At 42.5% G+C, this 267,920-nt stretch overlaps 10 protein-coding genes across 14 annotated transcripts in view; 5 read left to right on the forward strand and 5 right to left on the reverse strand.

Moving 5' to 3' along the window:
- The first annotated feature begins 29,647 nt into the window (after positions 1-29,647).
- Positions 29,648-129,082, forward strand: clcn2c (chloride channel 2c). Of its 3 annotated transcripts, XM_068317371.1 has the most exons (24): positions 29,648-29,836; positions 58,623-58,773; positions 68,257-68,307; positions 77,716-77,847; positions 78,377-78,505; positions 78,789-78,922; positions 80,051-80,128; positions 83,955-84,033; positions 84,583-84,708; positions 85,025-85,109; positions 87,853-87,954; positions 88,503-88,587; positions 89,559-89,714; positions 98,075-98,144; positions 98,775-98,885; positions 100,551-100,764; positions 104,976-105,109; positions 105,998-106,188; positions 108,051-108,162; positions 109,226-109,296; positions 117,869-117,907; positions 119,033-119,137; positions 121,606-121,692; positions 123,324-129,082. In XM_068317371.1, exons 1-24 carry the CDS (start codon positions 29,786-29,788, stop codon positions 123,516-123,518), a joined length of 2,688 nt encoding a protein of 895 aa, XP_068173472.1. In that variant the 5' UTR covers positions 29,648-29,785; the 3' UTR covers positions 123,519-129,082. The 3 variants fall into 3 exon arrangements, with proteins under 3 accessions (XP_068173472.1, XP_068173473.1, XP_068173474.1); XM_068317372.1 differs by lacking the exon at positions 68,257-68,307; XM_068317373.1 differs by lacking the exons at positions 29,648-29,836; positions 58,623-58,773; positions 68,257-68,307 and having other exon boundaries at positions 78,382-78,505.
- A 2,878-nt stretch (positions 129,083-131,960) lies between these two features.
- Positions 131,961-135,909, reverse strand: LOC137597118 (heat shock protein beta-7-like). The gene is made up of 3 exons (XM_068318067.1): positions 135,616-135,909; positions 133,544-133,707; positions 131,961-133,077 (listed from the first exon to the last, which is right to left on the reverse strand). Exons 1-3 carry the CDS (start codon positions 135,863-135,865, stop codon positions 132,886-132,888), a joined length of 606 nt encoding a protein of 201 aa, XP_068174168.1. The 5' UTR covers positions 135,866-135,909; the 3' UTR covers positions 131,961-132,885.
- Positions 135,910-139,992: 4,083 nt separating this feature from the next.
- On the reverse strand, positions 139,993-157,174 carry LOC137596890 (protein FAM131A-like). The gene is made up of 5 exons (XM_068317681.1): positions 156,901-157,174; positions 148,780-148,873; positions 148,516-148,698; positions 142,431-142,562; positions 139,993-141,423 (listed from the first exon to the last, which is right to left on the reverse strand). The coding sequence occupies exons 1-5, from the start codon at positions 157,132-157,134 to the stop codon at positions 140,771-140,773; spliced, it is 1,296 nt and encodes a 431-aa protein (XP_068173782.1). The 5' UTR covers positions 157,135-157,174; the 3' UTR covers positions 139,993-140,770.
- A 7,919-nt stretch (positions 157,175-165,093) lies between these two features.
- alp3 (alkaline phosphatase 3) lies at positions 165,094-178,170 on the reverse strand. Its single transcript, XM_068317661.1, has 11 exons — positions 178,101-178,170; positions 177,348-177,464; positions 177,042-177,157; positions 175,969-176,143; positions 173,344-173,516; positions 173,123-173,263; positions 172,145-172,214; positions 171,494-171,628; positions 169,616-169,807; positions 167,181-167,297; positions 165,094-165,699 (listed from the first exon to the last, which is right to left on the reverse strand). The coding sequence occupies exons 1-11, from the start codon at positions 178,168-178,170 to the stop codon at positions 165,383-165,385; spliced, it is 1,623 nt and encodes a 540-aa protein (XP_068173762.1). The 3' UTR covers positions 165,094-165,382.
- Positions 178,171-183,689: 5,519 nt separating this feature from the next.
- LOC137596287 (eukaryotic translation initiation factor 4 gamma 1-like) lies at positions 183,690-211,980 on the reverse strand. Of its 2 annotated transcripts, XM_068316652.1 has the most exons (32): positions 211,930-211,980; positions 211,154-211,273; positions 210,031-210,117; positions 209,471-209,503; positions 208,041-208,061; positions 207,371-207,565; positions 207,191-207,293; positions 203,149-203,288; positions 197,807-197,899; positions 197,292-197,379; positions 195,455-196,462; positions 195,262-195,350; positions 194,854-195,061; positions 194,132-194,265; positions 193,915-194,040; positions 192,774-193,187; positions 191,978-192,109; positions 191,657-191,893; positions 191,436-191,540; positions 189,636-189,923; positions 189,442-189,553; positions 189,242-189,356; positions 188,870-189,150; positions 188,635-188,762; positions 188,182-188,354; positions 187,597-187,722; positions 187,407-187,488; positions 187,146-187,244; positions 186,902-187,036; positions 186,630-186,711; positions 186,330-186,470; positions 183,690-185,444 (listed from the first exon to the last, which is right to left on the reverse strand). In XM_068316652.1, exons 2-32 carry the CDS (start codon positions 211,226-211,228, stop codon positions 185,263-185,265), a joined length of 5,232 nt encoding a protein of 1,743 aa, XP_068172753.1. In that variant the 5' UTR covers positions 211,229-211,273; positions 211,930-211,980; the 3' UTR covers positions 183,690-185,262. The 2 variants fall into 2 exon arrangements, with proteins under 2 accessions (XP_068172753.1, XP_068172754.1); XM_068316653.1 differs by lacking the exons at positions 208,041-208,061; positions 209,471-209,503 and having other exon boundaries at positions 211,154-211,930.
- A 6,013-nt stretch (positions 211,981-217,993) lies between these two features.
- On the reverse strand, positions 217,994-228,869 carry psmd2 (proteasome 26S subunit ubiquitin receptor, non-ATPase 2). Its single transcript, XM_068317094.1, has 21 exons — positions 228,702-228,869; positions 227,688-227,744; positions 227,439-227,603; positions 226,731-226,852; positions 226,160-226,384; positions 225,907-226,065; positions 225,382-225,526; positions 224,920-224,980; positions 224,613-224,759; positions 224,387-224,493; positions 223,536-223,663; positions 223,278-223,365; positions 223,026-223,188; positions 222,374-222,475; positions 222,057-222,208; positions 221,865-221,948; positions 221,461-221,629; positions 220,365-220,459; positions 220,132-220,258; positions 219,816-219,934; positions 217,994-219,089 (listed from the first exon to the last, which is right to left on the reverse strand). The coding sequence occupies exons 1-21, from the start codon at positions 228,822-228,824 to the stop codon at positions 218,907-218,909; spliced, it is 2,721 nt and encodes a 906-aa protein (XP_068173195.1). The 5' UTR covers positions 228,825-228,869; the 3' UTR covers positions 217,994-218,906.
- Positions 228,870-229,337: 468 nt separating this feature from the next.
- On the forward strand, positions 229,338-241,403 carry prss59 (serine protease 59, putative). The gene is made up of 9 exons (XM_068317096.1): positions 229,338-229,582; positions 230,416-230,597; positions 231,408-231,640; positions 233,731-233,866; positions 235,640-235,754; positions 237,913-238,114; positions 239,919-240,009; positions 240,121-240,323; positions 241,119-241,403. The coding sequence occupies exons 1-9, from the start codon at positions 229,370-229,372 to the stop codon at positions 241,226-241,228; spliced, it is 1,485 nt and encodes a 494-aa protein (XP_068173197.1). The 5' UTR covers positions 229,338-229,369; the 3' UTR covers positions 241,229-241,403.
- A 1,717-nt stretch (positions 241,404-243,120) lies between these two features.
- serpine2 (serpin peptidase inhibitor, clade E (nexin, plasminogen activator inhibitor type 1), member 2) lies at positions 243,121-250,924 on the forward strand. The gene is made up of 9 exons (XM_068318102.1): positions 243,121-243,303; positions 244,622-244,897; positions 244,998-245,225; positions 246,780-246,977; positions 248,800-248,998; positions 249,105-249,202; positions 249,497-249,583; positions 249,682-249,765; positions 250,347-250,924. The coding sequence occupies exons 2-9, from the start codon at positions 244,636-244,638 to the stop codon at positions 250,382-250,384; spliced, it is 1,194 nt and encodes a 397-aa protein (XP_068174203.1). The 5' UTR covers positions 243,121-243,303; positions 244,622-244,635; the 3' UTR covers positions 250,385-250,924.
- A 1,653-nt stretch (positions 250,925-252,577) lies between these two features.
- On the forward strand, positions 252,578-258,515 carry LOC137596767 (glia-derived nexin-like). Of its 2 annotated transcripts, none has more exons than XM_068317501.1 (9): positions 252,578-252,741; positions 253,295-253,543; positions 253,635-253,862; positions 253,949-254,146; positions 255,180-255,378; positions 256,062-256,159; positions 256,504-256,590; positions 256,694-256,786; positions 257,488-258,515. In XM_068317501.1, exons 1-9 carry the CDS (start codon positions 252,735-252,737, stop codon positions 257,523-257,525), a joined length of 1,197 nt encoding a protein of 398 aa, XP_068173602.1. In that variant the 5' UTR covers positions 252,578-252,734; the 3' UTR covers positions 257,526-258,515. The 2 variants fall into 2 exon arrangements, with proteins under 2 accessions (XP_068173602.1, XP_068173603.1); XM_068317502.1 differs by having other exon boundaries at positions 256,745-256,786.
- A 436-nt stretch (positions 258,516-258,951) lies between these two features.
- The window catches only part of wdfy1 (WD repeat and FYVE domain containing 1), a 10,303-nt gene continuing 1,334 nt past the window's right edge, over positions 258,952-267,920 (forward strand). The window contains exons 1-12 of the mRNA XM_068317180.1: positions 258,952-259,169; positions 260,550-260,617; positions 260,709-260,782; positions 260,993-261,047; positions 262,821-262,971; positions 263,055-263,167; positions 264,518-264,644; positions 264,845-264,950; positions 265,027-265,128; positions 265,211-265,341; positions 265,456-265,564; positions 266,204-267,920. The exon at positions 266,204-267,920 is cut by the window's right edge and continues 1,334 nt beyond it. Coding sequence (XP_068173281.1) covers positions 259,033-259,169; positions 260,550-260,617; positions 260,709-260,782; positions 260,993-261,047; positions 262,821-262,971; positions 263,055-263,167; positions 264,518-264,644; positions 264,845-264,950; positions 265,027-265,128; positions 265,211-265,341; positions 265,456-265,564; positions 266,204-266,263 — 1,233 coding nt within the window. The 5' untranslated portion in view covers positions 258,952-259,032 and the 3' untranslated portion in view covers positions 266,264-267,920. The remainder of the gene's footprint in view (positions 259,170-260,549; positions 260,618-260,708; positions 260,783-260,992; positions 261,048-262,820; positions 262,972-263,054; positions 263,168-264,517; positions 264,645-264,844; positions 264,951-265,026; positions 265,129-265,210; positions 265,342-265,455; positions 265,565-266,203) is intronic.

Here is a 267,920-nt window from a genome sequence, read left to right on the forward strand (position 1 = left end):
CCTTTCCTTTCCTTTCCTTTCCTTTCTTTTCCTTTCCTTTCCTTTCCTTTCCTTTCCTTTCCTTTCCTTTCCTTTCCTTTCCTTTCCTTTCCTTTCCTTTCCTTTCCTCCTTTCCTTTCCTTTCCTCCTTTCCTTTCCTCCTTTCATTTCATTTCCTTTCCTCCTTTACTTTCCTTTACTCTCGTCTCCTTTCTTCTTTCCTTTCCTTTCCTTTCCTTTCCTTTCCTCCTTTCCTTTCCTTTCCTCCTTTCCTTTCCTCCTTTCATTTCATTTCCTTTCCTCCTTTACTTTCCTTTACTCTCGTCTCCTTTCTTCTTTCCTTTCCTTTCCTTTCCTTTCCTTTCCTTTCCTTTCCTTTCCTTTCCTTTCCTTTCCTTTCCTTTCCTCCTTTCCTTACATTTCCTTTCCTTTCCTCCTTTCCTTTCCTTTCCTTTCCTTTCCTTTCCTTTTGTCCTTTCCTTTCCTCCTTTCTTTTACTTTACTTTCCTCTCCTCTCCTCTCCTCTCCTCTCCTCTCCTCTCCTCTCCTCTCCTTTCTTCTTTCGTTTCCTTCTTTCCTTTCCTCCTTTCCTTTCCTTTCCTTTCCTCAGACCACATGTGCTCCGCGGTGATTTGTCCCTGACATACCTCATCATTTACACACACACACACATACGTGCGACTGCAGACAGACTGGAACATAAACACATATTCACAGATGTACACATGTACAAACTTCTGAATGAGGAACACACACATTGCCAAAGGGCAAGCAGAATTCTTTCCATTACACACACACACACTGTCACACACACGTCTGTGACTGCACTCTGTTGGACAAAATACTTTATTACACCAAAAATTTCTAATAACCTCCTGCCTGATCAGATTGAAAGTCTCAGCCAGCAGGAAGGAGGAAGGATAGTGGAGGGGTGATCAGAGCCGGATGGTGGAGGTCAAAGGTTAAGCATTCTGAGCTACGGCTCATAGCAGCGTGAGTTATTGTGGGTTTAGTTCAGGTCCAAACGCCCAGATTATCCATCGCTGGGACACGTGCAGTTGGACATGTCTCCGTCTGCCAATACGTTTTAAATCCAGTTGATTTTCTGGAGTTAAATTCTGGATGATGCAGTGGGAACATCCTGCCAGCCAATCAGCAGCAACGTCTCACCTTTGGGGCGAGAAGATGAAATCACCCCCAGGGTCAAGAACGAACAACCCATGTTGAGCATTTCCTCTCATCGTTTCCTCATCTTCTCTGGTTTCTTCTGATTTCGTGTTGCCTGTAAAGTCAGGTGATCGCTACGGCAACAACATCAATCATTTGGTTCGTGTTGCACTGCAACATCTGAAGAGATAAGGAGACAGATAAATTACAGATTACAGATTATTATTATGAGTACAGATAATTTTTGGAAGGTAAAGTTATTTATTTAGAACTACAGTAGAATAATAAATTAGAAGTTGTTATTATTACTGTTTTACTACTTTTACTGGAGTAAATGATTCAGTTCTCGCTGATAATTCTTATGATTAGAAATATAAAAATGACAAAGCATTTACTGTGCATGTGTGTGTGTATCTGTATTTTTGTGTGTAACAGACTACATATATTACTTATATAATACTATAATTATATTATTATTTTATATTATATATTATTATATTATAATATATTATATCATAATAATGCATTATTATATTTATAATTACAAATACGCTGACCATAAATATATATTTTCTAAGTCACTCTCATACCTATCTTATTTTATATTTATTTATATATTTATTTCTTTATTTATTTTGCGGGGGGGGGGGGGGGGTCAGCTGTAGTTATTCATCTCAGAACCCTCCCATTAAACATGGTGAGTGTTTCCTGACTCACACAGGAGAGGCATCTTCATCAACTTGTTATCACTGCTGCCCTCTGCTGTGAACCAGAGGGGAGCAACAGTCCCGTACAGCATCATAAAATGCTTCTTTGGCCCCCGCCATCCCTGCTGAAGCGTTTATGGTGCCATGAAGCAGCTTTTCTGAACACTTCTGAGATGACATTGTAGTTTCACAGAGCTTACACGCTCTGACGGAGCAGGAAGGAGAAAAAGATGCACCGACTCTCTTCTAACCTTCGGGATTCTCGGATGGAAGCTAACGGATGCATTTGGGAACGGATTAAAAAAAAAGTACAAAATCATTTTTTATCAAATCAAAAGAGCTATGAATGTAATTCCTTCTGAAATTCACCTTTTTTTTTAAGTCGCTGCCTGGGGCAACAAACACCCTCCAGGGATTAAAGATGAAAGTAAAGCACTGGATGCTTCATACATTATTAAATAGTCTGAAAAAAACTTTAAAGAACTTTTTGTTCCAAAGGGCAAAAGTTTGCCTTTTGACTTCCTACCTTTGTGGAAGTCGTATTTGTGTAGTTTTCTGCAAACCCAACCAAGAGGCCAGTGAGACACGTCCATCTCCACAAGGTGGAGATTCACAGGAAATCTTTACTGTGTGAATTCAATGTTGTTTGTATAAAACACAAGAAATTCTATATATGAATAAGATTTATAAAAAGGGTTTATATCTCAAAAAACTTGTGTCGAGAGGCAAGTTAGAAAAGGATGTAGAAATAAATCTTTTCCAATCTTTTCATTTTGATCTTTCGGGCGTCCAGGATGCCTGATCGGATCGTTTCTGATGGGGTCCTGAACCCCAGAGAGATTGATGTTTTAGAGTCTAACCTAAGGACACTGAAGCTGCAGAGGAGCAGGATGATCCAACCTCAAACTCTCCACTCACAGGTCATTTGTTGCCACTGGGGGGGTGGTTTATTCTCCACACGTCTGCTGATGTTTCTGTGGTTACATCAGACTCACAAGGACCCGTTCGTGTTTTTCTTCATCCTGACCATCAAAGAGGAAACCATTTGATATGCTACAATTCATAAAAATCCTCATTTTTCTTTTGCCGTAGGATTTTTTCTCTTTTACATTAAAAGAGATTTACTGTGATTGCTGCCCTTTTAGGAACATCAGATGTTGTGTGTCTGGCCTGAGCTGTTATCTCCATGTTTTTTAATGATTGCATTGATGGAGATTCCTTCCATTTTTGACACGGTGCCAAATCAATTCAAATTTCCTTTTTAAGAATCATTGTCCAATACTGACTACAATTATTGTAATGTTAATGTCAGTTTACTGTAGAAAATTCTGGTTTCTTTTTTAAATCAAACAACCAGTGGAAACTCTTTTTTCTTCTTGATGGATGTCATACGCTTATGAACAGTTATCAGACATAATGGTGCGACCTCCTGTCGGACACGGCTTCATTCACCATTTCCTGTAAGGTTTGACTAGGCTGGGTCTTCGTCGCTGACAGAAGAGCCAAATGATGTCACCAGATTATTAATCTTGCTGCCTTTATTACTGGCCAGATCATTTTCTCCAGAGGTCGAGGAATGTCTAGAATTCTAAGAAAAGATAAGATAAGATAAGATAAGATAAGATAAGATAAGATAAGATAAGATAAGATAAGATAAGATAAGATAAGATAAGATAAGATAAGATAACATAAGATAAGATAAGATAAGATAAGATAAGATAAGATATACTTTATTGATCCCAAACTGGGAAATTTAAACGTTGCAGCAGCATTCAGACACACAGAACAAAAAGAAACAGGGAGAATTATTATTATTAATACTACTACTACTACTACTACTACTACTACTACTACTACTACTACTACTACTAATAATAATAATAATAATAATAATAATAATAATACCTCCCTATCATCTCACTCAATGCTGACATTCTTCTGACACTGAGCGTCTCTACTGCATTTCATTTTTTACACCCAGTCCACCTGTTGCTGGTTCTGTTTTGGGTATGTGCTGCTGTTATTTATCCGTATTCACTTTGTAAAGAAGGTTCTTCACCTGCAGCAGAACTCCAACCTTCCTGAGGCTCAGATTCATTTCCAGCTACAGGTTTTACCCTCCAGCCACTCTCGTTTCAGACTGTTCAATTCCAAACGTCCAACAGCGCCGCTCCCTATTGTTGTCCAGGGACTCTTGTCACTTCTGCTCTGCTTATCCAACCGAGCAGGCGGTAGAATTTTTTTCACATCTCCCTCAGGCAGAAGAGAAAAGTAAGAAAACGTTCAAATATGGAGGAGACAGAGAGAAGATTGTTTTCTTTTCTTGCTGTTGTTGTGAGAGAGGTAAAGGAAATGATTATTTCATAGAGGGGAACTATGAAGAAGGGATGTGAAGAACCTGGAGGGATGAAGATGATTGTTAGAGCAGCCGTTTCTTCAGCGTAACTATCACTTAATGTTAAAAAACTCTGAATTTATTACTTATTCAAGTTACAAACATTACGGTTACCCAGAATAGACATGTTTGTTTTTCTGTTCTAACATAAATCCTTTTAATTTGTTAGAACTCCATCAATCAATGATCAAACTATCCAAGAGAATAAAAAAAATAAAGACATTAACCTTGTTTTTTGACAAAGTTAAAATGAGCTTAAATACTGCATTGTGGGAAATGTAGGTTCGACTATTTATTTTTCAACGCTGACCTTTTACGCTCTCGCGGGCCACAGAAAATGATATGGAGGGCCACATTTGGCCCCCAGGCCTTGACTTTGACACATGTGCTCTAGAATATAATGTATTCTATTTTCTTTTTCTTTTTTAATTCGGACTGGAGCAGGTGATGGAGACCTGTTCATCCAGATTCCAACACAATCCCGTTCCCGATGTGTTTTCCTGTACCTGGAGGTTCTGGTACCGACTCCACAGAACGAATGAGAGTCTGACTGGTTGAGATTTACAAAAGAAACAAAAGATGTAAATGACTTTATTGACTTCTCTATCCTGATTGCTTGTGGGAGGATGTTGCACTCCAAGGGTCCAGAGACAATTAGAACCTGAACTCCGATTGTTCAGAGGTCATAAAATCAATCAACCTATCAGTTTAGGTGTCGAGCGTCTGTAATGGACGTGTTCACACTCCTACTTTACCTTCTCCCATCTTACATCTTGACTGCTTTCACTACATCCATCAAAATTAGTATGGATGCACAGAAAAACTGCATAGCTGCCTTGGTTTTATTAATAAAAACATTTTTTATTCCTTGAAATAATTTCACATGTAATAAATTCACCCCCACCCTTTAGTTCTTTGGGTATAATGTCCTCTTCAGGCCACTTCAGGATCTATTCATCTTTCTTTTAGCTCTAAACTCTCTGCTGAGGTGTTACTTTTGACTGGACTCCCTTTAGCACTGAGTGACATTTAATATAAATATAAAATATAAAACCCCTGCAGTGTGCTGATTTTAAAATAGCCCCCTGTGAGCCTTTAGGCGTCCCGGCGTAGATCTGCCACAAACCAGGGAGCCATTAAATAAAGTCTTTATGGTGTGACAGCTTCTAATCAGAAATAACCTGTCGACTGATCTGCAGCCTGGTTATCTAGTGTGACAGAATAAAAGTCAGGCTTTAATCTATCATTTATGAACCGTCCCCTTTTAAATCACCCTTTATAAACGGATATAATCTGAACAGAGGCTTCAGTAAATTATCTTCTACCTATCTCCATCGCTCTTTAAATTTATTTTGTGCAGCCACTTGATATAATAAATTCAATTTAACTGTGAATACCTGTCTTTCAACATCAAGATCAGTTTCTTTTTAAGGAGAAGCTAAAAGAAAAGGAACAACAATTCAGGTGGAAGAAGGTTCCATAGCTCCATTGGAGCTAAAGGGAAATCAGATTAAACACCAATCTGCCCCGGTGATTCTGCACCGGGGCATCATTATGAACACGTTTTTGACATTGTGCTGTTCTGCAGGGGGTTTTAATGCATGCAGGGAAATAAGGAGAATGTTTGTCTGAAAACCTGATGCAATCCGTCTGCAAGAAAACCTGCCACTTGAGGGAAGAAGATTTGTGATGCAGCGAGATAATGAATCCAAGCACGATGACAAAGTACCCAAGATGTGGAAGAAGGCTGATCACTGATGATGATCAGGAGTTATTTTATATGGAGGAATAGGAAAACCCTGAAATTCAAGAGTCAGGAGGAAACTGTTTCTGATTCTGAGGTCAGCTTTATTCTCTGAAGAGGCACAAAAGAAGATAATCTGTAATTAATCTATGGTTTGACTGTGTAAAATCTGGAAAAATCTGTTTTCAAGTGTCACCAGCAAAGAAATCTCTGGAACTATATCTTGCACTATATATTATATACTGGACTGATTTAATTAAGCATATAACAAGTTTTACTGGGTTCCTTCCACGCAGAATGAAAAGTCCAACAGACAGGTGAAATAATCTCCTGACGGAGGAACATAAATAGAATGTCTTATATACAGTATGCACCTTATAATACCGAGAAAAAGAACTTAGTTTGAGTGTGTAGAATTATTATTCATCAACTGATGAGAGCGAAGCTTCAGATTTAAATCTAAACAGTATATTTTTATAAAGATGTATCCTGTAAAATATCTCTGTGTGTGTGTGTGTGTGTGTGTGTGTGTGTGTGTGTGTGTGTGTGTGTGTGTGTGTGTGTGTGTGTGTGTGTGTGTGTGTGTGTGTGTGTGTGTGTGTGTGTGTGTGTGTGTGTGTGTGTGTGTGTGTGTCATTGGAGGCAGTGATGAGCTCCTCGTCGGTCCTGCTTGCTGTCGTTTCTGGATGAGAAACTCTTTGGGTGCCACTTCCACTCCTCGCCTCATCGCGCAGCAGTCCTGTGGGTGAAGTCGGAACCGAGATCCATCAGAGGGCTCAGAACTTCTCTGACTGTTTAACTGTCACGGAGGAGCTTCTGCTGACGCCAGGAGCCCAGGAGGACATCGGTTCGGGGGGTTGAAATAACGCCGCTTGTCGTGGATTCGCTCCCGCAGACGCACCTGGACGCGCACACGAGAAACGTAGTCTTTTTTTTTCTCGCGTGTGTGTGTGTGTGTGTGTGTGTGTGTGTGTGTGTGTGTGTGTGTGTGTGTGTGTGTGTGTGTGTGTGTGTGCGTGCGTGCGTGTGTGTGTGCGTGTGTGTGTGTGTGTGTGTGTGTGTGTGTGTGTGTGTGTCAGCTGATGTGAATTCACAGGTAGCCTCCTCTCTCCTCCAGCTGCCTGCCCCCACACCACCGGTGCGCACTCCGCTCCCTTCCCCATCTCATCCCCACATCCCTCCGGTTCGCTCCAAGCTGTGGGAGTCCCCCCCCGCCCCCTCCCGCATAAACGCGACACATCTGGACTAGGGATCCTTTTTTGCTGCCGCGGCGGAACCCGCATTGCATCAGAGGAGTGATGGTGAGACCAGGCTGGGTGATTTCACCCCCAGCTGCACCGCAGAGACGCGCCCGACGCCCCCCGTGCGCCACCGGGGCATCAACTGGTGTTTGCTCTCAAACGTCTCCGGGCGGGATTACGCAGAGTGTGTTTTCTGGATTGTGAACGTGTGTTGTGGAAGTTGGACTGTTGCATCCGCAGGATTTGGGTCCATCTGACACCAGCAGCACCCCTGAAGAACAGACAACCCCCCCTACCCCCCCGGGTCCCTGCAGGAATCAGATCTGGAGGATTTAAACTGTTGCTGGGATTCAAACTTTATCTGTGAACTTCGCGCTTTTTGAACCTGTGGACACCTCCCTCCTCCTCCCCCCGCCCTCAGCGCCCCAGGAGGGTGAGAGACATGGAGGGCTGCAGGTGACTGACCGTCCACCCCCCCACCCCCCCCTTCAGGACGACTGCTGAGGATTCGCTTGGAACAACCAGGCGCTCCGGACAGGATGGTGGGTAGGATGCGCACTGCGTGTGTGTGTGTGTGTGTGTGTGTGTGTGTGTGTGTGTGTGTGTGTGTGTGTGTGTGTGTGTGTGTGTGTGTGTGTGTGTGTGTGTGTGTGTTAACTTCCTCACCCCGTCCTCACCTCCTCTTCCAGTTGTTTTGTGCAGCAGTCACGGTTTGCGCACACACACACACACACACACACACACACACACACACACACACACACACACACACACACACACACACACACACACACACACACACACACACACACACCGCTGCGGGCCATCAGATCACATGACGCCCCCCTGCGGGTCACACATCATGTGCTCGAATCCTCCGGTCGGGACCGATCTGACAGGGGGGGGTTTATGGGACTCCGTCTGTTGTGTCTCCTCACGCACAAACCGGCGGCCTGCGGCGGCGGCGGGGGGGGGGCACCAGTAAAAACCGTTGTGTGGTTATCGTCCACATGAGAACCGTGTCTGGGTCGTAAAGTTTCTTATTTTATTCAGAATTTAATTATCACTTTTATTTATGTAGAGCTTTTTTTTTAAAAATCACAAAGTGATGGGGAAATTAAAACTGGTTAAAATGACAAAAATAATTTACTTCAAGATGTAAACATCATGAATATAGTTTAGAAAAACAAAAACAAAGACATTTCATTAATGAAATTAAATTTGGAGAAGGGAGTCAAAGGCAGAAACGGGGTTGACCTAAGGAGGTCCACATCCGGGGCGGGGCCCCATCATCCACACCCCATGCAGCCATTTTTGGTAACAGGTGGAGAACTGGGAGGGACTTCCAGTCAGGGTCATGAGGAGGTTGGTAGATCTAATCCAGACCATTCAGGGCTTTGAAGGAAAAAAAAAGAAAATCAACCCTGAGCCAAAAACACCAGTGAGCGCTGTGGTCACTCCGCGTGTGCTAGAATTAAAAAGTAAAACTCCTGGTTACTGTCTTCTTGTTGCTGCAACAACACAACTCATTTGGTAAAGTTGTGTGTTTTATTGCCCCCCCCCCCCACAAGAAAACTCAGACTGACCTTCAGACTGCTTTTCAAGCATGAATCATCCAAAATACTTACCAGACTGATAGTTAACCCACACGCACCTACCAACACACACACACACACACACACACACACACACACACACACACACACACACACACACACACACACACACACACACACACACACACACACACACACACACACACACACACACACACACTACATAAACTTTAACAGTGTCAGTGAGGAGCTGCCTGAGGCGTGTGATGGATTTTTCTGTGAATTCGGGGTCTGACTGGGTGTTGGAGGTTGGGGTGGGGGGGGGTGGTCGAGTCAGAGAGTGGTTGGATTGAATACTTCATCCAATGAGAGAGAGAGAGTGATGCGGAGTGTGTGTTGGTGAATTGGTGGGTGGGTGGGTGGGTGGGTGGGGGGCACTTTAAGTACTTTATTTGTAATTGTTGCTCAAATGAAACGACTTAAAAGGAAAGCAATTTAAATGTGTTATTAAACTGAATGAGGTTAGTCGTTTTCAGTGTGTGTGTGTGTGTGTGTGTGTGTGTGTGTGTGTGTGTGTGTGTGTGTGTGTGTGTGTGTGTGTGTGTGTGTGTGTGTGTGTGTGTGTGTGTGTGTGTGTGATGCTATGAACATTACAGTGTGTGCTGGATAATGGCGTCTCCTGATTGTACATCCATGGGGCCGTAATGCTGAACACACTCTGGTGGTTCTAGTGGTGAAATGACGACGATCTGCACAGAGATGTGTTTCCCTCCATCATAGTGAACATCCACACCTGTAGACTGTGGTGAGGTTCAGCTCTGAGCAAAAACATGGTCAGAAAATGAATCTAAAATGTTTTTCAAAGAGACATTTAACAAGTCGTACATCACCTGTGAAAATAATTCATAATGATAATGAATAAATTATTATTATATGATTAATAATAATAGAGAAAGTGGGCATGAAGCAGAAGTAGAAGTTAATTTAGTGACCAACCATTAATTTATTTATTAGATAGGCTAGCCATTAACTTCGCCCTGGCTCCACATTTAAAAACATGGACATACATTTAAATTGCAGATCTGAATATGCGTTAAATGAAGCATTACAGTCAACACAGATTCAACTAATATGATTTTTATTACAGAATAACATCAATGGAGTGTAAAAGATAATTTTCCCCATTGTGTGTATAAATAAAGTTTTATTTAATCTTTAATTTAATCTAATTTTTAATGTTGTAGGAGTAAATACTTCCATTGATAATTCCCTCAGATTTCCTGGTAAAAAATAATTAATAATCTTGCATGCATGTTATTCTACTAATGTGATTTTCCAGCGTTATTCCTTTTGTGCCTTTTTAAACAATGTTTTCTATGTCCACTGATCCAGGATCCACTATGTGGTTCCGTTTCCTTTTCTGCCGAGGGCAGAAAGAGTCAATAAATAAATGTCCAATACCTGCTCCAACTAACTCCCAAGAAACTTGTAAAAGAAGCCATTTGTCAACTGATCAATAAAATGATGTGTTTGAATAATGAAATGATCAACTGATTTAAGATTCAGCTAACCAGAACTTAAAATCATCCTGAAGATGCGGGTCCAGTAAGGTTGTACACACCTCACCTCCAGTGAGGTGTGTACGCCGTTTTTCGTGTTGACAGTCAGGATAAGGATTTTATATTGATATCAGATACGGTATCTGATATCGAGACAAGACTTGATTCTTACCCAACATCCCTTATTGATAACACAATCACACACCCCGACAAACAACACGCCCAGCCAACAAGGCTTACCTGAGACGGCCTCTGTCCCAGGAGCCGGCGGTCTGTTCAGACCTCTAGAGACGGAGAAGAAGTTCCTGCAACATTCTAAGACATTATGGATGAACCCAGATTAAATTATAACATCTATTTCTCTTTGGTTTATGGCACGATTCTCGACAGCTGAAATAATTCTCCTCTAAATTATTTAAAATTTCATTTAAGCTTAATTATAAGATGTGATTTGAGAATATTTCAAGTTGTCGTGACAAAGCGATATTACCGCTATTTTTTTCTATGACCTGTATTTCTGTCTTTTCATTGGTTGTCTGTTTGTTTTTTTGAGTGATTTTCTTGGAGGGTTGTTAGCAGGATTTACTCAACAATCACGGGACGGATTTGAAATGTGAAACCGTGAGATTCAGTGAAAGACATTCTGGATAGAGCTGGAAAGAATCCGATTAATTTTGATGCAAATCTGGTTAAAGGGGCTGATCTAGGATTTGATTGGTCTTTCCTTTGTGCAGTCTTTCCATCTCAACTCCTTCTAGTACCAAAATACCCCCCCTCCCCCAGTGGTTGGGGTGATTGTGTGACTGAATATCTCTTCTATAACTTATTTCCATTCATATTCAAAGGCAGGATTTAAACTATGTCAGCATTAAAACCTACACCTTAAACTTAGAGTTTTTAAGTATTTAACGCAAATCTGTTAGAGTTTTCAAGATAAAAGGCCGCCCTTGAGGATCTCAAATTATTAAAGTGGAATAAAATTATGGATTCGCTTCTGTTTCCAGGTCTGTTACAAAATTCAGTACTTCATTCCTTGTGAAAAACTTAAAATTTGCCACTGCAGGTAGATTTATGTAGAAGGGAGCCAAAGTGACCCAGAAGAACAGAGCAGAGACAGGCGAGACCAGGCGTGGTTTATAGTGCTGGGATCTGTTTCCCATCACCTGAGGCACGTTCAGACCTGCAGCGTTCCATCACCTGTCATCAGGCCGAACCCACCCCAAAAAATCAGGCACCGCCCTTGGAATCGGCTTCCTTCTCTATTTGCTCCAGGATAACAGACGTAAAGAAGCAAATGTTGCTCACAGCTGAAGACTCGGTCTACGATCTGGAGTTGTTGTGATCGATGTCTACAGCAGCTGGTTTTATGTGGAGCCTTTATCCTTTCCTGTAACTTACAGCAGACTCTATTGATCACATTTTGAGGTGCCCCTCCCCAGGGAAATTCATTCACTGTATTGACCCTGTCCTGCAGGAGCAGTGAGCAGCCTTTATAGCACCCGGGGAGTGTGTTTCCCAAATAATACGCACCAGGATGCGTTTTTATTGGTTGAGAGCCTCATGCGTGTCCCTTCTGTGCTCCGTTTGTGTCTTTTTTATTATTATTACCACTGTTCATTCTGGTGCTGGAGATTCCACATGGAGTGTGTCCATGATTTAAGTCATTCTTACCCCAATGTCAGGATGAATGGAGTTATTTCTCTCAGGATGGCCAAACAAAAGTAGGATCAGGCATCGAGAACCTGTTCTAAATTTTTAAATAAAATGTAATCTCTTTGTATTTTTAATATTTTCAGCTTTTCCACATTTTTTCCCTAAAATGTGACCTTTTAATCTCCATCATTTCAGATTTTAATACATATTCATACATTCATGTTCAACCAACAAGGGTAGATCATGTGTGTGCTACAGAAATACTACAATTGTTCAGACACACACACACACACTTGCAAGGCTCATAGTCCTACACACAAGATGTCTTTGGTGTAGCAGCCGTTCCTCAGATGAGGTTTAGATCGTAAGAACACGAAGTTAAGATTAAAATAAAAATAAACATGATTTGTAAATACTTTCAGGTGTGGCAGAGAAATTTCTTTTCAGGAGGAAAGACTTTTGATTGGCAGAGGTTTGGCATATGCGCGCACACACACACACACACACACACACACACACACACACACTGAAGCAGGTGCGACTCATTCTTTACACTTATCAGCAAACGGCAGCAGTTTGAATTCTTGGATCCAGTTTGTTTCTTTGTCCGTGACTCAGACCCGGATTTGGCCGAAACGTTTAGAACCTGTCCCCCAGATTAAATGGCTTAAAGAGACTCGGTCCAAAACAAACAGGATAAAACATACAGAGAAGCACGAGGCTGTTTTAGATCTACACCCCAGTGGAGAACAGGAGAAGTGGGTCAGTCCTTCAACACTTCTAAACTTCTGGATTATAAGGCGCACGGTCGGTTTTGGATAAAATGACAGGCTTTTAGGTGCGCATTATAGTGCAGAAGATACTGCAGGTGTTTACCTCTGTTCTACAGGTCATGCCGTGTCTGTTGGTTTGATTGTTTGTTTACACAAAAACTAGCCAATCAATTTCCAGGAAACTTGATGCACGGACGGATCATGTGTTAGAAAAGCCCCCCGTTAAATTTATCTTGTGGAGATGGGCGACAAAGAGGAATTTTTACAAGATAGACAATTGGTCAGGGCAAATTCATTTGAGTGAAGATCCGGATTGGGGTGTGGGTTGGGGTTGGGGTTGGGTTTTTTTTTTTTTAGGCCGTTTTTACACTGTCTGGCATCCTATATAAAGAAAGTGCCAAGAGAAATAAAGAGCGTCTGTTGGATAACTTCAGATTCTTAAATTAAGAATTTAAGATTAAGAAGCGTTTCCTATCTGACTCCAGATCTGCCCCGCGGGGGGGGGGGCAATTTCCTCATTCTTGTTGCCTCCTAACCTGTTACGCATGGATTCATATGATGCGGCCTCAACCATTGCTTTAGCTATTTTCGCTGCTATAATTCCGGAAGCTGTCACCAGATCAACCGCAATAACGCAGAAATGTTCTTCCTGATATGCTCAGCATCCGACTTCTGTTCACTAATATTAGTGATTATTGATTAAAATCCAAGTGTTGCAGGGAAACACACGCACCCACACGACACGCTCATTCCCTTCAGACATCATCCATCCAGTTGACTGTCAAGTCAAAAATAAGATATTTATCTGGATGTCTGATAACTTTTCCGAGAGAAAGAAGAATTGACAAAAGAAGCGTTAACATTTCCACGAATGAAGATCAGAGGATGAGAGGCTTTGTTCCCATCATGAGCTGAATGATTTGTATGAATCTTTGAGTTGTATAATTTAACCTTACATATGAACTTCCTCATATATCAGAAAAATATTTAACCGCTCACTGACAAACTAATAAGAAAATGAATAAAAATCAAAATGAGCCATTTTCTGAGCAGCGCGAGCCAATCAGCATCCACCTGTCGTCTCTGGTTGAAGTTTTCATGACTCCTCAGTCTAATAGTGATGAGTTCAATTCACTTAGGAACTATTTCAACCTGTGTTCCATCATTTATGACAAAAAATGACAAAGTAGATTGGCACAGCAGTAAAGTTTTGTCAGCATCCAGTCAGCTGGAGGCAAAACATCTTCTAATTGGCCCTGAAATCTTGAAATTCCACACTGGTGTCCAGATGAGAATTTGAAACACCAAAAATATGAAATAAAATAATATCTAGCGGCTAGGTTAGGACCCACATGCAAAAACAGCAGAAGAGAAGTCCATTTTCATAATTTGTTGAACAAAATTCCTACAACAGGTTTCTGGGAAAACGGAAAGAAAAAAAGACCCAACAGGGAAAATTAAAGAAAAACAAACTACATCTCAAAAATAAATCTAAAAAGTAGGAAGAGTTGGTGGCAATCTGGACCAGAACTGAGGTCTGAGCTGGGATTAAGTAGGTGCCTGGATTAGAGATGGGGAACAGGTGCTGCAGAAACACAGGTGACAGGAATGAGTGGATTGAATGGGAGTGAATCCAGGAGGAGGAACTGGAACTGGAACACGACACTGGGAACAATACTGGCAGCTGCTTAAAGGATGTGACACCAAAACTGTTTCTCTCCAAAGACTTTCTTATCATTTTACTACTTTGATTAAAAATCTTCATCTTCCGTCTATATTCACATAGATGATAGGCACAATGTAAAGCAGGGTGTTTCTGTTCGGACACATGTTGGAGCAGCTGTATGGAGTTTTAATTCCAACCTGGAACAAATCGGCTTCCTCTCCTCTGCATTTCCTGCACAGGAGAACCTTTTGTGAATCCCAACTATGCGACATTCTGGCCCAAAGGGATTTGTAGGATGAGTTATTCAGTCCAGACCAGCGGATAGACGCTCAGCTCATTTACATGTGTTTAAAAAGTTGCTTTACTAACGGCACAGAGAAATGAGGAATAATATAATGTGATGGGAAGAATAGTTGAACATGGAGACGTGTAGAGTGTGTTCACTTCCAGTATGACCCTAACCCATAGCTGTGTGTGTGTGTGTGTGTGTGTGTGTGTGTGTGTGTGTGTGTGTGTGTGTGTGTGTGTGTGTGTGTGTGTGTGTGTGTGTGTGTGTGTGTCCAGGCAGCTGTGAATGACTGGTAGAATAAGTATTTCATATATCACTGCAGGTCCACTGACATCCATTGTGCTGCTAACACACCTCAGGAGCACAATGACGGTCCCTACAAGGGGGGTGGGGGGGTAATGTGATGGAGACTGTTGCATCCACATCACATGACCCGTGAGTGGGCCAAAAAGCACTTAAACACACCACAGACACAACTGACCGCCAGCTGGCGGGGTAGAAACTCTCCTCACCATCGGGTGGCGACATAATCAGAATCAAACCCCGTCTCACTGATGTTGTATCCATCCGCCAACACGTGGTAAAGAACGAGATACGGTCTCAGCTCATATCTCGAATTTTCACTCATTTGTCGAACAAAATTATGGACAGGGCGATGACTCGCATCTCAAATAACTCGTAGGTCGAGCAGTTTGTATCTTGAGGTACTACTTTACTATGTTTTTGAGGTGGTAGGCATCAGAGAACCATTGTTAGCTGAAGTGTGACATATGAACAGATGTCGCACCAGGCTGCATCATAAAACAAGCAAAGAGACAACATCTCCATTGTTTTATCTGAAAGCAGCCAGAAATTGATTTTCAAGGATCTTAGAAAGACAGTAACTCATTGATCAGAGCATCAGACTCAGCTTGTTTCACTGCCAAGCTCTAAATTTGTCAATTTAGTCTCTGCTGAAGCGACAAACGGATCTGATTTCTATCTGATCGTTTTCGCTGCAGATCAAGGGGGGATCGGCCGTTCACAGAGACGATCCAGGATATTTCCTGACACCAAGTAATATAGTCCTCATCAACATGCAAGCCTCGCTGTGACTCCTGAAACAGGCTGAGACTCACACAACTGCTGTTAGTTAAACTGTATTTCAGCTCTCAAAGCAGAGTTTCCTCTGATTTAATTAATATAATTTAGCATCTTGCCAGGATTAGGACTAAAGCACCAGAGGCTCTTTCTCTCGTTTGTTTTTTTACAATGCTCTGATGAATAAGGATCACTGTCCGTAGATGAATGCCTTGTTTTGAGGGGCTCCACTGCAGTCTTAATGGATTATTTGGGCAATAATCATTTAAAGTGTTTCATTGTGATTTGACCTCGTTCGACTCTATTGTAAAGAACCAAATGAGCACTCGTGCTCCACATCTCCTGTGGTTATATGTTTGAAAACAAGGTTTTTCCAAAAGCCTGACATTTCTTTGTGAGGTCAAAAAATGACTTCTGAATAATATGTACGGTAAAGAAAATACAGAAACAGCAGCAAAGTGGGATTAGGATTGGGATTAGTATTGGTAAGACTCTCATTCATGAAGCAGGGAATCATAAAAAAAACAACTGAAAACAGAAATGATTCCATGCACACGCAGCATAAAAGTGATGTGAAAGTTATTTACACCCTTATATAAGCTGGACTCTTCTCTGCAGTAGCTGAGTTAAAGCACCGGATGGTTATCCTGATGGGGGGGTGAACTGCCTCAGCCCTCAGAAAGTACATTAAAAGTGATGTTAGCTCCACTAATGGTATCCGCCGCTGCAGCTTCCACTGAGCTGCCTGTGATGCGCTCGACGCCTGCAGCAGGCAGGTAAACAGGGAGGTGTGCAGAGATTGCAAAGATGCTGGATATTGTTTAGGAGTGTTGTTGAATTTCATGAATATTTTGACTAACATTCTCACATTTCCATGAAAACAAATAAAAGTGCACTTTAAAACGGAAATAACGGCGGACAGAATGTGGCTAATTTCATTTTTAAAGGCATTTAAAAATTCATCCGATGCTAATGTGAGGCTCCATGAATGCATGTTCTCCAAAGTTTAAGCTTTTAGCTCTTTTTTTGATGCACCGTAGAAGGATAGTGTCGGTTCAGCCAATCAGATTATCAGTACCTGCAGCAGGAATGGGCGGGGCTTACACAAGAACAGAGCTACAGTAAAAGGAAGTTGCCCGTCAGAGACATGTGATTTATCTGCTAACTATTTTCAGAATACTGTATCTTCGCAAATGTGCGTCACATCACTATCTTTGACCACAGGAATTAAGGTTTTTATAACTTTGAGTAAAAACCTCAAAACTTTTGTAAATCAACAAGAATTCTGTCCTTTTTGGATATTTTTTAAGCCCATTGATAACAAATGATTGCAGTTTTCTCCTTATCATTCACACTAAACCTAATAATTTCAGTATAAATCATTATATTTTACATGCATACTGAGTTTAAGAGCAGTGTTGCCTCTCTTTGTCCATTTCTGGAGTTGTTGGTTGTTGTTTTTTTAACTTTGCTTAAATTAATATGAATTGTGAAGCTACAGTCTTACTAATTTTGTCAGAACAGCTCAAATTTATAATGTTTATCGCTAAATGAGCCCCGACCTCCTGGAGCTGGTCATAGATTCTCCAGAGCCCCCAGATGGTCGACGTGCTGCTGCTTCTCCTGCTGCCACACCGTCTGAATTATTAATTCCCTTCAGGATGGAGGAATATTTTTGGTTCCCATGGGTCCTGTAACACAAATTCTCCAAAAAACTTCAGGAAAAATCAACTTTTTTGAGAACATATTGGAAAAAAAAAAGCATCATTCACCCCATCTTCTGCCTCAACATTTGATCGACTCTCCCTTGACCTAAGACCAAGAAGACAATAAATATGACGCTGCCACCAATAAGTCGCTCAGATGATGTAGATTTATTCAAATGAATTTCACAAATCTGATTCCAAATGTTAGCATCAGATTTTCAAGGTAAAAAAATACCCCATTGTTCTTTATTTTCTATAATTGTTGCAGCATTTAAAAAAAAAAAAAATCATACATCTCTATTCATTTTCTCTTCTTTTGGGATTGAACAAAAACTACGGGTCACATTTTGACGAAATTTGATTTAAAACCCATGAGATTTTCTGTAATCTTTCAGCTCTAATTCAGAAATCTACCTTTTCAGTGGTGCAGTTCCAGATAATAACCCAGACCTACTGGAATAGACTATGTACTGTAAGGGGCTGATCTTTCCTTTGCAGCTAGCTCTGTTATGATGCAATGTTTTGTGTCGGAAGATCCTGAATCCACTCTTTAACATCTTTAAATTGCTTCAGGAAGTTATTTCTGATAAAAGACGTTCAGTCATCACAACAGCACCAAAACACGACAATAAAAAGATTGATAACACCATCACACGGCAGAGGTCTGCTTGTGTTTGTGTGCATCGGGTCCTTCTTATCTCTTCCTGGACGACTGATGTCTGTCGGCTACCGTGGAAACAGAAACAGAAACAGTAAACATACACACACACCAAACACATGTAAACAAATACACACAGATGTATTGTTAGGAACAAATCCATAGAGGTGCAGACACACACACACACACACACACACACACACACACACACACACACACACACACACACACACACACACACACACACACACACACACACACACACACACACACCCAGGCGGCTCAAGGGACAGGAGTGTGAGTTCTGATATGGAGTAATTCATAATGGATGATGAGGCTGTTAATGCATAATGCCCTCAGTGTGCAGGAACCCCACAGTGGTTCCTCACCCTCTTTACTATTCTTTGTAAGTTTATGCCGGAGCCCACATCCCTCATCCAGACACCCCCACCACCACCACCCCCCACCACCACCCCTGTTGATTCTCTCCATCGGTTCATCCACAGATCCTCCGCCTCCGGAAGTCGATTCTGTCTGTGAAAACAGAACATTTGACATTGTTCCAATAACATTATTTGTTGTTTGTATATAAATTAGCCGGAGAGAAATGTATTTCTCATGCTGTGTTTTTTTTTTGTTTTTTTTTTAATTTCTTGCCATTTCCCCTGAGAAGCCTCCTGATTCACAAATATTCAATAGTCATCATTGACAGGGGAAGAATAAATGATTTATCACGAGTCAGACCAGTTACATTAGAATATTTTTTCCAACAGGGCAGTGTACAGTAATTTATAATGATATAATGGTGGAATTTTTTTCCTCCGTCGCACCATCATGACTAAATGTGCTGCTGCTAATGGTATTAATAACACCTGCACGTTTCCTATTATGGCATCAAAGCATGTGCTGGGTTAAAAGGTTAAAGCTGCACCCGTGATGAAATAAACCAGCATCTAACGCCACACTCAGCAGTATTTATTACACATGATCCGGTCTAGGTCATCGAGTACATAGAGAACTTGACAGATTTGTTACGAAGCGTTATAAAGCATCTTTATTATTCACGCATGACTAAGATAGAAGCATATAACTGATCTATTTTGATAATTTATAGAAAGGGATTATCTGGCATAATAAAAAATGGAAAATACAACAAAAAAATCTTCAGCTTTGATCAATAAATATTATAATGCAATGTTTGATTTATCAAACAATCACTTTTCACTTTTAAGGAGGTTGAATGTGCCGGTAACATTTACTTCAGCTCCGAATCTCCTCCTGGCCGGCAGAAGATGCTTCATAAAGACGTTTCTTCTGCAGGTTGCAGGTGTGGATGGAGATAGCGGCCCTGTGAACTTTGGTGAGTATCAAAAAAAAGATGCACTGAATCTCAGGATGTGATCGATAATCTGGTTGAAGGAAAAAAAAAATCTGCAGTGAAGTTGAATTTTAGTGCAGAAGATTTGTGTGCAGCTCAGTGCGAGATTCAGAGATGCTTGCTCTGCACAATGTAATTACCTAAAAACGAAAGAACACATCTGTGAAACATGTGGATGAAGTTAAAAGCAGGACTTTTGATTTGATTTATCACACAAGAGTCGCTCATTAGTGAAACAGGAATGAAGCCTGAAGTGATGACAGCAAATCCTGTCAGCGGTTGATAAACTTATATCAAATAAGTTGTTTTAGATGCATGTAAATAGAAATAAATGTCTGTTTGCTGCTAGTTTTAACATAAAGATATGAATGATTGACTAGAAATGCTTTGTCTTCTGCTGTGTCTTAACTACCACCACTAACATGACATCACTTAGTGGAAAAATGGATTTTCATATTACTGATAATTGATTACTGATTACAGTCTCACCGGTTGGACTTTTTCCTGACATGTAATGTAGATGAGGACTTCTTCTTCTTCTTCTTCTTTTCCTTACGGCTTTTCCCTTCAGGGGTCGCCACAGCGAATCAATTTCCTCCATCTAGCCCTGTCCTTTGAATCCTCTTCTCTCACACCAACTACCTTCATGTCTTCCCTCATTACATCCATAAACCTCCTCTTTGGTCTTCCTCTAGGCCTCCTGCCCGGCAGTTCAAAACTCAGCATCCTTCTACCAATATATTCACTATCTCTCCTCTGGACATGTCCAAACCATCTCAGTCTGGCCTCTCTGACTTTATCTCCAAAACCTCTAACATGTGCTGTCCCTCTGATGGACTCATTCCTGATCCTATCCATCCTGGTCACTCCCAGAGAGAACCTCAGCATCTTCATCTCTGCTACCTCCAGCTCTGTCTCCTGTCTTTTCCTCAGTGACACTGTCTCTAGACCAAACAACATCGCTGGTCTCACCACAGTTTTGTACACCTTTCCTTTCATTTTAGCTGAAACTCTTCTATCACACATCACACCTGACACTTTCCTCCACCCGTTCCATCCTGCCTGGACACACTTCTTCACCTCTTTTCCACACTCTCCATTGCTCTGGACTGTTGACCCTAAGTACTTAAAATCCTCCACCTTCTTGATCTCTTCTCCCTCTAACCTCACTATTCCACTTGGGTCCCTCTCATTCACACACATGTACTCTGTCTTACTGCGGCTAACCTTCATTCCTCTCCTTTCCAGGACAAACCTCCACCTCTCTAGCTTCTCCTCCACCTGTTCCCTGCTCTCACTACAGATCACAATGTCATCTGCAAACATCATAGTCCATGGTGATTCCTGTCTAACCTCGTCTGTCAGCCTGTCCATCACCATAGCGAACAAGAAGGGGCTCAGAGCTGATCCCTGATGCAGTCCCACCTCCACCTTGAACTCCTCTGTCACACCTACACACACCTCACCACTGTCTTACAGTCCTCATACATGTCCTGCACCACTCTAACATACTTCTCTGCCACTCCAGACTTCCTCATACATGTAATGTAGATGAGGACAAATTGCATATATTTGTTTTACTTTTATGTTTCATTTCATAAAAATCTTCACAAAAATATTAATATTGTCTATAAATTAATTTAGTTTAATTTTTTTTCACAAGTTCCATTTTTTAATTTTGGTGTGTACAAATGAATGGAGCCTTTGTGAGGTCACACGTGAAGGAGTCTGATCACCATTAATTGGGTGAAATATGTGAACTTAAAGTGTTCTGTTATACAACATTTAATCCTTTCGCTTTACCACTTACTGAAAATACTGCATGAAAAAATCTGTAAAATTACAGATTCTATCTGCAAACTCCTTTAAAAATGTCTGTAGATTGAATCCTTCTGCACTTAATTTGATTCGATTAGGATGTTTGACTTTGATTTTATGCTCTTTGCTTGGCAGCTGCAGCTGCCAGCGATTTGCTGTTCTTTTTCTTGTTACTTATTTTACTTATTTAAAAAAAATAGAACATGTAGGGTTTGGTTAATTCATGTTTCTATTGTGCTGGACTAAAACATATCCATTAGGTGCTGCAGTTGCCTCAAAAGTCGCTCCTATCCACTACTGCATGGTGGCAGGGAGCAAAGGTCAGACCTGATTTGAATCATTATAATAGTTTAAATGGTGAACACTCCGTTTACTATGGTAAGAAAACTGCAGAGCTTAGAAGAAAAGAATCATACTTGTTACTCCAAACTGAACTGAAGCTGGAATAAGACTCGATTTTCCTTTCTTTCTAGAAAACCTATAAGATTTTGGACCCTGGAGTCACAAACAGCAGTGACATCCTGACCCACTTTTGGAACTGGGGGATGACACAAAGTTTTGTTTTGGCTACATAAATGAATCTGAATTTGTTTACATCAAAAGCAAGTTTGCAGGCAAGGTGTGTTTTTTCCCATGGGGTGAAATATTATCGCACCTTAGAAACTGTGGGAAAGGTCGCTTCGTTTCCTGATTTGACAGTCGTGCATCACCACCGCTTAGGATGAACTCGTTCTAGGTCGCTATCGAGAATCCGTGAGGTCCACATGGTCGTCTGAGAAAACATGCCGAGTCCTTACCTGGGTAAGGATGGCGTTTATTCAGGTTCAACCTGTGCATGTAATAAATAAAAAAACATGAACGAAAAAAATGAACGAATCTCTGAGCACCAACATGGCCATGAGCAAAAAAGCTGCTCCATGACTCTGGAGCTGTGAAGAAGATAATTATTCTCTACACTCCACTGTTGCTCCACATGATGACAATGCCTCCCTTTGATTGGTCATCTCAGATTGAGAAGCTGATGCCTCAGAGGAAGATTTGTACTCGAGTCTAAAGTCGTCTTTTTCTCGGTATTTTCTGCACATTTGTCAAACACACAAACTCGTAAGGGGGATTCTGCGTTCAGGTGAACAGGAGTTCAGTTACATAGCGATTCTAAAGCTAATTATGCTAACCTATGCAGCTGAAGACAGTCTTGTTATCCCTGCTGGACGCCGTGAGACAGGGGTGGGGGGGGGGGGCTGCTGCTCTGCATGTCTGAATGTTTCTGTGAAGTCACAACCAGGAGATGACAGATGTAGGATCTGACCTTGCGTGCCTCCTGTAGCGATGATGCTGTCATCATCATCATCAGCATCCTCCTCCTGGAGGTTCTGCTGTTCTGTGTGACTCTGACAGAATTAGAATGAGGAGTTCTAGTATGAACATATTTCAGACCTTCAAACTTATTTCACAGGTGCAGATACTCACACTGGATGGATTAAGCGGGGCAATAAAATCTGACACTGACATGAAGACAAAGCACTATTGGGGAGGGAGTGTCTGTTGAGCCCCCCCAGGGTCAAGAATCTCCACATAACCACAGAAGGGAAAGGAAATATTTCTGCTCTGGATTAGATCAAACACTAATCTAATCTAATCTAATCTAATCTAATCTAATCTAATCTAATCTAATCTAATCTAATCTAATCTAATCTAATATAATCTAATATAATATAATCCAATCCAATCTAATCTAATCTAATCCAATCCATTCCTTACATTTTAAATGCTCAGTCGTTCTCTGCTAGCTGCTCCACTTGCATGGTTCTGTAGTTTTTAGATTTATGTCTAACTTTCAACGCCCCTAAATGAGAATATAATGACATGACATGATAATGATAACAATACTGTAGTGGTGAAATAAAATAGTGGTTATTTTATAGGACAATTTAAATGACTAATATACTTTGACAAGGACAATGATGGGACTATTTTAACACCTTAAGGGAGGATTGGAAAGTTTTAAGCACACAGGTGCCCCTCTCCACTATTAATACACCCCTTATACCATAACCTTTATGGGTAATAGTAATAGTAATAGTAATAGTAATACAGAAGTAATGGTAATAGAAATAGTAATAAAGAGACAGGATGTTGTGGAAATCTTCTAAACTCAAATGTGCCTCAAACCTCAATCATTCTTGATCTAAACTCTCAAAACAAACAAAAACACTTCCAGTTCTTTGACCACACCAGTTTATTTCACCAATGAAAGTATCAAACTTAAATTTAAAAAATTCTTTTCATTACAAAAATACTTGAATGGATGATTTTACAGAGTTTTTTAATGACATTAATGGAAGTCATTTTATTTTCTGGCCTTTTCATCCATCCTGACCCGCTAACACCAACCGAGGAACAAGGAGTCAGAGAAGAGTCACAGAAGGTGCCGGACTCCCTCACACACATGTATACACGCACACACACACACACACACACACGCACACGCACACACACACACACACACACACACACACACACACACACACACATACACACACACGTTTAAATGGTGTCACTGATTTCTATTACCCCTCCAGGAATGTGACGATTCTGTGGCGTAACCCCCCCCCATCAGTGAGTCAGTGTTTGACCTGCTGATAGCTGATTGGTTCTGGAATGCTGAGTGTCTCCTATCTTATATTTCGGCGTGTTAGAAGTTAGTGTTTAGTGTGTTTAGTGTGTGTGTGTGTGTGTGTGTGTGTGTGTGTGTGTGTGTGTGTGTGTGTGTGTGTGTGTGTGTGTGTGTGTGTGTGTGTGTGTGTGTGTGTGTGTGTGTGTGTGTGTTTGAGGGCATGACACATGAACACGTGTTATAAAGGAGTGACGACCATCAATCCGTGGTTCGGCTTTGTTTCTCTCTCTCTCTCAGCAAACAAGCCGTCACCCAATCAAACAAAAGCCATTAGCTCTGTGTTAACACTGCTGATGGGATGGCGACAGCTTTAATGTGGTCATGATGAAGTTTTTACGCACTGAATAGGAAAACAACAGAGAAGTGTGTGTACTAAGTACTTTTCCATCTCATGTTTTAACTCATCTTGATCTCGGCCGCTGTCTGATTGGACGTTCTCTCCTCTACATGAACACAAAAGTTATTCTTCTCCATATATTAACAGTTCATGCCATTCCTGCAGAGTTGCACAAGTCATCGTAAAAAAAATAGTTCACTTTCAACCTTTTTTGGTCAAACATTGTCTCTGTGGCTGGTTAGAGGCAAATCCAATGAGTCACAGAGTTTTTTATATATATTTGTGGTATTTATTTAAAAAAACATCAACAATAACCTGTGGATTTTATTTCCTATTTCCACTTTGGGCGTTAGTTCTGGACAGAATGTGAAATCAATGGACATAAACAAGGTTAAAGGTGCAATATTCATTCATTTATCTCATGACTTCAGGTATTCTTTGATATACAGCACAGAATCTAAATGGAACTTGTGCCTTAAATGTGCCAAAATAAAAACTACACAAATGGATGAATAAATATGTCAAAAAATAAAAATCATTATTTATGTCGAGCCGTGGAGAATTTCTCAGAGGCAGCTCTGTTGTCTGGTGGCACAGCTGCAGATATTTATGTTCTATTTATCTGTAGTAAAAAATGTATAATCACACATACAATCGGTTAATTTTCTTTAGTATGGTTTATTTTTATTATTATTATAACCATCCCCACTTGCTCCATTCAAAGAAACTGACAGTTTTTGGGCGTGAGAAGAGGGATCCCTCCCGGTCATGGAAGTATTTTGGACATGCTCAGCGAAACAGATTGGGACGTGGCCGGAGGTGTCGTCTATCTCATCTTGGCCTGAGAATAACTCATCCCAGCCCTCAGAGGAGCTGGGAGATTTTGCCTGGGAACAGCAATTATTTGAGTTTTTCTTGTAAGTGTTGCAAAATAGCTGGATGTGTTGATCATCGATTTTTTCTACTTTCTTTGTACTTCCAGTCATTTTCCATTGAGAGGAAGTCAAGCCATCATGAGCATCAAGAATGCGAGTCTTTGTTTAATCTTCAAGAGAACGACTCCGCAAGACTTTGTGGTTCAACTACAAAAGCTGCCATTTTCAAATAAGATTCACACAAAGCGGGGTTATTCTAACGATTAACCTACTCCATCAACACACACACACACACACACTTTCTGATGAAGGGGAAAGCATCTCTGTGGGCTGGAGTGTGTGTTTCTGTAGCGTTCCATCTCAGGTTGAGTGTGTGTTCCTTGTCTTTGTTTCACATCGCTTGAAAAGAACAGCAAACACTCCAGTTTGTCAGGGTCAAGTTTCAGAAGATGGATTCGTCGGGGCGTGATGTGCTCGAACTCAGGACGTCTCTTGCTTCATTTCTGGAGAGCTGATAACCTTAGTTTTTAAGTTTGAAAACCATATAGAACATGCGGTTTTATCTTAGATCAGTATTGGTTTCCTGACTTTCCTGTCGAGTAATAACCTCTCGCATGTGATTCTACTGTCATGCTCATATCACGCCTGCCACATTGAGCTGCTTTTCAGTCTTTTATTATAGTTAAATATAATGTTTGACCGATATAAACCCAATTTCTGCACACTGACTAGCTTGTAAAATAATATTTAATTTAATATTTAAGTTTTTAATGCTAGACACTCATCAGGTGATTGAAAATCAACCTTATCAGATGAATACGTAGCTCGGGGAAGCTAAATGCCATTATCAGCACGCTAACATTTTCACATTATAACTGTCATAGGAGCTGAGGCTGATTTATCAGTTGGATAAAAAAGCTTAAAGTAATTACGTAAGTCATTACTTTATACAATAATGATTTTTTTTTTGTATAAATCATTTAATCATCAGCAAATAGTTCATTTTTTTCTGTTTCCTGAAAAATCTGGGGGAAAAAAAGAAGACTTTTAAGACGGCATTAAAGTAGAGTATTTCTTCTTCCGGACTTTAAAAATGATCAGTATTTTAAAATTAGAGCAGCGGGTGATGTTTGGTGGGCAGTGGGGGGGTTTGGATGAACCAAGGGCGGGGTAACGTCTCAGGATATACCTACCAGGGATGACAAAAGGCCACACACCATTTCTTTACAGTTGGGTAAGACAATGCATTTTCGATTTATAGGTAGAGACCCAAACGTTTATCAACTCCGTTACTGAGATGTTATTACACCTGTAATAAGAGGGGAATTATAACTTATATAATCATGAAGTCATGCACTAAATATTTTTATATTCCTGGCAGGAGAACATCAGATTGGACGCTAAATTTCTCTATTTTTCTCCATTAATGCCCTTTACCACATTCTGCCTAACAGAGGAGTGATTCACCATAATCTCTCCAGTGGAAGGGCACCCTAGGGGCCATAGGGGCCACTCCATCACCATATCTAGCATCTAGGAAAGCGATTCACTTTTTTTTTTTTTACCCCCAAACAAAATGGGATAAAAATCCCTCTGGCTTCATTTATCTGCAAATTATCTGCAGGGAATCACATGAATGTCTTTAAAAAAATTTCATGGGAACCTTTCCAGAAGTTTTTAGAGTTCAGATTAGACTGAAGCAGCAGAGCGACAGGCCAAAACGTCACGCTGCTAAAATACCTGGAAAAGTAACGCTCCAACCTAACGCACCATGACAAGTGTAAATATTTATTTATTACAGTCAGTAAAGAGTACACAAACAATTTAAAAACACAATTATGATCATTATAAATCCATACAAGCTATTGCTATGTCATTTTTGTTACATACAATTACAAAATAAAATACAAATAAAAATAATCTATAAATTTGTTTTTGAATCAATACGTTGGTAGAATGAGTCATGTTTATCCTAAACAAATAAAAAAGAAAAACATTTTCATCACTATTAACAGTTTTTAACGGAAACTTCTTATTTTCCTTTCGGCTTTTCTCAGAACCGAGTGGCTGGTATCCACGGTTACCATCATACTGGGATTGAATGAGACTGAATTCTGATTTTTATCTAACATATGATCTTTTATTTTCATGACTTGATTTGATGTGAGCATGCTCGGTAGGAGAACGGTCACATCCGGTCTGACCCGTTGCTTGGTCCAGCAGTGTGAACTCCAGCCGGGCTCTTCCTCAGATGACCTCTGCTCCTCATCCTCATCCTCCTCACAAGGCCAGAAATAATTGCTCTTGGAATTATCATTCTGACTGCGGGCAGTTTTCTGCCTTTTCCCGTCCTTGTTATTAGAAATGACCCATCATTCTTTGCTTTTCTTATCTCAGACAAAGTTCTTCTGATTATTAATTTTTCCTATAATTGAAACCTACACATTAAATTCTGTAGGTTTAAGCTGAACACAAAACCTCCAAGTTATAAATATGTAAAATATGAAACAGGGCGACCTCATCGACCCTCAGAACTCCTCACTCTTCTGTGGCTTCACAGAGTTTGTCAGGAGGAGAGAGTCTTCTAGCTTTCTCATTCCTCTCATCTCTCACCTTCCAGACAGATCTTTATGTCAAACAGCTCCGTCTTCATTCTCTGAGTTTGCACGAAGCCGCCTTCATCCTGGAGCTCTTTACCAGTAATTGTTTTTTCCACAGTGGAAAGTTTGCTGCAAAGAGAAATAATCTTATATTTCCAACAGAGGATCTCCTCATCTGGCTTCATGATATTGGTCCTTATCTTTTCACCTGATACCTTCATCTTCAGGTTATTTTTACGTTTGGCCTTCATCTCCAGGAGGCCAATCTGCACTTTAAAGTAACCAGATTCTGTTTTTTCTTCCAAAAACTACTCTCTTCTGTCCATCAGAAGAAGAACAACAAGGCTGACTCGCTTTATGCGGATCTAGATTTGTTATATATCCCATTCATGTCCATGTGGTTTTTTTGCGTGTGCCCAGCGCCATCATCATCAGCCAGGGCTGACAGCGTGACAAAGAAATGACAAGAGATGAAAAATGAGGACAGGAATGCTGATCATCAGCTGTCCAACCAGCTGTCGGTGTTCGCCGTTCTCCAGAACGACGTGTCAGGAATTACAGTCGCTGATCGCATCTCCATTTACGTTTGGAAATCTTGACTAAGAGCTGGGGAAAAAATGAAGGGAAATGTTGGGTGTTGGTGGAGGTGTGTGTCCTCTGATGAGCAACAATCAGGATTTGAACCCAAGACGAAATCTGTTCATTGAGGAACTGGTTTCAGAGACGCTAATTACAGAATTGAGCCTATCCTGACCTTTTTAACCCCTTCAGGATTTTGAGACTTCTACCTAGTTTGATATAATTTTTTCCCCCCAATCAGATGCATGCATTTACATTTTGCTTGTGAAAAATTCCATATTTTGCATAAATTATACAAATGAAAGCTCATATATATAAATTGTGTTAAGATTTTTTTTGACAAATTTCTCAGAATGTTCCATTACAAGTTTATTTTCTAATAATTTCATTGAGTTCATGGTTCAGGTTTGAAAGGGCTGACCAGAAAAACATTAGCTCTAATAAGTAGTCAATCATCTCCTCCTTTGGATCTGATGGAGGATCAGTTTTTGAATAGACTCAACTCTAACTTTATAGTGATTATTTTGGTTATTGATTGTATTGATCTTCAGTAAAGCACATAGTTGAAATTGTTCATTAATTTCAAAGACACTATTTAAAGAGATGAGCCTACTCTTACCGTGAAAACACTATTTTTAATAAAAAGGCCCCTTTATTAAAGCCTGAAACCTAATATTTGCCAGAAAAATCCAATTTTAGTGAATTAAGTGCTTCTGACACGTTTGTCCCATGAGAAGTATTTGTATATACTTGTCATATATAGGAAAAATGGCATACATGACCTTTAATTTGTATAATTTTGGCTAAATCTGGAATTTTTTCACATGCAAAATGCAAATGCATGCGTCTAATTGTAGAAATCAGGTTTTTCAGGGGACAAAAATGTCAAATTTATGATGAAGAAGTCTCAAAATCCTGACAGGCCGAGCGCGTCAAATGTGATCCATTTGGGTTTAAAGGGTTAATTATCTCCTCCCAGGAGGATCGTTTGATGTGGACCGAGTTACCTCAGCTCTAACCGTGTATTGATCATTTTTGGTTATTGATTGTCTCGCTGGGGCTCAGCAGCCGGCGGAGCCTCCGGTTGATTGACAGCCGCTCCGGATGGGAGGGCTCCTAAGTCCCGCCTCGCAGTGTGACTCCGGCTGCTGACTTGAGACTATAAAATGAAGGAACTTGGTGCCACCGGGAGACACTCCGCTGTCGGAGTCCACTTTGTGAGCTCTTTTAGAGGCGCTGAAGTCCAGCCGATGCGCGCTTGGAGCTGAGACGCACCGCCGTCCGGTTCCTCTCACCAAGAAGCCGAGAAACCTTCATCCAGTCGCCGGGTCGGGACACCAGCGGAGCCATGGCAGGGGACGGGTCAGACCAGCGGGCGCTGCAGTATGAACAAACCCTGGTGAGTGTGACCTGAACTCTGCCCACCGGTGTCACCGTGGGCTCTTGTGGCCCCACACGATCAGGGACTCCCGGCGCGGCGCTGCGGGGGTTGCGTGCGCACATCTGGGGCAGGCTAGTGGGATAGCAACCGGTGGTGTGAATGGTGGTCAAAAAGTTGTCACTTCATTAGATTAGAGAAGTGTTTATATAATTATACATACGCCGAATTAAACTGTTTCTCTTTCTGGTTTGGGAAGTTTCTGCAAGTTTTCTGCAGTTTCTGTGTGTGTCGACCAATAAACTGGAGATAAAGTTAAAAACTTCAGATTCCTAACGGAGTTCTGCCTCCGGTGGACTCACCTGATCCTGGCTGCTGTTTGCGGGTCAGGAAGCATATTTGTGTCGGTGTGTGTGTGTTGTGGTAGTTTTTTCATTTGCGTGTGTGCAAAAGAAAACTAAACGAATGGTGAACAACCCTTCATGACTGATTATTTATTCCTGAGGCTGACAGGAACATCTGGATTCAGCTCCCAGGTTACAGGTAGTGTGTCTTGTGGCGAAACTCCGTTGTCAAATGTCCACATTTTTTGTAAAAGTAGTGTATATCGCCTAAAACACTAATTCAAAGTTTATTATATAGAGCTATGAATTCCAAAAAAGTATGCTGATAAATTCGGCCTGGAAAAATATTTGATCAAACTTGAAATGACTAAAAATATTGTCCAGTCTCTTCAAGATGTGGAGCATTATGAAGGTATTTGAAGTTTAACTTGTATGACTTGGTGCTTATTGGATTAACTGAATGCACAATCAGTCTTTTATTAATTTTCTAAGCCTCAAAGCCCTTTTTTTTCTTTCGTGCATATCTGTTTAAAAGCAAAATAGCTTTACATTTACAGATTTTTTTGAGTGGGGTTTTGCAGACGGATCAATAATCTGTCTCATCCCCATCACATGCATTCACATTGTGATGTCATCACAGCAGTGACCGGGGTTACTGTATGTGTCAGGAACTCAATGTGTGTGTAGGCCGCTTTGTAATCAGCCTACCATGATAGGACAATGCATCAATTCACTGCTTCATCTGCATCCTGGCTGATTGTGTACATGTACATACAGAATGTGATGTAAGATGAGATGCATGTAAAAGCAGTAAAGGTGTCTGCCGCCATGAAGCAGCTGTAGACAGTGGTCGAATTTGAACCTGTAAATTAAAAAATTACTATATGCTCCTGAACGTTACATAAGGTGCTGTTCTATTTTAGGTCACATAACAACCAGGTAGTTGTTAAGATTGTTTGGTGGTTTAAGTAGAGTTTAGATGAACCTGTGGATGAAACTAGACCGGTTTTATACAGCAGGGGGCTCTCAGATGTCACGGGCCCTCAAAGATTGGAGTCAAAGGGAATCTCTAATCCTGAATCTGCAATGAATGTAACAGTAATTATAGGTATAATGAATAAGAAGGAAAAGAAAGGAGACCATGAATCATTTTGTTTCCAATAAAGGAGTTTTATACTGGAGGAGCTGCTTTTTGAGGGGCTTGGATTTACTGCGTGTCCCTCAGGGGCGGTTAAAGACGGGCCTAGTCTCAAATCTAATGATTTGAAGTGTCCAGTTCAACTTTTCTGTCAGGTCTAAAGGAATCCTTTCTGTTTCATTGGCCGGTTGGATCCATTCAGCAGCACCGAGGCCTTAAATTCAAACTGAACTCAACTGTAACACTTTTTTTTGGAGGGGGGGCCCTCCGTTTCCTTTTGCAAGGAAGGGGGTAAAAAAAAAAAAAAGCTCCTTTTTGTAAAGGCTCCCTCCCACCCCACCTCTCTGCGTGCTGTTAATCTGTGTGAGTGTTTGTGCGAGCGATTACACAACGTACATCCTGCTGATTCAGCGCTGGACACGCCGTCAACCCCCAACTGGGGGGGTCTCGTGCTCGGCCCTCCGGATCTTCGAGGAAACGTGCAAGAAGACGCCATTTGTGCAGAAAAACACAACTGCACATCTCTCTGCTTGGGTGACTGTCGCGTGAACTCTAACCTGAAGGAACTTGAATGCAAACACGTATAAATAGCTGCAGCATGAGCATAACCTCCATTAGCATAAATGGGATCTGTGTGCCCCCGTCCTTACTGTGGGTTGTAGTAACATGGTGTCTTTGTGTGATGCTGGCAGCCACATTGGTTTGTGTGGGTTTGTTGTGGGCAGCGTATGCACAAAGAGGCCTGTGTAGTTTGGCTGTGAGAGACGCTGAAGGGCTGGCAATAAAACCACCTTATTATTATTATTATTATTATTATTATTATTATTTCCCTCTCAGGTTTTACTGTTTAGCTATTTCGGGATGAGAAGATAAAAGAAGTTTGGAATCAGGATGAGGTGCAGTAATCGGTGCAGCTGCAGGGTGAAAACGCGGCCCAATAAAGTCGGCCTTCAAAAGATGAGTTCCGACAAGAGTCGGTGTGTTTCACCAATAAACCTGAGGAGGCTTGGCTCGGGTTGAAAAGCACCAATCGGGTGAATCAGTGATCGATCACTGCTTATCTTGACCTTTTGCAGGTCATTTATCTGTGAAACATTAATGTAGAGGCATGTAGAGTCCGAAGTGGAGCATTCTGATGCTACCTATTGTATTGAATGAAATTTTACAATAGTTTTTATTTCATCTGTAGATACTCTGAACTTTATTTTCTTTTTTGCTTCGATCTGTGAATGAAATTTCACAAAAAACATGAGAGTCTTACGTCGGCTGAAAGTTTTCTGAAAACATGTGATGCGTGATAAAAGGTGTGGAATAACGAAATAAACGCTGTTTCAGTCCATCTGATGGTCTGTTTATTCCGAGTGCGACATTTCTTTGCCCAACTTTTACAATTTGTCATCATGTATAATATTTATTGATCCAACTGTGATATTTGTACAGAAAGAGACAGTTTTAACAAAAACATGTCATGCACGACGTGTCATTTAAGGTTACATGAGCAGCAGAAAGCAGACGCATCCCATGCTCACAGCGTTATGTCACCACCAACGCCTGTGTCATGATGGGATGATGTATAACTGGACAGGAATCAGTTTAAATGGTGATTTTAAAGTCTGTTTTCAGGACAAGCTTCCATGTTTATGTGATGCCACACACTCGTATCATTAAATAATAAATGGACCTTCTGGTGGGCAAAGGTAAAGTTTTATTAGCTGTTGTTAAGTAGAGTTGATGGTGAGTCTTTCACAAGTGAGGGTGACTAATAGCTTCTTATTTATCTCTTATTTAGCATGGCAGATAGTCCGAGTGCTGAAAAGCGATGCTGCAGGCGAGCGTCGCTCCAGTTTCCAATGCAAAACCACAGCAAAAACATTTAACACCATTTAGAACCCGTGAACTGTTTCTTCCTGTAAGGCTCAGGAAAAACACGACGATCAGTTCGATCAATAATCTGTGTTTAGTTTCTTCTTTATGTTAAAGTTTCTCGACTCGTAAGGTTTGTCACTTCTTCTTATTCGTCTGATTCTTAAACTTTAGAAATTCCTGATATTTTTCATGTCAGGCGGTAAACTTGCTGAAATTCGTGTTTTGCTGTTGAGTGTGCAAACTTTCATTGCTCATGTTGGCCCTTTGGGTCATTTTCCATCTCTGGCTGTATCTCAGAACATCAAGCATCAATGATGATGTCAGAATAACTCATCTCCACTTATTCCACATCCGAGGAGACGTCAGCTAAGCAGTGCTCATGCTATCCTCACGTGATGTTTTTACTCCTGGTTCACTGATGTTTAGCTCAGTTGGAAAGTAGAGGAACACCAAATAATAAAGAGTGGAATGTGATCATGCATCAAAGGATAGTTTAGCTTGTCGCTGATGCCTCCGCTCTGACTTGAAATGACAATTTTTCAGATGATTTTCAGATGATTGTCACCATTTAAGTAATTCTCCACCTTATTTTAACGTTGGCCAAAAAACAGCTTGAGAAATATCCTGAAAAGCTTGTTCCGAGAAATAAAATGCGTCACATTTGTCCTGATAGAATGAAATATTTCTACGCTTTAATTTCTGGCGTTGGCGGATGCGGTCGATGAACCGAGTGCGACTCCTCGTGTCCCGAAAACATCGAATGTTCAACTTCATTTCAAACCAGTGTAAAAAATTTGTTTTACAACTTAAATTTAAAAAAAAAAAGCCGTCTCTGTGGTTTTCAAGAGAAAGATTGTGACCGGCATGCATTTTTATAAACTAATTAAAATAAGTACATAAATAAATATATGCATAAATAAATAGTGCTGGAGTGGGATGAGATATGTATTTACTTTGATGGCCGTTAATGTTCCCAGCTAAAGTCCACGTTTGGAAAACACTTTTGCACGTTTGTGTGATCACAGCTCCGATCAGGACTCATTGATCGCTGGCTGGCGATGCTGGTGTGATCGTGGGCGATCGCTGGGTAATCTGTGTTGTCGGCTTCATGTGTTGATCTCCCCTCCTCCTCCTCCTCTTCCTGGCTTGCAGTCCTGGTGGAACTTTCCTTTTTTTCTTTCCCTGTCCACTCTTTTACTTTAGCATCCCTCCATCACGCTTTTATTTTTGCGGGACAGGTCAACAACTCCTTGACCCTCGCTTTCAGCCTTGAGAAAGGTCTGCTTGCGCAACGTTTGTTCAAAGCCAAGACGTGAATTCCGGGCTGTAGATAAGCATCGAGAGCTTCTAACGGTTTTTGTCCGTCTCTTACTCAACATCAGCGTCAACAACTTGAATCGCTTCTATTTACTTTCTTGACCAACGGCCATGAAGGATGTCCTCGATCAGGACGAGATGTGGACCGGTCTTTACACAAGGGCAAACGGCTTAAGACTCCACCAAACACTCCACGAGAAAGTTCATTCTATTGGCGACAATGAAAGAGTTTGTGAAGCTGACTTTTTGTTGTGAGATCTGTTGATCATTGGGATCGTCATCATGTTGATGATTAACCTCCAACAGATGAATGAAAGGAACAAGAGGGTAAACAAAATCAAGTGCTTTCCTGTATTTCTTTTAATTATTTGATCGATAACCACAAAATGTGGACGGAAGGAGCAATGAGTAAATAAATTACATCTTTGTGCAGATTCAGTCTTTTTAAAAGAACTGTACTTCATTTTTGACAAGTCTAACCAACATGTAGGTTTGTTGGGCCGTGGGTGAGGTTTACGTTCTGTTGGCTCACCTTCAGAGGTTCATTTTTTACATGTTTTTACACATTTTCTTCACATTTTATAAATGTTTTGTCCTTTTAGTTCAAGTACTATCCCACAACACAATAAAACTGGTGTTTTATGTCAAAATTTATGGCGCAATTTTGCCTCCTATTTGTCTTACAGCACTGTGTGAAGGGACACGTAACTTCCACTGCTGAATTCTTGTTCTGAAAATTGTTTGAATTGTTTGTGCATGAAATGGGTTTACTGAAGTACTGGTTCACTAGAGCAGTGGGACATTTTAATAGAACATTAGAGTAAACATGTAAAGTGACTTTTTAAAAATAACTTTCAACTAAGTCATTTGGAGCTCTAGTGTTGAGGGGGTCATTTTTAGGGGCTGTAGTGTTGATGGGGTGATTTCCAGCTCCCTTCATGCGGACATGGGTTCCAGCCCTTCAGTCGTACCTGTTGGTTGGTAGATCCTGACCTTGTATGACCTTCTAAAACAAAGCAGATTTTGTGTAATCCACATGGATTCTGTTCAACTACTGCTTTAAACATCCTGTTCAGACTTTATTTGCCTGATAAAAGGCAACAGGTACAACAGGCAGGGTAAACGGTTGTATTTGCTGTGTACAAATTTCCCAGTTGTTGCAGAAATATATAATAATCTAATCTAATCTCGTTATTTTACAAAACTGTACTCTGTGAACATTTAAAACGTCATGCTAGACAAAGACATTGTTGTCTAATACGTCAGGATACGAGCGGGTCGGACAAAAGAGTAACCAAAAACCTACATTTAGAACCTCCACAGTCACACGTAGTGGACGATATGATCAGACACACACTTCTCACGTGGGGAAAACACTAGAGATGTTTGTCGGTTGGAGGAGATGCAGGATTGCCAAGGTGAGTGGAACCAGAGCTTTATGACTGAGTTAGGAAGGCTGCAGTGATTTTGGTGGACCAACAGGTGGACGTCACGTTGACACGTCAGCGGATGTTAACTTCCTGTCAGCTTGTGTTCGTCTGCTCTCAGATTCTCTACGTTTATCTCTGCTTTGACCAGAAACAGTTTATTTTTAGACGAGGCGATCTTGATCTTGTTTATGCATCAACCAGGATGTGTCTGACTAGTTTGGTTCTCTGTCTTCATAATGAATTCATCTGGAACCCCCAGTGAATTCTAATTTTAGTTGGAAAAAAAAAGTTAAATGACTTTAAACATTTGTCAACTTCTGTCAACTGTTAAATGTGTTGACACTGCATAAACTACACAACCTCAACAAGATGAGTAATCAGCATTGGTAACTTAACTATGATTGTTAAAATATATCATATCAAGTCATGATAATAGTAATGTAAATTCTGATAAGTGATAAATAAAAATGATACTGAATAATAGCAGTGAGAATAAAAATAAAAGACAACATTGTAGGAAAATAGTAGTTTAATTAGGCAAGTTTATCGAATTTCATGTACACAACAATTCAAAGTGCTTTACATTAGAAGAAAAGAAAGCATTAAAAAGTTAAAGAATGAAAGCATGATTTAAATTAAAATGAAAGAGCATTAAAAAAGCCTCTTAAAAGACGTGCAGATTTGCACTCCTGAGTAAAATCTAATTTAAATGCAGCTGAGAACAGATGGATTTAAATATACTGAGTGTTTCAGCTGATCTGAAACTTCCTGTGGATCCTAGAGACCAAACGCAGCTCCTCCATGTTTGGTTATCACTCCGAACCGATGAAAGACCAGATCCAGATGACCTGAGGAGTCTGGTGGGTTCATAGTGGGTCAGGAGGTCACTGATGGATTCTGGTTCTAAACCATTCAGAGCACCAGAACTTTAAAGTTTAGAATCTGGTGGGCAGACAGCCGGTGTCAGGACCTCAGGACTGGACTGATGTGGTCCACTTCTCTGGTCCTAGTGGGACTTAAAGGAGCTGCAGGAGTCTGACTGTTTTTTTACATTGACCATTAAAGATGCTGCTAAAATAATCAAACAGACTGAAGATCATGGACTAGTTTTTCCAGATTTTGCTAAGATCTCAGATCTTTTATCTTGAGATGTTCTTGAACTCATTTACTGATGGCTTTAATGCATTTCTCCAAAAAGGTCTGAGTCCTTCACAACACCCAGATATCTGTCCTGGTTAGTAGTTTAATATAACCTAAAAATATAATTTATGGTATTAAAAAAAGTCCAGATTGAACCAACCCTTCCTGAACTTCCTTTATTGATCTGATCTGATTTGATTGAATTTGCTGTCACTCCTGATTTTCCACAGTGTGACTGTAGACCTCTGTGCTATCATCAGCATTTCTACTGGAAATCAAAGACTATTACAATTCATCCTGCTGGTGTTTTTGAGGTGCAGTGAAATCCCAGCGATGTGAAGACGTGTGATATTTGTCTCCATCGCTCAGCGTGCAGTTCTGCTTCGGTTTGCAGACCGAGCCGTCTGCAGGAATGGATCTAATGAGACGCTAATGTGCTTGTAATAGCCTGAAATCACAGTGGACACGACCAGATAACTCCTGAACAACAGTTCCATTCTGAACGCTCCAAACGGACGTCAGACGAGGCCTTCGCCCACCCTTCCTTGTGAAATCACTACTCTGTACTGGAGTCCTCCTCCTCCGGCCTCTTGATTCCTGTTGGTTTACTCTTAGTGGAGTGTGATTATACATTTAACACACCAACCCTCTGTGGAGGGGGGGTGTCCTGGTCGAGTCTGTCCAGATGAACTGAGCCCAGTAGCAGAGACTCCACTTGCTGATTAGAGCTGAACAGGTACAAACAAAGTCCTGTTCAACCAATCAAATCATCCCTTTCTCTGTTTCCACCTCTGTCCCTCTGAAACACTCTTCTGGCAGGCCTTCCAATCTCGCGCCATCCGGTCCAGTCCAGACGAGTTTACCTCCGCTATCTGCTCCTGGATTCTTTCACCCTGTGGTTTCACTGGAGTCTGATAAGATGATGCTGATGTGAAGGTTTCTCGTGCAAGGTCACGGCGTGCCTCTAGTCACGCCTCTGAACTGGAGAACTATTGGAAAACTGTAGAAGGAGAGAGTTAGAAGCAGCTCGGATACAGATATAATCATCAACTCCATGTCTGACCTGGACTTTAAGGCTTTTGCCACAAAAATCTATGTCGAACTCCTTCGACTTCCCGGGTTAAGTCGGACTCCGGAGCCTCAGGAGAGTTTAGGCCGGTGAGTGTCGAACGGATCGATGGAGTAACGCGATGCGACAGCGAGGAGAAAGAGGAGAGATTCATCTCGAGATCTGACCTGCTGGATTTAACGTCTTTTAAAAGACTCGTTCTTCCACAGATGAACGTTTAAAGACACGACCTCAGTCTGGATTTAACGAACAAGAGCCGCCTTGTCTCCAAACTCACAGAAGTTCTCTGTGTTCGGTTCTTTTGGGTTCGTGCAGATTGATTGTGGTCGGTGCCAACGAACCAGAAACAAACATCTCTTCAGATATCTGCGACTGTTGGGCTCCGGCATGCGTCGCCTCGTGGGCATGACCGCGTTACTCCTTTAGCGTTTTTTGCGTTTGTCTCCGTGCCACTGTTGTTTCCTGTTTTCTGCAAACATTCCAACCCCCCCCACCCCCACCCCCAGAAAGAAAAGACTGCCTGCCTTTGAACGCCTCTCCGTGTTCTCGCCACAACATTCGATTAGTCCTCCTACATGCAAAAGCATGGGAGGGCACATCCGTAACGCAACACTCACTCACTCACACACACACACACACACACACACACACACTCTGCACGTTGGGTCCCAGTGGCTGCACTGGTGTGTGACTGGATTTTTAACTGGTTTGTTCTGGAGCTGAGCCACGGTTCTCGTCTTCCTTTTCTTCTGGTTTCATTTGTAATCTTTGTTTGTCTGTGTTGATTTCAGTCAACAGATGAATTTTAATCACACGAGTCCTGCAGACAGGAACAGTTACTTTTTCTATAACATAGAATGAGGAAACCGCTATGCATTGTGGGAGAGGACCGGTGTGAAACTTGCTTGTAAAGCAATGAAGAATCAAGAACTTTATTTTAGTTTTACCTGATTGTGAACAATGTTTTGTTTTAAAAACGAGTAGATTCTCTCTTCCTTGACGCTTGTGGAGATGCTTGCCTCGGTCACATGACTGCCTTTTTACATAACCGCCAAATCGAAACTTCCAAGCTAGAAAAAACCAACAAAAAACAAATGTTTTCTGTTGGTTTTCAGTGTTTTGAGAAGACATTTCACAGGTTTTTAGTTGTTTGTTGATCCTCGCAGGCACGTTTCTGCTCTTGCCTCCCTCCTCACACTCTCCAGTCCTCTCCTCCGTCTCGTAGACGAGCCTGTTTTGTGAGAGATTGTTTAAATACTAACACCCAGACCCCAGATCGAGCCTCCAGCCGGTGGTTGGAGCATCTCGGCCCCCAAAGATGAGTTCTGAACTCCTGCACCTCCGGCGTTCACCTCCAACCGAACCCAAATCCCCGCTTCGCTAAACAACATCCCAAATTATCAAATTCTCTGCAAAGGCAATTAACTTTTTTTTTCATTTTGCATCTACTTTTAAGACAAAGAAGTGTTTTGTTCTTATTATTTTGTCATTGTTTGTCATCACACTTTCAGGAATGATATTAATTGTTGGATTATTATTGATTTTTCATCGTAAAATCTCCTGTCCTGCTCTTTTGTTTGCTGTTAAACTATCAGGAAACATCAATCCTCTGCCATAGTGGAGCAATCCCACTATGGCATACAGATCATGTTAATATTCAGGTAAACTTTTTCACATGGTTAATGGAGACCAGATGTAAGTTGAATGAACTGGTCTCCAGACTAAACTGTAGATAACCATTCCCCACTCTGTACTGAACTTTATTAATGAATGCATTTTCAATAAAATGTGATTAATATGAATCTATTTTAAGCTGACAAACACTGAAATTTTATTTTTAATATAGTACAGAAAAAAAGTCTCCATCTCGTCTTCAGCTGCTTCTTCCTCATTGTGGGTCACGGGGGTTGCAACAGGCTAGTAATATGATATTATATGTTTTATTCTGATTTATTGTACAGTAACATGACATTATATGCTTATAATGGTTCAATAGTGATTTTATGATTCAATATTCGTGTCAGACAGATGTAAAGTTGAGGAAAACGATGTAAACTCGATTTTTATTTTTCCATGTACTTTTTTTATTTCAACTTAAACCAAGTTTTACCAGACTTACCTTACTTTTGACATTGCTTTTGATTCTCCTGTGTTTTTTTTAACTGTTTTGGTTTTGCACCTTTTCTTCCTCTCGCGTTCATCACTAATGAACCCACTCTTTACACAACCAGCAGATCAAAACGCCCGCCGTCAACGTTTTGTTTGAAACTCAGATAATTATACCACCTTCCTTTTTGTTTGAGGACCCCGCCTGCGTTTTATTCGTTTTAATTACTGCACACAGCAATTCTTCTCAATTTGGGCAGCGAAGGAAGTTTTAACTGAAGGAAGGTCAGAGACGTTTCCTCGTCCGACGCTGAAGGATGACATCATCTGTTTCCACAACAGCGAAACAATTCATGTGTTGTATGATGTTACACAGCAGCTGCTGGGGTGTGAGAGATAGTTACCAGGTGTGTGTGTGTGTGTGTGTGTGTGGGGGGGGGGGTTCGATTGAGTTGAGGACAGTTATTTATGCAGTTACTGCAGTTCTTTTTCTCCTCGGCTCCTCTGCATTCATGTAGAGCAGATCAATAGCAGTTATTTTTAGATTTTAGATTTCCTCACCCCCCACTTTCCCCATCCCTCCCCCCCAGTTCATCCCTCCATCCCTCTCATCCACCCACCTCAAAAGTGCTTGCACAGACTTGTCCTCCCACATCTTGATTCGTGAACTCGCACACATCAACCTCTCTAATAAATTGGACCGAGTCTCTGCAGTCCTCTGTTATGCACAGACACACACACACACACACACACACACACACACACACACACACACACACACACACACACACACACACACACACACACACACACACGCACACAAATTCCCACCTCTTTTCAGATGCAGCTATCTCTTAATACCTGCCTGACTTTGTCTGTTGCAGCCTGAACCACACAATCCATGTTATGCTGTGTGATACACACACACACACACACACGCACACACACACACACACACACACACACACACAGATATGAATGTGGACATTGTCCTCTGTATCACATTCTGTCATCAACTGATAGCGATTAGACAGTGTTAATACCTCACAGTTTGTACCCAAACACACAAACATAGAGGGTCACCTGCTTGGACACACACACACATACACACACACACACACACACACACACACACACACACACACACACACACACACACACAGCCTAACAAGTAGTGCTGTTTAATCTAACCCATCTGCCGAGGTGCCCTTGAGCAAAGCCCTTTAATACGTGATTACGATCGATCACGTTGTGCGTAACGATCGCGTTCCCTCCTAAATATGCTGATGTCGGCGCCTGTGATGTGTTTACTACCATTTTTAATGCAGGTGGCTTTAACAAGTTTCTCAAGCTTAAACGCGGCTGTGTGAGTCGTTCAGGTCTACACGATGTTGTTCCAGCACCGTGCGCTCATGGGTAATCGTCTCACTGCAGGAGAAGCAATGTCAAGTAAAGCAAATGAACTCCTGCAGGTTTTCCCTCATTTGTTCAGGACCGATCATCTGGAGGAGATGTGAAGGCCGTTATCCAGAAATGTTCTTCCTAAATTCCATTTTAAAGGTTTTGCATGCAACCTTTGAGAAGATTGAAGTTAAAAATGTTTTTTTTTAAATAGGTGTGTTTCAAAAATTGTCGTGACAGTGTTCAAATCTATGCTTGATTTGCCCTGAACGCCTCGTCTCCAGACAATGGGAACAGTTGAGTTCACTGTCTGCAGGATTCTACATGAACTTTAACCAGTGAAACATCAGCTAATCATTGTCTTTTTACATGATAACATCAGCATGCGTGTAATTCACTCAGTTACAACATAGAGCTGCTCGTCATGTGACGCCTCACACATGATAAAATAAATCAGAGGCTCTTTTTAGAACCTCATTTTAAAGTCCAACGGGGTCAAATCTGCATCTCTGGAATGCATCCTTTTGGAAATATCCGATTGTTTTTCACGTCTTAGTTAAAGATTGACGCTCGCTGGACAAGAAGTGGATGAATTGTTGCATAAGAACAGATCAGAATCGACTCACCGGTGGATAATTAATGGAGATGTCGATGCTTCACATTTATTTAGACACGTGCTTTCATAAGAGGAATTGATCTGTGATCGTCCGATTCTTCTACTGTATTGGAATTGTTTTAACTGTTAATGTTGTCCAGACCGTCTTATTATGATGTCATTTTAACACAAAATAAAGGCGTCAAGAATCCAAAGCACAAAAAGCACAAATCCAGAGTTTATAAATATGAGAACAGCGGTGCGATCACAGAACGGGGTGTTAAATGGGGCAAACGGAGGGTCAAGATGACAGGTTTATAGACGGATCACACACACACACACACACACACACACACACACACACACACACACACACAAAGAAAGTGTACTGGTTTTATTGGACTCAAAGGGTGTGTGTGTGTGTGTGTGTGTGCTTATAGTCAATTTGACCAAACGAGTTTAAGGATCAGGTCTCGAGTGCCTCCCTGCTCTTTTTATTATTCCACTGGCCTGAGGGTGTGTGTGTGTGTGTGTGTGTGTGTGTGTGTGTGTGTGTGTGTGTGTGTGTGTGTGTGTGTGTGTGTGTGTCGGGTTGTTAGTGCCAAGTGTTTGCGAACTACATTGATCACCTCTTGTACCGTTTACACAATACAACACCACTAAACCTGTCTACATGTTCTCAACTGTCCACTTCACTACCTACACACACACACACACACACACACACGTATGCAAATAGAAGAAAATTAATCTCATATTCAATCACTGCTTTCAATCACTCAATCATACCCGATCTATTACGAGTATCAGCACTGTCAGAGCAGCCTGTAATTGCTTTTGGTCTCACACACACACACACACACACACACACATACACACACACACACACACACACACACACCATGCAAATAGCTGTGGCCCATGAGTGGTAAATCACAAATGATTGATTTAGTCATGCAAAAAGTGTGTGTGTGTGTGTGTGTGTGTGTGTGCTCACTTAACCAGTGACACCCCCTTGCTTTAAGACGAATAGGCATCATTAACCTTAAATTAATTATAACACTCTGCGTCGCCTCTTTCTCTTTACTAGTTGGACTTTATTCTACAGCAGTCACACACTCTGCATAGAGAGAACAGTGTGTGTGTGTGTGTGTGTGTGTGTGTGTGTGTTTGTGTTTGTGTGTGTGTCAGGGGGATGTGTGTAATACAAGCAGAATATAATGAGGTAGCATTAAAAAAAAATTAAACTTCTCATTTGATGCAGCAGGAATGAGGAGCTGAATAGTAAAGAGGAGGGAAGCTGCTCAGCTCTGATGGAACGGATTATTATTAAGGATGTTAAATAAAAGAAATCAGATATTTAAACGTGATGTTTGACAACCATTGGATGAAAGTTCCTGTCGGTGTTGCGACTTTTCAAATTAATCTAATTCGGATTTTTTTTTTTTTTTTTTTTTTGCACCTTCAAGGTAATTTGCAGACCATCCGCTGACATGCTAGCCGGGGCGAGACCGAACTAGCTCTAGTGTGTTTCACAGATAATAAACATCGATTTGTTTTTTGTCTTGCTTTGTTGTCTGGACTGAGTTAACCCTTTAAATCCAACTAAAAAATTTTGTATCCACAGGTTTTTCAGGAAAAAAGAATTAATCAGACGCATGCATCTGCATTTTGCATGTGAAAAAAATTAAAATTTTAGCAAAATTTAAACAAATTAAAGCTCATATATATACAAATTCAAGTAAATAAATGGGAAAAATTAGACGGAAGGTTCTATTAAGTCCTTATTTTCCAAAAAATTTGATTTCTCTGGACATTTTTTTTTAGTATTTCGGGTGGTAAAGGGTTAAATCCATTAGTCTTCTGTTTAGAATATAAAGGTCCTCAAACACCATGTTGTCACCTGCATACATGTGAAGGACACATGTACACACACATGCAGCCCTACCTACACATGTAGATAACATTCAAGCACAGTATGTTCACTGTAAAGGTACAACTTAGCCCTAAGGAAACACTTCACTCAAGATAATCACAGCCGACCCCCCTCATGGGAAAACAACTGGTACATTTATGAAGAACTGAGCTTCAGCAGGTGGGGGGTAGGTGGGGCTGTGGGTGTGTAACGCAGCCTGGACAAGTATTACTTCCTTGGATCAGTGTAGAAGGTTCAGGGGTACATTCATGTGATTATTTAGGTCAGAGCAGCAGGAGTTAGTGGCCCCGGGGCCCCAAGGAGACATAGATTATATCAGCATTCATATATACCCCCCCCACAAAGAGAAGTTTGATGAGATTATTTGTCCTGTGCCCAGAATGGATTCAGCTCTGTGTGTGTGTGTTTGGTAGGTTTCCTGTTTTGTTAGTTGTGATACGAGACTAAAAAAAAAAGTTGATCTGAATTAAGAGGAAGATCTGGGATTTCTTCTTTATTAAGTTGTGACATTTCTGCCTGATGCACATAATCTACAGTAAACTACAGTAGTACTTTGAGATATGAGCTGCTTGACATACAAGTTGTGTGTGATACGGGCCGTGCTAGTTGGCGGATGGATACGACATCAGTGAGACCGGATCTCGTTCTCGTTGGTGGAATAAAGACGTCACTCTTTTTTTTTTCTTCACATTATCATTGTTTATGTAACTTATAATAAATTAATTACACACAGGTAAAATCTGCATGACTATTACTTGATTAAAAATATTCGTATTTTAGTCATATTTTAGGGGGTTTGGGGCTTTTTTGCAAGCCTGGAATGGATTCAAATGATTTTAATCATTTTAAATGGAGATGAAAAGTTGAAGTTACGAGTTATTTGACCTAGAGCTCAGTCATAGAATGGATTAAATTCGTATCTCAAGCTTTGCTGTAAATGGTCATCAGTGTTTAATCCTTCAGGTTCTCTGAAATCCTATTTCTAAACCTTAAACACATTTGTCCAAGAATTTAAAAAAAATATGCAAAAAGGCTGAGTCAATGTCCTCAAATGGAAATATTGACTTAATGCTAACAAAAAAACCCCCAATGTGTCCATCAGATGTTAATTAATGCTTTGATCAAACAGCCCCCAGCAGGAGTTCAGGAAGAGTTGGACAAAAATGTGTCCCAGAATACAAACGAGAGATCCAAGTTATTGTGCTAGAAAAACTACTTCTATGAACAAGTTAACTTTCCCACAGTCCTCCTGCAGAGACCCGTGGCTTCAGGACAAGAACATTCAAGCTCAAGTGGAACGCAAGATTGTGCTGGTCTCAGATCAGACTCTGGGGTCAACAATGGTATTGTCAGGTCAGGGGTCAGAAAGCTGCAGGTGTCAATCATCCTCAAATGTCTCTGCAAACTTTCATTTCAATGCATCCAAAAGAACGAGATCCGGTCTCACTGATGTCGTATCCATCCACCAACACGCGGGAAAGAACGAGATCCGGTCTCACTGATGTCGTATCCATCCACCAACACGTGGGAAAGAACAAGACCCGGTCTCAGCTGATGTTGTATCCACCCACCAACATGTGGGAAAGAACGAGATCCGGTCTCAGCTGATGTTGTATCCATCCACCAACACGCGGGAAAGAACGAGTTACATTTTCGAAACACGGCTCTTATCAATCTATTCACCCAAAACTTCACACATCTGATGACAGCTTGCGTCTCTTTCAGCTGGACTGTGTACTTAGTTTAATTTTTCGTTTAACGTCACCGTGCCTCATCACTGCCCGCATGACTCTGAGTCATGTTTAATTGTGTATTTTAGTCTTTTGCTTTATTTGCATGAAACTTAACGTTCACTGGTGCTTCTGCTGGACTCACACCCGACACTCCCCTGTTGGTCAAACGTTTCTATCCTAAAAGCACCTTTAGGAGGGAGCGGACGGATCTCAGCTGGGGCCCTCCTCTGTCTCCTGTCCCTCCTACTGGAAACCATCACATAATCCTGTGAGGATGGAGACGCCGCGATGCCCTCCAGCTCCTCCCCCAGTAATATCCTCTAGTCCAGTTAGAATCGGATAAGTGGGCATTTTACCTGTCAGCTGGCCAACTGCCTCATCTGGGTGATTATTTTTGGAGGGGGAGGGGGGGCATTCCCAAAATGATTTTCATAAGGCTGATACCAAACAAAAGCTGCTTTTATTGCCTCCTCTGGTGTAAGATTGGTTCACACACACACACACACACACACACACACACACACACACACACACACACACACACACACACACATTAGATCTCCTGTTCTTTCCTTTCACTATTGTTCTACTAAATGCTTTTATTACCCCCACCCACCCCCCACCCCCCATTTGTGTGTAATGAACTAATCTCTTCTCAGGTGACAAAGATCAGGAAGTTAATCCATTAAAACTAGCTAAAAGTCATCTGTGTTGTGTTGTTGTGTTGTTGTTTGTGTGTTTTGTGTTGTGATTGTCGACTCCCATCTCCGCTTCCATTTCAATTAACTCGTGTCTTTTATGCAGCGTTTCCTGTGAGACCCTGATTTAACGGCCCGTTTATCCAACATGCTGTGTGTCGCTCTGGAGCAGAGCGACACACACACAACCTCACACACACAACCTCACACACACACAACCTCACACACACAACCTCACATCACGCAATTAAAAGTCACACAATTTAGGCTCTGCCTGAAAACGGTGAATAGATTCGTGCAAAAATAATCTCTCACAATCCACACGTATGAGCCTCTAAACAGTCATGGGAGTGTGTGTGTGTGTGTGTGTTTGACTGAGGGTAGGGCTGAGACACACACACACACACACACACACACACACACACACGATTAGTAGAAAGGTAAACTGCGGACAGGATGAAGCAGGCTTTAATATGGTTGTGTGGAGTTTACTTGAGTTTAGTTGTGCCCTCCGGGAAAAGAATAAAGAAATAAATGAAAACACAAATTCCATCTTGTTAAAACTCTATTGGTTGTCAGAAGTGTCCAATCACAAGACGAGCTCAGGCCTCTGATCCTAAACCTCTGCAGAACATCTTTGGAAGGAGGAAATGAAACTCCTCCGTATCTTTCATTGTCATCTAAATTATGAGCATAAATGTCTGACTTCTTCTTCGATGGTTTATCTCAAGCAGATAATCTTATTTTGCGATCCGGGTGGCTAACTACCAGCTAATGTTAGGTCCTAATAAACACCCTATTGTTTGTATGGCCATTGGATAGTCTCCTCCTTTTTTAATATTTCCTATTTTCTATTTCTTCTCTTATGAAGTTTCATTTCCTTCTTCTTTTCATTCTTCCCCTTTTTTTGCCCTTTTAATAGCTCCTGTTTATCATTACACATCAAATTCTCCCTCTTTTGTTACGATACAATGACAGGATATACCTTAAACATAAATGTCCTGATCAGGTGTTTCAACAGCAAATACATCCATTTACGTAATCATCTTTATGATTATTATTATTATTATTATTGTTGTTAATAATAATAGTCCAAGATATGATGTGATTTTCTGATTTGATTATAAGAAACACACACATTCATTAGATAAAAGGCCTGTGTGTGTGTGTGGTGTGTATGTGTGTGTGTGTGTGTGTGTGTGTGTGTGTGTGTGTGTGGCCTTCCTTTATTATTCCCCCTCTCACCTGGTGTGTCCGTCTTTCTCATGCTCTGTGTTTTTCTTCTCTCTCTGTGGAGATGTGTTGATGTTATGACTATGATGTTGTATTTCTCTCAGGCTTCATGTTGTTGTCCGACCCTCTCTCCACCTGTAGGAGTTCACGCGACTCTCTCCATCAGAATCCTTCTTTTCTTTCACTGAGATGACTTCTCGTTCTCATTCTCTCCATCCCATCCTGGGTTTGTCTGGCCGGTCGCTTTCTCAGGCCACTTATTGTCACAGCTGTGTTTTCCCTGTCAGATGTCAATGATGAGTTTGTTGAACAGCGTGGCCTCAGTGTGTGTGTGTGTGAGTGTGTGTGAGTGTGTGTGTGTTTGGTGTCCGGTACAGGGCAGTGCCACGCCAGTGCCTTCCCACGTCTCGACGGCGCTCACGTGAGACAGCAGACTGACGATCATTGTTCAGATGTCTTCTAACCCTCTCTTCCTCCCTGTCTCACTCCTTCTGCATCATATCATCACAAAAAAAACAACAACATTTTGAGTGATCAAATTTTTTATATGATAGATAGATAGATAGATGTATACTTTAATGATCCCAAGGGAAATTCATATGAGCGCATAAGTTTAACAGCGTCGCAATTATACATGTTAAAAAAAAAACTAACTGCGTCCCCAAACAAAATTGCATGTTGCATACATAGAAAAAACTGCATAAAAGGTCCAAAACAAATGAGCTTGGACAGGTTGAGGTTACAACCTGATGGGAAGCTGGTAAAATTCACTGATATATAATTACTGACATGAAAAATGCAAGATAATGCAAGAACCTTGAGATAAGAGTTTAATCCGTTCCGTGACCGAGCTGTAAGTCAAACAAAAATATGGACAGAGCGACGACTCGTATCTCGAGGTACTGCTATAGTTCCATTTCTGTAAATTTGTGTGCTTGCATCCTGTGTCTATTTTCTATCATAACAGACAGAATATATTTGTACTGTTGGTGGGGTGAAACATTTTTATTAGGATGTCTCCTCTGGATAGTTTTTAATACCGTTGGCATGTGATTCTTTAATGGAGTAATTGAGAAAAAGATGAACAATAACTTTTTGTATACAAGTTTATTCTGGGTCTGTTTTGTTTTTGTTTTTTTAATTTGGCTTTTCTGTAAGAAATCTCCCAGCAGCATTGTGGCAGATGACAGTATCCAATCAGGGTCAACCACCGTACCAGACTAATGGCTAAAAGGATTAGGGTTTATATGTAGTTGTAAGTAAAGCAGCTCGAATGTTCCCTCTGCGGTATAAATCTGTTTAACGCTTCAAACTCTGACATGTTTAATGCGAATCAATCCCTCTGAATAACTTGAATTACTGAGCGTTTGCATCGTGGCGTTACGGCGTCTGTGTAAATAAACTGTGCAAACGGGGACAAGTGGCGATGCATCGACGACTTTATCTTCAGCGTCTCTTCCCACAATCTCATCTAAATTCAGTTGTGATGCATGAGGAAAGGATTTTTTTTCTCCCCCCGTTATTTCGGCTCAGCCAGTCGTGATGTGTGTGTGTGTGTGTGTGTGTGTGTGTAAGGAACTTCTTGTCAGTGGCAGTATTACGGCAGTTAATAAAACTTAATTATTTTGCACCTGTCAAACAATTTGAATGTCTTTTAAGGTGATTGAAGAAACATAAGTGTGTAAAGGTCGACGGGGCCGATCGACACCAACTAAAATAACAACAATAAAAGAAAGAGATAAGAACGATAAGAAAATATGGAAACAGAGTCCTGAGATATCACAGGTTGTGTTTATAACTGTAATATGTCTGCAGTAATATAAAAAGTCTACTAAGTCTTGAGCTGGGGACTGGAGGTTGGCCGGTTCAAGGCCCATGTCAGGCAAAAAAAATTTTTTTCGGACTCTGAACTGGCAGAGAAGAGGTGCCCTTGAGCAAGGCAGCGTTCCCTTTAGAAGCTCCTGATCACAATGCCCAATGCAACGTTGACCGACCTCAAAATATCGGTCCCAGAAGTAATTCTTGTGGTACTCCACATGGAAGCCTCGTAATGCTTTGAAAAGTTCTCACCTGTAGAGAAGAGAAATAGTCCTTTCTCACAGATGTGAGTTAAACCAGTTTAAATCTATCGAAGACAGGCCGACATGTTCGCTTAATCCATTCAAAGGGAAGCGGCTTTCTGGGGAATCAAACGCTCAAATTTATCAGTTTGTTCTGATATCATTCACTGCTTCAAGCGGGGCGGTCTATGTGCTGGGATGTGTCCTAACGCATACTGTATGCTTTTGGAATGCGTCTGGCATCGACGCTGTGTAATAATACGCTGGTTGTTTTCATATCAGATGACCAGTCTGGACACAGATCTCCCACAGACTCCGTGTGAAACGTTTCCCAGCAGCGGGTGAAGCTGTTCTTTGTCTGCTTCATGTGATTCAACAGATTTATAAATACATTTTTTATTCTAAATGTAAGCCCGTCATGTTCAACTGACTGCCTTTTGTGTTTGACATTTAAATTCTCTGCTCTTAACTGAATGATTGACAATCATTTTAAATACACGAAACAATCCAAGCAATCCATTCATAAACAGCTTGCGCACGCTTGACGAAGTTCCTCTGTTCAACAACACATCACAGCGTTGTCACGGTAACTACAAGGAAACCTCGCTTTACGCCGCTTCGAGTTACGTCATTCTTGATTGTTCGTCGGTTTTAACAAAAATACTCAGAAAAATAAAAATCAAGTTAACGTCATTTTATTCCACTTTACGTCTATCTGACACAAATATTGGAATAATAAATTCACTAGTAAGCTGTTAAAATCACATCATGTTACTGTACAATAAATAAGAATAAAAACATATAATATTGGACCAGACACGCTTTAACAAATCCTACAAAAGAAACTTAAAAACACTTTGTAGGGCTGCTTAAGTAAATTCATTGAGTCTGCATTCACATATAGAACAATTAGGGAACAGAGAGCCAATCACAGGTGGTCACATGTTTACCACATCATTTAAAGTAAGCAACAACATGCACATATACCACCTTTTTTTAAAAGTCATTAAACGAGAGTGTTTCACTTTTCTTCAGGCTTCATGTTCCTACCTACTTCTGCTGGAGAGTGTGAACAGAAAGAACCACGGATAAAACGGAGTGAATATTCTGTTGATATTAATGGAGACACTTTTGTGACATGAAACCTAATATTCACTCGAAACCTAATATTCAAACCAATCACTGACTTTATTTGCTGGACCGTTTGATCTAATGTCAGTATAATAACAGTACAATAACAGTATGATAACAGTGTAATATCAATATAATGTCACACAGGTGAACGTTGGTGCTTTCTGTCTACATGCTGACACAAAGACAAAGTTGTGTTGTGTGCTTAATTCATCTTCTGAACAGTTTGAGCATATCGGACTTAATATAGTCATTCTTCTTAATGTATTCATTTAGCAGGAGCTCCGGAATGCAATTTATATGTATATTTTTCAGGTGTTTTAAAATAGTTATAGATGTGTTTGCACTTTAATGTGTGTGTGGATGTTGGTGTGTGTGCGTTTCCTTTCTCTCCCCCCCCGGTTTGAACGTTGGACAGGTGTGAAAGTCTGATCATTAATCACAACATTCACGGCTCTGCTCCTTTATCCTCCCTCCTTCCATCTCCTCGTTTTTTCCGCAGTCCTTCCTCCTTGTAAACGCACAGTTAAAATCTAAATTCAGCTCACATGGAAGGATGGATTCTATTTCTAGTGCCAAACTTCCTAAGGGGCCCCTCCTGAAAATCCTTTTTTTTCTCCAATATTTTACGTATTCCTTATGTCATCACAATCTGTCCATCCTTTACTCACTGGAGGGCCTCCGCCAGTCGTTTTCTGTCATCCTTCCTCGTATCTTTTTTGTTTTTTTTCCCTTTCCAAGTGTTTTGTCCAGCTCTGGGTCAGTTTAAAGGGGGCCAAAGAGGTTGGCATGGCATCCTGGCACAAGCACACAAGATTCCCTATTAGCGCCCCACGGTGCCCCACAGGAAGGCTCTGAAAGCTTTATTTACTGTACGTCCTTCAGCGTTTCCCTTCTTTACTCTCTTGAATGCTCCTTTTGGAACCTCTTTTACAAATACAGTCCTCTGGTTCCTGGGCTAAATTTGATCTACGACTTCTAAGAATTTCACCTAATTATCCTCTAAAGAACCTCGACTCTCAATATCTGAAGGCACTGGGGAATACCACTATACAAATGTAAAACTGTAGTATCTTAATAGTTTAAAGATCTTAAAATTAGTTTTCAATATTAAGAAAAAAAATGACTGATTATATCAGAAATTCAAGGAGGGGAAGAATTCCTTTTCTGAGACAATGACGCTATGAGCAGCTCATCCTGGAGGAAAGGAAAATGAGAGTTAAGTAAGAAGGACAGTGATGGTTGCAGAAAATATAAAATGATTTAACTTTTTTTTTTTGCAAAATATTCATTCATTCAACCTGCTATCAATGGGGATGTTTAGTCACTCCAGTGTTTGTTTGCACTGATGAAGTTTAACATCCCATTGAATTTTAAAAGCAAGTAAAAGCTGAATTAGTAATCATTTAACACGTTTGGTGAGAAATCCATTAAAAATGCACAAATCTGAGGACATGAATTATATGGATAATTTTTAAACGAATAGAACATGTCTAAAATTTCACTTTTATCAGTTTAATAATTTCAGGCACAAATCTTCATGGTTGCATTTTATTTTATTTTATTTTTTTAGGTGTGACAACAGTCTGAAAATGACATTTTTATTGTTTATTCATGTTGTTCATTGAGTTTTATTTAAATTATGTTTTATTTATAAAAGGGAAAACTACGGCATCACAGTCGACAAAGGTGCTGCTGTGTTGAGCATTCTGTGGACGCGCACGACTTCCAAGGAGTCAGTTTTCTCCCACAATTTAATTGTGGTTGGGGTGAAACAGCCTTTACGCCGTTAAATTCCTTCCTCTGCCTCAGTCCTCAGCCTTTATTCCTCCGGTCGCCTCACACTCTCTCCTCTAGATTAATTACATAATGATTCTTTCAGATTCTCTTCTTCCTTCCTTCCCACACAAGTGTGCTGACACGCTCGTCCTCGCTCACACAAAAGCGCAGCAGGAAGAGGTGCGTGAGGCGAACCCCTGCCTCTACCTGTTATTGTTCGGTGAATGTTTTTGAAAGGAAGACGAGAGACGACTCCATCGTACCGGCGTGATGGAGTTCGTTAGCTCACAGTGGTGTGTGTGTGTGGCTCAGTCTGTGCAGCTCTGATCAGAGTTGGACTGCATCCTGATGTGTGTGGATGAGTGTGAATCGTCACATAGAGTAGAACCTTGAGATACGAGTTGAATCTATTCCATGACTGAACTTGTAAGTCAAACATTTCCATATTTATGATAACTAAAAATGTTGTAATCCATTCCAGTCTTGTAAAAAAAAAAAACTAAATTATCAAAAAAACCAACATAGTTTTATCAACCAATAGACACACAGACTTTACCTGTGTATAATTAATTATATATAAGTTAAATAATGATAAAGAATGAAAAGAAACGCAAAAATCAAGAGAACACACGAGCTACGTCTTTACTCCACCAACGAGAACGAGATCCGGTCTCACCGATGTTGTATCCATCCGCCCAACACGCGGTAAAGAACGAGATCCGGTCTCACTGATGTTGTATCCATCCACCAACTAGTAGTAGTTTCCTGAAGCACGACTCGTATCTCGTATTTTTGCTTGTATGTCGAACAAAAATACGGACAGAGCGACAACTTTTATCTCAAATAACTTGTATGTTGAGCAGCTCGTATCTCAAGGTTCTACTGTATTTGTATAATACTGAGGCTCTTAATCCCCGATCCCTGTAAAATAGCATTAAATATGCCATACCACACAACGTAGCAAGCACTCACACACATTCAGTCGTTCCTGTTCCCTTTGAACCAAAAAAGGACTGCGTCATCCTGGCAGTCGCTTCTTCTCTACCTTCAAAAAGAGAAAATAAAACATCAAAGTAAAACTAAAGTTTTGGGTTTGACAACTTTTCCAGAAAAAACGCTTCAAGTCGTAATGATGCTGCATCTACGATGCACGCATTTCAAACAGCAGATGCTCGTTCCTCTTCAGGTCAAAGACTTGGAAAAGGTGGAAAAATGAAACCTGGTAATAAATGTTGACTTGTTTTGATTTAGAAAGGGAAGTTAGGTTAGCACTGATTCCAGATAGTATTTTCTCATAATATTTCACCAACCTCCTAACAGCCAGCACACCCAGTGCCTCCATAAAGGAGGGGGTCTGGTTGGCATCAATAGTCACACACACTGTAACCACAGCTCTTTATACACTAACCCGTCATTTACAGGGATTTCCCATTCATTCATGCATTTGCGGTGGTATACCATAATAGTAGCATCAACCTCCACATGTTCATTTACTATTTTTGGAGCTGTGCCACCGCATTTAAATTGTCGGTTTGTGGGAAACGTTGTTAAATCACAACGCAAGTATGCGTAAGAGATTGCTGAAAGGAATGTGTCACCACCTCAAGCATCGATGCCTGGTGGGCTAGCTGTTGGTTGGAATTAAATAAACTGCTTTTAGTCAACACAGCAAAACAAGTTGCAATTAAATAAAGCAGGATCTATATTTACGGCACACTGTAGACACGTGGGGGTGGATGGGGGGATTGAACTTTAGATGCTGCTGCATTTCTGCAGAATGTTAATAAAACTCAAACTAAGTAATTAATCATTACTCAACTTTCATTTGAAATGCGCCAGGTAGTCACTCGGAAAGAAAAGATTAAGTCATATATTTTTATATTTTAACTATGGCTGAACCAGGGGAAGGTGTGACATCAGTCGAGCTCTCTGATTGGCTGCCGGGAACAATCAGCGTGTGCAGGCTATCTCCTTCGTCTGCTCATTGTTTACGCTCTCCGTCTAATCGCTAAATCATGACTTCCTTTCCTTATCGCCTGCCCTTGTTTTCATCACACAGCTGCTACAGTTTACCAGGGACGTCCTGCATCACTCAAAATAGGACTAACATCCATGATGTCAGTGCTGGTGGACATTCTTCAAAGATTTTGATATCCAATATGTGAAAATAGAGCCTCTAGGGATCTCGTTCTTTCCCGCGTGTTGGCGGATGGATACAACATCAGTGAGATCGGATCTCGTCCTCGTTGGTGGAGTAAAGATGTAGTTCGTGTGTTCTCGTGACTTTTGCGTTTCTTTTCATTGTTTATCAGTGTTTACGTAACTTATATATAATTAATTACACACAGGTAAAGTCTGCGTGTCTGTTGGTTGATGAAAATATGTGCGTTTTTCATAATTTAGGAGGTTTGGTGCTTTTTTTACAAGGCTAGAACGGATTAAAATGATTTTTTTAGTTTAAATAGTGAAACGTTTGACCTTGGAGTTCGTTCACGGACCGGATTACACTCGTCTCTCGAGGTTCTTCTGCATATATTTTAAACAGGGACTTATCTCCCCTATTTTTACAGTCATTAAAAACTTTTTACCCTTGACGCACCACTTTTTAATCATCAGTTGGACCTTGAACACAGTTCCTGTCTTATTGGTCGTTGTGTGTCATGGCTTCAGGTATCCCGGTTCTTCCTGCGTTTAACTCCCTTCATATCAAACCGGGATTCGTTCACACACACACCCCTGCCCCAGCATCCAGGATGATGATCCTGGGACATCCCAGTCATCTGGGATCAGTTAGCCGGGCTTTCAGGCCCTGTTTGTGACTAAACCCAACATAATGACAGGCTGTAAAGCCGTAATGCCTTTGTTCCGGATGGCTCTGTTTGTTTTCTCCTTCCACTCAGATGCACGTTTTGAGGGGGCTGCGTCTATTTCTGCCCTCTTCTTTTTGGGGACTTTTCCGTTTCTGTTGCGTTTGAAGCTTCCTTACTTAATTAAAACCTGGGGTTGGCGATCACGAGTGCGGCTGAGAGAACGCCATGCAGAACTTTGGCAGAACGGCGGTTGGCATTTGATGTCAGAAACCCCAAACTGCTTCCCCAAATGATTCTTTTCCTTTTTCTTTTTTTTTTTTTTTACCGCTGTTTATTTCCATTCTTTCTCTGTTCCCATTTAAAATATTTACATGCGTCTGTTGGAGGTTTGTTAAAACTTGTCACTCAATTTTATTTCTGTCAAATATGATTTGGTTCAATTTAAAGAAACACATTTTTTAATGTCAGGAATTCTCCTGAAATTTTAGAATTTGTGTGCATTGTGTGCTCAGATTATGATGCAGACAATAAAAAATACTGAGACTGAATGTGATTGCTTCTTTAAACCAGATAGTTTTTGGGGTTTTGCAGGAATACAAACGCTCTTTTTCTACTTTTATACAAATCATTAAGACACTCACCCTCATCAGACGATGAACTCCATCTCAAGTTTTCTACTTCGCCTCAAGAAAGGACAGATTGTCTCTTACCTGACTTTGGCAGGAATGCGCTGTTCCAATTTTCTTCTTCCTACCTTGTTCTTCCTTTTCTAATTTGAATTTTTTTTTGTTTCCAGACACACAATCATGCTTAAAAAGTAAGTCTTGAATGAAAAATGTCAATACAGTAGATGCCCCTGGAAGTGGCGATCCTGTTGTCCAGAAGGGAAGGGCTGGAGGATGGACAGTGATTTGTGGGAAGGGGTGGGTGGATAATGGTGCTCAGATTTACAGCCTCTTTTGGAGGCATTCATGGGGGTGTGCTTTATTACACATGTAAAGTAGCTGGAGCAGTCGTTAGAAGGATGGAAACGAAGAAGTTGTGAGGGAGAAGTTGGAAGCCCGTCCTACTTTCACTAATACACCCTGACCTCTCTGGACACCGTCCCCCCGACTTCCTGCCTGAGAGTGGAGTTCAGATGCTGTAAAATCAGGAAACAAGCCTCGGCACCGTTATTTAATTGTCTGTAGTACTTTACTTTTTCTATTAACATACAGTATTCTATATACAGACAGTATTACTGAACTCGTAAATTAATGAACTTGTATTTCAAGCGAGTTTTCCCCATTTAACATAACTAAAATCTTTTTAATCCATTCCAGTCTTGTAAAAAAAAATCCTCAAACCCCCCAATTTATGAAAAAAATTAGATATGCAGATTTTTGCTCTTCATAATTAATTATTATGTTACATAAGCAATAAAGTCCCCAGCTAAGATGGGCTCCAGCAACCCCCGTGACCCCTAAAGCGGAAGAAACAGAAGTAAAAAGATGTAAGGATAATAAAGTATAAAAAGACATGCATAAGTCATGAGTTACCACATTACTCCGCTGACGACTCATGGGAAAGAACGAGATGCGGTCTCAGCTGGTTTTGAACGCATTTATCAAAAATCAGCTCTGTTGATTCCAGTCTTGATGGCAGAAATCAAATAAATTTCACTGACTCCAACCACACAGTCACTGAATAAACCTCCTAATATCAGGACTGCGAACAAGACTCCACCAACAACACGGCCCCCCCACGAGGCCTGGTCCTGCATGAACAGTTGGGTGCGTTTCTAAAAATAGCCCGCAGACGACGTCTTGTTTTATGTGCACGAGGCACGGTGCATAAAGTTCTAAGTGCATTTCTGTTATAATTCCTAGTTAAGCCTGGTGTGTGTGTGTGTGTGTGTGCTTGTGTGTGTGATGTGTAAATACCGTCCTCCTGCGGGCGCTGGGGGCCATGTTCGAAGAACTCCACACCTCTCCTCCCGGCTGTTCCGTCCTGACAGACGTTACAAGTTGAGTCTCATCATTTGATGGTTCAGAAGTATCAGGGTACCCTCCTGCTAGAACAGATCCACGAGTCCTTGAGTACAAAGGGAAGTACGCTGATGACATAAGAAGCGTACTTTCAAGGTCGCACCAGGATGTCGTATTTACTCTCAGTGTAATTCTGTTGTCTAAAAAAATATTTGATGTTCGACTCTTTCCATCAGCCCCATCCAGACGCGGCTGATAGAAGCTTAAGGCCTCCGACTGTTTACTGTGTACACCTGTATTGTATTAATCTGTCTAGATTTAGATTTAATCTGCGTGTTAGTCCTGAGATCAGAGGGATGCAGGACTTTTAGTCATTCCTAGACCAAATTTTGTTGAATAAATACGTCCTATTTCTAAGGAAATAAACACTTTTTGACTCTTTGAAAAGTCCTCACTTATTCCTTTGAAAAAGTGTCCAAATTCTGATTAAATTAGAATAAGAATAAAAAGGATTCCACATTGAAAATAGCCGTTAAAATACTTTCTCCAACATTAGAGCAAACACAGTAAGGAAGGGAAGAGTTTGTTTCCCTCCCTCGTGTTTAAGCGTTATATATTCATTATAAATGCATCATATTCATCATCGGCACAACTCAAGTACTTTAAAGATCTTTAAACAGTGTTGTTTTACTTTTGATCCAGTTTTAACTCTTCGTTTTCCCATTGAAACCTCGAGTAATGTGTCTTTGATGACCTCGATTGGTCTGACAGTTGTAATACTTGTGACAACAGAAAAGAGGAAGTCATTATAGTCTCTTGTCTCTATATTTGGTGTGTGTATGTGTATTTCTGTGTATTATTTTAATATCTGTGTGTATGGGTCGTTATGCTGGGGTCAAAGTTCAGAATAAGGTTCCACCAGTCTGGATCCGTGAGAAGAGATGCTTTTATTTTGTAGTAACATTCAGCTCACCTGCACCGTGTTTCCCTTTGTGTGTGGACTCTGCATGCACAAAAAGACTCCAGCTAATGGCCCTGCCGTGTCCGTTTCCAGATGTATGGGCGTTACACCCAGGATCTTGGGGAGTTCGCCAAAGAGGAAGCGGCCCGGCTGCGGGAGAGCGGGCAGCGGCGTTCCATCAGCGAACGCAGCCGGACCCTGGACCTGCTGGAGTACGACAAGGGACGCTGTGCCAAGTGTCGCAGTAAGTTCTGCTGTCATGTGTTCAAATCCTGCAGGGGGGCGGGGGGTTCCGTTAAAAAAATTCTGTGTTTTCATGACATCATGGTCTGTAGGTGGTGAAGGTGTCTGCTCACACAGATCTTTTTCCCATCATGCATCATCATGCATTCCATCCCAGTTTACCTGTGGAATAATTGAAGCAGGTGCTATACATGATTCCATGACTTTACCTGGTCTTGTGGCGCAAGTTGCACCATCAAATTCCGATAAAGCGCCTATCATTAAAGTAAATCAATACATTTAATGAGCTACAATATTCAATGTATAACCTTTATCTAAGTTTTTGGTTTCTGATCAAGTTTTATTTATTCACTAACTTACACAATCAGTTATGTACGCAAGTTCTGGGGCGTTTAACGGCGGCAGTTTAAAATCAATAGGTTTATTTATACCTTACAATCACATGTGGGAAATCTGTCACTTAAGTTTATGTCAAGAAGGCCTGTAGATCAGTATTGACCAGCGGTAATCAATATTATCTGATTAAAATTTTTGGCGTATTGAATATTACTTCTAACTGATAAAAGGAAAGGTTTCAGATTAATATTTAAATCATCGGCGCTCCAGAAGAGTTAAAACTCAGTTTAGGACCTACCTCTGAGTGGATTTTTGCTTGTCTGGTGGTTTCCATGTTTTCTGAGTGACCGGATGGAGCTTCTGCTGGGCTGCAGGTCTCCCTCAGCTGCTGCCTGTTCTGTGTAGATAGAGCGCCCTCTGCTGGTCAAATGTTGTTATTACACCTCACAGAAATCTCCCACAGATACTGTCATCCAAAATCCTGCAGGTCTAAGTGTGTGTGTCTGTCGTTGTGCGCATAACTGTGTGTGTCAGTGTGTGTGTGTGTGTGTGTGTGTGTGTGTGTGTCCTCTGCTCTCATCCGGGAGATGAGCTGTTGTTTCACTGGAGGCTGATGACTCAGCTCTCTGTCTTGTCCTCCTACTACCTCCAAGAAGCGAAAATTTCAAGCAACAAGCACAGGATGTCACCTGGATTGCACTACACACACACACACGCACGCACACACACACACACACACACACACACACACACACACACACACACACACACACACACACACACTGTCATTGCTGCTCTGCGTTGGGACTGAAAACTACACTATCTCATTGCTGAGATTGGCACAATCTTTGTCTCTGTTATTGCTAACTCACACTCTTTTTGTTTCACACACACACACACACACACACACACGCACACACCCCTTCCTTCTAATTTGCTGATGCTGAATGTTGCAGCCAGCAGCAGATTTGTTGCAGCCCAGTAGGAGCTGTCATCGTTTTATGGATCTATGGATCAGTTCTTTGTGTGTGTGTGTGTGTGTGTGTGTGTGTGTGTGTGTGTGTGTGTGTGTTTTGATCTACTAGTAACCCTCCTCCAACATCCATATGGTCCCAGCGGCTTTCAGCATTGTTCACCTGAACAACAGGTAACATCTCGAAGCAGGCAGCGATGTTCTCGTCCCAAACTGCTGTCAAAACTACATTAAAAAAATGTAGTCAAGTAAATCCTGTCAATTGTGATTTTACATTTCCATATAAATCAACTAAAGCTCTGAAAGCAGTCAAAGAAACAATCCTGTTGAATTCAAATGTACAGCCGGCGTTTGACGGCTACAACTTCCTGTCACCAAACCGCCTCGAAGGTGTGTGTAAAATAAAGAAACACACCTTTTGGAACGCGTCCATTCAATTTCTGACTTCCACCCGCTGACTTTTCGGACTCGACTGCTCCTGCCCCTGCAGCTCTGCTCGTCATCCATCATTTCTTTATGAGCAAAGCGGTACTTTGTCAGCCCCCCCACACACACACTCCATCCACCGCTGTGGAACAGCTGACTGGCTGTTTTTGTGAGGAAGCCACTCGAAACAATCAGAGAAAATTGTTCTGAACCCAATGAAGAATGGATATATATGGAGGTCGGGTTCTCCCTGAGGGCCTCAGTGTTCTACCTGCACTTATTGTGTTTCACTTTTTCACCACAGATGAGCCGTTTAGGTGTTCAGGACCAAGACTTCTGATCACGACAATATTAATTTATATTATCTCATGATTTACCTTTTTGTTGGAATCTTCTGAGTCGATGTTAAAGGTGCTTTTAACGACCTTTCTTGTTTAAATGACACACATTCTTTACATGTGAGATGTAAAAAAAACTACAACTAACCAACTGAGAGCCCCCTTAACCCTTTAATAGAATAAAATAGAACACTTTTAATGTCATCATACACAAGTGTACAATAACATTTTTTGAGGACATTTCTCAGTGCAAAAAAAAACTGTGCAAGGAACAAGAAACTATAGAAATATATTTACAATGAGCCGTCAAGAGTGCAGGGCTGAAAATTTTAATTTTCAGAAAATAAGGTCTTACGAAACCGGACAATTTTTTTTATTTTATTTTTTACTGAAATTTTATATATGAGCTTTAATTTATATAATCATGGCTAAATCCTTTTTTTTTTTGCATGGAAAACACAGATACTTACATCAGATTGTATACATCAGGTTTTTAGGGGGAAAAATGTTAAATTCATGATGTAAAAGTCTCAAATCCCTGAATGGCTGAGGGCATCAACTATGATACGTTTGGCCTTAAAGGGTTAAAGATGACAAGATTCCCCAATTGTCAGAGAAGCAAGCTGAAACTTTTGGAAACCAGTTTTTAAAAAAATACATTTTTACTCCTGCAGTGTGGAGCTGAGAGCAATCACACACACTCTGCTGACACACTCCACGCGGGACCTGACCGCTCTCCTTTCTCATCCTCCACTCTCCTTGTTGCCGTGGTCGCTTCCTCCTGGCAAACCTGTCTTTTTCTGGTCGGGGTAGAAATGTGCTGCTAATGATGCACCGGCTCAGGAAAGTTTGAAGAGACTCAAACTCCAGGACACAGAGAGATGGGAAAATATTCTGGGGTGTATGTGGTCTAAAACTTTTTAAAAAAAGAAAAGAAAAAGCAAATTGAATAAATGTAGGTCAGAACTTTGCACAACTCAGTGTTGAGTTGTTGTGTTTTAGTGACTCCTACCTGTTTTTCAGGGTTATTAATAATTTACACATCAGCACACACACACACACACACACACACACACACACACACACACACACACACACACACACACACACACACACACACACACACACACAGTTTTATTTTGGAGGCTGATGCCTTATAGCCGCGTCACCTGGTGTGTTCTCACACCTGTGACGCCTCAATCTGAGGACGATCGCCGTGGAGACGAACAGACGGTGTTTTCATTGACTGCTGGCTGTTCATCCAGCCGGGGCGATCCTCTGGGAGCGCCTGTCGTTGTGTCAGCCGACCGACAGGCTACAGCATCGAGCTTCGCAGCGGCTCCTCCGGCAGGTGTGTGTGTGTGTGTGTGTGTGTGTGTGTGTTCAGGTATGAGAGCATCGTCTGTTCCCAGCGTTAGACTCACAAAAATATTTGTCTTCCACACTCCTGTTACCTTTTTATTATTGATGTTTGCAGCTCACAAGTAACTACAGGAAGTCCTCAACATACAAACACAATTGGTTCCTAGTTGTTTGTACGTTGAATTGTTCGTAAGTCGTTGTTTTTTAAATTTCAATCTTTAATCACCATTTGAGGTCTTTAAATGTCATTACTACTCTTAAATGTGTTACTACTCAAAATACTAAAGTAATGTCATTACTACTGTAAATACTAAAGTTTTATTCCCTCAGACTGACCAGAAACACTAATAGAACATTAAAACATCCCATAATAATAAATCCTGTAGTACTGTAATGTAACTTTAACATCTCTACCTCTGCTGGATGAATTTTCTCCTGGGGGGTGTAGAGGCTAAGCCCACCTAACCTGGACAACATTGGTTCCTACATCATTTAGTTCCTACAGGAGGACAACATTGGTTCCTACATCATTTAGTTCCTACAGGACAACATTGGTTCCTACATCATTTAGTTCCTACAGGAGGACAACATTGGTTCCTACATCATTTAGTTCCTACAGGAGGACGACATTGGTTCCTACATCATTTAGTTCCTACAGGAGGACGACATTGGTTCCTACATCATTTAGTTCCTACAGGACAACATTGGTTCCTACATCATTTAGTTCCTACAGGAGGACAACATTGGTTCCTACATCATTTAGTTCCTACAGGAGGACAACATTGGTTCCTACATCATTTAGTTCCTACAGGAGGACAACATTGGTTCCTACATCATTTAGTTCCTACAGGAGGACAACATTGGTTCCTACGTCATTTAGTTCCTACAGGAGGACAACATTGGTTCCTACATCATTTAGTTCCTACAGGAGGACAACATTGGTTCCTACATCGTTTAGTTCCTACAGGAGGACAACATTGGTTCCTACATCATTTAGTTCCTACAGGAGGACAACATTGGTTCCTACATCATTTAGTTCCTACAGGAGGACAACATTGGTTCCTACATCATTTAGTTCCTACAGGAGAACAACATTGGTTCCTACATCATTTAGTTCCTACAGGAGGACAACATTGGTTCCTACATCATTTAGTTCCTACAGGAGGACAACATTGGTTCCTACATCGTTTAGTTCCTACAGGAGGACAACATTGGTTCCTACATCATTTAGTTCCTACAGGAGGACAACATTGGTTCCTACATCATTTAGTTCCTACAGGAGGACAACATTGGTTCCTACATCATTTAGTTCCTACAGGAGAACAACATTGGTTCCTACATCATTTAGTTCCTACAGGAGGACAACATTGGTTCCTACATCATTTAGTTCCTACAGGAGGACAACATTGGTTCCTACATCATTTAGTTCCTACAGCAACATAGTTGGTGACGCCATTTCATTTTCTGGCGTGTTTCCGTCACGGTGTCTTCATCCGACTGTAACTGTGTGTGTGTGTGTGTGTGTGTGTGTGTGTGTGTGTGTGTGTGTGTGTGTGTGTGTTGTGCATCTTACATGTCACTCACTCATGATGTCATGGCCTCCCAGCACACTGCGTGTAAGCAGCTGTGTCCAGGAGTTGATGGCACACACACACACACACACAGCCGTCGGCTTCTTTCCCCTCTCTCCTTAGTCCACCTGCAGTGTTATGACAGACAGACACACACACACACACACACACACACACACACACACTTTGCCTCAACAGGTGTGGTGTCAGCAGGAGCTCAGCATGGCGTCACATGTTGCTATGGAAACCGGCATGCACCTAATGAGCAACAGTTGCTCACATGCTCTTGTCATCTCCCCAGCCTCTCTCTCTCCTTCGAGTTTGTCTCAGTAGTTAAACGTCATTGTCTCCTCTCCTCTTCCTCCTCTCCCTCCTCTTCCTCCTCTTCCTCCTTTTCGTCCTCTCCCCCCCTTCAGGTTTTTTCTGGTCTTTACTCCTCCGCTCAAACGGCGGAGCAGAAAAACACCTGAAGGGCTGATGGCAGGTTCAGGTGGTGAATCAACACATTTGTCACGGGACACACTCACGTGTAACGAAGCGTGCACCAGGACACACACACACACACACACACACACATCGTTAACCAATGACACTTCACATGTGGCCACTTTGGTCGAACTCGGCGGGGTGTGTGTGCAGGTGTGTGTGTGTGTGCGTCAAGCCTTCTACTTCCTGCTGACATGTTATTGTAGAAATCTAACACGCGTTGGCAAAACACATTTTTGAATCTAAATTTTGAATTACCTTTATTGGCAGTCAAATCCAACGACAGTACAAAAATAAATTCCACATATATTCATCTCGGGAATAAACAAGAGGAATAAACAAACCAAAATGATAAAGTAGAAGAAAGTCAGGGGATGAAAATGAAATAAAGACGGGTTTTAAGGCGGAAAGCAACATTTAACGATTTTTAAGGTAAAGATGATTTACACACGATTGAATATTGTGCTGCTTGATTCATCAGTTTTTTTTAAAAAGTATATTCAAAATACAGTCTTTTATTTTGGTAATTACAGGAATCCAGTCTAGACTTTCTGTAAATTGAGAGTTGCAGCTAATTGCTAACTCAACGATGCTGTGGTAGCATTATATATCCAGTTAACATCACCTGATACCTCCAGGTGATGGGTAATGTAGTTCCTAAACTTAAAGATGTTTTAATCCCTCAACAACGACTGTAAGGGTTGACATTTTGGTTTTAGAAGTGTCATTAAATGTTAAACTGATGACACGAGGAACAGCATGTTGCACAAAAACAAAGCGGACCTCTCACACGAACTACCCACGTGTGATCGCACTGACAAATGTCGCTCCAGGGGCGTGCAAACTGCTGTCTTCACATTTTCTGCTCGCAGCCACTTCAAACACTTTTTAAATTATGAGCAGCGGTGACGAGCCGAACGCCGCAGCCCCAATGCATCATGGGCTATGACACACTTCACCCCGGCATGCACTAGCTTTGATCAGGCCGGCAGTGAATGGGCAACGATGACATGAACACGCGGTGTTCCACCACGTCCACAAACTCACTCACACACACACACACACACACACACACACACACACACACACACGTTAAACACATACACAAATGTTAATGAATATGTATGGGAGACATGTGAGGGTGTCCTCCCTCTGTGTGTGAGAGTGTGTGTGTGTGTGTGTGTGTGTTGGGCACCACACACACACACTGTTCAGATGTCAGTCACATTCAGCTGTCGACCAAGGCCGGCTGACACACACATGTGCAGCGTTAAACTGCTGATGGTGTGTGTTTTGTGTGTTAGAGAGAGTCAGGGAACTTTCGCTGTAATATATCACGTAACCAAGGAGACACTGATCAATATTTGATTTACTGCCACTCGGGGTGTGTGTGTGGTAATATCTGACTCCATTACTTTCACTGTGGAGGTGGTGGCGCTGGTCCAATGTGTGTGTCAGCAGACATTATAGTCTCCAGCCACAGTTTGGCTCCTATTAATGCTGACTTCTCAGTCCAGCTTCTCAGAGCCGAGGTGGCACCGATTAACAACTCCAACAGGAAGTAAAGTAAGTAGAACCTCGTTCTTTACCGCGTCAGCTGACGCCGTACCTTGTTCTTTACATAATTTAGGGGGTTTGAGGCATTTTCACGAGGCTATAATGGATTAAAATGATAGTTGGATAGTTTAGTGATTTTTAAATGGACAAATGTTCGGCTCGTATCTCCAGGTACGACTGTTACAAGGCGGTGACATCATCATCATCACCCCGGCTGCCCCTGCGTTCGAATTAAGCTTCTCTTTGTGGAAGTTCTCCTGGTCAGACACCCTCATCAGCACAGACACATGAAAGATGATGACTATCTCTGAGTACAACTCCCATCAGGACCAAAAGGAGGAGGAAGACCCCCTCTCCCAATTAAACTACGTTCTTCTACATCTTTTGTGGACAACATACACAATTAAATTGTAGGAAAACGTATCTCAGTAGTAAAATCAGGTTTTCTAAATCACTGCAGTTCTGTAGGAGTTTCTCCAGAGCCACATTTCCAGTGCAGACTCGTAAATTAGAAAGGTTTGTGAGTTCCTGACAGTCTTTATTGCTGCGTTAACCACGCAGGCCGGCATTATATTGATGATGTCATTGTGTTTTATGTGTTTGTTTTGTGGGATCAGCTTGAATATTTTATATCCGACTCTCACATTGAAATCAGTTTTTATGAAACACTAAGGCCTGCCGTCTTGTTTTCCTGGTTATTTCATGCTGTTTATTTTTCTCTTTCGTCCTTTATTCCCCCTTTTCTTCTGTCCTGCATCACTTCGCCTCTTCTTCATCATCCAGCACACAGATCTCATTCAGACCGAATCCGTACCAGGATTATCTTCACAAAGATTTTGTCATATAAAAAAAAAAAAAAAAGGAATGTCATATTTGTGACTTGAACTATTTTAGCTCCTTTTTTTTTCTCTGTTCTCATCAACTTTCTTCTTGTTTTGTCATCTCCTTCCCCGTTTCTCTACTTTAATCTCATCGTCCTGCGGTGTCCTTTCCTCCTTTTCCTCATCTTCCTGTCTTCCAGTACCACTCGGCTCTCTTCACATCCTTTTCTGAATGCAATCCATCACCTCCTCTACTGGTTGTAATGTAGGTGCATTTATCCCCCTATCTCTCACTCCCTCTCTTCCTTCATCCATCTGAGCCCCCGCGTTTAGAGTTATTACTTTCCGATCATGTATGAGCCCGGATCCGATCCGCAATGCGTGTTCCAATCTTCTGTGGTTGTGTATCCGGACTTTGAAGGAAGTGGAAAACTTTTATCTTTTCATTCTCACCCTTACGAGGAGATTTGTGTTTCGAAACCCTCTGATTCCTACGTGCTCTTGATCCTATCATCATTCTATCTTGATGCTCAAGTTGAGGATCCCACATTTAAAATAAAAAAAGCAGGAATGTTTGCGTTTTCAAAGTCACCGAGCTACTACAAGTAGTCCTCAACATATGAACACAACTACTTCCAAGAGCCTGTTTGTAAGGTGAATTGTTTGTAAGTCGTAATTCATTAAATTTCAATCTATAAACTCCATTTGAGGTTATATAAATGTCATTACTACTCTAAATATGGAAGTACTATTCACAAAGACATAATAGAAAGAATAATCACATTAAAATAGAGTGAAGGAGGAGGAGGGAGGAGTTATTGTGGGTCAGTCAGAGTTGTTATCAGAGAGAAGGTCACCACTACCTTCGCTAGTCTTTGCTTTATCATCCATGACAAACAATAAAGTATCCAACGTAGGAAGCCCGACACTCTGAAATGCTAACAGAGACAACAACAACAAGAGGGAGAGATGAGTGTTGGTGCTGCCCTTCAAGGGGTTGTGGTAGAAAAGGGAACTGCAGGACAATAGTTGGACCTGGAGCCGTGCGTTTGTTTGTATCTCTGAATGTTTGTAAGTCAAATGTTGATAGGTTGAGGACTACCCTTTATTTAAAAAATATATTAGCATTAGTCATTAATAAATGAGTTATCTGATCAGTAAACCCTTCACCCATCCCTCTTTTTCTCTCCTCTTTGTGTGTCGTCTGCTGTCTTTTGTTTTATTCCCCTCTCCTTATCTCCTCCTCTCCTCTTCCTCCTCCTCCTCTTCCTCCTGGCCGTTGTTCCATCACCACTCTTCCAACACTTATCCGTCTCTGTCTAAGGGTTTGCACTCCTCCATCACTCCTCCAACCCTAACCCCCCGACTCATTCATACGTCGCGCTGCTGAGTTTGCACGCAGCCGACATCAATCCCCAAACTAATAATGTTATGTAGAAAAATGGATAAGGCTGCAAATGATGCTTTTTCCTTTACACTGAAGGGGAGAAAACTTGTTTAACATGAATGATGGATTGTGTGTTTTTAAAATGGTGTGTATCTTTTTAAATTAATTCACACACACACACACACACACGGTCTTTAACTGTGTTATGTGGTTTATTTGTCCTGCAGGGTTAGGGTATCCGTATGTTCTGGAGGCCCCGGCCCACGACTTTATCTCTGGTAAACAAGCAAACAAATAACATTCCCAGGCTTCCCTTATATAACTGCTGCATCACCAGTCCGTCATTAATCTCTAATACGTGGTCAATAACTTTATCAGGTGCTTGAGAGCCGTAACGAATGAATGTCACCATCGATTAAAAAAAATCACATGTTGGGGTCTGCAGGTTCTAACTGTGTGTGTGTGTGTGTGTGTGTGTGTGTGTGTGTGTGTGTGTGTGTGTGTGTGTGTGTCTGTTTGTGTGTGTCCAAGGGCAATGAAAGAGGTAAATAACCATAACAAGTCTGATGGACCTGCAGCTTGCAAAGTGATACACACACACACACACACACACACACACACACACACACACACACACACACACACACACACTCACATTGTGGCTTCATATTAATCAGTAACCAACATAAAAACATATTTGTCTGCACTTCATTCCAAATCCGCCGTTTCCCTGTGGCAGAAAAGACCGACTCTCCTCGCTCACAGCAAGTTTAAAGCCCAGCGGAAAGTAATAAACAGCTCCGAACATCTTAGTTTATTTGTGTAGGTGTGTGTGAGTGTGTGTGTGTGTGTGTGTGTGTGTGTGTGTGTGTGTGTGTGTGGTGTGATAAGGGAGATGAATGGTTCTGATTAGTTGGTGCAAGATGCAGACAAGCACAGTGATCAATGTCTCTCCACTCTGCTGCTCAAGAATAGACAAATGCACCATGGACACACACACACACACACACACACACACACACACACACACACACACACACACACACTGCATGCATTTTCCCCCAATCTGTATACAGTGTGTGTTTCAGTGTGTGTGTGTGTGTGTGTGTGTGTGTCTTTGCAAACCCCTCCAGCCTTTAATACTTTGTGTTTCACCCAAGATTGATGACATTTTTTTCCTTATCCCACTCCTTCCTGTATTAGTGCACACACCAGTTCACACACACACACACACACACACACACACACACACACACACACACACACACACACACACACGCACACACACATGCACACACAGGAAATAACTTCATATGTTCTCCCAATTTATATGTATATGTACCTACTGCACGTATGTATTTGCTGCTTCCTGCTAGCCCATGTATGTGTGGGGTAATTGCTCTGAAGTCATTTATGGAACAACACAAAAGTGTAAATAAATACATTTGTGTGTCTGCAGAGGATTGCAGAACGGAAGTGCTGACTTAGCGAGGGCAGAGATTGGTGGTTTGAGAGATGGTGTGTGTGTGTGTGTGTGTGTGTGTGTGTGTGTGTGTGTGTGTGTGTGTGTGTGTGTGTGTGTGTGTGTGTGTGTGTGTGTGTGTGTGTGTGTGTGTGTGTGTGTGTGTGTGTGTGTGTGTGTGTGTGTGTGTGTGAATTTTAGAGAAGAATGTCTATTGTAGCGGGTGGGCAGAAGGAGGAAGAGGAACGAGAGAGAGGAAGAGGAGCAGAGGGCAAAGCTCTGGGGTTTGGGAGGAAGGAAAAAATCTACTGGGATGGAAAGAGAGAAGCACATTCCTTTAGTGAATTTAAGTCACACACACACACACACACACTTGAACACGTTGATGTTGATGGGCTGTTACATCATCATCATCAGTGATGCCATCTGCGATTCTAACTATGTACAGTATGTGTCCATTAGTTGTGTGGGTGATGCAGAGCTAATTTTATTCATCATTATTCTCATTGCTAAATTCATCATCATAATTCAGAACAATTCACAGAAACACATCACTTAGCCCGGGGATGACCAAACCATGGCCCGCGGGCCAAGTACGGCCTTTTAGGCTTTGTAATCCGGCCTGCCAAACTTGATTAAACTGAATGTAAAAGTTTGCCCACCTCTTTTTAGCCCCTTAAAGATAATTTTACTGCAATCAAGAAAAGCCTCTTGCGTAAATTCTGATCTTTTACTGTTTAATTTTATTACCTCCATTAATGAGGTTGAGTTCCGTCCACACCACTTCATCAAAATTACACAGGAAATGCAGACAGAGGGTGGATCAGACCATGCTGCAGAGTTTTGCATGGATCCTAATGATGGTATCATCATTCTAGCTGCATATTTCAGCCAATCACTAGCCTGGAATATAGCCGAGAGTCAAATTTGAACTTTAAAAAAGAAGAACATAAAAGAACATGAAGCTCAGCTTTCTTCAGACTCCAAACTTCAGCTTGTAGATGTTCGACCGATTGTCGTCCCAGGAGTTCTGACCCCAAAAACAGAAACCTCATTTGGTTTCTGGAAACATTTCCGTCCACTTGATGATATTTGATGATGTTTATCCTCTTTTCTCCATGCGCTGCTTTTAAATGCGGTGTAAATATCTGAAGTAAAAGCGAGTGGGTTTTAGTGCTGGTCCCACAGGAAGTGTTAAACATACATCACACACTCTGCTGGAAGAGATTAAAGAGGGATGGTGAGGCTGCTTTTTTTTAGCATAATAACTTTGGTGATTGTGTCGGCCCTGTTTGTGTTTGTGCACGTGTGTTTTGTGTGTCGACACTATTACACCTCATTAAGCAGACATTATGCTGCAGCCATAAGACTGGTGTCACCACCGCCGCCGTTTGCTCGGCGAGCAAATGGAGTGATTGAGTGCGGGGACGAGGCACTTTGCCTGCTCGCCCGGGACCAATGCTTTTGCAGCACATTTGCATAAACATCACTCTTTTACATCTCATTAGCATAGAGAACGCATCCACGTTGAAGTAAAGGAGTGGAGGCGGATAGATGGACGCATTAATGAATGGATGAATGGGGAGGAAGTGAGGGGAGAACAAGGAGATGCTACAGTTAGCGTGCGCCGAGGGAATGGAGACGGTCGCGTTAAAGTACCCGAGGAAACATTCGCAGATGGTTTGTTGGTTTTTATTACTCCGATGTTTCTTTTTTGGCTTCATGGCCCAAATTTTACTTCTTGCTTTTCTTTTCTCCTAGACTCCATTCTCTTACATCTATTTCTTTTTTTCTTCATCTGCACCTACACCATTTCCAAAAATAAGTCAATGATGATCGTTTGTTAGGTGAATGGTGACGGAACCCAGCCCTGAACTTCAGTCTGAGCGTGTTAACTTGTTTTAATGATCAATTATAAACCTTCTAAATGTGATTCCGTAAAGAAAGCCATCATCTGAGCCATCATCCAGGTGGGATAGTCTGGAATCCCCATGGAACGTAATGTTCGCGAATGACATTGTGATCCACAAGGAAAGCAGGGAGCAGGTGGACGGACATTTGAAAAAGGTGACGGCACTTGAGGAATGAAGATAAACAAAATATTTGTGCATAAATGAGAGAAATGGAGAATAAGTCAAGTCTGTAACATTAGTCATATAAATGACTTATGTTACAGCACATAAATGCAGTTGGTACCTCTACTCACGAATGTCTCTTCATACGAAATTTCCAAGTTATGAAACGCCTCAACAGGAAAATATTGCCTCTAGTTACGAAAGAAATTTCGAGATACGAAAGGTAAAAATACAGTATGGGCTGATACTCGCAGCTCCCACAGGTTCCTGAATGCAAGATTCTCATAGCTGCATTGCCATTGGCTAGTACCTAGCATCTTCCTGGCATCCCATTGGCTAAGAGGGACCTCTGTGTGGAGCTAGATAGGTGTTCATGCAGGGCCCTCGACCCATGAGGTTTTCTGATAGCTTTACGTAAATATATTAGTGAAGGAGGATTCAGGCGAGGGAATGTCGGCGAAAGAACACCCAGAGTTTAAGGCATTGCATGGGTGGTTGGAGAAGTTCAGGAGGAGGACTTGAATTAACTCTGTTGTTCATGGGGGGGCAAGAAGGCATGAACCAAAGAGGGCAAAAAACAATGAGGACAGCAGTTAAAAGGTTAATGACCATCATTTTTATTCTTTACTCTATTCTTTGTTTTTTACGTTATGCACAACTCTCATTTATTGTGTAATAATCTAATCGGAACATGTATTTGTTACATGTTTTGACACATTTTTATGCTTTATAAAATGTTTATGTCTGGATTTTTGGGGGGCTTGGAACAGATTAGGGCATTTGTATGGAAAACGCGTCTCTACTTACGAAATTTCTTCCGGAACCAATTAATTTCGTAGGTAGAGGTACCACTGTATGTAAAATAAGTGGCATTTTCAATCTGTGTGGGTAAAGTCAACATTTTCTGCTCCATTTCTACTTTTTAATGGTTCTACATCCCAGTTTTATGGCTTAACCCATAATTCCATAGCTTAGCTGGTCATACGCCAAACGCTCCATCATATTATATTGAATCCCTCCCCACCCGCCCGTATTATTTCACGTATTATTTAACAGGCAGAACAGCTGAATGGTCAGATTCTTCTATCTTTACATATTCTAATCTAATGTTGGGGGTGGTTTCAAACACAGCCAGGCGTTCCTAATTGAATCCGTCCCTAATGTATGAAGCGACATAATGAATGTGGGAACACATTCACAGAGAATGGGGGGGGAACTGCCTCTTTGGCATAACTGTGCAGAACTGAAGCATTAATGGGGGGGGGGCTCCTTTACCCTCTGCACCCACCTGGAGCCTCACCTTGCATAACAAATGAGGGCTGATTTGAATAATTGGGGTTTATGTTTGAGCAGTAGTAGAGAATCTGCACCGGTAGGGGTTTTCTGTGTGTGTGTGTGTGTGTGTGTGTGTGTGTGTGTGTGTGTGTGTGTGTGTGTTGTGCTCTTGCACGAGCATCCTGGCAGGATAATACCTGCAGCGTGTGTGCGTTTTTTTTATTTTTAGGTGATCTGAGAACGTTTGAGACATCAGTGCTTACAGTGAATACAGGAGATTAACAGGAAGCCGACAGCCTTTGTTGCCTTCTACGTTTAATTTTATTTACGCTGTCACCAACATGGATTTATATTTATCTCCCTGTGTAATGTTTTAGGACCTTTGATTGTTCAACAAGCTGATGCTGGCAGAATTTACACCGTCAGATGTCAAATGAGTCACATAAACGTAACTCTCAAGGCCAATAATAATTCTGAAACTAAAAACTAACCATTGTGGAACTAAAATCCTTCAAATATTTGAATTTTATATATAAAATCTACTTTTTTTAAAACATCACAGCTCAGAAATGTAAAAAAAATAAATAGAAATTCTGCAAGAATTCTTTCAGCTATCTCTACCGGTGTGTCCTCTCACTTCAGTGATCCAGTGATATATCTCACACACACACACACACACACACACACACACACACTGGGTGTCAGCTTCCATCAGCAGCCTGTGAGGCTGGGAGCTACAACCTTGAACTCTCTCACCGTCTCACCTCGGTCTCCACAAAACATTAAAAATAAACTAAACCCCCAGATTTTCATTCATTTTATTCCACTGCTCCCTGTTCCTGCCTCGTTCCTTCATATGAGCAGCTCCCATATTTTTTTTTAATCTCACACGTTCAAAATACCAGGAATGACAGTTCTGTCTAGATTTTTTTTTTAAAACAAAAAACACCTCTCCTACCTGTTCCTATATAAAAAATACTAGTTAATAACAATTACTGCAGCATATTTTTGTCTGTGAAATGAAACATACCGTGTAAAACCTGTTCTTACGAGCATACGGTCGTCTTCCAGAGGTGGTGACCCCACGCAGACGGAGATGACGAGATGTTTTCTTCTCTTATTCTCTGTTCTATGTTATTTATCCGTGTATATAATTACTAGGCAAAAGCAATTTAATCTGATATAATGAGTCTGGCAAGAACAGGAAACCTTAGTTCGGACCTTCTGGTGTGAAACCATCCTGATGGTTCCGTTACTTTATTTTTAATCTGCATCAAATATAAGAAATTTCAATTTTAAAAAATTGCATTGGGGAAAGAACAGCGCACACACACACACACGCACACACACACACAAACACACACACACACACACACACTCACACACACACACTCACACGCAGCTTTTTGATACCATGCTGAGACCCTAGATGTGCTGTGTATCCAAGGCAACCTAAATCATTGTCAGCAGGCGTGTGGGCATTACATCCCTGAGAGAGGAGAGAGATGGAGCAAGAAGGGACAGAATGGAGATGGAGAGAGGGAGAGAGAGAGAGAGAGAGAGAGAGAGAGAGAGAGAGAGAGAGAGAGAGAGGAGAGAGAGAGAGAGGGGGAGAGAGAAAGAGGGAGAGAGAGAGAGAAAGAGGGAGAGAGAGTGAAAGGGGTGCAGAGACAGAAACGCTTGTAGAACGGAAGAGTGTCTGCAGATAAGGCCTGAGTGGGAGAGGAGAGGATGAGGGGTGAAGTCAGAGGTTGGATGTGATTATCAGAAAGCAGGAAACGGAGGAGAGAGGGTGGGTCGGGGGGGGTGATTGGATCAGGGAGGGGAGGGATGGACGGGGGGAGAGCAGGGCACCGTGTGAATCAGGAGGCAAGGAGGGCGATTGGGAGCTAACATGCTGCTGCTTATTGCATGCCATGAAGAATAAAGTGTGTGTGTGTGTGTGTGTGTGTGTGTGTGTGTGTGTGTGTGTGTGTGTGTGTGTGTGTGTGTTCTCTACGGAAATGGCTATTGAGCAAAAAACAAAAAACAAAAAAAAACAAGCCCAGACCGCTAACTAAATTACATCTCCATGAAGATAAGATTACACTAGCTGCTGGAAACACACACACACACACACACACACACATTTACAGATGTACAAATAAATCACATCTGAACACGCACACACACACGCACACACACACTCTTAGACACAAACGAATACAATAACACTCATTTACATTGACTAGTGTCTGTATGACAGAAGGGGTCCAGGAACACAGACGGCCTGTGGGTGAGATGACGCACAGGGCCCACACACACACACACACACACACACACACACACACACACACATGCATGAAGCCTATTCTTCCAAATTTACTCGTAACCATCTGTGTATTTATATGTAAAAAAAACAACAACAACTCAGTGTGTGTCTGTCAGATGAAGGCGCCGATTGGTGAAATGTATTTTTGATTTTTATCGTCCTCCCATCAAATTTAATGAAATAGTCTGATGTTGATTCAGCAGTTTTACACATACATGATTTCTAAACACTGGCTTGTTATCTGTCAGAATGCACCAATATAATATTATCACTTATGGGATGGATCTTCATAACTTTGGAGATATGGAGCCCGTGTTCATTATTTTCTCATTTGAATCAGGGCACATATTTATGACATGTCTGTCATGTGATCTAGATGTAATAAAAGATATGCTGTTATTCCGTTCTTTCTTCTAAATCAAATCAGCTTCTCATGCGTGAGTGAATACCCGTCGTCTTCGCCGTGACGCAATGCAGTTTGGGTAGAAACAGAATGAAACAACAAGAAAACCTCCTTTTTTTTGTTTTTTCCTCTTCTTCAGCTTTGAACACCCACAAATAAAATCCTGTCTGACTCCATTACAGTCGAGGGCAGGTAGACGTCCCTCCAGATAGATAGATAGATAGATAGATAGATACTTTATTAATCCCGGAGGAAATTGCATAGAGCCTTTCTGCAAGCAAACTCGCAGCAAAGAAATGTAGATGCAGGAGAGAACGATGCTTCAGATGCATCAATGATTTCAGATTAAAACATCATCATCATCACGTGGGATGTTTAAGAACGATGGATGACCGGTCACTTATAGAGAAGTCCGCTGAGAGGCGCGGGCGTTACATCATCATTAGTGCTGATTGCTGGAGATTAAAGGAGAAAGAGGGAGCAAGTGTGTGTGTGTGTGTGTGTGTGTGTGTGTGTCCATGTGTGTGTGTGTGTGTTCACAGTGAGTTCCCATAATGTCTTTTTCTTAGCATTTAGTAGTCATTGTGTCTGACCGTGTGGTAGCTGCAGGTGAGTACCGCCCACCGCCGAAGGCTTCATGCAGTGATTGTGTTCTTTGCTTTTTAGTGCATTAATATACATTTATGGCCCTTGATACATTTTGTCCTCCACTTTTTGTGCATTACTTTGCTGATAATATATTAACACAATCTGTGTTGGACATTAGGGATGCACAATATTGCATCTGATTGGACAGGAGCTCCATCTCCAGTCTCTTTAATTACTATAATCCTAGACATTCAGTAGTTTTTCATTGTATGGATAAAATAAAACCTGTATTACTATTTTGCATCCCTATTTGTCAGAGTTGGTCGTTACTGATATGAAGTCCAATAACGATTTACATCTAAGGTGGTTTGCTTTCCTCCCCAGCTCTAATACATAACCAACATTTCTTTATTGCTAAAATGCTTCAATGAACACATTTGACTTTTTGTGCCATTTGGACCCATTTGCTGGAAACATACAATATTAGATCAGTTCAAAATAAAAGTGTGATTTGACTTTTATATTATTTTTATCCTTTATATCGGTGTTTGTTTGTCCAAAGTAAACACCTTTTTTATGGCGCTGTCTATAAATTCTTATGCTTAGAAAGAATTACGACGCATGTCTGGTGTAACATCACCCCCCAAATATTTAAAGTTGCCTCAAGACAGATAAAACACATCTAAACTCGTCCATTTTGCATAAATGTATAATAAAACAATTAGTTTTATCCACAAATTAGTTAATTTAATCGTCAAAATGACAGCTAATCTTCCTCCATCGTTAGAAATTTATGAATATATCAGTTTGCAACTACGTACTTTCCATGTTATCACTTAAACTGTCATCAGAAGGCGTGTTTTTTCTCGTGTTTTTGCACGCTTGTGGGCTACAAGCTTCCACATCACACGCATTTACTTCCAGACTGTCTGTGATGTCACAGATAATTCTTCAAATCGGATTTCCAACGACCACAGAGAGAATGTTCACTTTCAGCCCTGAGTGTGTTCTCACATCATTCCACTCTCTGAACGTTAAATCCTGACTGAACCAGAGGGAAATGCATTTTTAATTAAAGTGTAGATTTAATGTTTATGTATGGAATCTGTTGATGGAGTTAAACCTGGTTTTAAAAAGCCTTATCTGCAGATTCAATGTACTTTAACAGAGGGGTTTGTATTTTATTAAGAAATGTCATTAGCTCCAAATATAATTCTTTAAGTACCCTTCCAGGATATTATTAAAAATTGAGCGGCCCATTAACTAAAGCCTTACCCTGACGTCTATGTGAGTATAGATCGATCATATTATTCATCCGTGCATCACATGTCAGACATCACTGATTTAATTAGAGGTGACAGTATAGATTTCTACTTTTTCAAAATTGCATTGACTCCCCAATGGGGAATAACTCCTACTAGTGATGGAACAAAGTGAGAAACTATTTAGAATCGACCAGGAGACAGTTTCAAAAGCTGTTTGACCATGTCCTGGGTAATGTAGTTTCATCACATGTATTTGTAGTCCTTAACTTGTGTCCTGTTTGTGTTCCTGGCGTCTATCTATCTACAGTCTGCACGGTTCGCTGTCAGAAGTTCCTGATCTCACGAGTGGGAGAGGATTGGATCTTCCTCATCCTGCTGGGACTCCTCATGGCCCTGGTCAGCTGGGTGGTGGACTTCTGCATCGCCATCTGTCTGCAAGGTGAGGGAGGATGTAGAGAAATGACTTCCAGCTCTTAGGTTTCCTTTTTTTTTTTTTAAATTTAGAATTTTTGGAAAGAATAATTGAAATCCAATATTTTTATTAAAATTGGATCTAGAAGGTGATATATGAGAAATATGTCAAAGATCTTTCCTAAATAAAACTTGCGAAAAAGACAAATGCTGAAAAGGAAGCTTTTAAGCTATTAATGGATCATTATGGGGACCAAAAAGGAGTTGCAAGGAAAGAAGAAATGGATTTAAGAGAGACAACGGAAGTTATATTGGAAGCAAAAAAATCGAAGGATTGAGACCAATAAGGGGATGCGATCGATCGGGTGATGAATGGGGGGGGCCTCGTGCCATCCATCAGCTCCCCGTGAGAGGAGATCGTGTGAACAACGGCGTTTTCATTCATCAGCAAGTTCACCGTCCGGGGAGAGTCAAAGCAGACGCAACTTTTTTCCTGTCTTAAATGCCTGTGAGTCTCCTTTTCACTTTGTATTCACACTTTTCACGTGTGTCCACAGCGCAGAAGTGGATGTACGGGGGTCTGGACAGTAACGTCTTCCTGCAGTATCTGGCCTGGGTCACCTACCCCGTGGTCCTCATCACGTTCTCTGCTGGCTTCACACAGATTCTTGCCCCGCAGGCTGTTGGTACGTTAAACACACACACAAACGATACAGACATAGTCAGTAGAACCTCGAGATAAGAGCTGCTCCGACATACGAGTGTTTTGAGATACGAGTCGTCCACATTTTTGTTTGACATTTTAATACAGACAGAGAATACAGATTTTGGGACTGTGGATTCTGGAGTCTAACTGACTCGAGGGTTTCCTTCTTTTAAGCTAATAATGAAGAGGATTTATTTCTATAATGTTGAGGTTTGAGGCGATGATGTAATTGCTATGCACCCCCATCCCCTCCCCCCTTGCAGGATCAGGTATTCCAGAGATGAAGACCATCCTGAGAGGAGTTGTGCTGAAGGAATACCTCACCTTCAAAACGTTTATAGCCAAAGTCATCGGCCTCACCTGCGCCCTGGGCAGCGGCATGCCGCTGGGCAAGGAGGTAATAAATACACACACACACACACACACACATAAACAGACACACACACACACACACACACAGCACAAACTCACAGCTACGTCAGTCAGGAAGCTCACAACTACGTCGCACAAATCAGTGGAGATATTGCCTTGGGGAAAAAAAACACTTGAATGTCCTCTCATGTGAATTTGTGCTCTTGTGTGTGTGTGTGTGTGTGTGTGTGTGTGTGTGTGTGTGTGTGTGTGTGTGTGTGTGTGTGTGTGTGTGTGTGTGTGTGTGTGTGTGTGTGTGTGTGTGTGTGTGTGTGTGTGCGTGCATGGGAGTGTGTCTCTCTGCAACTGACAAACATCTATTGTCTACTTAAGGATGATTTCATCTGAAACCCACGTGAGTCAGCGTGAAGTGCAGGAGCTCTTCTAGGGCGGTGTGTAAAACCCTTTTACCAGATGCCTTAGAGCGTATATGTACACAGCTAGCATGCTACGGTTCATGGACGTGTCAGGAACACGACCCTGTCACACCTCTAGTCCAACCCCCCCACCTCCCTGCAGCATGAATTACAAATTGCTCACAAATAGTACATGAATCTTTAGTATAAATAGTGTATTTACCCATAATTCAGCTGGGACGGGCTCCAGCAACCCCCGTGACCCACGAAAATGGAGGAAGCGGTACAGAAAAGGAGTGAATGAATAGTAACGTACTCGTGCTGTTGGTGTTAGTCTTCTACTCTGTCACATGTATGTAAGAGAGTCTGAATGAGCCTCCTCAAAGACTGCCTCGCCTGAAGACATTCTTGCAGGAAATAATTTTGCACACACACACACACACACACACACACACACACACACACACACACACACACACACACACACAGACTTGCCTCAGGCCCTTTTGGTTTTTGTCCCAACAGTGCAGACTTCTGGCTTCTTTTAACTTCAGCATCACTTTTCTGATACAATGCTCTCACATTTAATCCTTTCGGTTCCACTGTGAACTCCATCCTCTGGATTTGGAGAAACTGCATCTGTTGATGTGTTTTCAAAGCCTTTTTTTTGTGTGTGTGTGTGTGTGCAATCTCACGATGAGTGAGACTTGAATTATCGCTAACATTGCACCTGTTTGTTTTTCTTGTTGTCCTTTCAGGGTCCGTTCGTACACATCGCCAGTTTGTGCGCCGCCCTCCTCAGCAAGTTCATGTCTCTGTTTGGAGGAATCTACGAGGTCAGTCTTGTTGTTAATGTTTTGTCAATACCCCTTTCCTCCCCTCAGTCCTCTCAACATTACCTTTTTTTAAAAATTTTCTAATCCATCTTTTTTTTTTGTTTAGTTAGTTTTAAACCTATATAATACACTTCATACAGTTCTAGTTCCTCATCCTCCACATACTCTGCCTCTTCAGCTACTTCAGCTAAAAAATAATGGCTACCCTGTTATTCAAATTTTTGACCCTGTCAGAAATCTGCAGGCGAAACTCAGGGCTGAAAAACCCAACAGTTAATTCATTAATTTATTCATTCATTCCTCTTCTTGAGGATATTCTACAATAAAACCAAACAGACACATGACTGTAAATCAAAACGCTCGTAATGGCTGACATGTGGCGTTATCGATCTGTTGTGATACCTAATCCATCCAGAAGTTATCATGTTATTCATCTACATTTCTCTTATATTACAATTACGGAACACACAACCCCATTTTTTCTTTTGTTTCGTGCTGTAGATGACTTCTAGATTCACCATTTCTTTAATTCATACCTGATAACATGTCGTCACTCGTCACGTTAATTTCTCCAGTCAGAATCCCATTTTTTCCGATTTCGCTGACGCCCCAGGAATTGACTATAATTTAATTCACATTGTTTTGGCTCTGCTCTTGGTCTCCACCCACTCCTGAGGGAAATCTGTGACTGTTTAGCTGATGAATACTCTGTTGCCTTCATCAGATAAATGTGGCTGTCAGCTCTTTGGTGCTGAGTAGGTAGCGGCAAGTGTGTTTTTAGAAAATACTGCCTGTTCATTGATTTAAAGAGGTAAACCAAATAAAGTTTTGGCCCAGGTGAAAGTTGAATCTTTAATTCAGAGCAGGGAAGAACGGATATCATACGTTAAAAGTAAGAACTGTGCAGGAAATACTGTAAATTGCATCCTGATGCTCTACAATCTAAACTGTACATCTGTTTGTATTTATCTGTTGAGGAAATGAGATAAAAGATTCAACACCTGACAAAATCCCCCGCTTTCATTTGCCTCAAAAATGGTTAAAAGAAGTCACATCAATGGCAAATTTTATTATCTTTTTCCTTTTTTTCTTTCATCTCATGTCAAGCAGTAAGCCATATTATAATTATAGTGTTTAATAAGTTTGTTATTGGTCTGTAAATTGGATCTTTTTCATCTTCAAAACCGACTTTCCCCAGAGAGAAGTGCACAGATCGAAATGGAAATTTCATTAGGAGGGAGGAAGAGATTGTTGAAAAAAGATGGAAGCTCAACGTGGAGAAAAAAAAGGAAGCAAAAATCATTTTCTCCATTCTCATTTCCTTCTTTTTCTTTATCCTCTTTGCTGTCCGGTGAGATAATCGTCTGACGCTCAAGGACAACAGATAAATTCTTGACTTTCATCTCTCTTTGGGGACAAACTGGTCTTTTATTTAGGGTTCGGAGATGTTTCACCTCTCATCCGAGAGGCTTTCTCTCTTAAATCACATCTGAGGAAGCATCTTTAGGATCGATGTGCGGATTCAATCATCCAACGTCAAGTAAATTTATCTCAATCTGTAGAGTTTACTGCACCTTCTGGGCTGATTGGAACCATTTTTTAACATAAAATCTCCTCCTGAAGGATTAAGTAATGACTCCTGAGGCTTTGTTGTTCTAAACAAGACATCCTGATATCCATAGAACTTGAACACAACGTGTATAAAACACATCTGAATCTGAATTCCGAGGTTCTTGTGTCTCATACTGCAGGTTTTTCCCGTTTTAGTTTGCCGGTTTTGAATGTTCCCGTCGACACTTTATCTCTCTGTAATCTCCATCATCATCTCGTGCCTCTAACCCTCCATTAATTTTTACCACTCCCTCCCTCCCTCTGGAGTATTGTCATGCATTGTGCTGCATATTAATGCTGAGAGTGTGTGATTGTGTGAAGTGTCCCTCTGCAGCAGTTTCTGGTGCTCTTCAGAGTTTTGAAGTACGGAATGTTAATGCGGCGTGTGGGATGTGAGGCCCGGCTTTTGGTTTCGATGTGTTTGGTACATGTGTGGTGTTAAAGACGGGGAATAAAAATGATATCTTTATCAGGTCATCCAGATTAGATTCTGATGCCACACTTGAGACTTTGCTAAATAACTTTCTCGATAAATTCAATTTTTAAAACGAGCCCAACAGAACTGATACTGATCGTAATAATAAAAGGTTTTTCGCGGTTCTTCGGTCTCTTAACGTTATCTCTTGCTCCCATAACTTCCTGAAGGAGCCCTGGACAAAGGTAATTTAATCTCTTCATCTGTTTTTGAGCATGTTCCACGTGTGCTCTTCTTTTATTGTTGCAGGAATGTTTTTTAACCCCTTTCCACGCATCATGTCATACATGTTTTACATGAGCTTGTTCACAATGAGTCAAATATTCCATCAAAACCATATTTAGACCTGTGTTTTTCCTATTTATTGCTTCTAATAGAAATCTTCTAGATGTTCTTTCACAGACGTTTATGCATGCATCCAGAATCCGAAATTAATTTCTGTGAAAATCAGTTGGACAGTTTCTAAATATTAGAGAAATTTTGAAAAATTACCAATTCTATAATGAGGAAAAAAAAATCTTTTTCATCTGTACCTGCACCAAAATAAACCACCAATGAATGATTGTGTTTGAAAACCAACTGGAAGGAATTTAGAAAACGTTCTGGCAGATGACTTTTATTTTGTCCGTTCCTTCTTTATTTTTTTTCCCTTCTTTATTTTCACCCTGACCCAACTAAATGTTTGTTCTGTTGACCTAAAAGCAGAACATCAACTCCTACGATGTTAAGTTCCCTTCACCTTTGGTTGAACGTTTATGAATGGAACGTTTGCACAAATAAGAGAGGAAGGGATCACCACAGTGTGTAGCTAACATAAACCTCCCCCAGGAGTGACCTCATGAACACGTTTCTAATGGAAAAGATGTTACTCATCGCAGAAAAGGGAGGTCAGGAGCTTTGCTCATTCATTCCCGAGGTAAACATGTAGTATAAGAACAGGAAAATGTGTTCAATTCTCAAGGTGTGGATGCACGAGTTTGTGAACATCAAATTACGATGTGATATTTTGGTGTGTGTGTTCCATTTCCTGCAACCATAGGACAATATTTGACAAAACTCAGGGATAAATTCTTGACTTATTAAAACATGCAGTCAGGATTAACATGTTCCACAGTGTAAGCTGTATTTGCAGTATCTTTTTGTACCACTTCATCTTACTGCTCCACGGTCCAGTGTGTGTGTGTGTGTGTGTGTGTGTGTGTCTGTGTGTCTGTGTGTCTGTGTGTGTGTGTGCAGCAGTACATCAGAAGCTAATCACAGTTCCACACTGTAAATTTTGTACAACCACGATAAGCTGCTGAGCGTACAGTCAAAGGGAGACACACTCCTTACACACACACACACACACACTAACCTCTCTCTATCACTGCCATGCCATGCTGCCTGAAGGACTCCAGTCTGACAGGAGTGAAGGTGAGAAATATACGGCATGCAAAAAAAAAAAACCTGTCAAGAATGTATCGTAAAACATGTGGGAAAAAAAAAGTCTTGTTCCCACTGGAAACAAAGCTACTGCCATCTTTTCTGAATGCTGGAGGCTTCTTTTATGAATTATTTTAATGTTTAGCTTGAGAAGATAAGTCCACTCCAAAATGAAGTGTCACAGATGTACTGTGGTGCAGCTGCACTTCCATTCATGGACTCAGTGGAACCGGCTGCCGAGTTTTAAACATCAAACCGACTTGATCTGTTTGCATTTTAAAAGAGACTTTTACATATTATTTTATTTTTGCATCCCAGAATGAGTCAAGAAACATCGAGATGCTGGCGGCGGCCTGTGCCGTGGGAGTGGGCTGCTGTTTCGCCGCCCCCATCGGAGGTGAGTCTTCAGAGAGCAATATATGGTGACAGGCCTAATAATGGTGGCATCAGATAGCATCTCAGCTGCGCTAAGAACGCTAACACACACAGAGCTAAATGTCACACAGTGGAGATATTATGGTTACAGTAATGCAATATTACCCTTCATATATATCTTATGATGCGTTCAGGTTCAGGTAGCACAGGTCTCACATATGATCTTTTGGTGGGTGACATCACTTATTTGTCTCGTGCTCGTCGAGTCACAGCAGCTGAGAGGAGTCAGAGCTGCTGTCGTCTTGTTTCTCTAGTTTTATAAATAAAGATTACACTTTATGACTTTACAACCGGTGATGACAGTCGGGCTGCGTCTGACCCGGGTCATCCTGACCCGAGTGGAGCCATGTCACAGATTTACTTCTGGGTTCTTCTTCTGTCTCCTCATTGGCTCTTCTACCGTGTGCAAAGAAATTTTCCAAAGACTTTTGTTTCTTGTTGGTTCTGCTAGCTTGGGAGTTTCATTTTAGCGGTGTGTGTGTGTGTGTGTGTGTGTTTGTGTGTTTCCTAGGGGTGCTGTTCAGCATTGAAGTCACGTCCACCTTCTTTGCGGTGAGGAACTATTGGAGAGGGTTCTTTGCTGCTACCTTCAGTGCCTTCATCTTCAGAGTCCTGGCTGTTTGGAACAGAGACGAAGGTGAGGAGTTCGACTTCTGCTCCAAACATTGATGGAAACGGGGCGAGTATATTTAGAACCGGGACATTTGGTCTGCACCAGGAGCCGGGCTGGGCTTGAGTCAGTAGTGGTGTTTGAGAAAAGGGCATTGGAGTCATGTGAGGTGTGTTTAGATGTTGGATCCAATAGAAATGACCTCTGGCAGATAACAAAGACAACCTGGAAATGATTCCAATGCTGCAAAAAACTTTCAGTTTCCATCAGAAACTTCTTCCTGAGCTTCTCTTTGCCTCATAAAAAACGTTCCAATCCTAAACACACTCTTTTTCTTCTCCAGAAACCATCACAGCTCTTTTCAAAACCCGTTTCCGGCTGGACTTCCCTTTCGACCTGCAGGAGCTTCCTGCCTTTGCTGTCATCGGGTGAGTCTTGATTGTTCACTTTTCATTTTTTGAAGTGAGGTAGGAGTTTTTTCAAATATATTTTTCTATGAAACAGAAGGAAAACCAGCCATCAAGGCAAAACCATCTGTTTGTGAAATAACTTGACCATCTGGTCATTCTGACAGCCAGCTATTCCCATTTGCAGCGGCTGCAAGTGTTGAATTCTCATATTATTCAGGAGCTGCTCTCGCTGTAGTTTGTGAAGGTGTTGCTTGGGGCTATGATTCGTGAGTCACCTAACATGGATAATTCAGCCTGCAACAGTTGCCAATGCGCTGAGGCACGTCTGATTTTATCCCGCCTCGGCCCGCGGGCTCTCCTCCACGGCTGTGATGAAGCACCGGCTGCTGGAAGGAAGCTGATCGAGAGGGAGGAAGGGCTGCTCCTCCTCCTCCTCCTCCTCCTCCCTCAAGCACATTTCCATACTTACCATCGCGTAGGCTCCAGAAGAAAAGAGAATCCGTCTTTCTTTTCCTTGATTGTTCAGCTTTTGGCTGCTTTTTTTTTGAACGCCCACTCCTTTTATCAGTGACGTTTGTTCCATACATTTGATGCTGCCTCCAGAGCACTTAGTTAGCCTCCCATGTGCACTTTAATTTGTATATGCACGTGCATTTTGGTGTGTTTTTGTGTGTGTGTGTGTGTGTGTGTATGTGTGTGTGTGTGTGTGTGTATGTGCGCAATTTCCATCTTCCCCAGTCACAGTCTGTCTGGCAGGAAAAGTCGGTCAGTGTTTCAGTCAACTAGGCCAGGTTGTTCTGAGCGACGAGCTGCAGGAACATCTTTGAAGAGTAGCACACGATTGTTCTGTTTAAACCTCCAGGACATAAGAACATAGAGCCTGACATACAGCTATATGTCTTATATTATATTATATTATATTATATTATATTATATTATATTATATTACATTATATTATATTATATTATATTATATTATATTATATCATATTATATTATATTATATTACATATTATATTATGATGCCGCCTTACCTTTTTCAGCAGGAATGTGTTGCGATCAAAAGCTCTATACCTTGAACAGCAACAAGGTTGTTCCTCCCACAATCTGAAAACATAAAATATCTCAATCTGTGTCTTTAACTTACCCAAAGCCACAGAAACATCCTGCTTCAAATGTGTGTGACCGTGTGTGTGTGTGTGTGTGTGTGTTTATTTGTGTTCTCCAAAGCCAGACCATACAACTGTAATTACAGGCATACAGGGTTCAGTGTGAACAGTTGATAATATTAATGCCTTCATTTAAAATTCAATGATTTTGAAAGAATTTTCCGGAATATTACAAATGGACAATGACTACAATCAGAATATTTAATTTGCAGACCTGATACAAGTAGTACCATAAGATTTGATTTGTTCCGTGACTGAATTCGTAAATTGAACAACTAGTAATTTTTTATCAACCAATAGACATGCAGACTTTACCTGTGTATAATTAATTATATATAAGTTACGTAAACAATGATAAACAATGAAAAGAAACACAAAAGTCACGAGAACACACCAGCTACGTCTTTACTCCACCAACCAGAACGAGATCCGGTCTCACTGATGTTGTATCCATCCACCAACACATGGTAAAGAACAAGATGCGGTCCCGCTGATGTTGTATTCATACACCAACACGTGGTAAAGAACAAGATGCGGTCTTACTGATGTTGTATCCATCCACCAACACGTGGTAAAGAACAAGATGCGGTCTTACTGATGTTGTATCCATACACCAACTAGCGTTTTTTTTCCTGAAGCACGACTCGTATCTGGGATTTTCACTCGTATGTAGAACAAAAACATGAACAGAGTGACGACTTGTATCTCAAATAACTCGTATGTCATGCAGCTCTCATTTCTAGGTCCTATTTGTTCTCCATGGAGTGAGACACACCCCTAACCTACAGTATTCTATGTATAACAGAACCCTAATGGCTTCAGTGCCTCTATAATAAAGCGGTTTAATAACCCCATCCAGCCTAAATGAAGGTACACCTGATGGAACACAATGGTTCTCCTGTGTTCTCCGATGGGGCGTCATCTCCCCCATCATCCTGTTCATTATTTATTCAGAGACGTTTGACAGGATTAATAATGGAGCAGGATAAATGTATAAGCATTAGCCGGCCTGCAGAGCTGTCTGGCTCTATTCTTTCTCTCCGTACCTTTTCTTCCCCTCTTAGTGTCATAAAGAGGACTCCCACTGAGCTTTTAAATGCATGCTTATGTAAACCTCTTTTCTGCTCCCACTCCTCCACACTTCCCCGTCGGACTCCATGCTGCCTCTCTTTCTCTCTTTCTCTCTCCGTCTTTCTCTTAGCTGTAATTTCCTGCTAATTTTCTTTTCAATCCACGTCACCGCCGTTCCGTTTCTCTTCCTGTCTCGTCTTTGTGATATTTTCCTCCTCGGTGTCGACTTTCTCCCGTCTCCTTTTTCTCCCGTGATTCTGTCGTGTTGTAAACATGATGTAACTCAGTTTCACTGATGGCCATCGCCGTGGAGACGACTCGACTTAATCTAGTCAGGAGAAGTGGATTTATCCACCAGGTTCAATTTGATTTCCCAGAATGCATTCTTTTGCCAAGTAGAAAATAAAAGCACTCCCACTCTTCCTAATGTGTGTGTGTGTGTGTGTGTGTGTGTGTGTGTGTGTGTGTGTATGTGTGTGTGTGTGTGTGTGTGTGTGTGTGTGTGTGTTTGTTCCTTGCAGCATTGCCAGTGGTTTTGGAGGAGCTCTGTTTGTCTACCTGAACAGACTGATTGTTCAGTTCATCAGGAAACAGAAAACCATCAACAGATTCCTCATGAAGAAGTAAGACCCCTCAAATAAACTAGACTTTTACTTTTATTTTAGTAAATATCAAAGAAATATCATGACAGGACTGATGGGTTTTTTTCAGCGCTATACTTTTCAAATAAAGGTTTTTCATGGAAAATATGAGCTGCATGAATAAAATGCAATACCTAATACCTAAGTACAGTATTGTAACATGTAATTACACCTTGACCAAACTGTAATTAAGATGGTTTTCACATATTAATAATTATGATAGTTAAAAATAATGAATAATAATATAATAATCTGAGTGATCATGTCCCACCATTTAATCTAAATATGGGATAATAACAGTAAAAAAGGCATCACCTGGTTATTAAAGGTTTGTTGATACACACACACACACACACACACACACACACACACACACACACACACACACACACACACACTAACTGATGTTAGAATGCTTTGATTACGGCAGCAGGTTTTTACCAAGCAGTAAGACACTCCAGGTGAAAAACTCCGTTACCCATAATCCTCTGTAATTGTGTCTGATATCCTGTCTTTCTGCACTCCTCCAGACGGCTTCTCTATCCTGCTCTGGTCACTTTACTGGTCTCCACGCTGACGTTTCCTCCCGGCTTCGGACAGTTCATGGCTGGAAGGGTACGCCCCCCACTCCCAGACCCACACACACACACACACACACACACACACACACACACACGATTCTTTTATGGACACTAAGCTGTAACACAAAAATGTGGAAGGTGGATTAATGTGACTGTAGCTCTTAAAGTGATGAATGTGTTATATATTCAGTCTCCAGTAACGTCTGGATTTAACACCTCTGGTGAACTTAAGACGTCAGTTCTTTCTGGGGGGGTCAGTTATTTATTTTTCCTCATGATGTGTTGTTTTGGGGGTTTTTTTGTCTTTATGCGACTGCACAGAGCAGCAAACTAATGAACCCTATGAGCTCATCGCATTGTTTCATAACCGCCTGGTCACCATTCATGTCTGCGTGTGATTGTTATTAATGTTCACATCAGTGTGTGTGTGTGTGTGTGTGTGTGTGTGTGTGTGTGTGTGTGTGTTTCAACCCCCTACATCTAATTAACAGGAATAGATAGGAATATACTGTGCATCATAGAGCTGCTTAATTAGGCCCTTTTGGGGGGGGGGGGGGGTTACAAAGATCTATGTTCACGCCTTTGAGATTTACCCTCACTATAATGAATGGGTTATTTAGGGGAGGTTTTGGTTTTTTTTGCCCAATCTGGGACAAAAGTTGCGTCTTCAGTTCAGCCGTCTGTAATTAGCTGGACTTAAACCTGAGTTGTGGTCTGAAAGCGGCAGACATCAGAAACACACACACACACACACACACACACACACACACACTCTTCTCTTAATGAGAGCTTGAGTAAAGCTCTGGCGTCTCCGCTGACACTCGTCTTAAAGGCGTCTTCGGTATCTTGAAGTTCCGTCTCTCTCATTATTCTCCCTCGTCGTTTCTTTGACATAATTTCTCCAACAATCCCGACTTTATTTTGTTGCTCCCTGAAGTTTTGGTTTTTTTTATTTCTAATGCTGTGATTCATGTTGGTGATGTCACTTCCTGTGGCCCCATCCAGCTGACCCAGAAGGAGTCCCTGGTGACGCTGCTGGACAACCGGACGTGGGCCAAGCAGGGCATCGCTGAGGAGTTCGACTACATCGGACACTCCCAAGCCTGGAAGCACCCGCAGCTCAACGTCTTCGTCACCCTGGTGATCTTCATCGTCATGAAGGTAGGAGGCCTGAGTCTCTTAAAACGCGCGATGAAACGAAAACACCCGGCGCCGCTGTCACTTGTAATCTTCATTTTCCTCACCGTGAGGTTACCTTCCCATTATATTCTCACCTCCACACAAGGTGCTTTCTTTCCCCCTCACCCTGTCTTTATGATGAATACCCCCCCCCCCCCAGCAGTTTGCTGCTGGTGGCTGTAATGGAGTTAAAGATAAACGAAGCTCACCAGGAGAGAGTAAATTGGACTGGAACCAACAATAAATGGGCGATTCCTGCCCTTTTTATTCAGCGCTGGACCCGAGCTTCTGGGGGCCGGCCGATCTGGGGGCGGCGAGGAAGACTCAAAGGGAGACCCCGTGTTTATAGTTATCACTGGGGAAGGACTCTAAAGTTCAACCCACGTTAGGAAAAGTTAAAAAAAACAATTCAGCACCGCTGTCTCTAATCCGTCCATCGTGGCTGTCACCACTGTCTCTAATCTGTCTCTAATCCATCTTTACCACTGTCTCTAATCTGTCTCTAATCCATCTTTACCACTGTCTCTAATCTGTCTCTAATACGTGCTCACCACTGTCTCTAGTCTGTCCTCACCGCTGTCTCTAATCTGTCCTCACCGCTGTCTCTAATCTGTCCTCACCACTGTCTCTAATCTGTCCTCACCACTGTCTCTAATCTGTCCTCACTGCTGTCTCTAATCTGTCCTCACCACTGTCTCTAATCCGTCCTCACCAATGAGTTTTTTATGACTACGTCTTAATCCTCTTGAAATGGGAAACCTAAAGTGAGACAATCCCAGTGAGAACCAGTCAGCATCTCTTTGCAGTGTCTCCAGTCTACCACTAGGTGTCACTAAAGTCACCTGCGTTCAAATCCTCATCCCAGGCTGCTGAAATCCAAACCAAACGAACCTTCCTGCATTAATAATGATAAAGTACACACGCTCTGTGTTCACTAATAATATTTTAAGATGCACTAAAGTCCTGAGCTCCACTACCAGCAGCCTGGACCAGAGAATCCGGTTAAAAACAGTGAAATGAATCTCCAGCAGCAGCCGGGAGCTCTGGTGTCCAACTTATGTAAGCAAAGAGCTGATAGTGTGACAGTCTGTCTGCAGGAACGGAGGGAACTGTCTCGCCGTCTCCTCGTCATAGTTTCTGATCAGCTCCATAGAGACGGACTCTCAGCCGTCTGTCTTCACACACACACACACACACACACACACACACACACACACACACACACACACACACACACACACACACACACACAATCTGGATTCCTGCATGAATCTAATTGCAATAAATCACCGTCTCTTGTTGCATCCCGACTGTGTGGCGTCTCACTCTTGTCTTTGTGTGTTCTGTCCTTAAGCTAATTACTGGTGTCACTCCTTGTGTGTGTGTGTGTGTGTGTGTGTGTGTGTGTGTGTGTGTGTGTGTGTGTGTGTGTGTGTGTGTGTGTGTGTGTGTGTGTGTGTGTGTGTGTGTGTGACGTGAAGGTGAGACTAGAATCACAAAAACACAAATGTACTTTTCGAACCAAAGTGCACAACAGCCGTCCAGCTGTTCTCGGCATTTATCCGCGGACATTCACTGACTCACATCCTTTGCTCACACGCGCACACACACACACACACACACACACACACACACATGCAGACACACACACGGCATTCAAAGTGAAGCTGAAATGCTTCTGACTAATTACAGCCTTTGCTTGTCTTGGATTCAGCCTGGTGATTTTCAAAGGGGGGATGGGGGGGGGGGGATTGCTCTCTGCCTCTCCTTCTGGGTAATATAAATGCTTCTTTTTATTCTTGGTAGCAGCCATCTTGTCTTGTTGCTCCTTTTCTTGCTCAAACTTCTGTCAGGCTCTCGCTCCAGCTGCAAAATGTTTCCACGCCGAGAAAAGGTGTGTCACCCCACCTGATGTGGGGTGACGGTTTTATAACTTTCTAGTGCACCTGGAACACACACACACACACACACACACACACACACACACACACACACACACACACACACACACACATATTAATAACCCCAATCCTCACTGACAGCTGTTGATGTGCACTAAAAGTAACACTTAAAGACAAAACCTGTCACATTGCTTTGCAGGTTTTGTGTGTGTGTGTGTGTGTGTGTGTGTGTATGTGTGTGTGTGTGTGTGTGTGTGTGTGTGTGTGTGTGTGTGTGTGTGTGTGTGTGTGTGTGGGTGTGTGTGGTCAAAGTGGCAGGGAGCTGACTAGACTGTAATTTGAGTGGGAATAAGTGGAGGGCCCCCATGGGCCCCCCTGCGTGCCCCCCCAGGAGAGAGCCCGTCCTCTGAATGTGACACTCAGAGGTGTTCAGGTGCCGCCAGACGAGCGACGAATGAAACGGAGCGTCAGAGTCCTGGATTGTTGGTCGTACCCCCACCGGAGTGTCCTTCATTTGTCCCTTCTGGCTCAATTCTGCCCCCAAGTTGTTGGTTTTTTTTCTGTCCTCTTTTATTTCGTGCTGATGTCAAAGCTACAGGAACAAAAAGTTGTTTCCAAAGCAGTGTGCTAACTAGTTTAGCGGCTGCTATCAGTTCACTTAAATGTGGGAAGTAATTTTTTATCCCCACAACTAAAATACCTTTTTTAAAATTAATTTTTAATTACATGTAATTTTTAATCTAATTTAACAGCTGAAATACCTTTTTTTAAATGATTAATTTTTAATTTCATTTAGTTTTTAATCTAATTTAACAGCTGAAATACCTTTTTTAAAATGATTAATTTTTAATTTCATTTAATTTTTAATCTAATTTAACAGCTGAAATACCTTCTTTTTTTTTTAGATTGTTAACTTAACATTTTCAACCAGCTGATGGAGCTGATGGAGGCTGGTTAGCTGTGGACAGTTAGACATGTTTTTGGCTCTAAAAGAGAAACTGGATGCTAACCTGTTGAGAATAACAGCTTTATTTATTTATTCATTCATTTTCATCTAATTTATGGATTTAACGGCAACTGAATTACGTGGCTAGTTGGGATAATAAAATCCATTGAAGATGGTGATCCTTTTAGCGAGCTCAGGAAAACTTTTAGTTTGTCTGAAATGACTGTAGATCAGTGACCTTTTTTTATTTTAAATGGACATGTCCCTTGTAAAAAAACCATAAAATTCTGACAGGTGTAGAAATAAATATGTTGTGGCTGAGGAAAAAGAGCACTTTTGGAAATTATTATTCCAAATAATATTTTGTCTTCCGGCCTCTGGTCCGATTCTCCACCCAGAACCATGATCAGAAATAAATTAAATTGAGGAGATGAGAAAATGTGGGTACGATCAGATGAAATTGGAGTTAAGGCTTTCCCATAGGTAATCACTGTAGTATTGATCAATTATTTGATAAATTAGCAATTAGTCTAAAGACACCATCTCCATTGGTCATCTTGTTTGCCTAAATGAAAGGCGAACCAACCAAACTCCGCTGTTTCCAGCAGCTTTGGATGAAACACAGGTCCTTCCTCATTTATGGCTTAATAAAATACGTCCGTGCTGATTCAGCTGGTTGTAACTTCCCCGTAATCGCACGGCTAAATCATCCGGTGCTCGTTTGTTTAAGATTGGTGTATTGATTTTAGCGTTGGAGACGACGAACCAAAGCTTCCTCATCGTTTATGGTTCCCTTTGTGGCGTCAGCTTTTTCTACATGAGCGCAGATTCAGAGCCCGCGAGAAATGTAACTATAACAACTATATAACTATATATATATATAACTATATATAATAACTATATATAACTATATATACTGTAATAACTATATCTACTCTAACATATTGCTGAATTGTCTCTACATTGGTTTTCTTAGTAATCTTATTCAGGGGTGTCAAACTCATTTTAACCAAGGGACACATCAGCATAATGTCTGACCTCCAAGGGGCCAAATGTAACTAATAAATGTAACTAAATGTAACTCATTGTAATGTAAAACAAATGTAACTTCTTCTTAATGTGAAATAACTGAATTTATTACTTATTCAAGTTACAAATGTTTGCACAGAAAAATATGTTTGCTTGTTTCTCTGTTCAAACATGAATCCTTTTAATCTGTCAGGTCATTAAACACACAGAACTCCATCAATCAAAGATCAAACTATCAATCAATAAAGATAAATAATATCAGACACAAGTTAGGACATTAACTTAGTTCAAAATGTATTTATCAAAGTTCAAATGGGCTGAATTACTGCATTGTAGGAAATGTAGTTTTTGGTCAAAACACACTCTTGACCTACTTATTTGACACTCTGACCTTTTATTGCTTTCGTAGGTCACTTAAAATGATGTAGCGGGCCACATTTAGCCCCCAGGTCTCGAGTTTGACACATGTGATGTAATTGATAACTATAGAGAAATAGAAATAAACAGTCCTGGACCAAGCAGGTCTGTAATTCAGTGTTTCGGAGTCAAACTGTGAGTAAAGTGACGTCTGGACTGGAACATATTGAGACACATCAGCTCACAGGTAACAAGATTTTATGGTGGGACATGTAGTTTATGGACCTCCGGAGTTCCATCAATTGAATTGAATGACAAACAGATTATATTCTTCGCTCGGGGGCCACATAAAGTGAGACTCTGAGCCGGTTTGGGCCCAGGGGCTTTTATTTTGACACCTGGGGCTGAAGTGAATCAGTCGGTCAATTTTCCTCTGAATTATTTCAGACAGAATTCATGACAGCAGTCGGACCGTCGAAGTCGTTTTAGTGTTTTAAACCAAATAAATCCAGATATTTTTTGCCTGCTTAAACACAGAATAATTCTAATTTTAAATTTTCTGAGTGCGAAAGGAAGACGGGGATCACGGCTACACCTCCTTACACCTCCCCACCTTTATTCTAAGACAGTTTTAGAAGAAGACATTCAAAACAGATCAAGTCACTATGTCATGGGCAGCCGGTGAATTCACTAAACACGTATGTAATAATTCTAACTTCTGCTATCTGACTACATTAACCGACTAATTTTTTCCTCTGAATATGAACCCTAAAGCATCTCCATGACTTATAAGTCTTATTAAACCGCCATCAAAATTCATGTGCTTCATTAGGAGCACTTTAATTGGATTTTAATGTCGAATGTTTTCCTGTCTGAGGGTTTCTGCCCCACTTCAGTGTTTTTTAACCAACCACCTCCCCCCGCCTAAAGTCCTTGATTCAGCTCCTGTTGGCTCTGATGGTTTATAGAAGTCAGTTTAGGGTCGCGGAACCTCATCAATTTTGATGGTCGTGCACTCTGTGAGACGTACACTTAGTGAATTACATTAAACTAGAGTACATGAATCATTAATGATTCCTTCAGGGGGGGTTGGAAAGAGTCGTTTCAAGCATTAGATACAGCAACAGACGGGAGATGGTAAATTCTAATGGGGCAAACATCTGGCATTTTGAAATATGTTTAAAAAAATATAAAAACATCCTCCAAAGAAAGGTCAGATTTCTTTTTCTTTTCTTTTTTTCAAATGCTCAAGAAAACCATGCAGCTGATTTTATTTTTTCCTGCCTTTGCTTTGGATGTCTAATCCCTCTGCAGGAAACATTTACGATCATGGGAACAAAAAAATATCACCAACAAAATGTAATGGATTTCCTCATGAACCGTTTTAGATAATTATTACTTAAAGTCATCGGGAACTGAGTTCAGTACAATACATAAAGCAGCATAAATTCAAGCAGCCCTGCATTTCCAGCCACAGTCGATCCCTTCTTTGTGGCCTTTAGTCCGTCGCCTTGGCAACCTTGAGCCTCATCGAGAGGGACTCATGTGGCGCCGGTGATCTTAACAGTGTGTTTGCCGTGGTTAAAAGTCTCCCGTCCTGAGAGGATGGAGAACGACCTGCAGACAGCACCGTGTCACGTGTTTGTGTGTGTGTGTGTGTGTGTGTGTGTGTGTGTGTGTGTGTGTGTGTGTGTGTGTGTGTGTGTTATTGTGGGTAAACAAACAGCTGCTTCAGACGACGCTCTCCTCTTTATACAGTAGCTCTTCTGGAGATGTCTGGGGGGGCATCCTGTCCTTAGTTTTTCTCTGCGTCCCCTCAGATGATAAAATATACAAACACGAGTAGTTGTAGTCCAGATTACCTTCGACATTAAAAATTTCTTCTTTTTTTTCCAGTTAACTTTTCTGAAAAAGAAAAAAAAATCACATAAAATCAACCCTGGAGTATTTTTTTTCTTCTTGTTTGTATTAATTGCCTTGGCAACAGTCCATCCCTATTCTTAATCTGAGTGGGATTAGTTTTTCGTACAGAAAGTGATGAAAGGGATGGAGGTGATATAAATACACTCCTGACGTCCGAGGCAGCTGATGCATAGTGTGCCAAAGACCAGCGGGAGGTTGTTGTTTTTTTGTGCTTCAGCCCATTGGTTTTGACCCTCACAGAGACACGTAGCTGATGGGGGCAATCTGAGCCACAACCCATTCTTTGGCTCTTTGTTCAACATCAACATTTAAGTCCATCTTAGTCACTCCTGTGATCAGAAATCCACATTAATTCTAATCATTTTTACTCAGGTTATTGATACCTAACTCCAGATTTAAGTGTAGAACCAGACCTGATGTAGACAGATCGTAAACTCTCTAGTCTTCCCATAATCTTTGCACAACGACGCCCCTAAAACCACTCCATAAAAAGGTTTATACACATTTTTCTCACTTTGTCTGACTGATCTGAAGTTCATGGCCTTTGTAATAAAATGAATCCACTGTTATGCGTTTCCCCCAACCTTTAAACCTCTCCACTGATCCGAGGTTTTAACATCTAGAGATGGAATGTCGACACAAACGTACCTCACTGTTCCCAAACTGTGAAATCTGACTGAATTATTCCAAAGATGTATTTTATTTCCCGTTAAGTCTTCAACTTGTGGTGCGTCTGGTGCTTTCTGGCTCCCGGCCACTTTTTGAGCTCTAATTATCATCACTCAGTCTGCATCCCGGTGTGTGTGTGTGTGTGTGTGTGTGGGCGTGAGCGTGTGCGAACGCCAACGCACGTATGTGCGTAATGCAGGGTGTGAAATCTGCCAGCGTGTTAAGTTACAGAAGGATATCCATTACTTTATGGCGGCAGCCATTCGTAATTACAGCTAACTGTAGACGGAGCAGAGGGAGCGCGGAAGACGCAGAGAACAGGAGGAATGATGGTAATTAAAAAGTCCATTGGAAACCCATTATTTCAGATGATGTTTGGACAAAAGTCCAATTAATTCATTCTTATTTTATAAGTGTAAACACCAAATGTCACAAATTCTCATTTTTTGTGTCCTGTTGATGGGAAAAAAAAAAGACCAATCAGACTTGAGAAAAGACTTACTATGAGACATCTGTGGTCCTAAGATTTTTAAAAAAGTTAAGCACGATTATGGAGAATACTCGATATGCGTGAAAAATAAATCTGCATTACTGGCTCATCCTCTTCAAGAGGTTTTATGGAAATTTGAGTATTTCTGTAGAATTCTGCTAATAAAAACTCTCAACAGAGACAACAAATATTCATTTTTCACTACTATGGCTAGTCAGGCTATCTTGAAACACTATGCTAAGTTAGAACAGGTAGCATCTAGCCTGAACTCAAACTCAGGATCAACTCTGGATTGATTTTTGGAGTCAGACTTCCAGGATTAAAACATTTTTACATGATGCAAATTTGCAAACATCAAAATTTTGTCTTAACATCAACTTAAGTTTCATCTGAACACGCTAAGATACCGATGTGCTGTCCCGATCAATATTTTTCAAGGATGTAACGATTGATTATCCAACTGATCGATAAAACACCGGCTGTTTAAACCTGGAGTCACACCCAGCGTAATCCTGGATCATTAAACAAACATGCTAACTTTTTAAGTCTCATCTGTTCAACTCGGAAAGTGAAACTTCAGTCAACACACACACACACACACACACACACACACATGGCTGACGTTAATGATCACACGTTGTCAGCCATGACATTTTCCTTTTTATTTGTCTTTCCTAATTAGCAGACTCTATCGCTCTGCGGGTTGCGGTGTCAGCCAATCAGCAGAGCCCGCTCATTACCCAGGGTTCATTTCAGGGGTTTTGGTAAATGAGGAGTGAAAATGACAGCTCAATCTAACCTCAGGAATAAGCTCCACATGGCCGCCTCCTCGCTGCTGCTGGAGGGGTCCACTTTGCTCTCATCTCTAGGATGGAGCTGTGATGCTGATTGAAACGCCACCCTGGTTGTGTGTGTGTTTCTTCTTCTGTGTGTGTGTGTTTCTTCTTCTGTGTGTGTGTGTTTCTTCTTCTGTGTGTGTGTGTTTCTTCTTCTTCTCATCTATTTATTCTCTTTTTTTTTTTCTTAGTTTTGGATGTCTGCCCTGGCCACCACTATCCCAGTGCCCTGTGGAGCCTTCATGCCAGTGTTCGTCATTGGTAAGGAGGAGCTGTGTGTGTGTTTGTGCATGTGTGTGTGTGTGTGTGTGTGTGTGTGTGTGTGTGTGTGTGTGTGTGTGTGTGTGTGTGTACAGTGACACCACCCCACATATCTGCCTGTCAAAAAACAGTGTTTTCAATCTAAATGGGCTTCACTGGATGAAAGTAGACATAATAACGCATCAACTTGTGCACAAACTTTCAAACTATGATGTTCTACTTACTGACGAGCATCAGTTTATGTGCATTAATGTGGCATTAATAAATAATAATAACAATAATTCATAAATATAAGATGTCTCACTTTTAAATATGCCAGTTCTGAAATGCCCACAGTTTTGATCAAGCATAGGTTTAAAGGTTTCTTTTTTTTAATTCAAGAAAAGGATCACACATTGGTTTAAAAGAAGGATTTCGACATTTGCGATGGCCATATAAAAGTAAAGAACATTTGTGAAGAGTTTATTTAACATAATGTCGTACGGTAACGTTACTTTACTCGTTTAAACCCTTGTTTTTAATCATCTGAATGAAACTCGCTGGATTGCTGTGTGTGAACATGCAGATGCCTCTCTAAAGCAGTGTGTGTCTACATGTGTGTATGTGTGTGTGTGTATGTGTGTGTTTCAGGGGCAGCTTTTGGTCGTCTGGTTGGAGAGAGCATGGCAGCCTGGTTCCCAGATGGCATCCACACAGATGGCACCATCTACTCCATCGTGCCAGGCGGCTACGCCGTCGTGGGTAGGTCGTGTGTTCAGACGCGACGCCTCCTGCTTCTTCCCATTGTTTCCTTTGCTGTTGTGTGAAAGAACATTTTTTTATTCTTGCTCCCACGTGTAAAAACTATTAATTACAGTTTCACTCATTTATATCCCAGGTTGTGACCGTTTTGGAAGCGGGAATAAGAATATATGTTTGATTTTTTTATCTCCACCTTCACTTTTTCACGATACTAACTGTGCACACATTTACTTCAAATGTTTTCATTCATTCACTCCTGATAAATGTATGAAGGTATATTTTCCCCCCACAGCCTCACCAAGACTAGAAATAGAACCTGATTAAAGGAGACATGGAATATGATTAGACTCAAACACTCTAGAATCGAATTAGAGGATCACCTGACAAGATTAAAGATTAGATTAGATTAAAAAAAATCATCTCAAACACCAATTTAAAAAAAAATAACAGACATTTCTTTGTTTTTCTGTCAAGAATTCAATTAAAACTCCTCTTAAAAAACAGAAACAGAAACTTTTTCTCACTTCTAGTATATTTAATGGTGCTTGGATTTCTCTTTTCTCATCATTTACTAGTTTCCTCTTGTATTTTAGGTTAAAACACAGAACGTCAAGTTAAATTACTTCATATTTAGATGCAGTCCACATGGATGATTAAAAACAAGCTTATTTATAAATGATTTTACGCAAATGGAATTAATAATAACACAACTGGGATCAGTTTGTACATAAATTTGTGATTTTGTGCCGCCGTCAGAAACGTCTGCTGCTGTTTTTTTCTTTTAATATTTAAAAGTAGAAATACTTCCTCCATCCTCTCATCCCGCATCACTTCCATCCTCTCTGAAGTCGCGTCTCTAATGAGATGCGTTGTTGTGCTGACGGCCGTCCTGATTATCCCGTAGTCGCAGGTCGGCGGCGGCTGTTTTTTTTTTTTTTTCAGGGTGCTGATGTTGTTGTCGTGGTGCATTGTGGGCGATGACTCAGCCTCTCATTGGCCTGACACTCTGATAAGCGCCTTTCATCTCCCTTTTAAGGACTGAATGTTAGGCCGGCTGGAGGGAGCGGCAGCATTTTGGTCCACGTCCGTTTTCTCATTTTGCTTTATTTTAACGCTTTCATTCTCCACTTCCTGTGTTTGTTTGTTTTTCTGGGTTTATCTCATTCTTTGTATTGGATTCATCCATTTTCTCACTCTGCTTCCTGTTGCTTTCTCTTCCTTTATATTATTGTCACAACACTTTATTGGTAAAAAAAAAAGATTTCCAAATATCGAGGCTCCGTCTTGTGCTGCTTTCATCCATTTAAAGATTGCGAGCAAAGGAAGATGAGTTTGGTTGGTTGGCACGGCAGCAGAGAGGAAATTGATGACAGGGATGGATTTATAGTTGTGGAGGTCCAGTCTATTTCATACGTGTAATATTTTTCTGTAAATGCTAAATATGGAGGAATAAACGTTGACAAAATAGAAACTTTCCAGAGAAAGTTGATTTTAGTAAAGATCTTCCACATCCGATGCTCTTCGACAGGAAAGAGTCTGTCTTTTGTCTTTTTCACTTTGATTGATGATGCTTCTGAAACCCCCCCCTCCCCACCTTGAAAACCACTGATCTGAACAATTATCTGTTCTGTTTGTCACCACATTGTCCTCTCCCCCCTCCCCAAGGTGCGGCGGCCTTGTCCGGAGCGGTCACCCACACGGTCTCCACCGCCGTCATCGTGTTCGAGCTGACCGGCCAGATCTCCCACATCCTGCCGGTGATGATCGCGGTGATCCTGGCCAACGCCGTGGCCCAGTCCCTCCAGCCCTCCCTCTACGACTCCATCATCAGGATCAAGAAGCTGCCCTACCTCCCAGAGCTGGGCTGGGGGCACCACGAGTACGTACAACCGGACGCCACACTAAAACCATCACATTATAGTCATGAGGTCAGTTTAGACGCACCTGAAACAGCAGAACACCAGACAGAAGTAATGTTACATTGATTGTTAAACAGGAAAAAAGTAAAGAAAATTTCAAACAAGATTCAAAGAGTTTCAAACAAGATGAAAAGATAGATGGATGGATGGATAGATAGATGGATAGATACAGTAGATAGATAGATTGATATAGATATGATAGATAGATATATATGAGAGATACAATGCATAGATTGATATAGATACAGTAGATAGATGGATAGATAAGATAGAGTAGATCGATAGATAGAATGGATGGATGGATAGATAGATAGAGCAGATGGATAGATAGAGTAGATAGATAGAGTAGATAGATAGAGTAGATAGATTGATAGAGTAGATGGATTGATAGAGAGAGTAGATGGATAGATAGAATGGATGGATGGATAGATAGAGTAGATAGAGTAGATGGATTGATAGATGGAGTAGATGGATGGAGTAGATGGATAGAGTAGATAGATAGATAGGTAGGTAGGTAGGTAGGTAGGTAGAGTACATTGAGTGGATAGATACAATAGATAGATAGAGTAGATGTCCTGACATCTCCCCACCGTTGCCACGTCTCTATGGGATGTATTAACCTGTAGCTCCATCGACCAGTTCATCAAACGACTGGACTCCCTGGACAGAACCAGTGTCTGTTCTGTCGTTGGTGGGGTCACATCCGTTCCCGCTTACGTTCCTCACCTGCAGCGCGTTGGCTCTATTCTCTAATCGAAGCCCTGCCAGGTCTTTAGCTGTTTGCCCTGTGGGGGTTTATTTCCTCCATACTGGAAGTTTAATTAGTTTGGCTCAGACACTGTGTAAACGCTGCCAGTCTTTATCTAATGTGGTAATAGGTGAAGCTGAGTGCAAAGCCAGTTAATGGCTCTGAATATTGCTTTTGACTTAGCCACGTCAAACACCCCCACCCCCCCACTCGTCTACCTTTGGGGTGTTTGTGGACTCACAGAGAGATTTGATTAACAAAAAGACAAATAAGGGTGGAGGCGCCCGGTTGGACGGTTCAGCGTTTACAACGTTTTAATTGCTTTCACCTCTATTAATGATTGATACCGACTCCGAAACACGGAGCGGGATTAGCAGCTGCCTGCTGTCCTCTGAGCTCCACGGAACCACACAGAACAATTGCCTTAATTGTTCAGAACCGCCTATTGTTGTGGATGTTGGGGGAAAATGATTGGGTGAAGATAATTGTGTGGATTCATCACCCACAAATTGGGAGTAATGACAAAAAATAATGTGTTTCATCCTCCATCTGTTCATCATCCCCTGAAGAGCTTCATCTAGTTGATTCCTTCCCTCTCTCAGCACCTCAGGTGACCCCCCGTACCCCTACACGTTATCTGTTTTTCTCTCGCTCTACCTCCACTGCTCCCCTCTCCTTTCTCTCATTATTAAATGCTGCAATCTAAGAGCCTTTCCATCCCATCTCCTGTCTCATCTGTATGTTTCAAATATCCAGGTAGTCCTCAACCTACAGACACAACTAGTTCAGAGAGGTCGTTTGTAAATTGAATTGTTTCTTAAGTTATTATTTATTAAATTTCAATGTACAATCACCATTTGAGGTCATTTTACTACTAAATAATAAAGTTATATTCCCTAAGACTGACCAGAAACAATTACAGGAGATTAAAAACAACATATAATAAAATAAAATGCAGGTACAGGTCCTTTTGAGTTGTCATTCTCAATTATACGTCAGTTTTCAAAAAAAATAAATGAAAAAAAAAATCGAATTTTGCGTCATTTTACTCAACTTCTGTGCGTCTCGAATACTGGAATCTTAAAATCACTGGAAAACCATTAAAAGCACATGATATCATGTTAATGAACAATAAATAAGAATAAACACATATAAGGATTAAAATTTGTATGTATAGTTCACGTCACTCGTGATTCAGGTGATTGTTTTGAATTCAGATTAATTTACGGTAAATTATGCTCCTTAATAATTTAATCCTTTGGAAAAGAAGAACACAGTTCAAGGAATTCACAGCTATCTTTTTTTTAGCACATCCAACAACAACAACAGTCAGTCAGCTGTTGACGTTAATGATCCACTTTACGGTACTTTAACATGTAGTATGTAGATGATGAGATGTGTGAACACAGCGGTGCTGTTCAGCGGAGGTTGTGGCCGAAAGAGGTACTGCAGTCGGCTATGGCAGCACGTGGTTGTTCATATCTACAAATGTTCATATCTTGAGGACTACCTGTAGCTGTGGGGTTTTGAGTTACACTCGTTCCTATGTTTAAGAAAAGATCTTAATGAAAGTGTAAAATAAATTCCTAGATCCCTCCTCATATCCTCACCCACGCTGAAAAGTCCTTTCCTGTTCCACGTTCTTTATTCCAGATTTAATTTCTGCACACAACCGAGTGTTTGTAGATGAAAAGAAACAATAAATCAGACGTAACCCTGAGCCTCCAGTGCTATCTGTGTGTGGCTGTTTATAAGATATTAATGACAGACGTAATCTAATCGACCGACTCACAAGAGCAGTCAGGGAACCATCCTCGTGTCGGTACGTGTGCACGGACTCCCATCAGGAGATCATCAATCACCACAATCGGATTATATTTCACCAATGATGAACACAGAGGTTAAAGGTCACTGTGTTTAGATGTGTGTGTGTGTTTGAGTCTGTGCATGCACACAAATCCAAAATACATTTAACGGCACGATCATCCATCATCAAGAAATATCGGATTCTGCGGAGGCGAAGACATACGTGTTGAAACGTTAAAAAAAAATAAAAAATCGAATCCTCTCGGATCCGTCCAAAAGCTCCGACTTCCTGGCATCCTCTTTTGTTTTTTTTATTATTCTTCCACCCAGCCTGTGTATTTCTGTTAAATTACTGCAGCATCCGACAGAAAAAGGAGAAGACAGCTGACGTTTTTTTATTTTTGTTATGCCCATGCTGGAAATGATCCATCTCACGCCTACACACCAGTCCGCCCGCCTACACACACACACGCACACACACACACACACACACACACACACACACACACACACACACACACACACACACACACACACACACACACACAGGAACACTTGTGTAACGTCTGCTGTGCGATACATATACATGATGACTTGTAGGTTTTGTTCCCAGACTCACACGGACACGGAACAGGATTTCCAGATATGGACTCACACACACACACACACACACACACACACACACACACACACACACACACACACACACACACACACACACACACACACACACACACTCAGATCACAATTACTTGTGCCCTTCTTCCTTTTCTTCCACCTTCCTCTTCTTCTTCTTCCTCTGCACCTTCTTAAACACTCCACTCCACCCTGGAAGGATAGGATGATTATCTTCAAACCTAGTGTGATAACTCTACAAGTGTTTTTTTTTTTTCTTTTTTAATCTGGTCTCTAATCTCTAAACTCAGGCTTAAAAGGAAGGAGAGCTCAAACTGATCAGATGCCTTATGGGGGAGGAGAAAGGTTCAATTAAGAGGAAACCAATCGGATTTAATCAACTGCCATCGATATCCCCGAGGGAAATTAGTCTCTGCTGCGGTTGTGGCCGCTTCAGAGGCGTGTATTACATTATTCTCTCAGATCCACTAGCAAATTAAAAAAGGCTGACAACCCATGTGAGCGAGCTTTCCTGAAGGGTTACCTTTTTTTTTTTTTTTTTTCCAAAGATTTCTAACCCCTAAAACGAACATGTAGGATTATTCTACATCCACATCCAGGGAAACTTCTCAGACGCTCTAACGGAGCTGTAATTGGTCTGAGGACGACCATCGGATGAAGTGCTTTGTCAAAAAATAAAGAAAACACACACACACACACAGTATATGAGTATATAATAGAAAGTATATAACAGATTTGGATGCAGTCTCTGTAATTGGCTCTTTGCCTGTAAACTCGTATCACTAATAGCACCTCAGTCTCTCTCCATCTGCATCTCTTGGATCAAAACAACAATTTTTTTATTTTTTTTGACTTTTACTTGAAGCAAGACCAAAAAAATATTTTTGCCAAATATCATCAGCATGTTAGGATGAATCTACGATTTCCAAAATCTTTCTTGTTCTTCCTCCTCACATTTCTGGTTCCTGTGTGTCATTTCAGGAAGTACAACATCCGTGTGGAGGACATCATGGTGCGAGACGTGCGCTACATCACGCTGAACTGCTGCTACAGAGACCTCCACAACGTTCTGCAGACGGGTCACCTCAAGACTCTGGCACTGGTGGAGTCAGCTGGTGAGACTTTCACAATAAAAGTCAGCACAACATCAATAAAGAAATTGCACGTATTCCCATGACACCATGTCCGATTTCCAGTCAGATCCGGTCAGGATCGATCTCTTTTTGCATCTTTAACTGTAAAACGGAGCTGTTCTCCACATGTTGGCACACATTAGAAGCTTCGCTTCCGCTCCGTCGAGGACAAAATGTATCATCACTTGAGATTAAATGCTCAAATATTCAGTCAGGTTTCTCTTTCATGTAAAGTGTGTTTAATCATACCTTCAGGAAGTGTAAATGTCAAGGACTTTGTTAAAAAAAAAGTCAACAAGAGGAAACAGACTCCCACGTCCTTTTTTTATGGATGAAGCAGAGTTTAGAAGGATTTCTGTCCTTTCCAGTCGGTACCAAACACGTGTCGTCATGACAGCGTGCTCGTGAAAGCGATTAAATGATTGACGGGTTTGTCTGGACGCCGCCGTCTGATGACACCTCACACAACGGATCACCAAAATGCAAAAATTGCTATTCCAACAATGTCTCCGTTATGCAATCGTGCAGGAACAATTAGCTGCGGCATTTAAGCAAATACATAATCATCACGTACTGTAACAAAGGCAATTACTTAAAGCAAGTAAGCTGCCACCCACACACACACACACACCCACACACACACTTTCATTCATTGCGTTCTCACTCTGTTATATAACTCAGCAGAGTGCTGCAATATATGTGAGAAATTTCCTGATAAGTCTTACTCATCCTGTTCTCTGGCAGCTTCCTCTTCTCACCTATCCCACCTCCTTTTTCCAACCGACTCTCTCTTTCTTTGTTTCGCCGTCTTCTTCTTCTTCTTCTTTCTCTCCACGCCTCCTGACTCCATCTACGTCTCCGTTTCCTCAGAGTCCATGATCCTCCTGGGCTCCATCGAGCGCGCCCAGCTCCAGTCGCTGCTGTCGCAGCAGCTGGGCCGACCCAGACGGCTGGACTACATCAAGGAAAGAGCCGCCGACGAGAAGAAGCTCCTCACGGTCGTATGCGACCCGATCAGCGAGGACAGCAGCCACCGCATCAGTCAGGAGGTCCGCTTCCAGGTCAGAGGTCACGACCAGTGTGCACGGGGGATATGGAGGGACACTGAGCAATGCGGTAGAACCACCAGATACCAGTTTGATCCGTTCTGTGAGCTCATAAGTCAAACATTTCCCCATTTAAATTAAATAAAATGATTTTAATCTGTTCCAGCCTCGTAAAAAAGCTCCAAATTCCCTAAATTATGAAAAAATCATGTTTTTTTTATCAACCAATAGACATGCAGACTTTACCTGTGTGTAATTAATTATATATAAGGTACGTAAACAATGAATTAGAATGAAAAGAAACGCAAAAGTCACGAGAACACACAAGCAAAGTCTTTACTCCACCAACGAGAACGGGATCCGGTCTCACTGATGTTGTATCCATCCACCAACACGTGGTAAAGAACGAGATCCAGTCTCACTGATGTTGTATCCATCCACCAACACGTGGTAAAGAACGAGATCCAGTCTCACTGATGTTGTATCCATCCACCAACACGTGGTAAAGAACGAGATCCGGTCTCACTAATGTTGTATCCATCCACCAACACGTGGTAAAGAACGAGATCCGGTCTCGGATGTTGTACCCTTAGAATCTAAGATTAAATCAGTTTATTTCAAATGCTTGAAAGTAAACCTGAGAACTAACTGATTGTGGTTCAAACTTATTCTATGAACTAAAAGTCCAGCTTTAATTATCATGATGTTTTCATCGTCACACCGTAAACCCTGAAGCTACCGTCGATCACAGAGCCTGACTGAACCTGGATTCAAACAACAGTTCAAACCTGTTGTAAAGGTTGAAAAAGAGAAGCTGGACATCGTATCATTACATATAAAATGCATGCCAGGAACACATGCAGTCTTTTATAATAAGGAGCGTCCTGCATTGATCGTCCTTCCCCGACGACAGTCGTTCGTTTGGTGAAGCAGCAACAGAACCGCTTCAAGAACCGCAGCTAATTCGGTTGTTTTCTCCTCTTCTTTAATTAGTTCTCTCTCTCCTTATCTGTGTGTGCGTGTGTGTGTGTGCGTGTGCGTGTGCGTGTGTGTGTGTGTGTGCGTGTGTGTGTGTGTGTGTGTGTGTGTGAGTAAGAGAGAGAGAGAATGAGGCACACTTTTACTTTTCTTTTTCCTCATTTCTCCGACCTTGTCTTCACCACATTTCCCCCCCGTTTTCTCAGATTCTTCCTCTTCTGCTTCCATCGGTGCTTTTTAAAGGACTTAATTAAAGTTTTTTTGTGTTAACAATGTCGGCTCACTCGCCAGCGTTCAACGAAAACACTTGTATTCAATTTAGAGATTAGTGAGGGAAAACACTCAGGACTGGCTGAATTTAATGATGATGTCTGGTATTGAATTAAAAGACAATATCAGCTCAGCACACCAGGAATATGATTACATTAACAGATAAGGCATCTTCACGGAATTACTGGCTTCATTTATTTCTGTCGAGATTCGTACTCCAGCTTTTGATCCCTGAAATAAATTTACGCTGGAGTCCAGAATTTGCCCCCACTTCAAGAAAAAAAAAAAATAACCCAGCAAAAAAATATTTTTATGTAATGGAAATGCCAGCATGGAAAATCATTGAAGTCATGAAATTTTAGATCAAGGCCAGCATGAAGAGCTCATCTATCAGCTCCGGCCTCCTGCTGGGGCCTTTTCTTTTCCTCTGTTTCCCCCTTTTTGATTCGCCTTCATCTCAACACTCTGAAGATGTACATCCATTAGTCTAATGAGACTGCAGGAAGAAGAAGGGGTTGAGCCCTTAAGCAGGATCAGGGGGGGTTGAGTGCTCTTTCTTATCATCCTATGTGTGTGTGTGTGTGTGTGTGTGTGTGTGTGTGTGTGTGTATGTGTGTGTGTGTGTGCAGATCTCCACTGAAGAGTCAACCTTCAGTCCCGTTCGTCCAGTCGTTCAGAAGCCTCTCAAACCTGCACTGAAGAGACCCTCGGTGGTCGAGCGACCATCTGAGATACCCAGCAGTAAGGGAAACACAAACACACACACACACACACACACACACACACACACACACACACACACACATATACAGAAGGTTTCCAAGTGAATGAGATTTAATAGGTCTGGAAGGAGTCTCTGTAAATCAGCTCTTTCCCTGCAAACTCATATCACTAATAGCACCTTTATTCTCTCCCGCTCTGCATCTCTTAGATCATACCAAAACAAATAGATTAAATTTTTACTTGAAGTAAGACCAACAAAAAATCTTGTTGCCAAACTTTCAATTTGTCAAATGAAAATATATGCATTTGTCAATTATGTCATTTTATTGACATCAGAAATCACTCACGATGCAAATCGATATCATTTTAATGCAGCAAGTCTAGATTTCAGCATAAATCATGCTAAGCTGTCACGCTTTATTTAGAAATAGCTGTTCTACTTAAATATTTAAAGTACAGCGGTGCCTCTACTTACTAAATTAATTGGTTCTGGAAGAAATTTCGTAAGCAGAAAATTATCGTGAGTAGAGACGCGTTTTCCATGCTAATGCCCTAATCCGTTCCAAGCCCCCCAAAATTCAGACATAAATGTTTTATAAAGCATAAAAATGCATCAAAACACGTAACAAATTCATGTTACGATTAGATTATTACACAATAAATGAGAGTTGTGCATAACGTAAGAGGTCCCTCTTAGCCAATGGGATGCCAGGACGCTAGGTAATAGCCAATGGCAGAGCAGCTATGAGAACGTTGTGTTTAGGAACCTGTGGGAGCTTCTAGTATCAGCCCATACTGTATTTTTACCTTTCGTACCTCGAAATTTCTTTCGTAACTAGAGGCAAAATTTTCCTGTTAAGGCGTTTCGTAAGTAGAAAATTTTGTTTGAAGAGTAGAGGTACCACCGCAGTCTAGTGTGGTTTGACTGATGCAAAATGCTGATAAATAATCTATTTTATCAAAAAAACTAATACAAATAGAATACAATAGGTTGTAATGCTTCTTTAGATGCGACTTAAGTCACTTAAAGCGTCTCGCCCCTTCAGGCTTCAGTTCACTCCATCGTTTCTTTCTCTTTCAGGCCCACATGATAATTCTGGTATTGCTTTAAAGAACCTGTTCTGTGCCACTCCAGACGCAGAAAGCCTGGAGGTGAGACCGTGTCCTCAAACACACACACACACACACACACACACACACACACACACACATACACACACACACACTCACAGTGGCTCACATCCTGTCATTCACACTTTCTGCACGCCCACACAGTCCTATGCTATCTCTCACATACAGTCCTTCACGCTCCGCAGTACTGTACCTCCTACACAAAGCGAAAAAATACATATACTTAACACACACTCACACACTTGCTCACACACACACACACACACACACACACACACACACACACACTCTTAAATCAGCCTGGATTTTAAAAAAACCTTTTTTTCCATTTTGCCTCGGCGTCGCCAGGCTTTAAAGAAAAAACTTCTTCGCTCATGCATAATGATCTTCCTTTAATGGTTTGTTTCACGTAAATAAGTTTCACAATCAATGTTTCCCAGCTTTTGCAGGGAAGTTTTCACGAGTCAGAGTGGTCTCTTGTGAGGAAGGGGGGGGGTTTGTCACGTCTGTGTGGGATTGAGCGTGTTGTTAACGTTGTTTGCTTGTTTCTGGTCGCCTGCAAGAAAAACAACAACGTGGAAAGGCCCGTGTCTCCTGAGCACAGGAGGCCGTCCAAACGGGTGCGGATATCCGTCGTGGTAAGACTTCCCCATCGGGGGGCTATTCCGATGCCCCCGGAATCTCGCCCGACAACCAGTTCATCAACCAATCAACCGATTGTCACATCGCCATCTCATCGTAGGACTAATCCTAAATGCAGATTCTCTCTGTTCCGGCCGTTTGTGTCGTCGTTTGTAGAGTTGAAGAGTTGAACATCCTCCTCCTTGTAGGACCTGAACCCCCCCCACCCACCTTCTGACCCAGGACTGCCTCTGATTGGCCCGTTCTCATTGGTTTTCCTGTCAAAACAATGTTAGTGAACATCTGAACTACTAGAACTATAGGTAAAGCTCAGGTTACGTCATTGACCAGGAGACGCGTGGTAAATTGGATTAACTCGTCTCCAGGTTAAACTATTAGTGAGTGTATTTTAATAATATTTAGTTGATATTCATCTATTTAAGCTGACAATTAAATTTTATGATTTAATATAATACATAAAAAAACGTCTCCGTCTCGTCTTCAGCTGCTTCTTCCTCATTGTGGGTCACGGGGGTTGCTACAGGCTGATAATATGATATTATATGTTTTATTCTGATTTATTGCACAGCAACATGACATTATGTGCTGTTAACGGTTTAGCAGTGATTTTATGATTCTAATATTTGTGGTAGACGGACGTAAACTGGAGTAAAACGACGTAAACGTAATTTTTTTTTTTAAACCGACGTATAATCTACAAACCTCTACATTACCTCTGATAACTGCCAGTGCTTGGGTTAGGGTTAGGGTTAGGGTTAAAAAACTGTAATGATTCTCTTATTTTGAAATTCACCCGTCAATTCAGTGACGTCACCCTGTCCTGCAGGGCGCTATGACCTCACAGGTGGGCGTGGTTAAAACTACAGGCCAATGGGTTTCACATTAAACAAAGCGTATTGCTGTGAAGTGTCAAACTTTTTATTTACACAGTAATACACGTTATAACATTATAAACACATTCACTGTCTTTAAATTAGTATTCAAATCATGGCCCAAACTTATTTGTGGTTAGAATGTTTTTAAGTTATTAGAATGACATGAAATAAAAAATTATGAATATTGAATATTCAGTTTAAATGAGGTTTTCGAGGTGGTCAAGAGTCCGACAAGGACGAGGCTGTTCAACCAGGCATGCTGTGTTGTCATCATCAGTGATGTCACCCGAGGTGTCCAATCAGTGACGACCTCTCAGGGCGGACCTGACCCTGTCCCTGAAGTGACACAGGAAATCCCAATGTGTGTTCTACTGAAAGAAATGGGCAATCCTCATGCTTCATGCGGGGGTGGGGGGGGGTGAAGGAAAACGAAACAAAATGATGAAACGAGCCTCTGACTACAAATCAGTCAAAAAACATCCAGGATTGCATGGAAAAATGATCAGAAATCCAAAAATCAAAAACTATTAAGTCTTACAATCATGCATCAGACCAATAATCACTAATTCAGACAAAATACCTACACATTTAATTTTTATTAATTTATTCATTCCGACAAAGCATCATAAGATTGTTTGTCACGCATCACGTTAAATGTCATTTCGTTCACTAGGAGCCACCACCCAGCTTAAAGAGTTTCTATGGGGTGAGCATTTTACCCACATGTTCCCACATTCTGAACATTTTACTGTCGATCTGCTGTTAAGACGTTTAAAAACACACAAACCAGCAAACTAACGCGAGCACACAATAGGTTGTGGTGTTTCTGTATTTCTATTATTTCATTCTAGACAGGAGAAACATGGTTGTTTTTTTTCTACACTTTTATTGTGAAAATTTTCAAACCCAAGTGAACTTTTATCTTCCATTAATATTTGATTGTGTTGCCAGACAAACTGTTTATTCACAAACATCAGTGCATCATCTGCATACACATGAACCGAGGTGAGCTAGCTGGGTTCGCACACTCAAACACCTATCGTGTTTGGTTCAAAAACTGACTTGTTTCAAAATCAAACTTCCTTTCTTGGGATTAAACCAAAAATATTTTACTAATGCACTAAACTACAGCTTTGTTTCTGTGGTGTCCTTCTAGGTAGTAGTAATTCCAGTGATAGTAGTGAATGTTGTCAAACAGAATCATCCAGTTGGTTCTCTGATGAATAGACTGTTGATTTTTTACACTATTAACCTAACGCTAGTGAAATAATAGTAAAGATGCATTTATTAAAGTACCAAAATGTCAATTTTAAATTATTTTAGCATCTGGAATGTAGCATAGACGTAAAGTTGCTCCTCTAAGCAGACTTCAGCTTCCCTCGACCGTTTCCCAGTCACTTCCCCCGGTGCCACGCTGACTCTGCAATATCTATGCATCCAAAATGTACTTTGCATTTAATCTGAAGTTGCATTAACATACAGAAAATTAAGTGCCTTTTTTTTTTTAAGTGCACTGCCTAGATTTGATTGGCTGGTGGCCAAAAAAGTAATAGCGGTTTCAGGGAGGGCAAAATTTTACAACAAAGTTTAACGAATAAGTAATTAAAAGATAGCGATCCAAAAAAAAAAAAAAGCTGCAGTCCACTGCAATGGAAGATTTACACGCCAAAGCTACTGTAAGTTAACATCAGACCTGAGACGACGTATTTATGTCCATTATTTATTCCGATTTATCATTGGAATATCATTTCTGGATCTCGTTCATTATTGTGTCAGCACAACCCTGAATACCGTTAATGATTGATCCTGGAGGAACTTGAGCTCCAGTATTTTATTGAATGTTCATATTTTAATTCTCCTGCTGCATCATTTCTTCTTCCATCGCTCACAGGCCTGTGTTTAATCCCATGCTGTAAAATATTTTAACACATCTTCTCAGCTGCATGCTGCTTCTTCAGATTCAACAGCAGCGGCGCGTCCATCATTATTTTTTATCTGACCATAAAAAACGACTTGAAATTGTCTCACAATTCAGAACTTTGGCTTGTGGACTCCGTCCATGGTGCGATGAAATCACAGCAGAGGTCAGACCTGCCTTGAGGAACTCAGCTGGAGTCCAAAATTAGAAAGAGAAAAAAAACAGCCGTGCTTAGTGGGGTTTTATTTTTTAATATTTGTGGGGTTAAAGTGGGAACCTTCAGGCGTGAATTCCACACCGTCACAGCGCTCACGCTGGAGACTGAACCGAACCTGATTAATATGACATTACATGAATGATAAATGTACCAAATGGTCACATTATACTTCTTACTGCTTGTTCTGCTGCAATAAATGTCAGAATTTAAAAAAAAAAAAAACGGCATTAATGTCACGAGTAGAATTCAAAGCGGATAAGCGTCCCATTACTGATTCACTGCAGCGTCCTGCATGATTCCCATGGAAGGCCGTGTTTTTATGAAGCCTGTCAATTAGAAGGTTCTCCTTCAGTTGATGTAGAGACACCCAAGTGTCTGTTTTTATAGGGAGTGGAGGGGGTTGCACCCCCCCCCCCAAGTGAATGAAAGCACGATTCACTCCAAACTAATAACAGCAAATGTATGCAGACATTTAAATGAACTCTGGAGTTAACTTATGAGCGATAAAGAGATGCGGCGCGGCGTACGTGGCATTTCACCGTGATCACCCTGACTTTCAAAGGGCCGTCTTCCTGCTTCCTGCTAATCTGTGTTAGCATAGCCTTTTAGTATAAAAGGTTGCATTAACTTATTGTGAATTATCCGGCCCACTTCAGGAGGAAAAGATACGAATAAAATGAGAATATTTGGATTTTTGATCTTAGAGCTGAGAGAGACTCAGACAGGAAGTGAAAGGAAATAAGAGGACAGGCAGACAAACGGTTTCCAGGTCACTTCCTTTATTTCACCTTAAAATGTATTCATTTGGAAATAACCATGTTTTTTTTTTATATGCTGGCGTTCTGGATAATTGCATCCAACTATATTGAAGTCACACACACTCTTTCCCCATATCCTCATCTGCAATTTTAACACCACCCTGTACATGAAATATGGTAGATGAGGCGCTGTGGGAACAAATTTATCTCCACACACGCTGCTGTAACAAGTTTATAGAGCTTTTATGTTCCTGGATGCAATGATTCGTATCCAGAATCAAGATTCAAGATCAGATCCGGTAGAAACGACGGCAGGAAGATGAAACCGAGTTAAATTAAGAACCACTAACCAATCACAGATCAGGAATATGAAAGAAAGCCTGTTTTTATGCATCTGTTTGACTTTTCTTTTTATCGATCACAGTTTCCAGCTTGATGGACACCGGTCAGGTTTCCACAGGTTTAATTCCATCGACTTCAGTGATTTATTAAGTGTCCCCATGAGAACCATATTTTATGGCCAATGCTGAGACAGATGGTGCATTATTAGAATTTTTGGATGTGATAAGTGGGCCTCGAAGCATGTTAGTCATTATTTTCCCAGTAGTGAGCTAATTACATATTAAATCCCGCAGCACTTCATCCGTGTGCATCTACAGTGTGCTTGTTTTCCGACGTCATCTGAAGTTATTATTACTGTTCCTCAGTGTATTAAATGTAATGCTGATTATTGCATTTCTATGATGCCCAAAAAAATTCTTTTTTTTTTTAATCCAATGTTTCTTTCTGTATTAGTCTTTGCTTTCCAATTTCATACTTTTTGTCCATCTTTAGGATTTGATCAAAGCCCCCATTTCTTTTTTATATATTTCTGTCGCCCTCTCTCGACAATCCCTTCCTCTTGTCCATCTTGGGGTGTGAAATATTGATGGAGGGTAAATGATATCAGTGGTGTGTTTCAGAGAAATGATGCCGCCTTGCCTCCCAGTCTCTCCTGGCACTTTTTCTCATTATTTTCCCACCACTTTTTGCGTCTTCGTAATGCCTCCATGCCTTATTTATGATGGCTTGTGGGTTTTTTTTTTATTTTTATTTTTTATATATTTTTTGGCACCTTGCCTCATCCTGTTTTATTACTTTGAGACTTCATTCTCCTTTTGTTTCTTTTGTGTTGCATTTAAACTACAGCTTGACTCTTTTAAATGCAAATTTTAAAGTTCTGTTGCAGCTGGAGATGCAGCTTCACTTCCTGTTTGCATAACTAGAACCATTTCACACGTAAAGTACCAGCTGCATCTGGTATGTTTAACGGAATATGTTTAATTAAAACACAATAGAAAAGATAGGTCTTAAAAAAAGATTTCTTTTCGGTGGGAGGAATATTCAGGGGACGGTTTTTATTTCCCACGTCAGAGCGATTCAGACTGAGAGGTCGGATTTATCTGGAGAAGATGAGTGTGACACACGGTGGTGGTAATTTGTTTTGAGTGTGAATTGATTTGTTGCTCCAAATCAGATACTTTCAAGGTGAGGAATTGTTTTGCAGGTTTTGAGAGCATCAATGGAAGCACTTAGAATATTAAAAAGGGTTGGTGGCTTTATAGCGCACGCGGCGGGTCGTTAATCAGATGATTGGATGAAGCCATAACATGTTGGAAGCAATGTGAAACCAGCAGCAGCGACCTGCCTGCACACGTCTGCAGGAAGTCATCCGTCTTTCCCCCCGCGCCATTAGGAGGTTAATGGAATTTAAGCGGGGGGGGGGTTTGTTTGTGTTTTTCTTTAAGTTGAAAAGAATCTCTGGTTTTTTTTACCATCCAATATTTCCACCAGCTTCAAAAAATACTTTTTATGGCCCAGACTGAATTATTTTTATGGAACTTTCAGTGGATTGATGGGTAATTTGGATGAACCCACCCTGGAATGAACAGGATCTAAAACGTGCACCAATTTGCAGTCGGTACGGATTCTCTTTGTTAAATGTGACGAGCCATACAGTCCACTTGTCTAATATAGAAACCGCTGATGAGTAACAGACTCGTTATTTGATGGATCGGCACCAAAAATTCTTCAGAATTCACTGTTCCTTAATGACAGGGAACAGATACGGAGTGTTCTTTACCCCTAATTTAAATAAATGCAAATTAGATATATTTCTATACAGCGCTGAACAGGACTGATGTTAAAAATCCCTGTCTTCACACAAGAACAGTTAAGTTTTCACTTCTGCTGAAAAACATACTTATTATAACTTTCTTCATTGCTGGACTAGTTTTTTTTATGATTCGTTTAAAGTCTTTAAACTGGAGGCTGTTTTAAACCGAGGTGATGCTAAAGCACCCAATCACCAAAACAGGAAGTACAAAAGAAGACTTATCACTAAGATCTGCACCCTACTGCAGGCTGGGGAGATAAAGAAGCCTGTGGCCAAAGCTCCTAATGTACACACTCATAAAACTCTAATTATATACTTGAGTTGAATACATAATCTTAGAGTGTGTGTACAGTGTGTGTGTGTGTGTGTGTGTGTGTGCTCGCTGCTGACCTAGATCCTGCTTGAATGGCTGACACTGATTGTGTCTTTTGGTTGTAGAAAGGAAGCAAAGATGGATCTCGTTCTTTACCGCGTGTTGGTGGATGGATACATCAGTGAGACCGGATCTCGTTCTTTACCACATGTTGGCGGATGGATACAACATCAGTGAGACCGTATCTCGTTCTTTATCACGTTTTGGCGGATGGATACATCAGTGAGACCGGATCTCCTTCTTTACCACGTGTTGGCGGATGGATACAACATCAGTGAGACCGTATCTCGTTCTTTACCACGTGTTGGTGGATGGATACGACATCAGTGAGACTGGATGTCATTCTTTACCGCGTGTTGTTGGATGGATACAACATCAGTGAGACTGGATCTTGTTCTTTACCACGTTTCGGCGGATGGATACAACATTCGTTATCATTATTTACGTAACTTATATATAATTAATTACACATAGGAAGAGTATGCATGTCTATTGGTTGATAATAAAAAAAATTTTTTTTAATTTAGTGGGGGGGGGGTTTACAAGGCTGGAAAGGATTAAAATTATTTTAGTTACTTGAAATACAGAAAATGTATTTATCTTGTGAGCTCAGTCGCAAAACGGATTAAACTCGTATATACTTCTCTCTTTCTCCCCCATTACTTCAGTTCACATTTTACAGATGAAACCTTAACATCATCTGAACAACATCACCATTAAAGACCCTCGTGACGGGTGGAATGATCAGTTGTGTGTGTGTGTGTGTGTGTGTGTGTGTGTGTGTGTGTGTGTGTGTGTGTGTGTGTGTGTGTGTGTGTGTGTGTGTGTGTGTGTGTGTGTGTGTGTGTGTGTGTGTGTGTGTGTGTGTGTTGCCTAATCAACTCCAGGCACGTCTGGCCTTTGCTTGCATAGTGCTACAGTAGGGAAGCTCTTTCTAGCCCGCGGCAACAGTTGCTAGGGTTACCAACAGGTCGTCCATCGCAGCGATGAGGATAAATGAGCTCAGGGCTCCCATCAGCCCCTGTGTCACACTCGCTCTCTCTCCGACACACACACATTTCCACCGATCTGCTCCCGAATTCAATCCTGAAAACGTGAATACCTGGATGCTAAACACACGGCTGAACCCCTCCAGTCGTGTGTTAAGGTGTGACACAAGCACAGAGCTTCACACACACACACACCACAACCCAGCATCCTCAGCGCTTATCTGCCAATCTTACGGTTGCTAGTTTGAGTCCCACTCGTCAGACTTCAGCCTCACGAGTCGTGACGAGTGCGTGCGCCGCCGATCCATCACCGTAATGATCATCTGCTCTGACATCCCATACATCACGTCCCCCGCATTCATTAGATGTACTGTAGTCGCTGCTTTAGTCACTCATTCCGTGTGCGTCCATCTGTCTCCACACGGCAGCGCCGCGCCGCCACGCGTGGCCCCATCGTGTGTTTTCAACATGTCATTTGTCTTTTTGTGCCCGGCTGAAGCGCAACACAAAGGCACGAAAAAATATCTAATGTCATGCTAAAAAATTAAATAAATAAACAGACGCCGTTATTTATCATCCTTTGGTTCACCATTCTAGCTCTGCTTCTGTGTTTGTGTTGTTTCTAATCCGAAGGCTCACCTTCTCCTGTCGCCTCTCTCTCGACAGGACGATGGAGACGTGGAGGACGACATGACGATCAGAGAGGTGAGACACGCTGCCAGCCACACATCAGATGCACACACACACACACACACACACACACACACACACACACACCTAACAACCCTGTGCAGCAGCAAGCTGTCAGGGATGACGCTGTTAGTCCTTCAACAGATCCGTCATTCTAATTTACTTACTCACCAATGTCAGTTTTTTAGTCTTACCTGATCCTACTTCTAGAAAATGTTTCTTGTTGTTGTTGTTTTTTGGCCACTTCTGCATCAACTTGTCAATTATCTTAATAGTCCCACTTTACTATTTTTACATGTTGTCTATTATGGAAGTGTGAGTCGATTAAGTTCAGTCACATAAACCCGATGGACCTTGACCGTCTAAATACTGTTTTCCAACCAGACTCTTCCATCAGGCAATGTCAAATACTTAATCCAGATCCAATTTGGTCAATTTTTTTTAAAAATTCCATTTTAGATAAACGCTCATATTTGATGGTAAAGTTTTCTATGCTGGATGCCCTTCCTGCTGCAACACTCTGCATTAATGTGGACTTGGAACCGGTTTACAGTTGACCTGTGAACTCTGGGTCAAGTAAAGCGCTCTGACACTGAGATACATCTCCGGCTTTTCAATTTTGGTTGACAATCAAAAAAAAAAACCACATCATTTTCACAAAAAAAATTTTCCTATCGATATCAGTCATTGAATTTTTTATATAAGCCTAGCTTGAATCTACATTTCCACTTGATGGCGTCAGGCCCTGCCAGAGCTAGACGGAACAATTACCCTGCAGTTTGATATTTTTGGATATGATATCACTTATAAATCATCCATCAACAAGAACTCTCATTTCCTCTCTGTCAGCCTCACATTTCTCACACTTTCCATCTACGCCCTCTCTCTCTCTCTCTATATATATATATATATATATATATTTATATATAATATATCACTCATTGTTCACTTCTTTAGTCATCTTTCAATCTGTTCTTTTTATTTTCTTTTTTTTTTGCTGTACATTAGGCTCGCGTAGGAATACTATTTCAAAGACCAATTCCACTGTCACACCGTTCCTTTTTTTATTCCTCCTCTATCTGTGATTTCCTCCTGGTGTTAATCCTCTCCGTCTCCCTTCTCCTCTGCGTGTTTTCCCAGATTGCCGAGTGGGAAGAGATGCAACTTGATGAACAAGTCAGCTTCAACAACTGTAAGATCGACCCCGCCCCGTTCCAGCTGGTGGAGCGCACGTCACTGCATAAGGTCTGCTTGTGAACGCAGCTGTCACTTATCGACTCTGTGTGTGTGTGTGTGTGTGTGCGCGTGTGTGTGTGCATGTGTGTGTGTGTGTGTGTGTGTGCATGTAGTGCTGTGATTCAGTTTGTTCACGCTGAAAACTCAACACATTCAGGATCCAAACTGGGTCAGATGAGACTTAACATCCTGACAGGCCTGTTTGAACATCAGCGCTGCCCTCCGGTTGACAGAATGTGTGTTTAAGGGATGTTTTACTTTATTTTTATCAGAATAAATCTGAATTTTCAAACATTTGAATATCATTAAAAGCATTTATCCACATGAAAAGTTCTCCAATACAGTTTAAGGTTGTCCAAATTGGGGTCAAATGTAGGAGCAGAGACCTGCTGGTCCAGGTTGGGTTTTTTCTAACATTGCTTTACTGATGCTGGATTGATTTCTAAATTCCAATTGCGTTGCCTTGAATTGGTTAATAAAGTTTCAATTGATGTGAATGGGTTGAGCCGTCTCTGGAGAAGGTGCAGCTTCCTCCTATGGGGAAACTGTGGGATTGGATTCCAGCTGACCCTGGCCTGAAATCACATGAAATTCTCTCTCATAGCAGAGGGATCTATTTCAGTTGATCCAAATGTCCATTCTGGCTAATCAGAGCATACCGAAAGCAGGACCAACAGGACAGTTTATCAGGAACCTTTCCAATCGGCCATTCAAGTTTTTGACCTCTTGCTTTTTTTCCACTCTTGGATTGGAAACAAGATGAGATGAAAATTTGATGATCCCCCATCGGGACAAAGAGATGGCATCAGTAAAGGCATTACTAATAGAGCAGAGAGCACAAATAGAGCGAAACAGGGTGAGTGTCCGTAATGTTTAAAATTATAGTCAGCAAGTGTAAAGGTAAGAAAGCACTGAGGAACCAGACTTGAACAGTTTAATACAGATTCAACCTCAGTTTCCCACCAATTTTATCATTAGTTGATTTTTTTAGGTGACTTTGGCTTTTGGTCTTTTAATTCTCATCATTATTTTCTTCAACAAGTTCTAAAACATAAGTCAAACATTTCACTAATGCAGCACAGCTAATGCCTTGGATGACCGAAGATTGTTTTTTTAATTTATTGTTGTCTGTGACCTTCTGTAAATCTTGTTATTTCTCATGAATTCTTGGTGTTATCAGAGTAATCAGCCCTGATCCGTGTCTCTGTTGTGTTGGGTCATTTCATTTTTGGGAAATTGGGCTCAGTAATTAATTAAAAAGTCCTTGATTTTGGTTTTTATGAAGAGTATGAACTCTCCACAGAGTAAACTGGTGTTAAAGTGCCTGAACGTAACAGAGGTTAATGAGGAAATTAACTTTGACATTTCTAACCTTATAGTAATAAGTCATAAAGAAGAAACAGGAAGGTTATTGCGTCGTCACCATGTAGGAACTCAAGTCTGTACAGTTCCACCTACATGACCCTGTCTGAACTGTGGGGTAGCTACTGTTTAGATAGAGACTGGCACCAAGTTGGATTAGCAAGAAGAAAGAGAAGCAAAGCAGACAAACAACCTCGTGATGCCAAAGGAGGGAGAAAGAAGCTCATAGGCCATAAAGCCAGTTGTCCTCAGGCGTGACCTCAGGCGAAAACGCTGCATTGGAGTTTAAAGTAACCTTGAAAGAACCTGAAGTAAGCTGAGTACAGGATGGACGGGTGATGCTTTAAGGTCGATCCCTCACTAGTGGAGGTCAAACAAAGCAGAAATGTCCAACATAAAAGACATTTCTTATCTACAGAGGCCACAGAATGCAAAGCCTCATGCGCCAGAGCCAAGTCCCCCCCAAGGGGATTCTGGGTGTAGCCATGAGTGTCAGCCGACATGCTGGTGCTCAGTGAGGGGGTGAAGACGTCGGGCTGCCAAGGCAGTGGCTTCTCCACGTCCGGTGGAGGAACTTTGCTCCAGGCCAACTGGCATGGAGGCTGGTTGGGGGGTGGTGGTGTTGGCTGGGAGCCCGGCCGGTTTGAAAGGGCGAAGCTACCGGAGGCAGGAGGGCCGTGTTGTGTTCATGGTGTCAACATTCAAAAAAAGTAGAGATAAGAGTCACACTTCAGGACACCACCGATAGTTGGCGGATGGATACAACATCAGTGAGACCGCATCTCGTTCTTTACCACGTGTTGGTGGGTGGATACAACATCAGTGAGACCGCATCTCGTTCTTTACCACGTGTTGGCGGATTAAACTCGTATCTGGAGGGTCTATGTTTCTACAATCCACTGAAGTCCGTTTTCGTCTTTGCTTTGATTTTGGTTGAACTTCATCTATTTAGTCATTTAAAGGAAATATTCAGCTTTTTTCTTTTCCAACAATGAACTATAAGCTCATTGGCTGTCTCCATTTATCTGAGCGTTTGATTGGCTGAGTGAATCTGTTTGGGTGGGGTTGTCGGTGTTGTCAGTGACCTTAGCGTTTGTCTCGTGCTCTTCCTGCAGACACACACCATCTTCTCCCTGCTGGGCCTCGACCACGCCTACGTCACCAGCATCGGACGCCTCATCGGGGTGGTCTCCCTGAAAGAGGTAACCAAATCTCATTTTGGTTTGTTTTTTATCGATTTTTTTTATTGTAAATGTTAAATATTTTCTCACATAATGAACCTAAATCCAGATTTTTATTTTTTTTTAATTTTTTGGGGACAGCTGGCCTCATTTAACAATTGCTGCTTTCATAACCGTAGTCACTGTCAATATGATCTAGAGTCCTGACACCACGCTGTGTGTGTACGCACACACACACACACACACACACACACACACACACACACACACACACACACACACACACACACACAATGACATTTCAGTCAGCTTTAATGGCTCCCCCTCCCCCTGCCTGTTATGCACTATGACAGACAAAAGGCTGCTTAATATTTCTGTCTCTATCTATTGTTTCTCGCGCTGTTCTGTCCCCCCCCCCTCCGCCTCGCTTTCCACCACCACCACCCCCCCCCCAAACAACTGAAAACCTCTTGCTCTCTGTGAATTGGCCAGGAAGTGGTGAGCGTTGTTGTTGCCCGCCTGTCCCTGACATTTAGGGCTTTTTGTTCGCCGTTCCACCAGCAGACAAAAACCCGGCCGAGGCCGATAAAGTCCAGTCCCCCCCCCCAGTTTGTGTGTCTGTCACACCGACGTGCTGTTTATATATTACGACCTTGCGGGGGCCTGGTGCAAAATAAGAATCAGAAAGATGCTTCCCTGTGACGGTTGTGTATGCAGGCGCTGTTTAGTCGGGATCTGGAAGAAGAATCCACACACCCCCCCCCCATCAAACAAATTCATTCACAGAGATGAGGAAGTTAGGGGATGGAAGAGTTTGTGGAGAAAAGCAAGAAGCATCAAAGTTTCTTTTAGATTCGAGTCTTAAAATGTCATTTAAACCAAATCAGTCGAGATTGGTTCGAAAAGGTCTCAGTTTTCTGTTCTGATAAAACTTTAAACATATATTACAGATTGAGCTGTCTGGACCTGGAAAACAAAAAGAATGTGTTTGGGATGGATTTGGCTGAAAGAACACAAAACATCAAAAATATATTCATCATTATAATCACTTTTCAATCAAATATTCTGAGCTGATTTATCGCTTTTTTTGAGATCGTTTCTTAGAGTGAACTGCAGACAGTAGGGCAAAGCAGATCCAACTGGATGTGGACTTTTTTTAATCCACTTTCTTTTCTTTCTTTCTTTTTTTTTGCGTCTATGTGGCAAGTCGGGGTCTCAGAGATTAATGACTGTTGAGTCCTTTCCACCTTTCATTTCTCCTCTAGCCTCGGTCGCTGAAACTATCCAGCAAACATCAGCAGAGGTCACCCTGACCCGGTGTTCCGGGGGCCTCCCGCCCTCTGACCACCAGCTTTCTTTTCCATTATAGTCTGGAAAATAAGATTTTAGATTTTCTTGTGTGCCCATTTTTCAGATTATTCATTACTCATCTAATCTTCAACCAGTAAAGCCTTCAGACTAGAAATTATTAGACTACCGGCCACCCGAAGGCCAATCAGGATGTAAAGGATTCATCAAAATTCAGGCGAAACGTGGTTTAGTTGTTCATCTGTTTTCATCAGCAAATGGATTTACGACTATTTTCTTAAAGTTGAAGGTGGAGGTGTTCGACCTTTACTCCTTCCTCTCTAACTTTTCCCCTCTCCCTTCAGCTTCGTAAGGCCATCGAAGGCTCCGTGACGGTGAAGGGGGTGAAGGTGCGTCCGCCTCTGGCCAGCTTCCGGGACAGCGGCACCAGCAGCAGCGAGAACGAAGCCACCGAGCTCCACAAGCTGTGGGATCGACACAAGAACATGTCCCTGCCGCGAGAACACACCCCGTCCGAGTCCGATGAGAAATCCCAGTGAAGAGGAAAAGAGCAGGAGGAGAGAGAGGAAGAGGAGGAAGCGAAGACATTTAATCTCCAAAGCCACAAACATGCAAAAATCCTCAGGGCTTAGGATCAGTGTTTTATTCTGGAGTTTTATTCCTCATTTCCTCTGTTTCCCTTCTGTCCACTTGACTTCCTGGACCCACTAATGCTTCCTCCAGGAGCCTTGCACTGACAAAGCAGGAACACCGGGGGGGAGAGTGGACTCCATTTACCCTCGATAACCCCATCACCCCCACCCCCATCCCGGCAGAGCGAATGTGGATAAGTGGCCAAAAAAAAAAAAAAAAGCAAGAAAGAACCTGTAAAGAACTGGTAGAAGGTTTCAGATTAACAAAGGGATGCGTGTGTGTGTGTGTGTGTGTGCGTGTGCGTGTGTGTGTGTGTGTGTGTGTGATAAAAGCTTTGACCTGTAAAAGTTGTTGTTTTTTTTTTTATTTGGAACGTCTTCCACTTGAGAAATTCAGCGACGAAGATGAGGAGGAGGAGGAGGAGGAATGTGTGTGTTTGAGCGTGAGTGTGTAATACGAGAACATGTGAGCGAGATAACGATTATGTCTTACACATTTTTATTTTTATTTTTACCGCCTTGAGAAGACATCTGTTTTTATTTTTCGGCTTAAATGATTTTATTTCTGGGTTTTCCTGGAATTTCTTTTTAAAGTAACTCTTTGTTTTAAGATTATTATTCTTATTCTTCTTCTACTTGAGTCTTCCTCAGCCACAGTCAGATTGATAATCCAGCCTATGCAAGCAGACCTGGATGCCCTGGTAGCCTGTTTCATAAGGTACCATCCTTTATAACCACAGAACGCAAACGACAGAAGACACGCAAACACAGAAAAGGGAGGAGACGGAGGAGTCAAGGTTTTCATTTTATCTAAATATAGCTCTTAATAACCGTTCCAGAAAAGGCTGGGGCGGATGGAGAGGGCAGGAAGCGAGGGAGGAGGGTGGAGGTGGGGCAAATGGATGGTTGAAAGAATGAAGACATCATTACCTAACCAGCTGCTCTCATCAGTCTGCCTTTGATTTCCACGTTAGCTAACCTTCATTATTGTCGGCGGCGACGTGATGATGATGTAACAGTCCGAGGCGGAGGCGGCGCTCGTCTCCACGTGTACGGCGGCCACATGTCAAATAGTGAGCAGGTTTAATTAACGCCAGGAGCTTTGATGAGCTGACGCGTGATTCAATAAGACAGGAAAAAAAAAAAAAAAAAAACACTAAAGGAAATCCATAACTCACAAATAATGAGCTGGTGGGGGGGGGGTGTCGTTACGGCGTTTTCAGTTGACTCCGAGTTATTAAACGGTCGACTCTGTTTTTTAAAGAAGAGATTCACCCAAAAATAACTGAATTAGTTTCTTCTAGGTTCCCATAAAGAGCTTCACATTCCAAAAAAAAAAAAAAAAGTATTCATTTTTTTATTTGTAAGGTAGGGTTGTACCTGACGCTTCATTTAGAGTCACTCTTTCACCTTTTGTTGTGTGGATCTCCATCATCCACAGGACTAATGTTTGAACGCCGAGCGGCACAGGTTCAGCTCCGTTTTAGTTTGTAATATTTGTTTCAACAGTCAAACAATTTTTTTCAGTACTTGTTTTATTTCATGTATTTCTTCTTTTCTCACGTCAGTATATCATAGGCACACACACACACACACCACGGACCTGTAGACACAGGTGCTTGAGTTCGATATGATCCACGCTGGACTTGAACCGACAACCCCCCCCCTTTTTTTTTTATGTGTCCTGTTGGACTGATTCATTCTGAGTCACCAGATCTAAAATAACTTTGATCCAGATCAAACTCAACATTGTAGGTGTCGTCAGTGAAGTTAATCGATATCGATAAAGAATCATTAAAACCGTTTTGGATCAGGATGATACTGATCGACTACATCGCTCCTTTGTTCCTCTATTCCCCTCCCCCCTCACGTGTCCCACAAAGTCATCAAACCAAAGAGGTAACCTCCGTTAGATGGAACTTCACACAGGAAACCCCAGAAATCACATCCGATTGGACGTGGATGGATAGGAAAAACCTTATTTACACCCTTTATTAACTAAACTTTAACACAAGACTAACATTGATTTGTTCTCCCTCTCCTCCTTCCCTCCACCTTTTCCAGCTCAATTTTACTAACATGTGGGGGACTGACCCAAAAGACGCGACACGCTCTGGTTTTACATCCTTTTTTATTTTTTTTATTTTTTTTTGGTGGGGGGGGGTCTGTGCTACCGTCTGAATCAGCTCTACTATCGGATGCCTTAAAGACGCACTCCCATCCAACCTCATTGTGGCTTTTCGGCGTTTAGCATGGATGATATCCGAGTTGGCACGTCAGCTCTGCGTCATGTGATCAAACTGAACCAAAAACCAAAAGCCTGATGGGAGCAAACGCCGAGCGAGTGAATGACGTTTGTGTGTTTGTGTTTTCCATCTTGTGCCTGGATCTTATTTGTCTTTATCTTTTATTTTATACTAGTGTCTGATTATTTTTTTTATTTTTCACTGTGATTGCCACCCACCATTCATCCAATGAGCTTTATTCATTGTCTTATTCTTAACTGGGTTTGGGTTGTATGAGTGTTATGCTTCCAGATTAATATATGACACATCATTTCTCTAATGTAAAATTTATGATTTAATGTCTAAAATTGTTCTTTTCGAAAGCTTGTTTTTATATATATATATACGTATTTAGTTTTTTTTTCACAATTGATGTTAGTTTGATTTTAATCTATATTTCTTCTTTTTTGATCTTTGAACATGCTGCCCGATTTTCTAAGACATTTATTTCTAACGTGCAAATAACAATAAGAGGGTGAAGAATCGTGACGGATGGAATAGTGAACGTGTGTGAAACTGATGTTGGACTGACCAGCATGTGATCTGTTGGTCACATGATCAATCCAAGTGCCTTCATTGATTCCTCCTTTATCGATAAGCAATCGACACCTAAGTGTTCCGATCTGTTTTTGTAGTTGCACGCATCTGGACAAGTCGCTTTCCACACACACACACACACACGTACACAAATATGTAAGTGGGGCGGATGATCTGTCAGCACAGTGTGAAATTATCGCCATGGAAACCTGTTGTCGTCACAGCCCTGCTCGCCCCGGGGGCTGCGATCCACATCTTTGATATAGTTCTTATTCATTTGTTGGTGTTTTTTCATTGATTTTCATTCATCTGTCTTCTTTCCCTCCTCGGACGTGTAGATTTAATCCGTCACAGTTAAATCCAGACTCCTATAAACTGAAGTAGATGCGTATTTATTAATCTGAATTAATCAAAGTAGACGTCGTAGTATTTTCTTTGTCATTCTCTTTAGGAATAATCGACATGTAGGAAATTAATTTGTGCAATAATGATCTGAATGATCTGACTTTATAACCCTGTTTTTAATTGATATCATGAATGCAAGATGACCTTATTTTTGTAAAAAAAAAAAAAAAAAAAAAAAAAACAACCTGTGAAAAGTGTAAAAAGATGTTTGTATATGATGAAAAACTGACTCTGGCACCTGAGTGTGAAGAAGCGATGACTGAATGAGGGGAAGCCTCGTTCAAAATCTCACTAGAATCACGTAGATATTTATGGACAGTGTTTGCACCTTTTTAGCCTTTTGTTCAAAAAGAGAAAATAGCTTCAACTCCTCTTCTTTTTTTTATTCTATTTTATTTTTTCGGCCGAGGGAATCGTCTCTCCTCCGGCGCTCCGATGAATCCTGCATGACTGGAGCTGTAGCTCTGCCCCAAAAACACTGGCATCGTCCGTTTTATTGTCCTCTCCATCTTCTTCCTCATCTGGAGGAGCTTTGAGTGTGTGTGTGTGGGGGGGGGGGTTCGTCTTTCATCCACTCTTTATGGCTCTAAGGGACTGCACTTTGTACATATGAGGGGCCTCCTGGACCCACGTGGGGCCCGGACCGGACTGAGATGAGCTATTTTTCTCTTTTTCTCACAGAAAATCGAATCATTGTTTTGTATATCAGGGATGAATAAATGAGATTTTAACAAACGAGGTGCAGACGACTGGCGTTTGTGTTTCTTTTTGGGGTTTTGTTGTTTTTCTGCAGTGTTTCCTTCCTTGGTTCATGTCCGTTTTGGTCCAAATAGTTGTTTCGGTGCAGAGTCGAAGGTTGTTTTTTTTACAGTACCGGGTCACACAGAAAGAATCCAGAACTTCTCTTTTCTCTCTGATCTGGTTCTGAGTGATGTTTTGTTTTAAATGAGTGGATTCTGTCCTCAACATCTGTCTACAAGTCACTCTTGACTTGTGGAGATGCTTGCCTCGGTCACATGACCACCTTCTTAAAGGAAGGCTAACAGAATACTTCACCGCTAAGCTGAAACTCTCGGGCTAGCAGAACCAACAAGAAACAAACGCTGGTGTGACGTTACGAAGACGCTGCTAATAAAGTTGATACAAACTTGATTCACGCTTATTATATTTACAAGAAAAAAAACCCAGTTTTTATGCTGGTTGTATCGTTTTATTTAGTTGGATTTATCCTTAAAGGAAAGTCTGTGAAAACACTGTCAGGTGTTGAACGGGTCCGTGCAACGAAAACTTTTTAAACTACTTTAATTGCTTCTTTTTATTTCCTTTGATTCTACAAAAAAAAAAAAAATCACAAATGAGTGAAATAATAAAACATGGTTTCCTAAGCTAAAGAATGAATACAACTGTAAAAATAAAAAAACACCCATATTGAACTAAAACTCTGTGGTCTCAAAGGTCTTGAGCAGCGGCTTTGTTCATTTACTCTTTTCGACATGTTTTTTTAAATACGTGGCAGATGAAACTGAATTTTGTCAAATGTGGGACACAAAGTGACGATGTTTCTTTAGAAACAGGATTTCTTTCATTTTTTTTAAAAAATTGATGACGCCACTTGATGTAATTGTTCATAATTTACAGACTTATCTCTGGACACAAACAGTTTTCCACAATGTTTTTAAGGGTTTTCCTTTAAAACAAATAGTGGACCTCAAATAGTTCATGTAGCACCAATGAGCTGCCCCCCCCCCCCAGACTGTAAAGAGAACCCAGCCGAGGATCAGAACACAGACAGACAGCCTGAGGCTCTGCTCCACCTTTGAAAAAGTAAAATTCCTCTGAAGGCGTGATCGACGTTCAGCCTTTACGTCTGACGCAGCAGCTGGAGTGTTGTAAACACAAGAAATGCTAAACATTTAGAAGTTAAATCAGTTTCAGTCACACAGCTCTGAACTCCACTGGTTCCCATTGGGGGTGTTAAACCAAACAGTTGTCTCCGTAACGGGATGCAAACCAACACACTTTTTTTTTCACGATTTCTGTGTCCTTTCCGCTTGTTTTTCTATCCTTGTTTTTCAGTCCCTTCCTTCTGTTGCCTTTTCTTTCACAGAACACACACACACACACACACACACATACACACACACACACACACACACACACACACACACACAGTTTGGCTGTTGTACTGTTTGTGAATGAGATGAGAGCATCTGGGCTGTAATGGGTAGAGAGTGCATTGGTGAAAGCTTGATGAGCTAAATGAGTTCATTCATTAAGTCGGCTGCAGCTTCGTCCCCGAGTGAGTTTCAGGTGGGAGCAGGAGACGTCCTCCAGAGACGTGTGTGTGTGTGTGTGTGTGTGTGTGTGTGTGTGTGTGTGTGTGTGTGTGTGTGTGTGTGTGTGTGTGTGTGTGTGTGCTCTCTAACCCAGGAGTGTGGACATTCCACTTTGTGACTTTAAACTTTTTAGAATAGTGTGTGTTTTTAATTAGACTGCAGGCGTTTAGATCTGATGGTTAACATTAGGGTTGGGGAATCATTATCATTATCATTAGGCTGCTCACAACTATAGACCTTAGCAGTGCAGTAACTATAGACCACAGTGTGTGTTTGAGTGTGTGTGTTGCAGAGATCTTTTAATACTTATGAGAAAATACCAAATAATTAAGACAGGAAGTACAGGTGGAGGAAATGAAGATGTTGAGGTTCTCTAGGAGTGACCAGGTTGGATGGGATCAGAAATGAGATGTTTTGGACACGTCCGGAGGAGAGATGGTGAGGATGTTGGTGAAAGGGTGATGAGGATGGAGCTACCAGGACAGAGGACAAGAGCAAGACCAAAGACAAGGTGGATGGATGGAGTGAGGAAGACATGAGGGCAGCTGGTGTACAGGGGATGATGAAGAAGATAGGCTGACACAGAGAAGCATGGCACGCTGTGGACACGCCCAAAGGAAAAGATGAAGGTAATATCAGAAAGTGATCAATTATTGTGATTATTATTACAAAATGCTTATTCATGCATGTGGAGTCTAGCCTTGTCTCAAATGAACCTGATTCATTTTCTTCCTAGTTTAGGGAAAGAGAACAGATAAAAGTCCCTCCAATTTTGGCAACCAAGTGGCCCAAGGCTGCGCTCTGATTGGTTGCTTTACACTGTAAACCCGAATGAGTACGTAGAACTTAAAAGATTTAAAGGAATCATTTGCCTCAGAATATTTTAGTTTTGAAACTAATTTTTTTAAGTTATTACAAATATTCAGAACTTAAAACTTTGAAGTTACATGTACTAATCTAAACATTAAAAATTTAAGTTTTCTCTACTCATACATACACATATATATATTTATAATATATATATAATATATATATATTTTTTTTTTATATATATATATATCTGTTCTGTGTACAAAGTATCAGTTCTCTGTACTAAAAAAAATTAAAGTTCTATACTTAAATATTTCAGTAACATGTACTATTAATCAATATTATGAACTTTAAAATTTTAGTTTTTTGTACTTATAAATTTCAGTTTCATGTACAATGTATCGATTATCAAATCTTAAAAAGTAGTACCTTGCACTTATATACTTTATGTACTTATATACTTAAACATGCATGTTCTCCAACCAGAGACTGCTCTCTGCAACCCCCCCCCCCCCCCACACACACACACACACACATCCTAATGGAAATTGGATGGTCGTTTTTGTGATGTAATGTCACCTGATGGCTCTTAACCCTGTCCTTAAAATCCACACAGATAACTCGACTGTCATTCCCACCATCCATCCGTGAGCCGATCAGTCGTCTCCGAAGATAAAAGAAAATCTCTCTGACATCCTCGGAAAAAAAATAATCTTCGCTCGACGTTTATTTGGCGCAAACAGTAGTTTTAACCGTTGGCCTGGTTGAGCCCAGACTGAGTCTGTAAAGTGGAGAATGGAGACAGTTGGAGAATCTCCAAATGGAAACCACCTGTGTGTGTGTGTGTGTGCGTGTGTGTGTGTGTGTGTGTGTGTGTGTGTGCGTGTGTGTGTGTGTGTGTGTGTGTGAGAGAGAGAGAGAGAGAGAGAGAGAATGAGTCGTGACAGAATTCAGCTGCAGTCGCTCATCTGTATGGCGACTGATGGTTTTAGAAGCCCTTGAACGACGTTGGGCCTTATTGAGCGGAGCGCCATCTGCCCCCCACCCCCCCATTCCCTGATGCCACTCTTGATTCCAATGAATATTAGATAACGGCGTCGCCTTCCTGCCTGCCAGCAACTGCCACAAAGAAGGAAGAGCTTGTCGATGTGATTGATGAAATCACCTGTAAGAGGTGGAGACGGGCCGTGATCTGTTCTGTGTGTGGGGGGGGGACATGTGTCTTCATCAATCCCTGATGTCAAAGATAAAAAAATGACAAAATAGCTCCAAGAAACTGTTTGGAGTCTGTCAGGGTGAGGTGTTGGCCTCATGGTGAAGAGAACAAAAATATAAGGTTCTAAACAAGGAAAACTTGTGTGATTATATAAAGCAGACATTCATCAGCGTATATGGAATATGACTTTTGTTATCTGTGTTAGAACAGAGAATCTGGGTCGTTTCAAAACAGAGAACTAGAATGACGCTCTTAGAGAGAGAACTGTCCCAAAGTTCTGATCATTAACCTCACGTAGAAAGCTGTCCGTGTCACGCCTGACCAAAAACCGGTGTTCTCGTAATGTTAAAGAAGTAAAAAGAAATCCTGTGCAAACCCCTTTTACCTGGATAATTCTTATGATACTTTGATGGAAATGAAGATAATGTTCTGTACTAAACTTTATTACTGAATGTATTAATATATTATTAACGTATTAATAATATTTTGTTAAAATGAATCTATTTTATGCTGACAAATTTTTATTTTTTAAATTAGTACAAAAAAATGTCTCCGTCTCGTCTTCAGCTGCTTCGTCCTCATTGTGGGTCACGGGGGGTTGCTACGGGCTAATAATAGGATATTATATATTTTATTCTGATTTATTGTGCTTTAACATGAACGTTATGTGCTTTTAACAGTTTATAAGCGATTTTTATGATTCCAGTATAAATGGCAAATAGACGTAAAGTACAGAAAAATGACAGAAACTTGATTTTTATTTTTCCAATTTTACATCAATTATGTTTAAACCGACATATAATTGAGAACGACGTAACACCAAAAGACGTAAGCCGAGGTCTACCTGTATTTGACGATTCTTTGGGCGTTACTTTGGATGCATGGTGTGGATAAGTCCAACCTTCAGAGTCGTACAGTCATATTCATGGAAAAAACAATCAAATATTGTTGAAACAACTTGTCACAGTTTTCTAACAGGTGACGTTTGTAAAGCTAGAATTCCTCACCAGAACAGCTTCAGTGTATCGATTTGTTTGAAGCCAACAAATCAAAGAATATTTTCCTTTTCTCATTTTATTTTTATTTATTTTTTTTTATCGTACTTGTGGCGCTGCATTGTCGTTATTATTGTTGGTACCGGTATGAGTAAGCGTTGTGAATAATGGGCCTCCACAGGCTGGGTAGTTATGTGTGTGTTTGCAGCTGCAGGTAGAAGAGATGAGCGCTGACAGGCATGAGATTTCATTTTCTCTCTGTGTAAAGCCTCGCGTCATTCCAATTACCCTGAATGGCTCAGGACAAGTGTTTGTTGTCAGAAGCGCCGCTGTTCATATTCACCGACTTATTCCCAAAGAGAAACTCACCGTGAGCTCAAACCTGCTGACGCATTTTGTCGAGTTAAAGCCCTCGATGCCTCAAACGGATTCGGCCTGAGTGCTGGGTTGTGTCTTTTGATTACAGACGACCCTCTAGGTGAGGTTTAGCTGCTAACCGCCGGACCTTTCTTCTCCTGGGTGATGACAGACCAATGTTGATTTTTTTTATTTTTTTTTCCAAAAAAGCTTTTCATGCATTTTTGGAAAAACTTTTATTTATGGTGTGTTTCTGAAAAGAAAAGTTTGTTGGTTTTTACATAGAGCATTTGAGATAAGTCCTAACACCATGTTTACAGTAAAAAGGAGGGGTCAGAGGTGAGCTTCACTCCTGTAAGTGGTGAATCCGTGTGGATCCGAACCGCCGAGCATTGTGGTCCGGCGGACGCTCACCACCAGAGTACCATCAGGGTTAATGGTTCCTCTGACCGACAAGGGGTCCATGTCCTCAGGGAGCAGGGACTTATGGGTGAACGCATCGCTGACACTTCCATCGTCGAGTACCTGGAGGGGAGAAAAGAAAAGGTCATTGAGTTTCAGAGGATGAGAAGAGAACTTGAGGAAAAATAGAGCCAAGGAGTGAGGAGAAAGGTAAAAACAAGCAGTTTAAGACGTAAAAACATTTAAAATAACTAAAAACATTTTAATCCATTTCAGCCTCGTAAAAAAGCCCCAAACGACCTACATTATAAAAACAAAACAAAACATAGTTTTATCAACCAAAAACAATGATGTTGTATCCATCAATGATGTCGTATCCATCCGCCAACACAGGGTAAAGAACGAGATACACCCACCGCTGATGTTGTGTTCATCCAACGACTAGCAGTGGCGTCCCAGAGCAACAGTTGTTACCTGGTCTTCCACTTGTATCTCAAACAAAAATAAGGACAGAGCTACGGCTCGTATCTCAAACACACACGCACGCACACACACACACACACACACACACACACACGCACACACACACCTTCTGGGCGTGAACCACCACACACTGGTTGTAGGCCATCACCACGATGTCATGTGGCTCGAACTGGCTGACGTCAGCTGATATGAAGTAGTCGTCTCCAAGACATCTCACGCCACCGCCTGCGCTGCTCTGCCAGCCCGTCACAGCGCCACCTACAGGAGCCGCTGAGACACAGAGAACGTTTCAACTTAAACAATACATTTGAATAAGAAAGTGGAGAAGAAAACACTATGAATTACATTTATTAACATTTTATTTATGGAATGAATAAAATGTATTTAATATAAATTGCTGGAAAACAAGATATCCAAAGATTTGAACCATAAAATATTTCACAAATCGTTTTCAAATTGACATTTAATATTTTGAGTTTGGTATTTTCTAATAATGTCGTAAAATATTTTATTTCTCTCCTGTTGAACATTTTGAAGCTTCTTAAGACCAACATGTTTTCTCCTGTCTTTGTGCTGTTTGTGCGTTTCATGTTCAGATTAGAAGATAAATGCTCTTAAAAGCCACAAAAGACTAATGGTGTTGGTTTTTGCTGTAAATGTGGTTTCCTGAGACGAAAAGACTTTCACAAAAGAACAGATAAAAAGAAACCCTGAAAACTTCTCAATCTTTTTTTTTATTTGATTTGTTCGAGCTGAATTAGTAGCATAGTCAGTAGCATAAAAATTTTATTCAATTATTGATTATGCTTTAATCCGCCTGCAGCACCAGAGCTATAATAAAACTGATTTTATTGTGGCTGCTTTCTCAACTGTCTCAAAGCTTCATATTAAGTCTTTAAATGGGCTCATGTTTTAGATGAGGTTTCCACTTTTCTTTTATTTCACCTTGATATTACTTTTTTTTATTATTATGTGGCCCAACATAAAATGTCTGGCGCCCCACATACTCTTTTTCTCTCAGCGGTTCTAATGACTGTGGCTAGTTAACAGGATCACGATGTGGTATTTTTCTTCTTAATGGCATTTTTCTTAAAAACAATCAACCGTTAAAGTGAAATACAAACGTCTTTTCAGACAGATGGTGGAAACTTCCAAATAAATCCACAACCCAAATGAATTTTGGGAAATGTGTTCAGGCTGGTAGTTGTTGGTGTCATTTTTCTAAAAAATAATTACAGAATAACATCACACGTGTGCACAAATATTTTCTCAAGGCCAAATGTAATTTGTCCATTTCAAATTTAGTCCATGTTGGTGACGTTTTCATTAATGATTCTTCCACAAGGGGGCAGTAAAGAGTCAAAAGATTTGACGGCAATCAATGTAGTAATCTAATCAGTAGATGTAAGACAGAAGAAGCTGAGGTGAGGCCGTGTCCTCTGAGGTCGTTGGGGACACAAGACATGAAAATGAAGAGTATTTTTTAATCTCACTTCTTCTTTGTTGTTTCCGTACACAGTGTTCTTGCTTGGATTGTAGCTACAGCACCCCCGACTGTTTCCAGTGGTATTGCTCCGTTTTGTCCAGCTTTGAATTTTAAATATATATACCGCCGAATACTCATTTAATAAAGGCAGAGTGAGAATGGAAGCCTCTACTTCATGCGACTAAAACACTTTTATGCTTATGGTAAAACCGTGTCTTATATTATAGTATATAGTATATTAACCCTTGATTGGTAATTCAGTTTTATGGCGTCCATGGAATAACGATAGTCAGTCCCATTGAACACGCCAACACATTAAGTCATGTTTTCATTCTTTACAGAACAGCACTATTTTTTTTTAGTTACATGATTGTCAGATTTGCTCATATTTAACCCCTTGCTGCCCAGTGAGATCTGCTCAGCTTGCTCCTGGATTTGCTCTGCTGCTACTTAAAATGCATCTCATTGCTTCTCGTGCAGACTTCAGTCCTGATATCTCCTGTGCTCTCTCCACCAAATGGAATTCCAGCTTTAGCGCTGAAATGATCCCTGCATCATCTGGTGTGCATTCATTTTACATCTTTGCCAAACTAGGACTGTTAGATTGGATCAAGTCGTCATGACATATCACATTAATGGTGTGATAACAGTAGTCTAGCTGCAGTGGTGGTCTTAGTGATCCGTAGGCTTACCAGTGTGTCCATATGTGGACCTGCTGTTTCTACTGAATGGGGTTGAGCAGCCGGATCCACCCGGACCCTCTTCTCCAAACAAACTGGAATGGTCCCCTGAGTCCAGGAAAGGCTCATAAAGGGGATCCAGAGAATCAGACGTCCCCCCCAGGGAGCCCTCTGACCGGTAGGAGCTGGAGGTGCTGTAACGTGACGATGATGAGCGGTAGGAAGACGAAGATCGGCGACTAGAGGATGTCAGCGACGCCATCGGGGAGGATGGACCACAAAAAAACCCCAACAGCTCCAACTCTCACTCACTGTCTTTGGTACGGGTATTTATAAAGCCCAGGTGCATTGTGGGTGAGCGGGCAAATAGCAATCTTCCTCTAGCCATAAATGGAGCGACGTCTGACCACCGGTGCCAAGAATGTAACGGACAAACCGATAAGAGGTGGAGACCCCTCAGAGATAAGCCTGACGGGGGCCCGTTGGAGAGTCTTCAAGCACTCGGTCAGAAATAGAAGAGCGGTGAGCGGTCGGGTCGTCCGTTATAGGCCGACCCAGGTCACAATATGACCACGTTATCAATAAATTGGCCGTTTAGGTTCCTGCTAATGGGATAACAAGTCCACTTTTAAAGTTTGAATCGGAAAAAGGAGAGTTCAGATCCACCGCAAAAATCACAAAAAAGAGCGACGCGATCTTTAGTCAGGCAGAAGTCAAAGTACGAGGCCCCCGTTGACCTTTACATTCAGTCTGTAAAAGCTTTAACTGAACTGACATTTTCCAATTGGCAGCATGTTTGTCCTCGCTGTGGCATTTATTTGTTTATTCATGCTTTTTATGCGTGTGTGTTTTTCAGCAGCTCATAATTTTGCCCTTCAGGATAATGTCGCCTCCGTCGCCGAAGACACTTCATATGCAAAGCTATAAAAGTGAAGGATTCCAGTTAATGCAAGCAGCATACATCAAGGTGACAGTCCCTCTTTGTGCTCTGCGTTAGGACACTTGTATCTGTCCTTGTGTAAAATATTATCCTGTCATTAATCATCGGAGACGTAGTTAAAAGGAAGAAACGGAATCACCTGGAAAAAAATAAAGTACAGGACATCAGAAAAGAGCTGAATCTCTCTAAAAACTTTTTAAATCTGTTTTCTTTGACTTGTCACAGCAGGACAGTTCCACCTGAATCCAGACGGGATGTGACGGCGACGTGGTGACGATGAAGTATCCTCCATCACACTGGAGATGCTTCTGTGTGTCTGGCTGGAGGAGAAAGGCCTTTGTGGTGGGAGGCGTTCGGTGACCGTAGGAAAAATCAACTTATTCTGATTTCTTATTCTCCACATTGTGGAGAACCACATAGAACACATTTCTGAAGATTTTTTTCAGAACAGTAAGTTTCATTGTTATAAGTTTTATTATTATTTTATTACTATTTTGGAGAAATCCCTTTCTGTCACAGACACATGACTGTCACAAGGTCGTGATTTTTATTTTTTTAATGTTGTATACGTTAGTAATGATACCAGGATGTTGAGTATACGTGTGTGTGTGTGTGTGTGTGTGTGTGTGTGTGTGTGTGTGTGTGTGTGTGTGTGTGTGTGTGTGAGTGTGTGTGTGTGTGTGTGTGTGTGTGTGTGTGTGTGTGTGTGTTTGTCTTCTGTCCTCCTGATGATCACACACACACCAGCCTTTGTTTGGAATCCATCACTTCCTGCTCTGATACCCCCCCCTCCCCTCCCCCCCCTCCCCTCCCCACCCCGCCCCTTCCTCTCCCATCCCGCCAAATGGATTAGCCACCCCCCCCCCCCAGGGGCCGATGATGTCACGGAAAAATGAAATGGCTCCTGCTGCAGTGATCAGTGAGCCCCCCCCCCCCCTCCACTGTGTGCTCCTCTAACGGCCGTCCTCTGCTCTGCTAATGACTTCATGATGATAACGTCGTCGTGTCGGGGGGGGGGGGCGGGGGCAGGCGGGGGGGGTTATGAGCTGAAGAGAGAAACGAACGCAGTTCATTATCCACCCATAACCATAAAACACCAATCCACTAAGATAAATGGACCCCCCCCCCCCACACACACACACACACACCGGTATGATATAATAGAAATGACCACATTACACTTTTTTTTTTTTGTAAAGAACAATAACAATATTTTATTGACGGTCACTGATGTCGACGCAGAAACGTTTGTCAACCCAAGGTGGTCAGAATGGAGTCATTACATTCAGCCAGAAGAGGAAGAGAATACATGAAATAAAATACAGGTGGGGGTGAGACCTGATGGAGAGGGTGGGGTGAGAGAGTTGGAATGATGCTGATGCTGGTGTGCAAACTACTCAGGACGACGACGTGTGTGTGTGTGTGGGGGGGGGGTACATACATTCATTTTGGGTGGTGTTTGTATGGCTCTAACAAGTACTGTATATGTGTGTGTGTGTGTGTGTGTAGCCCCGATGTCACCATACCCTCACCTGCCCCCCCCCCTTCCTTGTGGGATGTTTTATTTAAGGCGGCAGAGGCCAGTTGTGTGTTAAACACAGACGATCTCTCCATCCCGACCCCCCAGCCACGTTTTAGCTTCAGTTGTGGGGGTCGGAGGTGTGATGGGGGGGGGGGGGCGTCTTGCATCTAAAATGGACCGACCTCAAGAGATGTGGAAAGAACAAGTGATGCGGAGGGAGGGGGGGGGGGACAGACAGGAGAGAGACGAACATGGTGTGTTCATCTGGTTTCATAATCAGGAACTAATTGCCTGTCGGTACTCAGGGCCCCCCCCCCACACACACACACACGGTTATGTAATGACCCCACCCACCCCCACAACGTGGAGGTGGATGGAAGCAATGAAAGGATGGAGACAAAGAAGGATGGGAGACCAACGGGGACACGGTGGGGGGGCAGACATCAGGCAGTCTGGGGGGTGTTGGCGAGGATTGTTCTTCTACATTCTGTTAAGGGCACAAAGGAGACGCCACTGCGATGAAATTAGGATTGAGATTAGGGATTAGGATTGAGATGTCAGGTGGAGATTAGATCCGCGATGCCTTCGAGGGAAAAAGGTAAAAACCGGATGAATGAACGCCGTCGCAGAAGAATTACAGGAAAGAAAAAACATACACTGAATGCAACAACCGCCATCGTCACGACGACACACACACACACACACACACACACACACACACACACACACACACACACACACACACACACACACACACACACACACACACACACATACGCTGCCTGGGGGAGAGGACAGACTAATAAACGGGGGGCCAAGCTCCAGAACAGGCGAGAGACGCAATGAGATATCAGCAACAGATTTCAGTGAGGGAAGGGGGCGATGTGTTTGTATGTGTGTGTGTGTGTGTGTGGGGGGGGGGGGCGTATAGGAGGTCAGAGGTGATGAATGAAAGGCACAGCTTCAATAGTTCCCCCTGAGTTGTCGCCCGCCGTCGTTTCCAACCCTCCTCCGTGGCGCTTGGCGTTCTCACGACTCATCAGACTTAAGCCCCGCCTTCTCCAGATGTCCCGCCCCCTATGTTGACCCCGCATTTCCAGCACCAGTAAAAGTTCACCCCTCCAACCAGAAAAAAAACCGCACTAGACGCTGCTTTTAAAGGGAATCGTTGCATCGGAAGGGGTTGTGGGGGTGTGGGGGGGTGTGGATGACATCATACGTTTACAGCCAATCACGAAGGACGAGGGGAGCCAGTCTGTGCTTGAATTGAAACACAAACACACCAACACGAACGTGACGGATGAGCGGTGGGTTGACGGGGGTGATCCGTATCCGGTGTTGGGGAGTGAGGTGGGGGGGTTTCCTGAGTTGTATGAATGACAGTCAGTCTGGGATGTCTCGTGTCGCCGTGGAGACGGGGCGTTAGAGAATAAAAAGAAAGGATCATGACGTAACGGCGAGAACAATCACAGTCTCCTCTTTTGGAAATAAAAAATAATAATAAATTTTTTTTTCTTTCACATTATATCATTTGTTGGTTTTTTAGTTTTTTTCCCATATTAAAACAATATAACACAGTGATAACAAAGAAAAAAAAAAAAAAAGGAGAAATCTACAGCCACGTTAGCTTCGTGCAAAAAAAAACCAAACACCTACACTGGTTCACGCCGCGGAGGCAAAGAGATTAAAGCAAGACGACGCATACAAAAATATAGAAAAATCTCCGATCCCGTTCATTTTTCCACCTTCTAATCGGACGCCTGTCGCCAAAAAAAAAAGAAAGGAAACATTCTGTCACTGTTTGTTGTCTGGTTGTTATATTTTTTGAAAGAATTACAAAAGTTCTCATGTCTTCCATGCAAGGAAATCCCACCAGAACTCCATATATATATACATATATATATATATATATATATATATATATATATATATATATATATATATACATATATATATATATATATATGGAGATCGTTGTTGGTTGGAGTAACGTGATAGAAAACTAGTACGATAAAAGCATATCATTTCTGTCGTATCGTTTGTGACAAATCTTTTTTTTTTCTTTTTTAAACGTTCTTATTTTTTTAAAATACATACTATTTATTTCCTGTCACTTTTCAAGACATTCCAGCATTTGCTCATAATAATAATAATAGTAATAATAATAATAGTGACAGGAATTTTTAATAGTTTTTGGCATAACGCAGCAAGCCATGCCCGAAAAGATGCTAGGTTGTGTCTTGCAAAGGATTGAGGGGGAGGGACGATCCTCCCTTTTTTGGGAGGTGGATGAGGCTGTGGGGGAGGAAGGGGAGAGGGGGTAGGGGGGGGTTATACAGAACAGCCGAGATAACAACCGTGCTCCTGACCAGGTCAGCCCCGTCGATGCAAAACACATGCAGAGATAAAAGTCAAGAGTTTTCATTCTGTTGTCACCTGGCGGGGTTAGTGAGGAGGAAGGGGGCGGCGCCGAGACGAGTAAGCCCCGCCCACAGCGCTCCTGTCTCCACTCTTGGTTTAAAAAAAAAAAAAAAGGATTGTTTTGACGCCTTTTTCGAAGGAAACGGAGCTGAAATGGAGACAAAAAAAGCGGTTGGAGTAAGGCAAAGACGGATGCTTGAGTCAAAGGGAACGACATGCACGTCGGACGCCGTGGGGGGGTCTCTCCTCTGGGGGGGTGAAACACTGACGTGAGAGCGGAGGAGTCACTGTTTGTTGGGCTCCGCCCCCCGCTCCTCTTCCTCTTCCTCCTCGTCCAGAGACACGACCCCAGAGGACGCCACGTCGGACACCCTCCTGCGCGGGTCGTAGTCGGGGGGGTACTCCGCGCCCCCGCCCTCTGCCTCCACCTGGCACAAGGTGTTCTCGTAGTCCTTGCAGGGGGTGTCGTCGTCCTCCCCCGGCGACAGGTACGTCTCCGAGTACGACATGGAGTAGCAAGGCGAGTCCTGACCCCCGCAGGGCCTGATGCCCCGCCCCCCGGCCCCGCCCAGGCTGTGGAACCCGCAGTCCGCCCCGCCCTGCCCGCCCTGCCCCGCCCTCTGGAGTCTGGCCAGCAGCAGCTCCTCCCCCCCCTGCAGCGCCGAGAGGATCTTGGCCACGAGCTCCGCCGCGTTGCCGTGGTTGCCGCGGTTGCCCCCCAGGTCGCGCAGGAGGGGGTGGTGCTCGTCCAGGCTGCACAGGCTGGAGCACAGGGTATCCGGAGAGCCCGCCGTGGGGGAGGGCTCCCCGCTGCCGCCCCCCTCGCCGCCGCCGCCGCCGCCTCCTCCGCCCTCGCAGCAGAAGCCTCTGAGGCCCAGGTGCTGGCAGAGCTGGCTGTGGATCAGGTCCTTCAAGTAGGGGGGGTACGACGGAACGTCTGGGAGGGGGTGGGGGGGGACAGAACCACATCATGAAGAACACAGATGGAAGGTAGGAGAACTTTTTGCAAACACAACTTGGTGAGACGTTGACGTTAAAGTTAAAGCCAAACAGAGTGAAGTATTTTTCATTAGATTAGCAGTCTGATAATAAAAATTATTTAAAAATCATTATTTATTATTATTTTCTATTAGAAGTAGATCTTTAAGCTCCAACATTGGTCTTGTTTTATTAATAAATCTTGTTTCCGTTGATCGTTCAGGCCCGCGAGAGCATCAAAGGTCATAGTGTCTAAAAATAAATAGGTCAAAAGTGTGCTTTGAGCAAAACTACATTTCCCACAATGCAGTAATTAAACCCATTTTAACTCTGACAAAAACATTTTGAACAAAGTGGAAGTGCCTGCATTATATTTAATGTTAAGGTTTAGTGAATTGATAAATACATTTAATGCCACCACTGGTCGATAGAAACCAATGTAAAAATAACATAAAATATGAAACACAAAATCAAAATCTGATGATTTTCAAAACTTCACACATCCAAACAAGTAGAAAAAAAAATCAAATCCAATAAAAAGAAAACTGATCAGTTTAGGACACGATCAGAACTGAACTGATCAGTTTGAATTTTAATAGATTTTTGTCCTTCGCCTGAAAAAATGAAAGAATAAATGAGTAGAAACAATGAGCTGGAGCTAAGATACTAGCTGCAGTGTTATTGGCGGTTCAGTGTAATCAGGATGAAAGCTCTGTTATACACACACACACACACACACATTGAAGCTATCATCTAATACACTACGTATTTACAGTCCGCTCACACACACTGTCCTCACGCAGACATTGTCTCTGCAGCCAAGGAAATAATATTAAACTTGCAGGAGGAATATCAAATATCACCGAAGAACAATAAAGAAAAAAAAGTTGGGCGGGGAGGAAAACTAGGCCACTGGGACAATGAAGTGAAGAGATGTGGGGGGGGGGGGTTTGTGTGTGTGTGTACCTGTGCTCTGTGTGGTCGGTTCGTTGGCAGGCAGGAAGTCCTCGTCATACGAGTCGTCGTTGGACTCGTCACCGTCCACCGAGGACCAGGCCCTCAGCTTCGCCTCCGCTATGGCGAACTGCTCAGCCACACCTGAAAACACACACACACACACACACACACACACACACACACATGAGCTGCACATATACGAACGAACGCACATGGTTGGCATGGTAACAAGGAAGCAGCAGCTCGTTGCGTCTCCGTGGGAAGTGAAGTGAGGACCGTCGTTACACTGGCAGAGAGAATATTCCCTGAAGGTTTCATCTGCTGGAATACAGACGGAAGCCCCCCAGGGTCAATTACAGGCTGACAAGTACGAGAAGATAAGAGTCTTTAGACGATCTTCATGTGCGACAGGTGAGCATCATGTTCGCCGCTCTGCTGTTCACACGCCAACAGAAAAACATTATTAGTTTCAAAAGCTCAAACAGCAAAGAAAAGCTTGGAATAAAGAATGAGAACAAAAACTGAAGGAAGGTTTGAATTTAATCTACAGCGATTTAAGAAATCATCTGAAGGTAACCGATCACAAAAAAAGCATGCAACTAGTTCACCAGCAAACTCTACCTCAGTAGAGTCACCGAAAAACACGTGTTGGAGGTAACAACGTAAAATAAATGTACAGTAGAACCTCAAGATACGGGTTTAATCCATTCTGTGGCTGAATTTATAACAAATAATCCTCATTTAAAATAACTAAAATCGTTTTTATCGTTCAAGCCTTGTGAAAAAGCGCCAAAACCCCCTAAATAATATTTTATAAAAACACATTTTTATCAGCCAGTAGACATGAAGGCTTTACCTGTGTGTAGTTAATTGTGTATAAGTTACGTAAAAAATTATAAAGAATAAAAAGAAACGTAAAAAGTCTTTACTCCACCAACGAGAACGAGATCCGGTCTCACTGATGTCGTATCAATCCACCAACACGTGGTAAAGAACGAGATCCGGTCTCACTGATGTCGTATCCATCCACCAACACGTGGTAAAGAACGAGATCCGGTCTCACTGATGTCGTATCCATCCACCAACACGTGGTAAAGAACGAGATCCGGTCTCACTGATGTCGTATCCATCCACAAACTAGCGGTGGCGTTCTGAATGAGGACAGAACGACGGCTCGTATCTCAAATAAATGTCAGGGTTTTACTCTAGCATGAAATTCAGGCTATGAACCACCACAAGTATGGTTGGTAAATTAGTGAATTTTGGTGATGCCAGAATGTCTAGTAGGTAAGTATAAAATGTTTACAGACTGACAGGAAGAAAACAAGAGAGCTAACGCTAACTAAACACTCGCTTTACAAAGATTCAAAGTGACAGAGAGCATCTCCTGCAATCACTCCTGTACGCTGGTATGTGTGTGTGTGTGTGTGTGTGTGTGTGTGTGTGTGTGTGTGTGTTTGTGTGTGTATGTGTGTGTGTCTCCCAACCAGTAACAGATCACAAAGGTCAAAGCGACCAGTCGCCTCCAATCCTGATCATCAGCCATCCAATCAGGGACTACTTTTTTCGTCCTCTGCTCCATCTGTTTGGTATTCCTCCCCACTTGTTCACTCCCTTCTTCATGTCACGCCTTTCCACCAATCGCCCCTCTCAATAAAACGCCGTATCGACTCCCCCGACTCCTCATTCTGATCATTCCCTCTTCTGTCACCGTTCAATCTTTCATCCTCTTCTCATTTGGGGTCCGATCTCTCTCTCTCTCTCCTCGGCCTCCGTCTCTCTGACTCCCTCCGGTCAATGCTCAGTATTCATGCGCCGTCTCCCGCAGAGAGGGATCGATGCTCTCATTCATCTTCTACTGTAGCTGGGCCCTGAACTCTCCTCACATCCTCCGGTAAACGCAGACACGCCGGCTGCTCTTATCGCTCCGCTGAGAGACGGTTTTAATTCCTCTAAATCACAAGGACAGAACGCCTCCGTTTGCACACCTCCATAATTTAAAATGAATGAATAATTCAAGTTTATCATCTGGATATCGATGACCTACATACCGCACCAAAACAAGTATAAAGGCAGATTTGTATCACATGACGCATCTCGTACAGTAGTACCTCAAGATACAAGACCGCATCTCGTTCTTTACCACGTGTTGGTGGATGGATACAACATCAGTGAGACTGGATCTTGTTCTTTCCCACATATTGGCGGATGGATACAACATCAGTGAGACTGGATCTCGTTCTTTCCCATATATTGGCGGATGGATACAACATCATTGGGACCGGATCTCGTTCTTTACCACGTGTTGGTGGATGGATACAACATCAGTGAGACCGGATCTCGTTCTCGTTGGTGGAGTAAAGACGTAGCTCCTCTGTTCTCGTGACTTTTGTGTTTCTTTTCATTGTTTATCATTGTTTACGTAACTTATGTATAATTAATTATAGACAGCTAAAGTCTGTGTGTCTATTGGTTGATAAAAATATGTATTTTTTAATAATTTATGGGTTTTCGGGTTTTTTACAAGGCTGGAATGGATTAAACTTGTATTTCGAGGTACTACTGTAAATGGATTTAACTTGTATGTGAGATTTTTTTTATTTCCCTCTCAGAGCTTGTGCATTCAGTCCAGCAGATGACTGAAACACATAAATATCTAAAACATTAAATCAGATCTGATCGTCTTCAGGGAAACATGTGAACGCGACACAAACACACAATAACTCCCTGTGTTCTGGGTGTGATGTTGGTCTGCTAACGCACACTGGGCTCATCAAAGCTTATTGGCTCAAGTAAAATAAAACAGGGTGTGTGTGTATGTGTGTAAATGATCCAAAATACACCCCCCCCACACACACAAAAAACAAAACAAAAAAACAGTTGGCTAGAAAAACTAAGCAATGAACTGGAGGACATTGAACGCCTCACAGGGTCAGCGATGATTCTCTGACTGGTCGTGGAGCGATGCTGCAGGATTAACTTTAAAGTGTGTGTGTGTGTGTGTGTGTGTGTGTGTGTGTGTGTGTGTGTGTGTGTGTGTGTGTGTGTGTGTGTGTGTGTGTGTGTGTGTGTGTGTGTGTGTGTGTGTGTGTGTGTGTGTGTGTGTGTGTGTGTGTGTGTGTGTGTGGCAGGAATCCAACAGGACTCTCCCCCCTGTTTTCACAGCTCTCTCCTGTTTATCTGTTGCATTCTAGGGTTTACACATTTGCTTTTTATTCTAACAGGCTGGCTGACATTCAGGCAGTGTGTCCAGTCACCCACAGCCATGCCACCGAGGGGGGGGGGGGGGAGAGAGTCGGAAAACATGTAAGAAGTCGGCGCAGCCGGTAACTCCCTGATGGAAGAGATGATGATGCACTCCAGAGAAGAGATGAGGGGTAATATCTGGTAATCACCGTCCCCACTGAGAGCTCGCTTACTCTGATATAACAAAAGACGTGCAGAGCGTCAGAAACTCTGCATGCTCCCCGGATGTCATTCTAATAATTTATACTGTTTGAATAGACATCGTGTAAATGATGCACACAAAAAATAAAAGAAAGAAAGAAAAGAGAGAAGGAAGGAGGCACAGGGGGTGTGTGTGTGTGTGTGGGGGGGGGGGGGGGATCGCTCTGTCACGGTCGCTCTAGCCAGGAGTAAAACCTTACTGTGCAAATTAACCTTGAGATTCTGCATTGCGGGGAGCAAGCACAGGAACCGTGGGGGGGGGGGGGGGCAGGGAAGAGGGATGGGGTGAAGCAGCCGGAGATAAAGAAACAGAGGGCAGAGACGAGCGTTTAAAGATGGGGGGGGGGGTGACGGATGGGGTGGGGTTGGAGTGAATGAAAAGAAAGTAAAAGATGGAATGAGCACCAGAAAGGTAGAGGCGGACAGGAACGACCATATATGGACTCCATTCACACCGGCATAAATGCAGAGTGTTTCACAATCAGTGTCTTCACATGCAAAATAGTTCAAGTTTAATATTGAAAAATGTTAAAAAATCCCCCCCAAAATACAAGAAAACTCCACTCATGTGTATTTTTTGATGTGTTAGCCAAGTTTCAGGAAATACTGTCGAGGGATTTTTGACCTGAAGGGAAGAACGCTTGCAGGTCCACAGACAGACTAATACGCTACAAAGAAAAACGAAACAGACAATTCAATTCCCTGAAAGACTTTGGGGAATTGATTTATTGCTGCGCTTCATCTGAGGGAGTCTGACTGGAAGCAGCTGATCGCTGTGTGACTGTCCTGATGCTACGCGCTGAAACGATTCAGGCAGTTTAAGGACTGTCAGTGTGTGATCACACAGGAGATTATCTCCAGAGTGTCAGTCGTGAACACAATGAGGGACGACGAGCTAGTTCTGTGTGGTTTCTCTGCTCATTATGTTGATTGTTTTATATTGTCTTCTTCACGGAAATGCTTATACGCCTTCCAGACAGCTTTTGAGCATTGTTCAACTGCAATGCATTCTGGGAGGATTTATATGTAGTTATGGTGAGGGTTAGCCTAACCTTGACCCTGTCTAGGTAATACAGGTCAACCTTGGTATACATCGTTCTCGATTATAAGTTGGTTTTCATAAATAAATTTTTAAAAAAGACGAGGAAATTTTTAAATCAAGTTTAAGTTATTTCGCTCCACTTTGACCACCAATATTTGAATCTTAAAATCAGTAATAAACCATTAAAAGCATTTAATATCATGTTACTGTAAAATAAATCTGTTGACCCTAAGTACTTACAATCCTCCACCTTCTTGATCTCTTCTCCCTGTAACCTCACTCTTCCAAACATCATAGTCCATGGAGATTCCTGTCTAACCTGGTCTGTCAGCCTGTCCATCACCATAGCAACAAGAAGGGGCTCAGAGCTGATCCCTGATGTAGTCCCACCTCCACCTTGAACTCCTCTGTCACACCTACACACACCTCACCACTGTCTTACAGTCCTCATACATGTCCTGCACCGCTCTAACATACTTCTCTGCCACTCCAGACTTCCTCATACAATACCACAGTTCCTCTCTGGGCACCCTGTCATCAGCTTTCTCCAGATCTACAAAAACACAATGCAGCTCCCTCTGGCCTTCTCTGTACTTCTCTATCAACATCCTCAAAGCAAATACTGCATCTGTAGTACTCTTTTTTGGCATGAAACCATACTGCTGCTCACAAATGTTCACTTCTGCCCTTAGTCTAGCTTCCACTACTCTCTCCCATAACTTCATTGTATGGCTCATCAGCTTTATTCCTCTGTAGTTGCCACAACTCTGCACATCTCCCTTGTTCTTAAACATGGGCACCAGCACACTTCTCCTCCATTCCTCAGGCATCTTCTCACTATCTAAGATCCTGTTGAACAACCCAGTCAGAAACTCAACTGCCACCTCTCCTAGACACTTCCAAACCTCTACAGGTATATCATCAGGACCAACTGCCTTTCCACTCTTCATCCTCTTCAGTGCCCTCCTCACTTCATCCTGACTAATCTTTGCTACATCCTAGTCCACAGTCTCTCCCTCCTTACTGTCCAACCTAGCATACAAGTCATCATAAGCCTCTTGTTTGGCCTTTGCTACCTCTACCTTCACCTTACGCTGCATCTCCCTGTACTCCTGTCTACTCTCCTCAGTCCTCTCAGTGTCCCACTTCTTCTTAGCTAACCTCTTTCTCTGTATACACTCCTGTACCTCCTCATTCCACCACCAAGTCTCCTTATCTACTTTCCTTCCTGATGACACACCAAGTACTCTCCTACCTGTCTCCATGATCACATCAGCTGGAATCCATTAACCACATAAACTGAGGTTTATCTGTACATTCAAAGTGTCCATTAACAACAGAATAAACATCTCCCTGCTGTCAGGTTACATCTATTTCTATCATTTACATTAATATATATATACTGTATACATTCCTCTGCTCCACATCACAACACTCTTATGATGTTTTCTGTTTAATAAGGATCTTTGCTCTGATCGTTATTTTGCAGACTACTCTGTGACTCATCTCTTCTATTGTCATTCCCCTTTCAAAAAAACCCCTTTCATTCTGAACTTGTTCACTCCTTGTAATATCTATCCTCTAAACGACCATCAGATTTCTTACCGGCGGCGAAGCGCGCCTCCTGCTCTCCCTCGGTGAGGTCGGAGTACGAGTTGAAGTCCGATTCCAGCGCCGCCGGCGTGTCGATGGGCTTACACCAACCCTTCCACTCGATCAGATGGGCCACCCTCCCCTGAGCCATCGCCGTGGGCTTGGTCACATGATCCTTCACCACCTGGGAAATACCTGCAGGGTGGTTGTAGGGGGAGGGGAATTACTTTACAGCATCGTTCCGGTGATGACCATGTGTGCGACGTCTGCACTCACCATGAAGGGAGGATCGCGCTAAAGCAGCAATCTCTTGAATGGTGAGAGCTCTTCTGGATTTTGGTAACATTTCAACGGTGTCATCAACATTCACCTGAAAGAAGAAGAAAACGTGTGAGTCAAGGCTGCAAATACGTCAGCACTTCCTGGAACATGGCTGATTTCCTTTTTGCACAGAATCATGGGACACATCTAAATCATATTAATGATCACAAGTTAAAGAAAAGCTTTGACATTTTGCAAGATACAACTTTTAACTTTCTATCAATCAGCAATACGTCCCTCGTGAATTCCAGTCTTGCCAAGAAACAACTTTCAACATCCCACAATGCAAGAGTCCTTCTTCAAATTACAATTCCCACCCAACATTTGCATTCACGTCTTCTCCTCGAACAACTTTCCTGAACGAGAGGACTCTTGGGAGAAGTGATTCCACCGTCTGGTTGTAGTCTCTGTTAACTTAAAGTGGTTTGTTCAAACTTCTTTTTCCTTGCTGCTAATGAGCAAACAGTTCCTTTTAGATGAAGCTTCGCACATAAAAGTCAGATTACTTTGCTGTTCCTGCAGGAAAACGTATGAGAGGAGATAAACAAACGTTCTCTTGTATATATTTACACGTCCCCTGTAAACTCCAGGTGTACAGCTCTTAGGTGTACAGCTGAGTTTGCACCTAGTTCAATGGAATGTACAAAAATGTTCACATTTAAATGACATGTTGGTTGTTTGACTAAACGTGTCAAAAAACTGGAATTTTAGTGTGCGGTATATTCTGACTTAGATAAATAAGTTCTTGTACCAAAGAAAAATTGACTTAACAATTTCCATGGACATTATTTAGTCATAGAATGAAAGGATAATAAGTTAGATTAACTAAAAGAAGTACTTTTACCGCAATTAAAGATAAGTTGGTTTAACTTAAATAAAACATTGAGGAATACGAAAATTAATTTGCTTGTACTAAAGTAAATGAGTTGGTCTAACTAGAAGCCTTGTCGCATGTACTGAAAACTAGATAAGTTGAAATATCTGAAAAATGTCCGTGGAAATTGTTACGTCAATTTTTTTGCGTGAAGCCAGTCCATTATTTTTTTAGAGTGTATGAGATGTCTGACGCCACCGCGTTGGGAGGACATAATAATTGAAAAACGATTATTGAAAAGTAAAACTGATAAAACCCCCGGCGTCCAGACGGCTGCATCATTTCCCTGCAAGCGACTTAACTGATGGAGAACAAAAAGATTGACCCCCCCTCCGCTCCGTCTGTCCTCCATATCTGTCCGCCTGGGTATCAGGTGTTGACAACTTCTTTTGTCTGCTAACTCTTTTTATATCCCCACCAGTGCTCACGTGCCAAAAAGGGGCACGTCAGCAGCAAAAAGGCCTCACGCCGAGCTGATGCTATCATGTTGTAGCTCAATATGGGTCAACACATCCATGACTGAGCGATCTGATGATGCTTTTAAGCTAACAAGAACGTCTCAACAGGTGCAGAACGTCCTGCAGGTCCCTGAAGGCCTCGCTGCACTTTGGAAAAGAAAAAGTTATTTGTGATTTTCTGGAACATTTGTGCAACAACTTTGAGGAATTTACAACCGCTTGAATATTCCGATTTTCTCCACCGTCATTATCGAGTCATTAGTTGATAAACTCGACACGGAATTTGCAGTGAATTAAAAAATTAAAAAAAAACACCTAACAGCACAAATCGGAGCCTGGTTCTGACCTTGTGCTGTAAATTCCGTTTAATAGCGACAGATTTTCTCCAGCAGAATAACAAAGTGTTATCCAAAAGAGGGGCTCTGCCAGAGCAAAACGGGGTTGGGGTTGGAGTGGTGGTGGTGGTGGTGGGGTGATGGCGATGCTATCAGCGGCTGCCGCGGGGCGTGATAATCCTCTTGTGCTGCAGAGCAGCTCACAGATCAGAGGCGGGATAATCTGGAGATAATGCGACATATACCCCAGAGGGGGGGGTTAGAGACGTGGAGAGCCGAGGTCCTTAAATTAAAAAATCAGATGTCAGGCTGTTGATGTTCAACACACACATCTGAATGTGTGTGTGTGTGTTTGTAATTCATCTGGCGTGGGAGGCTGTCCAGCTCCAAATCTCTCACCTCAATCTGAAGCTTAAATTTCCTGTAAATGCTGGGATTTATTTTCTTCAATTTTATTTGCAAATTTAAAGAAAACTATATGAATTGGAATATTTATTAACGACAGCAGCAACGACGGAGAGGAGAAAGAGGAATAAAAGGAAGATTTCTGCGAGATCTGTGTGAAGATGTGGATTCAGGATTATTTTGTGAGTGAAAAACTTTTTTTTTTTTTGTTTATTTTTAATATCAAGGAATAAAATAATATGAAGCCAAAAAAAAAAAAAGACTCCTGATGTTCCATCACTTTCCAACAATCAGAGACGGATCTGTGTGTTTACTTTCTGATTTTGTAAGTCAGCTTTTAAAACAAGTTCTCAATCTCCAGACTGCAGTTTAACTTTCTCAACTTTCAATTCCACCTTAAAACCCTTCAGGACCACACCTCTGAGGAAACACTCGTTTCCACGCCGACGGAGGGGAAACGCGACAGAAACAACCAGATGATGTGAAGCGGTCCTGAGTCCTCATGGTCTGGTGAGCGCAGACAGGAGAGGGGTTGTCACGACAACGCCCAGGGCCGCCTTCGGCTTTTTAAATCATGAGTCAGCAACAGCCGAGACTGGAACACAACATGAGCGTCAGGAGAGCTGAGGGCGTGTGTGTGTGTGTGTGTGTGTGTGTGTGTGTGTGTGTGTGTGTGTGTGTGTGTGTGTGTGTGTGTGTGTGTGTGTGTGTGTGTGTGTGTGTGTGTGTGTGTGAGACAGGAAGCTGACCACACCGCATGTCTCTATCTGCAAACACACTTAATAAGAGTGTGTGTTTCACACACGTCTGATGGAATCAAATCTGATTCGGTTTGATTCAAATTCAACTTTTTCCACAACATAGACGCCACAAAGCTCCTTAGTTACTGTTTTATTATGAGCGTTAAAGGGAGGCGTGGCTAAATGACATCATCATCTTCTGCTTTTTATGCAGAACATTGTTTGACGCACGCGGCACGTTTCTTTGGTTATAAACTAACTATTCCAGATCTTGATTACGGGTATAAAACATCAGAAACTGCCTGATGTTGCTCGGAAAACGTATATTACAAAAAACAAGTTTGCAGGGGAAAGTGTTTTACTCTGCTGGTTGTTCATGTGTTTCATATTTGGTGAAATGAAGAACATTTTTAAGGATGTGGAGCCCTGGGATTAGCTGGCGTCTTGTTTGGGGTGTACCCTCCTATCGAGTGCAGCCAGTTTAAATAGGCTCCAGCTGACCTGTGTGACCTACACGACCACAGGTTTCTGCAGTAAATGTGCAATAGATGCAAATTTAATCCAATATGGATATTAAGTTATGTAACAGCAGAATTTTTCGATGTGCGTTTGTGCTGCTAAATGCAGTCAAATATTTTTCCTGACGCATTAACTGTGACACAGGCTTTCCTGTTTGTTTAGCAGAATGTCACCGGGAGCCGCTTCTCTGCTGGGAGACATTGTTTCTGCACCTCAGCATCCCTTCATCTCCTCTGACATACACACACCTCTCTGCTTCTCTTCCTTCTCCATCGCTCTGCCTCTCAACTTTCCCACAATGGGAACATTTCTATGGCAACTGGTCGCCGTGGAACCATTCCTCTTGGTATCCCTGCACACACTGGCTCATTGATGATGTCACACGCCTGCAGAAGAACCAAAATGAGGAGCTTCTGCTACACCGATGCTTGGATGTCCCAGCAATTCCTGATCAAAAGGTTTGATCACTTAAACTTTAAAGTTATCAATTGTTATCAACTGCTTAAACACACTCCTTCATGCAAAATCTGCTTGTGTGTGTGCCAACAGAGATCTCCCCCTGTGATAGGCTAACAGGTGTCACACGGCGCCCAGTATTCCACGACACGCCGGCCCGTGAGAGGCGACAGGCTGTGTCTCCTCACGGATCGCTCAGGCGCCGCTAATCGTCGGCAGACTGGCCTCGCTGCGACGCATGACGTTCACACCCAGATGGTGGATAAAACAGGCAAGACGTGTTCATCGTCCTCATTACTATCATCATCATCATCATCATCTCCATCATCACAGAACCAATGACGAGCCACAGCCTTAGTTTACGATGCCCAGGGCAGCGCTTGTGCCTGAAGGTACAGAATTTGCATTAACGTTAGCATTAAATGGTGTTGTAAGGCTGGTTCTCTTATTGAAGTGGACTACAAACCACTTTTAACCCTTTAAATCTCCAGGATTTTGAGACATCTGCATCGTAAGTTTGATTTCTTTTCCCTGAAAAACACCATTTATAAATCAAATGCATGCATCTGCATTTTTGCATGCAAAAAAAAATCCAGATTTCGTAAAAATTACACAGATTAAAGCTCACATATACAAATTTATGCTAAAAATCTTTTGACAAATTTGTCAGAAGGTTCTATTAAGACCTTAGTTTCCCAAAAAATTTGATTTATCTTGTAATTAATTCAAAGTTCTGGATTTAAAGGGTTGATGTGATTCATGGCTGGGTTAATCCACACATGTTGCAACGCTGTAATCCGTCTGTGGAGAAATAATCTGGGTATCACATATCAATCCCAACAAAATAAGAGTAGCTGCTTAACAGTAATGAGGGATGAATCACATATTACAGATTTAGAGGGTGTGGCTAATAAGGTAATTATTGAACCAGGAAGAGTTGAGAAAATAATTTTCCACTTCATCTGGTGAATTACTGAGCCTGCCATCTTTGATTAGGTCAATGCATGAATTGGTTTTAGACATAAGGTTGGCTGACGTCATGTGAGATACATACAAGTAGAAAACCTGTCCATCAAACACCAGAAACGCTTCACAACTCCCTGGAGCGACGTCAATTTGCACGGTTTTGAAGCTCTTAAACTGTGAAAGCAGAATTTCATGAAATAAAAATGTCAGAGCTCATTTAAATTAGTTAAAAACGCCAAGTAGTCCATTATCCAACCCAAACCACCCCCCCCCCCAGCTGAAGCATTGAATGAATGATTATTGATTGCACCTCGCTGAAGTCCAGTAAACCCAGGGGTGACGTCAGAACCAGTCTGCGCGCCAGCGAGGTCCTCGTGTTCCCCAAAAGCGCGAGGTCGGACAGGGAGCTCGCTGCGCTCCAGTCCACACACAACGAACCGTCAACCGCCACTGTCAGGGGGGGGGGGGGAGAGCCACGTGATTGTTACAGGACACCAACAGTCCAAGACTCATAGTGGGACGAGCTCCGCCACTTTTTAACCAATCAAATCCGTTCATTTGGTGGTTCTAGATGATAAAAGGTCATCGATGGGGAGGTTTTGTTGCGGAAACTGGAGCAAGAGTTCACCCCCCCCCCAACTATGAGTCTTAAGAGGAATCATGTTATGTGTTGATTTGTGGTCAAAGTTGCAGTCACCATGCCAACCATGCGTCCACTTTAACCCCCCCCACCCCACCCTCCAGCTGAGTGGCGATGACCATATTAGGGAATGAAATGTATCTCACTGCAGTTCCCGCCCCAAAGAACTCAAAATTCTGCGTAAAATCGGAATAGAATATCCCCACAAACAAACAAACAAACAAACAAACAAACACACACAGACCTGCCTTGTAAATAAATACTGCTGGAATTACAAAAAAACAAACTTCAAAGAGCCTCTGATTTGACAATCCGGGGGTTAACAGGAGCCCAAAATATTTCAACAGATGTTCTTTGAGGATTTAATTATAAATGATGTTATGCAACTTGAAAGGCGTCTTTTAAGCTTGTTCCGGAATAATTCACGTCCGTTTCCTCCTCACGGCACAACTCTGGCTGTTGGGTGCTTTATTGCAGAGACTACTTATAGTGAGATAACATGGGGTGGTGGGTGTGGGGGGCTGAGGATGGGGGGGGGGGTACTTCCATGCGCGTTAAAGCCATGCCGGTTCATGCAGGTGAGGCGCAGCAGCTGAAGCCTGACTGAAGCTGGTTCTGCTTCCGGACGCAGCGGCGCGTCAGGCTGGAGCGCAGAAGGCGCGACGCCTGCTGACGTTACGCAACTTTTTTTTTTTTTTTTTTTGTGCACATTCCCTGACCCGACGCGCCATGACGCGTCATCGACACATCCAGGTGCGCACGGGGCGCACATGTCACCACACGGCCTCGTCACGTAACCGCCCCCGCCCGCAGACAGGACTGCTGTAACCACGTGGGTTGGACCTGTAGGAGCTGCCCTCGTCGTGACCTGCGGCTCTGTGAGCTCTCAGGTAGAAATCCGCACCTGTGGAGGAGGCGGCGCGTCAGGCGCGTCCTCGCCACCCTTCAAATCAGATTTGCCAAACGAGATTAAGAGGTGGGCTGTCAGTGCCAGGCTCCTGTTTCCTGCCCCCCGGTGCTGGTGGGGGGTGGATGTGGGGGGGGGGGTCTAGTTACTGTCTGTGACAAGACCGACTCGCTCGATTAGTAGGCGGCACCGATCTGGAATACTTGAGGCGTGGGATGTGGAGCGATCGGTCATCACGCGTGAAGAACAGCCGCTTAACGCGTGTCGAGCTCAGGTTTCCAGAATTTAATCTGTGCCTTTTAATTGGGAGTGATGACATCGGATGCCTGGTGGGGTGTGTGGGGGGGGGTATTGTGTCGTTTGAATCTAGGCCACCTTGACAATGGACGTATTGTCCAGAGGAGTGAAAGACGCGCACACGTGTCGCGTTGATGGACGTTTGGAACGTGACGCCCGTGTGTGTGTGTGTGTGTGTGTGTGTGTGTGTGTGTGTGTGTGTGTGTGTGTGTGTGTGTGTGTGTGTGTGTGTGTGTGTGTGTGTGTGTGTGTGTGTTAAGCACGTCTATAGCCGCCGACTGCTGGGGGGCCACTGCAGCAAAAAAAAAATCGCAAAAAACTGACGGGATGAAAAATCTGACACACAAGCCGAGAGTTGTGTTGTTTGTTGTTTGTTGTTTGCTTTCGTTTTGTTGCATCAGACTGCATCTATCTGCGGTCATCCTCCATCTGTGGACAATTGTCCAATTGTTCGACGTCTTGTTTCATCCTAATGAAGTTCATTTCCTTCTCCTGACTGATCATTCACTCGTGTCTCCACGAATCTCTCCTTTCCTCCAAAATCGCATGATAATCGAAGGTTTTCGTCTTGTTTCACTGACTCTATTTATTTATTATTTTCACTTTAGCCCCTCTCACTCAGACAAACACTCCTTCTCCCTTCCCGTTGTCGTGGAAACTGCAGGAGACCTCATCCCCATCTCTCCCCCTCCTCTCTCCCTCCCCTCTCCGTCTCTCTCTCTAATGATGAGGGAATAAACACAATAAGGTCAAGCCTGGCAGCAGCGTCAAGTCATCCGCGGCTCTAAACGTGAGTCAAACAGGTGGATGGTAGACGCTCTTGATGTGTGTGCGGGAACGCGCACTTTGCGGGGGGTATTTATGGGACTGGGGCATGTCCTTATTCACTTCGCGGTGAGCAGACTGGGACAAGGAGCCATAATCATCAAAGTGACTGAGGCGACAGATTACATAACCAATTAAAGGCGGGGAGGGTCTCGGACGCGACGGATAAATCACAGCCGGAGCGGCCGCGACGCGTCTCTGCCTGTCAGAGGGGTTGAGATGGATGAGGGGGTGCAGGGAGGGATGGGTGACGAGGCCATACCGAGACGAGCATGTCAAAATAAACAACAAGATGTGGGGGTATGGGGTGTCTCGGGGAGATCCGCGTCAGAGGTCAGGGGGAGCGGGTAGAGGACGGTGGCACGGAGCGGGGAACAGGGGGGGGAGGCTGGGAGACACGTCCGCGTAAAAAGGTGTAAACAACCACGAGAAAACACGGATGAGGCAGCAACAGGGGAAGCTGGTTTCTTGGCAACAAGCTGATCGGGTCCAGAACGAGCGCGTCTCGGAGAGTCCGTCAACATTTGGACGCGCAAAAACTACAAAACTACTCCATCCGTAGGACAGCAGGAAGATTCGACTTCTAATCAACGATTTTTTTTATTTTATTGATTTATTTTTTACGCGTGGATGCGAGCAGAAATGTGTTCCTACCTTGCAACTAAACTGGGTCAGCGCAGTCAGAACCATCGTGTCTGGATGAGACTCGTCGTCACGAACGTTACAAAAAAAAACAAAAATAAATGAAATAAAAAGCCGTTTATCGGCGCATCCACTCCACGGTGTCGGGAGCGCCTCGGTCTTCTCTGCTCTGACTGGCACACACTCACACAAAATAAATAAAAAAATTAAAAAAATAAAAACGGTTCCTTGCAACTCTCGTAGCATCGCGATGTTTCCGCTGCAGCTATCCACCTCTGCCCCCCTCCCCTCCACCCCCCCAAACGCACACACATTACCTAAAATGCACCCCCTTTCTTCTTTTACGCACGTAACGCGCGGACTCGGGCGCGATTCGACCGGATATTTTACAAGTGTTTTGTGTTGTGTTTAGTGTTTAGACGCACGTAATGCTCCTTTCTCCTCCATGACTTATGACTCAGCAGTGCCATCGCATGTCTCGCATCTCCCTCACAGCATGCTGTGCGCTACAAGCATTCAGTCGCGTATGAAAGCCTCTGCACCCGTGAGAGGCTGCAGCAAAACAAATGCGAAATAAATTTAAAAAAAATTAAATAAATCTTTAACGTGCGTAAACGAGCAGGTTTGAACTCTTACCAACTGGCGCTTTGGAGCTGATACAGCCCATTCTCGCAGCTTTTTTTTTTTTTTTTGGGTTTTGCTTCTTTTTTTTTTAAATCCGGAGAGAAACCTATCAATTCTCTATTTCTAATTTCCTTGTGTAACAGACGCCGAGCCGTACCTCACTGGTGGAAAGGCTCCGTCACTCCCCTTCCTCTACGGAGGCTCCGCTGGGCTCCTTTTACGCGCTGCTGCTCTCAGACCGCCGGAGTGACGCCGAGGGCGGAGGGAAATCCAGCCATCACTTCTTCTCTTTCTGCTTTTGATTCTTCTTCGTTTGAGATTTTCTTGCACATATAGGCATAAATTTACACAAATAACTGCTTTATTGTTATATTTGTTTTTGCAGCTTCAGTCTCTTGGAGCGGGTTTAGCTCTACGTCACCGTTCGTAAGGGTCTTGCCGTGGGCTTCAGCACCACGGACAGCGCTCTGTGACGCGCCGGTGGCAGCATTGGGTTCGTCTCCCGGTTTGGCAGCTGAAGATGCGGGTGTTCCCCTCTGAGTCACTCCCGCTCAATCCCACGCCACGCCACGCACCAGACCAGCACCAGATCCCCCACTGGTTCCCATGCGCGCTCTTTTGCGCACGCTGTTGATGTCGCCTTGGCTTCACGTAGAGAATTGTTCGGGGACACTGATACAAAAATCCCACGCTTCACACTTTATATACGTCCCCCCAAAACGCGCGTCCGCCTACTTGTACCGTTTCCTCTGGCTGGATAGAGGCGGAATGAGACGTGATTGGCTGGTGTCACCTTACAGGCACATGGAGGAAAGGGAGGAGTTAACGTGCACACACGAACACACACACACACACACACACACACACACACACAAGAGCAAGTTGTCATGTAAGGATTGCGTTTCTCCTCATCTATATATCAGCTGACATGATGATAAATGAGGAACATGCTGCATATTTTAACAGGTCTGCAGAGGAGCTCGTTATGAGGCGGCGGGGGGGGGGGGGGTAATAACAACAGAGAAACACACCCACTTGTACCGGAGATTTTTTTTTTCCTTCATCAATCTAACAGTCAGGAGGAAGTAAAGGTCGTGTTGGACTTCTAGATGCCCCCGGCGTTCTGCTTGGTGTCGCTCAGCGGTGCAATAATAGCCCCCACATCAAATTATGACGGCTTGTCAAGAAAGTGACTTTTTTTTTTGACACGCAATGTGACGTTTCTGGACACCAAACACCCGTTGTGACCCAGCTGCGGGCTCACGACGACCTCTGAGTACACACACCATAAAAATAGACTTTTACGCGCAAGTTCACGCATGAGCGGAGGCCGTGATGGAACAACAGATCTATTGTGAGGCCTAAACGTGGCCTACTTGTAAACGACCTAGTCTTGTCTCAAGCAGGTCGGCTCTGAAGTATCTCCACCCTCTTGACGCCCACCAGCAATCTAAACATAGATCCACGGAGCTGCTGACCCACGCATCTTCACTTCTCCTCTGATGGGCATTTCTATTTCTTATCGAAAGGAAAATAATTCGCGCATCTTGGGTTAATTTTATGCAGCAACACACAGAACACACTTCAGTGCATGATTCACGTGTCAGTCATGTTGTCTCCAAACATATTAGAACGCATGTTGGACCTTTTGGTGGGTGTCGATGGCTGCTGCACGCAGGAGCTTGTCTCCAAGCCCTCGTTCGTGATTTATCCCGGTATTAAGCCGGTTTGGTTCGTATAGAACCGTAAGAGGGATCCCCGAAGACCACCTGGATGCCAGAGAAATCGTTTGTGCGTCAAAGCGCGCAATGAAACCTGAGCAGAGGTAGAGTGGGAATGGATCCACAGGTGTCTCCCACTAGGGCTGCGTCCGTCAGCGGCAGCAGGAGGACAGTCGTTGGTCAGAAAAGACAAAATGAATAATCAGGTTGAACAATCTCCAGGAGAGGCAGGATCGAACGCGTTAGAACCAGACTGGGGGGGGGGGGGGTAATGTGCATGTTGCTGTTCACGTGTTCAACATGTGGGAGGACGCGCTGTAGAGCTCATGTGAGCTACGGCGCGTAAAAAACCTGCTCCGTGCGTCCTGTTTGCCTGCATTGCGCATCCGGATTCCGTTTCGTAACGCATCAAAGTTGCGGCAAAGCCTCGTCCTGAGCAGCCGGAGCAGCTTTTCTGTGTGTCTGCCTCACGCTGCTTTGTCTGGTGCTCAGGCGCCACCGACAGGACGGCTGGAGAACACAGGCGGTGGAGGGAGCCGCGGGAGAGCGGAGAGCCTGTTGAACGTTGAGGGGGCGCGGCGGGGACGCGGCAGGGACGCGGCAGGGACGCGGCGCGGCTGAGGCGGAGGTTGTGCTGGGAGAACATGAAGAGCTGCCATTAGAGCCTCTTGTGCTCTGCTCACTAGAGTTCAAGCGAAATTCTGCTTTAAAAAAGTGAGCAGTGCGTCACTCCTCGTTAGTATAGTGGTGAGTATCCACGCCTGTCACGCGGGAGACTGGGGTTCGATTCCCCGACGGGGAGGGTTTCTTTTGGTGGAGGCAGGACCTCAGTCTGCAAGTTGTTGGCCTGGGGACCGGAGGGTGGCCGGTCCAAGTCCCATATGGACCAAAACGTTTGTGTGAGTGTGAACTGGCAATGGAGAGGTGCCCTTGAGCAAGGCACCGTCCCACAACAACTTTTTCTTTGGGCGCCCCAAGAAGGAGCTGCCCGCCCCTCGACTATCACCCTCTCCCTGTTTGCATGTCTACAGGCCCCCATGTGTGTGTGTGTGTGTGTGTGTGTGTGTGTGTGTGTGTGTGTGTGTGTGTGTGTGTGTGTGTGTGTGTGTGTTACATATATACGTGTGTGATTTAGTGTCAACGTGACTATCTTGTATTTCCGCTTTTATAAACAAACGTGATATTTTAAAAAAAAATCTTTCTTCTTCTGTAAACGGTATATATATATATATATACCTGTATGCATATATACCTGTGTGTGGGTACGTGTCATGTGTAACAGTAAAATAAACAATTGTAAAGATTTTTTTCTGCAATTTACATTAAAACCGGAAATCTCTTCGCCCAACGAGGATAAAAAAATTAAAATCTATTTCTCGTCACCAAAAACTCCTAAAAAAAAATGACAATAAGAGTTCATTTCTTCTTTCCATCCTTCAACCCCGTCTCCACACAGTGAGTCACCTCCACTCTGACAGATACAAGATGCAAGACAGAATTAAAAAACTTTTCATCTTTTCTGCAGAAACCTTCCAGGCTGACAGCGACCTGCGTTCACAACAACAGGCCGTCAAACTTTCAGCCTACTTCTGCAGCGTAATCCATCTCTCCGCTGCGCGTCTGTACGCTCAGGTGCTCCGGCCTTTTGGAGAGCTGAGTGAAAAACATCCATCAGCACCGCCAGGCTTATATTTCTGATGGCACGTTTAATCACACACCTATTCACACGAAGAAATCCAATTCTTCTGCAACTAGAATGACACTCGGCAGAGCGCAGAGCAATCCTGCAAATCCGTGGATGCCCCTCAATGGGAAAATAGAAAAATCTGGAAGTGGGATGAAAATGATTTTTTTGTCGTGAACATAAGTACAAAATAGGAGACATGACAACGTAAAGAGGAGTTTTAACTTTGAGCTAGATGTAATTACAGCCACAAGAGCTGCAGCTCACATGGAGATTTTTTACTAGTTTATTGTCTACATCAACGCCACGCTGGACACACTATTAAAAAAAACATTATGTCATGATGATTTATGGATTTCTTCCTGAGAAATCTGCAAAAAAAAATTAGAAAAATCTCAAAATGATATAAAAATGACTGGATCTGAATCAAAAACCAAATTCCACGCGTCACTTCCCAATATTTCTACCGAGTTATGTGGAAACCACAATTTGTTTTTTGCACATTCCTCCTAACAAAAACGAATCACCAAGAACCACTTGCAGTTTCAAATCCTTTTGGAGCATCCTCATCAGCTGTTGCTGATATAAAAGATATAAAAGACCTCTGACCTCAGCTAACAGCACTAGATGTTCTGTTGAGCTCCGGCCAGCAGTGACTGAACGTGTATTAATATCTATTCTGCAGAGAAGGAGAAGGATTTCTTCATCGAGATCCCGCAGCTCCACTTCCTGGATTACTGGAGGGAAATCTTAGAATAAAAGAGGACATATGGCATGGGGGGGGAGGGAGGGAGGTGTCCATCTGAGCGGAGAAGCACAAGAGGAAGGAAGAAGTGACAGGTGGCGGAGGAGCCGATGCCGGTAGGAGACGTCCCGTCCCCTCAGGGCCCCCAGACGAGCTGTGATGGACAGGAGTATTCATCTGAAGAAGATCCTGGTGAAACAAGTCAGAGGAGGAGAAGCGCATCCAGCCGTGTCCAGAATAATAATGGAGATCTTGTTTGACAACAAATGCATTTTAGGAGTTTTTATTTCTTTCACCCCGATCAACAGTTTGTTCCCAGTTCTGTAAGTGCAGTAGATGCAGTACCTGTTACTTCACTGGTACTATTGTAACTGGAGTACTCTTGTAGTTAGTTTAGTCTGATCTGGGTAAAAAGAAGGTTCCGTCCTCTCACCAGAGCAGCACGGCGGCGCAGCGGTTAACGCTGTCGCCTCACAGCCAGGAGGTCTGGGGTTCAAATCCCACAAGGGCCTCTCTGTGAGGAGTTTGCATGTTCTCCACGTGTCTGGTGGGTCCAAAAACATGCGCATAGCTGATTTAAAGTGATCATAGATATAAAGGAGGGTGTGAGGACACGCCCAGGTGGACGTAGTTGTAGGGAATTGGTTCTAAACCTGCTTAAAAAAACATTTTGGGTGTTTCCTCCACCTGTGAACCCCATGAATACAAGTTCCAAACTAAAGCCCAGCAGCTGAATGTTTAGCTCAGAGAGATGAGAGGAGGAACTCAGATCTGAGGTTGTGGGTTCAAATCCCACCCCTCTTATCATTTTTCAGGCTGTTTCCGGAATGACGAAGACAAATACGCCCGGAGAAAAGGTGTGAGTGTGAAGGAATCGGTAGCGTGGTGGGTTAGCCCGTAACCATTTGAGCCCCCGGTGTCACATTCAAGTCCCGACCCAGCGCTGCAGGTTCTGGATCAAAACTGTGTCTCGCAGTAACGAGGCCCGGGGGGGGCCGTGTCCCCTCCGTGTTGTCTGAGGTATAGAAAGTGGGGGTTATGGAGCTCTGAGCCAGAAATGGCTGACATTTTATTGCTGTTCATGAACGTACCTAAATTATTGTGTGGGGACGAGGTCGGCTGCCGCCAGGCGAAGAACGTTTCGATGTGTTGAAGTTTGATATTTTACTATCGTGAAGTAACGTCTACTAGTAGACTGAATGAACAGGATGGAGACATTATTAATAATAGATAAGAACCAAAGAACCTCTCTGGGATCGTCACAGAGAAAAAGGCCTTGGACATTAACTTCCTGTTGGACTGACCGACCCTTCTGTCGGGTCCAGGAGGTTAACTTCCCTGTGAAAACCACAAAGCAAACTACTTAAGGAACCAAACTAAGTGATCTGGGGGGGGCTTTTTCTGGTACTGCTCAGGGGACTGTGCCAAATGTGAAAGAGGGCCGCATCCGGCAATGCGGACCTTAGTTTGGGGACCGCTGCTCTACATGATCCACCAGTTCCAGGATGGATCGCTGTTACGACCCAGCCCGTTAGAAAGAGTTGTAACGAGAAGGAACCGACCTCAAAGGGTTAACGTACAAATATTTAATAAACCAGAGATTATTTTAAATCCCTGGACGGGGTAAAGGTTTTCAAGATTAACAAAAGGGCCAAAAGGATGCTGCTCAAACAAACAGAACCAAAAGAGGACCGCTGAAGTGAAAACAAAACCCACAAAGTAATCTAATTACAGTTGTACAAAAAAACACAACCCAGTGCCTTCCTGTAGTCGACAGGTGACTAACTCGGCCCACTCTTCCACAATGTGGTCGCAAATTTGGTTAAAACATGTAATTTCCAGGAGCAAATGAGGCAGACTGTCTGTGAGGAATCACCCCCCCCCCCAACTGAACAGCTGAAGACGATTTGAGGGCTCCAGCTCTGATTGAGGATCTGGGATTGGAGAACACGCTGCACCAATCAGGAGCCGGGGATGGAACAGGTGGAGTGGGCGGAGCCAGGACTGAAAGGTGGTGAAGCGTCAGGGGGAGGGAACCCAACAGAAACACACACACGCCCATGCAAACCCGTTACAATCACACACAGATGTGTAGATAGATAGATAGATAGATAGATAGATAGATAGATAGATAGATAGATAGATAGATAGATAGATAGATAGATAGATAGATAGATAGATAGATAGATAGATAGATAGATAGATAGATAGATAGATAGATAGATAGATAGATAGATAGATAGATGAAAAGTGTACATCAGCTAGTCAGTTTGTGTTTCACTCTTTAAACCTCTGCTGTTTGATGGCATTAATGAATTCAGGATGTTCAAATGACTGCTGTGGCTGGAGGGAGAGCAGCCCCCCCCCCCCCCCCCCAGTTACAGGACAGACGGCGGCTCCGTCCCTGGTGTCAAACTGACCGAGATGGTCGTCCCACTGGGGTGTATGACTGTAGGAAGGATCACAGTCGCCTCTGCGGTGTAAAACCGGCAGAAGTTTCTCCTCTAATTAATAAAGTTAATTCAAATCAGAAAACTTCTCCATTTCCTGATCCAAGTTTACAAATTCTTAAATTCACACCTAAGTTCTGTATGGTTCATGTTGTAGAACCTTTCATAGAACTCTTAAAGACTCTTTGCATCTCAAGCTGTTGAATGTCACCCGTTCCTATGACGATGATTCTTGATTGAATGAATGTTAAAAAGATGAGAACAGGACCAACAAAGGCTCCCGGCAAGGAGAGTCAAAATGTGGGTCTAATAAACTCTGAGACCCAACAGATGTCCAAAATAATTACCACAATCTGTCACCCAAAGACAAAAATAGGTGCTCTTTAAACGTTTTACATTATTAATGGGCTGCAGCAGTAATGTTATCAAAGCCAGTCGGCTCCAACCTCAATTAGCTCCAAGGATCCTGGATGAGAGGATCAAAGAAAGGCTTTTCCATATTCATTTTGTGAAACACAAAAATATTGTCTTTAAGCTGACCTCTCGTCGACAGAAGCGTGTTAGCATCCTGTGCTGTTGCACATCAAATGTAGAGAGGTGTGTATGGTGACACAATAGTGTAGTTCAAAATATGAAGAAGCAACGAAAAGTGGAAAAGGCATACACAGAAAAGTGAGAAACCACTGACTTCATATTGACGTTGAACAGCGGTTTTGAAAATATTCAACCTCAGAAAATGAGACTCAGTCAGTCTGCCAATAAAACTCAAGACTCATTTTCTCAGATTTGACTCTATTTCAGAACAAAATACTCCAAATTCGGGGAACTTAAATTTTTCAGACCCACGAGACGGATAATTGGCCGTGGACGATGGATGGATGGATGAATGGAGAGGTTTTACAGATGACATGAATTATATCATCATGGTTTACGACTAGATAATTTGAAAAACGCACTAAAGACAAAGACAAGGCTGTTTATTGTAATAAATGGAGAAAGTTGTTGGTTTGACATTTGAGATTCAAGAAAATTAAAACTAGATGAATTGTTAACAGCACACTGGAGTCTGTCTTCTTCTTCAACATAAAGAAAATGGACAAGTTTATAAAAGTTATTGCTCCAATCTGCTATTACAAAAACTAGCTCTGTGGTAGCCTCTGTCTCACCAAGGTTGAAGTAGCCTCAGATCTTCTGAAGTGTCAAGGAACAAGGTAGTGAATCCCTGCCCACTCTTCTTTTGACCTCCCTGAGATCAGGAGGTTTCCGTCTCTTACATCTGCAACGTAAGGGCCAACAGCAAACTGAGCAGACTACTGAGTAGTGCCACTGAGCTGTGAGCAACCTCCGCTCCGTTGTCATGGCTGGTGAAGGTGGTGTGAACCACATCCGGTCCGGTTTGACCCTGGCAGTGCCTCAGGTCGGCACCGACGCAGGCAGCGTAGGCCATGGCGTGGGCAATGTAGTTCTGCTCCTGGACGCCCTGGAAGAGGTGGGCCATGGGTCCGCGGGCGAGGACCGCCACATCCTCGCCGCTGTGGGTGGCAGACTCCGTGGGGACGGCAGACAGCTGGACGTAGTCTTTGGTTTCTGGAAAAGAAACAGCAACACCTTACGACTGTATGACGAGCGTTGATCATAGAGATGAACCACCCAGATTGTTCCTCAAGTCTATTGTTCCATCGCTAAACAGCAAAGACAAGGGTAGTAATTATCTTTATACCGCAGAGACACATTTAACAGCTAAAGAGCGACATATTTCCCTGGAGAGTGAGAGGAACACAGAATAACTGAAAGGTGAGGGAATATGGAACTTCATCAGACGGATGATTATATAAGGTCCTGGATCACCTGCAAATACAGACTCTTTGTTAGATTATTTTTTATCATCATGAGACAAGAGAAGTACTTGTTTTTCCCTTAACCTCATGAATGTGTCCTAAAAGCACAGGAGATCTATCAATATCACAGAGCTTGATCCACACGAAACTGCGCATTCGATAAAAACGAATTATTCTGGAATAACTGTCAAATAATAACTGTCATTGATATCAATATTAAGAGGATTAAACTACGACTGGACTGCTGCAGTTAGGTGCAGTATCATAGTAGTGAATCTGAGTGTCTTCAGTGGAGGATTGCTCCCTCCCTGTGGGCAATCTAGTCTAATCTAATCTAGGGTAGTCTAATCTAATCTAGTCTAGTTTGGTCTTGTCTTGTCTCGTCTGGCCTAGTCTAGTTTAGTCTAGTCTAGTCTAGTCTAGTCTAGTCTAGTCTAGTCTAGTCTAGTCTAGTCTAGTCTAGTCTAGTCTAGTCTGGTTTAGTCTAGTCTGGTCTGGTCTGGTCCGGTGTCTGGTCTAGTCTAGTCTAGTCTAGTCTAGTCTAGTCTATTCTACTCAAGTCTTGTCTCATCTCGTCTAATCTCGTCTAGTCTAGGTTCATCTCGTCTTGTCTCTTCTAGCCCAGTCTCATCTCATCTACTCCAGTCTTGTCTCATCTCTTCTGGTCCACTCTAGTCTCATCTAGTCTAGTCTCATCTAATCTTGTTCAATCCAGGCTCATCTCGTTTTATCTAGTGTAGTCTCGTCTAGTCTTGTCTCATTCAGTTTTAATACTTAAAGAATAGAGAAATTTTTAATCATCCAGATCTTCATCCATGCTACTTTCAATTCTTATCAGAAGCATCATTAATTCATTTTTTATTGTTGTATTACGTCGACTCAACTGTCATTTTCTTTCTTGGTTTGTGAAACAAATATGGCAAATCAAATCAGAAAAAATGTCAGAGAGAGAGAGAACGCGACTGATTATATTTTACCGAAAGGTTAGTCTGTATTAAAGGACATGGATCTAAACACAGGAGGGTAAACTTTAAAGGTCACTTCAGTTGTTTTGAAATGATTTTCTGAATCTACCCATTTCCTTCCAGCATTTCTATCCTGGCACTCAAGTTAATGAAAATGAAGAAGTACCTGTATGAAACATTACTGACTGCTCAGGAGGAGCTGTATCCGTTTAGGGCTGTGATATTCCCCCGAGAAGACAGAGGATTAATGAGCCTGGTGTCTTACTAGTGTCGACTTTGCGGATGTCTGGGCGAGAGCCGTTGATGATTTTGTGTCCGGGTCCATTGCCGTACATCAGTGTGGTGTAAGGCAGGAAGTCTGAGGCCCACAGGGGAGATTTACCTGGCAAAAACCAAAACCCATCAAACATTATCTCTGATTTATCGTTTTAATTTATTTTTTTTTGTGTTCTACCTGCGTTAAAGAGCTAAACACACACACACACACACACACACACACACACACACACACACACACACACACACACACCCCACGGAGCTGAGAGAGGTCTACAGCTTGTTGAGTATCTCTGCGTTTCTCTCCAGATGAGCCATTAGCCAGGCGAGTCTCCCCGCTGATGAAGAGTTCAGAGTTTCACAAGCACATTAATCACTGCTGAGGAGGAGGAGGAGCAGGGTGAGGAAGAGGGGAGGAGGGGGTAAAATAAGGACATGACAGGATGGGAAGAGTGTAGAAAGGTGGGCACAGCAGGACTTAACACTCACGTTCAGGCAACATGGGCTTTGAAGGCTGGTACTGTATGTTTGTGGGCTGAGTGTTTAAACATATCATAGATGCTTCCTGACGTCTGATATATTTCTATTCAAAGCCTGGAAACTCATATAAGTGGACCTTCTTCATTTTGGTTTCCCTTTAAACATTCAGAGATTGGCAAAGGGCCGATCTCCCATTGTTGAAGACGGTTATTGATATCTGTGAGTTCAGTGCGGTGCAGATTCAAAGAATAACACCCTCATCTTCTATTTTACAGGAGGTGGTCTTTATCGGTCCACTGAGTGGTAACAACCGGTGCCGTTACACAACCACCGGCAGAGAGAGTAGGGGGGTTTGACTCATCGGTCATGTCTCCAGTTTTAGAAAGAAACCCAGTACGATCACTAGGGTTTACTTTGTGCTTTTTGGGGGGGATCCAGGTAAGAAGAAGAAGAAGAAGACAAAGAAGGAGAACAAGAAAAAGAACAAGAAGAACAAGACGTGAGGGGTATAGAGAAGTTATAGGCAAAAAAAATTCAGATTTCAAAGTGGATTCAGACGAATGTGTCGAAAGAACTGATGTGTTTAAAGCAGGGACTGCGACACCTTCATCATGGATGAGGGGAGTCAGAGGAGGAGCAGGGACGAGACAAGGAAGAAGCTGAAGAGTGAGAAAGAGCAGGAAGAATGATGAAGGGTGACTTGATTTGACCTCAATGTGCCATTCTTCCTCCCTGCCTGAGGGTGGTGCTGTCACCTCGTACAGGTGGAGGCATTTGGTTTGACACCATCAGAAGAGTAATAAACTCATTCTGTTTGGACCTCCACTGCTTCTGCACCGTCATCCATTGGATTTTTGAAAGAAGGGAGTCACGTTTTCACTAAATGTCCAGATTTCTCCTAGACTGACCGTGAACAGGGTTCAGTTAGTTGGATCCTACAGGGTGTCCAGGCCGTGGCGTAATAACAGAGATGATTATTAATTCCTTTAATGATGACCTACTATTGGTAGCTAGTCAGTGTCAAGTCTGGCTGATCATGGTGGGCGGTCTGAACCCGTAACGCCAGGGTTGGTTTATCATCCCAGTCCAGCCCTGCTCTACACGTACTGTTTTAAAGTACCCAGAACACACAAAAGCCTTTTGGGTTTACCTTTGTTTTCATTCATAATTTGAACATTTAATACCGCGTGTCATTTCTAAAGGGGTCCTTTGTGTGGCTATCCCTGTAGAGGTGCACCCCTCCCTCGGGGCTAGCCTAATGAGTTTAAATTAAAGCATGTAATAGACGCCTTTATGACATGCCAAAACTTCTATTGTGCAAATACATAAACAGTCCTTCATTAAAAAAAAGAAAAATGACAAACGATACTCGACAGGCAGACCAATAAAACCAGTCTGACCAATCCATGAGAGTGGTTCATCTCAGGTTTCAAGCCTAAAGGTAAAGCAGAGTGAAGAGCGATGGAGAGAAGACAGAGAACGGACGGCAGAGAGGTAAAGAACAAACAGGGTCGATAAAGAGACGTTCCAAAGGGAGATTAACAGGTGAGAAAAGACCGACGGAGGACAGGAAGCTCAAAGGAGAACGATGTGCGAGCGAGCGAGGCGTCACGGTGAATGTCCAGAGACAGGCAGGGAGGAGAGAGACGGGGAGGAAGCGAGGGACTGAAATAGAAAGGCGAGCAAGAGAACGGCTGCCAGCTAGATGTGTTTACCAAGGCTGTAATTGCAGGAGAGAGAAAGCAGAGGAAATGTCAAGCTGCCGGTGGCAGAGGAACACGGAGGCGTCACACACACACACACACACACACACACACACACACACACAGCAAGCACAGAAAGGTGAGGTTCTCTGGGGATGTACACACACCACCGAGAATCTGGTGGGGGACAGGGGAAGGATTCCTCTCATCATATTAACACGAGGCGTCAGTTCGTACTTACCCAGAATGCTCTGCCCTCGAAATGGGTATCCATTGAACGTGACAGGGTGGGAGTGGTCGGCCATCACAATAGTGAGCGTCTCGTCCTCTTTGGTGAGTTCGAGACCTTTGGCGATGGCGTAGTCCAACGCCACCGCCTCGTGGAGCGCCATGAAGGCCCGGCCGGAGTGGTGGGCCTGGTCGATGCGTCCACCTGACCACACAGAGACGTGGTTAGCTCGAAACCACTAACTACTCTCATGTCTATGTAAGCTTGATATATTATGCTCAGAAGTTGAAGATTTGTAAAGAAAATAGAGATTAAATAGAGACTTGGAGAATTGGGTACAGAGAAAGACATGACTTCAGATTATTTACCTGATAAAAAAAAGAAAAAGAATGACATCCACACCCCTTAAATATTAAATTATTAATGTTCTTTAAAAGAACAAGGTCTCCTGTGTTCATTAAATAGATTCCTGAGCCTGTCCTTCCAATGGCCAGAGAACTAAAACTCATGCAACTCATTAGCAATTTGTGAAGCAGTTCTGACCTGACTTTGACTCGTCCCGACGGACTTGGAGAACACTTGACTCTGACCTGTGTGAAATTACTAACATGATTTACATCCAATTACCTGTTACACTTCTCCAACTTCAATTGATTGACTTACGACTTGTCTCATTTCCGATTAAACTTAAACTGACATGAAATTATTGACGTGAGACTCGTATCAGATGTTCAAACACCTTGAGATTCAACTGTGACCTCCTGTCTTAAAGACTTAACCGTGATATGTCCTGAATACTTGACTTCAACATGTCTTGAATGACTTTAGACTTGACCCTAACTTGTCTTAAATGTCGTGAGACTTGACTCTAACTTGCGCTAAACGACATCAGACCTGAGCAATCAACCTGTTTTCCTGTGGGAGACTTGACCCAAGACTTTGAGGTGTTGATTCTGATGCAGGCCGGCTCGCTCTGGGCTGCAGACAGCGCTTGTGAATACTGAACAGAACCGCATCATCTACGGTCCTGAAGATCCCAAAGCGGAAAGTCTACCCACCTCTACTGACAGTGAAGTTCACACCCAGAAAAGACAACCTCATCTATAAAAACACTGACACAACTTGGTCGTGTAGGGTTCTAATGTCGTGTATCAACAGCACTATATTATCAATACCCCAAGTTACATGATTACGGGGTATTAGAACGCGACTTATTATAAAAATCATTTAAGAACAAAATCCAGCAGAGAGTTTTAGATTGTTTTTGCTGAATGTTCATGGGGTTTTTTTCCATATATTAATTCAACTTGAGGGCATTTCTCAGCTTCCGTCCTCTCCACCATCCACCATCCACGAAAAGTGAAGTAGACTCCAGTTAATAGGTTGTGGTCTCAGCGAGCTGTCAGTGATTGGGTGCACCATATGTCTGCTTCTATTTATACATTTGCCTGTTATTTTAAAGTCATTGTGAAGACACTCTCTGGCACCGTGGAGTCCCCAGGCGACTGCCTCAGATTAAAGGAGAGATAGATGAGGGGGGGTGGTGGCGAGGTGGCCGTGAGCCGTATGCAGAATCAATGTCAAAGCATCCAATCCGCTGTCGGTGTGTTCCGTTTTCTTTAACAGAGCTGATTCCATGATGATCACCTCAAACCAACTCAACCTCAACACCAAAAATCATTCCATAAAAATGCAAACTATCAATGTTTTAGCAAATCGGAACCATCACCATTGTGGGCTTTAAGTTGCCACCTTAATTGTGACGACGGATCAATAAACTTATTGACCCGTCTTGATGATGCACATGCTCCTTCTCTATTTTTAGCAGAACCGTCACCTCTCTGGAGACATCCTGATTTGACATTAGACAGATGAAGCTGTTGTCCTCACCCTCCACTAGCAGGAAGAAGCCTTTGGGGTTTTTCTGGAGGATGCGGATGGCCTTTTCTGTGGTTTCCACGATGGATGGGTCCATATTCGGATCCCTCTCTGCCTCGTAGCGCAGATCGCCTGGTTCGAACAGAGCTGGGGGGAGAACAGAAGGACAAACCAAATCCAAAAATCAAGTTTTATCCACCCCCTTCCTGCACCTACAACTATATCCAGCACACAGGAAGTGAGAGAAAAATCCACGCCATCCAAAAAAGAACAAACAGAAGATGCTGAGACATTGACATGATGATACTCTACATTGAAATCAATCTACGCTTCCCGTCCGGCGTCGAATTCACCAACTTCCTGTTGAACATCCTGCAGCATTTGGCAGCTGAAAGATTCATATTTTTAACCCAGGAGTAAAAGAAGGGGAATTATATTTACCATTAACATACAGAGAGGCAATAAAACGGCGAAAGGCTGACGCCTTGACTTCTGTCCTGGTCAGCAGAACTGAGTGCTGACCCGAGGTTTGTTAAAGGATAGAAGCTATGAATGGTTTTTTTTGCTACATTAATCTTTAATGTTCATGTCGTGTCCTTATATATAAAAGCATCAAATTACACCAGTGAACCGGGGGGCAAAAAGAGAATTAAAGATACCCACCCATGAGGTAGTCAGTGGTCTCAGGGTCAACAGCATCGAAATCTGTTCTGTTCCACACATAGTGGGCTACCTGTGTTATAAGAGCACACACACACACACACACACACACACACACACACACACACACACACACACACACACACACGACACACACGAGTGAGATGGTGACAGTAAAACGTCTTTGTGATTGGATGAACTCATCTTTCCCATCATGAGTCACATCTATTATAATTATATAACAGTAATTTTTCCACCCCGATAATGTTGAGTAATTATTGACGTATTGAAGTCTGTGTCGTACGATTGAAATACAAGGTGAGTGCGTAACACCCTATTCATCTCACTTCTGGGTGATGATATTGATTATACATATTGTACATGTGATTAAATAAATTAAATCAATTAAATTTCCCTTTGTAAAAGTGAATAAATTTACTTTTACAAAAAGAAATGACACTCAGACATACTGTTATTTATAGTATCTATACAAACACTCTCATCATTAGGTACAGACACACTGGAATATTCTCTAAAAATACTTCCAGACTAAATCAATGTAAGTAAATGTCATTTTATTTGTGAAGACCAATGAAAAATGTAAAATCAATTTTTTTAATTCAACAAAAGTCAGATTTCCATCTAAGCATGTCATTAAAAGTCTCCTCTTCATCACTGTAATATTAGTATTTGGACTTTGTCAAGTGGAGACTATCGGTGGGATTAAAGTCAGATTAAATGATGTATTTGATAGTAAACCATGTGATTGAGGGTTTAAGGATGTATTTATATTATAGATATTGACTTATATTGTATAGATCCCAACATTAAAGATGCACTCCCTTCAGTGTTTAGATTTCACACCTTGTTGCTTCTCATTTCACATTATTTGGTGATTTTTTTACAAACTCCTGCTTTAACGGGACTCCTCTGTGCGACTGTCGTTGTCTTTTTACCCACCGATCATCCAAAAAGCGTTACCTTTCCCATTTTCATGCTCTGCCACTCTTTGATGAGGTTGCGTCCGTCTCTTCTTTTACCCCTGGAGGAGTAATCTCTGGGGTATTCAGGATCTTTAGTACCCCGAGGGGTCATGTACTTTCTTCCACCACCGATGATGACCTGAAAACACACATCCAAATAAAATAGAAGCAAAAAAAAACAAAAAACAGGAAAGGTGCCGATGGGAGACTGAACCTCACATCTATGTCTGTGTTCTTGAGCAGCTGGGATGCGATGTCGGTGCAGCCGTCCTTCTTGGCGGCCTCCGGCATGTCGGCGTCGCTGTACCACTTCCTGCTGGCGCTGTGGGCGTAGCTGGTTGCCGGGGTGGCGTGTTGCACTCGCGTGGTCGTCACGATGCCAACGGACTTACCTACAAGGTCGAATTGTTTTAGCCTCAATGCAGTCGGGCTTTTTCTGCAGCATCTTAACAGGTCTGATCTGAGCAGCTTGCCAGGCCGGAGTTGAGCCATTAATCAACCCCCCCCCCACCCCCCTGCAGGTATTGTTTATTAGGATTATTTTCATATCTAGGATAGTAGCTGTCCTCCCAACCACCTTGATGCTCAGCATCGCTCTATTATCCTTCCTTAGAGCCCACTGGGGACACCCCAGGAAAGATAGCAAAGGACTCCGGGGGGGTGGGGGTGGGGGGTGGGGCGGTGAGACGAATGTGCTGGAAATTACAGCGACTGCACCAATTTTCACTTTGATTGCATCATTTTCCTTCCAAATCCATAAATGTAGATTTGAAATGTTCCAATGAAATAAAAATAATCCCAACAGAGCGACTATTAAAACATGGAAGTGACACCCTTCCTCTCCCGGCCCGCAACGAATGCGTCACCTTTATCTGTTCCTTTGTTTTTTAACAGCTGTGTGTGTGTGTGTGTGTGTGTGTGTGTGTGTGTGTGTGTGTGTGTGTGTGTGTGTGTGTGTGTGTGAGTCTTTAATAGGATTTTTGTTGGGAGCGGCAGCTCTAAAACCTCCTTTCTCTCAAAAGGAAGATTTGCTTTATTAAAAACTGAAAATGATTTCCTTCTACTGAGCCATTACACACACACACACACACACACACACACACACACACACACACACACACACACACACACACACACACACACACACACACACACACACACATACACACTTAACACACACACTTATAGTGTAGTGCCATGCTGGGGGGTCAGGGCCACGCTGTGCTGCCTGTGTGTTTCGCACAATATTCATGGTCACTGATAAGAGGAACATGATAAGAGCTCAGGTGCTTCCTGTGCAGGGTATTACTCTGCAGCTTTACCTATGGCTGCAGGCTGCTGATGCCCCCCCCCACCTCCCCACCCAGGGGGCCCCAGTATTACCGCTCCGATGCTGCACTGCGACTCACAGCTGAGTGCTCAGCCGTAAAATCGAGTTGTGCTGAAGCTGGAATCTGACCTGAGAGATTTCTCTTTGTCAGGAGCCAGAATTAAAGCGTGGTAGCCACCGGCTCGCTCACAAAGAGACACAAACTGTGATGACATCCTGTCGTTTCATCCCATCCTTATTGTCCAAATCCATTTATTTGCACAATACTGTCAGTAGAGCAACATCTAAAGTCGTTCCTTCAGCTATTATAGAGCAGAATAGGTTCCCCTTAGCAATTAATTCAAGCATATGTTCTCATTCTGCAGTAATTGTGCAGGAGAAAATGCTTTTATGTACTTGTACATATATTACATCAATTACCATCTGATACATTCATGTTTTATTCACATTTACCGTGGCTCTAAGGAGCAGTTTGTCATGTTAGTCTAATAAATTAATCATCGCTGAGTCTGTTTCTTCCTTAAACTTGGATGCAAAAGTCCGATTGGCTTCACGGTTTCATATCCAATTGAATCGGTATGTAATTGGTTGTCTAATAATCTAATCCAGCCTGATTCTTAATTATTCAAACTCAGATTAACTGGCAGTAGGAGGATGGACCCATCAGACCAGTCAGCTACACCATGTTTCAGAGAAACTTATTTAAATCTCATTTACATCAAAATTCACTGACAGGGTCGGTAATACCAGCATCAAAATTTAATTACGCTGAAATAACTGAAAACCCATTTTATGTGCTGAATTCAAATCCTCTTGTCACCTGAGAGCCAAATTATAATAAAAAATTAACAATGTCATTCTGCTCTCTGTCTAATAAACAAAGTTTTTCCCCAGTTGTTTGGAGAAAATGTCAAAGTCTTTGATGGAAAAAAGATTAGTTTTTTGTTTAAGATGGAAATAATAGGGCAAAATTACCCACAGTGTGTGTGGGAATATATTTTTAGTTCACCAGATTGTCATTAAGATCTGGATCCGCATCAAATTCTATATAGTTTTAGTCCCTAAAGTTGTTCTTTTCATCAAATTATTCATTATGAATATTCATTTTCAAATTATTTTTGAAAAAAAAAAGGCAAAAACACACTTTTCTTCATAATTTGAAGTAATTGCAAACATAAGTTTCCTGGATCGGTAGCTATAGTGAGAATATGATGGATTTGAAACTTCAAGCAATTTGGCTGAACATTTCCAAAGTAATCCTTCTGAGAAACAAACAAGCAGGAGAACAGACACGGATGAAAACACCACCTCCTTTGGCAGCGCCAACAAAAGTCATCTCTATAACCTAAATGTCACCAAAAACAATGTTAGACTCTGTTCAATTCAGTGGAATTACAAATACTGGTGTGAAATATACAAAAAACAAGAGTAAGTTCAGATGGTTCTGTGTCTTTGCACGAATTGTATTTTCTTGTTTAAGCGCATTAGTTTTATTAATTGTTCTGTGGTCTTACCGGCGTCTTTGGCCCACTTTAAGATGGACGTGACTTCGTTGCCCTTCTGAGACTTGCAGATTCCGTTGCGAGCCGCTGCGTTGACCCCGATCGTGTTCAGGTTGGTTTTAACCCCACAGAGGTACGCCGTGGCCGTGGCAGCGCTGTCCGGGATCTGGAAGTCCACACTGTAGGTCTGCAAAATATAGAATACAGTACAATATAATAATGATAATAAATAATAATAATAATAATAATAAATAATAATAAATAATAATAATAATAATAATAATAATAATAATAATAATAAATAATATAGTAATAATAAATTAAATATAATAATAAAATATAATATTCATTTTCTGAGCCTCCTCTTCTACATTCGTGGGTCACGAGGATTGCTAGAGCCCATCCCAATAGACTTATGGGAATTATGTGGCATCGCACGGCCACACAAAAAACAACCACTCACGCACACACTCACAATATATAATATAATATAATATAATACAATATAATATAATATAATATTTTATATATATATATATATATATATATATATATATATATATATATATATATATATATATATATATATATATATATATATATATAAATATATATAATATTATATATATATATATATATATATATATATATATATATATATATATATATATATATATATATATATATATATATATATATATATATGAAGATAACTGTAACTAGAAAGTTAATCGCCAGCTCAAATGAGGACATCAGGTGTTTAGTTTTTTGCTTAAGATGGAAATAACAGGGCAAAATTGCCCACAGTGTGTGTAGGAATATATTTTTAGTTCACCAGATTGTCATTAAGATCTGGATCAAACTCTATATAGATTTAGTCCCTTAAGTCAGCTGTGATTGGCTCCAGTGGGGGGAGGCTACACCCTGGACTGAGCACCAGTTTATACAATCAACAGGTAATTCAGAGTCATCCTTTCACCTGTGTGACAGATTATTGGGTGGTGGGAGGAAGCCAGATTTCCCCTGTGTTACATGTGTGTGTGTGTGGGGGGGGGTTCTATCATGAGTGGATGTGGCCACCGTACCTTTGCCAGTCCCACTGTGGGGAATGTGTCCATGGTCATCACCGTCTCCTCCCCAGTCTGGTTCTGAAGCTGTCCCTTCAGGATACGAGCTGCTGTGTAGGTGGTGATTCCCATACCTGATACACACACACACACACACACACACACACACACACACACACACACACACACACACACACACACACACACACACACACACACACACACACACACACACACACACACACACACACACACACACACACACACACACATCTGCTTGTATTCACACTCTACCCATCTGACCATGATCGTTGCGTCAGCTACCATCTCCGAGGAAAAACAGGATGTTCTTGGCCACGTTGGTGTTGAGCTTCCTGTCCAGCGCTGACTGCAGCGTCCTCCGGGCCTGTGACCGCCAGAACTCCGGGTTCTCCTCCTCAACTAGAAGAGGACACACAGATAAGATGCAAAACATTTGTGAGTTCAAATTTATCGATGCCTTTGGGGAAAGGTTGTAAAGTGGAACAAACAAAGGAGCAACTACAGCACAAAAAAACTGCAGATTAAAGCACAACAATCGTGTATCTTTGTGTTTTTTAACAAACCTCCACCTTGTTCAACCCGGTGGGACTCCAGGGTTTCCATGTGTGTTTGCAGCTGTCATCACATATTCTCTTATCTGCTACAGTACATGTCTGTGTACCATAACAAGTAGTTTGATACAGCGGTCCACTAACAAGCAGTAAACGCTGATAGGAGCCAGTTGCACAACTCCACAAGTACTGAGTGTGCTGATTTGAAAAGTTTGGACACCCCCCTAAAAGGCTAATAAATAAATAACGTTAACGATGAAAAATTCCCATTCGAGCATCTTTTTAAACTTCAGTTTAAATGTAAGTGGAATAATATTTAATTCAGCTGTAGGTTTCAGAAGCAAAAAAGTTGATACAAGTGGAATACTTAAAATATACAGAAAATTTGAGAAAAAGTGTTTAAACCTTCCCAAAAAAAGGAGTCCAGTATAAAAAATGAAGAGTGAACGTCACTGATATTGATCTTTTTTTTTTTTGGTCATACCTTTGGCATTTGTCAATCCAAAGTCAAGCAGCAGGACAAGCGCCAAGACGGTCCCTTTCTTCAGCTCCATGGCCGAGTTCAGGCAGGAGAAGAGCTCCTCTAACTTCACCAGGGATCAGCTCTCCAACTGAAATAGCATCGCCGATCACACCGGCTGCCAGTCATCGATAACAGCAGGTCATAAATGCATAATGACCCCGGGGCATCTGGCAAAATGTATGACCTTTGACTTGAAAAGGCTGTTTGCAAAATAAACCACACAGAATGAGACAGTAAAATGACACAGGGCGGTTATTCTCACTTTGATTGAGTGAACAGTTTAGGAAATTACTAAAACTCAGTGGATCGTGACTTTTTTTTGCATGTGTTTATGTGTGTGTGTGTGTGTCTTACTCATAAATGCGCTGTATCTGACAGATAATGCAGCAGGGAATGGCGTTATGTAAGTGATCAACACAGAGTCCACGGGGACACACAAAAACGCAGACATCCATCTCCCGCTGAATGCATTCAAATGAGAAATGAGAGCGATTTCTACGATGGTCGTGTTTTTTTTTTGTTTGTTTTTTGCTGGATCGCTCATCCGTCGCAGACGGCGGTTAAAAACGAAGAGGCCGCACCAAAAGCCTGCTTTACGTCTGATTCAACAAGTAGCAGGAGCCACGTGATGATGGGACGTTCATCACAGATCATTTCAGTCCCTAATGTTCATAATGAGATCTCTGATTAGTCTGAGAATGAGAATAAAGCATTAATGATGACGACTGGGGTTAATTGTTCGTATGCTAAATGAGTGTTTGGGTAAGGCTTTCCAGGACGACCATATCTATTGTGTCTTATGATGTTGTTAATAAAGAATTATGATGAATTATAATACATTATGAGTACACTCATAAAGATGCATCACATCAATATATTACAGGTTTACGTTGTTAATAAGTTCCAGGAGACGTAAGTCTAGTTAAATGAACTTAAATAACCATTCCCAGTTCTATATTGTAATTTATTAATGAATGCATTTCAATAATATTTAGTTAATATAAATGTAATATAAGCTAATAAACAATTGAATTGTATCTTTTAATATAGTACAGAGACTACGTGGTCTCGTCTTCAGCTTTTTCTTACTCACTGTGGGTCAAGGGGGTTGCTACAGGCTAATAATATATATTTTTATTATTATATATTGTACAGTAACATGATATTATGTGCTTTTAACAGTTTATTAATATTTGTGGCAGACAGACGTAAAGTGGGGTAAAATAACGTAAACTCGACTTTTATTTTTCGGTATTTTTTTTGTTTTTGTTTTTGAAAACCGACGTGTAATGGAGAACGACGCGACTCCAAAGTCTGCAGTCGTTCTCATCATTCAGCCAAAACGCACTCACTGTTGATCCGTTCACTTACTTTTGACTAAATGTCATCATATCAGAGCATCAGAGGAGGTTTTGTGATGGAGAGCTGTGTTTCCTCAGTCGCTGTTTTTTAAAGGTTAAAGCTGTTTGATGAAGTGTGTCTAATTATCACAGAGGGAAGAGGCAGGAGATGTGGTGTCAAGCTCACAGGTGGTGCGCAGATAGAACGGTTAAAATATCAGTTTTCCCTGTTTGACTCACATCCATGAGGTTTGAACTCCTATAATGGAAGTTACCTCAGGCAGGGAGACGTAGTTCATCCTGAATCATGAGGCTTTTCACAATATTTTTTTTCTCAAGTTTCCATCCGTAGCCATAAAATCTTAATCTCTTAACCCAGATAAGAGGTCACATGATTAAAATCACATGACTTCGTTCCTTTCTGTATGCCTGAATCTTGGACGGCAGTAAAAGTTATGTTGGAAACAGAAAATGTGTGAAATGACTTTCAAATCATGTCGGCCCAAACAATTTTTCATTGATTTAATTGTTTGGAGAAGAATTATTACGATTTTATGGTTTCATAAATTCATGTTTGCTCTCTTTACTCCAAATTCGACTCCACATTTTAGAGGCCATGTGCACCCACCATCAGGCTGGGTGACTTTTCCAGCCATCTTTAACTTTGTTGATGATGGAATAAAAAGGAAACATTTGATGGATGTAAGTTTTTTTTTCTCTGTTATAAACAGAAATGTGATTAATAGCAGAGACGTGAGCTTTAATCATCAGACTGATGCTCCTACAAGAACCTGTCTGTCAGGATGTGAAGTCCCGTCTGCGGCGTTGGTGATGGAGAAGCCGAGCGCGTGGATGGAGTGGAAGTGGCTGACGTGTTATCACCGACGCTGGTGAGGAGACGTGACCACACTACCCCGTCCCCACTGGGGGGGGGGGGGTGACGGTTGCCCTGCAGCCATCTGCTGCAGAGTCGTGATTCATGATGGCATATTGTGGGCCTGTTGCTTTACAACGGCGCCGAAAAAGAAAAAGGTCACGGCAGCAGGTTGTCTGGTGCGATGATGTAAACTCATCATCTCATTGAAACCATTAAAAAATAGTTATTTGAGGAGTAAGTATGAAGGAATGAGGAGGAGGGAGGAGGCCGAACCCGGAGAGGAGAACACACACAGTCACCACGTAGAACACTGGTTCAATAGGAGTGTTATAAAATAATGAAAAGATGGTATCACATGAACTTTAGTCATATAACTGATAAAGTTCCAAACTTTAGAGGTAGGTGGAGCTGAGATGTTATAAAATCAGAATTAATGGAAAACAGTAGTTACACTTGAGAAGCAGATGAATGAAGAAACTTTGAACTAAACAGGAAGTGATGAATGCATTAAAGACTGAAGACCTAAAAATGAGATGTTTTTTGCTAAATAACAGTATTAATAATCAATAATCTGCAGCTAAACAGAGCAGATCCTGCAAACAGGAAACAGGTGTCTTTCATATTCCTGTTTCAGGGAATAATACTGAGAAGAGCTTTTAGTTAATTCAAGGATGCTCCAGTCAAAAGGTAACAAAAGGTCAAAGCAATCAAGTCCAGAATGGTTCACACTGCATGTGTGTGTGTGTGGATCCAGAACGGTTCACACTGCATGTGTGTGTGTGGATCCAGAACGGTTCACACTACATGTGTGTGTGTGGATCCAGAACGGTTCACACTGCATGTGTGTGTGTGGATCCAGAACGGTTCACACTGCATGTGCGTGTGTGTGGATCCAGAACGGTTCACACTGCATGTGTGTGTGTGTGTGGATCCAGAACGGTTCACACTGCATGTGTGTGTGTGTGGATCCAGAACGGTTCACACTGCATGTGTGTGTGTGGATCCAGAACGGTTCACACTGCATGTGCGTGTGTGTGGATCCAGAACGGTTCACACTGCATGTGTGTGTGTGTGGATCCAGAACGGTTCACACTGCATGTGTGTGTGTGTGTGGATCCACAACGGTTCACACTGCATGTGTGTGTGTGTGTGGATCCAGAACGGTTCACACTGCATGTGTGTGTGTGTGGATCCAGAACAGTTCACATTGCATGTGTGTGTGTGTGGATCCAGAACGGTTCACACTGCATGTGTGTGTGTGTGGATCCAGAACGGTTCACACTGCATGTGTGTGTGTGGATCCAGAACGGTTCACACTGCATGTGTGTGTGTGGATCCAGATAAGAAGTAAATCCAGGATTTCAGGAATTTTCATGAAACACGGGTTGAAATGTGTCTTTTTAATGAGGCGGATCTATATGATGATAAATTTCTATAAAAATAGAGTATACAGTATATCAAGAAATATATCAATGGTGTAATATAGACGGTGCAATAGCGCCCTCTAGCGTATGTAGGTGGAGAATAATGAAAGTCAATGAGTGCGATGAGGAGGGAGACCGTCTCTGCCTCCTTCTGACTCATTCTGAGCTGAGGCTCAAACCTGTTTTATAGTTTGTATTAACATCATATCACTAGATTAAGATTATTTCCTGTGGATGTTGTAAGAAAATATAAATGCCATCAAAACCTGTCCTTGAACCTTGAATATCTGCAGCAAAAATTCAATTACAAAAGAACCGCTGGATGACAGTGAGACGCTGTAATGGAACCAAGCACACAATTATTACAAATTCATTTCCTGGACCCCCAAACCACATCAGCCAATGATTGAAAATGATGACCCCAGTGGCGCTGGAGGGGTCACGGAGATTTGCAGCTCATACAAATTACAAATTGTTGATTTATTTCGCGCTGAATCGCAAACACCAACGTCTGTTTGACAAGAGGAAATACGTCGGGGGGGTGGGGGTGGAAAGAGAGGCCTCAGCCACACAGGATGAGATTAAAAAAATAATTGTGCAAAACATATTGGTACCTATGCAAGAAGTAGGACTCTAAAGTGGTGCCAGGTGACCTCTCACCTCTCTTGATCACCTGTTTTGTGTAGAAGAATCTGACAAGATCTGAATCTGAGTGTTTTTTTATTCTAGATTATCAGAAATAATCAACAGCCTGCAAATGTTGAGCTTCTGATTCTCTGCTGAAGTCATGTTTGCTCAGTTCACTCTCTTCTGGACCAGGATGCGTTCAGGGACTCGTCCAGCTCAACCACTCTGTCTATTTAGGGCCGAGTGTTGAGGCCAATACACCCCCCCCCACAACGACTTAAAAAGTGCTGACTTTGACTGTCATCCACAAATAAAGTCAGAATGCGGTCTTATTCATAGACGTTGGATGTTCCAGTGATTCACAGAGAAGCTTTTTGTGGAAGTCCCGGGCGACATTCCAGGGCGATGGTTTCTGAAGTTTGGTTTCCAGGAGAGACTCCAGCGAATCCGACCTGCGTTTTCTCAGCTTCTCATTTCATATCTATCATTCTATATCATATTGTCTTCATTATGATGGAAAAAACAGCTTATTTTACATTGAAGTGAATAAAAAATTTTTCTTTACTGTTGTAATATTTCTTTTTTTCTAATCTAGCATTACCAGAAAATATTTTTTGTATTTACAAGCAAGACGTGTAAAGAATTGTTTCGTTAAAAAACCTCTAATGATGATAATAATCAGAACCACGGCTTTTATCAACAAATGCAGTTTGCATTTAATTTTAACAGAAGTTAAATTCCTGGAAAGATGTGGTTGGAAAGCTGAGGTAAAAATTATTTTGTTATATAGATTTCAGGTGATTTTTTTTTTAAAGCCTGTGTGACATAATTATGTGAGTTTACATCAGCCAACAAGCAAATAACTAATAATGGATGAGAGGGAAGCTGTTTGAATCAACTAACGCTGCGACTCTGGTGAAGAGGAAGATGTTACCTCTATCCCCTCATGTATAAAAATCACATGTTTTCACTGCACAGTTTCTTCCTGCTGAGCTGCACCAGATTATCCAGCAGAGAAAATAAGTCCCACGTGAGTGTTTGTGATTAAGAGTACCTGGGTCACAATTTCTAGGAAAGAGACATTTTAAGTGTTAAAGAAACTGCCTAGAAAATATAGATCAATAAAACGAAAGCTATTGCTTCCCTTTAAAGATCCAACATCACAAATAAAGAAATAGAACTCTCCATTAGATTGCTATTAAAATCAGAACTCAGAATTGAGTTCTGATCAACAACAGCAAGAAGAATCTACCTTAAAAAACAACAACAAACATTTGACAAACACGTTAACTTTTTCTTTTTATTGGCAACAATCTTTATTATCTCTTCCAGTTTGGGATGTGAAAAGAGGCATTAACTTTCTTTAATTAAATATCTGTTTTAATAAAGTAAAGCAAAAAAGTATTTACAAATTTTCAATTAAACTGTAATCAATGATGGATTGGATAATTACAAGCACCTTCTGCCAGCTGTGGAGAGAAAATATAAATACAGGGGGGAAAAAAAGAGCAATTTTTTTGTCGGAAAAAGAAAAAAAAAAGAAAATAAAATATCCGTCATGTTATTTACAGAACTCTGCTGAAATGCAGTTCCACTGGTGGAAGCAGAGAAGGCCTTAGGATTCGTACTGTAAGACTATTGTTCTAGTCTTTTCCTTTGAGTTCATCATTGACCGTATCCTTTTGTTTTTGTTTTTTTTTTCTTCCATTTGTCAATAACAATATTTCATATATTTTTAAAATCCCACGTCAATCTGCGGCCCTCGCTCTTCTCTCTCCTCCTCAGTCCACAGTTTGAGTGTCGAAGCGCAGGAGATGAGTTGAAACAGACGCGCTGAAAGGTATTCTGGGATTCAAGGTCGGGGGTTCGAGGGGCATCATCATCATCATCATCATCATCATCCTTATCGTCAATCATCCCCTTCCCCCCCTTGGCAGCAAAATAATCAATGTCCACTGCCCCCTTATTCTCGTGAAGTCCGTGTAAAATCCACAACCGTAGCTTCAAGCTCTTCTTTGAAATGTCCGTTTGTCAGCCGTCGTCTCCTCCTCTTTGTAATTTTCTGTTTTTTATTACAAAATATTACACTCCAATCATCCGACAACCAGGAGATAAAGAGAAAAAAACAAAAAAAGACAACGCAACGCCGGCCATCTAACATGAGCGCGTGATGTAGAGCAAAAAACACTGTGCGTGTTACCACGACAACCACCGTGCCGTGTCGGCAATGAAGTCATCAAAAATATAAATGTGAAGAGCTTTTTTTTTTTTTTTTTTAAAGTTTTATATTTATTTATATGTGTGTTTTTATGTATATCTATACATACACACACACACACATATATATATATATTTTATCTCTGTTATTAAGCAAAATGTCTTTTTAATTGAGTTGCTGTGGCAAAAACAAGCCATTTGAAAACAGGAGATAAACCTCAATAAAGAAAAAAAAATAAAATACTGAAGGAATCATCTCCCATGGCTAATAATAATGCCTGTCAGCATCCTCTCTCTCTGTCATATCTACTCTCTATATTTAATCCTGCATTTTTATTTATTTCAAGAAAAGACATTCAATTGGGCAAGAAAAAAATCAAGAAACCCAAAAAAAAAACACACACACACAAAAAAAATAAAAATAAAATAAAACATTACCTGATCGAACGTTCGATCCATAATACAATCTCTCCCAGTTGAAGAATTTTTTTTTTCTTGAATTTTTTTTTTTTTCTGTTTATGCAGAAGGATTTTTTGCTGATTCAGCGTCGTCTGAATCATCCACAGAGCTTTTGCCCCCCCACCAACCCCTAACCCCCCTAACTCCCACCAGTTCTCCCGGAGGTCCGAAGGGGCCCCTAGCTGTTGTCGGACTCGTCCTCGGCCTCGCGGAGCCAAGTGAAGAAGGCAGTGACGGATTTGAGGGCCACGCCCTTGCCCTGCAGCTCGGCGGGGTCTTTGCTGGACTCCCACTTGTAGAAGGCCTCCTCTTTAATGACGTCCTCATCGTAGAGTGTGTCGAAGAACATCCGCAGCAGGTCTGACAAAGAAAAAAAAACATTTGTTTAACTAGTCCACCAGCTGATAATAGAAGTCGTTTTGTTACTTCGAACCTCGAGATACGAGTTTAATCCGTTCCGTCAAACAACAAATCGGCATTTTAAAACAGCTAAAATTGTTTTAATCTGTTTCAGACTTGTAAAAAACCTCTAAATTCTAACAAGAAAATCATATTTTCACCAACCAACAGACACGCAGACTTAACCTGTGAAAAATTAATGATCTGAGTTCCGTGACTGAGATCTTAAGTCAAACATTTTCCCCATTTAAAGTAATTAAAATCAATATAATACCAATCTTTTTTTTTAAAAAAGCCCCAAACCCCCTAAATGATGAAAAAAAACCTTTTTTTTATCAACCATAGACAATAGTTACGTAAAAAATGATAAAGAATGAAAAGAAACGTAAAAGTCAGGAGAACACACGAGCTACGTCTTTACTCCACCAACGAGAACGAGATCCGGTCTCACTGATGTTGTATCCATCCGCCAACACGCGGTAAAGAACGAGATACGCTCTCGGCTGATGTTGTACCCACCCACTAGCGGTAGTGTCCTGAAGTACGACTCATATTTCAGATTTTTACGTGTACGTTTAACAAAAATATTAACAGAGCGACGGCTCGAAACTCAAAAAATATAAATCGTATCTCGAGGTTTGACTACTTTGCAGCATCAACTATGGACTGAACATCTGCACATCATCAGTAAAACACCACATCTCCCACAAACGTGACCAAGTAAATCTTTTTCCGTATTAAATCGCTCTGGTATGAATGAACTTCTGGGCGTGTCTGTGCATTAAAATAACGTCTACACGTATAAACTCTGGGTGGGTCTGGGTGGTTCCAGAATCAGCGACTCACTGGCAGGTTGCTCCATCTCCACCATCAGGGCCTGTAGGGCGTAGACCGCCTGCAGCTCCTTCTGCTCGTCCTTCAGGTATCTCTGCAGCAGCTTGGCCCTCAGCTTGATCTGCTCGCTGTCCAGCTTGTAGGGGTTCTCACCTGCGGGGAGACAATTTTAGGAAAACTTGACTCAACAGCTCCCAAACCCCACGTTGTAGGAGTTAGAATCCACCTGACACGCTTCACCATGTTTACACTGGACTGTTATTATTTTAGCTTTACTGGGGGGGGGGGGGTTGTAAAGGGTAGACGACTCACAGATGACCGCTGACTGACAGATGCACGTCATCAGGGCTCGAACAAACATGTTGGAGGAGATCTGCTGCTCGTCCAGGTTGGCCTGAAACGCAGAGACAGATGAGTGTACAGGAAACCAGAAAAGATAACGCAGAGTTGAGCGCATCGATTCAAGAGACAAAAAGGCTGTTTTTATCTTATCGTCACGGTCGATGTAAGGTCACGTACTTCACACACACACACACACACACACACACACACACACACACACACCCTAAGCTAGGAAAACACACCTCAATCCAGTCGAAGAACCTCTCGTTGTTGGCCTTGTCCTGGATCAGTCTGTCCAGCTGCTTGGTCAGCTCTGAAGAGCTCAGCTCCTTCTTCTTGCTCTTCTCTGACTCGTCACCCAGTGTGAACTCCACATTCTAGTTACCATGGAGACGGGGTTTTACTGACACACTATTCCACACGCTGCTAACGCTAAAGGGAGAACAAAAGCAGATGGCGCTGATGCTGGACGGAGAGACGCCTCACCTTTTCTGTCACAAATTTGTTGACGTCTTCGTCCTCGGGGAGGAAGTCCTTCCACCGGAGGCCGGCGTCCCTCCACATCGTTCCCGCCTTCTTATGGCTCTGAGGAAGAAGACAGAGGCTGTGAGGCGACTAGTCGACATTCATCACGTCCGTATGAGCAGACATTAGTCTAAATGTTCAAGGATCCTTTCGTGTTTTTAAACTTCATGGTGAAAAATGTTGAAGACTCAAAAAATGCTTCAGATTTTTGTAAATTCTCACCATTCCTTTGCAGAGGATGGTGAGGACGTGGACCAAGAGGACTCCAGCGACGCCCAGGGGGATCAAAGGCTTTGCAATCTCCCTGGAGGGGGCAGAAAGTCAACGGGGGTCAGGCAGAAAAACAGAAACCAACCCTGAAGTAAATCTTCTCTTTCTACAATCACTCCCTAAAAGGTGAGGTGGAACTAACCTGAACAGTTGTCCCATGGGGATGCCCCCCTCATGGAGCATGGGGGTGATCAGTTCTCCGAGGTACTGCCAGATGTGGGGGATGTCTATCGCCATGTCTTCAGCCATCTCCAGGGTTTCCTGAAGTCTGAGGGGAAAAAAACCAAGACGAAACACAGAATGAACACGTTTCAGCCGCGGAATAAAAAGTGTGAAAACACTGAAGGTGACGAACCAGCAGGTTTGGTAATGTTACGGGTAATCCAGATTAAGTAGAGCCTCGAGATACGAGGCTCTATTTTCCTCCGCAAAATAGCAGTGTTGTCCTAAAAGACGGATTTTCACTCGTATGTCAAACAAGAATACGGACGGAGCGACGACTCGTATCTCTAAACACTGGTGTGTGGAGGTTCTGCTGTGTCAGCTCTGCTGACACACACAGGAGGTAGTTCCCTGTGAACCTCCTCATGGATTATTGTGACCGTTTATTAGATGAACTCCTTCATATCTATTGATTTGTTCTCCACGAAACTCAAAGGACTCTTCTAGCACACAACTGCAGTCCCTCTCTGACTGCATTACCGGGGCTGGGGGGGTTTGTACTGACCCTTTATAGTACTGCAGTGTTGGGAGCATGCCCGTCTTGATGAGCTGGTGCAGCAGCAGACCCATGTGCTCCCTGGCGATGGTGCTCCGCTCCAGCGTCGACTCCACCCCGGTTCGCACGAACACAAAGAGCATCTCGGTGCTGCCCACCTCCTGCACACACTGCAGAGCCTCCTGCAGACACACACACACACACACACACACACGGTTAGAAGGCAGCAGCAGATGAACCTGTCTTTAATACACACAGGAAACAATGGATGCACTAGTTTCCTTCTTCCCCTTCAGGTTTACGATCTTTGATAACGGGAACCCAGTGTTGTTTTTATCTGCTGCACAAAAACGCCGTTCAACCCACAATCCTTTGCGGTGGGTTTTATTGCGCAGCCGCTGCAGTAAATGTAAATGAAACACGAATGTGGATCAGTGACAGACGCGTGCTTCGGCGTTCTACCTTCATGTCGTTGATGTGCAGGTACTCCTCGATGATGGCGGTGGACTTCTTCGTCATCTCTTCCTCCGTCAAGGAAGGCTTGCTGGGGGGCTGGACGGGCGGGGGTGTGGCTGCTGCCTCCCGCTTAGCTGTCGGTAAAGACATTATTTGAATTCATGCTAACCGCCGCTACGACAGACGTAATATCAACAGTCCCTGCGTGTCCGTTGCCTTGGTTACGTCGTGCCGCGCCTACCGTTCTCTTTGCTCCTGGCTCTCTCTCTGCTCCCTCTGTCCCGGTCGTCCGTCATGCTCGCCACCCTGCGGACGGAGTCCACCGGGCCGCGATGCTCCCGCTCTCTGCTGCGCTCCTGGTTCTCCCGGCTGAAGCTGCGTTTGGTGACCTGCAGCCGATTCCGGTCGCGGTGATCCGAGCGCTCGTCCCGTCTGTCGAATCGGTCGCCGCCACCGCCGCCGCCGCCACCAGCCCGATTGGAGCGGTCGTAATTATCGCCACGCTCTCGACTCGAGCTGTGCCTGCAGAGACGAAAACGTGTCCAAAAAAACCAGAAAGTTCACATCTTGGAGGTCCTTGCTGATATTTGAGAGTTCACGTCACGTTTCTGACCTCTGAGGAACCCGTCTGTCAGATTCCAGCGACAAGCTGGAGGAGGACGACGGCTGCTGTAAGGCTGAGAACCGGTTCAGAGTGCTGGTGGCGGGTCGGCCGCCTCCTTCCGAGCCTGAGCAGAAAAGAAAAACATCATTTAAGTCGGAGATATTTCGATATTCCCTGATTTCCACACACATCTGGTCTGGAAAACCTACCAGAATCTGCAGGTTTGGCGCTGGTGCCGCCGCTGCTGCCCTTACCCCAGCTGCCCCAGGTGCCTTTACCCCCTGGGGCAAGCAGCTGATTGTTGAGGTCGAGTACAGGAGTCTGGAAGAAGCGACTGATGCTTAAAAATTGTTTCTGCAGTGGCATCGAACCCACCCCCCCACCGGCTGAACCTTCCTCCTACCTTGGTGATCTGTCTGAGGCGGGACGTGTCGATGGGTCGATTCTTGGAGATGGGCACCGTGTTCCAGCCCTCGTCCTGAGGAGGGGCCCCCCTTCCGGTGTTATGAGGGCCCCCGCGACCTCCGGGACCTCCTCCGCCCATCCTGCCCCCGGGGCCGCCGCTGGATTCCTTCTTGTAGCTGAGGGCCTGCACCTTCATCTGCTCCCGGTGCTCCTCCAGCTCGGCATCTTTGTGGATCTGGTCGATGGTTTTGGGGCCCTGGTCGCCTCGCCGGGGGACCCAGTTGTTCTAAGATGGGGGGGAGGGAGAGATGGTGACAACAGAGCAGAGATTTCAACATTTAATGGCGGCTTTTTGTCGACTGGTCGGGTCATGGAGGGAGAAACAATCGTCACAACAGGAACAGCTGAGTTTATTCAAGTGTCCCCTGGCGTCGGGACCAGCGTGCACCAGAGCTGGACCTCCTCCCAGCAGGGGGCGGCGTTTGTTCCTACACCTGTGGGGTTCCTGTTATGATGCATCCATCTGTCTGCTGTACAGTCGGTCTCATTCCAACTGTTAGCTGCAGTAAAAACACATCCAGGGGGATTCTGGGTGTTCAGAAGTGAAAGCCATCAAGGCGTGAACGTCCCGATGACTCTTCTGATTCCAGGAAATGAAAGAAATGAAATGTGTATTTTTAAGTTAAACTGGGTCAATGTTCCGACTGGGAGCAGCTGATTGGGTCCTGAACAAACAGCAGACAGCAGGTTTTGTAACGATGGGGGGAGTGGGGGGGCGCTACTCAAACCATTAGTTCACGTGTCAAACTCAAGGCCCGGGGGCCAAATGTGGCCCTCAAGAGCACAAAAGGTCAGAATGTCTAAAAAAGAATTTAAAAAAAAAAAAGTGCTTTGACAAAAAACTACATTTCCCACAATGCAGTTTCAGCCCATTTAAACTTGACAAAAACGTTTTGAACAAAGTTAATGTCCTAACTTGTGTTTGATGTTATTTTTCTTTATTGATAGTTTGATCCTTGATTGATGGAGTTCTGTGGGTTTAATAACCTGATAAATTAGAAGGATTTATCTTAGAACAGAGGAACAAACACATTTTTTTCCTGTGCCAATAAGTTTGTGACTTGAATAAGTAATAAATTCAGAGTTACAAGCAACCCTCTCACGCTCATCAGGACTGAATGGATCCATAAACGTTAACTCAGGGCAGATTTAGATGACCTGGAGTATCTGAATTAGTTTCGAACGGTGTCACACGGAGCCGTCGCGTTCGTTACCGTGTGAACGGTGGAAGCTGTGCAGACATCGGCCACAACCTGAGCCGATTTCTGCCGATTGGTCAACCTTTAGCGTCTAGCGCCGAGGCTACGAGCTGCAACATGTGACGGGAGCTAATGTGGCTCTGAGATTCAGAAAAGTTGAACTGGCCAATCAGGACACAGGAGGGGAGTCAACTAATTTTGTTTAGGTCACATGGTTTTGATTTAATATTTTACCATTGATAATTTCACTCACTCACACACACACACACACACACACACACACACACACACGCAACACTGGTGTTTATCTTTGATACGGCGGTGAAAACGCTTCAACAGTCTGAACGCTGGATTCCTGCCTGGAGAATAATTTGATATCAAAGCTGAGCAGGGGTGAGGAGGTCAGGTGTTTCTTTCTCACACTGCTTTTAGGTAGTGATGACTAAACTTCCCACAATGCCCGGGTACTGTAACGTGTGTGTGTGTGTGTGTGTGTGTGTGTGTGTGTGTGTGTGTGTGTGTGTGTGGTTTTGCTTTACCCATCGGAGTTCCAGCACGTCCTGCAGCATGAAGCGGATCCTGGAGGTGGTCTTCCTCTCTTTGATAATCTTCTCCATCTGGTTGAAGTACTGGTCCATGCGAGGCTGGGGATGAAGCCCACATTGTGATCTGACCCCGTTCTCTTTTTGGATCCATTTTAACACATCTACGCTTTAAAAGCATGGTCCCCTATCCAACCACACACGCGTGTCTACCGTACCTTGGCCCTCTCGAAGTCCAGGTCCTTGCCGATGGTGGACAGCAGTCTGCAGAGGCACTCCAGGGACTCCTCGTCGTGGTTTTTCAGCAGCTTTACGATACAGTCGTGCATGATGACCTCCGTCAGCATTTTGAGCTTGAACAGCTCGCCGATGAATTTGATGTTGCCCAGTGAGCGCCTCCTCGCCGTGTCTTTAGCCTGCTGCAGCTCCTCGACAAGTCGCTGCTTCTCCTCCTCCTGACGGACAAACAACTCCATGAGTAGATAATAACGATTAAAGAACGACTGGTTTTTGTTTTTTTTACCGAAGATACATCGTACCTCCGAGGCAGCGTCCAGCTCCTTCTGCTTCTTCTCGAAGATCTCGTCGTCGTCTTTATCCTTCTCGAACTCCTTCTGGCATCGATTTAGCAGCAGCTTGCGGAAAGAGATTCCCGTCGTTTGGACTTTAAGCTGAGAGCGGACGAGAAAAAGTTTGAGATGAGTGAAAAAAACAACAACAAAAAAAAACGACAGCGTGCAGTTACGATCGTTCTGATCGGTGCTCCAGACACGTTGAATTAATTAGGTCAATCACAAGACTTTCTAAAAACTGCACAAGTTTTTAGAAGTCCACAATAAGGAACTATTCATTTATGCATTTAAAAGTAATCTGATAAATTAAATATTTTTAGATTTTTCTCATTTAACTAACCAGATCTAAGATTAATCATCAGATTCAACAGCTAATTTCCAACTATTCAAATTTTAATTGAGCGTTTTTGCTGAGTTCTTTAAGCAGTAAAATCTGTCGTCTTGTTTCTTTCCGTCCATAACGCTGACATCAGTTTAATTTGTGGGTCTGCAGACGCTCAGATAACAAACTGCTTAAATGAAGATATCATGTTCTCATCCCCTACATGTGGAAACTGTTAACGGGTTCGCACTGATGATAGGATCCACCGCCGCAGCGCTGATATTAAACTTCACGGCATGAAATCCGATCTTTCCGATAAGTGGAATCAGCTGATTACTGCCATCTTAACGCAGTTCTGTTCCACTTCCTTGGAGGAAGCGCTGGTTGTTGTGTTACAGCTGGATTAAGAGATCAGATTTCCATCTATGTGGTCCTTCTTACCCCCATAAGGCAGCGACACATGTTGGCGTAGGCCACCGAGAAGTTGGGCTCGGAGATGGCCTTCTCGAAGGTGAGGTCGATCACTCCCTTCAGCCTCTCCTCCGTGTCGATGGTCAGCTCCATCACCTGTTTCATCAGCTGCTGGAACTTCTGGGGGGTGAGTTTGTTGAGGATGCTGCGGACCCGTTTGAAGAGTTCCTGGGTCTTCATGTTCTCCTGGTCGTTGTCCTCGGGCTGCTCCTCCGCCACGCGGGTGCGTGTGCTTTTCTTCACCGACGGCTTCCAGGCCTTCTCCGCCTTGTTCAGCTGCACGTCTTCGTTCAGCGACATGCTGGTGATGATTTTTCTCGATTCTTTCCGTTGGCTCTGCTGAGAGCGGCGAGAGCCGCCGATCCCAATGCCCATACCGGGGGGCTGAGAACAGAGAACAAATACATTTTTATTTGTGGAGTACAAACAGGGACTCTATAGACCACATGTGTGAAACTCAAGGCCCGGGGGGCCAAATGTGGCCCTCCACATCATTTTATGTGGCCCACGAGAGCATAAATACATAAATAGGTCAAAAGTGTACTTTGACCAAAACTACATTTCCCACAATGCAGTTATTAGTATACAGTCAACCCTCGGTTTTCGAACATAATCCGTTCCAGAAGGCTGTTCGAAAAGCAAGTTGTCCGAAATCCAAAACTATTTTTCGCATTATAATTAATGTAAATAATTTTAATCCGTTCCAAGTCTAAAAAACAACTTTTTCTAAGTTTTTTTAAAACTATTTTACACCATAAACTGCACTGTATACGGTTTACCATAAATAAAAAAGTGTAGAAATAGACACTGTGTTTTATTTTAATAAAAGATATCTTATCAAACTTTGAACATGAATGCGCTACGGAGGAAGCATCCTGGGCATTCGAGTTCGCTCCGCTCCCAAGTGAGTCGCGTTCAGTACGCTCGGCTTCTTTCGGTTTGGTCGAGAGCCGCATTTTGGTCGAGTTCAGAGACGTAAATTCTCTGATTTTCTGGTCGAAAACCAATTTGGTCGAGAACAGAAGTGTGCGAAAACCGAGGTTTGACACTATATAATTATATATACATACATATATATGTATATGTATGTATAAGTGTAAGCTTGACTTACAGGCCCTCTGCCGCCTCCTCCCATTCCAGGGCGCCCAAGGTTAGCAAAGGAAGGTGTGAAGTCAGGGCCGCAGTTCATTCCTGGGAGACGGCTGGGGTCCAGTTGACGAAGAGGAGTTTTATTAGCCTAAATAATCATTGAAAGAAACTTATTTAAAACCCCACAGTGTTTATACAGAGATATCAGTGAATTCAAGCAGTGAGAGCAGCAGCAGCACCTTGTCCAGGACGACGTCGCTGATAGCCGGGAGGCCCTCAGGTTTGTTCATGCTGGCTGAAATGAACTGGAAGCCGAGCAGAAACTCTCGGTCGTACTTCTTCTTCTCCTCCGGGTTAATCGGCATCCATTGTTCTGAAAGAGAAACCGTTGAGAATGCTCCTTTATTCAAGACATTCGCAACAGCTGGAAGTTAGTATGAAAGTCAACGCGGTAACCAGCTGGGGACGGGGGGGCTTCCTGTCCGACCCGGCTGCAGAGAGGAGGAATGCAAAATCCTGTGTCAGCAACAATTCAGTGATACAAACCTCCACCATCCTGATCTTAATAACTTTTGAAAGACTTTTTGCTGCACTTAGTTAATATCTTGTAGGGTCTTTTAGTCAGATTTTATGATAAATGAACAGGTAATAGCACATATTCATTTACGGATAAGTTTAACAGGTTAGAGTTTAATGAAACTGAAAGGATTCATCCTGAACACTCTTCAGAAAATCACTGCCGCGAGGCAAAGAGCCAAAAAGTCCTCCGCAGTTCGCTGTTCAAACATCGTGCTGTTAAGTTTCATTTTCCACTGAAGCCTCATAGCAATGGGAGCGCGATCGAGAAGAACGCCACGCCTCAAAACCGTCAGCAGAGCAAACACACACACACACACACACACACACAGTCAGGCTGGGTGGGTGGAAGCCAGACGGGACGGCTGAAACAATGGAGGCCCACCTTCTTTGTACTGGTATTTCTTGTCGGTTGCACTCGGCTCTGGAGGATCCGGCTGAATGTTTTCAGCATCCAGCTTGTCCTCCTTGTCCTCCCAGGTGAGGTCTGCCTCCTCCGGGGCAGGGGCCGAAGCAGCAGGAGGAGGAGGGGGCTGGGTGTCTGGTGCTAGGACAGGCACTGGCTCAGGCTCAGGTGGGGCCACGACCTGCTCCTGGAATGAAGACTGGACTGTTAGAAACTATTTGTGACAGTAATCTGGATTCATTTACGCACTAATTTAAATCGTTTTTAAACTTTTTTCTCTCGTCGCTTAAGGGTCATTAGAGCAGGAATAAAAGCATCTGCACACACACACACACACACACACACACACACACACACACACACACACACACACACACACACACACACCTCCTTAAAGGCGTCGAGGAGGTCTCCCACCGCCTCCTTTTTGTTCAGATCCTTCATCTTCCTCTTTTTCTTTGGCACTGACACAGCAGCTGAAGGCAGACGAGCAAAACCCCCCCCCATCGTTAAAAAACTCCCCCAAGTGATGGACGACAGGAAGGAAAATGTCGATTTCAGCGCGTGGTGAGGAACTGACCTTGCATAGTATTTTCTACCAGAGTGGGGGTAACCGTCTGAGGAGGAGGGGTCTCCTCCCTGTCCCCTGCTGTGGGAGGGGGAGGAGACGGCACCGTTTCGGAGGCGCTGTCAGCTATCGAATCCGTTTCAGCGGGAGATGGCTTCTCTTCCTTGGCGGCGGGCGGGGTCGGGGGCGGCGGGACATCTTCCTCTGCGTCCGTGACGACCGGAGGGGGGGAGGCGTCTTGGACATCTGGTTCGGGCGCCGCCGCCGGGACGACCGGATCGGCAGACGCCTCCTCGACAGCGGGAGGTGGGGGCTGTTCCACCGGCTGCTCGACGGGCGCGGGCGGGGCTGGGGCGACAGGGGCCGGCGATGCCCGGGCGACGGGCGTGGCACTCTGGCTGACGTCGGGCTCGGCGATGGGGCTGTCGTCTCGCTCCGCGGCGCCGCCGGCGGGAACTTCGGCGTCTTCGGAGGCTGGCGCCGGCAGGCCGTTGGGGAGGCAGAGCTCCTCGGGCTGCGCGATGGGCGACTCCAGGGGGGCTTCCTGGTGACTGGGGGGCAGCACGACCGACGGCCTTTCTGGCTCCGCCTCCGCCACGCCGTTAATAGTGAAGGGGGGCGTCGTCGGAGCGTCCAATGAGGCGTCTGCCTCCGTCGTTTCAGCCTCATCCGCTTTCACCTCCTCCTCAGTCTCCTCTGGGGAGGTCTCTGCTTGTGAGGGGGTGCGCACGGGGTCCGGCAGCGGCGCCGGGTACGCTGGCACCTCTGGCGCTGATTGTGGGGTCGGGGTCGGGGTGGGTTCCCTGGGAGGCGGGGGGGAATCCATCACGTCCGCGACAGGAGGGCTGGGTGCCAGCGTGGGGATAGTGTTGAGACGGGGGTCCTCCGCCTCTGGTAGTAGAGGGGGGGGCGGGGGCTTAGTGTTCGTGTCAGAGGGGGTCACCTCAGAGGGGGTGGGGTCACCCTTAGGGACTTCAGGAGTATTTGCCAGAGGAGGGGGTGTAGATTTGCCTCTGTCATCTGGGGGGGAGGCAGATGGACGTAGGGTTATACATTCAGCAAACAGGTTTATTAGCAGAAGCTAATTGTTTAGCATTCATAGGAAATTAAGATGAACATACGATGAAAAAAAAAAAAGTCATTTACAACTTAAAAAACAGCAATGAAACTAAAAACCACAGATAGCGGTTAGGTTATTCCCAACTACAGTAATCCCTTGCTTGTTCGCACTTTAAGATGCTTTAGTAAGTAGTCACGTGATACCATACGCGCATGCTATTGGCTGACAGCATCCTGAAGTGCGCTGCTTTCCGAGACTCACGGGACGCAGCGCACTTCCGTGTTTTAAAGCAACACTTAAAAGTGCTTTAAACAGCCTATCAGAGTAAAAGGTAATACAGATAGAAGGTGGACTAATATCAGTATGGGGGGGGGGTCCATAAACGTTTTGATTACTGTAAATAATAAGATAGTTCGTTGTTGTATCGTAGAATTTCGATTTTTGCGGGTGGTTGCGAGTAACAAGGGGATTACTGTAATCTCTTAGTCTGACACTAAAAACAATTAATCTGAAGAGGATTCTCTTAACTGCAAATATGTAACTTAAGACAAAAATAAGACAAGACCACTGTCAATGTTTGTATACAGTAAAATAACCTGCAGCAGCAACAACAGAATATAAGTACATGAACAGTGCTGACAAACTTTGGTTTTCTCAAGAAAACACAGAATAAACATGTAAAACATTATAAAAAGCCTGATAAACATTAGCAGCTGATGTAAAAGATTATATATATATACACACACAGTATATATAAAAATTGTTAGATGGCACTTCTGTGGTTCTCACCTGATCTCACCACCACTGCTGCAGCAGCTGGGGGGCTCTCACCGTTGGCCTGAGCCACGGAGGGACTCTCTGTTCCAGATACGGACGTCTGTCGGGACAGAAACACCAGAAGGTTCAGCTGTTGAGCTCAGCAGTGAAGGTTGAACACGTTTGTTTTCACACGACACAGAAAAAAAAAGAAGAGCTGGCTTCATTTCAGTGAGTACATAAAATATCCTCACATAAATATCACAATATGTGTGGTGTTGTAGATTCTCCAAAAAACACTGCCAATATTTAAAGTTTTCCAAAGTTATTCTAAAAAAATTGGTGATTTATATTCAAACTTCTTAAAAAACTAACACAGTAAGAGCATGTTGTAGTTGTTGATACTGAAATTCACACAGAAAAGAAAATTTTTATTTATGATAAATTAAATATTAACTCAAGGAAACTTAATTTGTTCTCATCTGAATGTATTAAACTCAAATGAATGAATATCAGTGCACCAGCCTGTCTGCTGTTTGGCGGCTCACCTGTGGCGGGGTTGGGGTGGATCCGCTGCGCCCCCCTGACATTATCTCCTCTGTAATGTCTCGACCGCCTTGGTTCGGGTCTCTTATTCTGATCTGTGGACAAACAGGAAAAAAAAGATCGGCGTTACGGGTGAGAAGGACGGATCTGATCCTGGACGTGATGGAGCAGCGCTTCTTGTTCACGAGGAGAGAGTGCAAAGGGTTAAAAAGTGTTCCAGGGTGAGGCGAGCACGACGCCCACACCGATCAGCCATGTCGGCGTCTATCACTCGCTCAGCTGCCTCCGACTGAATGAAAGCCGCGTCTCTCACGCGGCCCACAAATCCTAAAACTAACTGCCGTGTGAATTCCTCCGCCGCCGCCGTGCAGCAGGACCGCTGCTGGACGGAGAGACGGGCGAGTCGGACGACTTCAAAACGAGTTTGAGCAGCGAAAAAGTCACATGAAGGTTTTACTGTAAACACACACTCACACACACATACACACACACACACATGCTTCCCACTCGCCACGCTTTCACTCGCTCTCCACAGACGTGAGCCGGAAAGTCAGTGCCGACAAACTCATGTAAGCTGCACAACACACACACACACACACACACACACACACACACTCACTCACACACACACACACACACGTACTAACAAGCTAACAGCTTTAGCAATGCTACTTTTTAAAAATGCTTTTAACAATCAGGGGTATCCGCTGCTGTCCGGCCCCGTCAGCTAACACCCCCCCCCCCCCCCCGGATCACTGACCTCAGCAGGCCTCTCTCATCCTGGGGCTGGAGTAGCCGCTCCCGCGGACTTGGGGGGTTGGACTTTAAACCCCAGAGCAGGAGAGTGGGCGGACGTGGCCACGGCGTCGTTCTATCTCGGCTTGGGCTCATACATGAGCAAAGGGGGGCAGGCGCTGCTGGGGGAGGACTCGGTCTAAGTGCTAGTCGGCTAAGCGAGCAACTTGACTCTCACTCCCCCCACCAAAAAAAAAAAAAAAGGATAAAGGGACTGGCCTTGTAAAGCTATGGTACTGGAATGCAGGAGCCCGCCCACAGAGACAAGCAGACAGTTAAAGCGGCCAGAGGGGGGCAGGACGGGGGTGGTGGTGGTGGTGGGGGGGTTTCCAGGAAAAAGAAAAAACAGACACCCTTATCAAATCAGTTGGAACTGCAGAAGAAACTTTTCCCTCACATTCAAGTCATTCTTAGGAGTCTTTTTCCAGGATCACCCCCTCCCTTTAAGAGAGCAGAAGAAGGAGGAGGAAGAGGAGGAGGAGGAAGGAGGGGGTGCCACAGCAGCAGCAGCAGAGGAAGACTGGTTGGGGAGGCCTTCCGGCTCCAAAGGGGGAGGCGACCGGTGGCCACGTGGAGCTGAATTATGTGCTGACATGTCCTTCACCCCCCCTCCCCTCCAGATATTCGCTCTGACACACACACAGCAAGAGAGGAGGGGTGGGGGGCAAGTGAGGAAAAGGGCTGGGGGGAAAAAAAGCTACAACTTTTTCATGTCAGGGGTGAAACTGGGTAAATAGTGGCGATTAAATAATGAATGAAATGGGATCAGAATACTTTATAAAGCAGCGTTCACTCTGGGGCGGGGGCAGTTTGGTTGAATAAATACACTAAATAAATAAATACAACGCCACTGAAATGTAACAACACTGTTTAGAACCATTGAACTGTGGGGATCTTCTCTCACAAATTCATTGCACTTGGGGAAAAAGCAGCAATGGACACAGATTCTAAGTGATCAAAACGCGTTTCCTGAAACATCTCCACGGCGTTTCCTTCAGCAGATCATGTGACCACAGGAAGCGGGACAGAGAAAACACCTCTTGATGCTTCAGTGTGAAGAAGTTTCAGATTCTGCACAAGACGGACGAGCCGGCGTGGATTTAAACAGATGTGAAACCCAAGTTGATTACCGATGGGCTCCCTCTCCCTCGTCTACATCAGAGTTGTCTTTATTTTTTTAAAAAAAAGGTTTTAAAAGGAATAAAGAGACATTTCTTCATTTGAGACTCTGTACTTTCCTCTGTGATTCTCCCAAAAAAAAAAAAACAATGGCGTCATTGCTACTCGTTGTGTGCAGATATGCCAACCAGGAAAGCATTTTACCGCCGTTTCAATCTTGTAAATTCACACACATGGGAACGCTTGAGTGACGCTTAATTTGCGTTAGTGAGGTTCACCTCCGTGACGTTCTGGAAAAAAAAAAGCTAGCAACACAAATGCAATCAGTGTGAAAGGTCTGTCTGGAGCGCGGCGAGTAGGGGCCGGAGTCGTAGCATCAGCCGGGGGCCAACAGCAGCGGGGCCAAAGTACACGCCGGGCAACAACAGTCACTGATAAGCAGCCAAGTTTTCCAGTGAAGGGGGCATACCTGCAGCTGAAGCTCTGAACCAAACTCAACTAGTTCCAAAACTCAGTTTGTTAACAGACGTTTGAGGAGACGCCATAAAAACCACGAGGATCGACATCAGAGAGCTGTTGTCTCCGACATGTTCCATAAACAACCTTCTGACACAAGTTAAAAGACACTTAGAAATGGAGAATATCACGTCTAAACCACCTCAAGTGTCTCTCAGGAACCTGGAAATGTCTGAAACCTGTATCCTGAGTGCAGCCGGAGAGCCTCGAACCGGGGCTGCCGTTCAGACAGATGCTGCCACATACCAGATGAGGGCCATCCCATAGAGGCGGGGCAACACCAGACACGCCGCAGAACGGAGGAATATGCAGCGCAGCAGCGTAGTCTTACAGAACAAGTTCAAGTTTAGCGCTATCTGTTTCAGGCTGCAGTTTGACATCTAGAGTCAGAGGGATTCTAGAATCATCTACAGAGGGATTGCAACACTATTGACCGGCTGTACGCTCAAAACCAACAGGTCAATGGATTGCTGTGGAAAAAGACAGCATCACTTCATCATAGTATCGCAAAAAATGTACTGACTGGAAGCATCTTATTCCGACAGGTGCAAAGGTTATTTAAAACATTTCTTTATCAAAAAAAGACTCAACACAAAGTTCTAAAATTAAAATCACATGAAGTTCAGGAAGTAACTAAGTTGACATTATCGATTCAGTATAAATCTGAAATAGCAATAAAAATTGGTTAAGAGGCAAAATGCAAAAATATGCAGCCTTTAAATCAAGAACTTGTCCCCTCTAAATTTGGTTTTGAGATAAATTCCTCTAAAAACCATAGACCTTCTTGCCTCTTCGCTCAACGACTTGAAGCACAGACCTAAGAAAGATATCACAAATCACATTCACACGTCTCTCCTTCACAAAATAAGGGAGAAAAATCAACACTGCTCTCTCAATGCAGTAGTTTTTTTAAATAAAAATAAATAAATTCCCACCCAGTCCCATCATGAGGAGAAACATCATAGCTAGAAAGCAGCAACAAGAGTTTGGTGTTGTCACAGGTGCAGAGAAGAACGCTATTTGATTAGCATTTTTTAAAAAACAAATATCTTCTATAATCTGCTGAAAACAGAACAAAAAGATTCCACCTAATGTGTTGCTTCTGTAAATATGCGTCTATTCTGAATTCAATAAGACTGAAATGTCTCAAACAAAACAAGTTGGGACACAAAAAAAATTTTTCAGGAATGTTTTGAAAGCACCTGTCTGGAAAATTCCACCTGTAGACAGACTGAGAATCAGCACCAAAGACGGGTGGAGGTTTGCCACTGGATAAAAAACACTGATTGTTGCAGGATTATGAAGAATTTTGAGATTTCATCATCAATATTCTGTAATGTGGCTGAACATACCAATAATTCATGGCAATCTCTGATACGACAGAGGGTTTTTCTCGGGAACAATACAAACAAGGACTTCTGGGAAACACCGTTGATCTTTTGCATTTGCAAATCCAAGTTTAGACCATGAAAGAAAAAAAACGTAATCCAGATGCAAACGAGTATAAAAACACAACCAAATGAGCCTGAGCTCATCGGACACGGACTGACGCAAAGTGCTGGAGTGTCCTTTGGTCCTCGTTTCAAACAGTGTTTGGAAATCGTGGACATTGGGTCCTCCGGGTGACGCGATGTGTGGGTGTGAGTCAGTGCCCACGGCGAGGTTGACTTCCACATCTGTGAAAGGCAGCGTTAATTCCATACGGCACACGCAAGCGTTGATAGAACATGTGCTGTCATCAAGGTGACAAACGTTTTCTGGGAAGTCCTGTTCAAACCAGAAATGAACCCACAATCCACCGCTGGACAACAGCGTGGAGTCAGAACCCGATGGTCCACATCTGTACTCGCTGAAAATGTGTGGATGATTACGAAACGTTAAGAAACCACCACAGAGACGTGAGACTGCTGAACTGACATCACATGACAAGCAACGGAACAGAATTCCTATTTTGAAACATCCAAACATCAGGACCCCCCCTCACAAACAAACTGACATTTTAGAACAGATGGTAGATATAAATTTAGGAATGAATGCACTATTACAGTATTTTCCGCAGTATAAAGCACACCTAAAAGCTTAAATGTTCTCATAAACCTAACAAGTTTACGCCTTATAATTTGATGTGCCTTATATATGATATAAATTATAGAATAACCAATTCATTAAAGGTGAGCCCTATAATCCAGTGCGCCTTATAGTGTGGAAAATATTGTATTATTAAAATAAAATAAAAAACAACAATTTCATCAATATTCTGAACCTTTTTTGATTTGGGGGTTGTGTTTGTCTATTTGTGTTGGATATTTACTTTAACCAGCTGTCCAACACAACTTAACACACTTTACTTCCTGTGAAGTTTAAAGATTCGAGCGACTGGATGATTAAATCTTTCCCCTGTACACACAGTTCAGACCGCTGGACTTTCATCCATTCATTTCAGCCACACAAAGGCTTCTTGTGTGTGATATCAACAAGACGTGCACGCAGACGTGAAGCGATCAGAAGGAAATGGGTTTATCGTACCGTAGCTGTTTGAAGCTGGACTTTTCTCACAGGTAGAAAAACCCACTTATGATGCGTTCTGATGAAAACGCACCGTCAGCTGTACTTAATCTACGCTGATAAACGTATAAAACAGGACAGATAAGAACGTTTTTCCGTTTTACGTCTGTGTTACTTTGTTATCGCTGTTTCCATCCAGTTTTAGGTTTAGCGCCGGTTCGTTCTGCTGGTGATCCAAGGAGTCGACGTGGAAACCCTGATGTTGCACCTAAAACTGCTTCACGGTGTAACCATGGAAACCCTGATGTTACACCTAAAACCACTTAACGGTGTAACCATGGAAACCCTGATGTTGCACCTAAAACCGCTCCGCGGTGTATCGTGTGGTGCGTTCGAGTGCTGACCATACCGGTATGCGTTCCCGTTTGGTGGGGATGTGTTGGGGAGGCTGAGGCGGCGGCTGCTGCTGCTGGGGGGCGGGGTTCATGATGACGGGCGCCGCCTGCACTGGAGGTGTGAACTGAGGCTGGGCGGGGTAGTAAGCCCCGGCTGTGGATCAGACAGAAAAGACGTGAACCAACACACACACACACACACTTCCTCCTCTAGCCATAACAAAAGTCATCTATGACATATACGAGCGTACACACACTCGTCTAGAGGTGTACACACTCGTTGGTGTTGAGTAAACAGCGTTAGCGTCTCTTCATGTGGGAATCAGAGACTGAACATCTGAAATGTGAAGGTTTGGGTTCATGCGGGGCAACAGCTGCGGTTTTATGTGTACAGCAGTTCTAATGTTATTACAGTGAGGTAAGAGCTCTTCTCACTGCCATGTCAGGATGTTACACTTCAGGCATCCATTAAGTGTTCCAGTAAAATAGAAAAAAAACCCAACAACTTATAATCGCTTTAAATGCACCTCATTAACTTCTATTTCTAAGCTGCAAAAAAAAGAAAGAATAAACTCTCATAAGAGAACTTGTAAAATAAGGGTTTTTGAAATACGGCTATAAACAGCACAATTCCAGTGTTAATGTCCAAACTATTAAAACTGTCTCTTAAGGGATGAAGTTATAATGAATGTTGAGCACAAAAGCAGGTGATTAAGACGTCCTTTCAGCTCTCTGCTTTCCTTGCAGTTAGTAACAAACATCTGATGTCGATGTGATCCATCAGTCAGAGGAACACCGACCGCTTTGTTCCCCCCGGAGCCCCTGTGTTTTCTCACCGCAAACTCAAGAATTAATCTAAAATAAATCCGAGCCCCATCGTGATCCTCTTCTGCTCACATCTGCATCTCGTCCTTTTCTAACGGTGTCTCCCTCTGATTCTGGTTACGTAACAGCAGCAGTAATGTCACCTGGAAAGCCCCACAGGTAGGCCTTCATTCCATCACACGGCACAAGCCTGCACTGATGTCGCCTTTATTCTTCTACAATTCAGGAGAGTTTATTAAATTTACACATTTATCAATAAATTGATCATAAAAAAAAAAAAAACTTTCCACAGATTCACCTGATTCTTCCAAGTCAGAACTTTCGAAGAATAAAAAGGGGTGTTAAAATAAAAAACCTCCTCAGATTGAAGAGCTAGCTCCAGCTCCGTCTCTCCCCCCTTTCCATGACTGAGTCTGCATTGTTGACCGGCAGCAACGCAGCCTAAATATAGTCAAAACCCCTCACACACACACACACACACACACACACACACAGGCTGGAGAAACCAGGAGGGGGGGGGAACGGTGGGGGAACCGACAGGAAGACGATCGAGCTCCGAACCAGAACGGCAGAATGAAACTTGGTCCAGACGTGAATAAAAAGTTTCAGCTGTGACTCACAAAGAGCTCCAGACTAAAAGGAATGGAAGGGGGGGGGGGCCTCTGCAAAGAGAGACGCTTAATCCAGAGAACACCTACCCTCGGAGTCCTCCTGCTCTTGAGACCCTCGGTTCCCCATCGCGAACGGCCTCCGGTCAGAAGAAAGGAGAGGGGGTCTTTCCTTCCAGCCCCCTCTCTACAGGTACCCGTTCAGAATGACTCCTTCCAAACGCTCGGCCCACCTCTTCCAGCGTGTCTCCGTTTGGCTCCTCCCCCTGACCTTCCTGATTCCCTCCCCTGCCTTTCACTACCCCCCCCCCCCCTCTAGTGAGTCCTAGTGAGTACAGCTATTCACTGGTGTCATTCAGATCCACCACAAGACCCCCCCGCATCCCCCGCGGCCCGGATGAGTAATCCGATCCACGCTGACGAAGATGTCCCAACCTTCCTCACAGTGTTTGGGAAGAGTTAAGCAAATCGGCCAGCTTGGGAGGGGGCGGCGAGCTTAAAAATAGCCCCCCCATACTATGTCAGCACTGTATATGACAGCTAGAAAAGGACTCTGGCCAGAAGGGGTGGGGGGGCCTGCTATTAGATTACTATCACGCATTTGAATGTCAAAACTGTCACTAATCTACGTGATAAACAGCTAATAGCGCTTTAGCGGTGCAGCCAATGGCGGTTGTTTTGTCTCAGTCATGTGACCACATATTTGGGGTCAGGTGGCAACCCCATTATGTGACACGTCATGTGACTCCCAGGGACAGACAGACAGACAGACACACACACACACACACACACACACACACACACACCCTCCAACACAAACACCGTCTGGTCAAACAACGGTTCTGGAGCCTGCGTGAAGAGAAGAACCGATCCACACCGAAGACGGAACCGAGTCTGATGGAGTTCCACCAATAAACACCAACCAACAAAAAAAAACCCTCACTGGAGCAGCTACAGGTGTCAGATTCTGTCAGATTACTAGGCAATCCCTTTCAATCTCCTTCGAGATAGACTACGGAACAGAGGATGGAGGATCAGAGGAAACACGAGTGAAGCATCGCCATCGGTCGAGAGCGGAAAGGAAACACCAATAAATATCCGGAGCATCGGAGAAAAGTTCCCAAAAGGCAATCAACTGGCAGCCAATGAGTTTAAACAATTCTTTAGAAACTGATCCAGACTCGGGCTTTTCACACATTTAAGTTTTTGAGTTTCTTCATCTTTTCCACAATGGCAGAGATTCTCAACACCTGATTAATAGTCAAACTATCATTCTTGAAGGCAAATAAGTTAATAAGAGATATTTGAACTTTCATAAAGATTCTTTTCACACAGGTACACCACTTCAAACACACACCGCTGTCCCGACAGAACGGCACAAAACCCCAACAGGAGGACCTGTGGTTCAGTCGTCCTGCGTCCACACCAGTGCATTCTATTGCTGATGAGCTGCGCTTCAAACAAAGACACCACATAGTTCAGATGCCTGCTGCTGTTGAGGTCAGCCAGTTTTCAGGATAGCGTGTCTCCATGAGGTGCACTGACACTCAGGTGCCACTAGGGGGGGGTGGCAACACGTGGGAAAAGAAAGGCAAACATCTGCAGTGCTGAATGTACAGACATACGCAAACACAGTCTGGAATGAATCATCATAAAACTGTTGGGATATCTGAGTGTGTTACACACACACTCTGATGCTGTTTGGGATGAAAATATTCACCTGTAATGCCCTGCGATCGTTTTAATACTTATGCTGATCATTTTAATCAAATCTCTCTGACTAAGAGAGTCTGAAACCTCAAACTTTCCAAGAATGCAGCAACACCCCTCAGAGACAGCTTAGCACCGCAACTGCATGTCATTAAAGACATGTGTTGTGTGTTGGATAGGAGCAGGGTTACGTCTGCAGCCCTTCTGCAAAGATAGCCCCAGAAAGGGTAGCAGAAAAAGCTGTGTGTGTGTGTGTGTGTGTGTGTGTAGTAATTGATGTATACTGTGGTCACTTCTAATGTAATCCGCTCCTGCTGAATTTACTCCAAAATTCCACATTAACTAAAAATGTTCTCAAACAACAAGATGGTTTGGAAAACTAATCTTGTTTCTGAGGGTCAAGATTAAAATTAAATTATAATTCAATTAAAACATCCTAATTTTGAGCTTTATAAACAACAACAACAAAAAAGGAGGGCAAAACAAACAAATGTGAAATACTCGGGAACTCAATTTCACTAAAGACAGACCGGAAGAAGTTACTGAAGTCAGCTGTTAACTGTGATTCTTGTTGAAATACTCAGAATTCCCAAAGAATCAAAAGACATTCCTCTCTTTACAACTAGTGTGGGGGGGGAAATACTTTCACAACAGTTTTTGAGCATCAGATCAAATTGTAACCATGGAAACAGACAGAATAAAAACCTTACATAATTCTACAAAGAAAATGTAATCAGTTCAGGATTTGGATATGATGTGCAGGAAGTTTTTGAATTATGCTCCAGAAACAGCACTATTTACCATATTTGTGCTAAGAAATACCACCACCACGCCTGCGTTCCAGCTAAACACACTCATGAGTGTCTCTCTGTGTGTGAGTGTCTCAGGTGAGGCCCCAGGTAGAGCCTCTTACCATAAGTACCATATTCAGCGGGGCTGGTGCCTGGGTAGAACCCCGGGGTGCCTGCTGGGACCGGGTATTGCTGGGGCGTGGCCACGTAGGTCGCTGACCGGTACTGAGGACACAGATGAGGGAGTATTGAAGGCGGGAACAGAAGAGAGAGGAAGAGGAGGAGGGGAACGTGCCTCCTACCTGTCCTGGGATGAAGTAGGCCGGCCCCTGTGGGGAGCTGGGGAAGGGCAACTGTTGGCCGGGGATCATCATCATTTGGGAGCCAGGGCCTGCCTGGTAAACGTGGGCGGGTGTCACAGGTCGAGGGCCGCTGCTGGGAGGGACGCCCCGGGGCCCGCTGCTCTGAGGCAGGTTGGTCCTGTTGGTGTAATAGGGCTGGAGACGAGGAAGAGGAGCGACGAGGAAGGAGGGGGAAAGAAGAGAAGCGGGACGGCGATGAAAGGAGGAAAGAAAAGGAAGAGATGAAGACAAATAAGAGAATTATTAGTTACCTTTGTGAAACCTCTGACACAAAAACCATCCTCCATGTTCCCATAGGACCTAGTGACACAAGCGGGTCCGGCCTAAAAACTGGGCTCATGGCTTGTCCATGAATCTCTGCCTGGACTCCGACTGGAAACATATTGGCCCTGCCTGCCAGGAGAGATAAAGCGGCTAAAGCTGCTTCATTCAGAGGCTTCTCATTGACATTCTGCTGCTGGCCTGGGAGCGCGGCGCCTTCGCCAGCAGAGTGACACTAAGCCAACGGAACACAACCGCTGCCAAAAAACTACACATACGCATATGCACGCCTCACAGGGGCGACACGTAAAAGAGGCTGGAACAACTTGTAAAGAGGAAATTGAGTTACCTGTAGTGACCTGAAGCCTCCCTTCAGCAGTGCGCACACACACACACACACACACACACACACACACACACAGATGACACACAGAGACACATCAAATGGAAGCAAAGGAGAGGAGAAGGGGAGAGAAGGGGGGTGTGGGAAGAGAAGAGGGGGGGGGGAGAGCACCATAATTGGTTAGTGCAAAGCCCCAAGAAAAGTGAGCCAAGCAGTGAATTACCAAGCAGCATGCAGAGAACAGACAGAACAATGAATTCAAATCAGCTGCTTTTCAGTCGCCGTTCAGGTTGTTCAGGTCGTCGTCGTTCCGTTACAGTGAACCCGTAATCAAAAAAAATTTTTTTTTTTTTAAATCGGGAAAACCATCATGGGTGAAAAGTGTGTCTTTTTTGGAAATGAATGAAACGCGTTTGAAATTAGGAAGGAAGATCTGAGGAGAAACGTCATCTCCCCCAGGAAATAAAGGAAACAGACTTCCTTTGAACGTTAGAGAAAAGATCAGATCGTCACAGCCGAGTGTATTTTGCGACTTCTTTTCAGGCGTAAAAACAGAAAGACACTCATGATGGAACATGACTACAACATGCTAAGAACTAGCGCACGTTAGCGACGTTGGTGGAGGAGGTGTCGCATCTTCAATGTGCTTTAAAAGCCGGCTTGAACTAGAGGTGGAGATGATGGGGGTGTGGATGTGGGGATCAGAAATGACTGTTTTCTCAAGTCATTCTAGCTCCACCCCCCGACCCCCCCCCCTCATTCTTATGAATGCACTTTGATTAATAACTCTCTCTCAGCCATTTCTTATCTGTCTGCACAATTCCTTCTTAATCGTGTGAAAATCTTTTGACTAAACCGCTAAAACTTTTAAATATGACAAAGAACAAAACTCAAACTTGAAGATGGATCAGAATCCAACCAGATCATCATCATCTTTTGTCCGAACACACCGTCTCCTCCAGGGAACATCATATACAGTAATCCCTCATTACTCGCAGTTGGTGTGTTCCAGACTGTTTAAAGCACTTTTTAAAGCCGTGTGTCGCCGCGCACACATGGATGCTGTCAGCCAATAGCAAGCGTGTACGGTATCACGTGACTAACTACTAAAAATCTGCGATGTAGTGAAGCCGCGTCATCTTGACGGCGAATAAACGAGGGATGACTGTATGTGATCACGGAGCGTGGTTGTGTGTATACGCTGAGCTTCAGAAAACCTCCACGATGTGTGTTTTGTGTGTGTTTGTGTCTGTTAATAAAGCATTTTTTGCTAGCAACATAATGAGAATAAAAACAAATGCAGATTTTTTTTTTAATCTATTCATGCTTCGTAAGAGCCTTTATTTTTATTTTTTTTTAAACCAGCACAATTTCTTTCATTTGCAGCAGGCCTGGCGTTAGTGTAGCAGTGAGTTAGTCGGTTGTGCTGTTAGTACCTGTTGGTGTATAGGCCGGGGCCCTGCGGCAAACTAGAGAAAGAAATGCAGACAGGACAGAGGTTAAAGACGAAGCAGGGCATCCATGCACTTGCCTTTGAGAGGCTCCTAACAAATTCTCTACTTTTCCAACAGCAATTAAAGAACGATACAGAAAATAACTAAAATTGCATATTAAACAATTGGTTGTTCTCTAAATTTGAACAAAAGCAGTTGGAGTCTTCGGTATTTCCTCAAACCGGCAGAAAAAAAAAAGTTGCACACCGAGATGTGATATTTGTGAGATAAGAGTGTGAAAGACTGAAAGGCTGACGCTGACAGAACTAGTGAGAAACACACAGACATTCAAATATTCAGAGACGTTCACAAATTCGTTTGACAGTCTCTGTGCTGATCCAACTTCTTTTTATTTTAATCTTGCTGTTCAACTTACAAAAAGATTTAAAAACTTTTTTTTAAACCAATGGAGCTGAACTGTGGGGGAAGTAGTCGCTCCTGCAACGGAGCAAAGTCCACGCGGGACGTGTGCTGCCACCCGAGTGAGCCGTGGGCTGGCCTACCTGTCGGGCCTGTGGTGTGGGATTCATTTGTGGAGGTGGGGGGGTTGCAAACACGACAGAAGGGGGCTGCCCAGGGGGGAACGAGGACTGGAAAGAGGATAATACAGGTTCAGAGGCACAGAAATCCAAAGACTGAAAATATTCATTTCATATTCAACATACACTAATCCCTCAATACTCGTGGTTAATGTGTTCCAGGACGATATAGTGAAGATTTAATTATTTACAGTAATTTAAATGTTTATGAACCCTCCCCATACTGATATTAAACCACCTTATATCTGTATTACCTTTTCCCACACTCAGACTGTTTAAAGCACTTTTGTATTGAAGTGTTTAATACACAGAAATGCGCTGCTTTCCGTGAGCTTCGGAACTCAACACACACACGGCATCACATGACAATATTTTCCACACTATAAGGCGCACCCAAAAGCCTTACATTTTCCCAATTTCTTAAAAGCCAATGTGTCTTATGTATGAAAAAAGTTTTAAAATAGACAATTCATTGAAGATGAGTTCTCAGATGCGGTTTATAATCAAGTGCGTCTTCTAATCCAGTGCACTTTATAATCCAGTGCGCTTTATATTGCGGAAAACAGTGTACCTACTAAAAATCTGTGATACGGTGAAGCTGCACATGTTGAAGCGCGAAAACAAGCGAGGGATTATTGTATTCATTAAAATCTTTAAGCATCTATTTCAATTTAAGTTAACAGAACAAATTGGAAACATGTTCTTTGAGATAGATGTTGCCTTTTCAAAAAAAAAAAGAAAAAAAATTATATATTTAATTTTACTATATGTTAAAGAATGCCTGTTTCTCTGGGTCTGGAAATAATTAAAGTGCAAGAACCTTCTTTCTTTTTGCACAAAGCGATCTAACAACAGCGCTGGAGCCCCTTCCCAACAATGCATTTTATTTACACTAAGCACAGTGTGGAACAACAATACACCAGTGTGTAGGTTGGAACAGCGTGCTGGCATATCGCTATGTTGGCTTTAAAAACTAGTACATAAAACATAGTTAAAAACTATGCTGGCTTTAAAAACAGTGGGATCTCATGACGCCCGAGACAGAGCAAACGGTGACTCCAGAAAGGTCAGCAGCAGGGCTCCTTACCTGTGAAAGACCAGGGGACGGGGCGGGGTGGGGGTTGGAGGGGGATCCTGCTATAGGCTGTGGTGCTTTATTCATTTCATTGAGTTCTGCATGGGGAGGCAGATGTGGGCCTGTGTACAACTGAGAAAGACAACGAAGATCAAATCAACTTTATTCGTCAAATGTCACGACTTCATTACCGAGCATTTTCTAACACGATCCTGAGGCTCATGGTGTGATAACGCAGCACAATGTTAAGGTGTTTTTATAAACACACACACACACACACACACCATCTCAACTGGGTTCAAGTCGCGTTGATACAATTACGTTTTCTGACGAATGGCCGGGACGCAACAAAAGGTTTCCATTTTGGTGTGAAACAGTCGTGTCTCCGTCTGACACGTTCCAGCGTGGCAGGGTTTAGCATCTCCATTACAAAAAAACGGATGGGGTGGGGGGGTCGTCTGATTGACGACACCCTGCTGATCCTCATCTCACCTGGACTTTGGACCTCCGCTCCCTGAAGCATCTGTGCTACAAAACTGTTAATGTGGTGATTAGCGTTGATTCATTTACCCTCACCTCTTCCTAATGAAATTAAAGCAGTCGCCTCATTTTACGAAATAAAATACAGGGATGGGGAGTTTTTTAAGTTTATGTTCGTCCATCTTCTCCTGACTGAAAGACTAAACTATGATTGCTTTTTAAAGACGGCGTCAGTGTCGACTCACATCTTTTATCAATCACTGAGGTTATCTCCACACCCCGACTAAACCCATCACTGGTATACTCACATTGTTGAATCTTTCAGGTCCAAAGTTTCGTTACACAAAAGAAAGTTTTTCCTACAATGCAAACAGAAAAACAATCCTGGTTAAAGGTGGTTAACAGTAAGTTTTAAAACCTTTTAAAGCAAATTTAGTCACTGTGTCAAACACAAATGAGGATAAAGGTGGCTCTGATGCTATGATTGGATAAAAGAAGAATAAAAACAACAGATTCTGGATACAAGATGTTGTGATTATGTCAAAAAATACAAAAATCATCACATCAAATCGAAGAATCCTGAATTTGCCACAAAATATTCTTTATTCCCGGTGTAATGAATGCATCACCAGGGTTAATTCAGGTGAATTCTGCTCACAGTGTGTTTGAGTGTGTGCATTCACACTCAAGACCTCAAAATGTAACATGAAAAAAACCCCACATGGTTAGAAAAGGTATTTTTAACTCTACATTCGTGCAGAGACCCTCTACTCAGAGGGTTTTTCAAGGCTGTAAAACTCCAGATGAGCCTGAAGTGAAATCTACCTCTCCACACGGTATTTCCTTTCATTTTGAAATGTAATATAATTTAAGAATTATTTTAATCATCATTTAATTAGCCAATAACTAGCTCATGGTTGACAGGATGGCACAAAAACTGCTGACTGTTTTTCCATGAAACTGTGGAGGAGTGTGGTACAGCCCAACAAAAATTTAAAAAAAAAAAACCTTTTGGTGAAAACCTGGACAGGAAGGATTTCTGGAATGTTTTCGGATTACTCAGGAAATAATCTAAAAATTATTATTAGCTGTAAATAATCACATATTACTGATGTTGACATCTATCACTTTGAATGGATAGTGAGGTTTACTTTCAATATCATAGCAAATATAAAGGAGATCGCAGGGGTGTGGGGGCTTTTAGAATGAGTTTATTAGAACATAGTGATGGAAATAATGCAGTTTTGTCCCATTCTAAAAGCTCGAGCCACAGAATGCCCAGAAATTCTTCCTCCTGGAAATGACTTTATTATCAAAATAATTGAGTCTTGATTCATTCGACATTCTTGAAACTTTCAGCGCACCTTTTACCCAGGATGTGTCGCAGCCTCTCTAAATACTTGTTACTCGACATTTTTCAGTCCTTTCTGTCGTAAACAAGTTCTCTGAGTTCCATCGTCTTTACAACATCATCTAAGTCCAGGTCAGTTTCCATCAGCTGCTTTTATTTCATGAACAAAACAACAATTTATTTTAAAGCATATCTGATTTAAAATCAGCAACCTACAGATTGTGAAACCCAATTCATAAATTTAAAAAATAATATGAACAAAAGGACTCATTTGAAAATCAGTGCTGAACCTTCTACTCGTTAATAGCAGGCTGATGAACTTTGCTTCAGGGCCTGAGTGTTTTACTACATTTTTGTAAATAAAAAAGGAATAATTAAACTGTAATCTTTACTTTTTGAGTCCCACTTTTGTGTGTCTTTATTTATTAAGATGTGAAATTAACATCACAGGACATAATGGTGCATCGGCAGCTCTCTGATGTTTGTTGTTTGTGGGACAAAGTTGGTTTCGGTCTGCGCAGCTGCAGTCGGCGTGGGGTTCACCGTGGGGTCGCTAAAAGACTTTTTTGTACTAGTGGCGGTCACGCATTTTCTGTTTGTCACCCACAACAAAGCCGTGCTATAACAGCTGCTCGTATCGGTCCCATACCTCCAGATATTTACTCATCCAATTTAAAGTCACTTAGATTTTATCTAAAGGAAGCAGGTCCAAAAGGGATAGAACTCTAAAATGAGACACCTGGGGAGAAAAGCCTTCGTCAAATGAGAGGTTTGACTACCATTTAAATTTAAACGCTTTGGGTAGTCGATTATGAACAAGATCAAAAAGATTTTGTGCACCCCTGGTTTTACAGCTGCATAAAAACTGTGTCGTGATGAATCAGGGTGTCGATGAAATCAGGCTACAGAAATTATCGTAATCACCAACTTTTGTCCGTAATAACAGAAAACAATCCACGCAGTTGGATGAAATCTCTCGATGCAAAAACATCTACTGGCAAACACAGATGGGAGGCTTGAATATACATATATGTATGAATTGGCTCCAGTGGAAATTGAAATGGAGCTCAGGAAACACTGTTCAGGGATTCAAAGGCTCTCCGACAAACAGGGAGATTGTCAGACGGAGCTGAGCTGGCTGGGAGATGAAATGCTGAGTAAACAATCCCCGTGCTAAAAGAGGGTCTCGGGCTAGCAACCTACACTAGGCGCTGCCTCCCGGGCTCTGCCCCTCTCAGCGGGGAACACAAACAAACCCTCACTTGTTCAGGGAGGGGGGGGGGGGCTTTACCGTCCTGGTAACACAAACCATTACCACCACACAGGTTAGACCGAAGTATTCATTCAATTAGCGCAAACACTGCTGCAAGTCTGCAGCGCTACGGCTTTGGCAAACAGGGGTGGGGGTTTTTTAGCAGAGCTGTGTGAGCTAACTCAAGACGTGGATACCCCAACCCCACCCCCCCCATCCCCATACAGCCCAGTCATTTGAGCCGGGCTGACGTGCAGCGAGCCATCAGAACCACTGCCGGTGAAACTTGTTCCTTCGACTGTTGCATAAGCTCCAACGTTGCACTTCTATGACCCTCTGCAGACGGGGCGGGGGGCCGAGGGAGTGCAGTCGCTGAAGAAGCTATCATATCACCCATAAAGGGTGTAGTCACTGTGATTTCACCACTGTGCGCACACACTTGATCATGTAGCAGCATAAGTATTTAATGTTAAGCAAGTCCCAGTTGCTGTTAGGCAAGAATATCTTTTAATGCAGTGTCTACAACAAGAAACGGAGCAAAACCTGCCTGCTTGGGGACACGGGTGAAAATAAACAGTGACTAACATGACTTCACAGCCAGTGTTTTACAAGATGATAAGACACTCTGCAAATGTCAAAAGTACTTCTTGTGAGCATATGGTAGCGTCATGTCATCGTGTTCTTCTAAGAAATTCTTACATGCACGTTAGCAGTTTTTCTATGCACATAAAAAGTTTTTATACGCATGTTATGGCGTTATGCTATTGTCGTTCTGCTCAGAGCTCGTCGCCTCTTCCGTGTGTTTTCATTAACTTCTCTTATCTACCCGTTACTGGCCTGCAACCTGTGACCTGTGACAGAGGTTTAAAATGTGCCATTCTGTTGGACGCGGAAGGAAAAGGTGAATATGAACATGCCAGCTAAAAAGGGAATCCCCCCCCCCCATCATTTATAGACAGGATATTAACCTTAACGTGTGAAAGAAGCTCTATCTGAATACAAATCTACCACAAACTTGATCACAACACAAAACTGTAGTGCCCTGCAGCTGACTAGTTCCAAAACTTTGACGGAACTGGTTTTTAGATGGTCTACTCCTAAACTGCACCAAATTCAATAGGAAATATGTCTTCAGTCACATTTTTAACATTTCTGACATAACATAACTCCAACACAGCCTGTTCTGCCATGCCTTCCTCACGTCCCTCCGGTGAATTTGAATTCCGCCAAAATCCACATATGTCCAGATTAAATGCTTTTGATTCTAACAACAAGAAGCCAGTAGTTGTAAATCAAGAAAACGATGACAGCCGGTCTCTGACACATCATTCATTTCAACTGCAACCACACTCCAGTTAACCCACTGCAGCATTCTAACATTACTGCATTATATACCGATTTCTGATGAATATATACAAGGATATATAGACAGATGAAGACATCTGTCTATAATAGCCAGATGGTGCCATGTACAGAAAGCTGCATCCATTTTGGAGGCACATTCTCAGCTAGGGCAGCCCAAAAACATCCACCCCAAGCCTGCGGTCACCAGCAGGTCTGATAAGTGTTTAAGGATTTTTTGACCACAAAGTCCTGGTGATGCCCCCCCACCACCTCCATCCAGCACAGACAGCGTCAGTGTCAGCAGATTGCACTGACATATAGCTACTAGCTAGCTATCCGGTAGTGTTACGTGTGCTTAACATGTGGAGCGCTACTGCTACGACACAGGGGCGTGCCTGTCTGCACAAGCGCACGGTGTATCACAAATAAAGCTGTTTACATGGTAATATAATCCACATTTCAACATCAAACGTTCGGTCTTGACGAAACATCTACAAATGTGGGCGAGCAGGCGTGCAGCTGTGCGCTGCAGCGTTAGCACTGCGGCTAACTTCCCTAGGCCCCGGATTGACCACGTGGTTTCTGCTGCTCTTGGCGCGATGTACATCGGTTACCGGCTTAATGCCAGCCACACCTCAAGCGACATCAACTTTTACCGACATACATTTCACGGAAAGCCCACATCATAACAGATTAGCGACGTTTCAATACGCCAGAACCCACAACACGACGTAGGATTCTTATCAATGAATAGTCACACCAACCTTGGTAGCTCAACTGTTAGCTAAGGAGATGCTAACGTCCCTGGTTATTTAGCCTAAACGTACCAGGGTTTTTATGCTACCATTACCAAGTAATTCACTCTCCTTGAACGTTTTAGCTTCTATATATATGTACCTTAAACGCAGCAGTGGTGCTGTCACGACTCTTAGGGTTACCCTGACATGACAAACTAAAAACTGATGCAATGAACAAGTCACCTCGCCCTGTTTAGCCCCAGCACAACAATATAATTAATGGAACAGCCAGTAATTACCAGATTAATCGTGTAACTGCAATCACAATAGTTAACCTGAAGGCACAGAGAACTGTCAGTCATTTAAGCATGACCTTAATGAATAAGTCACAGCTTTCAAAGTTCAAAACGACTGTCCTAACAATTGCCCAACCCTCTGAACCCACTTGACTTTACTGTCAGTGTCCCATGACACGAAAAGAATGACATCAAATCGTTTACAACGTGTGGGTGTCATATTTTGGTGGAGATAAATCGATTGATTACGTCGTGAAAAGAAAATCCTGCTGCATGCAGACTTTCACAAACAGAACTGTTCATGCCGGGCTACAAACAAACAACACATCCTTCAGATTGCTGGGATCAACATTAAGTGATTATTGCATCGTCCTAAATATCAACTTATTAGATATTCAGAGAACACATCCGTCAAATCTTATTTTATATGATACCATACTAGTAACTCTTATAATACAAACTAAGTTTTTTTGTTCTAAGATAAGTATCGGAGCAGAACAGGGATAAACAACTTATTGACAAAGACAACTTAAGTGTCTAACCCGCTGACACATATTTAGCCAACTAATCAGCTAGCACACGGTCGGGTAGCTAGGACCATTAATGTACTTTAACCAGCGAAAACGTCAACACAGTGATGCGACAGCCTCCTTAAAGCTTCCCACACACTTTAATACACAAAATAGAATAAGTTTCAAGACGTCACACGAGTGGGTAGACGTGTTGGGTGGTTATCGTAGTGCTAGCTTGCTAGCCGGGGTAGCTCAAGTGAAGAAAGAACACCCACGTCGCATTAGCATGACACGCTAACGAGCAGCTAGCTAGCTAGCTAGCTAATCCCCGAGAACAGCAGGAACACCGCTCAGCAACTACGGCTGAAAAAAAGTCCCCACCGCGGCTAGTTTTAGCTCCAGACTGGGAGCTGAAACACGGGAAAAGTTTGACGATTCTTTCCAAATCTCTATATAATAGTGATTTAGTATTTGTGACAATTTTAGCCCATTAATAAAGAATTTAGCTGAGGACTGTGGCCGTTACCTTTCTCTCCTTGAGTCCGCAGAGCCGGACGGACGGAAAGTGTTCCCGGAAGCCGGTAGAGAGTAATTCCGGCAAAATCCCGTCACGTGAAGCTGTTCCAGTAATCGTGTTCTACAGCGTAATTCTGTTGAATCTTTTGTTTATCTTAATTTAGTTTAAACTAATAATTATTTAAAAAAATTTAAAAAGCGTTGACATTACGTTTAAAACAAGCATTAAAGATAAATAATGAATGTAAAGGTAAATGTTTTCTGGGACAAACCTGTCTTATAAATAATGAATGACTTATGATATCGTCGTTTTTTTAATATAAAAAAAAACATTTAAATGCCCAAGATGACGCTTAAGAATACAGAAATGTTTAAACACTTGAACTCAGAAGGGAATTAAGAGAACATACGTTGTACATGTGTCAATGAGAAATTGAGTATAACGATATGAACTAAAAACATGCTATATAATAATAGTACGTCCTTGGTCACGTCGTTTGCAGTATGTATAGAAATGTATGCGTAAGCAATTAAATCTTTTCAAATCTCCAGGTGGCGCTAGCAGGTGTCCATAGAACTGCCTGTTACTAAACAGCGCCTCCTTCTGGAATCAGAAGCCTCGTTGAATGAACGCGTGTCAAACTGATATGTAAGGTTGGCTAAATGACAATAAACCATCTGTGCTCCAAAAGAAAGCCAACATTAACTTGGAAGTCTTCTTCACGTTGATCTGATTTTTTTATTTTTGATTCCATTTTGTTGAAGTACTGTAACAAAAAAACAGAACAAACATGAAAACATACTTTTTAAATCCTCTAATTACAAAAGTTGTTGGGAAAACACAATAAGCAATGATGTGGACTCTGCACTTGTTTTTTCCATTTACTGATGACACATACAAGAAAAAAGGGTTTTGTGAACAGTTCCCACTCCTGAACAACTCCCAGGACAGTTGCTTCAGGACATGTGGGACAGAACCAAAATTAGAGCAGTGAGGAAACCATTTATGTGGAGTTGATGAGGTCCCAGTTTTACCCTCCCTGTGTCATCCCAGTCCAACAAACCAGACTCCAACAATCAATTTTTAATTACTTCTGGAGCTGGGTCATACATAACAGCAAGAAGACACAGGGAAGGAGAGGAGTAGGCCTGCCTTGCTCTTTTCAGCCATGCAATAAACAACTAAATATAACAACTGCCAAGAGCCATGGAGGAGTATCCTTAAAAACAGAGCGAGAAACCAGTGAGAATAGGGTTCTCTTCTGCAGAGTTGCAGTCTAGGTTTCATAGTTGGGATTCTTGCGGAGGATAACAAAGCCCTCTAGGATGGGGGTGACTGGGAGGTACTCCTCTGTGGCCAGCTCAGCCCTCTCTCCATGTGCTAGCAGAACTGGTGTGGTATGGGTCTGGAAACCTGTGATGGCCTTTGGCTTGCCTGCCTGGCCCACGACGTCCACAGCCTGCAGACAGAACACACACACACACACACACACCTTTAGAGTTCTTGGAAATACATGTGATGGTAGGAAGTTTAGTAAGGCAGATGCTACACTGATTTATTTAAATAAAAAAAGAGCTCCAGTCCAGATGCTATTAGCTTAGAATAAAGACTTAAGGAGGAAACAGCTAGCCTAGTAATAAAATGTAATATATAAGGAAACTCCAGTGTATAGAGTATGACTTTTGCTTTCGTTGTCTGATTGCAGTGACTTCCTGGGGTCTGCTCAAAGCTGACCATACTACCAAACATTAAATAAACGTACACCCAACGAATATGTCGTAGTACGGTTTATTTTAACCTAATTTCAAGTTTCTGCTTGGAGGACAAAACCCACTCACACATAAAATGTTCTTCATAGTTCATAGGACAGTAACGGAAATTTGGAGGCACAGTCATTTGTATTTAGCCTACGCAATTAACCGACACATTGCTTGGGCAGAAAAAAATGTTTGCCCACGTACCTTCTCTTGCAAAACTTGAGAATTAAATAGCTCCTATTTTTGTCATTCTTCTTGACTGGTTTGTCAAATAAAATTACTCCCTAAGTTTGGAAGTCGATTGGAGCAATTTCTTTACATTTTTCTCACCAAAAAGAAACAAAACATTGCACCGCAACTGTTCTTTAATATTTCTAGAAACATTCCTATCACATTTTTATGTCAGTATTAATTTTCCTGTATTTCACCTGTCCAACTCTGACAGACACCGGCAGCGGTCGTAGCTCCTCATCGAAAGTAACCAGCATACGTGGCTGCATGGCAGCAACCAGGCCGTAGAGAATGTAGTGAGACTTCCCCAGGATTACTGTTAATACAGAGTGAACACCAGGGAGAGCATAAATACACAGAAACCCCAGACAAAATAAACCCAAAACAGATTTAAAAAAAGAAAAGGACATGTTAAGCCTGTGTGTGTGTGTGTGTGTGTGTGTGTGTGTGTGTGTGTGTGTGTGTGTGTGTGTGTAAGCTGAGGTGGAGACAGCGAGAGGAAAATTAACTGACTGTTCTTGACGTCGAGGAAGGAAACGAGCACTGTGAGCAGTCCAGCTACAGCGACCTGACTCATCAGCTGCCTGTCGCTATGGTAGGGACAGAGTGTCAGTGTTCCTTTGCCCAGGTGAGTCAGACCCTGTGGAGGAACAAACAGCAGAGAGTCAATACAAGCCCTCCCCCCACGCACTTTCTCAAAAGTTCACTTATGTCTGGCATAGACTGCCTTTTGTGTTGCCACCCACCTGAGCCAGTCGAACCATGAACAGATTGTTGGGGTCTTTGGCGTGATACTGAGCCAGCTGCCGCAGCATGGCAGCCAGTCGGGCATTATTAGTGCCTGAGGGAATGGAAAAAATAAAGTGACCGTTAAATATGTCAAGGAAGTTAAGACTGGAGGCACCATGAGAGGAGATGGTTGCTCTCATTCACTAAAATTTCCAAATTTGTAATGCAATTCTTTGGACATTCAATGTTATTGTGAAACACTGGTAAAATTTCAATTAAATGAAGGAACTTTATGATGGAGTTTTAGCTTATTTAAAGTTGAGCTGTGGACCTACAGTACATGATATATCAGGGCATAGACAGAATTAAAGAGTTCTATGACATCCATCTGATTCGTGTGTAATTAAAAAAAAATTAGGTTTGCACCCTTTGTTTTTAAAATGTAGGCTTATTGAAAGATTAATTTAATGCACAAATATTTTTATTTTTGAATGGTATTAATTAATTAGAGATGTCAACATTAAGGCATTAACATGGTGAGAAATCTGGGAAATTGAATGGATGTATTTTTGCATACCACAAATAAGTCAAGCCAAGTTTGACCACAGTTCATGTTAATAATTCAAATGCAGAGGGAGGAGCTGAATGGGAAGGTTCCCTTTTTCATAAAACCTTCTGGCTGGAAGTTCAGATAAAACCAGCTGTGTGTGCATCACAGTGACACACTTCAGGTGGAACTCCTTCAGGAGTCCACTTCAACAGTAAACGTTTTGTCGAGCAAACATCATTCAGAAGGTGATCATGGTGACTGTCTGTGACGGTGGGTTTGTCCTATAAACAACAGATCTTTAAGATCAGGGACCCTCTTGTGATCAAGAAACATTCATCAATCTTATCTTTGGTAAAACCACACAGCAAAATTCAACTATAAATCCTCTGAAGGCACCACTGGCACAGCAGAAGTCAATTTAACTATGCTACCCTTGGATGGATTTAGTCAGCTGGCGAGCCAAGTTAAAAGTGCTGCTGGAGCCGTGCAGGCCTGTGTTTATCTTTCACAGCTTTAAACACACAGGTAATAATGTCCCGTGTGACCTGTATAACCAGTCTTACCGCTGCCCACCATGCCCATGGCAAAGATGGAGTTGTGCGACACTTCGGGGTCTGCGTCGTGGGAAAATTTGCTCAGTGTGTCAAGGATGTTCAAGCGAGGGTTGGAAACAGAAATGAGAGCCAAGGCGAGGGGCACCGCCCGCCTGAGGGTGGGCTCGCCGTAACGCAGCTGCGGGAAAAAAGAAAAATGAGAAAACAGGGTTAAATAAAATGCATCAAAAGAAGTAAAAAGAAAAAAGACAGATACAGACAAATCTGCCAAAATACAAACATAATGCTCCTTGAAAACAACCAGAAAGAGTAAGAAAATGAATTATGTGGTGAGGTTGCAGAACAGTAGCATATTATTTGCAGGTAAACCAAGACAAAAACAAGGAAAGAAAACAAAGTAAACCATGACTCACCAGATGTCCAAATGTTCGCAGTGCCATCTCAGAACCGATCTCCTCCCCCATGGCGATTAGGGCGATGCCGAGAACAGCAACGCCCTGAGAGGGAAACATGAAAATCACTTATCTATAAGACGGCTGACGAACGATAATGATCTGCTGATATTTTGTGTTTGAGGAGAACGACGGGAACCACTGAGACCTCACCTGGTGGGAGCCCATGTCAGCAGCAGTCTCCTTTTTATCCTTGTCCTTCTTATCTTTCTTGTCTTTGTCCTCCTCTTTTTCCTTCTCCTTGGCTTCGTAGTGCTCACTGCAGATGTGGAGAAGCTGCTGCACCTTCAGCACATTCCCCGAACCTGCGATCAAGGCCAAACGTTACAGTTTTGGAGGTTTGAGGATTAAAATCAGCAGACATTGCATAGATGTGTAGATCTATGTGCTGTTGGTTTATTCAGAACTGAACACGAGCAGAGATCCACAAAATGAGATGCATTGTGGTAAAAATGAACTAGGAGACTGACCTGCGTACGCACAGATATCCACCAGTGTGTTGGCAAAGCTGCGGAAAGGTTCAGGTACAACCTGCAGAGCTGCCAGAGTTGTCTCAATCGCTTCTCCCTTACCTGTGAATGGAAAACGACAAACAAAACATCAACGGTACGGACAGACAGTTCAAACCAAACAACTGTCAGCCAGATTGACTGCTTTTGACTTAAAAACTGCATTATATAGTTTTATTTGCGTGTTTTCCTTCAGAAGGAGTGTGCGTGATGTACAAAATGTCTGTTCAAAATACAATCAAACTACAGCAGTGTTTTCTTCGATGTATTAGTTCTGTCCCACTCTTGTGCTTCCTGTGGAGTGGAGACTGTTAGGAATAAAAATATATAAATTACCCACATCCCTGTTTAAGCCGCAGGGTTCAGTGGTAAAAAAAGTAGAGACTTATAGTCTGGAATTCACAGTAATCCATTTTTTGTGATTTAACAATTTGAAAACAAATCTAAACTAATCTACAGCACAAGAGATGAACGGACACAAAGCTAATGGCATTAACAGACCTTGGATCTCCACTGATATGAATTTGATTTCACCGGTGTGAGCTGGTTTGTTCGTATAATTCTCAGAGATTTTAGATTTAAGTTTTTTAGGCCTGTAGCTGCTTCTGCTTACCGAGGTGGTTGAGGCCCAGTCCCAAAGGCAACCAGCGGGCATAAGAGTCCTTCAACTCCTGTTCATTCTTCTCCATGATGGTCTGTACGATGGTGGAGGTGACATCACCATTACAAGATCCTACTGCAATCATACCACATGCCAGCGCAGTCACTCCAACCACCTAGAGATTGAACACAAATCAAATTATTCTTGCCAAAAAGAAGAAAAGAAGAATGACAACAGGAATTAGCAAAAAACATGTATCCATACCTCCATGCTGGATTTGGAGTCTCCCATTACAGGTAGAAGAAGAGAAAGAACATCTTCTCTGTTGGAGCCAGCGTAGGCAAGGCCCAGTCTGGAAACAGGAAGACAAGAATGAAGACGAGGGGCAGATGGTAACATTTTATCAGGACAGACTCAAATGTTCCACATCACGACAAGAAACATGAAATGAAAAGTCAGAGATGCTTTATTCCTGCAGTATGCTGTAATATTTCTTTTTCTATGTGATAACACTCTTCTTACCCAAAGATGGCTCCTATCCTCATGATGTTGCTGTTGTGAAGGACATAATCAGAAAGCAAGGCGAGGGCCGGGTCGCACTCATTCCTCACCCCCGAGTTGACAATGCCACAGGCCAGCAGGGCACCAGACTGAGATGCAGACGGAGTAAGAAAAAGAAAGCCGAAAATTTATCTCCTAAGTAAGCACAAGAATGTCAACAGTATATAATAACTGTTCAAACTCAGCGTTAAAGTGACGTTCCTGAACTGGTATCAGAGCAGCAGCAGAAGAGAGTTCTCAAGGTAAAATCAGTGTGTACCTTTACTGAGGCTGATCAAACTTATACAAGAAAATAAACTTATATTTTTACTCAAAAATACATATGTTGTAAATTTACACTAAGACCTTAAAAAGGTTATATGTTCCTAATAACAGATGGCCAAATGAATCAAAATTTGCAGCCCACAAGAAATCATAAAAATAATGCCATCCGGCCATTCAGTAATTCCTAAAATTGTAAGAGATCAGCCCAAACCTCAGCCTCTGAGCAACACAATGGTGACAGTTGTTTGAGTCAAGTGTTATTACCCAACAGTAATAAAATAAATACCAAACCATACAAACACAGTTATTCAACAAATCCAGACAATTGGTTACCTCTAATCACAAGAAATGTATGAAACATCAGGATCTATGGATCATTAAGTAAATGCCTTTTGAAATGAAGAGGAACGTTAGCTCCATGAAGGAGGTCAAAGTCAGTCACGCAGAGCATTCAAAGAGTTTTAAATGGGGAAAGTAGATTATTTAACGGTTCACCATTAAAATAGTATAGACTTCCTGTCATTTAGTAACCATTGCCAGACGTTTACCTTGATGTAATCCTCAGAAGAATAGAGATATTTGTCAATCTGGGTCAGACCTCCATCTACATCCCACAGCAGGATCATACCCAGGGAGGCCGCAGCGCTCAACATGCCTGCAGAGATTTACGGAAATCAGTCACGATTTTAAACACATAAAACCTTTGACATACAGAAATATGAAAATGAATACATAGGGGACAATACGTCAACTAAGCATAGTGTTCTCTCTTACCGTGATCCTTGTTCTTGTACAGCCATTTGTTGCCGTCGTCTGTGAGCAGCTTGTCCTGTCCGAAAGCTGCGTTGACAAAGCCGTTCACGAAGGACGAAGCCAAGTTCATACGAGCAGAGTCCACCTGTGAGCCGCTGCCTCCAAACCCTGTGGTAGGAAGAACAGAGACGATTCAGAACACAGAGGAAATCTCCTTTAGACTCACTGCGGCCAGTTGATGTCAAAAAAACCAGTGACCACCCTTATTCTTCATGAGAAAACGTTAGTATCTCAACTGAGCAAACTCAATCTATACACACAGACTCACTGTTGTTTTCCAGGTGTGTTTTGTAGATGTCATCTGGGACTTTGGGTTCCATTATGTCCAACTGAGGAGGAAAGAAGAATGGGTCATTATAAAATTAGAAGTGAAATCTCCTATGACTCATACATTAATTGTTCTTGCAGTGTCATCCGTTCTCTTCAGTTTCCAGTGATTAAAGACAATTTGTGCAATCAGCCTTTTATTCATTCATCACCGCCTAGATTCTCTTGTTGCCTCCTCCACTGCCCTAAATGCATTGTCTTCTGGATACTACACTTTTTTCTCACAAACGAATCATCACAGAAAATTTGACACAGCTTTTCCGTACATTTGTTCCTATTCTCTTTCACTAATCATTGAAGAAACATAAGTACACAGGATAATCACATCTGGAGTGTGACTTCACCAATCCAGTTAAATTCATTAGGAAAGTCCTAAACTGTAACTACACATTCATATCTTTACCTCTCTGGCCAGAGCCAAGAAGTTACTATTGAGCTGCACATTGGACATGATCTCTGTTAAGTCCTCATAGTCCTCGACGTCCTCATTCAGCTCCAGGAACATGCCGTGACGCCCCAGCATGAAGGCCATCTGCTTCTGGATAACTCTGCGAGGTAAAGATTTTGTTGTTTTTGATGCACCATCACCAGAGTCAGGCTCACAAGAAGGGAAGAATATATATCGATAGTGTCAACCAATCACTATTACAGGAAGATTAATAAAACCTTCATGGATGCATTAGGTTAATCCTTCATGGTTCAAATTTTAACCACATACGTGGATGAAAACAGAATAGCTTTACTGTATATTTACTTACTATATACTTTTTTTTCATGCTATCCATTATTCTTAACAACTCAAGAAAATCGAGTCCTTAATTTACTCTAACATACATTCCAAATTTCAGACGGCGCAACTTTGAAGATTCTGGACTCTAACCTATTGAAAGCACTACCAGAATAGAGAACTCTGAATAATTGTTATTACATGTCTTTGCAGGATGTGAAGATGTTTTCTACCAGCTCAACATCATTGAGCATCAGGGCCAGACGCAGAGCCTCTGGGTAACGGTTGAACTTTCTGAAGATATTCAGGGCACATCTCAGCAGCGCAGAGTTTTCTGGCTCGGGAACATAACTCACACAGCTGCACAAGAGATTGAGACAGTACAAAGACAAATGAGTAAAGATGCTAAAAATTAAGGTATGTTTTCTGCACAGAGTGCAAAACCTTAACAGACCTGGTGAGGTACAGGCAGACTTTGCCGTATGCGTTTTCGTCGATGTAGTCCTCGAGCATGTCCAGCCTCTCGATCTCCATTAGCAGGTCACACGCCTCATGCTCTGCGTTGTGAGCCATGTTGTAGGGCACGATCTCCTTCACTAGTTTCAGCAGCGTCTCCTGTTGGGTCTTGTCATTTTCCTCCACCTCCTGCCACTCTTTAGCCACTTCACCAGCCAGGTGCCTGGAAGATAAAGCGATTATGGTAAAAGTCAGATAAAAAAGGCTATTGCCATACTTGTTGTGAGAAAAAGAATAGTGATGGATTATTGAATGATAATTTAATTTTACTCCCAAAAAAAAAAGGAAGAAAAAGTCGCCACTTCAGTACTTGGATGTTGAGTCGAAAAAGATTATTTTGAGTTATCCTCCAGAATCAAAAAGTGACAAAACCCACTACTAGATTCTGATCTTTATTTCACTCATGTTGTGGAATTAAAAAAAACACACAAAATCTCTGCATTCCCACCATTTACATTTAAACTTTTCAAATAATGAGACTAGAAAATGCATTGTCAGGTGTGTCTTACCTGACATATTCATGCCCCCAGGAAGCCAGTTCTTCCTGGGACCCGAGCAAACGGTACTTCAAACACTCCCTCTCCCCACTCATGGTCATGGCCAGCACTGACACCACATCCGCACAGAAACGCTGCAAATACAAACACCAAACTCAATTTGTGCTTCAAGTGTTTAGTCAAGACTTCACCAACTATTTTGGATAGTCGCTGATTCATTTCTATACTTTCTCAAAGTAGAAAACAATCGATGGTTCCAGACTCTTAAATGTGTGGACTTGCAGGTTTCCAGGTCTGGTATAAAATTCAAATAAAGTAATTGTTGAATGAAACAAGAATTTGGAGGCGTTGCTTTGGGCTCTGGGGAAATACAACATTTCTTTTTATAGTGGTAGCTTTAGGGAACAAACAACTAATCAATAAGTAATTGGCAAAAAAAACAATACAGACAATAACTGTCAGTTACAGCAGCAGTTCATGTACATATTAACTGTTCCTCACATTTGTGCACAAATTTGTATCCCAATGTTATAAAAAAAGTGACAGCTTTAACATCAGTACTGTTATATATTGGTGGAGGTGACAGACAGGACAGACATGGAAATATCATGGATAAAAGTTGCAAGAAATTCAGACTGCTTCATAAATACTGTTTCCACTGAGAAGTGGATTAGAAAATGTGCTGAGACACAACCTTTGTGCAGTGCTGTAGAGTCTGACCTTATTCTCCCCAGGAGCCATGCCCTCAAAGATCTCTTTGAGTTTGCCATAGTGCGGTCGCAGGAATTTGAGGGGCTTGGGTACGGAGGTCATGGAGGTGGTTGATGAGCGGATCTGTCGGCGCAGCTCTTCCAGTGCAGGACGGTACAATGCTGTATTCTTCTCCTGTCATTACAAAGCAAAATGTGAATGTATTGTCAGAGCTATTAATGTGACAAGCAGGAGTTCAAATGTAAATCTTAGACTTACGCTCAATCTCTCCACCATCATCTCCAGGTCTTCTTGTAACTGCTTGTCTTCCTCTGACTAATAGGTAGTGACGAATACATAAAAAGTAAATGTTATTAATGATTCAAAATATTTAAAATGTGTAAAACTATTTATTTGCCACAAGCATGTGGTTTTTTAAAAAAGTATATCAAAATGCACCAATGATTTGATTACCCATGTAAAACAAACCAAGACAAACAATATCAAATATACAATAACTGTCACTCAAATTATCTTATTGAAGTATTATGATCATACCAAAGATTTTCAGTGGTGCGTTTTTCTTGTCTATCAGCTAAAGTTCGTCCAAATAAGAAATGCGTATCTTGTAAATTTAATGCTCTTGTGATCTATGGTTTATTAATTTGATTTTATACCACAAGAATTCCTTAACAACTTTAACATCTGGTTCTCGTTTACTACGTATCACTAGAACGAATTCGACCACTTGTGAATGCTGACATGGTGCACAAGACATACACAAAACTGCACTACAAATGGATGTTGGAATAGAAATCCACTTGGATACACATTCACTTACCTACTAAAGACAAAATGATTTGACCAGTGACACTGGAAGGGCAACTAAATACACCCGAAACCAATTATAGAGAATAAACGTTACAACGCGTTGTGAGCGTATATCTAATTCACGCTTCTACGTAATATTAACCAACGTTAAATCCAGCTAGCAGCAGTGATAGCAACTAGCAAGCTAACGTCTTACCACCAGAACAAGGCTAAGCTAAAGTGAGCTAAGTTAACTGAGCGACTTGAATCAATAAGACTTTTAAACGCCACAGAATTCTAACAAATCATAACAAGTGTGCTATTTTTATTAAATAAGACAAAGTAAATGAGAGTGTCAGGTTTCGATCTTTGTTGGGAATGATTTTGGCCTGCTCAACCATGTTGTCAAAGCGGCAGTGACTAAGGCAAAATAACATGTCTGATGTTAGCATACATTTGAATGAGAAAACTACCGAAACTTACCAATTCCTGTTCTTCTTTTTTATCCTTGTCCTTTCCAGAAGGCTGCTGCCCTTTTTCCTTTTCCTTCTCTTTCTCATCTGTCTTCTCGGCCTGCTTCTTTTCTTTATTTTTTGCCTCCTCCATAGTTGCAGCTATGTGAACTGTCGGCAAGAAAACGGAACTGAGGGGACGTCTGCGAGTCGCGCGCTTCTTCTTTAGTACGAAAAATGTGTTGTGATTTCACGTTACTGCCTCTGCTGGTGGGAATGAGTAATGGCAGTCTATATGTTAAAAAAAAACATCGCTATCGTAAAAATAAAAACAAGAATATGACTATTTTTTCCCCAAAAAGTGCAACTTTTATTTTATTTTGTTAATAGCATTATTATTTATTGTTTTCGTTATTCTGTGTTTTGAGGGATACTTATTTTCGTTTTGAGGGATACATTGTGGTGACGTCAAATATAATAGTAAAACAATATTTGGGACTTTTTAAATACTTTAATGCTGTATGTGTCTATATTAGAAATACTTGTATTGTATTGTATTGTATTCCGTTTAAAAAAAATCTTGAGCAATATCACGTGATCAAGTGGCTTTACGGTACGAGGACATTAAGGAGCCGAGGAATCACGTGACTACATGAGCGGACGTCACATGCTCATTTCTAGTTCCTTGTTGTAACCGACATGCATGCAGGAATTTTGAAGTCCCTCCTGGCTAAACAAACTATATTTCTCCTGTTATGGCTCTTTGCCGCGGGAGAAAAACGTTTAAAGGGGTTCCAGAGGTTTGAGGAAGAGGACAATTCCGCCCGCCACCTTGGTGGTGTGTTTGAGGACCAATGGTTCATTCAGAAACTGGATCACTTCAATGGAGCAGACGACAGGGAGTGGAAACAAGTATGTTGGGTAGTTCTATTGATCTCTATGTGACAACAGGAGATCAATGCATTGAAACCTGTCCAGAGTTATCAGACAGAGCAATTGTCCTTATTACAAATGCATATATGAATATGCATATATATGCAGGGTGTCCCAAAAAATGTAAACAGCTTTTAGCAGCTGATAACTAAATTGTTTGTGGGTTTTTTGCAGATTAATAACATTGAAGTCAGTGATGGCAACCAGACTAAACTTCTAAGAAAGGAAATTGAGGAGGGTTTGAAAAAGCACCACCAACACCAGTTACCATCACCTGAACTAGAGATGACTTTGAAGCTGATGGAAACTGTTCAGAACTTTTCAGCAAAGTCCAAAAAAGTCTGTGCAGTAAGCTTGTCATGAAGAAAAAACTCCCTCCTAAATTTTCTTGGCACTTAAGTTGCGTTTTCATACATCCAGCGGCATTTTAAAATGAAGTTTCTTAATTTAAAGTTACATCTTGCTGCCATCTTTGACTTCAATGTGTTTAATCTGCAGAAAAACACACAAACATTTAAGTTAATAGCTGCTAATGGGTGAATACATTTTTTTTGGAACAGCCTGTATATGTATGTATAAATACGATGCATTGTGGTTCTGTAAACGAGGAGATTGTTGTTAAACTAGGGTTTTAATTCAACACAAAACAAATCACATCTTAATTTAGGGAATTTTGAGGTTATTTCATTAAGCTGATAACATTGAAGTGTCAAAATAGTCATTGCTGTTTTTAATGATTGTCAACACATTAATGCAAAAGCAGAAACCTAGTGTCCATGTTTCTCTTGATGTTTCTTCTTTGTCTCTCTTAGAGGTATTTTGTCAATGAAGACTTCTACCGGCCGGGCGGTCCGGTGTTCCTGATGATCGGAGGCGAGGGCACCGCCAATCCGGCTTGGATGCGATACGGGACCTGGATCACCTACGCTGAGAAACTAGGAGCGCTCTGCTTCATGCTGGAGCATCGCTTCTATGGGAAGAGTCATCCAACTCCGTATGTCTGACCTCCATCAGTTAATGCTGAACTTTATGTGAGGGTGCGTTCAGACCTGTGTTCATCCTCCACAGCTTTCAAGAGGCAGCGATGATGCAGAGAGAAAGACAATCGGACTTCATATATATTCAACAGAAGGAGACAAATAACATATTAATGAATAAATCTGTAGTGTTGCTGGTGTGCAAACAGTTGAATTTTAGCTTTGGAGGCTAAAGTGGAAATACAGTATTTTCCGCACTATAACGCGCACCAGAAACCTTTAATTTTTACAAAAACCAACAGTGCGCCTTATAATCCAGTGTATCTTATTTATGAAAACAGTTTTAAAATAGGCCGTTCATTGAAGGTGCACCTTATAGTGCAGAAAATACTGTAGTGTAACTTCCACTTCCACTATTTCCACTTTTTTTTTTGATAAATCTGTCTTAAAGTGCAGAAAAACCTGCTGTGTTTGTCGCTCTCTAATGTATTTTTTTATTCATTTCTTGATTTTCTTGTCGGACGTGTTATTACAACAGACTTCACACCGTCATCACATGCGAATAATAAAAGGGCCAACGGATAGAAGCCATTAGGCATGTGACTTCTCTCATTGCAATATGTTGTCAACCAATTCATGCATAAAACTTAGCATTTATTTTAATCAGCTGTAAAATAGTTTCCCAAAGGGGATTCGAGAAAATGACTTACAGCACGACTCGTAGAGAACATAACAGACCCTACTGGGGGGATGCAGCTGCTGCACCACTAGGTGGCAGCGCAGCAGCGTTGACAGAACTCCATGTTTCCTCTCTTCCCTCCATGCAGTGACCTCAGCAAAGAAAGCCTGCAGTTCCTCAGCAGTCGCCAGGCCCTGGCTGACCTGGCACACTTCCGCACCGCGATGGCAGAAGCCCGCGGACTGACTAGCAGTAAATGGGTGGCTTTCGGGGGGTCGTACCCGGGGGCCCTCGCTGCCTGGTTCAGGCTGAAGTATCCTCACCTGGTCCACGCCTCCGTGGCCTCCAGCGCGCCTGTTTTTGCCACCGTGGACTTCCCAGGTATGAGGAAACATTGTGTGATATAACAACACACACACACACACACACACACACACACACACACACACACACACACACACACACACACACACACAAACAACACACACACTTTCCGTATTGGTCTACATTCCTATCATATGAATAAAATGCCATTCCTGTTTGGATAATCAGACTATTATGTAGCACTCTATTAAAAAAAGGGAATTTAACATTTAAGTGAGGTTCTTTTTGAAAAATATTTCCTACTGTGAATCCAGTCTTTTTAGGATTTTTTATAGTTTTGGGTTTTTTTAGGTTGTTTTTTTTTTTTTAAGAGTTTGGCAAAGACAAAAGAACATAATTTTGAGCTTGTTTCAAACTCTGGAAAGATCTGTACATTTTTTTTAACATTACAGACTGTAATTTTATTATGTTCCACTTCTACTCTATATTTGCGTGAATCGTGGCTAACAGACACTGAGTAACAAATCTTAAAGCTGATGTTATTTGTTATGACAATCAAATAATTTGGAATATCTAATCATAAGTATGATTAGATTAGATAAACACACATAAAGTCATTAAATAAAGAATTTCTGCATCAGTAAACCAAATCACTTGGTCTCTGTATGTGATTAAATAACTTAGCGGCTTGAGGGTTAAAGGGGACAGTTCCACCAACATTTATGAAGCCTTGACGACAAAATGCTATTGCAGTTGTCTTTTAAACAGGTATAGACGATGGGGATTCATTCTGAGACATAAAAAGAAGCATAATCTACAATTATTCTGTACAGCATGAATGTCATGGTCCAAATCTGAAGATCCCAGCCCAATGTGAAAATATTGTATTCTTCTTATTAGGAAGTAATTTCTTTGATTTTAAAGGCTACATTAAAAAATAATAATAAATACACAAAAAATTACCAAATAATTACAAGTTACAAATAATTTCTCAAATCGCATCGTGTTACGTAGCTGAATGGAATCATTTTGGAGTTGTTGTTTTTTCAGCTGTTGTTTGGTTTTTAGCCCTTTACGCTGCGTTTCCTGCGGAGAGCTGCAGCGTTGGTTTGCTGTGAATCTCCAGATGTGATTTTGTGTTCACCCAGCTCTCCATCGGACTTTGGCGTGACGAGATAATGATAAAAAAATGTCAATTTTTTTCGGGTGAACCGATCCTGTAAGTTAGATCTGCTATCAGAAATGATTGGTAGCTACTGCATAAAGGATAACCTGGTGGTAATGAGTTGTGTGGTTAATCTAGCTTTACATGACACATACATGCATTGATATTTATTTTGCTTGTGGAATCAACATCTCTGAGCTTTAAATTAGAATTTTCTCCACTTTTTCCTGTAACGTTGGGCGTCTTTGTAAGTCAGAGCCCCAGACAGATCAAAGATGATTATCTCTGTCTGTGTTGTGTTTGGCCAGGCCCGTTATTTTCCTCCGGAAGGCTGCAGGCTGGAATCAAGGTCGGAGCAGCTTTGTACACGGATCTGTAGTGTTCCACCCACCCACACACACACACACACACACACACACACACACACACACACACACACACACACACACACACACACACACACACACACACACACACACACACACACACACACACACACACTGTATCTGGAAGACACTATCACACACATTCTGGCCACAATTTGTTTGACTGTCCAAGACAAAGACGCAAAGTTTGGAGTGTGTGTTCATGAAGGAGTGCTAATAGATGCTTTCCCCCTGACTCAGTGGCTGCTTGTTAATGGGATCACTTACAACAAATAAACCAAGCGTTCAGTCGCCAGTAAGAGTTTGGCTTTCACTTCTGGGAAGAAATATTCCAAGATTTTGTAATGTGGAGTTTCCCGTCTGAAAGCCTGCTTTTATAGTGTCATAAACAGTGAAATTCACTTTAATTTTCACCCTCAGAATGACCTTTTCAGACAGATACTTTCCCAACAACTTGAAATGGGCTCATAGGCCGAGTTAAACTGGTTCTGAGCCACTGCCTGAAAATAATCCTGTATATTTAACTCAGGTTTTTTGTGTATTATTATTATTGTGTTTAAGCGTCCACCTCTTCCTCTATTTTTATGTTCTGTCAGAGTATTTAGAGGTTGTTCGAAGTTCGCTGGCCTCAGAGGACCCACAGTGCCCCTTACTGGTCAAACAGGCTTCGGATGCCCTTGTAGAGCTCCTGAAGAACCCCAAAACCTACGACAACATCACCCAAGACTTCAGGTAAAGTGTCTAATCACTCTGACACACATTCAAAAAAAACAAGAATACCAATTTTGGCTTTTTCACTTGATAAATCTAGAGTATATCATTCTAAATGTTTCTGGATCAGAACCAGTGTTATAAGCATTCATTATAAGACATAAGAGCTGATTGTATAAGTGTACTCTCAAGCATCTGACCCATGCAAAATAATCTCACTGGATCTCATTTAAATGATTCTACAGCAGCTTATATGATGAGACAGTTTTCTTGAAGTAATTGAGAGGATAATTAATTTAATTTGTGTTTTTGTAAAGATACAAGATAATGCTGTCTAAACCCCGCGACCCAACTCTAGATAAGCTGAAGAAGATGGATGGATAATCTAATTTAACTTATTTTAGCTATTTTCCTCATCTTGTTCTGAACCAGACTTCACTTTAAACTTGATTTATATCAGAGTTGTGAAATTTATCTGCATTTTCAGTTGAATTTTTTTTTTTTGGAGCTGTTCATCCATCAAAATTGTTTCCTCAACCTCATTTTGCGCGATAACACAGAAAAAAAATAGTTCTGACGTGAAGCTGCTCACGGTAAAGTCTGTGGATTCTTTTAGTCATGGATGGTGATCTCTGAGAGGAAATGACTTTTAACATATTTTTTGTTGTGTGAGCATCAGGAGTGTCATCCGGTTCAGATTTATTCAAGAGACAACACACATCTGAACACTCCTAAAAAGAGGGGATGAATAAACAGCGCGTTTGCTTCGGGCTGGGCTGCAGGCTGAGCTGATGTGACTCAGAGATGAGCGCTGCTCCTCCTGTGACCTGAGATGTGTGTGTTGATAAAACTATGATTGTGTTTTGGGGCAATCACGAGTTTACGTGCGTGACTTTGCTTGTGGTTTGGGAAGATTTATCATCTTACTTGTTCAACTCTTTGCTTTATTCCCTTACTTGCTGGTTATGAGATCAATAATACAGACTCTTCATCTGTCAGTTAAATATGAGTTTATAACCAGCAGCTCCGGCTCGGGTCAAGATTCAATCACAGCAACACAAGATAAAAAATATGTCCATCCATGCGGACCGCTCACCAAATTAAACCTCACATCTCTCATTTCTTCTTGTGTAAGAGTTGCAACTTCCTAGAATTCTGCTGGTTGCTTAGCAACCTAACTTGTCCACAAGCACTTAAATTCCCATGGAGATCAGATGTTGTTGAGACCCAGGCTATCAGTTCCCCTGCTCCCTGTCTTTAAATTAAGCTCATGGGTCACATTTAATCTACATTTAATCCCAATTTCTCACCTCACTGTTACATAATTTCCTTCATGTCATCCCAGTGTGTTCCGTTTAATTCAGTAAATTATTCATGCCACAGCTGCTGCTGGTAGTTTACATTTACATATTCTATATTCTGATATTGGGCAGAAGGGGGCGCTGTTGCGTCACGCCAAGAAGGTTGCAGGTTCAATTCCTCTCCGTGTGGATTCTGACACCTCCACAAACACTGAATAAAAATGTGTTATTCTGCACCGGGAGAGATGAGTTGGAACTTTTGGAACAGAAATCAACACATCAGTCAAAACGATTCATTTTCAGTTGACGCTCAGATGAACAAAGCAAATGTCAAACACGGACATATATTTTTCTCTCCATGTTCACAACCTTCCCTCCCTTTCTCCATCACTGTTCGCCAATTTTTCCCCCCTCCTCCTCCTCTCCATCATCTCCCACACTATCCCCTGGCTTCCTCCTTCCTGTCTTCCTCCGTCCCCCACTCCACCTCCAGGCTGTGCTCCAAACTGCAGATCCAGACGGACGTGGACTTGAGCTATTTCCTGGAAATGCTGGCTGGCAACTTCATGGATGTGGTCCAGTACAATGAAGACAACAGGGAATTTGAGGTGAGAGAAAGAGTAGACCCTTTCCAAGAATGAGGATGATTCAGATTCATTGGTGCCAGCAGATGCTATTTTTAACTCTGATTATCATTAGAAATTAAAACTCAAACATCAGTCTATTAAAAATTTATTCCATACACTCTCATACTCTGAAAAAATCAATCACTACAATCCCTCAAGCTGGTCTGAGAATAGAAATATAACGGGAAGAATTCCAGCTTCAAGGCAGGTTGCAATTTATTTCACCTCCCAGAGGATTTATTCCAACATGGTTCAATAAACTGTTCCAAAAATCTGATGGATTACATATCATATGTGACATGATTTATGCATGTCGAGCAGAGACAGGAGGGATGGAGGTTACGTAGAGCTTTGTGGGTCAGGGGTTGACCTACTATCCGGTCTTGTTTTAGAGGAAGTGGGAGGATAAATAAAGCAAATGAATAAATAAATAAAAATACAAAATAAAGAAACATTTAAAAAAAAAATCAAAATAAGAAGCAAAATATTTAAACAAAACAAAACAAAAGAGAAAAAAATAAAGCAAAAAAAAAAATTTAAAGCCAAAGCAGTTTAACTGAAACAGAAGAAAATGATTTTATCGAAATCAGTTCCTAACTTTAAGAATAATAATCAAATCTAAATCTCCCTGTTCTGTTCTAACATCCATGTTTTCTCGTTATTTCTTACTGTCGCCTTCATTTTTTCCCCTTTTCATGCCGCCTTATTTAGCAGTCACCCCTTTTTCCTGCCCCTCTCCTTTTCCCCCTCTCCGTCCCCCCTGCTGCCTGGAGGAGACGTGAGTCCAGTTACCAATAAGCTGATGTGAAAAAGTAACAAAAGCCTCTGTGGTCTCTGAGGTTTCCTGTCGCCCCCACCCCACCCCACCCCAAATAAAGAGACGCTTACAAAAGAACCGCGAGGGACAGTGTGTCCGCAGCGCCAGCAGCTGCCCCCTCCGATACAAAGAGCCCAGGTTTTAGGTACCGCTGAAGAATTTGGGTAAGAAGTGGGCCTGAGGTGTAACTCAATCAGTCAGAGCCGCGGCTTCACAGTGGAGGGGTTATCAATGGGGGGCTTTATAAAACACACGAAGGCCCTTATGTAACGCCGCAGTTTGGGCATCCAGTGCTCACAGCTCCTCTTTCTACTCGCAAGATGCAAATGGATTCGCAGTCATAGGTCGGTCATTGTTAGCGAGGCCTTCGTCTCACGTAAAGCTGCAGCCCACTGTTGACTCCTGCAGCTCCGACTCTGATACCACATTTGATGTAACACAACGGTAGAAGTGACTCAACATGAGCTGATGATTCCCGTCGGGAGAGTTTTCATCCTGTGTCCGTGGGTCTGGTGACTCTGTTAGGGAAGCCCTTCATTTTGTCCTCCAAGAAAGTTTGCTTGTTGTGTTTGATTATTAATATTGGATGAGATTTTAAATCGGTTTACAATGACTGTCTATCCTTGGCAGAGGAAGGGCGCTGCTGAGTGCTCTCCTCCCTCACCTCTGCCAGTTTCATTTGTTTCACGGAGGTTAAAGGAAGAAAAGAAGGAAAAGTTTTGTCAGAATTTGGTGGTGATCCAGATTCAAGGACTATTTTTAATTACTTTCTTGAGTAATGCTGACGATGCTGACGTCCTCATTAGATCATCCACACGTCACACTCTGGTCTGGATCCAAGTCATATTCTGGATCCGGTGATCCGGAAAGTTTGGAAAATTTTAATTTCAGCCTTCAAGTTGGACCTAGAGATTGTTCAATTTACCAGAATAGTACGTTCATTGTTATATTAGAGCATCAGCAGACTATCAGGACACAGCATGTCGCTACCAGGTGCTAAGGTTTACAGAATGTACCAAAAAAACCTGCTTTTTCAAATTTTATGAAAGGAAATTTTAAGATCTTAGCTTTTTTTTTTTTTTCTGGAGGTTGTTGTGTTTTTTGGTGTATAAATAACTTTTATAATGTGTGCTTTACTGTATAAATGTGTTTCTTTCCTGTTCCTGTACAACCAGTGGGAATACCTTCGCCCTCAGAAACTACTCATAAACGACTAATTTCCATTTTAGTGGGAGGAAATGTTAAATATAAAATTTGGATGCATCAGTCGCATCACTTCCCTGACTTTTCTTCTGTTTGGGGGGGGGTGTTCTGTACATTTAGGGTGTGAAAGACACCGGCATCACCATCCAGGTGCTGTGTGGGATGATGGCTGACCCCTCCCTGGGGGACCCGTACGCCCGCTATGCTGCCGTGGCTCGTCTCATGTTGGAAGCCTTTTCTATAGAATGTCTGAACGTCAACTTCAGCAGCTTCCAGAGAGATACGGCGAACACGTCCTGGGAAGGACCATCTTCGATGGGAGGTGGGTAAGAAATGAAGGTCAAGCGACACGCTCGTGTCTCAAATGACGCGTATGTGGAGCAGCTCGTATCTCGAGGTTCTACTGTGCTGCTTTTTTTGTTGGTTTGTTTGTCAGATGGTGTGTTTTTGTTCTCGTAGCAAACAATAACTGGCATTTTGATGTCACACTGACATTTTCCACTGCTGTACAGTAATTATACACGAGCAACAACAAACGTGTCCGTCACCGGGAGCCTCAAGAGACAGAAATGTCCCACAGCCACAGGAGTGGAGTGTGGGATGTAGTTACAAGCTTTATGCTGCAAACTCATTTTGGGTTTTTTTGCTTCCAATTAGATTTTTTTTTTTTTTTTTTTTTTTTAGAAAGGAGGTAAACAAAAGTAGCTTCATTTCAAAGAAGAGTTCATCCAAGAATGAGAGTTCAGTCGTCATCTTCCTCCTGCTTTGCAGATGAAGGCTGAGTGAAGTTTCGAAACACGGAACGTTTCAAATCATCGTCATAACATCCACCTAAAGGTCGGAGACTTAACCTGAATATAAAAACAACCAAAAACAGCTTGTTTGCAGTAACTCACGTATGTTGTGTGAGTTATAGCTCCCAGGTCAAAGGTCATTGCTGAGGCATGCAGAAATAGCCGGTTCTCATTGCTCTCGCGAGATGGCGCAAGCACACAGTTTAGATCGCGCATTTCATGCTAACATTTTTATTATTTATTTTCTAAATAATATTTTATATCTATAGATATATATAGATAGATGCATACAGACATACAGTGCGCATTTGCCAATCAACGCTCACGACTTCACCTCATTGCGGATTTTTGATAGCCAGTCACATGATACCGTACACGCATTCTATTGGCTGACGGCATCCAGAAGTGCGCTCCGTTCCGTGAGTCTCGGACTTCCGTGAGACACAAAAGTGCTTTAAAGAGTCTATCAGAGTGTGGGAAAAGGTAATGCAGATAGAAGGTGGTTTAGTATCAGTATGGGGAGGGTGCATAAATGTTTAAATTATGATAAATAATAAGATAAATACTTTGTCGCTCTATCGCGGAACTGGTTAATCGCGTGTGGTTCCTGGAAGGCATTAACCGTGAGGAACGAGGGCGGACTGTATTAGCCGAGAGGCCGAGAGGCTAAAGCGTTAGCATGAAATGATGTCTTTTCAAAGCAGCTCGCGGCCTCTGGAGGCCTCTGGCCTTCTCCAAGCATAAAGTAGGAGTTGGAGGAAGTTCCTTTCTGTTTGATGGCTTTGATTGCTTTGCTTTTTTCAAACAAGTCCACATCTTCCTCCAGTTGCCAAGGACAACAAGATGCTGCTTTACTGTGAACCTCCGAAAAGGCGCTGACTTTCAGGACGAGCAGATAATGAATTTTCTTTTAGGAATGAGCAGCTCCTTTCAGCGCTAGATGTCTCTGACGGTTCTGTCGGGCAGATGTTGTTGAACTCCCCCCTCCAGAGGAAACGCAGATCAAGGCCGTGTTGGTTTTTTTCGTTGTGTTGTGTCTTCGCTGGAAAGCAGCTTCACATGTTGTACCTTTTGCCCCAGGCTGTGGTTACTATTCCCGCTCCTGTTTCATGAGCGGGAGGGGTCGCTGGAATAGGAAGTGGTGTCTTAGAAAGCCGCAGGGATGTGTCTTCAGAAACTCCCCCTCCACCTCATGTGGGTTTTGTTATTCAGCTCCAATTAAAAGAGGAAAAGGGTCACTAAAGGTCACCCGGCCTCACCGGCAGAGTGGATTTATACCAACCACAGCTGAACACGTGACCGCTGGTAAATTTTGTAAATGTGTTTTATCAGAGAGACAGTGGCTCTACCAGACCTGCTCTGAATTTGGATTCTACCAAACCACCGACTCGCCCAACCAACCTTTCAGCGGCTTCCCCCTTCAGTGAGTACACTAATCTGCCCACAGGGCGACGGATATTTACTCTTCTTGCTCCGGACGGTTTATTTTCATCCATATTCACTCCGTTTTGTTAATCCGTCTCCTCTCTTGCAGGTATTTTTTGACACAGTGTGCAGAGTTCTTCAACATCAGTGCTGAGCTGCTGGACGAAACCGTGGAAGAGACCAACGAGTATTACAGCGGCTACGACATCCACTCCACCAGAATAGTGTTTCCTAATGGCTCCATCGACCCCTGGCACGCCTTAGGAATCACCATGGACATCACACCCAACCTCCCTGCTGTTTTCATCAAAGGTAAGGTGGCACACACCTGAGGAATGTGTGGCGTGAGCGTCCTGAGCCACGTGGAAACATCCTGTGGAACTTATGCGCACAAAATATACCCGGTTTGGTCAGCCTATAATTAGATTTTAGCTGCTAAAATAATCCCTTAAACCTCCAATAAAAAGTGAATGGTGATTTGGAGTCCAAAATTGATCGGTATTCACATTGCAAGCCTAATTTTTTTTTTTTTTTAAATAACAGTATTGAAGATCTGCAAATGAAACAAATCCAACTTGCTCATATGGGAATGGAAAAAATAAAAGTAATAAAAATCTTTTAATTTATAAAAACGTCCCCAGTTGTTCTACTGATGGTTTGTGTTCAGTGTTTATTCTGAGTTGTGGTCCAGAAAGTAAATCTGAGGGACAGATGGAGGAGTGGGTGGAACGCATTCCAACATCCCACTCCTCACTTTGTTTGTGGAAGGGGTAAAAAGCACACGTGAAACATGTGACTTTAACACGTCTGCTCTCATGTACAGCAGTTATAGCTGGAGCAGTTATAGCTGTGGTTATAGCAGGTGTCTCCCAGACACATCTCTGACCACATGTCATCTTTAGAAACATTTTGAATTACTGTGTTTCCAAATATACTCATTAAATCTGGTTTGTGGTTGTTTTATAGTGCAGAAGTCAGCGTCGAACAATAGCTCGTTGTCAAAACTTGGTTTATTGGATGGAAAATTGTTCTTATCACCCATAAAATGTGATTGGCAATGTGTTTCTCTCCCAAATGTTTTGTTTGTTTGTTTTTCCTCTTATCCAGGAACAGCCCATTGTGCCGACATGTACCCCGCCAGGAGCCAGGATCTCCCACAGCTCACTCTGGCCCGCGAACGCATCTTCACTCTTCTGCAGCAGTGGTTGAAGCAGTGACCCTGCAGCCGGTCGGGCCAAATGGTCACTTAGCGACATCATTGAGTGTGCTTATTATATTTTACTGCCACATTTATGAAATCTTTAAATAAATAAAAAAGCACTTTACTCAGTTCAGGTACCTTAAACAGCTGAAATCATTGTTTGAGCTGATGAATAAATATGATTTATATGAGTTCAGGTACTTTTTTTTCCTCTGAATTTTCTGTTTGATTCTGAGTTTATAATGAAATATAATGAACGATTGAAACTGCCCTATAGAGATTTTATGGGCTCAGAAAGCCTGGGTAAAATAAACTTCACCTTAAATGAATTATTTCAAGTCATTAGACTCATTTTCCACTCTTAACTGACAACTAAAAGGTAGAATGTTCAAGACAAGAACAATACATGTAATCTTTTTCATTGTTGAGGTTTTTTTTGTCTGTTAAATTAAGAATTTCATCATTTACAATTCAATTCAATTGTATGGAGCAATCTGCAGTCAACCCTTTGACAAATAACTTAATCTTTTCATGCCAACTTTTGGAAATGTGAAGAATTTTCTGAACAAAAGTTATCAGTAGGTTCATCAGAATCGTAACTACACACATTTCCAAATCTTTGTAGCACTGGATGGTGTTTAAACAGGCAGGCCGTGAGAAAAAAAGACAAAACTTTTCAACTGGAAATTTGCTAAGACGTTTTCAATTCAGGGTTTTACATGAGAGATGTTTTACACAAACATGCACACATCCGGTTCTGCTCAGCACAAGCGTGGTCTTGTTTGATGATAAGAGCGTGTGATGCAAATGTTGTAATGGCTGCACAACAGGAGCATGATGATATCGTTACAGGATCCAGGGATGGGATAAAGGGCACACACAGAACTTCTGGAGTTGCCGTACGCAGCTGTGTGTTCATGCACTACTTCCTCGAAACACCATGACACCCACATCCCTCTTGTTCCACTGTTTATTTTCAAAACAGGCCTCAGCTGGACGTGCATGTCAGCTCATTTGACCAATAAAGCAAGGAGACACAAACCACAAACCCTGTCCTGATGTCAATCCTGCTCTAAATGAAGCCCGGTCCACTTTGGGTGCCCCATGCCGTGTGTTCTTATTCAGTCAGAGGTCGTGTGAAACTATTCAGGTTTAGGTCATGCAGTAATGTATAGTTCTATCACAATCCAGTCATTGTTAAGACAAACATTTACAATGGATTTAATCGTAATTGCTCGTACATTCTTATTCCCTCCCCTGTAATTCAAACCTCATTGCACCCATTCGTAATCCTCCCGTTGGCTGCAGAAAGGTCGTAATTGAGACTTGGTCATTTTCAGGTGTGTGTTTGTGTCCAAATCACCTGGTCCTTTGTAAAAATGGTCTTCAATTTTTTTCTAACTATCCCAGATTTTACATCTAGAGCTTTATAAATGTAAATAAAATAAAGGTACTTAAATGTGTGAGACTTGGCTGATGTCACTGCTCTGTTTTCCTGTTCTTATGTGACTGCATGAATTGCAGGGTATTGGTGCTCTAAAGCAAAATTTCATGGACTATAATAAAACAAATATAACTGTATATTACATCTTGTAAAACACAACTCCAGTATTTCCTTCTTGCTGTAAACACGCGTGTAAAGTTACCTGAAATTGGCACACACTTACCGGAAGTGACTGAATTTCGTTTGGCTATTTCTGATGAAAATATTTGCTAATAAAAAGAAAATTACACGAAAACGTGTTTCAACGTGAAATCATGGGTCACATGAATCTGTAATCGTTCGCTAATCAACGAGTGAGATCTGTAGTTTTATTTTATTTTGAAAATCAAACGGAAACTCAAGTTGTGTTTGAAACTGTGGGAATTTACCACATGCTCGGTTGTTTGGTTCGCAGGCGGAGCACAATCCGATAGTTACAGCCAAGAGACGGCAGAGGAGCTGAGCTCACTTTCACGGGGATTTAGAGGAATTTTCTTTTTTTTTAATTGCGGACGAAACGTTTGTTGTCGCTGGAATCGCTGAGGAAAGAGGAATAACAAGTAAAATTCACCTGCGGGACAAACGAACCAAGCGTCATCCGGTGGAAGGTAAGGACTGGCGTCTGAACGTTACTTTTTTTTAATGGGGTATCAATTATTTTAATATAAGGTGTTTAGCATCATCTAATAGAAACGGAAAATTCACGTAAAATTAGCACAACTACTAATACAGTAATTCCTTCAGGTGGATTTTAACACATTGAATTTTACTATGAACAAATTTCCCTAAACGCCCCACAGAAACACTGATTTTAATTGTTGGGGCTTTGATCCACTTCACGTCCCACCGAGAGTCGAGTTATTTTCATTTTCACACATGACTTAGTAAAAACTGCTCTATTATTAGTCTCGAAATCTACTATATTCAATTCAAAACAAAAAAGTGCATTCATTCAGAAGCATATTTGAATAATGTGTTCTTTTTTTTTAATATATTAGAATGGATCCTCCTTAAACTCTGTATAATCACAGCCATATTTTGACTGCTGCCAAGGATGTTTTGTCATTTGTTATTTTTTGTATGGGATGCATGTTGATGGAATTTGTGTGGAAGCTGAGCCAAAACAATAAAGCAAACTGAGATCAACCTGATTTTCTTTAACATTACAATATGTGTGAATCTAAATAAAAACAAAAGGCGCATTAAATACTGTTATTTATGGGAGCATCCAGTAAATATTGTCATTTTAGTTTTTAAATAAGTGTTTTTTGGTTTCCTTTTCCACTGCTGGAGAACAATCTGAAAGATTATCAATAAATCTAACTGGAATGTCACCTAGTAAAGCACGTAAGTTCACTGGGGACCAGCTTTCCAATTCCTATTCAATTCATTTAAACTTTATCCACAATTTTTTTTAAAAGTGGAAAAAATAAAATAAGTGAAAAATAAAAACCCTGGACCAGCTCTTTGATTCAAATATGGATGATTCTAGAATCAACTTCCCACCAAGTATAGTGGAAATCATTTAAGTCCATTTTGTGTAGTCCTGGTTAAAATAAACTCACTCACTAGTATTTACATGGATGATCATAGATGCAGTACCTCCAAATGATTGGGGTGGTTTACTTCAGTGGGTGGGCTCTGAAAGATTTAATTTAGTCTAAAATTAAAATGAGAATAAATAATGGTTAGACAGTAATATTTAGACTGAGTGAGTAAGAGTTACTCAGTCCAGCCGCGCTGGATAAACGCTTCTGTTGCTCATAGGTGCATAATTGTGGTTGACCATGATGAGTCATGTGAAAAGGATACTGGACCGTGTTTTTAAGGGAAAGTCAAGGGTCACGTTTTCAGTCGTCTTTCACTCATTGATGATCCGGAGAGGAATAAATACTCAATATTTCTCCTCTCTTTGTTCCTTCTTAGTCGTGTGTGTAAACATGAAGCGTCATTCATTGTTGAGCCTGTTGGCGTTGGTGATCTGTTACGGCCACGAGAACGCCTTGTCCCAGCCTCCCTCCTACGGCGAACGCGGCTCCGATCTCGGCATACAGGTGTTCCAGCAGGTGGCCCGCTCCAAACCCCTTGAAAATGTGGTCCTGTCACCCCATGGGGTAGCTTCCATCCTTGGCATGCTACTTCCTGGAGCCCACGGAGAGACTCGGAAGCAAGTCCTCAGCGCTCTGCGCTACAAGAAGAATGGTGAGGTGGCTTTTGGGATGTGGAATACTCCAGTTTGACTATCTCTGTTTGTTCCTTGAAGTCCTGACTCGCATTAATTCCGTTGACTTGTTCTGCACAGGTCCGTATAAGATGCTGAAGAAGCTGCACAAGATGTTGACGGCTAAATCCAACCAGGATGCCGTGCTGATCGCCAACGCCATGTTCGCCCAGAAGGGCTTCCCCATGGAGGAGGCCTTTGTAGCCGCCAACAAAGCTAATTTCCAGTGTGAGAGCAGGAACCTGGACTTCACCAACCCGGATGGGGCGGCAGATGAGATCAACCAGTGGATCAGCAATAAGACCAAAGGTAGGGCTCGCGGGTGCGAACACAAAGGCAGGCGTGAGCGTGCATTTTTCTGTTTGAACACACCAGATAGACGTCGTCACAAACTGTCCCTGAACTCTTCTGCCGTATGAAACCTGTTAGCGGCGGTCTTTAAGGCGTTCTGTGAAGAAAAATACATTTTACAGGTGTCTATATATACATGGTGGTCCTCCCTAACCCTACCAACTCCTAGAATCTGGTAAACAAACGCTTCTTGTGTCAAAAAATATTTTGAATCTTTCTGGAATCTTTGGCTCGACAGCATCAAAATGATCCGTTTTGCCACAGCTCCCATAACGATGTGACAACGGGAGTGATTGGCGGAGTGATTGACCTATCATGAGCCATATTTGATTGATTGACGTGGTCATCCTCCGGGTGGAGTTTGTATTCAGGCTAAGGTAGCAGTGTGCGGCTCAGAGTTCGACACCGAAAGTTCATCACAAGCTGTTGAAGTCAACTAGCATTTGGCTAACCAGTTAGCTCCGCTTCAATCAGTTGTGTGCGTGTGTGTGTGTGTGTGTGTCTGCGTAAGGCGCATCCTTATCGTCATAGCGAACACACAACCAGTTTCATAGCAAATGAAGACGCTACTAAATCGGAACTTTTGTCTGTTTTTGATCGATCAAAGCAGCTTTATCTATTCTAAGAGGTCTGAGAGCTGCGTGTATCCATAGCGACGACACCGCTCATTAACAAACAGCCTCAGCTTTTATTTACAGCCTAACTGATATTCACCGGTTCCGTTCGACTGGCATAAACCCTGCATGTGAAATAATCCAGGCAGAAATCAAGAGGAGAATTTTTATCACTCAATCCCAGCTTTGTGAGAGAAAAAGAGTGGAAGGGGTTAACGCAAAAGTTCACACATGGAGACACACACACACACACACACACACACACACACACACACACACACACACACACACAGCACGTTATTATCTTATTTACAGTTGCTTATGAGTATGAGTAAAATGCTATATTGATACGTACTTTATTGATTGCGAGGGGCAAAAATCACAGCAAAAAAAACCACAGCGAATGTCAGAATAAGGAGAATTTAACAAAGAAAAAACTAAAAAGAAATAGTAATAAATAGAGAAAAGAGAATAAGAATGTATACACAGTTATGTACAGTGTTTAGCGTCCTCGCTTCCGTTCGTCCATGTGTTTTATTCCACGAATCCTTGGAGATGTTTACTGGTCTCAGTTTGATCAGACGTCTCGTGTTTATACAATGAGCTACAAGTGACATTCAGCTGACTGTGAAAAATGAGAGAAAAGTACGGAGTAATGAAGTTACGAAAGTTTAAAAACTCTGGACTAAGTGCCAGCGGATGGTAGCACGCATATTCACATTAATCAATATTCAATCAAAGATTTCGAGGACCTGAATCAGTTTGGGGCAAGACATTTCAATTACAGTGTAGTTGGACATGTGGCAGCTGGATGACGTTAATTATAAAAAGCACAATATGAGACCTTTGAGCAGCCCATTCTGACTGAAACGTGCCCCCCTTCTGCGGACCTATCCAGGTCACATCCCCAGCTTGATCAAAGCAGACATGCTGGAGTCGCCTCTGACTCGTCTGGTCGCCGTCAACTCCATCTACTTCAAAGGTTTGTGGACGTCCCGCTTCCAGCCCGAGAACACCAAGATGAGACCCTTCAACGGCGGCAACGGAGACGTCTATAAAGTTCCCATGATGTCCCAGCTGTCCGTCTTCAACACCGGTGAGCCGTTGTCGCCGGTGGCCGTCTGCGTGACGCCAAGCGTTGCAATACTTCTTATATTTCACAGCAGAACGACGTTTTAAGTTCTTTAGTGCCAGCAGATGATTACAGCTTCAATCCAAACGTGGGGGCGGCTGATCAAAGTTTGTACAAATGACACATAATGGGCCTTCCAGCAGCAGCTGTTCCACTCCAGTCCCACTATTTGATGTACAGGAGAGTTGTTGATAAAGCTGTTTTTTTACTCGACTTTATTTATTTTTTTCCCGCGTTTCTCTTCCGTTCGTTTGCTCCTACATTCATAATTTTGGGGCCTTCATGCCACATATTATTTCACACAGGACATTATTTAGTCCTGTGTGAAATAATATGATCTACCAGTCAGTCTTCTATATTTAGAGGGGTTGTCAGAGTTGGGTTAGCCTGAAACCAGGCGGTTCGTGTTCCTCCGTCAGCAGTGTGTTGACTTCACTCTACATAGTTTCTTGATTAGATTTTTGTCCTCAAATGATAAATTTCTCCCACGATGAGTAAACACATTAAACAACAGCTGTAAATAACTTGGCGATGGCTGCATGCAGTAATGTTCTCTCTCTCCCGCTGGTCGGCTGAACGGTTTCAGAACAAAGTGTTCCGTGAGCAGGTTAATAGTCACGTCAAATTCCACATTCAAACTGCGCGTTTTCTCTTTCTCATTTTCTTGTTTCATGCCTTTCAGTTTGAAGGTATGGGTGTAAGATTTGTGGTGGCATCCTGTCGCTTCGTTATCAGTTGTATGGTTATTTTCATGATTGTCTAAAATTGTCATTACAGTTCCCCCAGAGTCCAAAGTGGCACCTTCACATTGCTTCCAAATTCCTTTTCTATCCAACACTCCAAATCCCAAAGGCTTGTCTTCACATCTAGAGTTAGAATTGACAAAGAAAAGCAGCACTTAAGAAGTTGGAACCAGCAAATAAGTGATGTTTTGCTTTGAAAAATGAATGAAAGTATAAAATAATTATCAAAAATGTGCATATTAATTTGTTTTCATTTTCTAATAGACTAATTCTAGCAGCTCTACTCATCATGTAATTTCGGTAGTTGTGTAAAATGAAGAGAAGTACTGAGGAGCTTTAAAAAAAACAGCAAGTTTCATGTTTTACTAGATGTAGTCTGACTAAATGAATTGTTGTGTGATTTCAAAAATAGTCTAATTTCCTTGTTTAATGATTTAACACTTCCATTCCAATTCATCCAGAATTTCCAAGCTCCTTTTTTTGAGTTTTCTTAAAATATTTCATGGAAAAAACGTTCATGCCAAAAATGAAAATCTCAACTCCAGATAAAATCCTAATACAAGTTCTGCCCTTGGAGCTAAATTTCATCATTAGACAGTGTTACCGTTAGTATAAAACCATGTTTGAAGGAAAAGAAGCTCTAACATGTATCAAAGGTTCCACATGAACAGGGACCTCCTGCAGGAGCTGCGGGGAATGACCCAGAAGTTTCAGGGAAAGAGGGTTATTTCAAACTGTTTGCATCATTACTGGGATGTGTGTCGTCTCTCAAAGGAGAGAGAGACACGTAGAGTTTTACACATTTGTGAATAGAAAAGCCTTTAACGTAAAGGTCAGTAGTTTTTTTAAGGAAGCTTCTTTTGTTGAGGTGAAAAGAAAGAAAAACTTGTCCCACAGTCAGCCATTCTTAAAAGGATTAGCGTACAAAAAGGAGGGTGGAGGACGAAAACGAACGACTCCTCCGACTCTGTGAATGTAGGGATGACTCAGCCGTCGCCATGACGAGTGAAATCTTTAACCCTTGACCTCCTGCTTCCTGCCAGGCGTGGCCACCACGCCCCAGGGCCTGAAGTACAAGGTGATCGAGCTGCCCTACGAGGGCAACGCCATCAGCATGCTGATCGTCCTGCCTTACGAAGAGGACACGCCTCTGGCCCGCCTCATCCCTCACATCAGCACCGCCACCGTCCAGAGCTGGACCCGACTGATGCACATGAGAAAAGTCCGCCTGTTCATCCCCAAGTGAGACACACACGTGTAGCAGCGTCAGACCTAAAGCGACTCTGACTGACGGTAACCCGTTTGTGTGTGTGTGTGTGTGTGTGTGTGTGTGTGTGTGTGTGTATAGGTTTACTGCTGATGCTGAGGTGGATCTGAAAGCCCCCCTACTAGCGCTGGGAATAACAGACATGTTCAGTGCGGATGAAGCTGACTTCATGCACCTCAGTGAGTGAAACCGCAGTCAGTCCAAACCTAAAAGTGACTCGATGCCTCGGTGAATTCACCACAGGTTTACTGCCGTGTGAGGAAGGCTTGAAAATATAGCAGAAGATGGAGAGTGTATCAGATCCTCATCTGTCTGTGTGATGGAATGGAGGGACGTCTTAATGAAGTGCTCTAGCGCCATCATGTGGTTTTTTTATTGTGTGGCAGCTCTGTGGTGTAATATAATACTACAGTCAAAAAAATCAAACTACAGCCATGCTATCACGTGCTATCACACGGTGGTTGTTCCCTCAGGTGCTATGCCGGTGCACGTTTCCAAGGCTCTCCAGAAAGCCAAAATCGAGGTGAATGAAGATGGAACGAAAGCATCAGCTGCCACGAGTGAGTGTTTGTCTGGGACTGAAGTGTCCGATTGTGATTGTGTACTTCAAGTACCTGGAGGAATCATCTGTGTTCAATGTGTTTGCTTTTGTGTTTAGCTGCCATTCTGATGGCCCGGTCTTCTCCCCCATGGGTTACAGTGGACAGACCCTTCCTCTTCCTCATCAGACATAATCCAACAGGTACAGTGTAATCTCTCCCCATTAAGGATGCAGGCGTATATAATATACAGAAGTACCTTGAGATACAAGCAGAGATACTATTAACCGGTAGTTGGCGGATGGATACAACATCAGTGAGACCGTATCTCGTTCTTTACCACGTGTTGGCGGATGGATACAACATCAGTGAGACCCTATCTCGTTCTTTACCGCGTGTTGGCGGATGGATACGACATCAGTGAGACCGGATCTTGTTCTCGTTGGTGGAGTAAAGACGTAGCTCGTGTGTTCTGATGACTTTTGCGTTTCTTTTCATTCCAAATTCATTGTTTACGTAACTTATATATAATTAATTATACACAGGTAAAGTCTGCATGTCTATTGGTTGATAAAAATATTGTTTTGTTTTTTTGTTTTTTCATAATTTAAGGGATTTGGGGATTTTTTACAATGCTGGAATGGATTTTAAATGTTATTTTAAAATGGGAAAATTTGCTAGATTTAAGAGCTCAGACATTTAATTTAGCCCTGTTTTCATTTTGCAATGTTAAAGAAAAAAGTTTTTTCTTTTAAAAGTCCTGGATCTCCCTGCTTGTCCCCAGGTACCGTTCTCTTCATGGGCCAAATCAACCAGCCTTGAGCCCAGCCATCACCCCCCAGCTGTGGGACTGTAGCACCGAGATAACCGGCACCAGCAAGGCTGCCACTCTGCCACACACACATTCACACGTAAACACACTGACATGCACACACATAAACTTTGCTGTAGATTATATAGTGTGGACGTAAGTTAATTTTAAAATCTTGCTTTTTATGTTACCCATTCTCTGTTGTTTTGCAGACTAGAGTTTCCTGCTGTCTTAATTTTACGTTTACTTTCCTGATTTATATGGGGATTTTTTGTTGTTTTTTTTACATTTTTAAAAGACTTTGAATGTCGATTGTGTATTATCAATATTGGAGTGAGATCATTTTTGTTCATTTCAGTGTTTCAGTTTAAAAGTTTTCCATCTTCAGTCCAGCCACTCCAAACTGAAGTTTCACGTCTGAGTTCTGAATGCGCCACACGTTTTTGAACTTCATTCATTCATCCGTTCGTTTCCCTCAATGAGGAAGTTTTCTGTTATCATACTTGCTTCATATTTGATCAAATAAATACACATATTTATAACATCACTGACTTTGCTGTAGTTGTTTTGTTGTTAATAATTGTAGTTCGTGCAAGGGAATGTTTTTCATTTTCATGGCCCAAAATGGAGGAGTGACAATTTAGAAAAATTCCTGCAAAAAAAGAATTTATAAAAAGCAATATTTATGCATTACCATGGACTGGATGTTATTATCCGGCTACAAAACAAGAGCGAAAAAAATGCTAATATCAGCCTGCTGGTGTGGCAAAGTGGCAAACTTTTTTAAAATTTTATTTTGTAGCACGAACAGCACGTCCAGTTTCATAAACCGAGACTTTTTCATTTGTTTTCTGGTGATTTTATTTTGAAAAACTTTTTTTTTATTAAGCGTTTCTCCTCCCTTTGTTGGCCACTAAAAGCAAAATGTCTTTTTTTTTTTCAATTTTGATGCTTGTATTTTCAAATGAGAGTAGGTCACAACTACTTGTTTGAATTTGCGGGTGCTGTTGCAGCCGTAATGGGTCAGCATCTTCGGTTGCCATGGGTAACCCCTGTCCTAAAAGCCATCAAAGTCTCCTGTGATGTAAAGTGGATATATTAGAGTGGATTTAAAAGACAGAGACAAGTCTTTTATTGCAAACCTTTACTGATCACGTTACAATCTGTTGTTTAGGTAAGGTGGGTACCGTCTATGCAGCCAATGACATTCGGAAATCCTAAAAGAATTTGAAGTTACCAATCACATTCTGAGTTTGCAGCACAATGTCATTAACAGAATATAATTCAAATGAATTGATCAGATTTCTACATCATTCACCTGCAATCCAGTGGAACTCCTCCTTGATGATTCTGCCGGGTTTATCTCCAGGGAAATAGAAAAACTGGGGTAAAAAGTGTTTCAAAGAGATTCACACTGATTATTTCCCACATTTTATAGAAAACTATGTTTGGAAAGAAAAAAAAAACTGAACGCAGCGCTACACACAATATCTGCTGGGATGTGAGAGCATGACTGATTTGTTATGCTGCAGATGTGAGGATGGATTAGTCATAAAGATAACTCTGATATGACGGGACATCTGAAAGCAATACAATAATATTTAATTCTCCGTGAATTCATGCTGAACCTCCATCAATGGGATCCTCATCAAATGGACGTGCCATGTTTGTATCTGAAATACCTCTAAAACACTTGTTTTTTTAAAAATCCGAACCACGGTAAAACTCTGAAATGAAACGGCGCGAGCGGCTTTGAAAGAGGGCGGAGTCAGAAGGACTTATGGGTTTATGGAGTAAAACCTGCTCCCGACCGGGTTAGCTCCAGAGAGTCTGTTGCTATGGTAACAAACAGAAGTTAAGTAACCTCTCTTTGTGAAACCAGAAAACCCCAGGTTTTTCTCATTTCTGGGTTAACATAGCCAGGGTTTAACTAAACCTGCTTCGTGAAATGGACCCTGTGTGTGTGTGTGTGTGTGTGTGTGTGTGTGTGTGTGTGTGTGTGTGTGTGTGTGTGTGTGTGTCAAAATCACCTGATCATTTGTAAAGTGGTCCTAAATTCTTTGGAACTCTCCCAGATTTAACTTCTGGAGGTTTTTAAATACATATAAAATAAAATAAAGGCACTTCGGTTAATTGGAACTGTTGGATTTACCACATGCTCGGTTGTTTGGTTGGCAGGCGGAGCACAATCCGATAGAGTCGGCTAAGAGACGGCAGAGAACCAGAGCTCACTTTCACGGGAATTAAGAGGAATTTTTACTTTTTCCTTGCAGAAGAAACGTTTGTTGTCGCTGGAATCTCTGAGGAAAGAGGAATAACGAGTAAAATTCAGCTGCGGGACAAACAAACCCGTGTCATCCAATGGAACGTAAGACGTGGCGTATTAACGTTACTTTTTTAGTAGGATATGTAACTATTTTTATGTAAGGTGCTTAGCATCGTCCCATAGAAACGTAAAATTCATATAAGATTAGCACAACAAGCAATACAGCATTTCCTTCAGGTGGATTTTAACACATTAAATAAACTGAACAATTTCCCTAAACGCCCCACAGAAACACTGATTTTAATTTTTGGGGCTTTGATCCACTTCACATCCCACCGAGAGTCGAGTTATTTTCATTTTCACACGAGTAATTAAAAGAATAGTGTCAATAATGTTTTTTTTTTTTTAATATATTAGAATATATCCTCCCTGACTTCAGCATAAATAATCACAGATAAAATCATTAAAATTAACAGTTTGTTGAGTTTTTATATTGTACTATTGGCCAAACTCAATCCTTGCATACGGTTTCTATCGTATATTCTGTTATTACTCTTGGGCTGCACACATTTTTTTGAAGCGCACCCCAGGGATGCACTACTTTCTCGAGGTAAAATGAACTCTGCTAAATGCTTCCCTCCTTGCTCCTTCTTAGGTGCGTGGAATTTGTTGTTGATTGCGTGTGCGGTGGCGTTATGGTACGCCTGCGACAATCTGTTCTCCCAGCATCCCTCCTACCGTGATTTCGGCATACAGGTGTTCCAGCAGGTGGCCCTCTCCAAACCCCTTGAAAATGTGGTCCTGTCACCCCATGGGGTAGCTTCCATCCTTTGGATGCTACTTCCTGGAGCCCACGGAGAGACTCGGAAGCAAATCCTCGGCGCTCTTTCCTACAAGAAAAATGGTGAGGTGGCTTTCTGGATGTGGAATCCTGAAGTTTGAGTATTTAAAATAGATAAATAATCTCATTAATTCTGTTGACCTGTTTTCCACAGATTCGTATAAGATGCTGAAGAAGCTGCATCAGACGTTGACGGCGATATCCAACCAGGATGACGTGCTGATCGCCAACGCCATGTTCGTCCAGCAGGGCTTCCCCATGGAGGAGGCCTTTGTAGCCGCCAACAAAGCTAATTTGCAGTGCGAGAGCAGGAACCTGGACTTCACCAACCCAGATGGGGCGGCAGATGAGATCAACCAGTGGATCAACAATAAGACCAAAGGTAGGGCTCGTGAGTGCGAACACAAGGGCAGGTCTTAAATAGCCCATTCTGACTGAAACGTGCCCCCCTTCTGCGGACCTATCCAGGTCACATCCCCAGCTTGATCAAAGCAGACATGCTGGAGTCGCCTCTGACTCGTCTGGTCGCCGTCAACTCCATCTACTTCAAAGGTTTGTGGACGTCCCGCTTCCAGCCCGAGAACACCAAGATGAGACCCTTCAACGGCGGCAACGGAGACGTCTATAAAGTTCCCATGATGTCCCAGCTGTCCGTCTTCAACACCGGTGAGCCGTTGTCGCCGGTGGCCGTCTGCGTGACGCCAAGCGTCGCAATACTTCTTATATTTCACAGCAGAACGATGTTTTAGTGCTTTAATGCCAGTGAATGATTGTAGACAACACTCGAAATCCTAAAGGCTTGTTTTCTTATCTTGAGACCAGAAATGCCAAAGAAAAGCAGCAAATCCCCACATTTGAGAAGCAAATATGTGACATTTTGCATTGAAAATTGAATGAAACTATTCAATTATTATCATATAATTATATCATATAATCATTTAGCAGCTCTACTCATCCACATATTTCTGTTGGTTGTTTAAAATGAATTTAAGTACTGAAAAACTGAAAGTTTCAGGTTTTACTGGGTGCAGTTTAACTAAATGAATAGTTGTATAACTTCATAAACCGTCTAAATTCCTTGTTTAATGATTTAACACTTCCATTCCAATTCATCCAGAATTTCCGAGCTCCTTTTTTTGAGTTTTCTTAAAATATTTCATGGAAAAAACGTTCATGCCAAAAATGAAAATCTCAACTCCAGATAAAATCCTAATACAAGTTCTGCCCTTGGAGCTAAATTTCATCATTAGACAGTGTTACCGTTAGTATAAAACCATGTTTGAAGGAAAAGAAGCTCTAACATGTATCAAAGGTTCCACATGAACAGGGACCTCCTGCAGGAGCTGCGGGGAATGACCCAGAAGTTTCAGGGAAAGAGGGTTATTTCAAACTGTTTGCATCATTACTGGGATGTGTGTCGTCTCTCAAAGGAGAGAGAGACACGTAGAGTTTTACACATTAGTGAATAGAAAAGCCTTCAACGTAAAGGTCAGTAGTTTTTTTAAGGAAGCTTCTTTTGTTGAGGTGAAAAGAAAGAAAAACTTGTCCCACAGTCAGCCATTCTTAAAAGGATTAGCGTACAAAAAGGAGGGTGGAGGACGAAAACGAACGACTCCTCCGACTCTGTGAATGTAGGGATGACTCAGCCGTTGCCATGACGAGTGAAATCTTTAACCCTTGACCTCCTGCTTCCTGCCAGGCGTGGTCATGACACCCCGGGGCCTGAAGTACAAGGTGATCGAGCTGCCCTACGAGGGCAACGCCATCAGCATGCTGATCGTCCTGCCTTACAAAGAGAAAGCATCTCTATCCTGCCTGATCCCTCACATCAGCACCGCCACCGTCCAGAGCTGGTCCCAATTTATGCACATGAGAGGCGTCCACCTGTTCATCCCCAAGTGAGACACACACGTGTAGCAACATCAGCCCCTCTGACTCAGTGTTAGCGTGGGCCGCAAGCTTTAAATACATAGAATAAAAAGAATCGATGCTACGTTTTTCCACGATATAATATTAGGGAAAAAAATGCACTTCCGTTCTACAAAAATATCTAGAAAAAGTTGCAGAAACTGGAGAAAAACCAAGTGACAACGAGTGCTCTCGTGACTAAAAAACAATTAAAAGTTAATGAAGAAGAAGAGAGATATTACTGTGGATAGTACGGATAAAGACCAGCGAAAATCCAAACATTTGTACCGCAATGAATTGTTTCCATGGGTGAGGCACGGTTAACTGTCAGCGCCCAAACAGGGGAATATATTAATTAAAGGCAAAGAAAACTATTGGTTTTTATATGCCAGGCTTTAACATTTTGATGAAAATAATATGTAATTTTACTTTTTTTTTCTTTTTACTTAAACAGTTATGACGCCGTTATAAATAAAATCATTAAAAAAAATTTAGTACTTATATTTTACTATTGGCAAAACTCAATCCTTGCATGCAGCTTCTACCGTAAATTCTGTTATTAATTTTGGGATGAATAAGCATCATGTTTTTCGAAGCGCATCCCAGGGATGCACTGCTTTCTTGAGGTAAAAGGAACCCTGCTGACTGACGGTAACTCTGTGTGTGTGTATAGGTTTACTGCTGATGCCGACGTGGATCTGAAAGCCCCCCTGTTAGCGCTGGGAATAACAGACATGTTCAGTGCGGATGAAGCTGACTTCATGGACCTCAGTGAGTGAAACCACAGTCAGTCCAAACCTAAAAGTGCCTCGATGCCTCGGTGAATTCACCACAGGTTTACTGCCGTATGAGGAAGGCTTGAAAATATGGCAGAAGATGGAGAGTGTATCAGATCCTCATCTGCAGAATAATAATATAGTCATTACTCCCTGACGGCTCAACTCCTGTAGAAACTCGACAAACATCAGTCTTCTAATTTGAACACACGGTTCTGAAAAGAGTGCAGATCAGGTTTAATGAGCAGAGACTCAGTTGTGGTTGGATTTAGTCTGTTCATGTATGTCACTAAAGCTAACATGCTATCACGTGCTATCACACGGTGGTTGTTCCCTCAGGTGCTATGCCGGTGCACGTTTCCAAGGCTCTCCAGAAAGCCAAAATCGAAGTGAATGAAGATGGAACGAAAGCATCAGCTGCCACGAGTGAGTGTTTGTCTGGGACTGAAGTGTCTATATAACAGCTGATTGTGTGCTTCAAGTACCTGGAGGAATCATCTGTGCTCACTGTGTTTGCTTTTGCACTCAGCTGCCATTATTATGGGTCGGTCGTCTGTGTTTTATCACCCTTTCTTCATAGTGGACAGACCCTTCCTCTTCCTCATCAGACATAATCCAACAGGTACAGTGTAATCTCTACCCATTAAGGATATAGTCGTATGTAACATACAGGTTCACTTCGGCTTACGTTGTTTTGTTTCGTCATTCTCAATTATATGACAATTTTCAAAAAAAAGAAACAAGTTTATCTCATTTTATTCCACTTTACATCGGTGCGCCACAAGTATCGGAATTGTAAAATCACTAGTAAATCATTAAAAACACATAAAATCCTGTTACCATACAATAAATAGGTTCTGCAGTGCACTGGCGTTATGCCCAGAGTGTACCCTGCCTCACGCCCCCAGTCGGCTGGAATAGGCTCCAGCAAACTGTGACCTGCGACAGCGGAAGAAGCAGAACTTAAACGTTTGAATTTTAGGCTTTCAGTTCCTTTTTTTAAATCACAAAATTATTGATTTAGCATTTATCTTTCAATGTTATGAAAATACGCAACCATGCAACCAAGTGTCTTTAAAATCTGTGAATTCGTTTTTATGTAGTCCTGACAATAAGCAATTTGTGTGTGTGTGTGTGTCTGTGTGTGTGTGTGTGTGTGTGTGTGTGTGTGTGTGTGTGTGTGTGTGTGTGTGTGTGTGTGTGTGTGTGTGTGTGTGTGTTACCCATTATTACAAGAAACTGAGATGAAGAATTAAACATTTCAATTTTGAAATCCATGTTGATGTGTGAGGAATTTGAACAGTTCTCTCTGCTTGTCCCCAGGTACCATTCTCTTCATGGGCCAGATCAACCAGCCTTGAGCCGGCCATCGCGCTGCCACTCTGACACACACACACACACACACACACACACACTCACACATAAATACACTGACATGCACACACACAAATTTGGCTGTAGATTATATAGTGTGTAAATGTTAATTTTAAAATCTTGCTTGTCTGTAATGCATAGCTTGCTTCATCAGATGTTTTGCAGACTAAAGTCTCCTGCTGTTTACTATTCTATGTTTGAATATGTTTCTGTGCTTACTGTGTTTGAATTTCCCAGTCTGGGATCACTAAAGAATCTATTTATCTAATTTTTAAAAAACATTTTTAAAAGACTTTGAATATCGATTGTGCATTAACAATTTTGGATTGATATCATTTTTGATAAATATTTCATTGTTAGTTTAAAAGTTTTGAATCTTCAATCACGCCCCTCCATTTATTCAGCTGTTTGTTTCCCTCAATGAGGAAGTTTTTCTGTTGTTATACTTGCTTCATGTTTGATCAAATGAAGATGGAGCCAGTAGATCTGCCTGAACACTAAGAGCCAAATAGAATTAGTTCTCCCAACTTCCGCAGCAGCTGCTGGCAGATGGAGTTGGCACTGATGTTGTTCTTCATTACTGCCTCAGTCGAGGGCTGTTTTAGCTTAATTTGATGTCTCTTAGCATCTGCATGGCCCAGGTCACCTTCATGAAGTGGTTCCTGGCTGAGTCTTCTGGAATCCCCTGCGCATTTGCTGCATTTCTTTCAGGAATGCCCACCATGAGAATGGGGATGCATGGGCGACATATATTTGATTATTCATTTTAAAATTCAAAAGAAAAAATTGACACACAAGATGCTTTTTATTTTCATGTCCCAAAACGGGGGGAAATTTTTAAAATAAAAATGAAAACGTGATTTTTCTTTTTCAGTTTTGAAAAAACAAAACAAAACCGTACAGTATATGTATTAGTAGAAAATGGGAATAAAAATGTTTTTACATCTCCACAGACCGGATGTGATTATCTAGCTCCAAAACAAGAGCACAAGAAATGTTAATATCGGCATGCCGGAGTTGCAGAGTGTGCAAAGCTTACTGTTTTATAAACTACAGAAAAAGTGAATGCTCATTACTATTAATGTTTAATGTTTATTCTTTACTTCATGAAAGAGCTCTGTGCCACACGGTGAGGTGTGAGTTTGGGAAATAAATGCTTTTATTTTGTAGCCCAAACATCACATCCGGTTACAGAAAAGGAGACCTTTTCATTTGTTTTCCAGTGATTTTATTTTGTTTTACACAAAACAGAAAATGTAAAACTAAATTTTTTAAGGGTTACTTTTACCTTTGTTGGCCACTCAACTCAAAACGCCATCATTTGTGATTTTCGTTCTTGTATTTTCGAATGAAAGCGGATTGTCTGAATTTGGGTGCGCTGTTGAAGTCATTACGGTAATCCTGACAGCGGCTCCGGGTGTCAGCTGATCCTCTGCTGGCGACCGAGGAGGAAAATCGGCAGGAGGAGGAAAACACTGCTGCTTAGTCCAAACCATGGCAGCGGAGATTCATTCGAGGCCCCAGACCGCTCGACCTATTCTGCTGAACAAGATCGAGGGACATGCGGATGCTATCAACGCAGCTGTTTTAATACCAAAAGAAGATGGCGTGATTACGGTCAGCGAGGACAGGTGAGTTTACCAGGGTGGCTAACGTAGCATAACAGAAAGAGCTAGCGGGCTCGGTCTATTTGCTGGAACTCAAATCTGCTGGAACAGTGTTTTTAGAATAACATCAAATACCCGCATTATTATTACTCCACTTACGACACGGAATCGGGACCACAGCTAGAATATGGTTGTGTAGGGTTACAAATTGTTACCTTAAACGTCGGTATCCGTTAAGAAAACAATTTAAACAGTGTAAACGAGATTATATGAATGGCTGGTTTTCAGTTAATTGTATTTTTAAGTGAGTTCGACCCGTTTTTGCAGTAACTAACTAGCTAGCAGCTGCTCAGGGTACAAATGACGCTTTTAAACAACTGTTGCGTTCAAGTGCTCTTCGTTTATGACGGTTGTCCCAGGGGTTTCAGGGGTTTTTAGCGGACCTTTATTTAGTGAAAATAATGATTGTCTGTCCGCTATAAACAACAACAAGGATTCTGTGAGTTATTATCTCTTACAAATTGTTTTGCGTGGCATTTAAACCCCACTGGGTTTCTAAACTGGAGAAATGAAAATCCTCTTTGGGGCTTTGCTGATGCTGTTTACTACATGTTTGACGAGACGTGAAGGCAGCAGTGGCTTTTAATAACACACAGAGAATCCAGGTAATAATGTCAGGTGTGAAGCTTTAATAGATCATCACCATCCCACTCATGAGTGGAAATGTTCGTGGTAGCGCATGAAGACATGAAATCCACATGTGAATTTACAGGAACTTGTTTTTTTGTGAAGAAATGCGATGCAGTGGAAACAGTTGATCCCCCAGAAAGGGAAGTTACCTGATGAAATGGGTCAGAACAGTTATTCCTTTTCTATCATTCATGCCTTGAAGGTTTTTGGTTTTTTTTCTAGGAAGTGAAACCCTAATCCCGATCCCTCATCATTGAACTGAAACCTGCATGAAAGCAGGAACAGCTGTCTCCTTTCTGTGAGAATTTATTTGTGAGGTGTAATCAATAACCGCTAAAAATGTATTTAAAAAAATGAAACTAGACATCATCCATTATATATGCTGGTTATACTGTTATTTTAAAAAGGGTTGTGCCCATGCCTGGAGTGTAGATACTAATGAAAACAGTCGCCTGCCAACAATGATATTCACCACCAGAAATTATGTCAGCGTGCCTCTCGTGAATTATTCATTCTGCTGTTTTCAGAGCCTTTTATGACCAGAATCAAACATTTCTCACCTCATCTGGAAAACCCCAGGCTCTCTTTTAGAGAATATTTCTCATTTGTACATCAAATATTTGTCTAAATACAGAAAAGGTTATCACGAACAACCAGGAAAAATACACTCATTTGACATTTTGTGATTTTTTTAAATTTTTTTTTTGCTCTCAGAACCATCCGGGTTTGGCTGAAAAGGGACAGCGGTCAGTACTGGCCCAGCATCTACCACACAGTATCCTGTAAGTACAACCGTCTCAACAGGAAAACGGCGTGTGATCACGTGTGTGTGGCGTTTTAATTCTGTTTCACGTGTGCTCCTGGATCCTCCAGCTCCCTGCTCCTGCATGTCCTACCACCATGACAGCAGACGCATCTTCATCGGGCAGGACAACGGAGCGGTTGTGGTGAGTGAAGCCGACTCAAACGAAACGTTCTCCACGTGCTCCAGGCTTTTCCTCCTGGTTGTTCAAACTGCGTCATTCAGAAAACTGAGAAACCTGCAGATCTGGTTTTTGGAAGCTTCTATTTTCAATATGCATGGGCAGGAAAAGTTATTTGATGGGAAACCTGTTTTATAATTCCTGTGTGTGTTTGTGTGTGTCCCTATCTTGCAGGAGTTTCTCATCTCTGAAGATTTCAATAAGATGAACCACGTCAAAACGTACCCAGGTGAGGCGGGGGCACACACACAGAATGTCACGTTAGGTCAAGCGTCAGTATTTCTGATGTACGCAGGATTGAAATAAATAAAGTAAAAAGAGTAGAAATGACAGGCTGCTCTGTTTAAGTGTGGATAAATTAAAAATATATAAGACATCAGGTGCTTAGGACAACAATCCAGGCTTTCTGAACGTAAGAGAAAGAGTTAAACAAACAGATGCCTTAGAAAAACCTGTGGTATTTAATCAAGTTACCAAAGAAGTCGGACTTTAATTCAAAGGTTTTATCCGTCTGACTTCATCAGCGCTCCAAACAGCGATGAGTACAGGCGTGGCCTCGGCCATGACGTGTTAGCAGTGACAGAAATGACCCAGATAATAACACGGCAGTAAAACAAACACTAACAATAACAGGATCGCACAAGACAGAAACGTTTCCTGGAGCGGGTAGAACATGTTTACGACTGACCTCACCTCCTGATGTACGGTCAGGACGGGTCGGCAGCCCAAACGGTACCAGCGTGAGTTCAAGCGTATATTGTGTGGACCCACTTTAGAGACAGGCAGGGCTTTGGATGCCCACTGGCCTTTTGGTGTTGGTCGATTCTGAGCTGCAGACACGGCAGCGCCGGCTTCTTTCTGGACAGCCGTGAAGCACAGCTTCCATTTGTTGAGTCTGGTTATAAATTGATATGACAGAGTTGTTTCCCAGAGCGATGTGCGTTACACACACACACACACACACACACACACACACACACACACACACACACACACACACGGGACTAAACCCGTCATCAAACACAGCAGACGAACACAGTTTACAGAAGCAGCAGCAGTGGGATTAATAAAGATAAAGGTTTCATAAATCACACAGACAGCCGTGTGTGTGTGTGTGTGTGTGTGTGTGTGTGTGTGTGTGTGTGTGTGTGTGTGTGTGTGTGTGTGTGTGCGTGCGTCTTTAGTTCAAGACACACACAAATATGTTCATGTAAATTTAAACAATCTGTAAAAAGTCCATTCTGAACAAAGACATTCCCGTCCATGTCCTTCAATGGCTGCACAATGTTAATAATATAATGCAGATACTGTGTTAAATAAGGGGTTTTAAGTATTGTTGTTATGACAACCTTGTTTTTTTGGACATAGCATCTTCTTTTCAGGTTCGTCAGACCAACGTAGTAAAACAACAAAACAACTATGGACAGTAAAACCTCCAGACCCTGAGATCGTTAGTCAAACTACATTTAACCAGTAAAATAAATAAAATCATGTTAATCGCAAAACAACACACCAGCTACGTCTTTACTCCACAAAAAAGGAGATCCGGTCTCACTGATGTCGTATCCATCCACCAACTAGCAGTCGTGTCCCAAAGCGCAGCTCGTATCTGGAGCTTCTGCTGTATCTTCGTCTCATTTTCTGCTTCTTTTCTTTCCCCTCAAGTTGCCAGAAATAACAAATGAGGCTTTCAATGACTAAATGTTTTTTTGTCGTTTTAACTAAATACTAAAAAGAGGGTGAAAACACTAACAGCTGTTGGTGAAACTAGACGACTGATACGTGCGCCCACAGATGGTTGGTTAGGACTGATGTGAGTTCAGACGGATCCGTTGGCCTCAGCCTGGATTACAGCGACATAAAGCAGATGGGACGAGCACTTAGACGGAACAAATTAGTCCCATCGGAAATGAAGTCCCCTGGAAACGACATAATCTGGCTTGATGTTCACCTAACATGAAGACTGATGTGTGTGTGTGTGTGTGTGTGTGTGTTGTTGCAGCCCACCAGAACCGCGTGTCAGACATGGTGTTTTCCCTGGAGAGCGAGTGGGTGGTGAGCACCGGCCACGACAAGAGCGTCAGCTGGATGTGCACCCAGAGCGGCAGCATGCTGGGGAGGCACTACTTTAGCGCCTGGGCCTCCTGCCTGCAGTATCCTTCATTCATTCATTCATTCACCCTGAGCGTGCGGTAGAGACGCCGGTGTGCGTTTGACGCCCTGACTCCCTGCTCAGGTACGACCACGAGACGCAGCACGCCTTCGTCGGCGATTACTCGGGACAGATCACACTGCTGAAGCTGGAGAAGCAGACGTACTCCACCGTCACCACGCTGAAGGGTCACGAAGGTAACGGCGCCCGGCGTCCTCGCTTCATCCCGACATCGGAGGGGGGGGCGGTGTTTGTCTTCCAGATTTTCTGATGCTGATGCCAGATGTGCAGTAAGTGCTTTAAGGCCCAGATGTTTCCCCGTGACATCACCGCACAAAAACACTCAAACGCTGCTGGATTCATCGTCTCAAGTTCACCCCAAAAATGTCCTCCTCCAGCTTTTACAAATTCCTGTTACATGACTTCATATGAAGTTGGGGTCTGACATGTACTCAGCGGTTGTTGTCAGAAGAACTTCCAGTGGAAAACCTATAATTTGGTTTTTATTTTGATGATTCTTGTGGAAATTGTTCTGCTTTGTTTGCATTTTGAAGTCGGAGTCGCTGATCTGTTGAGAATTTTAAAAAAAAGTCCCTTCTCGATTCGAATTCTTTGGAGGATGATGAATGGCTCATGTGGGATTTGTTTTCAAGGGTTTGCTGAGCTCACCGAAAAAAACAACAACTGATCGCTCGACAGAAATGAGCCCCCCAGACATGGTTAGATGGGACACAAACACTCCCGTTTTTTCCTTCTGCAAGCACATGTGACACATGTTTTGAGGAGAGATTCGTCTGATTGGACGGAAGAAAGGTCAACCGTTGAGCAGCGACGGCTTTGAACGAACTCCCGTGATCATCCCGCCATCACACGTATCGATCGGAGCGATAATAATACATACTGTACATGCAGATCTATGTGTGTTGGTGTGTGTGTGTGTGTGTGTGTGTTTTATGAGCTTTTAAAGAGTGCATTGAAGTCCAGCTCACCGCCTCCTGCTGCAGGCGACTCGTCATATGACTGGTGTGACTTCAAGAGCTCCGTTGTTTCTCCAGAGCTGTTTTTTTTCCTCCCAGAATGCCGTCTGATCCGTAACAACAGCTCCCAGCTGTTGTTACTGGGCGGGGGGGGGGGGATGATGGTTCACTTCGGAATGAACAGATGTTCTATTTGTGCTTGATCAGCTGAAGACGGTCAAATCCATCTCTGGACACCTTTTATCAGAAGATTCATGATTTCTGCAGATTAACTTTCAAGTTTGGACTTGATTTCTGTTGTTTTTTTCATGCATTAATTAAAAAAAATCTATAAACAAACCAACAAACATGCAGTCACATGACCCTAACCAATAAGACCCTCCTCTAAATACCCAGTATGTGTACGTTTATATCTGAATTAACCGGCCTTGGTGTTCTTTGTGTGAAGGTTTGCAGCGCGGGGTTGAACTCCCCCTGTAGTTCTCCTAGCGGCCACCAGGTGGAGCCAGCGGGCCGGACCATAAAAACCGTCTCTCAGCTGCTTTACCTGTGTCTCTTCACCCCCTCCAGGTAGCATAGGGGCCCTGTGGTGGGACCCCGTCCAGAGGCTGCTGTTCTCGGGGGCTTCGGACCACAGTATCATCATGTGGGACATCGGGGGCCGCAAAGGACGGACGTTACTGCTGCAGGGACACCAGTAAGTCTGTCTGAGTTTGGTTCTTCTGAGAGGTTTAAATGGTGAGTCTGAAATAGGACGGGGTCAGTTAAAGGTCCCCCCAGGTTCTCCTTCTGGTTTCTGCTCCAGAAAGGAAGTTCTTAATTGTAGGTTATTCTCAATGCAGAATCTGTTTTAATGTAAAGTGTATTTTGCTCTCCTCCCCTGTGTTCTGTTTCCAGCGAGCGAGTCCAGGCCCTGCGTTACCTCCAGCTGACCAGACAGCTGCTGTCGTGTTCTGCCGATGGAGGCATTGCGGTTTGGAACATGGACACCCAGAGAGAAGAGGTTTGCATCACCGTTACGACCCCCACACAGGCGTGCATCGATGCCGTACACATTTAACGGACGCGTACGTTTGCAGGCGCCTCAGTGGCTGGACAGCGACTCCTGTCAGAAGTGCGAGCAGCCGTTCTTCTGGAACATCAAGCAGATGTGGGACACCAAGACGCTGGGCCTCAGACAGGTAGGGGAGACTCCGCAGCGTCGCCAGCTGACCCGAATCCCCGCTCCGCCGTAACAGGAAGCTGTCGTTCCTTTGTGTGCAGCACCACTGCAGGAAGTGCGGCAAGGCTGTGTGTGGGAAATGTAGTTCCAAACGCTCCACGTTCCCCATCATGGGCTTCGAGTTCCCGGTGCGGGTGTGTGACGCCTGCTTCGACACCATCAAGGAAGAAGAGTGAGTCCGAGGCTCGAGGTGTGGTTGAAATCACGATGCAACTGTTATTAAAGTCTGTGTGTGTGTGTGTGTATTTGTGTGTGTGTGTGTGTGTGTGCGCGCGCGCGCGCGCAGTCGAACAGCGCTGGCCACGTTCCACGAGGGGAAGCAGAACATCGCTCACATGGACATGGACCCGTCCAGAGGCCTGATGGTCACTTGTGGGAGCGACCGCATGGTGAAGGTCAGATGTTTTACGTGTGTATTCAGTTTGTGTCAAACACACACACACGATCACAGCCAAAACTGATCAATTTACCACGTAAATTGAACTTCTTTTGTCACGTTTAGGTTGAGTGAGAGTGATTTTTAAATCTGGTGTCGGGTAGAACCTGGTTTAACGACGAAATTTTTAGCGCTGATTCCCAAATTTTACCTGTTTGACTTGCGAAAAAAACAAAACCAAGATGACATTTCAGGTTAGAATTGGTTCTGAATTGATTTACCCAGTTCAGGAAAGGTTCAACTAAATGAAATAAAGATAAGAAATATCTAGTCAGATACAGATGCATGGCAAATTTGAGTCTTTTTGATTTCTCTTTAGTTTGCCATCAAAACAAACAGTAAAGAAAAATAAAAAGAACTCATACAGACATTAGTGAATCAACAGAAAACTGTCTTAAGTCTGAAGTTAAAAAACAAACAAAACTGCTAGATTATTTGGGGGGTTTGCCACCGTACTGTTCTCTGACTCAGATGTAAGCAGCTTTAATGTCAGAATTCTATCTTTTAATTTATTTCCATTGTGTAAATTAAAGTCTTCCCTCCTGTGATCGATCTGATGCTGCTGAGGCTCTTCTCATTGGCTGTTTTCTCTCCATAGATCTGGGATATGTCTCAGGTGGTTGGCTGTAGCTTAGCAACAGGCTTCTCGTCCCGCTGATTGGTCCAGCCCCAGCCTGTGCTCCGCCCACCCTTCTAATGTCATGGAAACCCCTCGGTAGAGTACAGCTCCCCATCATGCAACGGGGTCGTCAGTCACAACCGGGCCTGCCCTTGTGTGTGTGTGTGTGTGTGTGTGTGTGTGTGTGTGTGTGTGTGTGTGTGTGTGTGTGTGTGTGTGTGTTGATTGCATAACCCTCCACATTCTTTTTGCTTCTCATTCCAACTTAAATTGACTTTTTTGACACGATTCAAAACACAACCTGAAGCACAACAGTGTGGAATGACAAGTGTGAGTGTGTGTGTGTGTGTGTGTGTGTGTGTGTGTGTGTGTGTGTGTGTGTGTGTGTGTGTGTGTATGCACGTGTGTGTGTGTGTGTGTGTCCATGTATGCATTGTTTTTGTAATGACTCCTCCAATGGGAGCGAGGGTATTGATATTAATGTTTACATTAAATCAATATTCCCATGATTTGTCAGATAGAGGTCATTTTTGCGCTGTAACGTTCACTGAATCATCGATCTCCCTCCCGGCCGAACCTACAGTCGCTTTGCGTGTTGCCGTGGCGACACCCAACTGAAACATGTACAGAACTAACGGTGTGCGTGAACCCCGGCGTCGCCTGTACAGTCGATATTTGCTTGAACTGACTGTCGCTGATCGTAGCGATCGGCTTCCTCTGCTTGCTTGCTTTCTTTCTTTCACTCGTTGGCCTTAAGTCACTCTCAGGAGGTTGTACATCAGTCGGTTGTCATGGCGACGCTTCATCATGTCAGTCACAAGCGTTATTCGCGTGGAATCATTTCAGTGTCATCCGACACGACGGCGTCTTTCTTGAATTGGTTCGCACAAATCTCTCAGACATTTGCATGACGTCGACGGCCCGTCCAGGTGAGGCGCGAGGAAATTTGATTACGTTGCCATGGAGACACTTGAGCGCTCCACGGCAACGGCAAAACCGGTCGTACGATTCAAGGTTTAATCGGCGTTTTTGTTTCAGATTCAGAAACGAGTTTTAAAAATAGCACAACGTCGTCTAGAGCTTTAGTGATTTCGCGTAGGTAGAAAACACAACAAACAGATTCACCGATCAGCTCACTATTGTCGTGCGACGTGTTCCTCGTGATGCAGAATTGGACTTTCCTCCCGTCAGAGGGGCACGACGGTACTGATCAGGTACTAAACGTAGCACCGCTAAAACGCTGGAGCGATTTGTCATTCGCCAACTGCACGAAGGAGCGAATAGGAACTCAAAGGCCTTACACACACACACACACACACACACACACACACACACACACACACACACACACACACACAAGAACACACTCACAAAGCCTTTTCAACAATTCCAGTTCACGACCGTTCATGCTCTCGTCTCATTTTGAAAACGTGCTTCCATTCATCGTTTTTTTTTACATTATTTTTTTAACACATGCTCTTCAGAGCTTCTTCCCACACACACACACTTCTGTGTAGCAAGCGTGTGTCGTGGCACACACACCGCTGCACTGAATTGCACAACTCGTCATCTTTGAATTTAATTTTTCAGGTTTTTTTCTAAGGTCAGAGTCGGAGTGATAATCGCTGGATTCAGTCCTTGTAAATAGCGGCTAGTATCTTCTAATGTTCGACTAACGCTTGCCTTATTGTAAGTG

Source organism: Antennarius striatus, chromosome 6 (assembly GCF_040054535.1).
Source record: "Antennarius striatus isolate MH-2024 chromosome 6, ASM4005453v1, whole genome shotgun sequence".
NCBI classification, from domain to species: domain Eukaryota; kingdom Metazoa; phylum Chordata; class Actinopteri; order Lophiiformes; family Antennariidae; genus Antennarius; species Antennarius striatus.

What these genes read in the sequence shown, in the direction of transcription:
- clcn2c (XM_068317371.1), top strand. Translation starts at nt 29,786, where the DNA reads ATGGCAGGGGACGGGTCAGACCAGCGGGCGCTGCAGTATGAACAAACC. An exon ending in CATGCCAGTGTTCGTCATTG is followed by an intron (nt 98,145 to 98,774) that starts GTAAGGAGGAGC and finishes TGTGTGTTTCAG; the next exon opens with GGGCAGCTTTTGGTCGTCTG. An exon ending in GGGTGGTCTCCCTGAAAGAG is followed by an intron (nt 121,693 to 123,323) that starts GTAACCAAATCT and finishes CTCTCCCTTCAG; the next exon opens with CTTCGTAAGGCCATCGAAGG.
- LOC137597118 (XM_068318067.1), bottom strand. Translation starts at nt 135,865, where the DNA reads ATGGCGTCGCTGACATCCTCTAGTCGCCGATCTTCGTCTTCCTACCGC. An exon ending in GTCCACATATGGACACACTG is followed by an intron (nt 133,708 to 135,615) that starts GTAAGCCTACGG and finishes TCTGTGTCTCAG; the next exon opens with CGGCTCCTGTAGGTGGCGCT. An exon ending in TGGTGGTTCACGCCCAGAAG is followed by an intron (nt 133,078 to 133,543) that starts GTGTGTGTGTGC and finishes TCTCCCCTCCAG; the next exon opens with GTACTCGACGATGGAAGTGT.
- LOC137596890 (XM_068317681.1), bottom strand. Translation starts at nt 157,134, where the DNA reads ATGCTACGAGAGTTGCAAGGAACCGTTTTTATTTTTTTAATTTTTTTA. An exon ending in TGACCCAGTTTAGTTGCAAG is followed by an intron (nt 148,874 to 156,900) that starts GTAGGAACACAT and finishes TTCTTCTTTCAG; the next exon opens with GTGAATGTTGATGACACCGT. An exon ending in ACCGACCACACAGAGCACAG is followed by an intron (nt 141,424 to 142,430) that starts GTACACACACAC and finishes ACCCCCTCCCAG; the next exon opens with ACGTTCCGTCGTACCCCCCC.
- alp3 (XM_068317661.1), bottom strand. Translation starts at nt 178,170, where the DNA reads ATGGAGCTGAAGAAAGGGACCGTCTTGGCGCTTGTCCTGCTGCTTGAC. An exon ending in GACCACTGACTACCTCATGG is followed by an intron (nt 171,629 to 172,144) that starts GTGGGTATCTTT and finishes TTCTCCCCCCAG; the next exon opens with CTCTGTTCGAACCAGGCGAT. An exon ending in CTTCTTCCTGCTAGTGGAGG is followed by an intron (nt 169,808 to 171,493) that starts GTGAGGACAACA and finishes CTGTGTGGTCAG; the next exon opens with GTGGACGCATCGACCAGGCC.
- LOC137596287 (XM_068316652.1), bottom strand. Translation starts at nt 211,228, where the DNA reads ATGAATAAAGCACCACAGCCTATAGCAGGATCCCCCTCCAACCCCCAC. An exon ending in GAAATACCAGTACAAAGAAG is followed by an intron (nt 194,266 to 194,853) that starts GTGGGCCTCCAT and finishes TTTCTCTTTCAG; the next exon opens with AACAATGGATGCCGATTAAC. An exon ending in ACACTGCAGTACTATAAAGG is followed by an intron (nt 187,723 to 188,181) that starts GTCAGTACAAAC and finishes TTTTCCCCTCAG; the next exon opens with ACTTCAGGAAACCCTGGAGA.
- psmd2 (XM_068317094.1), bottom strand. Translation starts at nt 228,824, where the DNA reads ATGGAGGAGGCAAAAAATAAAGAAAAGAAGCAGGCCGAGAAGACAGAT. An exon ending in TGGGGGCATGAATATGTCAG is followed by an intron (nt 226,385 to 226,730) that starts GTAAGACACACC and finishes TTTATCTTCCAG; the next exon opens with GCACCTGGCTGGTGAAGTGG. An exon ending in TGTCTGTCAGAGTTGGACAG is followed by an intron (nt 219,090 to 219,815) that starts GTGAAATACAGG and finishes TTCTGTCTGCAG; the next exon opens with GCTGTGGACGTCGTGGGCCA.
- prss59 (XM_068317096.1), top strand. Translation starts at nt 229,370, where the DNA reads ATGCATGCAGGAATTTTGAAGTCCCTCCTGGCTAAACAAACTATATTT. An exon ending in ACGACAGGGAGTGGAAACAA is followed by an intron (nt 229,583 to 230,415) that starts GTATGTTGGGTA and finishes TGTCTCTCTTAG; the next exon opens with AGGTATTTTGTCAATGAAGA. An exon ending in AACATCACCCAAGACTTCAG is followed by an intron (nt 233,867 to 235,639) that starts GTAAAGTGTCTA and finishes CTCCACCTCCAG; the next exon opens with GCTGTGCTCCAAACTGCAGA.
- serpine2 (XM_068318102.1), top strand. Translation starts at nt 244,636, where the DNA reads ATGAAGCGTCATTCATTGTTGAGCCTGTTGGCGTTGGTGATCTGTTAC. An exon ending in TCTGCGCTACAAGAAGAATG is followed by an intron (nt 244,898 to 244,997) that starts GTGAGGTGGCTT and finishes TGTTCTGCACAG; the next exon opens with GTCCGTATAAGATGCTGAAG. An exon ending in GATCAGCAATAAGACCAAAG is followed by an intron (nt 245,226 to 246,779) that starts GTAGGGCTCGCG and finishes GGACCTATCCAG; the next exon opens with GTCACATCCCCAGCTTGATC.
- LOC137596767 (XM_068317501.1), top strand. An exon ending in GCTGTCCGTCTTCAACACCG is followed by an intron (nt 254,147 to 255,179) that starts GTGAGCCGTTGT and finishes GCTTCCTGCCAG; the next exon opens with GCGTGGTCATGACACCCCGG. An exon ending in GAAAGCATCAGCTGCCACGA is followed by an intron (nt 256,591 to 256,693) that starts GTGAGTGTTTGT and finishes TTTTGCACTCAG; the next exon opens with CTGCCATTATTATGGGTCGG.